At 42.3% G+C, this 243,793-nt stretch overlaps 3 protein-coding genes, 2 non-coding genes and 1 pseudogene across 23 annotated transcripts; 3 read left to right on the top strand and 3 right to left on the bottom strand.

Annotated features, from left to right (window-relative positions):
• Positions 1–768: 768 nt before the first annotated feature.
• On the top strand, positions 769–150,457 carry BPTF (bromodomain PHD finger transcription factor). 15 transcript variants are annotated; one of them, XM_060645640.3, is made up of 32 exons: positions 769–1,666; positions 40,276–41,098; positions 49,606–49,829; positions 53,579–53,785; positions 54,336–54,524; positions 68,620–68,805; positions 74,027–74,214; positions 76,308–76,663; positions 77,137–77,268; positions 89,364–89,493; positions 90,244–90,382; positions 93,727–93,906; positions 94,955–97,265; positions 101,526–101,650; positions 102,701–102,829; positions 104,575–104,725; positions 105,065–105,188; positions 106,698–106,944; positions 107,307–107,468; positions 107,686–107,837; positions 108,746–108,854; positions 114,918–115,135; positions 117,992–118,214; positions 118,893–119,809; positions 121,398–121,480; positions 121,794–122,019; positions 128,475–128,803; positions 131,664–131,837; positions 132,586–132,778; positions 133,613–133,697; positions 139,792–139,978; positions 145,311–150,457. In XM_060645640.3, exons 1-32 carry the CDS (start codon positions 1,033–1,035, stop codon positions 145,345–145,347), a joined length of 9,570 nt encoding a protein of 3,189 aa, XP_060501623.3. In that variant the 5' UTR covers positions 769–1,032; the 3' UTR covers positions 145,348–150,457. The 15 variants fall into 15 exon arrangements, with proteins under 15 accessions (XP_060501623.3, XP_060501622.3, XP_060501624.3 ...); XM_060645639.3 differs by having other exon boundaries at positions 68,617–68,805; XM_060645641.3 differs by having other exon boundaries at positions 68,617–68,805; positions 144,452–150,457.
• TRNAR-CCU (transfer RNA arginine (anticodon CCU)) lies at positions 126,880–126,952 on the bottom strand. The gene has a single exon. It is a non-coding gene; the product is annotated as a tRNA-Arg (tRNA).
• On the bottom strand, positions 150,440–156,097 carry CE1H17orf58 (chromosome E1 C17orf58 homolog). 2 transcript variants are annotated; one of them, XM_060645654.3, is made up of 4 exons: positions 155,752–156,097; positions 152,839–153,393; positions 152,404–152,595; positions 150,440–151,423 (listed from the first exon to the last, which is right to left on the bottom strand). In XM_060645654.3, exons 1-4 carry the CDS (start codon positions 155,825–155,827, stop codon positions 151,233–151,235), a joined length of 1,014 nt encoding a protein of 337 aa, XP_060501637.3. In that variant the 5' UTR covers positions 155,828–156,097; the 3' UTR covers positions 150,440–151,232. The 2 variants fall into 2 exon arrangements, with proteins under 2 accessions (XP_060501637.3, XP_081647219.1); XM_081791093.1 differs by lacking the exon at positions 155,752–156,097 and adding an exon at positions 153,711–153,727.
• Positions 156,098–156,598: 501 nt separating this feature from the next.
• Positions 156,599–169,584, top strand: LOC144614224 (elongation factor 1-alpha 1-like; annotated as a pseudogene).
• A 3,766-nt stretch (positions 169,585–173,350) lies between these two features.
• Positions 173,351–173,423, bottom strand: TRNAR-CCG (transfer RNA arginine (anticodon CCG)). Its single transcript has one exon. It is a non-coding gene; the product is annotated as a tRNA-Arg (tRNA).
• Positions 173,424–178,027: 4,604 nt separating this feature from the next.
• Positions 178,028–188,235, top strand: KPNA2 (karyopherin subunit alpha 2). Of its 4 annotated transcripts, none has more exons than XM_060645658.3 (11): positions 178,028–178,138; positions 179,474–179,550; positions 179,721–179,858; positions 181,822–181,910; positions 182,712–182,980; positions 183,473–183,567; positions 183,670–183,933; positions 184,653–184,886; positions 185,146–185,328; positions 186,872–187,021; positions 187,887–188,235. In XM_060645658.3, exons 2-11 carry the CDS (start codon positions 179,476–179,478, stop codon positions 187,977–187,979), a joined length of 1,590 nt encoding a protein of 529 aa, XP_060501641.2. In that variant the 5' UTR covers positions 178,028–178,138; positions 179,474–179,475; the 3' UTR covers positions 187,980–188,235. The 4 variants fall into 4 exon arrangements, with proteins under 4 accessions (XP_060501641.2, XP_060501638.2, XP_060501639.2 ...); XM_060645655.3 differs by having other exon boundaries at positions 178,028–178,142; XM_060645656.3 differs by having other exon boundaries at positions 178,041–178,142; positions 179,453–179,550.
• The last annotated feature ends 55,558 nt before the right edge of the window (positions 188,236–243,793 follow it).

Raw genomic sequence — 243,793 nt, 5'->3', positions numbered from 1 at the left:
CTTTAAGAAATTAAAATTATTTCCAGAAAAGATAACACAAACACACAACATTTCGAACTAGGTTTTAGGCGGGAAGTCATCCTTTCTACTGCTAATAAGAAATTGGAAAGTTCTTGCCGAGGTGGTCGAGTTTCTAGCTGGGACACTGGGAAAGGTGGAAGGAGACTGGAATGTAGCTGCGTTCCGGCTGAGGCTCTTCGGGTGGGGATTTTATCCACTGAATCTCAGAGCGACTTTCCCTCAGGGTCTGGCAGCCCAGGGCGTGGTTCCTGGCACAGCCCCTGGGTAGTTGTCATTGGGATCAATTTTAGGATTGTCTAGAACCAGGTCTTAGGAGTTTCACATTTCTGGGGGCTCGTCTCCCCGGGCCCCGGTTAATTTCCCTCTCGCGCTGGTGCAGGCGGCCCCCTCCGGACATCTTTTGGCTCTTTTCAGCATCAGTTTCCCCCAAGGGGGCGGGAGGGGGACGAGTATGGAGCCGCTCCTGCCCTCCTCTCAGAGCCGGGGAAGAGGAGACGTGAGAGGGAGGATCTGCTGAGTCCAGGCGCCGGCGGGGACTCCGCCGAAGCAGTAGTCTCCCCTGGCCAGTGCCCCGGGGCACTTCGCGAGCACTGCGCCCCTCTCCGCCGCGCCGCCCGAGTCCGCGGTCCAGCCGCGCCGCGCGGAGGCGCCCCTGCTTCCCCGCCCCCGACCCGGCGCTCCCGCGCTCCCCCTAGCGGCCGCCGCGCGGCCTCGCTCCGTCCCAGGCTCGTCGGCGGCGCAGCTCACGTGACCGCGCTCCGGGCCTGCGGCCGCTGTCGGTTCCCCCAGTCACCGAGCGAGAGGGAAGAAACAAGATGGCGGCTGAAGGCGATCCGGAGTGGGGCCCCAGCAATTCGGATTGAGCCTTCTCCCTCCACCCGCTTCCGCCGGCCGGGCCCCTCCCGCCCGGCCCCGCGGGCCTCCCCACCCGGCCCCGGCGCCCCCCACCGCCACCCCTCCGCCCGCCCCTCCCCCCTCCGCTTTCCCTTCTCCCCCCGCCTCGGCTCCGACATGAGGGGCCGGCGGGGCAGGCCGCCCAAGCAGCCCGCGGCTCCCGCTGCGGAGCGCTGCACCCCGGCCCCGCCGCCGCCGCCGCCGCCTCCGCCCACGTCCGGACCCATCGGGGGGCTCCGCTCGCGGCACCGCGGCAGCAGCCGGGGCAGGTGGGCCGCCGCCCAGGCTGAGGTGGCGCCCAAGACGCGGCTGAGCTCGCCCAGGGGGGGCAGCAGTAGCCGGAGGAAGCCGCCGCCGCCGCCGCCGCCGCCGCCGGCCCCCCCCAGCACCAGCGCCCCGGGCCGGGGGGGGCGAGGAGGCGGGGGCGGCAGGACGGGGGGCGGGGGCGGCGGCGGCCACCTGGCCCGGACCACCCCGGCCCGGAGGGCCGTCAACAAAGTGGTGTACGATGACCACGAGAGCGAAGAGGAGGAGGAGGAGGAGGACATGGTCTCCGAGGAGGAGGAGGAGGAGGAGGAGGAGGACGGCGACGCCGAGGAGACCCAAGATTCCGAGGACGACGAGGAGGATGAGATGGAGGAGGACGACGATGATTCCGATTATCCGGAGGAGATGGAAGACGACGACGACGACGCCAGTTACTGCACGGAAAGCAGCTTCAGGAGCCATAGCACCTATAGCAGCACTCCAGGTACCCACCCAGCCCAGTTGCTGCAGACTCCTTCCCCACCTCCTCTACCCTCCCCCCTTGCTCGCTCCCTCTCTGGTCTCCCCCCACCCCCACCTCCCCCCCCAAACGGAGGGGAAATGCGACGGCACATCAAGTGGCAAAAAACTAGATTTACAAGAGGAAAGAGGCGCATTGTTCAAAATGGAGATTGCATTGTTGCAGTTTGCAGGCCACACACTCGCTCTTTCTCTCCCCCCAACCCCCTCTTTTTCCTCTTCAAAATTTGTGCCAGTGCAGTGTCTCCACCGGGCAGGATTGAAACTTTGGCACACACATTTCCATTGCATTCATTTTTCTCCCCTTGTTTTGGTTTGGTTTTTGGAATGAAAGAAGCCTCTTGTTTTGCAAACCTCTTTGCATTTCTAATGTGGTTTCTTTTAGATTTTTATTATATATCTGTTCCTTAAAAGGGAATTGAGGATTTAGACAGATTGTGGCACACAGATACACAAAAACATGCTTCTCTTCACACTCCTAGCAGTGTGGTTTTAAAATTGTGTTAAGGAAATGGATCAGTGGGGTTAGTAGGGGAGCCTTATCTGGTCCTGTGTGTTTGTTTTTATTCTCGGGTGCTAATGGGCTCGTGCAACAGTTGCTAGTAAATGGCTGATTAAAAAGCAACGTAGAAAACCAGACGAAACCAAAACGAATTTGGCAGTACATTCGATTCCAGGTCATTTTGGTAAAATCCAAAATAAAAGTAGGAAAGCGTTAGCAACACGCGGCTTAGCTAATTCGATCCCTTTGCTTCGCCTGAGAAATGCAGTTTCGGATCACCTGTTGCAGAAGATGTATAGTTGATCATGCAGACATAATTGCTGAAGGTGAACTTTTGGACTAACTTCTAAGTTACACAGCAGAAGTGCGTGGGGATTTATTACAAAATGACTTTTTTTTTTTTCCCCCCATTCTGTTTCTAAGGATAAGTCTTCCTTGGATGTGTAATGAATTTCTCCAGGGTGACTTCTCTCCTTTTTTCTCACAGAAAGTTTCTCTGGGCTGGTGCTGAGATGCATTTGTTTTGTTTTGTTTTGTTTTGATTTCAAACACACAATTGCTGCTTTGTATTAAATACGCAGTTGCAGGTTACTAAATTGTGAAAAAAAAAGTAATTTGTAACAATAGCCTACAAGATTCTTCCTTTACATTTTCATTAGTCTGGATTAACTAAATTAGATTCCAGTTTTACGAGCATTTACAAAGTTAAGTTTATGAAGAAATAGGATGTTAACAAAGTAATTAAGGTGTGTCACTGGTTTTAAAAAGAGACTAGGGTAGCAGAAGAGGTTAAATTAAAATATTTCCATTTTTTTTTTATAAATGCTTAACTACTTATGGAGGAGTGTGTTAAGCCAGACTAGACTCATATGGGTTGTCTTAACAGCAAGTGCAGAAGGTAATTTTTTTGCCTGACAGAATAGTTAGTTGCCTGCCTTTGCCCGGTTGGGGGGGTGGGGAGAAGGAAGGGAGGCTGGGAGGAGATTGAAGGGAATGAATCAAGTTCAAGTATTTATGTCTTGCACGTAGAAGGAACTGCATGCCACTTTTCATTTCTCGCCAAGTTCGTATCTTTTATAGTAGTAGTTTTTACCTTACGAAATCGCATGTGGTTCTTTCTGCCCAGAATTGAAAGACCCAGAGAGACTGAATTACACTATCTGAGCAAGTTATTTGGGGCTAGACAGAGCCGAGGCATTTTGGCAGGGTTGTTCAGCTAACTTTGACCTCTCTTTGAGGGACCAGCAGGCAATACTTAGGGTTGAGAGCTTGTGTGTATGCCGACTTAAATTACAATTTGTGTTTAGGTGTCCTTTAAAAAAAAAAAACAACAAAAAGCAAATTTGTATATTTGTGTACTTCCGTGACATTTTGTTTTTATTAATGATATTTGTATCCTACCTGGTAGGATTCTTGTCCTATGTTTACATGAAGTTAAGGCTTATATTTTTTGTATTAATCTTCTATCCCTTGCAGTTCCTAGTACAGTATCTTGCACATAGCAGCCACTCATCAAAGATTGGTTAGATAAATGATGGTTAGGTAAGAGCTGTAATAGATGGAAGTTTTGATAATTCTACAATGGGTGCCATAGCTCCTAAATATTTGGGATTTGGGAAACTAACATTTAGTCTAAGTAAATTTTGATAGTTTGACCCAGTGAGTGTTTTTAGTCGCAGAGTTAGCGTGTTTCGTTTACGCTATTTCATATTTTGTACGGCTATTTCATATTACTTGCCAGGCATTTGCCTCTCTTTATTGGATGTGGTGTTAACTTGTTGGACGATTTACTTTTTAAAGCACATTATTTCTCAAGATCAGGGTAAAAGGGATCATGCATTTTGTGTTCTAAACTTTGAGAATATGTCCACTTGGCCGGAATGAGTAACAGTGCATGACAGTGAGTTGTTGAGGCTGAGCACCAGTTTCTTTGGTTTTATTGTCTGTACTTCCAGACAATAAAGGCTGGGAAGGAGGCTGTCAGGTAAATGTGTGTGTATATGTGTATGCTTGGGAAGAAAAAAACATTGTGGGACTTGATATCCCAAGAGCACATAAAGAAATAGGATTGGTGGCTTTGAATCCTGTACTGTCAAAGGATTACTCTTTATTGGTAATTTAGAACAACTTGATTGATTTTCGTAGACTAGAACTTTGGCTTAAGTACTAACATGTTAAATTCCCAGCAAAAGAAATTATTCACTAGTTTATTCGTATATCGACTACTATGTAGGTAATATGACTATTCATGATGCAAAGACGTTGGTTGGTACTACAAGCTTACTTTTCTAAAACCATCAATTTTTTTAAAAGTTTATTTATTTTGAGAGAGAGAGCGCATATGAGCAGGGGAGGGGCAGAGAGCGAGAGCGAGAGCATCCCGAGCAGGCTCTGTATTTGGGTCCACAAAGGGCTCAGACTCCTGAACCGTGAGATCGTGACCTGAGCCGAAATCAAGACTGGCTCAACGGACTGAGTCACCCAGGTGCCCCCCACCATCGATTTTTTTTTTTAAGTTTTTTTTTTTTTTTTTTTTTTTTTTGGTAATCTCTATTCCCAATGGGTAGAGATCAAGAATGGCATGCTCCACCAACTGAGCCAGCTAGGTACCCCTAAAATCATAGATTAACAAGTTTTTTTCATTGGAGAGTTAAATGTTTACCTTTTATGGAGAAAAATTTTAAATGGGTACATAAGGTATTCACATGACAGTATGATAGAGATGACAGTTTGTTAATATAAAATTGAAATCATCTAGTTTTTTCAGCTAGAGGCATTTGGCTAAAAAGTCTTTTATTTATTTTTATTGTTTAATTTAGAATATTTTAGCCTGTAGGTTGTATGATATATTTTGTCAACACACTGAGAAAGACTATATAGAAAATGTGTTTTATTTTTTTATTTTGATTTATTTTTTAAATGTTTATTTTTGAGTGGGGTGCCTGGGTGGCTCAGTCGATTAAGTGTCCGACTTTGGCTCAGGCTGTGATCTCACGGTCTGTGAGTTCGAGCCCCACGTCGGGCTCTGTGCTGACAGCCCAGAACCTGGAGCCTGCTTCAGATCTGTGTCTTCCTCTCTTTCTCTGCTCCTTCCCTGCTCACGCTCTGTCTCTGTTTCTCAAAAATAAATAAATGTTTAAAAAAAAATTAAAAAAACTAAAAATGGTTATTTTTGAGAGAGAGAGAAAGCACGAGCAGGGGAGGGAAGCAGGTGGACAGAGCATCTGAAGCAGGCTCTGTGCTGACAGCAGAGAGCCGGATGCGGGGCTGGAACTCATGAACCATGAGATCGTGACCGGAGCTGAAGTCAGACACTTAATCGACTGAGCCATCCAGGCACCCCAAAAATGTGTTTTAATAGGCATTTGGTGGAATTCTGGCAGCACCTTAAAATCAAGCATTTGCTAAATTAAAAAAATTAAATCATACTTGAAACGGAATTTTTTTTTTTTTTTTTCATGTAACCTGTGTGGGACTTCTGAGGTATTATACTTAGTTGGAATTATGAAATTTGGAACCTCTGATGACTTCAGAAAGCCAAAGACCTGGTGGTACCCTGGGAGAGTAGGTGATTTATATCCTCTAAGGATTATGACAGAGAACAGTGGCCTCTATGCCATGAATGAACTGTAGATTTATCTGAAGCAGAATTTGTTACTGGTTTGGCATTATTTATTCCAACCAGTGTCAACCAAGTATCTTTTCAGTGTTTGTGTAATTCCTGATTGCTACAAGTCAACTACAAAATGCAGTAGAGATTTAGAGGAGGATGAGATCATACCCTCTTTGGGGGAATTGGTGTGGGTATATGCTTTCTGGATGGGCATGTGCAAGGTGATGATGGATAGACCAAGGGAGGGAGGAACATGAACTAAGGCACTGATTTTTTTCTTTTTTTTTTTAAAGATTTTCTTTTTTTTTTTTTTAATTTTTTTTTCAATGTTTTTATTTATTTTTGGGACAGAGAGAGACAGAGCATGAACGGGGGAGGGGCAGAGAGAGAGGGAGATACAGAATCGGAAACAGGCTCCAGGCTCCGAGCCATCAGCCCAGAGCCCGACGCGGGGCTCGAACTCACGGACCGCGAGATCGTGACCTGGCTGAAGTCGGACGCTTAACCGACTGCGCCACCCAGGCGCCCCAAAAAGATTTTCTATTTAAGTAACCTCCACACCCATCGTGGGGCTTGAACCCACAACCCTGAGATCAAGAGTCACATGCTCCACAGACCGAGCCAGCTAGGCACTGATTTTAAAGTGTGGGCAGTCTTAAGTAACCTGGTTTAGCAAGAGCATGAGCATGTAAATAAGAAACTGTAGGAGTGCCTGCATGGCTCAGTTGGTTAAGTATCTGGCTCTTGATTTCAGCTCAGGTCATGATCCCACACTTCGTGGGTTTGAGACCCACGTCGGGCTCTGTGCTAACAGCTCAGAGCTTGCTTGGGATTCTCTCTCTCTCTCTCTCTCTCTCTCTCTCTCTCTCTCTCTCCCTTTCTCCCTTTCTCCCTCCCTCGTCCCCCCCACCCACTCCTCCCCTGCTCTTGCTCTCTCAAAATAAATATGCATTAAGAGAAAATTAAAAAAAAAAAAACCGTAAAGGTCTGTCGTTGGGCAGTATCTAGAGAACCAGGCTATAGTGTTTGTACTTTCCGGCTCTCATCTGTAGGGTAAATTTCAGGCTGGATCAGTGATCCTCTGTCATTTTTCATTCCTGGAACACCCGGGGGATGTGCTGTATTCCCATCAGCAGCACGCAGGAGAATGAAACAAAACCAAATCAAATCATGGAGACTCTTGTTAAGTCACCATTGCAGCCAGCTCATTCCCCCCAAATTGAGAGTATTACTGGAGGAGGTAGTTTCTGAAGCTGCCCCCTACCCCATCTGTTTCAATTCTGTTTCATTTGCGGGTATTGGTGATCGATCAGAAGATCTGGAAACAAGTGGAATATGATTTTAGTGGGATGTTAGCAAGTTTAGCATGGCTTCTGTTCTGTAGGATGGATTGGAAGGTGAGGTAGCTAGTGGGGATCTGGAGAGGTTTGGAAGCACTGAATGGAAGATCAGTTCAGGAGGTTCCTCAGAGTTCTCCAGGCCTCGACAACATCAGAAGTGTAGACAGAGGAATGCATCACATAGGCTTCTGGAGGAACGGCCGTGTTTTGAGTGGCAAGAGGAATTCAGGATTATAAGGGAAATGAGCGGGATCTGTTTTCAGGTATCTGTATCTGAAGAGGTTAAACATGAGAAGCGAAAGAAAGAAAATGAGGGCCTCAACGAGTTATTAAAAAGTTGGGCAGCCTGATCTGTGAGTGGCGAGCAGGGACATCTGAGGTGTGCAGTAGTACGCTGTCTTGTGTACAGTTCGCGTCCATCGTCTTTCCCGGCGAGTACTTGGAAGCGGAGCTATGTACTGAAACGTGTATGGACGGCAGGACTGGGGTTGTTGAGGCCGGGAGCTCTGATCTAGTCCAGTAGACTCTCTCTTCGTCTTCAGTACCTGGTGTGCTCCCTGTGCCTGCAGATCCCTGGAGGGGGTATACAGGGGCTGTAAGGTGGTGATTGTGGTGGGGGACTCAGACCGGAGCAGATCCTAGCAGATACCCTCTTTGCATTGAATTGATTCCTCCCTTCTTGCCCCTTAGCCAAGCCCGAATCTCATCTCGAATCCCGCTTCCTGCTTTCCAGGAGGCATCTCCCAGAAGTCTTCCCAGAGTACTGTTGCTCACCTTGGTCTTTTTTTTCTCTTTGAATGCCTGCTTATAGCCTATATCATAGGCTCAACTTCATAGTTGAGCACTAGTTTAGCATTGACCCTCATTCTAATTTTTTCATGCTTTCAGTTCTTTAAAATGGTTAAGCCTCAGGAGGCAGAACATTTCTTTAAAAAAACACAAAACTTACACTTGCAAAATGCACTTTAAGAGTTTATCTTTTTAAGTAATCTCTACACCCAATGTGGGACTTGAACTCATAATCCCAAGGTAACTGAGTCAGCCAGGCATCCCGGCAAAATTCACTTTAAAAGTGCGTATATGTAAAATCATATAGAAAGAATGAAAGTGCCTATAACTCAATGTAATTATGTTTTAATTGTTTTGTTTATTGGTATATGTAAAATTATTTTATATTTTTCTAGCTATTAAGTTCTGTTACTCAAATACTACGTTTTGACTACTGAATGATTTTTTAAAATAGTAACAGTAATAGCTAACATTGATTGGACACCTAAATTACTGAATAACTCTCAAACAGTATTTATTATTTTTTAATTTTTTAAATGTTTTATTTATTTATTTTTAGAGAGAGCATGTGCGCATGTCTGCACACAAGCATGCATGAGTGGGAGGGGGGCAGAGAGAGAATCCCAAGCAGTCTCCATGCTATAAGTTTAGAGTCCCACTTGGGGCTGGATCTCACTAACCATGAAATCTTGACCTGAGGCAAAATCAAGAGTCAGAGGTTTAGCCAGCCGAACCACCCAGGAACCCCAGTAATTCAATTTTTTTAAGTCTTTTTTTTTTTTTTAAGTTTATTCATTTTTGAGAGACAGAGAGAGAGAGAGAATGGGGGAGGGGCAGAGAGAGGGAGAGAGAGAGAGAATCCCAAACAGGGACCATGCTGTCAGCAAAGAGTCCACTGTGGGGCTTGAACTCACAAACCCGTGAGGTCATGATCTAAGCTGAAATCAAGAGTCGGACGCTTAACCAACTGAGCCACCCAGGCATCCCCCAATAATTCATTTTTTGAAACAACAGCTTTATTGATATAAATATATATATTTCATAAAATTCACCCTTTTTTAAAGCGTCTAATCGAGTGTTTTTTAATATATTCACAGAGTTGTGCAGCCATCGGCATTCCCTAATTTCATACCAGTTTTTCATATCTTCCCCCAAAAGAAACCCGTACCCATAGCAGTCACTCCCGGTTCTCTCTTTCCTCCATTGCCATCCCCTGACAATAACTATTTTCATTCTGTGTTGATTTGTCTTTTTTGGATGAAATCTCATATACATGGAATCATACAACATGTAGCTTCTTTCACTTAGCATAATGTTTTCAAGGCTCATGCGTGTTGTAGCATGTAGCAGTACTGTATTTGAAGAATAGTCCATTATATGGACATACCACATTTTGTTTATCTGTTCGTCCAGTGATGGAAATTTGAACTGTTTCCACTTTTTGCCTGTTGCGAATAATGCTGACATCAACATTTTGTGTGTAGGTTTTTGTCTCCACAGTGTTTTCGTTTCTTAAGGGTGTAACCTGGGAGTGGAATTGGCTGATCATTATAAATACAGTCTTGATAAAATCATTTTGATCGGACATTTTGTTCTGATAGTCTTAAAACCGTTCTCTTAACGCTGAATGAGAGCTGGGTTGTAAGTCTTTCATATTATCTGGGATTTTTGGACTGCCTTAGGTCATTTTGGATAATTTATTCCGGAAGGATTTGTCGGAAGACTACTGTGAGTGGAGTCATACCATTGATTTCCACACTGTGAGTGTGGGGACTTGTGGCAGGCACCTGCGAGTGTGAACCCACCACAAGATTTTAGGCTGTTAAGATGTACGAGAATCTGAGGAGTATAGATACATTTTGTCGTGCGTGTCAAGGATGTAAAGAGGTGGCATGGAGCACAGAGATTTAAAGTGGAGAATCTGGACCAGACTTCATGAATTTGAATCTGGGCTCTGTGGTGAATGGGCCATTTGCTTAACAGTGTCTCACTTTGCTCATTTGTAAAATGGAGATATCATAGCATTTGATTCAGGGTGTTGTGAGGATTAAATGGCTAATACATGTGAAACGCCTCGGACAGTGGCACATGGTATAAAGATTCAACAGATAGTAGCTATTATCATCTGTTGGTACGTTCCTGAACTGAAGATGGAGATTCTGTGCAGATATCAGGGCCTTAATTCCAGTCTAGTGAAGTAGTATTTTATTCTGTCAGAAGACGTCATCTGATTCGCCAGGTCTAAAAATATTTTGAGGACCCCATTTAAGTAAAAATATGCATTAAAACAGAGCTTTAATACCCCCCAGAAAAGAAATATTGAATGTTTAACTTACCCATTAAAAAAATTTGGTTTACCTCACATCTGATTTATTCCAGAACTATTATAAATAGTATATTTCCTTCAGTTATTTGCAATGGTCATTAAAGTAATAGAAAGCACTCTTGCTACTCTAACTCTTTGGTAGTTCGTGCTGCCTTTCTCTGCCTGTTCCTTCAACACCAGTTTTCCAGGTTTTCAAACCAGCCCATGCATGGCCCTCTCACTATCTCCCTTCTTCCCCGGGGAGCTCATCTGTTTTCAAGTTGTTTTTAAGAATTGTGGTGAAAAATTATAAAAATAGTGCAGATTTACTCTTTTGGGAAAATACACATAATACAAAGATGAAAGTGAAAATCTATAATCTCACCAACCAGAGGTAACTACCAGGAATGTTTTTATACCATTTCCTATAACATGTTTTTACCTACATATTTTTAAAAAGGTACAACCAAGATTATATCAAACAAACTGTTTTTAATTGATATATAGCAAGATTTTCCCCTGTCACGGTCTTTATCAAGGTAGTGTATGAACATAGGTAACATAAATTAAAATTGTATTAAAGGCTCATAGTGAACAAAAGCAGCTCCCTGCCTATACCTCTTTCCACCCAAGACCCCTCCAAAGGTGACTTTCAATTCTTGTAGCTGTATCCACCCCCCCCCCCCCCAGGATTTACCACAGTATTTTAAAATAATATGCTTATATTTGGTTTATCAGTTTCTGACATTTCTCTTTTGACTTTGTTAATGATAGATGAAGATTTAGCCTTATTATAATTACCCTTTTCCATATCTTCTCATTATAGCATGATTTTTGGATAAATGTTGAGGAATATATTACATTATCATAAGTATGTAAATATTGACAGTTGAACCAAATACCGTGCTATAATTATAATTATTATTACTAACTATTTTCCTGGAGTTCATTGCCTTATTTTTTTACTTGGTTAATGTTCTGTGTATCTAGCCCAGTGCACTGTCAAGTCTGTAAAATATCTCCTGCTATTTTCTAAACTGTCAAATGTAACAGTTGCATGGGTGCCTGGCTGGCTCAGTTGGTAGAGCATGCGACTCTTGATCTTGGGGTTGTGAGTTTGAGTCCCACATTGGGTTTAGAGATTACTTAAAAATAAAATGTTTAAAAAAAAATAACAGTTCCATGTTTTTTGCTTGTTGCTCTCCCTTCTGCACCCCTCTCCATTTATGCTTTCACCTGAACTGATTGCTCTTGTAGATTTTTTGAACATCACATTGGAACTTCTTTTTTGCTGCTTCCCCATGTAGATTCTGTTTTTTGAGTCTTACATTTTTCCTGATCCACTTCTCTTTTTCAGCACAACCTCTAGTTGCTTCCTAAGAATGGATGTGCATGAGAAATAAACTTAAAAAAAAAATCATTGATGTTTAAAATGCCCTTTGCAACTCTAATACTTGATAGATTGGCTGGGTATATAGGATCCTAAATTTAAAAATCAGTTTCACTTGAAAGATTTGCTTGATTGTATTCCAGAATCTAGTGTTGCTGCTGAGAAGTCTAGGGCCATTCTGATGACTTTCTTCACGTGTGACTTGTTTTTTTCCTTTGTAAAGTTTTTAGGCCCTTTTTATGGTCTCTACTTTCATGAGGTTTTTCAGTAATACCATATCCCTTGATGTAGGTTTTTGTTTCATTAATTGCGCTGGGTGCTTGGTGGTCCCTCTCCCTTCTTTTTTTTTTTTTTTTTTTTTTAAGTATTTTTTTTAACGTTTATTTATTTTTGAGACAGAGAGAGACAGAGCATGAACGGGGGGAGGGTCAGAGAGAGAGGGAGACACAGAATCCGAAGCAGGCTCCAGGCTCTGAGCCGTCAGCCCAGAGCCCGACGCGGGGCTTGAACTCACAGACCGTGAGATCATGACCTGAGCCGAAGTCGGCCACCCAACCGACTGAGCCACCCAGGCGCCCCTCTCTCCCTTCTTTTTAATTAAAAATTTTTTTATTTTATTTTAAGTAAACTGGACACCACGTGTGGGGCTCAGACTCAGGACCCTGAGATCAAGAGTCCTGTACTCTACACCCTCCACCCACTGAGCCATTTGGCACTTTTGGTGGGCCCTTTTAAAATGGAGATTTATTTGTGTTCTTTAATTTTGGGGAAGTTTTTTCTGTTATTTGCTCATTTTCCCCCAAATTTGCTTTGTTTTCTTCTTGGACTCCTAGTTAGATGTTGGATCTGTTAGACTGATCTTACTAAGTTTCTTGTCTTTTTAAATTTTTTTTTTGTCTTTTTGTCCTTTTGGACTGCTTTCGGGGAGATTTCTTTCTTTTTCTTTTCCAGACTTTCTGTTAAGTTTTTATTTCAGCTATCAGATATTTAATTTCTAGTCTTTAAAAAAAATTTTTTTATGGAGTGCCTGGGTGGCTCAGTTGGTTAAGTGTCCTACTTCGGCTTACGTCATGATCTCATGGTTCGTGGAAGGCAGCTATGCTCACCACTGTACCACCAACGCTCACGGTTCGTGGGTTTGAGCCCAATATCGGGCTCTGGGCTGACAGCTCAGAGCCTGGAGCCTGCTTCGGACTCTGCGTCTTCCTCTTTCTCTGCCCCTCCCCCGCTTGTGCTCTGTCTCTCTGTCTCTCAAAAATAAACGGTAAGGGGCGCCAGGGTGGCTCAGTCGGTTAAGCGTCTGACTTCGGCTCAGGTCATGATCTCTCAGTCTGTGAGTTCGAGCCCCGCATCGGGCTCTGTGCTGACAGCTCGGAGCCTGGAGCCTGTTTCAGATTCTGTGTCTCCCTCTCTCTGACCCTCCCCCGTTCATGCTCTGTCTCTCTCTGTCTCAAAAAAAATAAATAAATAAATAAATAAATAAACGTTAAAAAATTAAAAAAAAATTTTTATTGTAACTAGGCTCCATGACCAACATGGGGCTTGAATTCACGACCCTGAAACCAAGAGTTGTACACTTCTACCTACTGAACCAGCCAGGCACCCCAGTTATTTAATTTCTAAAAGTTGCTTTTTTTTGTTGCCTTTTCATAGAAGCATCCTGTTTAACGATATATTTTCTTATGTTTCTTATTAATGGTAATTAAAAAATTATTGAAGTACACCTTTCATATATAATAAAATTCACCCTTTTTAGTATATAATTTTGACTCTAAGTTTCGGCAAACACATACCAAGGCTGTGCACCGCCATGTTAATTCCATGTTAATTTGCATTTACCTAGTGATTAATGATGCTTAATATCTTTTCATATACTTATTTGCTTGTCTGTGAAGCAAATCTTTGGTGAAGTGTCTGTTGAAATATTCTGCCCAATTTTTAATTATTGAATTACTGAAATATTTAATTTTTATTATTGAATTTGGAAAGTTTAGCTAACAATAATTATTTATGTTACATAACTTCCCAAAGCTTTTTCCTCTGTTCCTATGTTAGATCATCCTCTTCTTGGAAGTAATGCCCTTTCTTATCTTCTTATCTCTCTGATGACATTTATTATAGTTTTCTTGAGCTTTTTTTTTTTTGTTACCTCAGATTCCATTCTTTTTGTTTTGCTTGTTGTTGTTTGTTTTAAATGTTTATTTTTGAGAGAGAGAGAGAGAGAGCGAGAGGGTGTGTGCGATGAGTGGGGAGGGGCAGAGAGAGAGGGAGACAGAGGATCTGAAGCAGGTTCTGTACTGACTGACAGAGAGCCCAATGTGGGGCTTGAACCCATGAACAGCGAGATCATGACCTGAGCTAAAGTCAGATGCTTAACCAGTTGAGCCACCCAGGTGTCCAATTTGTTGTTGTTGTTGTTGTTGTTGTTGTTGTTGTTGTTTTGTTTTAGTAGGCTCCATATCCAATGTGGGGTTTGAACTCACAACCCTGAGATCGAGTCACATGCTCTACTGACTGAACCAGCCAGGTGCCCCAGATTCCATTCTTCTCTTTCAGTTTTCTCTCCTTAATAGTGGAGGCTTTTTTTTGGATACCGTGAACCTTAGCTGTTCATGGAGTGAGACACTGAATAGCACCCACTCTGGGTAATGGGTGGCCATGGTTTCTCAACTGGTAAGTTTCACTGTAAGGTGATTGGGGAGTGAGACTTCCTTTTCTTTGGTGGAACCCCAGATACCAGTATTTGTTATTTTTGTGTATTTTCATTTTTCTCTTTTTAATTTTTCTCCTGTGAGTCTGTTTGCTTTCTTAAGGGAAGATTTCTTAAATTTCTTGCCTGTGGCTGGAACTTAGGGGTCTGAGAGAGTGTGTATGCCCAGCATCCTGGGAAATTAGATGACGGAAGGTGGCTAGGGCTCTCACGTGTATGCACGTGTCACTAAATTTCCCATTAGGAACCCTGAGTTAGCTGTCTCATTCCTCCCCTCCACTTCTGAAAGTTCTTCCTCCCTGCGAAGTCAGATTCCTCTTCTCCCAGTTCCACATTCCACAAATTCTCAAAAATTGCTTTACTGCTTATGTCCTCTCTCCTCTGTTTTTTTTTTTTTTTTGTTACTTTCTCCCTTCTCCACTTGTCTTGAGATACAATTGACATATAACATTAAAGTAGTTGTGTACAACATAATGATTTGATATATATTGCAAAATGATTACTGCAATAAGTTAACATCTATCACTTAATGTAGTTAAAAATTTTTTTTCTTGGGACACCTGGGTAGCTCAGTTGGTTAAGTGTCTGACTTCGGCTCAGGTCATGATCTCACAGCTCGTGAGTTCAAGCCTCGCGTCGGGCTTGGAACCTGGAGCCCATTTTAGATTCTGTGTCTCCCTTTCTCTCTTCCTCTCCCCTACTCATACTCTGTCTCTCAAAACTAAACGTAGGGGTGTCTGGGTGGCTCAGTCGGTTGGTTAAGTGTCTGAGTTCAGCTCAGGTCATGATTTCACAGTCCCGAGTTCGAGCCCCGTGTCGGGCTCTGTGCTGACAGCTCAGAGCCTGGAGCCTGCTTCAGATTCTGTGTCTCCCTCTCTCTCTCTCTGCCCCTCCCCTACTCATGCTCTGTCTCTCTCTGTCTCTCTCTTTCTCACAAATAAATAAAGAAGAAAAAAAATAACTATAATGTAGGGTAGACCATGGTAAGTGTTGTAAGAAAAAGAAATTAGGGAGAGAAGTCACGTTCTTTTGGGAGATCAGAACCAGTGTCAGGAATAAGGTTGAACTTTAGATATGCTTTGTAAGTTGAGTAAGATTTCTCCAAGTAGAGGTTGAATAAGAGAAAGGACGATATGAATTATAACAGATGAACAGAAAGATGCCTGTTTAGGGTGTACATGCTTGTGGTTTGAGTGTTCAGCTAAGACTATAGAGAAAGGGAGATTGTATTTGGGTCCAATTTGAATGAATGCCAGTCTGAGAAATTTGTACTTAGTTGACAGTCATTGAGTGTTTTAAAAGTGGAACATGTCACGATAAAGCTGATTTAAGAAAAAAAAAGTCTGGCTTTGGTTTATAGGATTTATGTAATTATGTATAGCATTTTTTAAAAGTTTATTTATTTTGAGAAAGAACACATGTGCACCAACAGGGAAAGAGCAGAGAGAGGGGGAGAGAGAAGATCCCAAGCTGGCTCTGTGTCGTCAGCACAGAGCCTGACTCGAGGCTTGAACTCATGAACCCCGTGAGATCATGACCTGAAATCAAGAGTTGGACGCTTTAGGGGCGCCTGGGTGGCTCAGTCGGTTAAGCGTCCGACTTCAGCTCAGGTCACGATCTCGCGGTCCGTGAGTTCGAGCCCTGCGTCGGGCTCTGGGCTGATGGCTCAGAGCCTGGAGCCTGCTTCCGATCCTGTGTCTCCCTCTCTCTCTGCCCCTCCCCCATTCATGCTCTGTCTCTCTCTGTCTCAAAAATAAATAAGCGTTAAAAAAAAAAAAAAAAAAAAAAGAGTTGGACGCTTTAACAACCGAGCCACTGAAGTGCCCCATATAGGATGTTTGTAATAGGAGAAGACTGATAGAATATGACTTTTAATAACTACATAAGATTCCATCCTAAGGCTTTGTCAAAATAGTTAAGCTGTACTCTGGTTCCTGGCTATGGTTGCCTTTAGTGGCTATTCTTTTAGATAGATCTTGGTTCACATCCCTGATTTTTTTTAAGGCTTCACTATGTATTATTAATATATTATAAATAGTATGTAAAATACATATATGTAATATATACTATGCATGTTATAATCTGTATGTATCATGATATACCATTATATTATAAATACAGTAAATATATTTTCATCGGCCGTATACAAATATATATTTCACCAGCTGTCATTTTGCCAGCACTGGTTATTTATAAAGCATCTTTGCATTCTATGGGTTAAAAGCTCTCTTGTTTGAATTTGCATTTCTTTGCTAATAAAATTTAATACTTTCGTGGCCTCTGATGTCAAAATCTATTTGTAGTCATGATTTCTTTCCTGTGTTTTAACTCATTAATGGGTGAATACTTCTTGCACCCCTCCACTTAGATCTTCTATAGACACATCACATTGGATGTGTTCCAAATAGAATTCATTCTTTAGTGACCACTCCCAACGTCCCATTTCCTTGTTCGGCAAATAACGGCACTGCCCACTGAATTGCCCAAGTCAGAAGTGAGGAAGTAACTAAAACTCCTCCCTACGCCTCACCCTCATTGTGCAGGATTGTCATCAGGTCCTATTCAGTTCACATATCTTTTAACTCTTCTGTCCATTCATGCTAATGGTTCCCTAAATCAGGCCCTCTTCATCCATCACTTGGCTCCTTGAAGGAACCAGCTTGCCTGCCTGACCTGCTTTCATTTCATTTATGTCCCAACTTCATCTTCTGTTGCTTCATTGATTTGTTCAATTAAAAAAAACAAACTATTAAGTGCCTGCTGTGTTCCAGAAGTAATGTGATTAGATTTGTGTTTTAATTTATTTTTTAAGGTTTTATTTATTTTTATTATTTTTTAATGTTTATTTATTTTTGAGAAAGAGAGATGGAGAGCAAGCAGGGGAGGGGCAGAGGGAGAAAGAGGGAGACAGAATCCCAAGGAGGCTCCTCACTGTCAGTGCAGAACCCAATGTGGGGCTCGAACTCAAGAACCGTGAGATCATGACCTGAGCAGAAGTTGGATGCTTAACTGACTGAGCCACCCAGACACCCAGGTTTTATTGATTTTTTTTTTTTAATTTTTTTTTTTCAACGTTTTTTATTTATTTTTGGGACAGAGAAAGACAGAGCATGAACGGGGGAGGAGCAGAGAGAGAGGGAGACACAGAATCGGAAACAGGCTCCAGGCTCCGAGCCATCAGCCCAGAGCCTGACGCGGGGCTCGAACTCACAGACCGTGAGATCGTGACCTGGCTGAAGTTGGACGCTTAACCGACTGCGCCACCCAGGCGCCCCTTATTGATTTCTTTTTAAAAAATAATCTCTACACTCACCTGGGGCCCGAGCTCACAACTCCAAGATCAAAAGTTGCCTGTTCCACCGACGCAGCCAGCCATGCGCCCCCAGATCTGTGCTTTTAAAGAAGTCTCTCTGGCTGTAGAATGGAGAATGAATTGGAGTGGGATATGAATGGATGAAGGCAATTCGGCTGTTGAAGTAAACCACTTGACACATCGTGTACTAGGTTGGTATCAGTAGGAGTGAAGAAAAATAAGCCAAAAAAATATTCTAAGGTTTAGAATGACTCATTTTAGTGATGAATTGGCTAGGTGGGGTGTGGCGAAAGAAGGAAAGGGGTCAAGGATGAATTGACTTCTAAACCTTACTTCTCTTGATTCACAACTCCTTTCTCTTCACCTTGAATTTGATCATCAGGTAATACGGAATTCTTTGTCGTTCTTCTCACACACCTTCTCGTTTTATAGTGCTGTGATGATTAACTCCTAGCCACCCAGCCATCACCTTGTCCAGCGTGCCTTCTCTGGTCACTATTCTCTTTTCCCCAGGTAGGGCTAAGTTCTTTTACCTTTCTTCTAGCCTGTAGAACCTTGTACACTTACATGTTGTTTAGTTTCCAAACGTTTGGGGATTTTCTAGGTGTCTTTTTGTTACTGATTTTTAATTCTGTTATGTTCAGAGAATATACTTTGTATGCCTTTAATTTTGCAAAACATTTTTAGAGGCTTATTTTGTGCCCCCAAATACTGTCTCTCTAGGTGAATGTTCCAAGTGTACTTGGAAAGAAGGTGTGTTTTGCTCTTGGGTGGAGTGGTCCATAAATGTTAGGCCAAGTTGGTTGCAGTGCTATTAAGGTCTGTATCCTTGCTAGGTTTTCATCTACTTGTTTTACGGATTACTAAGAGAGGGGTGTTGAAATCCCCAACTGTTGTTAGGATTTGCCTGTTTCTCCTTGGAGTTCTATTAGTCTCAGTATTTTTAGGCTCTGTTATTAAGTACACTTTTAGGAGAGATTATTTTATCCTCTAGATTACTTGACCCCTTTATCATTGTATCTTTATTTCTTAAGATATTTTACTGAAATGGACTGTCAGTTATGGTTGTCTCCTTCACGAGAACCTACGTTAGGGCGGGGTCTCATTCATCTCCCTCCCCTTAGTGCCTGGTTCAGTCTCCAGTATGAATGGGCAGCAGAGGTAATTGTTCAGCTGAGTGTGTGAGTTCAAGAAAGTCTCTGGATTCTTTTCACTCTTAGTTCTGTGTTGTCCATTATGGCAACCACTAGCCACATGTGGCTATTTATTTATTTCTTTATTGAAAAAATTATTTTTATTTATTTATTTAAAATGTTTTTTTAATGTTTATTTATTTTTGAGCCAGAGACAGAGCATGAGTGGGGGAGGGGCAGAGAGAGAAGGAGACACAGAAGAGAGAGGGAGACTCAGAGCAGGCTCCAGACTCTGAGCTGTCAGCACAGCGCCCGACGTGGGGCTCGAAACTCACAAACCGTGAGATCATGACCTGAGCCAAAGTCCGTTGATCAACCAACTGAGCCACCCAGGCATCCCCCAAAAATTTATTTTTAAGATTTTTTTTTTTTTTTTTTAGTAATCTCTATACTCAACATGGGGGGGGCTCAAATTTACAATCACGAGATCAAGGGTCTCATGCTCTACAACCGAGCCAGCCAGGTGCCCCCACGTGTGCCTATTTAAATTTAAATTAAATAAAATTCAAACTTCAGTTCTTCAGTGGCATTAGCTACATTTCAAGTACCCAGTAGCCATATGTGGCTAGTGGTTCCCATATTGCACAGAGATATAAAACATTTGGATCTTTTAATACTATTGCAGAAAGTTCTCTTTGACTGACTACACTGTTGTAGTTAGCTTCTGCTAGACTCTGCTCATTTACCTAACATATTTTTTCCTCTAGCCTGTTATTTGCTCTGAATCCTGCATGGCCTGGGTAGCTCCAATAGTTTGGCCCTGGTCCTCCTTTATTGAGACCGTCAGCCCAGCACTATTTGTATATGTAATTGGTATTTCTGCAGTCAGACTTGGGATCATCTTTGAAATGACTGCATTTGTTGTTCTTGGTGGTAGGGGGAAGAGGCAATCAGTTAATACTTAGTTTTCGAAAATCTGCCACAATCCTGATAAAATTAAGCTAAGAGTCATAGATGTGGGACGGAAGGGAAAGAAGGATTACAATTTAGAGGTTTGGGTTGGGAAATTTAATTTGATAATTTAGAGTGTTGCAGTGTTGTAAAAGTTTAACAGTTGGTGTATGAACTGACTTGTGAGGTACTGGTGTGTTCCAGGGTGTTCATTCTGCTGTATAAAACATCTCCGGAAACTCTGGCCAAATTATTTAATAGTTTTCAAGGAAAACACATCACTTTTTTTTTTTTTTTTTTTTTTTGAGTAGGATTCTTTTGTTACTTAATTGATGTTAAATTGCAACTGTGAAACCTCCTGAGGTTTGCTAAGAAACTGAATGCTTATTAGACCCTTCTACTCACCGATGTTTTCTAGAATTCACATACTTGGGAGACTGCTTGGCCAAGAGAAATTCATACCAAATGGCAGTGTTCATTAGGTTCAATTTCTATATTTTCCTGTCATGGCTTCCTGCTAGAGTTCAGTATCTTAACATTGCCTCCTTTTGAGATCTGTCTGTTTATAGTATATTCTATTTATGGAACTTAAAAAGTATTTCAGAAATGCACATATTAATCTGTGTGGAATTTCTCTTCTGGTCCTTTTTCCTTCTAATGCTCGCACAGCGATATCAAGACTTGTCTAAGGAAATAGTCCCGACATTTAAAATAGGTAGTAAAATTTTAGCATCTCCTATCAAAGCATTTTCCCCTGTTCTTCTAGACATTGAAATAATTTTCACATACTCCTTGAAGCCTTATTCAGTAAATTATCCCGACTCATGACCATATTATTCTCCGACTCATGACCATATTCTGCTTTTAAAGTGCTATGTGGGCACCTGGGTGGCTCAGGTGGGTAAGTGTCCGACTTTGGCTCAGGTGATAATCTCACAGTTCGTGGGTTCAAGCCCTGCGTCAGGCTCTGTGCTGACAACTCAGACCCTAGAGTCTGTTTCAGATTCTGTGTCTCTCTTGGTCTATGCCCCTCACCCCCTCAAAAAAATGAATAAACATTAAAAAAAATTTTAAACAAAGTGCTATGCAAATAATAAAAAATTTAGAAAGCAGTTTTACTGTAATTTCAGATACATATTTGAACTTTTTGGTCCAAAATGATCCAGGTGAAATGCCTTTGATTTCTGCTGTAAACTTAGAAGATTATCTCCTTACAGATGTATTGTCCTTAATTGCCTAAGTAGTTTAAGTTGTGAATCTTCCCTGAGTCTCAGGAAAAACCTAACAGTGGAGATTGTTTATGGCAGAGGTTACAACCTCAAATGCCTACAGGGTTCAAGTATGTAAGTTAAAGACTTGAAATGGCCTTTTTAAAATTTGTTAGTACGTAACTACATTTGCTGTTAATATTTATTTGCCTTAAAAAACTAGCCATATTGAGGGATGCCTGGCTAGCTGAGTTGGTAGAGCATGTGACTCTTGATCTTGGGGTGGTGAGTTCAAGCCCACGTTGGGTGTAGAGCTTACTTAGGAAGAAAAGAAAAGAAAAGAAGAAAAAAAAGAAAAAAACATTTAGCCCTATTGAAATGTGCTGTCCTAAATGTGCTAGAGATGTATCTGTAGTTACTTAGATACTGAGTGTTTCTATAGGGTAGATTCCTAAGAGTGGGATTGTTGAGTGATATTTATTTATTAAAAAAAATTTTTTTAACATTTGTTTTTGAGAGAGAGACAGCACGAGCGGGGGAGAGGCAGAGAGAAAGGGAGACACAGAATCCAAAGCAGGCTCGAGGCTCTGAGCTGTCAGCACAGAGCCCGATGCGGGGCTCAAACTCACGAACCGTGATATCATGACCTGAGCCGAAGTCGGATGCTTAACCAACTGAGCTACCCAGCCGCCCTTATAGAGTAGATTCCTAAGAGTGGGATTATTGGGTGATATTTAATAGGCTGAACTAGGTTATGCTCCCATCACCTGGTTGTTTTTAAACCTTCCCTAATGTATACTTACAGTTTTAAATTAATTATTTTTACTTGAGATACAATTGACATATATTGTATTAGTTTTAGGTATACAACATAATGATTTAATACATACACGTTATGCAAAATGATTACCTTAGTAAGTTTAGCTAACATCTATCACTACATGGTTATACTTTTTTTTTCTTGTGATGAGAACTTTTATGCTCTATTCTGTTAGCAACTTTCAAGTATATGATACAATATTGTTAAAACTGTAGTCATGCTATACAGTACACATCCCTAGGCTTATGTGGTTTTTATTTTATTTATTTTGTTTATATATTTTTAAAAAAAAAAATTTTTTTTTTTAATGTTTATTTATTTTGGGGACAGAGAGAGACAGAGCATGAACGGGGGAGGGTCAGAGAGAGGGGGAGACACAGAATCCGAAACAGGCTCCAGGCTCTGAGCTGTCAGCACAGAGCCCGTCGCGGGGCTCGAACTCACGGACCGCGAGATCATGACCTGAGCCGAAGTCAGCTGCTTAACCGACTGAGCCACCCAGGCGCCCCTTGTTTATATATTTTTAAAGTTTATTTATTTTTGAGAGAGAGAGAGCACGAGCACACACACATACGCATGCAAGCAGGAGAGGGGTAGAGAAAGAGGGAAGAGAGAGAATCCCAAGCAGGCTCCGTGCTGTCAGCACAGAGCCCTTGTTGGGGTTCAAACTCACGAACCGTGAGATCATGACCTGAGCTGAAATCAGGAGTCAGATGCTCAACTGAATGAGCCCCCCCCCCCCGCCATGTGGTTTTTAAATTAACTTCTTTCTAGAATCTAGCCAACTATACTGAGACCTTTAGTAGGTGGTCTTGGATATGGATTAGGCCTCATCATTTGCTGGTAAATATATGTGTGGTTTGAGAGCCTGAGGTTTAGCTTCCAGACTGGGGGAGGGGGCAGATGTTTGTTCTGAGAAGTTTCTGGCTAGGCTGGAATGGAGTTCTTTATTGCTTCTTAGCTTGAGTTTGACCTTAGAAAAGTCATTCCTCTGTGGGCCTCAGTTTACTCATCTGTAAACTATTGGCTGGACTACATGATCTAATTGGCAGGGGATTGTCAAACTTTGTCTTTTAAATTGTCAGATAGGGGGCGCCTGGGTGGCTTGGTCGGTTAAGTGTCCGACTTTGGCTCAGGTCATGATCTCACGGTCCTTGGGTTCGAGCCCTGCGTCGGGCTCTGTGCTGACAGCTCAGAGCCTGGAGCCTGCTTCAGATCCTGTGTCTCCCTGTCTCGCTGACCCTCCCCCGTTCATGCTCTGTCTCTCTCTGTCTCAAAAATAAATAAACGTTAAAAATAAATAAATAAATAAATTGTCAGATAGTAAATATTTATGTTTTGTGAGCCAGACCCTCTTGCGACTAGTTAACTCTGCTATGGTAGCACAAAAGCAGCCATAGACCGTAAGTAAACAAGTAAGCATGGCTGTGTTCGCATAAAACTTTATTTAAAAAAAAATAAGACTGTGGCCGGTCATGGTTAGCCAACCCTCTTTTGAGCTCTTGATGTTCATTAATCTGTGATTTGGATCATTAAAATTGGAAGAAAGTTTTGAATTTTTAAAATAACACTTCTGAAAGTCTAGTAAGAATTTTACTTTTGTTTTTCCCATTTATCAGGAAAGAAACAAAAAAATTTAAAAGTCAGAAGATTACATTAATATTTTGGTTGCTCTCCTTTGGTAACCGTCTTTGTATGTATATGATGAATAGTCACATGTGTAGAAACATACGTATCGTTATATCTATAATTGGCTTTGTAGTTCTTTTTACTTATACAATAGGATCTTACTATATCTAAATAAAATTGTCTACAAAAATCTCTGCTCTCAGGGCACCTGAGTGGCTCAGTAGGTTAAGCCTCTGATGAATGCGCATACGCTCTTCTCTCAAAATTAATTAACTTAAAAAAAATATTCTGCTCTCATGGAGCATCTAGTGGAGAGCCCATGTATTTTAGAAGTAAACTTTGTATTTACTCACCTGTTCTTTTTTGTATCTAGTAGCTTATTTGTTGATTGAGGTGGATTTTCTAGAAATGAAATTGTATCATCTGCAAATATGAATCATATGCACAAATATTTTCTTATGGGGACACCTGGGTGGCTCATTCAGTTAAGTAGCTGACTCTTGGTTTTGGTCCAGGTCATGATCTTGTGAGTTTTAGCCCTGTGTTGGGCTCTGTGCTGGCAGCGAGGAGGCTGCTTGGGATTCTCTCTCTCTCTCTCTCTCTCTCTCTCTCTCTTTCTCTCTTTCTCTCTTTCTCTCTTTCTCTCTCTCTCTCTCTCTCTCCCCCCCCCCCTTTCTCTCTGCCCCTCCCCTATTCACTCTCTCTCACATAGTAAATAAGCTTAAAAAAATCTTAAATGGCACAAAAACAGACCCTCAGATCAGTGGAACATAATAGAGAATCTAGAAATGGACCCACAGACATATGGCCAACTAATCTTTGACAAAGCAGGAAAGAATGTCCAATGGAATAAAGACAGTCTCTTCAGGAAGTGGTGCTGGGAAAACTGGCCAGCAACAGGCAGAAAAATGAACCTGGACCACTTTCTTACACCATATACAAAAATAAACTCAAAATGGATGAAAGACCTAAATGTAAGACAGGAAGCCATCAGAATCCTTGAGGAGAAAGCAGGCAAAAACCTCTTTGATCTTGGCCACAGCAACTTCTTACTCAACATGTCTCCGGAGGCAAGGGAAACAAAGCAAAAATGAACTATTGGGACCTCATCAAAATAAGCTTCTGCACAGCGAAGGAACAATCAGCAAAAACTAAAAGGCAACCGACGGAATGGGGGAAGATATTTGCAAACAACATAATAGCCAAAATCTATAAAGAACGTATCAAACTCAACACCCAAAACACAAGTAATCCAAAAAAATGCTCAACACCACTCATCATCAGAGAAATAATCAAAACCATAACGAGATAACCACCTCACACCTGTCAGATGGCTAACATTAACAGCTCAGGCAACAAAAGATGTTGGCGAGAATGCAGAGAAAGAGGATCTCTTTAGCACTGCTGGTGGGAATGCAGACTGGTGCAGCCACTCTGGAAAACAGTATGGAGGTTCCTCAAAAGATTAAAAATAGAACTACCCTATGACCCAGCAATTGCACTACTGGGTTAAGCATCTGTTATCCAAGGAATACAGGTATGCTGTTTTGAAGGGACACATGCACCCCAGTGTTTGTAGCAGCACTATTAAAATAGCCAAAGTATGGAAAGAGCCCAAATGTCCATCGATGGATGAATGGGTAAAGAAGATGTGGTGTATATATACAATGGAGTATTACTCGGCAATCAAAGAGAATGAAATCTTGTCATTTGCAACTACGTGGATGGAACTAGAGGGTATTATGCTAAGCGAAATTAATCAGTCAGAGAAAGACAGATATCAAATGACTTCCTCATATGAGGACTTTAAGACACAGAACAGATGAATACAAGGGAAGGGAAGCAAAAAGAATGTAAAAACAGGGAGGGGGATGAAATATAGGAGACTCTCAAATATGGAGAACAAACAGAGGGTTACTGGAAGGGTTGTGGGAGGGGGGAAGGGCTAAATGGGTAAGGGGCATTAAGGAATCTACCCCTGAAATCATTGTTGCACTATATGCTAACTACCTTGGATATAAATTTAGAAAAAAATAAATAAAATAAAAATATTGAGAGGGAGAAATGAGGAATGATCCTATTTTTTACAGCATCTTTGACACAGATCAAATTACATCAATCAATGCGTTTCAAATTCTAGTACATTTACATAGTAATTAGTTACACACACACACACACACACACACACACACACATCCATATGAATTATTAGTTTCTTTTTTTAAAATTTTTTTTTAATGTTTATTTATTTCTGAGACAGAGACAGACAGAGCATGAGTGGGGGAGAGGCAGTGAGAGAGGGAGACACAGAACCAGAAGCAGGCTCCAGGCTCTGAGCTGTCAGCACAGAGCCCGATGTGGGGCTTGAACCCATGAACCGTGAGATCATGACCTGAGCTGAAGTCGGTCGCTCAACCGACTGAGCCACCCAGGTGCCCCTGAATTATTAGTTTCTTAGTGATAATTTTGAAATGAAATATGGAAAATGCAAGGTATACAAACATTAAGTAGAAATTTACAAGACTGACAAAAAGAAATGATGATAATATTGGTAAGTGAACATTCTAATACTGTAAACTCATGTTATTTTATCTATACTGTACATTACAAGGCTTAAAAAAAATTTTTTTTTTAACATTTATTTACTATCGAGAGACAGAGAGACACAGAGCATGAGCAGGGACGGGGCAGATAGAGGGGGAGACACAGAATCTGAAGCAGGTTCCAGGCTCTGAGCCGTCAGCCCAGAGCCTGATGCGGGGCTCGAACTCACAAGCTGCGAGATCATGACCTGAGCTGAAGTCAGGCGCCTAACCGACTGAGCCACCCAGGCGCCCCTACAAGGCTTTTGTTAGTGTTGCAGTTATTAGCTTAAATGCAATTTAAATCTATACAAGAAATGGTGGATGATTGCTGTACAAGAAACTGAGGATTAGCTAATGAGTTGTGATATATTTAAATGAATTTCCCACTTTTGAATTTTCCGCTGTGGACTCATGAAGTGAAAAATATTAAAAAAAAAAAAATCCTAAAACCCCCAATCTTTTCTTATGTTTATGTCTCCTTTTCTTCTTTTTCAAATTGTATTGCCTACTACTTCCAAAACAGTGTTGTCATGCTGGGCATCTTTGTGCTTTTCATATTTAATGGACTGATGCCAATATATTACTGTTAATTGCTATGCTGGCTGGTGGTTTGAGATCTTTAATTGTGGTGAGTATATTCACCTATTTTTGTTTGCTTTATGTTTTTTTTTTTTTTTTTTGTTAAATCAGATGTAGCTATTGTATTTTCCGAAATATTTTCCTAGCTTCTTTTGAGACGATCATATAATTTCTCATCATTACTGGTTTGTTTTCTTAGTTTTGATTTAGTTTTGGTGATTAGTAACTAATTTTCTAACAAACATTCCTTCACCCAGGTTTTATACTTTATTAGCATTCTTTTAATTTTTAATTTTTATTTATTTATTTTTGAGAGCAAGAGAAAGAGAGAGTGAGCATGAGGGGCAGAGAGAGAGGGAGACAGAGAATCCCAAGCAGGCTCTCTCCACTGTCAGCACAGAGCCCAGTTTGGGGCTCTGTCCCACAAACTGAGATCACGACCTGAGCCGAAATCAAGAGTCAAACAAGTTGGATGCTTAACCGACAGAGCCACCCAGGCATCCAAGTTAATTCCAGTTTAAATGGACCCTGTAGATACCTCTGTCCTCTTACTTTCCTTGTACTTCCTCTTTGTACACATTTGAATTTGTAACCAGCATTCCATGGAACTATTGATTCAGTCTACTAGATATGTTAAGGACAGAAAGAAGTGTCTTAAGTCTGCTGTAATTCTGTTTCTGTCCATTTCTTCTTAGATTTCTTACATTTTTGCTTTGTACAGTTTGATGCCAATTTATTTGGTTTATTCATGCAGCAACTTTTTTTCAGATTTTTAATTTTATTATTTTAAAGTTTATTTATTTATTTTGAGACAGAGAGATCATGCATGTGAATGCACATGCAGACGGGGTAGGGACAGAGTGAGAGTGAGAGTGAGAGTGAGAGAGTGAGAGAGAGAGAGAGAGAGAGAGAGAGAGAGAGAGAATCCCAAGCAGGCTCCACGCTGAGCCTGACACAGGACTCGAACTCATAAACTGTGAGATCATGACCTGAGCTGAAAGCAAGAGTTGGACGGTTAACTGACTGAGCCAACCAGGTGCCCCACATTTATGTTTTATGGAGGTTTATGATTTTTATATCTTCATTGTGGACTGCATCCTTTATCATTATAAAATATCTGTTCCATTTAGGGGTTTTAAAGTTTTGTTTTGAATTAAACTTTTATAACTTCATTTCGTTTTCATTTCCTACCACAGAAGTTTACCTGGGACATCCTGTTGAAAATAGCGAATAGGCAGTTAGAAATAATGTATCTGGGGTTTAGAAGAGAGGTCTGGGTAGAGAAATCCATTTAGAAGTCATTGGTATTTTGGTGATAATCGAGTCCACTGATAATTGAGGGAAAGCCAGAGAATGTGGTGAGGACTACGTTTTGGGGACAGCCCACATGGAAAAGCAATGTATGACAGAAGAACAATTGGTCAAGGAAACTGAATTGTATGTGGCAGCAGGAAGTTGAAGAATGATGTGCCCAGAGGTGTTAGATGTTTTCAGAAAGGCGAGGTAAAAATAGGTGAATTGTTATAGTAATTTGTATCCCAGGTATCAGTTGATGTTTTCTAGTTTTTTTTTTTTTTTCCGTTGATGTTTTCTTTCAGTTGACGTTTTTTCATTTTTTTCAGTTGATGGTTTTGTTTCAGTTGATGTTTTCAAAACTACAAGTTTTGTCAGTTTTTACAGTTGATATTTTTTATTTAATCTTATTCTGTATTCAGGCTGTAACATACTTCCTGTTAGCTATATATATTGAAAAAATTAAAACAAGTAATTGAAATAATTAAAAGTAAGGAACTTTAGAACAAATTTTCTGTACCGTTTTCTTTAATATTTTATTATTATTATTATTATTATTAAGTAATCTCTGTGCCCAATGTGGGGCTTGAACTTACAGCCCTGAGATCAAGAGTCACATGCTCCACCCACTCAACCATTCAGGTGCCTCCCTTCTCCCCACCACACTTTTTTTTTTTTTAAGTTTTTAAATTTATTTTTTGAGAGAGAGAGTGCAAGAATAAGCGGAGGAGGGGCAGAGAGAGGGGGGTGGACAGAGGATCCGAAGCAGGCTCCGTGTTAACAGCAGAGAGCCCCACGTAGGGCTCGAACTCACGAACTGTGAGATCGTGACCTGAGCAGAAGTCTGATGCTTAACTTACAGAGCCACCCAGGTGCCCCCCAGCATCCCCCCCAACACGCTTTTTATTTTATTTAATTTTTTTAATTTTTTTTTTTTTTTAACGTTTATTTATTTTTGAGACAGAGAGACAGAGCATGAATGGGGGAGGGTCAGAGAGAGGGAGACACAGAATCTGAAACAGGCTCCGGGCTCTGAGCTGTCAGCACAGGGGCCCAACGCGGGGCTCGAACCCACGGACCGCGAGATCATGACCTGAGCCGAAGTCGGCGCTCAACCGACTGAGCCACCCAGGCGCCCCCCAACACCCTTTTTAAAGTATGCTCTATGCCCAGCGTGGGGCTTGTTTGAACTGATGACTTCGAGATGGAGAGTTGCATGCTCTATGGACTGAGCCAGAATGGGAAAGATGAAAGGAGGAATACTTTTTACTTATGACAAATCATTTTCATAATTTTTAAAAAATGACTAGTAAAGGTATCATAGGTGATATTTTGTTATGCCATCCATAGTTTGTGTAACAGTAGATTAAGTAATTAAATTTTATTAGATCTAGAGTATTCTGATGAAAATGATCTTTCTTCACCCCCCTATACCAATACTATTTTTCTCTCAGATACTGATGAGAAATAGGGAGACAATATTACATTTTTTCCCTCTAGAAACACAAATTATATAGAGAGTTACGGGGTCTAGAAGTCTGAACACTTCCAGACAATTTTCTAGATAGAATTAATTCAGTAAAAACTTATAAGCCAAATTTTGAAAAATCTATAGTGGCATCAGGGTTTTAATCCTGGCATGACTTCGCCACTGGACCTCCACCTTGTGTAAGTAGTGTTGCTTCTGGGTGTCACTGAACAACCACTTCTTAGTTACTGCAGTAAGCAAGACATGATTTGTGCTCTAAAAAAGTCAACAAATGAGCTGGGGGCACATGAGTGATTGCGTGTAGTATAAATGTACTCAAAACTGTAATGGAGAGCTGTACGAAGTGCCAGGGAAGCACTGTTCTCAGAGGCACAGGAGAGAACAGAAGAGGTGACATTTGATCAGGGCCTTGAAAAAGGTCTGGGATTTCTCACAACTTTAGCAAATTAAGGCATTTTCTGTTTAAAGTGTAAAGAGAAGGGTTTTTTTTCCCCCCTTTAATTAAAAAATTAGGGGTGCCTCTCTGGCTTAGTTGGAGTGTGTGTGTGTGTCTCGTGATCTCAGGGTTGTAAGTTCAAGCCCCATGTTGAGTGTAACGATTGCTTAAAAATAAAATCTTGGGGGCTCCTGGGTGTCTCAGTTGGTTAGCATCAGACTCTTGGTTTTGGCTCAGGTCATGATCTCACGGTTCGTGGGTTCGGGCCCCGCGTCGGGCTCTGTGCTCAGCCTGGTTGGGATTCTGTCTCGCTCTCTCTGACTTTCCCACTTACGCACACATTCTCTCTCTCTCTCATTCTCTCTCTCTCAAATAAATAAACATTAAAAAAATAACATCTTTAAAAAAAAGAGCAAGAAATTAACCAAACAAGTGCAGATTGTGCCCACAGTGCATATTTTAAAAACCCAGATATGTAGAAAAGGGCCCCCGACCAAAAGTTAACACTTGGTGAGAACTGTTGACCAGTTCTTCCAAAGCGTTCAAAAAAAGAGCATCCCTACAACACCCTATCAGGTTCAGTTAGACTTTTATTGTGAAATATAAAAGAGTGGAAAGTTTTGCAAGTCTGGTCATTTTTTTTTTTTTTTAAGTATCTATACATAGTAACACATTTCTTCTGTTAAAGTAGTAACATTTCAGATGGGCCAGAATCTTTGTTTTTCAGGCACGAAATTCTCTCCCTTAACCTAGACTATGCTGGAAATTCATTGACAAATTCTTCCTCTTTGGTTCTCTTTTTCCCCCCAGAATTCATGCAGACCACTTTCCATCCTTGGCATTTTCTTTTTTGTAGACTTTGTAGTCTTTGATTAGGCTTCAGCTGTCTTGTAAATCAGTCCTCTTTCTTCCAGTCTTGCCTCCTGAGACGACCCCTTAGTTTTCTTGCCTGAGTTTCCACAAAAGCCTTACGTTCTGTTTGAGAGGGGAGATATCCGGTTTCTGGAAAGCAGTAGTTTTCAAACTTCGCTGCACAATGGAGTTATCTGGGGAGAAAGATAAAAATACAGATTACTGAGCCTAACCTGGGGTTCAGTAAATTTGGGATGCATGTTGACACTCGACTTCTAACAGCTTACTATGTGACTTTGCTGCATCTCCAGTTTTACGACGGCTGCTTCATGGCAGCTTCTCAAACTTTAATGAGCATGTGAATCGCCTGAAGATTTAGAGAAACTGCAAATCCTTCTGTAGGAGACCCTTCTGGAGCGGGACCTGAGCTGCTGAATTTCTTGCAGGCATCTTCGATGATGCCAGTCGCATTTTGAGTAGCATGGTTTGAAGGTACTCTTTGAAATTAGTGCATTTAATCTGATGTGTATTGTTGATTGTCTGATCTCAGAGGGATAGCCTTTCTGAGTTGTAGGGCAGTGGTTCTTAACTTGTGGGCCTCAGACCAGCACAGTTAGCGGCACCTGGGAATTACTAGAAATGCACATTCTGAGACTCTATTCTAGAACCGTTAAATCCAACTCTTTTAACCAGAGTCAGCTCTCCAGGTGATTCTGTTGTACAAAGTTTGCAGACCACTGTTCCAGGGTTTCCAGTTGTAGTCCTCTGTTTACTTACATAGTGAGGAGTAAAAGCACATTTCTGACATTTGTGCAATTGTGTGGGCTAGCACTTAAAAACTACACAGTGTTTCAATAAATATTTATTATGTACCTTACTATGTGCTAGCCACTATTCATGGCAACAACAGACAAAACTCCCTGCCTTTAAGAAGGCATTCTTTTTTTAAAAATGTTTAAAAAAATTTTTTTTTTGTTTTACATTTGTTCATTTTTGAGAGACAGAGCCTGAGCACAAGTGGGGGAGGGGCAGAGAGAGAGGGAGACACAGAATCCAAAGCAGGCTCCAGGCTCCCAGCTGTCAGCACAGAGCCCTACAAGGGGCTCGAACTTACGAGCTGTGAGATCGTGACCTGAGCCGAAGTCGGACGCCTAACCGACTGAGCCACCCAGGCGCCCCTAAATGTTTTATTATTTATTCTTGAGAGATACAGAGTGTGAGCGGGGAAGGGGAAGAGAGAGGGGGAGACACAGAATCTGAAGCAGGCTCCAGGCTCTGAGCTGTCAGCACAGAGCCTGACAGGGGCTCAAAGCCATGAACCGTGAGATCGTGACCTGAGCCGAAGTCTGATGCTTAACCAACTGAGCCACCTAGGCGGCCCAAGAAGATTACATTATTATGGTTATTTACTACTTTATGTACGTTTATGTATGTACGTGTGTATTTTCCCATAAGCAACAGATAAAACAGTTCTGCATGGTTTCAAATTGTTTATCCTTTTGTAGCATTTTTGTCCCATGGTGTTTTGTTTTTAAGATTGATACGTGCTGACATATGTAGCCCTAAATTACTCAAGACTGCTCTCTGGAATCCTATCAAGTGTATGTTCCACAATTTAATCTTTCCCTTATTGGTGAACATTTTGGTCGTTTCTAGTTTGATTCGCTACTTATTTGCTCTTTTAAACAAATTGAATACTCTGCATATGCACAAGGAAGGTTTCCCTAGAGAAGTGATTTTCAAACTGTGGGCTGCAACCAGCATGTTTTGAAAGTTGACAGAATAGACCGAGTTAGGACAGAAGAGAAGAGGTTGTAAGACATACGGTTAAGAGTAGCGTTTCGTAGGACTTTTGTTTTGGTGTTGTGTGCTGGATTGAGATGTAAAATGTTATTTTTTACTTTGGGCCGCGAACGTAGAGTTTGCAGGCTGTTCTCTGAGGGTTGTGTGCACCACCTTAACCGGCACCGAGCTACTCTCAGAACTGGGGGTGCCCGTGTGTGGTGCTTACTGATGGTGGATTGCTGTTTCCATCGTACGGCCTTCTCCCCCAGATTTTACTTAGTTGGATTTTTAAGTCTGTGTCCATTGATGGGTATGACACAGTATTTCACTGTGGTCTTGTTTGCTTTGTCCTGATAACTAGTGAGGCAGATGTCAATCCCGCCCCCGCCCCCCGTCTTTTTTAATACAGGAAAATTTAATATATCTGCTAGATATTAGAATAGCGTTGAAAATGGTAATGAGTGTAATCCTTGGTGGCATATGATAGATACATTTTAATGAAGCGTTGAAATGATTTGCTAATGCTAATGATTGACAGTCGAGGGGCTTACGTGGCTTAATTTTGAGCTTTCTCTTTGTGCATTCTAATCTGCGCTCAGTTCTATAAACCTGAATCTTTGAATTTGGCATAGTGATCCTATACTTGTGTTCCTACAGTACCATCAGTAAGCCATTAGTACCAGTGTCATTTTGCTGATTTGAATATTAATGTTTCATATGTGTGCACAGATACCTGTTTAACATTTTTCTTTTAAATTACCATAATAAAAATATACACATGTGATATTAAAAAATATAAAAAAGTAAAAAAAAATTAGTTTTTCCCCCCTGCCCCCCCAGTTCTCCCTCTCAGAAACAAGAACTTTATTTATTTATTTAATTTTATGTTTTTAATTTACATCCAAGTTAGTTAGCATACAGTACAACAGTGATTTCAGGGGTACATTCCTTAATGGCCCTTGCCCATTTAGCCCATCCCCCTCCCACAACCCCTCCAGTAATCCTCTGTTTGTTCTCCATATTTAAGAGTCTCTTATGTTTCCTTTTTTAATTTTTTTATTTTTTTTTTTAACGTTTATGTACTATTGAGAGACAGAGACAGAGCATGAGCAGGGGAGGGGCAGAGAGAGGAGACACAGAATCCGAAGCAGGCTCCAGGCTCCGAGCTCTCAGCACAGAGCCTGATGTGGGGCTCGAACCACAAACCATGAGATCGTGACCTGAGCCGAAGTCGGATGCTTAACCGACTGAGCCACCCAGGTGCCCCAAGAGTCTCTTATGTTTCATCCCCCTCCCTGTTTTTATATTCTTTTTGCTTCCCTTCATCTGCTCTGTTTCTAAAAATCCTCGTATGAGTAAAGTCATATGATATTTGTCTTTCTCTGACTAATTTCACTTAGCATAATACCCTCTAGTTCTGTCCATTTGTAGTTGCAAATGGCAAGATTTCATTCTTTTTGATTGCTGAGTAATACTCCATTGTATATATATACCACATCTTCTTTGCCCATTCATCCATCAATGGACATTTGGGTTCTTCCCATACTTTGGCTATTGTTGATAGTGCTGCTGTAAACATTGGGGTGCATGTGCCCCTTCAAAATAGCATACCTGTATCCCTTGGATAAATACCTAGTAGTGTGATTGCTGGGTCGTAGAGTAGTTCTATTTTTAATTTTTTTTTAATTTAATTTTTTTAAAATTTACATCCAAATTAGTTAGCATATAATGCAACAGTGATTTCAGGAGTAGATTTCTTAATGCCCCTTACCCATTTAGCCCATCCCACCCTCCCCCCGGTAACCCTCTGTTTGTTCTCCATATTTATGCATCTCTTATGTTTTGTTCCCCTCTCTGTTTTATATTAGTTTTGTTTCCCTTCCCTTATGTTCATCTGTTTTGTCTTTTAAAATCCTCATATGAGTGAAGTCATACGATATTTGTCTTTCTCTGACTAATTTCACTTAGCATAATACCCTCCAGTTCCATCCACATAGTGCAAATGGCAAGATTTCATTCTTTTTGATTGCCGAGTAATACTCCATTGTATATATATACCACACCTTCTTTATCCATTCATCCATCAATGGACATTTGGGCTCTTTCCGTACTTTGGCTATTTTGATAGTGCTGCTATGAACATTGGGGTGCGTGTGTCCCTTTGAAACAGCACACCTGTATCCCGTGGATAAATGCCTAGTAGTGCAATTGCTGGGTCGTAGGGTAGTTCTGTTTTTAGTTTTTTGAGGAACCTCCATGCTGTTTTCCAGAGTGGCTGCACCAGCTTGCATTCCCACCAACAGTGCTAAAGAGATCCTCTTTCTCTGCATCCTCGCCAACATGTTGTTGCCTGACATGTTAATGTTAGCCATTCTGACAGGTGTGAGGTGGTATCTCAGTGTGGCTTTGATTTATATCTCCCTGATGATGAGTGATGTTGAGCATTTTTTCATGTGTCAGTTGGCCATCTGGATGTCTTCTTTGGAGGAGTGTCTATTCATGTCTTTTGCCCATTTCTTCACTGGATTATTTGTTTTTCGGGTGTTGAGTTTGATAAATTCTTTATAGATTTTGGATACTAACCCTTTATCTGATACATTGTGTGCAAATATCTTCTCCCATTCTGTCGGTTGCCTTTTAGTTTTACAGAGTGTTTCCATCGCTGTGCAGAAGCTTTTTATTTTGATGAGGTCCCAATAGTTCATTTTTGCTTTGTTTCCCTTGCCTCCGGAGACATGTTGAGTAAGAAGTTGCTGTGGCCAAGATCAAAGAGGTTTTTGCCTGCTTTCTCCTTGAGGATTCTGATGGCTTCCCGTCTTACATTTAGGTCTTTCATCCGTTTTGAGTTTATTTTTGTGTATGGTGTAAGAAAGTGGTTCAGGTTCATTCTTCTGCATGTTGGCCAGTTTTCCCAGCACCACTTCCTGAAGAGACTGTCTTTATTCCATTGGACCTTCTTTCCTGCTTTGTCAGAGATCAGTTGGCCGTACATTTGTGGGTCCATTTCTGGGTTCTCTGTTCTGTTCCATTGATCTGAGTGTCTGTTTTTGTGCCAGTACCATACTGTCTTGATGATTACAGCTTTGTAGTACAGCTTGAAATCCTAGAAACAAGTACTTTAAAAAGATTCTTGGGGCACCTGGGTAGCTCAGTTGGTTGAGTATCTGACTCTTGATTTCAGCTCAGGTCACAATCCCAGCGTCTTGGGATCAAGCTCCACATTGGGCTCTGCACTGGGTGTGGAGTCTGCTTAGGATTCTCTTCTCTCTCTCTCTCTCTCTCTCCCTCTCCCTCTCCCTCTCCCTCTCCCTCTCCCTCTCCCTCTCCCTCTCCCCCTTCCCTCCCTCCCCCTCTCCCCCATGTGTGAGCTCTCTCTCTCTTTCTCTCAAATAAATAAATTAATTAATTAACTTAAAAAATATTAAGGATTCTTGGGGCGCCTGGGTGGCTCAGTCGGTTAAGTGTCCAATTTGATTTTGGCTCAGATTGTGATCTCAGTTTGTAGGATTGAGCCCTGTGTCGGGCTCTGTGTTGATGGTGTGGAACCTGCTTGGGATTCTCTCTTTCTCGTTGTCTCTCTCTGTCCCCCACTCATTCTCTCTCTGTCTCAAAATAAATTTAAAAAAAAGTCTTTTTCATTTCAGCATATATGAATTTTACTTTATTCTTTCCAACTGCTATTGTGTAAGTGTATCATAATTCATAATTCATTTAGGTATTGATGTATATTCAGGCTAAAACAAAACCCACAAAACTTCAACTTAAAAAAATTTTTTTTTAAGTTTATTTATTTTGAGAGAGAAAGAATGTGAATGGCAGAGGAGCAGAAAGAGAGAGAGAGGGAGAGAATCCCAAGCAAACTCCACACTGTCAGGGCAGAGCCCAGTACAGGTTTAGATCCCACGACCCAGTGGTCACAACCGGAGCCAAAATCAAGAGTCAGTCGCTTAACTTACTGAGCCACCCAGGCGCCCCCAAAACTTGAACTTTCATAAACCCTTGCGTTCGATTTTTTTGTACTTACTTAAATGCATATGTGTATATCTGTAGGATAGATTCTGGGAGGTTGAATTGCTGGGTCAAAGGGTTATGCATTCAGATAGATTTTGCCAAATTGCCTTTTAAAATTTGAAATAATTTATACTTTCCCAATAATGCTTCAGAGGAAACTGACCTATATTTAATGTTAACTTTCAAAAGTGCTCACCCTGTTTACTATGTACATGACTATAGTCATGATTTGAATAGAAGCTCTTTTGTGGTTTCCAACTAGATGTATAGAATATAGAACTTATGGGCCTTTTTTTTTTTTTTTTTTTTGCCTTTTTTCCTTTTATTTCTAAAACCAACAGAAAATGAACAGACTTTAGCTTTTTTTTTTTTTTTTTTTTTTTTTTAGAGAGAGAGAGTGGGGGAGGGGCAGAGAATCTTTTTAAGTTTGAGAGAGAAAGGAAGGAGTGGGGAGGGAGGGAGAGAGGGAAGGCAAGCCTGGGGGAGGGGCAGAGGGAGAGAGAACCTCGAGCAGCCTCCACACTCAGCCTCCACACTCAGCCGGGAACCCGATGTGGGGCTTCATCCCACAACCCTGGTATCATGACCTGAGCTGAAATCAAGGGTTGGACATTAACCGACGGAGCCACCCAGGTGCCCCAACTTTAGCTGATTAATAATATGAAGTTATATAATCCGTTAAAATTCAGATCTATGCAATGGTTATCCAAAGTCTTTCAGAATGTATGAAAGCTGATGCTTTAAAATTAGACATTAAATTAATTTAGATAATACTTCTGTTACCGCTTTAAAATAGATTCTTATCAGCAGTTTGTTTTTTTTTAACATTAACTGCTTTCATTGATAGTCTTCAGTAATTTATTGTGTTTCTCATTATAAAAAGCCTGCTGTATATACAGTGTCAGATACTTTTTTTAAGTATTCTCGTTTGCAAGTGACCGAAGACAAACATGTTCACTTACGCACGAGGGAAATGGTTTTGGTTTCCGTAACTGGGAAATCCTAAGGATAGGTTCCACCAAGGACTCAAGAATTGTTAGTACTTACGTGTCGCTTCTGCTTTTGTCCATCATCTTTACTCCCTTCTTCCATGAGGGAAGTAGAGATGACTTAGCCATGGACAGCTCTGGCCTCATTCATGGAGAGAAGGGGCTTCAGAGCACTTCTCATCTGAATATAAAATCCCAAGGAGAGTCTTGCTGGCCTGCCCTGGGTCATATCTCCATGCCATACTGTGACTGGGGCCCCATCACAATCACGGCGTGGGGAAGGGAAATTCTCAAAAGGGAATGATGCTGGGAAAATACTGCTAATGGAAGAAATATGCCAAATTCTGGGCGGCTCGGTAGGTTAAGCGCCCAACATCGATTTAGGTCATCTCACGGTTGGTGGGTTTGAGCCCCACGTCGGACTCTGTGCTGACGGCTCCGAGCCAAGAGCCTGTTTCGGATTGTTGTCTTCCTTTCTCTCTCTGCCCCTCCCCGGCCTGTGCACTCTTACTCTCCCTCTCTCAAAAATAAATAAACTTAAAGGAAAAAAAAAAGAGTTGGGTGTTCAGCTGGGGAGATGGAGTAGATACCATGAAAAGGTAATATAATATGAGGTAACATGGTTCACAGAAGGCTACATGAATTCAGAAGAGCCTGGGGAGATTAGAATAAGCTTTTGAACGTAATGGTAAATACAGAGTTAAATCTCAAGGTGGTGGTATATTCCACACCAGTTGGTTTCTTTCTCCATAAGTCACTTGGATCCATCTTTTTGTTGTTATTCTCACAGCCAGACTCTGAATCCAGGTCTTTATCTTCTGCTTCATTGCAGAACATGCCCTGTCTCTGGTCTCTTCCTCCTTGTCCTGTTCCTTCTGTTCAGTGAAGCCAGAGAAGTCTTTCTGGAACAGTGTACCCTTGTCCCTGCCCTGCTTAAAAAACCTGGTAACCCTCATCACTGCCAGAATAAAGTACTCTACAGACTCCTAAAGACTCTACATTCTGGTCCCAGAACTGCTTTCCAGCCTTCCTTCTGGAATTCTTTACTTGGATGCTCTTTGACAGTGTCTTGCATAAACAGCTGAGGGAATGCAGAGACCGGGTCTGTAAGCAGTTTTGTCTCGCTTGCGGACTTGTTGTTTCTTCTCTCATTTGAGGGAATCCCTCTAGGTTCAGCCTTCCCTTTTACTCCTCTCTCTCATTTATATTTATACAGACGAAGCCCAGATAATTTCCAGGAGGCACTAAAATGGGCTGGGTTACCCATCATGGTGCTTATTATCACGGTGATTCTGGGATTTAATCGAATCTGTGAAAAGTGCATCTGTGTAGATGGTACCCCTTTCGTGAAGTTTGCCGAGATGTAGGCTCACCAACAGTGTCTGGCCCAGGGTGATCCTTTGGGCTTTTTTTCTGCAGAAAGTAATGGATACATTTTTATTTGGAAAATCTTTTCAATGAATGAATATTGGGTGTGCATTGGATAAATTAAAATATCTTCACCTTTTATATTCTTTAGCATGCTTTTTTCTCCTGACACCCTACACCCTTTTAGTTATGAGACTAAGCTCAAAGTGAGGAGGTCTCTGGAATGGGGGAGGGGGCAGGCAGTTCAGAGGTTACCAGTAGCCCCAAATCATGGTTGATAGAAGCTAATTGTACAGCAGTGAATTAAGGTTAACTTATCTTGTTAAAATTGTTTCTGATATTTAAAAATACTTTTCCTATTCTGTAAACATCATTGGAAGTAATAATAAAAAAAATAATATAGGCACAGCTGTTTAGGAGACACTTGTTTCAACAAGTTTTCTTTTTAAAATTTATTTTTAGACCAAGTGCAAGCAGGGAGGAGGGGTGGAGGGAGGGAGGGACAGGGAAAGAGAGAGAGAGAGAGAGAGAATATTTTAAGTAGGCTTCATGCTCAGCTTGGAGCCCAATGTGGGGCTCGATCTCACGACCCTGGGATCATGACCTGAGCCTCGATGAAGAGTCGGACCCTCAACCGACAGAGCCTCCCAGGTGCCCCTCAACAAGTTTTCTTACTATACAGTAGGGCTTATTAAAATCCCTCATAGATTCATTCAGAAAATTAGATGAGCTCCTATATGCTTGGTACAAACTAAGCTCTCAAATGCGCTGTATATTGATACATTTATATATATACATATATATTCCTGGACATCACATCTCATAACAGGTACCTATAGTTGCTTAACCCACTGCTAAAAAATGCATACAATCTGTGTCTGTTTCCTAGGTGAGCCTCCCTTTTTTCTTCTCTTTTTACTTCTTCCTTTCTTCTGCCTTTCTGTCTCGGCCCTAACTTTGTGTTGCACTGTGGAACTCTCCGATGCGTGGCTCTCAGGAAGCATTTCTGGCAGAGGAGAAGGGGTGCTATACCAGAGAACTTCCTGTTTGTCGAGAGCCGTTTCTGTATCACAGCTGACACAGTGTGAGCTCTCTTGTGCCTGTTACCTCACATGGGGATGTTTTTTTCTCATTTATGTTCTTTACAGATCTTTCACGAGTGCACTGTTACTTTTGACCATAGTTACCTGGAAACCACTTACCCCCTCTAGATAATTGAGAGGTGATTACGATTAAATTTGTGTGTTTTTTTTTACTTCTAGTTTGTGATATAATGGGAAAACTTTGAGTTCGGATGTTTTTTGACTTAAAAACTAGAGCTGAATCATTGCTTCTTGATCCTGTTTTAACTTGACAGTTATTAGACAAATCGGAGTGTGCTTATCTGTTTTTTGAGGTGTATGTCCAGACAGGGAAAAGCTAGAGAACCGTAGTTTGCAGAAATGACGGATTGATTTGTAATGATGCCATTTCTTTATTTGCAGGTAGGCGAAAACCGAGAGTACATCGGCCTCGTTCTCCGATATTGGAAGAAAAAGACATCCCGCCCCTTGAATTTCCCAAGTCCTCTGAGGATTTAATGGTGCCTAATGAGCATATAATGAATGTCATTGCCATTTATGAGGTACTGCGGAACTTTGGCACCGTTCTAAGGTTGTCTCCTTTTCGCTTTGAGGACTTCTGCGCGGCTCTGGTGAGTCAGGAGCAGTGCACGCTTATGGCGGAAATGCACGTCGTGCTCTTGAAAGCGGTTTTGCGCGAAGAGGACACTTCCAATACTACCTTTGGGCCTGCTGATCTGAAAGACAGCGTTAACTCCACGCTCTATTTCATCGACGGGATGACGTGGCCGGAGGTGCTGCGGGTGTACTGTGAGAGCGATAAGGAGTACCATCACGTTCTTCCTTACCAAGAAGCAGAGGACTATCCCTATGGACCAGTAGAGAACAAGATCAAGGTTCTGCAGTTCTTAGTCGATCAGTTTCTTACCACAAATATCGCGCGGGAGGAGTTGATGTCTGAAGGGGTGATCCAGTATGACGATCACTGTCGGGTTTGCCACAAACTTGGGGATTTGCTTTGCTGCGAGACGTGTTCGGCTGTGTACCATTTGGAATGTGTGAAGCCGCCTCTCGAGGAGGTGCCGGAGGACGAGTGGCAGTGTGAAGTCTGCGTAGCGCATAAGGTGCCTGGTGTGACCGACTGTGTCGCCGAAATCCAAAAAAACAAACCGTACATTCGACACGAACCTATTGGATATGACCGAAGTCGAAGGAAATACTGGTTCCTAAACCGGAGACTCATAATGTAAGTGTGACGGTCTTAATTTTTGTGTGTGTTTAAAATCGAGCCAGTTTCCTTCCTGACTGAGAAAACCGAGCTCGGCCGCTGATGGAATATAAACCTTTGTGATCGAATAACGAGTTACGTAGTTAAGTAGTTTCTGACTTGAAGGAATACGTACCTTAAAACAGCTTTTTAAGTTGTAGGGAAAGAAAAGTGTACGAAAACGTGCAAATTACACACCCAGGGTATTAATTGCCTGGGATGGGAGATAGACTGTTACAAGGCAGATGCCACGGGGGGCCCTTCCCTGACTTTATTCCCTGCATCCCTGCAGCCTATCGTGAGGCGATCTCCACCCTTATTTTGGTGTTAGGATTTTCCTCTCGTTTCGGTTTCGCTGCATCCGTACGTAAAATGGACTGGCAAGAACAAACCAGCCGTCTGAGGAAAGATCGGTTTTGTCATCATTGTCTCCCAGGAGGAGGAGAGAAGCTCTCCAGACTCGTGGTCGCAGCCTGACTTCTGTTTTTCTGAGGGTTTTCAAGAGGCTCTTCCAGGCAGGTCAGGGGGAAGCACAGGAGACCGTCTGGGAAAGCAGAGCATTTACCTCGGTCACGTGTCGGGCAGGGTCGGAGTATGGACTTGGTTTTGACGTCTTGTAGAAATACGATCGGAGGGAGTGGGCTGCTTTGTATTTTCAGCTTCTGAAGTCTTCACAGCCTTCTTGCAGCTCTCAGAATTAGGTCAGATCTTATAAAACCAGTGGTGGGCTGAAAGGAACATCGAGCAGGGCTTGGAGAAGATAAGCAGGAACTTCCTCAGCGCCTGGGCAGGCCTCGCCAGGTAGAGGGAAGCGTCCCAGCCAGGCCCCCCCTTCACTTACGAAGATGGTACAGAGTAAACAGGTCCTCAGTTCTGGGCAGTCGTCGTCTTGCAGTGTTGCTGTTGAGAAATCTGAATCTGTTCGTTGATTCTTTGTATGTGACCTGTCGGGACTTACCTGGAAGCTTAGAATCTTCTCTTTGCTTGTAGCGTTTTGCGGTTTTAGAGTGATATGGCCTCGTATGAGTCCTTTTTTTATCCGCCGGGTGTTTGGTGGGCACTTTCAAATCTGGCAGTTGAGTCCTTCAGTTGAGAACTTGTCTTGAGAACTTCCTCCTCTCCTTTTCCCTGTTGTATTTATCTTGTGCTATTATTTTGTTGAACACTGGTCTTCCTGTTTTGGTCTTCTGATTTTCTTACCTTTTTCCTCCAGTTTTCCTCTTTGTCTTTTTTCTTCTTTGGGGTGGGAGGGAGGGAGGGAGTGAGTATATATGTGTGTTGTTCAGTTTTTCTGGAAGATTTCCCTATCTTAGTCTTTCAGCCCTACTATTTAGATTTTTTCTTACTATCGTATTTTTATTTTCTAAGAGCTCTTTTGTTCTTAGAATCTTCCTCCTTTAAAAAAGTAATAAGGGGCACGCACCTGGGTGGTTCACTCAGTTGAGCGTCTCACTTGAGCTCGGGTCATGATCTCACAGTTCCTGAGTTTGAGCCCCTGCATCCGGCTTGCTGCTGTCAGCCCAGAGGCCACCTCAGATCCTCTGTCCGTCTCCCCTCTTTGCCCCTCCCCTGCTCATGCCTGCGCCTGCTCACGTGCACTCGCACATGCCCTCTCTCTCTCTCTCTCAGAAATAAACATTAAAAAAACCTCTAAGATAGGAGTAATTATGAAAAAAAAAAAAGTAATAAAATTCTGGACACCTGGGTGGCTCAGTTGGTTAAGCACCCAACTTTTGTTTCAGCTCTGGTCGTGATCTCACAGTTTGCGAGTTCGAGCCCGCTTTCGGGCCCCCAGGTGCCCCAAGTCAAATACAAAACTTTAAATATTATTGTTAGTGATAATTAAGTGTTCCTTGTCAATAATTTGAGTAAATTTTACATCTCTTTAAAAGTTAGATTAAAATAAGACAATTTCAGTGTGATGCCCTCTTGTGGTAGATTATATGTGGATGCCTGGTGAAACTTGAAACCATGTGAATTATTCAGTTGACAGTATGTGGAGATTTGGTATATACTCTCCCTGGACAGTTAAAATGATAAATCAGTGGACTTATTGCCCAAGGGGGGCATACCTAAAGCAAAGTCTGGGGAAGTGAACCAATTTTTAATTGCAGTGCTATCTTTCCTATAGGCCCAGAGCCTGCTTGGGATTCTCTCTCTCTGCCCCTCCCCTGCTTGTGCACATGTTCTCTCTCTCTGTCTTTCAAAAATAAATAAGTAAACTTTAAAAAAAGTAAAACTGTTTTTTGGGGGCACCTGGCCCTGCTTAGTCGGAGGAACATGCAACTCTTGATCTCGGGGTTGTGAGTTAGAGCCCCACGTTGGGGGTGGAGATTACTTAAATAAATCAATATACTTAACAACTTTTTTTCACTTTCAAATGTACTAAATTATAATTTTAAACCTATATTGCTTTGCACCCATACCTCCCCGTTCTAGCTTGTAAGCCGCCTATTTCCTTGCTAGCTTAATGCCATCAAACCTGCATCGGTAAGCCTTCTGCCGTGTCCAGTTCTGTATATCCTGCAGTCTCCTGGACACGTTCACACAGCAGGCACCTCAAACACAACATGTCCAAAACTGAACTCGTCACTTCCCCCGCATTACCTACCCTTCACCCATTGATCCTATCTGTAGTAAATGGGATCACCATTGCACCAGCTGCTCAAGCAAGAAACTCAGGAATAGGCTTTTGTCTTGTATTGTTTATTATACCTTTTAATTACTCCTTAAATTCTAAATCTGATTTTCTCCGTTCTTGCTGCCCTTATCATAACATAAGCCAACATCATCTGGATTGGACTCCTTTAGTAGTTACCCCTGTGTGTAACTCCCCACTACCCAGTGCTAGTCTCTGTTCCACAGCTGGATGATTTCAGCAATTTGGATCAGGTCTCTTTCTCCCTCAGGTTGAAAAAACCTTTCAGTTACTTCCATTTGCTCTTAACAGAAAGTTCAGATTCCTCCATTTGCTCTTAACAGAAAGTTCACAGTTCCCTAATTTCGGACATTTAATTCTCTTGCTTCCCATTACCTGCCCCCCGCCCCCCCCCATAAATAAATAAATAAGTAAATATCAAACTAAAACATCCAGAAATCTTTTGGCTTATTCTCAAGTCTTGGCCTATATATGCCCTTTCCTAGGGCTTTCTTTCCCTGAACCTCTTTCCCTCTTGCACCTTGAAAGATTTTTTTTTTTTAAAGTTTAAGTTTTTTATTTTTGAGAGAGAGAGCATGAGTGGGAGAAGGGCAGAGAGAGAGAGAGAGGGAGGGAGTGAGAATCCCAAGCAGGCTCTGCACTGTCAGTGCAGAGCCCGACTTGGGGCTTGAACCCGTGAACTGCGAGATCATGACTTGAGTCAAAAGCAAGTCAGATGCTCAACTGACTGAGTCACCCAGGCGCCCCTCCTTTATTTATTTTTTTAAACACCCATCCCACTTGTAATTATTCGTTTTAAGGTAGGTATCACATACTTCATAAGATGAAGAAAATAGTAGCAACTCTGCATTATTATACCCAGTCGACACTGGCAGCGTTCTAAGTGTTTTATGTGTTTGAACTCAGTCCTCACGACAACATTTTGATAGAAGTATTGCCACCCCATTTTTCAGACAGAAGTTGAGGCACAGAGAGGTTAAATAATGTATTCAGTGTCGCACAACTAGTCGTAAGTAGCAGAATCAGGATTCAGTCCCAGGTATTCTGGCTCCAGAATGTGTGCTCCTGATCTGCTCGGACTGCCTGACCTCGCTGGTGCTTTAACTGCTAAATCCCTAGCTGGGTTGGTTTCCTGTGGCTGCTATAACCCAAGTACCACAAACTGGGTGGCAGAAGTTTATTCTCTGGCAGTTGTGCCAGCTGGAAGTTTAAACTCAGGGTGGCAGTGGGGCCGTGTTCCCTTTGGAGGCCCTAGGAAAGAATCCATTCTTGCCTTTTCCAGCTTCTAGTGGCTCAAGTGTTCCTTGGCTCGTGAGCAACATAATTCCAATCTCTGCTTACCTCTGTCTCTTCAAGGAAGCCGAAGCCTTTTCCATCCAGTATCTCCAAATTCCTCCAGCCTTTCCCCATCACCCAGTTCCAAAGCCATGTTCCCATTCTTAGGTGTTTGTCCGAGGGCTCCATTTCCCCTGTACCTAAAGTTGAGTTTCCTAGGGTTGCCTTAACAAATCACCATACACGGAGTTGCTTCACACAACAGGAATTTGGTCTCTCACAGTTGTGAAGCCACAAGTCTGAAACCTCAGTGTCAGCAGGACTGGTTCTTTCTGGAGACTCTGAGGGAGACTGTTCCAAGCTCTAGTGGTCCCTGGCTGTCCTTGACATTTCTCGGCCTATAGGCAGATGGATTATGCGCATCTCTGCCCGCACCTTCACATCACCTTTCCTGTGTGTCCCTGTGTCTTCTCTTCCACTTACAAGGATACCAGGTTTAATCACATTGTATCTGCAAAGACCCTGTTTCCAAATAAGGTCACCTTCTAAGGTTTCGGATGGACATAAATTTTGGAGGGATGCTATTCAACCCACTACTACTGTTCCTTACTCTTAGTTTCTGTGGGTTTGTTTAAAAATGAAACTTGAGACTTATTGTTAGTCTTAACCTCCTCCTTGTCTTGCCTGAGTGAAAGCCAAACAGACTTTAACATGGAGACCTGTAATATTTATGTTTGCTCTTAATTATGTTTTTGGCAGACGTTTTCATTCCAACCTGTCTTCCCTGCCACCCTGTGAGCTCCTTTGAGCTGATTAGTGTCTTTAGGAAAGCCAGGCCAGTTTGGGTGTGCAGAAGGAACATTGTAGGCACTGTACGGACAGAGCGTCGATAGAAACCACATTCTGACCCCCAAACTAAATATACATACACATCAGTGTATATTTATATAGGAAAGCTTTTGTCACTTTTATAATTAAAACAAATAATTTTGATGATATAAACTCTGACAATGTGTGCCCAAGTCCGCAAGTATTGGGACAACTTGGCGGGGCACCTGGCTGGCTCAGTCAGTAGAGCATGTGACTTGTGATCTCAGGGTTGTGAGTTCAAGCCCTATGTTGGGTGTGGAAACGAAAAAAATAATAAAATAAAAAATAAAATAAAATAAAAAAATGAAAATAAAACAATAAAAAAAGCATTGGGACAACTTTCCACAAGGTGCCTGGCTGGCTCAGTCAGTAGAACATGTGACTCTTGATCTCAGGGTTGAGTTTGAGACCCTCCTTGGGCACAGACATTGCTTTAAAAAAAAAACAAAAACAGAACAGCTTTTCTTTGAAAACATTAGCAGTTATTGTTCACTCTGTTTTGTTACTTTATGCTTTTAACAAATTTATCCTTCTACAGCTTCAAGAAGAAAAAAGTTGTCAGTGTTGTGTATTACCTTTGATGAGCAGAATAAAAAAGTTACTGGGCACCACATTTGTAGAGGGACATTTAAGGGAAGAAAATCAGGGGAGTGAAGACTGGAAAATGTGCTGTAAAGAATGACTAAGGGCACCTGGGTGGCTCAGTTAATAAGCGTCTGACTCTTGGTCTTGGCTCAGGTCAGTATCTCATGGTTCATGAGTTCGAGCCCCACATTGGACACCATGCTGACAGTGCTTGAGATTCTCTGTCTCTTCCTCTCTTTCTGCCCCTCCCCCACACGTGCTGTCTCTCAAAATAAACTTAAAAAAAAAAAAAAAAAAAGAATGATTAAAGTATTTGAGCATGTTTGGCCTGAAGAGAAAAAACAGCAAAATTACAGATGTGAAAGATTTGAAGTAAAAGATTTGAAGGACTGTGTGTGGAGGATATGTTAGTTTTATTTCACATAACTCCAGCAGGCAGAACCAGGCCTAATTGGCAGAAATACTAGATTTGTGTCATGTCATTAAAAGGAAGAACTTTCTAAAAGGGCAATTCCAATCCAGAACGGACTGCTATATGAAGTAGTGAGTTCTCCTTTAAGATGAAACTTAAGATAAAAATTGAAATTATTCTTTGTTTAAATGGAAATTATGCAGGTGTCTATATGGATTAAGTCAGCTATTAGGAACCTTTTCAGTAGTATGTGAGTTACTTGAAAAAATAGAATGTCCGTTTAATTAAATTGGTTCCCATAGAACCCCGTTTTCATGTTGAAATCTTATGCTTGTAAATTATGTTTTCTAACCCCAAAATGTTTTTATACAGAATGTTTCTCTTGTTTCATTGAAATTGGTAGATATTTCTGAATAAAGAGGATAAAGCACATTGTAAAAGAACGAATTTAACATCTTTATAACAGTGAAATCCTTAAGATTGATATTTTAGATAATAATCAGGCTGTCCTATAACTCTTACGCTCAGTCAAAGCTAAGTACTTTCTGATTTGATATTGTCACTTAATTAGAATTTTGATACAGTATTGCCTTTTGAAAGCATTATATTAGTCTTTTTGATTAGAGGACTCTGACATCTTTAACATTGTAAGTTGGGATAAGATTGTTGTCATCACTCAGTCATAAGAAGTCAGTAAAAATACCCTTATAGAGCAGATTAAAAAAAAAATGATTTTCAGCAATTTTTTAGAAAGCTTCTAACAGAGCAATATACTAATTTCATATGTTAGCAGATGCTGATTTTAAAGAGCAAAGCAGGGGGTGCTTGGCTGGTTCCGTTGGAAGAGCATGCGACTCCATCTCAGGGCTATGAGTTCGAGCCCCAGGTTTGGGGTAGAGATTCCTTAAATAAAACTTAAATGCTATCTCGCTTTGCTCTTTCTTTTTTTTTCTGTTCATGTTTGAAAAGTTTTGATAATTTCGATATCCATTTATTTATCCATGACTTGATATGTCCCTTCTTTCTTTAGAATTACTGGATGATTCATTCCTGGAATTCTGCTCAATTTTTATTTATTTGCTACCTTAATAGTAGTAATCATATTTTATATTTATTGATTACTAACAATGTGCCTGGGTACTACAATCTGTGCCTTATTATAACACCTCTAATTCTTATTGCTGACCCTGAAAATAGATACTGTTATTCCCATTTTAGCAGCTAGATGAGGCTCAGAGAGGTGGTGTCTTTTTCATGGTTGCATATCTCATAAATGCCTGAACCCATTTTAAAGCCAGATCTTTCTTTAAAAAAAAATTTTTTTTTTAATGTTTATTTTTGAGAGGGAGGGAGGGGCAGAGAAGAGGAAGACACAGAACCCGAAGCAGGCTCCAGGTGGGGCTCGAACACACAGATCGTGAAATCACGAACTGAGCCGAAGTCAGATGCTCAACCATCTGAGCCACCCAGGCGCCCCTAAAGCCAAGTCTTTCTTGAAGCCTAGTTCTTTCAGCTTTGTGAGTTTGCTGTTGAGTAGACAGGAAAGTTAAACTCTCGGCAGGTACCTCACACATGCTCCTGGACTCCTTTCGAATGAGAGAATATCATCGCATGTATTTCTCATAGTCCCGTCGTAGGCCTGAATTTGCCTTGGGTTTGTAGTTAGTGGCCATCCCTGCTGGAGTCTACACCTCCGTTACAAGTGGGTGGGACCTTTGGAGAGATGTAGGCAGGGCTGGGGGCTGCTCCTCTTCTCCCCATTTTGAACTTGGGCCATAAGAAGGGAAGAGGCACGAGACAGTATTGCTCATTGAGATCACTCTTCAAGGACCAGAATTTAGCAGAGCATTTATACCATGTTGATGGAAATGTTCTAAACTGGATTGTAGTGTCAACCTGCTCTGAGTATAGTTTAAATATTTCTGGTTAAAATTTCATTCGTATGGTTAGAGTGATGATATCAGAGTCGACTGAAGTAGAACCAAGACTGTCCTCCACTGAGCACTCCCACACTTTGAATTTTGAGGTCCTGTTTCTTTTTTCTCCCTTTTCAAGTTTTATATATGTAAGTAATTTTTACATGCTGTGTGGGGCTCGAACTCATGACCCCAAGATGAAGAGTTGCATGCTCCTTCCACTGAGCCAACCAGGTGCCCCTTGAGATTCTGTTTCTGTGTGTCATATTTTTAGATACCTTTCTCTGCTGCTATACTAATTCCTCTCTCCCCACTATTACAAATTATTTTTTTTCTTTTTCTTTTTTTTTTTTGAGAGAGAGAGAGGGCGGGCAGGGGAGGGGGGAGGAGGGAGAGAGAATCCCAAGCAGGCTCCATGCCCAGTGTGGAGCCTAATGCAGGGCTCAATCTCATAACTGTGAGATAATGACCTGAGCTGAAATCAAGAGTCGGATACTTAACCGACAACTGAGCCACCCAGAGGCCCCACAGATTATTCTATCATAAGCTGCTGTGGGCTAGGAAATCCAAATACTTAGAGATTGCTCAACTGGAACAAAAGTAACCCGAGTTTGAATGAGACCGGAGGGGAGTTTTTATGAGCAGATATACTGAACACCTTAAAACATGCAGTTTGTGTTACATATTTTAACTTTCATTGCGTAGATGGCAGCTGTCAGATCAGTGCCATTATAGCTAACATAGAAAGTGTTTTTGTTCTTTTAAACAGAGAAGAAGATACAGAAAATGAAAATGAGAAGAAAATTTGGTACTACAGCACAAAGGTCCAACTTGCAGAATTAATTGACTGTCTAGATAAAGATTACTGGGAAGCAGAACTCTGCAAAATTCTGGAAGAAATGCGTGAAGAAATCCACCGACACATGGACATAACTGAAGACTTGACCAATAAGGCTCGGGGCAGTAACAAATCCTTTCTGGCGGCAGCTAATGGTAAGAGGGAAATCTTCTCATTTTACTTGTTACTAAATTTGAGATAAATTCTTGGTATTAAGTCACTACAAAATTTGAAGATATTAACATTTCAAATATGTATATTTCAATTCCCGATACTTTCATTTTCCCAAGAGAACCTTGTTCATCCCAGCATAAATTAGGGATGCTATGCATTTTAGCATTTTGTATATTGCCTCGGTCATTACTAATATTTCCCCAACTGTTTTCTTTAATTCAAGTTACCTTATTGTTAGGAACCCTATTTTTAATTATGAGAAATAGTGTTCTTTTAAAATTTAGTCTTTGCTTTCTTTTTTATTTTAAGTAAAACTTAATTTTAGAATAGTTTTATAGTTACGGAAAAGTTGCTAAGGTAGAACAGTGTTCCATATAGCCTGCACCAGGTTTCCCCATTAGGAATGTAGTTAGTGTGACACATTTGTCATAAGTAGTGAACCAATATTAATACATTATAATACCTGAACTCTATACTTTATTCATATTTCCTATTCATATTTTTCATTTCATTTTTCCTATTCATATTTTTACTGACATCCTTTTTCTGTCTCATGGTCGCATCCAGAACACCACACTGCATTTACTTATCATGTCTCTTAAGGCTCCTGTAGACTGTCACAGTTTCTCAGACTTCTTATTTATTTATTTATTTATTTATTTATTTATTTATTAAAAAAAAATTTTTTTTTAACCTTTATTTATTTTTGAGACAGAGAGAGACAGGGCATGAACGGGGGCGGGTCAGAGAGAGAGGGAGACACAGAATCTGAAACAGGCTCCAGGGTTTGAGCTGTCAGCACAGAGCCTGACGCGGGGCTCAAACTCACGGAGTGCGAGATCACGACCTGAGCCCAAGTCGGATGCTTAACCGACTGAGCCACCCAGGCGCCCCATCTCAGACTTCTTATTTTTGATGACCTTGACAGTTTTGACGGGTACTGGTCAGGTATTTAGTAGAATGCCCTCTGTCTGGATTTGTCTGATGTTCTTCTCCCAACTGAGATTATGGATTTGGGGAGGAAGACTACAGAGGTGAAAAGTGCCATTCTTATCATCATACCAAGATTATGTGCCGTCAACGTGACTTATCACTGATCATGTTAACCTGGCTCAGGTGGCGTTTGTCAAGTTTCTCCACTATAAAATTACTCCTTCTACCCATGCTGTGCTTTGGGGAAGAAAGTCACTACGCACAGCCCACACTCAGGGAGGGGAGAGTTAGGCTCTCCCTCCTGGAGGTAGTGGCTATCTACATAAATTATTTGGGATTTTTCTGCACAGCAGATTTGTCTGTTCTTCTAGTTTATTATTCAGTCATTTATTTATATCGGTGTGGACTCATGGATATTTACCTTATCGCTTGGGTTATATTTCTTTTTTAAATTTTTTTTTTCAACGTTTTTTATTTATTTTTGGGACAGAGAGAGACAGAGCATGAACGGGGGAGGGGCAGAGAGAGAGGGAGACACAGAATCGGAAGCAGGCTCCAGGCTCCGGGCCATCAGCCCAGAGCCAGACGCGGGGCTCGAACTCACGGACCGCGAGATCGTGACCTGGCTGAAGTCGGACGCTTAACCGACTGCGCCACCCAGGCGCCCCTAGATTTCAATACCTAATTTACCTTGGGTTACCTTGGGTTATGGATATTTACTTTATAGTTTGGGTTATATTTCAATATCTAATTTACTTTCTTGCTCAACTTCTTACTTTATAAAAGATAATAAATACTTATGATTTTTTTAAAAAGTTCAAATAGTATAAAAGGGTATACAGTGAAAAGTGAATCTCCTTCATAATCCCGTTTCACCTTGCTTTTTTCCAGACACGCTATTATTGCCATTTTTAAAATCCTGCTAGATCTACTCTGCATGTTTAATAAGTATCACCTGTGTTTTCTAATAGTGCATTTTAATCTTAGATAAAATGATTAAGACTTTGAAAGTACACTTGAACTGCCTGGCTCTGTTCTTCTATATGTGTTATCTGCTATACATATAATCCTATTAATTTTCCCATTCTCCATTTACTGAAAAATTTCCCCATTTTCTATTTGCTTAAAGTAGAATATTTATATGTAATAAATATATCTACTTAAGCTATATCGGAGCCTGTTCCTACATGCTCTGCATCTGTAGTGCCTTTAATTCATGTGTATTTTTTGAGAATGCTATAGTCATACTGTTATATATAAATACTGTTGCATACAAATATACTTCGTCTTCAGAAACTAGCAGACTGATTACCAAGGATTGTGTTTATTCATATCTGGTGGTAGGAAGTATTTTTCTGTTACATCTGTTTAGAAAAATATGTAACATTTTCATCAGATAAGTTTTAGTTGTCAGAATTCTTTGGGGAGGTTGTATCCCCTTCTTGCTATTTTCTCTCCATACAGTAGATCAAATAATAAGAAATTTTATTACTTTCAGTCAGGCTATATCCCTCTTAGTTTTCTTTCATGAATCATGGCATTAAAATCGGCAAATCTCAGGGCGCCCGGGTGGCTCAGTTGGTTGAGTGTCCCGACTTTGGCGCAGGTCGTGATCTCATGGTTGGTTCATGGGTTTGAGCCCTGTGTCGGGCTCTGTGCTGACAGCTCAGAGCCTGGAGCCTGCTTCAGATTCTGTGTCTTCCTTGCTCTCTGCCCCCACCCCCCACTCGCGCGCGTGGTCTCTCCCTCTCAAAAGTAAGTAAAAAAAAAACATTAAAAAAAATCGACAAATCCCTTTTTATTCTTACATTCTCAGCTTTGAGTACGGTAATAAAGAACTATCCAGTCCCTTAAAAAGCAATGTTAAGTGTGTTTTTATCAAATATGTTAAATTAGAAATATTTTCTAGAGTGAGCTTGCCTATTCACAAAATTATGTACATAATATCATCTTAACTAATGAACAAAACCAAAATAAGATGTATAATTAAAATGTTTAGTGGTCTGACTTAGGGGAATGTGAAAAACTAAAAAGTGTCCAATATAGAGGAATTAGTTAATTCCATTATGGATTATCATGTGGTAGAACACTAGAGAATTGGAGAATTATGTAAGATACCATGCAAAAACAGTGCCTGGGTCATTGAGGTACTTAAATTCTTCTTCTCTAAAAAAATTCTTTTTCTCTAACTAGGTAATAGACCAGCTTTTATCAAAAAATAACCAACTAGCATAGAATGATTATAGTTGGTATTCTATTTATATTTTTCAAATTTCCTACAATGAGCATGTTATATTTCAGTGTAATTCAGCATGTAGTGTACTTTTTGTTATTAAAAAAAATTTTTTTTTAATGTTTCTTTATTTTTGAGAGAGAGAGAGAGAGAGCGTGCAACACTAGTGGGGGAGGAGCTGAGAGAGAGGGAGACACAGAATCCGAAGCAAGCTCCCGGCTCGAGCTGTCAGCACAGAGCCTGACGTGGGGCTCGAACTCATAAACCTCTAGATCATGACCTGAGTTTAACCGACTCAGCTTCCCAGGTGCCCCAAGAGTCAGATGCTTAACCGACTGAGCCATCCAGGTGCCCCTACCATATATTTTCTAGAAGTGAAGATTACCCCATTGGTTGTGTTCTATGGGCATCAATATCGTATCGGTAATCTTGATCCTTATTTCTTAGTTCCGCTGTTTTGACATATGTAACTTTAATAACTTGTATTGAAACTCTTGAGTGACATTTGTGGTACTTTTTCTATATTTGGTATACCTGGAAACAAAATTTTTTTTTTTGTTGTAGAAGAAATTTTGGAATCCATAAGAGCCAAAAAAGGAGACATTGATATTGTTAAAAGCCCAGAAGAAATAGAAAAGGACAAGAATGAGACTGAGAATAATAACTCCAAAGATGCTGAGAAAAGCAGAGAGGAGTTTGAAGACCAGTCCCTTGAAAAAGATGGTGATGACAAAGCACCAGATGATGATCCTGAGCAAGGAAAATCCGAGGGTAAAAAAATTACTTGGCTAGAAAATAGTATTTCATCAGTGTTATTTATGAAACCTCCAATTTTGCTTTCAAAATGAAAATGAATCCTTTTTTTTATTACTAATACCTCTATAATTTTATATTTCTAAAGAAATTAGGATATCCTTTCCTCTTGTAACATGTATAATCATTGTAATGAGTTTTATGTATTGGTAGATTTGCTATAATATACCCATATCTCTATTTATACTTCCTAATAAGATACCCTTTCCCTGTAAGATTTGTTGGTGAAAAAAATCACTATTTTTATACCAGAATATACACTTTTGTATGTGTTATGTTCATTTTTATATTAATTACTTAAACGTTCTTAATATTTTAAATATTCTTAAATACTCTTTGGATTGCCTACTGCAAAAATATCCCAAAATCTAATTGCTTCAAAATGGCCATCAAATAAAAGCAGGTTTTCTTGGTGATCATTCATTTTTAGTAGTTGATTGAATGTGGCCATTTGTCCTAGAGCAATTTAAAGGATATCTTTAAAGTTTTGTTGTGCATTTTACTGTAGAGCCAACAGAAGTTGGGGATAAAGGTAACTCTGTGTCAGCAAATCTTGGCGACAACACAACAAATGCTTCTCCAGAAGAGACTAGTCCCTCTGAAGGGAGGAGTCCCGTGGGGTGTCTCTCAGAAACCCATGATAGCAGCAACATGGCAGAGAAGAAGGTGGCATCTGAGCTCCCCCAGGACGTGCCAGGTACAGAGGGCAGTGTATCAATGCCTCTGTAATGGGGGGAATCCTTCCCTTTGGTAGTAAGAGCTGAATGTCACCTGGAATTTTAAAGTATGTGTTCATTCATGCTGCTTGCTTACATAAGTGCCATCCCTGATTGCTAAATTGTCACCTAACATTCGGAGTTTGACACATTCTTGCACTTAGTGCTTGAAACTCATCATAATCTTCATGCTTTTTTAAGTTCATTTAGCTGGTTTTGACTAATAGACTTATTTGTATATTTTATCACCAGATCATAGTGGCAGACATTTTGGTTTTAAGTACTTACATACTAATGGCTCAGTGTTGAATGATTTGACCATTCCAATTCTGTACGTACTAACAAATTAATTTTATGTTTGCATGTGCTTGTGTGGTTTTTTTTAAACATTTCAAACCATGATGTTATGATAGAAAACCATTGTCACAAAACATTTTGTGCAAGATATATTTTGAAATGTAAGTTAACCAATAATCCATATTTTAAGCTTTTCTAAAATTAAAATTGTGCTTGAAGTAAGTTTTATCACACATGAAGGATGTCATTATACCTTTCATTTTGCCTTGTTTTTAAATGAGAAAGAATTTTTATTTTAGGAACTGTGTATTTTTTTAAAAAGCAAACTAAAAAATTCAGATGAGTAAAACAAAATAAACACTGGTAATCCTACCAGAAAGGAAGAATTGTAGCTAATACCTTGATGGAAATCCTTAATGATTTTTTTCCGTATATTGTAAGAATATCACATATTTTCCAACTTGCGGTACTTTCGTTGCTACATTTCATACTGGGGATGTGCTTCTGATGTGTTGGGAGGAAGATAGCATTAGCAGTTGGAAGATTTGATTCTAGATCTGCTTCTGTCATTAAGTCAATGTTATTTAATCTTGCAAGGCCTCAGTGTTCCTGTTCTGTTAACTTGAAGGATTTTGATGATCAACAGTGCTTGTGTGACTGCTCTCAACTGAGTGTTTATAAACAGTAAACTGTTGCTGAAAACACCAGTGTAACATTAGGTTACATGCAGTGATGTGTGTGGAGGGTCCCGAAGAATCACAATAATAAGCTCACCATGTTTTATGCTAATGAGAGACTGGTCACTAAGATGAAGAAAAGTCTGGAAACTGCTATCTGGTGAAATGAATACAGAAACAAATTTAATGAAAAAACTTTTTTTTTAATGTTTATTTATTTTTGACAGAGAGAGAGAGAGAGAGAGAGAGCGAGCGAGCATGAGCAGGGGAGAGGCAGAGAGAGAGGGAGACACAGAATCCAAAGCGGGCTCCAGGCTCTGAGCTGTCAGCACAGAGCCTGATGCAGGGCTCGTGAGATCATGACCTGAGCCGAAGTCAGACGCTTAACCGACTGAGCCACCAAGGCGCCCCTGTTATTTTTGTTATTAGAATGGTTTAAGGGGAGAAACTCTTATCTTAGTATCTGACTTAACACTTTTAAAGGGCACCAAGTGAAATAATATATATAAAAGACTTAGCATAGTATCTGACGCATGTTAACTGCTTAATAAATGTTGGATACTGTCCTTATTGCTGTATAGTCAACTCTTTGAAAGAGTGAGAAAGCCCAGCAAGTAAAAAAATAATAAAGTGGGTGCGTTGAATTATCCATTTACTGATTCACTCACTAGTAGTTAACATAATTCTTCTAAATGAGATCCTTTGTATTTAAACTTTGTATTCAAGTGGTTTTCTTCATGCGTAGTCATGAAAAATTGATTTAGATGAGAACCCGAATAAGAAGTGTTAAGAAAGCTAGAATGGGAGCAAATAGCAATTGTCAGTAGTTGTGATCAGAGTGGATTGGGGCCATTAGCAGGATCAGAGTGCTAGATAGCTGAAGATGCTGTAGATTCGAAACCTGACCATTTAGTAAATCATAGTTCTTTTCTTGACTAGACTAATAAATGAAACCAAACCTAGAAACCTGATAGTCTTATACTTGCTTCCAAAACAATATGAAGCATTTTTAAAGATACTAATTAAACATACCACACCAGTCTTTAAAGAGGAATTGGATACATTTAAAGTAGGTAAAAACATTTTGGTAGGTCCCTGACTGTAAAACTTAATGACACTAGTGACCAAAATGGACAAAGTCAAGGCCCTTGAGGACTTTACTTTCTAATGGGCAGTAGACAGGCCTAATAGTAGAGTTCTGACCCTCAGAGAAGACTATAACGTACCTCTCTGCTTCCTTCTGTTTCTCTTTCTCTATGAGCTCATTTATTCAACAAATATTTATTGAGCGTAATGGTGCCTGGCAGTGTGCTAGGTACCTTGTGGTGTCCCGGGACCAATTTCTGTTACCATTCTTGACCACTCTGTGGTCAGTAGATGAGATGTGGTATCACAAGAGCTAGAGAGGGGGGTTATTCTAGGTGGATGAAAAATAACAACTGATAGAAGGCATCTCACAGGGTTTTCTTTTCTAAATCTTCAGAATGTGTTCAGACACCTAATTTAACGACTAAAGTTTATCAGTAGAAGACTGTCAGATTGGCAAGTGTTCGGTATGGAAAGATATATTATGATAAACTTTTTCATTAAAGTATAGCACCTGGTTAAGTAATATTCAGTAAATAGCTTGATAGATATTTACAAATATCTACACAGGTGGAACACACCTGTGTAACCACATCATTTCCCCTCTTAGCCGCCACTGCCCTCACTCCCACAAAAGCATTTACCATCTTGACTTCTATAAACACCAGTTAGGATTACCTTTAAAAAAATAGTATCATACAGTATATACTTTTTGATGTCCAGTTTTTTTTGCCTCCACAATATGTGTGAGCCATCCAAATGTTGCTTGTAATAGTAGTACATTCCTTTTTATTGTAGTATAATATTCTATTATATAGATAGATGACGATTAATTATGAATTTATTATTCATTTTCTGAGTTGATGGGCATTTGAATGGTTTCCAGTTTGGGACCATTGTGAATAATGCTACTATGAATATTTTTTTGCATGTTTTTTATGCTCATATATGTACCTTTCTAGAGATATGAATCTAGTTGTGGATTTCCTGGGCCGTTCATTTTATGTATGCTCATCTGTAATAGGTGCTGCTGGTTTTCCAAAGTGGTTGTACAAGTTTATACTTCCATCAGTAGTCTACAAGAGTTCTAGCTCCTCTACATCCTTGCTAACACTTGGTATCATCAGTATCATTCTTCTTTCTTTTCCCCTTTATTTTATCCGTTCTGATGGCAATGTAGGGATATCTTTTGGTGGTTTGGACTTGCAGTTTCCTGGGGACTAAAGATGTTGAGCACCTTTTCATGTATACGAAATATATGTGTATATATAGGTCATTTGGTTACCCTCTTTTGTAAAGTACCTGTTAGCTCCTTTGTTTTCTATTATGTGGTCTCTTTTTCGTTTGTGGTTGTTTCATGGCAGAGGGTTAAATCCAGTCCCTCTGCTCCATCTGGAAGCAGAAATTCCTACGTTGATTCTGTAAGTGTTAACCCAGTCTCATATTCCTGGAATAAATACCATTTGGTTGTGGTGTATTTTCATTCTTATATATTGTTGCATCCAGTTCGTTAATATTTTATTTAGGAGTTGGCACTGATACGTGAGATTGACTTGTAATTTTCCTTTTCTGTTAATGTCCATGTCCGGCTTTGGTGTCCAGATTATGCTGGCCTCACAAAATGAGTTGGGGCTAGTTCCCACTTTTTCTGTTGTCTGCAGGAGTTTCTGTGAGTTGGTATTATTTATTACTTAAATAAAGGGCTTTTTATTTTTTTCATGAAGCCACTGGTCCTTGAGCTTTTTTTAAATTATTATTATTTTTAATGTTTATTTTTGAGAGAGAGAGAGCGTGAGCAGGGAAGGGGAGACAGAGGGAGACAGAATCTGAAACATGCTCCAGGCTCTGAGCTGTCAGTACAGAGCCTGACACGGAGCTCGAACCCACCAACCGTGACATCATGACCTGAGCTGAAGTCAGACGCTTAATCAACTGAGGCACCCAGGCACCCGGGCCCTGGGGTTTTTATTGTGGGAAAGATTAATTTTAGATTTGATTTCTTTGATGGATAGTGGGCTATTTATATTTTCTGTTGTTTTATGTCAGGTTTAGTAAGTTGCATTTTTCTAGGAATCTACCTATTTTGCTTAAATTTTAAATTTTATTGGCATAATAACATCCTGTTTCTTTGGTGTCTGCAGGGATCTATAGTGATGTTCTCTTTTTTTTCAGTCCAGAAATTGGTTGTTTGTTTTCTTTTTAATCATCTCACAAAACTTTGTTAAATCTCACAAAACTGTTAACACCTTTTATTAGTCTTTAAAAAAAATAACTTTTGGCTTTGTTGATCCTTTTTTGATTCTGTGTTTATTCCAGTTTATTTCTGATCCTGTCTTTATTATTTCCTTTGCATCTTTGTGGTGTTTTTTTTTTTTTTAACTGCTCCTGTTTTTTAAAAAAACTTTATTGAACTATAATTGGCATACAAAAAGTTGTACATATTTAATGTATACTCGATGAGTTTGGAGATAAATATACACTCAGGAAACCATCACCACGATCTGTGACAAACATATTCATCACCTGGCTTTTTTCCCCTGCTTTTAAAATTTTTAAATTTTTATCATTTTTGTGGGTTGCACTTATTTTTTTTACGTTTATTTATTATTTTGAGAGAGAGAGAGCGCACACACAAAAGTGAGAGAGGGGCAGAAAGAGAGGGAGAGAGAGGATCCCAGGCAGGCTCTGCACTGGCAGCATGGAGCCTGATGCAGGACTCAAGCTCACAAACCTTGAGATCATGACCTGAGCCACCCAGGTGCCCTTTGTTGGTTGCATTAAAACAAAACAAAACAAAACAAAACCTCCTCAAAAGAGTATCCTAGTTGATACTAATTATCCTTCTACATTCAAAAAAAATTTATCTATCTATCTATCTATATTTATTTATTTTGAGAGAGAGAGAGAGAGAGAGAGAGAGGGAGCAGGGGAGGGGCAAAGAGAGCAAGAATCCCAAGCAGTGTATAGCCCAACGTGGGACTTGAACTTACAAACTCTGAGATCATGTCCTGAGCCAGAATCAAGAGTTGGATGCTTAACCAACTGAACCACCCAGGCGCCCCCCATCCTTCTGCATTTAGATGAAAATATTATTTCTCTCTTGGCTCTTCAAGATGGGTGCTTTATGATTTTTAGTTTTTATTTATTTTTTCTATTTCTATTTTTATTATGTTTTTCTATTCCGCTGTCAAGGCTGTAAGTTTCCTTTTTGTGCTGTTGTAGCTGCATCCCACAAATATCATATTGTCTTTGTCATTGAGTTTAAACTATTTTCTAATTTCCATTATGATATAGTTTCTCCCCCCCCGCCCCTTCTGGTTATCGTTTTGTTACTGATTTTTAGCTTACCCACTGTAATCAGAGAAATTGTTGAGGCTTTTTTTAATGGTTCAGTATTTGGTTAATGTTGACAAGTGTCTCACGCACGCTTGAAGAGAATATATGTGTTTCAGTTGGGTGCAGTATTGGACAATCAGGTCAAAGTTTATTGTTTTATTTTTTTTATTTTTTAGAGAAAGAGAGCATGAGTGGGGGAGGGGGGAGAGGGGCGGAGGGGTGGGGGGGTAGAGGGAGAGAGGGAGAGGGAGACAGGGAGGGAGAGAGAGAGAGGGAGACAGAGAGAGGGAGAGAGAGAGGGAGGGAGAGAGAGAGAAGGAGAGAGAGAGAGAGAGGGAGGGAGGGAGAGAGGGAAAGAGAGAGGGAGGGAGAGAGGGGAGGGGGGAGAGGGGTGGAGGGGTGGGGGGGCAGAGGGAGAGAGGGAGAGGGAGACAGGGAGGGAGAGAGAGAGAGGGAGACAGAGAGAGGGAGAGAGAGAGGGAGGGAGAGAGAGAGAAGGAGAGAGGGAGAGAGAGAGGGAGGGAGGGAGAGAGAAGGAGGGAGGGAGGGAGGGAGGGAGAGAAGGAGAGAGGGAAAGAGAGAGGGAGGGAGGGAGGGAGGGAGGGAGGGAGAGAAGGAGAGAGGGAGGGAGGGAGAGAGGGAGGGAGGGATGGAGGGAGAGACAGAGAGAGAGAGAGAGAGAGAGAGAGAGAGAGAGAGAGAGAGAGAGAGAATATATCTTAAGCAGGCTCCACGCCCAGCCTAGAGCCCAATGCTGGGTTATATCCCACCGCTCTGGGATCATGAGCCAAGCCAAAATCAAGAATCAGACGCTCAAACGACTGAGCTACCCAGGTGCCCCTGGGTCAAGGTTTTTAATTGTGTCGTTCAAATCTATATCCTTCCTAGTATTTGTTTTCCTTCTCTGTGAGATATTTTAAAATTACTTCTAACAGTTTACTGTGGAGTTTCTTTTTGTCAGTTTTTGCATTACATAGTTTGAGGCTGTGTAATTAGGTGCACATAATCTTTATATTTCTTGTTCAGTTAACTTTCTCATTGTAAAATAATCCTTTATCTTTAATAACATTTCTAAGCTACCATAGCCTGCTTTTGGTTAGTGTTTATATTGTATATCTTTTCTGGAATAGAAAGACGTTTTTTAAATAATGTGAGAATTTAAATTTCCTTAGAAATATATCCAGAATCTCTTGAGAAAGACATGTACTTTAGAATTTCTTTAGAAGTAAATGTGTATTGGAGCGCCTGGCTGGCTCAGTTGGTAGAGCATCTGACTCTTGGGATTATGGGTTTGAGCCCTGCGTTGGATATAGCTTAAAAATTTTTTTAAAGCCTTAAAAAAAAGAAAAGAGTAAATGTATAGTATTTCAAGCTGTATTTTGACATAAAGTCTTGTCAGAGAGTACTGTCATTTTTATGTAATATGATTAATGAATTTACGCAAAGGAAACATTACAAATTTATGGTCTAAAAATCTGTGGGAGTGGGAACATGAGAAAAGTAGGCAGGTTTCATGATGTCATATTGGGTACGATCAGTGATCAGAAAGATTTTATGTGGCTAAGATTGAAGATTAAGCTGAAAAGTTGGCAGCCATATTTTGGGCAAGGTTGGTAGCCATCACTTAAAGAAATTAATCTCTTAATATGCCTATTCCTTAGATTTTTTTCTTGCATCTGTATTCCAGACGTTTCACTTTAGTCCATGAAAATACTTACGTTGCCAAAAACAACCCCATGTAGCAAGTATGTTATTTAGTATAACTTCGTTATAGTTAACAAAGGCTCAATTTAGGAATTACACTTTTTTCCTGGATTTTAGATGAGAAACTTTTTGTACCAGAATGTTGAGTTTTAAATTCATAAGTGGAGAGAGAAGGACACATAACTTTCTAACATTTTAAACTCAAATCCACTTTGAGTGTTTGTATTCAGACATAATGCACACAGTATCTGTCTCAAGTTCATGCCTCTAGATTTAATCACTGGGATTAGGAACATATGAGTAGTAGATAAAACTGGTTTTATTTCCATAACTATAATTGTTTGAAAACGTTTCCATGGACATATTGAAACTCTAACATCTATAAAGTTCAACTAAAAGAACATTGATTTAATCTATTTCTTAACTTTCTGAGATAATGACATTTTAAAAGATAGGCACTTTGTTTTAGTTTTGCATTTTATTACAAGGGAAATTCAGTGGGTAAGAAGCTATTGGTACTAGACGTTGATCTCATGTAGTAGCCACATTTTAGCTCACTGAGTTGATCGGTAAAGGCTTTGGGAACCTCTGCAGCTAAATACTCTTTTGTTTCTTATTCTTTTTAATATGTTTGGTTTTAGTTTCTAGTCATACGCATTCTGGTTATTTTACCTCATTTTCTTCCTTAAAAAAATTCCTTTAGTACCTTCAGAAGGAAAATTTACTTTTTTCTCTTTGTAGTACTTTGCTTAGAAATTTTTTAGGCTTTGGTGTTAATGTTCAGACGTTGAAGATCAAGGGGTATTTTTGGTTTGAGGGATGACTACAAAATTACCTTATTTTTACTCATTTACATGTCTAATGAAAATGGTATCGTAAGTACCAAAACTTACAATATTTGCCATAGGGCTAGAACATTTGGCCTTTGGAACATTTGGAAATGTATATGTTGCGGGGGTGGGGGTGCCTCGGTAGTTCAGTAGGTTAAGCGTCTGACTTTGGCTCAGGTCATGATTTCATGGTTTGTGAGTTCAAGCCCCACGTTAGGCTCTGCCTGCTTCGGATCCTCTTGTCTCCCCCTCTCTCTTCCCCTCCTTGCTTGTGCGCGCATTCTCTCTCTCTCTCTCTCTCTCTCTCTCTCTCTCTCTCTCTCAAAAATAAATAAATATTAAAAAATGTATGTTGGTAGACAGTACCTTCTTGGTGGTGTTTTGAAGCAAACGGTTCATATTTCCTTTAATTCTGTAGCCAAATGAAATAAAGAAGTGAAGAGTTCTAGAACAATTAAGGTTTATTGATTAATTTTTTTAGTAATCTCTACACCCAGTGTGGGGCTTGAACTCATGACCCCAAGATCAAGAGTTGTACCCACTTCTGACTGAGCCAGCCAAGCGCCCCTAGAACAATTATTTAAAAAAAAAACGAAACAAAACCCAAAGTCAGTATTCTACACTGAAATGGAGGAAAACACTGCTTTCCACTCAAGACAGATTAACTGGGGACAAACTAACAAAAAAGCTATATGTTTTATGAGTTTGTGGTAGTCCTCAGCTTATTGTCACCTCGAAAGTTTAAATGGATAGAATCTGAACTCCCATTTGCTTTCAGTGGGTTATTGGCTTTTTTTAAATAGAATACCTGGCAAGGGATTGATTCCCTGTTCTTTATGAAGTACCATTATCTCCCTACTAGCAGAAAACACTTTCTCTAAAGAATTTTAAGATGTGTATAGTCAGAATCTCTTAAGTTCCTATTCCAGAATTCTTTTCTTTTCTTTTTAATGTTTACTTACTTATTTTGAGAGACAGTGCTTGAGCATAAGCGTGCACGCAAACAGGGGAGGGCGGGGGGGGGGGGGGATATCCCAAGCAGGGTTGCCTGAGCCTGATGTGGGGCTCGATCCCACAACTGTGAGATTATGTCTTGAGCCAAAATCAAAAGTCGGGTGCTCAACCGAGTCACCCAGGTGCCCCCCAGAAGTATTTTCTTAGTTAAAACCATTCTTGGAGTATATTATGTTAAAAAAGTTTTTGTGGGCTGGTGTAGAATCTAATCACTTTTTATTTTTCTGTGAGAAAGTACACTCTGAACTCTGAGCTCATAAATGAGGGGATTTCTTTCCTTCTTTCTTTATTTTTTTCTTTCTTGGGATGGTTATCTTTATATATTGTTTCATTATTTGAGAAGATGTTAATTAGACCTTTATAAATTATGACTGCTGCGCTTTACAAATCTAGACTTTACAGCTGTGAAAAGAATGGTTAGTGAAGAATTTGATATTATTCATGTGAGACTTCTTTTGTTTCAGATATATGCATTTTCCCAACAAGAGTTAGTTGATTGTGTTAGTGGTTTGCAGCTGTCAGATATTAAATTATTTCCATCCTTCACATAAAATTTGTTTACTATAAAAATTTTCAACCATACACAGAAGTTAAGAGAAGAGCATAATGGCTGCATCCCCACTACCATATATCTAACACTTAGATAGAAAATTGTCAAGATTTTGTCATATTTGCTTTGCCCATGATTTTTTTTTACTCCGCCCTTTTTTTGCTGAAATAAAAAATTGTTTTCTTTTTTTTTTTAAATTTTTTTAACGTTTATTTATTTTTGAGACAGGGAGAGACAGAGCGTGAACAGGGGAGGGGCAGAGAGAGAGGGAGACACAGAATCTGAAGCAGGCTCCAGGCTCTGAGCCATCAGCCCAGAGCCCGACGCGGGGCTCGAACTCAGGGACCACGAGATCGTGACCTGAGCCGAAGTCGGATGCTTAACCGACCGAGCCACCCAGGTGCCCCAAAATTGTTTTCTTTTTTGACCCTAGGTATACACTGTTAGATAAATCATAATCCTTAGTTAATTGTACTCATCATTGACCATTGTATAGTCCCCCTTAATTTATTCATTAAGGTTTTAAATTGCTTAATGATAATGAAAATAAATACTTAGGAACCTGTCACTTAAAACAAAGAGCTAAGTCCTGCTTTGAAACTAACCTGCATCTATAATCATCTCCCCAGTCATATCCCCTGCCTCCCTCTCCCCTGCCTGAAGTAAATTGTCACTCTGAAACCTGTGTTCACTAACATGTTTTGTTTTTATAAGGGATCCACGGTAGAATCAAGACTATTGATACTGGAGCTCAAAGCGATGTATAATTCACATGCTTTTGCTTCGTTGAATTGATTTACATGATTTGCTAAAAAACTGTATATTTCTCTTTTAGTTGTTTTAATCTTGATAGCAGGTGTATTGTGTTACATATTATTTAAAACCCTTTTAAAAATATATTCTTTTTTCAAAATGTTTATTTATTTATTTTTGAGGGAGAGAGGGAGGAAGGGGCAGAGAGAGAGGTGGACAGAGAATCCCAAGCAGGCTCCACGCTATCAGCGCAGAGCCTGACGTGGGGGTCAAACCTGCAAACTGTGAGATTATGACCTGAGCCGAAATCAAGAGTCAAATGCTTAAATGACTGAGCCACCCAGGCACCCCTAGAACCTTTTCAAAAAAAATATTTACTTATTTTGAGGCAGGGGAGGAGGGAGGGATGGAGGGAAAGAGAGAGAAAGAGAGAAAGAGAGAGAGAGAGACTGTGCACAAGCGGGGGAAGGGCAGAGTGGGAGAGAGAATCCTAAGCAGGCTCCACGCTGAATACAGAGTCGGACACAGGACTTGGTTTCACAACCGTGAGATCATGACCTGACCCAAAATTAAGAGTCAGATGCTCAACTGACTGAGCCTCCCAGGTGCCCCATTACATATGGTTTTACATCTCTTGAGTCTCTTAGTCTAGAGGACTCTGTTTCCCCCAATTTTTTCTGTACGCTGTTGACTTGTTGAAGAATACTAGTGTAATCCTGCTATGGGTATCGTGCATTTGGAACTTGTCTGTTTCCTTCTTCTTAGTGTTCTTTAATTTATTCTAAAAGCTTGATTACATACATTACAAACATTAACTGTTTTTGGCAAGAATATTCCATAAGCTATGTGCTCTGGGTACTTCAAATCATATAGCATCAAAAGGCTCATGATATGATGTCTGTTTGTTTTGCCTTTATAAATGGTGAAATTGATCAGTGAGTTCAGGTAGTGACATTATAAAATTTCCTGTTAACCTCTCATTCATTCATGGTCATTTCAGAAATAGTTATCTATTTGGAGATTATAATACATTGATTTTTTTTTCTATTTTTTTTTTTTAACTGAAATTCTGTGGAGAATTTTCCCTCATTAACCAAGGCTGTGTGAATACCTTGAACTGTAGTCAGAGCAGGAATAAATGCTTAAATTATTTCTCTTTAATTTTAATTTTCAGAGTCAGGAGTCGGTATAACAGTTACCTTCAGTGGTGAGTCATGAGTTATGGACTTTTACACAAGGGCATGGCTTTCTCATTTTAAGAATCTGTTTGAGATCCTGGACCTTCATATATTCAGTTTCTTTCATTCAGTTGTAGTTATTTATTTTGTTTAAATTGACCACAGTCCCCTTCGTGTTGGCTTTTGAGTCCTTTTTCCATAACCCTGGTAACCTTAGATAGCGTTTTCACTTTTTGGCAGAATAAGACGTGTGGGGCTTCCCTTATGTATTTCTTTCTCCAGACCTGGAATTAGTCATTCCTCCAAGAAGCCCTGGTGGTTCCTTTTAGTGGGGAATGATATTTAGAGACCACAATCTGGACCCAGAGTATTACTGCTTTGGGCTGTCACTGCCTCTAGGCCTTTTTGGTGGGTGGTGTTAGCAAATAAGTATTTTTGAAAAGACAAAGACCATCAATTCATATTGACATTTCAATTCAGATTGAGGATTTCATACCTAGTTTTGGTGTTTTTTTCTTTTTTTTGTTTGTTTTTGTTTTTAAACTTGCATCACTTCTCTTACACTGAAAGCCTTATTAGCTCTTAACAGAGTAGTAACTTACATTTTTGCTTTATTCTCATACAGATGTCCATTAATAATAATGTTATTAATATTAATACCGTGGTATACATTAATAAGAAATGATTTTGTGGGCACCTGGGTGGCTCAGTCGGTTTAAGTGTTTGACTCTTGGTTTTGGCTCAGGTCATGATCTCATGGTTCATGGGTTTGAGCCCCATGTTGGGCTCTGTGCTGACAGAGGGATTCTCTTTCCCTCTCTCTCTGCCCCTCCCCAGCTTATGCATATGTGTGCACTCTCAAATAAATTTAAAAAAAAAGGAAATTATTTTGAGCATCATAGCAATTTTGTAATAACAATATTACTGTTGACAGTAAGACCACTGAATAGCATTTCAGAGTTTTTTTGTAGCTCTCTATTCATCCTTATGCTGTATTTCTTAATGTATTTCCATTAAGGATGTATAGTCAAAGTACTGTGTTTCAAAGTCACTTAAAATAATTTTTATTTTATGGTTATGTCAACAACTTGATATACAATTAGGTTTATTTCAGTTTTCAATTTTTAGGGATTGCATTTCTAACTTTAATTTAAAAAAAATGTAAAACAGTTACATGATTCCAAAATCAAACTGTGTAACTGTGTATATTCCCTCTCTAGGTAATCATTTCCTTTCCTTCCCTCTTAGGTAGTCATTTTTATTAATTTTTGGTTATTTTTCCAGTATTTTAAAAATTTTTATAAGTAAAGGCAAAAATCTGTCCTTAAACTTGTATTTTTCTCCCCTTCTTACACAGAAGTTGGCATACTATAAGTACTATTTCACACTTTGCTTTTTTATATTTAATCATTCATATGTGGATATAGTGATTTTCCTAGTCCTGTTATGGTGCATGATATTTCATGTGTATGTCACCTTTTTTTCGACCAGTGCCCCATTGATGGACATTGTGTCTCTGGTCTTTCGCCATTATAAATAATGCTGGAATGAGTAGCTCTGTAAATAAGTAATTTAGTATTTTTTTGCCAGCGTATTTTGGGATGGATTTCTAGACATGGGATTGGCAGGTTACGAGCGAGTGCACATGTAGATATTGTCAGTTCCTTTTTATGCGCTTTGCCCCATTTTTCACTCTCACAGTGTTGTGTGTGGGAGTGCCTGTTAGCAAACTGCCTCTTCACCTGAATGTATTGTGAGACTTGGAATTTTGCCAGTCTGATAGCTGGGAAGCTCCGTATAGTTTTCCTTTGCATTTCTGTTAGTTTGAATTAAGTGAGCGTTTTTCCATATGTTTCAAGGCCATTTTTACTTCTTTTGTGACTGCTTATAGATTTTCTCGTTTTCCTATCAGGTTGTTAGGATTCTTCTTTCAAAAAAAACTAGGAACTCATTATTCATTAGAGATAGCCTTTGTGATATACGGCCAACCACTTTTTAATTTAGGGGATTGATTTTAAAAGTATCTTAGTGGCAAAATGAAATACAGAGGGAGGGAGGCTCTTAATTTCTGAACTACCATGGAAAGACCTAGGCTCTCCGTTCATGGTAGTGTTCATTTTGATGATTCTTTAGGAGCAGTACTCTTACTGCTAACTATTAAATTGCTCTTAAAATTTACAATGACTTAAGCATTACCTTCTAGTTAATTTGGGAGCACAGAATTCAAGCAGAAAATCTTAGAGATAAATAATCCTGTTTAATACTGTTCCTAATACTGTTTGACTACTTTTTGGAAAGAATATAAATTTCAGATTTTGAGGGATTATCTCAAACCCATTTCTACATTTTGTGGGATAATTCTATCACTTTATTCTTCTTCTTCAGCTCTGGGGTAACTGAAAGGCTGTCTGCCTTGTGCTAGAGACTAAGATGATAAGAGTCTGAGCTAATAGACTGAAAGGCTTAAAAAACAACTCCTAGGGTGTTGCTTGTAAATCTCAGACGTTACATCCTTCCTACATGAGCAGCTTTTCTTTTTGAAATCTAGCTTTGTAATGCAAACCTGAAACAGTGAAATGTCTTTTCTGGCAAAGCAGTGGCTTTTCATGTGATTTCTAATCTAAAAATCAGATATTCTATTTTTCTAGAAGACCCTAACAAGACCTGTGACAGCAGTAACACTAGTGCTACCACTACCTCCATCCAGCCTAATCTGGAAAACAGTAACAGCAGCAGTGAACTAAATTCTTCCCAGAGCGAATCTGCTAAGGCAGCTGATGAGCCTGAAAATGGAGAAAGAGAGTCTCATACACCTGTCTCTATTCAAGAAGAGATAGGTAAGAATACACTTCATCCATTAAAGCGAGCTTTTTAATTTTTTTAATTTTTAATTTTTCGAATAAAAGTTTGATGGGGTGGGAAGACCTAGATTTTCTTTGCCTTTTTTGCTTCTTGTTTTTTTTTTTTTTTTTTTTTAAGCACGAATAGCACTTGCATTCATTGTCTTTATTTAAAAAAATGCGAAAGCACACAGGAAAAAATCTTTTTACTACCCCCTCCCCACAGGTAACCACTGTCAACGGTTTGGTGTGTAACATTTTCTATTTTTTTCCACGTGGTTACATAATGTATGTGCGCTTACAAGAAGGTTTATTTTTATTTTATTTTATTTTTTCGCAAAAATGGAATCATTTTGCATGTATGGTTCTGCACCTTGCTTTTTTTTTTTTTCCATGTAGGGGACCTTTTCATGATATAAATTGAATTCGTTCATTTTTTTTTTTTTTTAACTGCTGCATGGTACTCCACGGTATGGATGAACAGTAATTTATTTACTATTTCTCTATTAGTGGACATTGAGTCTGTTAACAGTTTTTTTCTTATTACAAATAGTGGTGCTTTTTTAAACATCGTTAGCATATATCTTTGTGTATTTATGTAAATATTTCTGGCAGTATAGGAACAGTAAGTGAAATTGCTGGGCCAAATGGTAGGTACATTTTAAAAATAGTGATGACTGCTGCTTAATTGTACATTAAAAGGGATTTATACCAATAATTTACATAATAGGTTATTTCTTCATACATACGAAGAAGAATTCAACATCATCCACCTTTTACATTTTTGCTAATGGTGAAAAATATTTCATTTAAAAATTTACATATCGTTGCTTACTAATATGGTTGAGTTTCTTTTTATGTGTTTGTTGGACTTTCAGTGAATTGCTGATTCATATCTTTTGTTCGTTTTTTCCTGTTGAGTCTTGACAGTTTTTCTTAATGAGTTTTAGGAATGCTTTATGTATTATGGCTATTATCTTTGATTTTATGTATATACTTACATAGTCACTGCTTGCTTTTAACTCTTCCTGTTATCTTGTTATACAGATATTTTTATATAGTTAAATTCCTTTCTTTAAGGTTTCTCTGGATTTTGTGTTTTACTCAGGAAAACCCTACCCCAAGCATGTACATGTTTTACAGTAATTTCACATAGTACTTCTGTAACTTGGTTTTTAATCCTGTATAATTTTGTGTATGGTGTGAGATAGAGATCTGTTTTAATTAGAACTTCTTTTCAGTTGCAAGCTGCCAAACCAGCTCAAAGTAGCTTCAGTGAAAAGGGAATGTAATTAGCTCATGTAATGGGGAAGTTCAGATACCTGGACCCCCAGGTATCAAAGCTTTTCTGTCTTCCTCTCTTTCTCTCCCACCTTTTGATCGGCATGTGTTTGTGTGTTAACTTCATTCTCTCCTGATGCAGACAGGCCTTTTCCAAGTGGCAGGGAAGATGGCACCAGCGGTTTGTATTCCTATCTTTCCAAGGTCTGTGACCCAAAGGCAAGGCCCCTACTCCTGCTCCAAATCAAAAGTCCTTGAGGAAGAAATTTGAGTGGCCTATCTTGGACATATTGTTCCCACTCCTGTGGCCAGGGCAGGCAAGGTATTCTACTTGATGGCTCCAGCAAAAGTGTATGACTGGAGCGGGGTAGGAGTGGTTTTCCAAAGAAAGAGGGATGCTGCAAAGATAGGAAACAAGTACCCACAGCTCTACCCTTTGGTAGCTCGACACAAACATATTTACTCAAATTTAAAACGGTTTCTGCTGAACACAATGTGAAGATCTCACCACAACTGAAGAGGTTTTCAAAAACTTCCCAAAAGTACATCTGGTAATTGTAACTTTATCTAGAACTTCTGGGTATTGTGTATTGTTTTTGATTTGGTCTGGATGTAGCTTCTCTCAATCTCACAATCTGTGAGCCAGATTATGAATTTAAACTTTCTATAACACTTGCTATCCTGATAGTGGAAGGTATTTTCCGGTGAATCTGGCTGCCCTTGGTGTTTTGGAGGGGGTGGCTGTGGATGAAATGTGAGAAGTCCTGGGAAGATTCCCCCTTCCAGAGGCCAATCTGCTTTAGCAGCCTGGTTCTTGCTGGCTGTTTTCCAGAATGGGTTGCTGGGGATTGCTGTAGGTTTAAATAATCATCTCTCTCAGCATGGCAGATTGGGAGTTTTTTCTGGCAGTAGCACTCCCTGGTAGATTGCCTGGGTTCCCAGCCTAGCACCTAATACCCAGAAACTCTGCTCAGGGTCTCTCAAGGTGTAGCCACCGTACTTGCTCTGTGGGTCTGCTCTTCAGACCAGATTCCCTAGCCTGCAGGTAAATAAAGTCTGCCTAGGCTTCTGCCTCCTGCCATCCTTAAACAACGAGCTCCAGAGGCTGGCTTAAAGCCGCTCTGTACTCTGCCTCCAGGCTGCATGGAAGTGATTTACTCCTTTAAAATAGGAGGAATGTGGCCTCTGGGTAGGGGGTGTTAGACAGGCCTTGTTCCCTTTCTCTGCCACTTCAAGTCTTACCCCTAAGGATGAATTTTATACCTCCTTTCTCTTATTTGCATGCAATTTAGCAAGTGTCAGGGGTGCCTGGCTGGCTTAGTTGCAAGAGCTTATGACTCTTGATCTTGGGGGTCAGCTCTTTTTTTTAATATTAATTTATTTTTGAGAGAGCTCAAGCTGGGGAAACGAAGCGGGCTCTGTGCGGAAGCAGGCTGACAGCAGGCAGCCCAGTGTGGGGCTCGGACTCCCCTCACGAACCATGAGATCATGACGGGACCTGAGCCGAAGTCATAGTCGGACAAAGTTGAAAGTCGGACGCTCAGCCGACTGAGCCACCCAGGTGCCCCTCGGGTCGACCCTTGATCTTCGGTTCCTTGAGTTTAGCTCCACATGGGGAGTAGAGATTACTTCAATAAATAAATAAACTTAAAAAAAAAAAAAGGCACCTTAGCAAAGGGTCAAAGGATGGACTCTCAGGTTCTTAGTTGAAGGGCTTCTCTTCAAAAGCACTGTGCTTGCCCTTGCTGCTTTTAGGAAATTTAGCCTAGATCAGATGCTTTCTATAAAGTGTTTATTGTAGGGCCGTATTAATGGTCCCAGGAAGTAGCTACTGTAGTTCAACATCTTGGTATGAACTTCAGCATTGCCAGGCTCATGGTCTGAGACCCAAGAGAAAATTGTTGATAGTCTGACCAACTGCTTTGATGTCACACATCGAAGGTTTCTGGCTTTTCAACCTGGGCCAGGAAAACACCTGATAGTACCTCTACCCTACCTTGATTTAGTTAGTGCCATATTTTGGGCTCAAACATTTTAAAATATTCTACTGGATTGTTTAGAATTTATTGGTTGTAAGTGACGGAAATCCACCAGACTTGCTTAAAATAAAAAGAGAATTTAATTGGCTCATGCTTCTGGGAAGTCTAGAGGGAGTGACAGACAGCCTCAGGTGCATTATTGAACCGTGGGAGCCAAACGAGGTTACCATGGGTCTTCCTCTTCCTCTTATCCACCCTCCCTCCCCAATAACTTATTGTCTCTTATTGTTGAAACTTTTTTCCATGTTGTGAGGTAAAAGTAGACAACCCCTAATTTATACTCTTTCTGCTCACTAACACAAAAAAACAAGACCAGGGTGCCTGGCTGGCTTAGTCAGAAGGGCATACAACTTTTGGTCTTGGGGTCGAGAGTTTGAGCCCCACATTGGGTGTAGAGATTGTTTATATACATACATACATACATACATACATACATACATACATACATGTTGGGTGTAGAGATTACATACATACATATATACACGTTGGGGGTAGAGATTACATACATACGTACATAAAATAAAATAGAATTTTAAAAAAGCAAGAGGCTTTATCTGTCACCAGATTTTGAAAATTAGAGTAGTGGGCTGAATGGCTGGGGCCACATAGCCAGATCTGGACAGTCACTGTGGCCAGGCAGTGATATGCTCTCTCTGGCCAAGCTGGGTGACATTGTTTACCCAATATAGCAGGATAATTATTTTGTAGCCCTGGCTGAATAATATGACTGAAGTAGGGGAAAAGCATGTCTCCAAAGGAAAGAAGGGTGTTGGTCAGATAAAATTAAGAAATGCTTTCCTGAATTTTATATTTTCTAAAATAGTTTTCCCATTCTAATTTTTTTTCTACTCAAAATGCAATTTTTATAAAATATAGTAAGTTTTCTGTTTAATCTTTCATTTTCCACTGCCACACAATTCTTAATTTAAAAAACTTTATAATTTTTTTTTTTTTAACGCTTATTTGTTTTTGAGAAGGAGAGAGCCAGGGAGTGAGCAGGGGACGGGCAAGGGGAGAGGGAGACACAGAATTGGAAGCGGGCTCCAGGCTCTGAGCCTGTCAGCACAGAGCCCGATGCGGGGCTCGAACTCATGGACCATGAGATCATGACCTGAGCCGAAGTCGGATGCTTAACCAACAGAGCCAGCCAGGCGACCCAAATTTTAAAAAGTTTTAAATTGAAAAGAGAAATCTTGTTCAGCTATCTGGCCAGTGGAAATTGGATAGTGATGCAAAAGTTTTAAGAATGTAGAGAAATTCTCAGCCAAAGTGAGATTCATGGAAAAGCAGAAAATGTCCCTTGGCATAACAATCTGTCACTTAAAAAAAAAAAATTAAGTTATTATGAAAATGTGAGAGGTCTTTATAACATTAAAAAAAACCTGATTTAGTTGATTTCGCATGTATAATTACTTGTATACACAGATAACTATCTAGATTTCTTAGGTGAAAATTCACTTGGCATTTATGTTTATAAGCTTTAAAGTATTATGTATTTAAACAATTTCAGTGGACATCTTTCTAAAATTAATTATACCATTTACTTTTTATACAAAATCCACATTGAATATATGAGGCAACATTTTATTAGTGTGCATTTTGAGTTATGATGTTTATAAATTTGTAGCAGCCCTTCATGTTTTCTAGTAGATGTGCTTTGATACAGATAACCTGGCATGTTTGAATTTTCTGTAAAATGATAAATGACAGTAAAGTTCTGACATACTTTCTTCTAAGCAAAACCCTTAAGAATGAATACATTTGCTTTGGCTATTCAAGGACTTTTTGTTTACTTTCTGGATCTTAGATGTGCATCAGGTATGAGTTTTGGATAAATCAGAAATTGTTATAACTTACTTACTCTTAGCATTTACTTTTGGCTTTTCGTTTGCTAACAGGTGATTTCAAATCAGAGAAGTCTAATGGAGAAATAAGTGAGTCCCCTGGAGCTGGAAGAGGGACATCTGGGTCAACTCGAATTATCACCAGATTACGGAATCCAGACAGCAAGCTGAGTCAGCTGAAGAGCCAACAGGTGGCTGCTGCAGCCCATGAAGCAAATAAATTATTTAAGGAGGGCAAAGAGGTATGTTTTTTCTGCTTAACACAAAAATCTCTGGAGTGTGAAATAATTTTATTTATCATGCCTTAAAAATAGGGATGCGAAGTTTGTAGACCTTTTGAATTCTGTTTGCTCTCTTTCCAAGAGTGTAGTGGGTAACCAGATTGAAAGTGGTTAGTTTCATCCTGTATTACAGTAAGTATAGTTGTGTACCCAAATTTCAGTCCATGCAGGGAAATGCTATAAATGGGTGGTATACTTTCTTTCTGCATGGCTACTTTTATTGTATATAATTCTAAAGAGATAGAGCCTTCTTTTACACATATGGTAATGAGTACCCTGTTTGTGGGCTTTAGTAAAGAGTTATAGATGACCTAATGCTCAGTTCTGGTTATAATAAATTTAGCTGAACCTGCAGCTAGTGGATGGGTCTCTGCTTGCCCCATGGTAGCAGAGTACAGTGCATAGAACAGCACAGCATCCTAGCTCTGATTATGAACAAAAAGGCCGAAGCTAGGATTTAGTAATTAAAAAAAAAATTTTTTTTATGTAATCTCCATACTCAGTGTGGGGCTCGAACTCAAAACCTCAACTGAGCCCGCCAGGCACCCCAGCTAGGACTTGTATTTGCCCCCCAGCTAGCCAGGGTGGCAGAATAATGCCACAATGTGTCTCCTACATTTAAGAATTATTTACAAGGTAGATAGGCAAGAATATACAATATTCTTTTAGAAACATTGTAGGAGTTGCTTTATTTTTTTTTTCTTTAATGGTCATTTTTGAGAGAGAGAAAGAGAGAGAGAGTCAGTCAGGGCACAAGTGGGGGAGGGGCAGAGAGAGGGGAAGACACAGAATCCAAAGAGGCTCCAGACTCCAAGCTGTCAGCACAGAGCCCGACTCACGGGGTTCGAACTCATGAGCCGTGAGATCATGGCTTGACCTGAGCTGAAGTTGGATGCTTACACAACTGAGCCATCCAGGCGCCCCTATAGGAGTTGCTTTAAAGCAGCAACCCAGGACTCCTATTCAGTAGTTTCCTGAAAAAGGATTTTACCTTACTGTGTGTGATGCACTCTGGTGTTTTCTCTTCTAGTCTACTCGAGTATATTATACTTTGTTTTTTATAAAGTTGAATGTGATCCACTGTCGATTCCATGGTTCACTAAAGGATTGGGATCAACTGTTTGAAAACATGATGTTAAAGTATCTGTGGGCTCTTATGCTAAAGCTGGAATGATAAAAGGAGCAGAAGAAAAGATATTTTTAGGAATATATCTTTTGGGGAATAGTACATGCCATGGTTTCCTTCTTCCCTAACCTGTGTTTTTTAGGCTGGAACTAACGATTGGTGAATGATGTACACACGTAGTTTTGTGTGTGTATTTGAGATGCATGAAAATAATAATGTCTGACGTATAATAGAGATTCTCTTTGTGGGAAGATCTTGGTTGTTTAATTGTAAACAGTTAGCTTTAGCTTTTAATTTCGCTTATAAATTTCAGAAGTTCACGGGGCACCTGGGTGGCTTAGTCGGTTAAGCGTCTGACTCTTTTTTTTTTTTTTTTTTTTTAATTTTTTTTTTAATGTTTTTTATTTATTTTTGAGACAGAGAGAGACAGAGCATGAACGGGGGAGGGGCAGAGAGAGAGGGAGACACAGAATCGGAAGCAGGCTCCAGGCTCTGAGCCATCAGCCCAGAGCCTGACGCGGGGCTCGAACTCACGGACCGCGAGATCGTGACCTGAGCCGAAGTCGGACTCTTAACCGACTGAGCCACCCAGGCGCCCCAAGCGTCTGACTCTTGATTTGGGCTCAGGTCATGATCTCACAGTTCGTGAGTTCAAGCCCCAGGTTGGGCTGTGTGCTGACAGTGTGGAGCCTGCTTGGGATTCTCTGTCTCTTCCTCTCCCTCTTTCTCTCTCTCTCTCTCTCTCTCTCTCTCTGCCCCTCCCCTGTTTGTAGACTCTGTGTCTCTCTCAAAATAAATAAACGTAACATTTCAAAAGTTGTCATAAGGTATACCTTATTTGGAATGATAAATTACAAATTATTAAAAGACAGTTGATCAAGTTTACATATTTGATATGAATAATGAGTCTCTTTATCTTCTTGGTCAGGTACTGGTAGTTAACTCTCAAGGAGAAATTTCACGGTTGAGCACCAAAAAGGAAGTGGTCATGAAAGGAAATATCAACAATTATTTTAAGTTGGGTCAAGAAGGGAAGTATCGAGTCTACCACAATCAGTACTCCACCAATTCATTTGCTTTGAATAAGCACCAGCACAGAGAAGATCATGATAAGAGAAGGCATCTTGCACATAAATTCTGTCTGACTCCAGCAGGAGAGTTCAAGTGGAATGGTTCTGTCCATGGGTCCAAAGTTCTTACCATATCTACACTGAGGCTGACTATCACCCAACTGGAAAACAATATCCCTTCATCCTTTCTTCATCCAAATTGGGCTTCACACAGGTAAAGGACACTAAGGTTCATTTATGGCTGTGAATATACTAAATATTTGCGGAATGCTTATTGCAGGTGCTCGCTTTAAACTTGTTACCAATAAATTGAATGCAGTCAGTTTAGGCAGCAAAACACTGAGGACATGAGGGATGTGAGTGTCCTTCCAAGTTAGTGAACCAGCGTTAGCATTTGGAAGATTTCTGGAAAGCAAAGTCTTTATCCCTGGAGTCACGCGAAGGCAAGACAAAGTTCCAGAACACTGTAGAACATTTAAGGAGCTGAAAGACTAACTGACCTCTGGGATTCCTTGTAGTGTTCAAAATCCGTGACTCGGTGAGTTAGGAACTTCCAGTAGCAGTGTATTGATACTTGCTTGGCCTAGAAACATCTGCCCTATGAGGTGGAGTCATGAATCACAACTCTTGTGCTTTTAATTGAAGACCAACAAGTGAAAGAATTTTTTTTCTTCTTCTGACATACAGGGCGAATTGGATCAAGGCAGTTCAGATGTGTAGCAAACCCAGAGAATTTGCATTGGCTTTAGCTATTTTGGAGTGTGCGGTTAAGCCTGTTGTGATGCTGCCAATATGGCGAGAATCTTTAGGACACACCAGGTAAGTGAGTTCTGAGCCTTGTACGTGGTGGGCCGCGCTCCCTTTTGGAATATGAGTCTCTTAATAATGGAAGTTCATGTATTGAAAAGGCCATTTACATGTTACGTTTAACTCTTCTTGGCCTCGTTTTCCCCTCCATGAGATAAGTAACATGAGTAAATATGTATTTTTTGTGATAAAGGACTGGATGAAGATGGAAAGAGATTAAAATACTTTTTAAAGTAAGAAGCATTTTTATTGAATAGAGTATTCACATTCAATATTCTAGAATGTTTCAGGTACTGTGCTAGGCATGTGATTTAGAGTTGAATGTCCAAAGATCATTCATCTCCTAAGTAGACCCAGAGCTGTGTGACTTCAGCAGATACTTTAAAAAAACAGATAAATTTTGTGACTTGATTCTACTTTTTAGCTCTAATGGATTTAACTTTAATTAGTCTTTAAAAAGTTATTATTACAGAACTACTATGAGCTTATGGTAAAAAAATGTCAATTACTATTCAAAGTGAAAAGTAAGAATCATTTTATGCCCCTCTACAGATCCCATTCCGAAGATATAACACTGTTATTTTGTTAATATACACAGATTTTGTGTTGCTTTCCACATCTGTGTTTTATTTTATGTTACAAAGTTTTATTGTTTTTCAATGAAAAGTATTTTAAGAAAAGTCGTTTACACCTGCTAAATTTTCATCTGCTAAGGATTGCTCTAAGGGGGGGGGGGGGGGGGGGGTGTGTGTGTGTGTGTGTGTGTGTGTGTGTGTGTGTGTGTGTGTGTGTTTGTGTGTGTGTGTGTTTTCCTCACATAAATCTTATGGATACTTATTTTCTTTCTTTTCTCCCTCTTATTTTGAATGTAACTGCTGCCACTCATAGAGGCTTTCACAAATGGGATGGATTTAATTCTTCCTAGGATTAAAAAAAAGAGGGTTGAGTTCAGGTGCTACAGAGGTGCTCACTGGGAGAGGAGAGCTGAATGGGTGGCATACCTTTATTTTACTTCTTTTTAAGATTTTATTTATTTTTTTCACATTTTTATTGAAATTCTGCTTAGTTAATACCTTTATTCTACTTCTTACTGATCTCTTTTATCACGATAGAACAAGGAGAGTCCAAGGCAAGTGTGCAGTAATGCTCTTGAGTCTCTGTTGCTCCTTCGTCCATTTACCTCGAGACATGACCAAAACAGTTCTGCCCCAACTTTCTTCTGTTCAGCGATCATCCGGAATAATGGTGGTGGACTAAGCAGCCATGTCTCTGGTGACAGAGATCAGTGCTTTGCGAACTAGAGCTTAGCTAAATGTTGCTAAATAAACTCCAGTACTCAAACGTAACTTAAAGTGACTAAATCCTACCTTTTATAAATTCATTTCTCAATTTTAAACATTCTAATGGAAAATGGAATTTGACTTTTTTTTTAAAATCAAGGTTTTTTTTTTTTTCTTCCTGGTTTGTCATTAGGACTAGTCTTCTAAACAGGTTACTTAAAGTTATAAAATTATATCATGAATTATATTTGTATTGGTATGACACACCTGGTCATATATATGAAGGAACTCTTTTTTTTTTTTTTTAAATGTTTATTTTTGACAGAGAGTGTGAGTGGGGGAGGGGCGGAGAGAGAGGGAGACACAGGACCTGAAGCAGGTTCCAGGTTCTGAGCTGTCAGCACAGAGCCCAAACGCGAGGCTCAAACTCATGAGCTGTGAGATCATGACCTGAACTGAAGTCGGATGCTTAACCGATTGAGCCACCCAAGCGTCCCAAAAGAACTCTTTTTTAATATGATGAAGTGAGATAAAATAGAATGCTTTGAATTAAAAAAAAATTTTTTTTTCAATGTTTATTTTTTTTTTGAGACAGAGACAGAGTGCAAGTTGGGGAGGGACAGAGAGAGAGGGAGACACAGAATCAGAGTCAGGCTCAGAATCTGAGCTGTTAGCACAGAACCCCATGCAGAACTCGAACTCACAAACTGCGAGATCATGACCTGAGCTGAAGTCGGACACTTAACCGACTGAGCCATCCAGGTGCCCTTAGAATACTCTGAATTTTAAAAAAATTAAGACACCGAGATTCAGAAAAATAGAAATTAGTAATAGGACTTTCACTTTCCTCAGTGCTCTCCTCAAAAACTTCCAGGTGACAGACCTCTAAGATTTGGCCCTAAAGAACAGTCTAGAAAGTCAGCCAGATATTTTATTCTTAAAATGGTTGCTTATTGTGATAGTCAATAATAAAGCTTTGAGAGCCTTCTAAATATCTAACAGTTGCAGAGCATTTAAAAAATAATGATAAGTTATGATTTTTTTGAGAAAACTATAAAGTTTTTGTTGAAAAACAATACTAGAGATGAAAGTATACCTAGATAAATGGAAATATATCTCAGGTTCATGTATAGAAATACTCAGTGTCTTAATAATGTTAATTTTCCTGTTACTACATAAATTAATTTCGATAGCATTGATAATTATCATTGGGCTTTCTGCTGAATTTGAGAAGGTGATTAAGAAATTTATATTGAGGGGCGCCTGAGTGGCTCATTCAGTTAAGCGTCCAGCTCTTGATTTCGGCTCAGGTCATGATCTCAGAGTTCATGAGTTTGAGCCCTGCATCAGGCTCTGCGCTGACAGCTGTAGAGCCTGCTTGGGATTCTCTGTCTCCCTGTCTCCGTCTTCCCCTCCCCACTCATGCACTGTCTCTTTCAAAATAAATAAACTTATTATTTTTTTTTTTAAAGAAAGAAATTTATATGGACAAGGGCAGTAATAGAAAGGGTAAATTTGAAGGACAGGGTAGAAAGACTCGTCCTACCAGGTAACAAAACTTACTTGGTAGTAATGCTGTGGTGTAGTTACAAAGAAATAGACTCGTGATACAGAGTAAACAATCCAAAAAGAGACCAGACCATATATGGAAATATAATAGATAGAGAGTAGCATTAAAAAGGATGAATTCTTCAGTAACAAGGGTGATGAGGCAATTTGAGTTATCTACATAGAGGAAAATTGGATTTCGTTTTTTGTATCCTACACATCCCGTATCTTTATAGTCCCCTCCAGGCAGAGTAATTCCTAAATGGTGAAAAGCAAAGCTGCACGAAGAAAATATAAAAGATTCTCTTTATGATTTTGGAATGAAGACAGTTCCTCCTTCTCTCCTTTCTGGCTCCTCTACTTCCCTCTCTTCTTCCTTCCACCCCTTTTTCCTTTGCCTCTTTCCTATGTTCTTTCCTTCTCCCTTTCTTCCATCCTCCCTTCCACACTTCATCCTTTTCTCTTACTCTCCATTGCTTTCTTTCCTTCCTGATTCATTCACTACGTCCCAAAATGTACCTAAGTGTGGGATTATTTCTTCCATTTATAAGCTGTTATCTATCAGGTAAGAAGAAGTGTACCTTTATGTGTCTGTGTATCTGCAGTTACAAATGACTTTCTTTTTTCACGTTTAATATTTTGATACATACGTAAGATTGTAATATATAAGCAATAGTGGGTCATAATTAAAGGAACACCTGTGAATTCATCAACCAATTTACAAATAAGAACATTATCATTATTACATCTACTTTCTGTTCACATTACCCTGCCTCCTTCTAGAAATAACTGTCATTTTTTTTTTTAAGTTTTTTATTTATGTATTCTGAGAGAGAGACAAAGAGAGACAGTGCAAGTAGGGAAGGAGCAGAGAGAGGGAGAGAGCATCCCAGCAGGCTCCATGCTACCAGTGCAGAGCCCAACACGGGGCTTGAACTCCGGAAACAACGAGGTCATGACCTGAGCCAAAACCGAGAGTCAGATGCTTAACCGACTGAGACACCCAGGCACCCCTAGAGATGACCATAATTTATAAGTGTTAGTTATTCCCTTTTATTATGTAGTTTTATCACATATGTATAGATCAGTGAATGGTGGATTGTTGTCTGTTGTTGAGTTTTGTAATAATAAATCATTCTAAAAAAACTAAGCCATAGAAAGGTTAAAGGTACATTCATTTTTTTGTACTATAATCAAAAGAGGGTTAGTGTTCACAGTATATTCAAGAACTTCTACAATTCAAAAAGAAAAAAACCAAACTACTTAGTAGGAAAAAAGGCTACAGATACAAACATAATTCACAGAAGAGGAGACACAAATAGTAAAAAATATGAAAACATATTTTACCTTCCTGGTAAGATGAGATAAATGCACATGAAAACTAGGGTCTGGGGCGCCTGGGTGGCTCAGTCGGTTGGGCGTCCGACTTTGGCTCAGTTCATGATGTCGCAGTTCGTGAGTTCGAGCCCCGCGTCAAGCTCTGCGCTGACAGCTCAAGAGCCTGGAGCCTGCTTCTGCTTCTGTGTCTCCCTCTCTCTCTGCTCCTAACCCACTCACATTCTGTCTCTGTCTCTCTCAAAAATAAATAAACATTAAGAAAAAATTAAAAAAAAAAAAAAAAAAAAAAAAAGAAAACTATGGTCTGTTCTTTCACACCCATCAGATTGTTAAAAATTTAAAGAGTATTGGTAAATATGTGACATAAAGAGGAAGAGAATTGATACACTGTTGATAAAAGAGCAAATAGTATACTGGTTACTGCAACCATTTTAGAGACCAATTTGGCAAAAACAAGGTTGAAAATGCAATCCTACTCCTAATTAAGTACGTCAGAGAGACCTTACATGTGTGTATGAGAAGACCTGTAGGAAGATGTTTCTTATAATATTTGGTAATGGTGAAATTTGGTCACAGTCCCTACATGCCCATAATGAGGCACCTTCAAGTTACGATGTGGTTCTCTGATGGGCTATTGTATACAGCAGTGAGGCCAGAGTAAGTGTCAACGAGATTGGCTCTCATACATGTACAAGAGAGTGGAAACACTTCTTTTCTTTTTTTTTTTTTTTTAATTTTTTAACGTTTTTATTTATTTTTGAGACAGAGAGAGACAGAGCATGAACGGGGAGGGTCAGAGAGAGGGAGACACAGAATCTGCAACAGGCTCCAGGCTCTGAGCTGTCAGCACAGAGCCCGACGCGGGGCTCGAACTCACAGACCGTGAGATCATGACCTGAGCCGAAGTTGGCCGCTTAACCGACTGAGCCACCCAGGCACCCCAACACTTCTTTTCTTAAAAAATACGTGGAATAGGATTCAATTTATGTAAAGTTTCAAAGCGTATATGCTGATATCATGTTAAAATGTTATTTGGGGATACAGAGATTTATAGTAAAACTTTAGAGAAATGCAAGAGCTATATGCTTGAAACTTAAGAAATACACTTTTATTTTTTTATTTTTATTTTTTTTCCAATATATGAAGTTTATCGTCAGATTGGTTTCCGTGCAACACCCAGTGCTCATCCCAAAAGGTGCCCTCCTCAATACCCATCACCCACCTTCGCTTCCCTCCCACCCCCCGTCAACCCTCAGTTTGTTCTCAGTTTTTAAGAGTCTCTTATGCTTTGGCTCTCTCCCACTCTAACCTCTTTTTTTTTTTTTTTTTTTTTTTTTTTTTTAAGAAATACACTTTTAAATAAATAACAAATGGTCAAAGAAGAATCGTAATGGAAACTAGTAAACATTTTGAATTGAGAGTTTATGAGAATACTACATACATTGAAATTTGTAGGCTGCAACCAAAGAGTACCTAGGGGAAATTGATAGCCTTCAATGTGTACGTTAGAAAGGAAAAACTCCAAATTAGTTAGCTAGGCATACATCTCAAGAAGTCACCTCAAAGAAAGCGAATTTTAAGAACTACTATTAAATATTTGATGAAATAGAAAATAAACATACCTTAGAGCCCATCTGATGAGATTATCGGGAAAGAAAAAACAAAGGGGAAAACACAAGTAACCAACATCTAGAATAGAAGAGAGGATATGCCAGTCAGTATTTCTGATTCTCTCTCGCCGGCACTAGGGCTTTTAAACCCTCAGAGGGTCCACTAACATAGTATTCAGGCCTCCTACATCCATAGAAGAAGGGCTCACTGGGCTTCTAGTTTTGGGTAGAAGGATTGGAGAAGAGAGTCTGGAGAAAGAGGGAGAGAGAGAATCCCAAGCAGGCTTGGTGCTATTGATGTGGAGCTCTATGTGGGGCTCAATCCCATGAGCTGTGAGATCATGACCTGAGCCAAAATCAAGAGTCAGATGCTTAACAGACTGAGCACCCAGGTGCCCCTCTTTTTAACTTTTCTTAAAGTATTTTTCTAAATTTTGTTTATTATTTTTAAAAATTTACATCCAAATTAGCAGATAGTGTAACAATGATTTCAGGAGTAGATTCCTTAGTGTCCATTGCTCATTTAGCCCATCCCCCCTCCCACTACCCCCCCCCCCACTACCCCTCCAGCAACCCTCAGTTTGTTCTCCATATTTATGAGTCTCTTCTGTTTTGTCCCCTTCCCTGTTTTTATATTATTTTTGTTTCCCTTCCCTTATGTTCATCTGTTTTGTCTCTTAAAGTCCTCATATGAGTGAAGTCGTATGATTTTTGTCTTTGACTGACTAATTTCACTTAGCATAATACCCTCCAGTTCCATCCACGTAGTTGCAAATGGCAATATTCCATTCTTTTTGACTGCTGAGTAATACTCCGTTGTATATATATATACCACATCTTCTTTATCCATTGATCCATCGATGGACATTTGGGTTCTTTCCATACTTTGGCTATTGTTGATAGTGCTGCTATAAACATGGGGGTGCCTGTGCCCCTTCGAAACAGCACACCTATATCCTGTGGATCAATGCCTAGTAGTGCAATTGCTGGGTCGTAGGGTAGTTCTCTTTTTAGTTTTTTGAGGAACCTCCATCCTGTTTTCCAGAGTGGCTGCACCAGCTTGAATTCCCAAGTTTTCTTAAAGTATTAACTGATGGGAGTTTGTCAAGAGAAATAAAACATACATATGCATATACATGTGTGTGTATACGTGTATGTATGTACATGTTGGCAGATGAAGGCATAATTATATGCAATTGACCTAAGTAGACACTTAGAAACCCCAAGAAAATTGAAAAACTATCAGAAACAATCTGAAAACTAAATAAGATGGCTGCCATATTGAACAATACATTTTATGTGACAGTAACTATGTAGAAAATACTGTAGGAGTTCTGAGTGAAAATAACATTGTATGAACACATTTAATTTTGTTCCCTGCTTACCTCCATGAAAACTATGGCAAAGGGTTTTTTTTTTTTTTAAAGCATAAACCCACGGAGAAAAGAGGAACAATAGAGAATAAAGCACCAATAAAGCCATGGAAGCAGTAATCCAGGTAGACAAATGATAACCTACCAAAGAGGACCATATCCTAAGTCAGTGGGGAGAGCTGAGAATTTTCCCAAGTTATACCACAGAATAATCAAATGGCACAGAAGCAGGAAGTCCATAGCAGTCCACTTTGGATCCGTACCTGCTCACAGCCCTACCAGATGACCCAGAGTGTGGTGAGCCCAGTGTCTTCCAGACCTTGCTCATGCCCTCACCCTTGGATTTCACCAGAAGAGGCTCTTGGAAGCTGTGACACAGAGACAGGTTTATTTTTTCCTGGGAACCTTCTTTTAATAGTAACAGCATTGCTCTTATGCTCATGCAGCTAGTTTTATTCTTGCTACTGAGTTTTCAAAAGCCAAACTTGTTACTGTTTGGGGTATACACATGGGTGGTAAAACTATAAAGAAAAGGGGATGATAACCCTAAAGTCAAGATAATGACTGCCTGGGAGTGGGACACACTAGCTTCAGATGTATTTGCTTTATTGATAAAGTTCTCTTTCTTAATCTGGTTACATTTTATATATATTTTTTAATTGTAATGAAAAGATCCCCATAACAACAAAACTCTCAGGGTGCCTGGGTGGCTCAGGCAGTTAAGCATCTGACTTCGGCTCAGGTCATGATCTCGCGGCTTGTGGGTTCAAGCCCCGTGTCGGGCTCTGCGCTGACAGCCCAGAGCCTGGAGCGTGCTTTGGATTCTGTGTCTCCCTCTCTTCCTGCCCCTCCCCTGCTCATGCTTGTGTCTCCCTCTGTCTCAAAAAAATAAATAAACATAAAAGAAAATTTAAAAAAAAACAAACTCAAACAACTGGAATGAATTTAACGAGAAATATTTAGGATCATGTAAAGGAATCATTAAAACTTTATTAAAGATAGGAAGGAGGGGCGTCTGGGTGGCTCAGTCGGTTAAGCGTCTGACTTCAGCTCAGGTCATGATCTCACAGTCCGTGAGTTCGAGCCCCGCATCGGGCTCTGTGCTGACCGCTCGGAGCCTGGAGCCTGCTTCGGATTCTGTGTCTCCCTCTCTCTCTTCCCCTCCCCTGCTCATGCTCTGTCTCTCTCTGTCTCAAAAATAAATTAAAAACATTAAAAAAAAAAAAAAGATAGAAAGGATACGCAGTAAATGAAAGATAAAGATATATCCTATGTTTAGATGTGTATATTACATTTTCTGAAACCATGCATTATGTTAATTATATTAATCTTCTAAAATTAATATTCATTTGCATTTTGAATAAGATTTTCCCTCCTTGAGGGGCACACAGGCTTGATCAAAATGATACTGATATATCATCTAGGAAAATTAATTGCAAGAAAAGGGAAGTAGGTATGAGGAAGAAAGGAATAGATATTGGAACACTTTTTTTCAATGTTCATTATTTTGAGAGAGAGAAGGGGAGCACATGTTGGGGAGGGGCAGAGAGGCGGGGGGGAGGGAGAGAGAAAGAATTCCAAGCAGGCTCCATGCGCTGTGTGAAGCTCAACTCAGAGCTTGATCTCAGGACCTGAGCCAAAATCAAGAGTCGGACGCTTAACCGATTGAGCCACTCAGGTGCCTCAATATTCGAACATTTTCGAAGCTACAATAAAAATAAGATTTTAGGGTAGTAGAGTAGAACAAAGAATCTAGAAATAGACCTAAAAACACATGTGAGCATCTAGCAATGATAGCACTGCATGTCAGAGAAGGAAGCAGGACCTAGAAAATTTCAGCCTAGCTCCCTGCCTTGGCAAAAACATTCAGACAAACAGAGATTTTTTTAAAAAACAATAACCAAAAAGCTTCAATAAGAAACCGTGGATTAATTTATGTTTTTGTTGTGATACTTTCTTTTTAAACAGATATAAAACCCAGATGCCATAGAGGAAAAAAAAGTGGATATATGTATTTAAAATTCTGAGTGGAAAAATAATATTATAATCAAACTCAAAAGATGACAAACTGAGGAAAAATCTTTGCACCACAAATGGAAAGTTACCTTAAGTGACAAAGATCTTTTATAAGTGAGAAGGACTAATAGTCCAGTACAGACAAGACAAAGGATTTGAGCAGGCATTTTGCAGAAAAATAAATACGAAAGGCCAGTAGACATTAACAAAATGTTTACTCTCTTGCAATTAAAGCAATGTAAATCAAAACAGTGGGATATCATTTCTCATCTCTCACTTGGGCTGATCATCCAGAAGTTTGTTACTAACTTGAGTGAAGGTATGGGAAAACACGGTGGCTTTGTCATTGAGGGCAGCGTGAAATGTGCAGTTCTGAAGAACAATGTAGCTTTACTTGTCAGCATTTTAAGTTCAAGGACCTTTGGAGTTAGCTACCCCACCGCTGGGGAACACTGTGAGCACTCTCCAAGTTTACCAGGGAAGACATAAAACATTGTTTATTATGGCTTTGTTTGTAGTAGCAAAGCAGGCAGGACACGACCCTGGGCACCCATGGAGATTAGGAGTGGGATTGAAGCTTGGTCCGTACTCTCGGTCAGGCTCTCAGTTGAACCATGGAGGTACAGAAGAGACACCTGCCACCCCGTGTGCCTCCCCGTATGGACTGGCAGCTAGAGGCTACGCGCTGCCAGCCCGATGGGGCTTCTTCCTTTCTGGGGCCTCCGGGCTGCCAGCGGTAGCCCAGGTTTCTGCCCGACCAAATGGACTTGAATTCCTTCAGAGCTCGCCATTTTTGCTGCCGAAACCTGAAGATTGGCTCGGTGGCAGTGAGAGCAATAGAATTTACTCAAGAGTAGCTAACATCACAGATTAGCTATAATACTACCTCAGTGGCCTGGCGTCCTCAGCAAAATGGAGCCTTTATATCTGGTGATGAAAATGGACCTGTTTCCCATGTGAACACAAAAGCACAGGCCGAGCACCCAGCCCAGCCGTGAGCTCTCAGAGTGTCACTGCTCCCGTATCCTCCCCGCACAGTACTCTGTTCCTGGCCACTGTCAGCGAAGATAGTTCAGTTGCCACGTCAGACCTCAACTTGCAGAGAGCTTGAAAGCCTAGCCCACAAAAACTCTGTTGAGCAATGCTACCTGAGCCTGGGTCAGTCACTCTTCCTCTGGCAGGCTGAGGCTGCCAGGTTATCCACCCTGCTGCGCCTACAGAGCTCGCCCCACTCCCTGGTTCCACGAGTAGTGGCAGATGGGTGGTATTTGAGTAAGTGAGTCTCCGGGGAGAATCTCCTCCCTCTCCTCTCCTTCCGTCAACTGGGAGAGAATGAAGCATGCTGTTCTAGGGTTGTGCGGCTGATAGGCATGAGCTCGCGGTATGCAGCCGCCTAGATTCTAGGGTCCTATATTCACAGGGGCACACAGCTTTCTTGAAAGTGGAGTTCAGTAGGGAGTTTTGGTGGGGGGATGGAGATCCAAAGGATTAAATTCCCCTCTCATATCTTATTAGCAGCTTGTCCCCCAGGTTGACAAAAGATCTTTATTTGTTTCCACAAAGTTATGCATGCAAGATTGGCTGCCTCTGGGTAGGGTGTAATAAAGCAGGTTTTCTACCACTAGAGGTCTCAGAGACAGGGTCCTCTCTTCATAGGTTTTGGTCAGTGTCCTTGTTTATGGGGAATATTCCCATTCACAAAAATGCAGTCTAGTTTTATTTATTTTGAGGGGGAGAGAGAGAGAGAGAGAGAGACACCACGTGAGTGGTGGAGGGGCAGGTAGAGCATCCCCAAGCAGGCTCCATGCTACGAGCACAGACCCCCAGTGCAGGGCTCGAACCCACGAAACCACAAGATCATGACCTGAGCCAAAACTATGAGTCAGACGTTCAACCGACTGAGCCACCCAGGCATCCATCCCTCCAGTCTAATCATCTTAATGTAGAGCCTCACCACAGGCCTGCCTGTCTCCCTATTACTGGGTGCAGTGATACCCGTTTCCCACCCCGGGAAAAGAGTGTGGCCTATGCCCTATTCAGTGACTGGTGGCCTCATCAATGTGGTCCTTCCTTCCTCTTACCCAAAAGCAGGAACGTTGTCAGCCCTTTTCTCTGTGGATGTAGAAAGCCTGAATTCCACATTAGTGTAAAGGCTTTCAACCCCCCAGTGCTAGATAGAATTAGAAATACTAGTTGGTAGGTTTTTGGATTTTTTGGTCTTTTTTGAGGGAAGGAAATAATGTATTCTTTAATAGGGAACTGGTTTAATTATAGTATGTCCATGCAGTGGTGTAGATTATGTAATTCTTTAAGAATATCCATATCTTCTGGTATATGGAAAGATCTTCTAATGCAATTATTCATTGATTAAAAACTGTGTAGTTGTGGGGCGCCTGGGTGGCGCAGTCGGTTAAGCGTCCGACTTCAGCCAGGTCACGATCTTGCGGTCCGTGAGTTCGAGCCCCGCGTCAGGCTCTGGGCTGATGGCTCGGAGCCTGGAGCCTGTTTCCGATTCTGTGTCTCCCTCTCTCTCTGCCCCTCCCCCCTTCATGCTCTGTCTCTCTCTGTCCCAAAAATAAATAAAAAACGTTGAAAAAAAAAAATTAAAAAAAAAAAACTGTGTAGTTGTGATTGTAATATATCCCTTTTGTGTAAATATATTGGTATATATGTGTATTAATAGTTTCAGGAATAAGCCGTAAGGGAGTGTATTTCTTATCGGAGGGCATATGGGAAGGATGGCATGCTTTTGCCTTTTTCTGCTGTTTCATTTTTCCTGTTACGGAATTGTTACTGATTTTTGTGAACTGGGGTTATCTGGGTTGTGGGATTATAGCTAACCATTCTTTGATTCTAACTTCCTGACTTGCAGTACTGTATTTTTATCTTTTTAATGTATTTTTCAAAGTTAAGTGCAGTTCTTTCTATTCATATATTCTTAGGTTACACAGAATGACATCAATTGAAAGAGAAGAGAAGGAGAAAGTCAAGAAAAAAGAGAAAAAACAAGAAGAGGAAGAAACGATGCAACAAGCCACGTGGGTAAAATATACATTTCCAGTTAAACATCAGGTAATTTTTATTATAGTCTTTTAAAATAGTGTTAGCCATTTCTGAGGCTTGTATTCTGCAACTTTAGGTACTTAAATTTTGTTTTGCTTTTGGCACAGCCTTTTATTTAATATAGTTGGAATGAAGTAAGTCTTTCTGGCGATTTCTATAAGCAGAGGTTTGTCTCGGTAGAATGTAGGTGGGCTATTAGACTCATTGGTTGAAATTGTTCTAACACTGTAAAAATTGCGTTACATTTTTCATATTAGAAAGGGGTCTCGTCAGCCCTGGCACAACGCAGGTTTGAATTGCATGGGTTCACTTACAAGCAGGTTGTCTCGATAAATACAGTATAGTACCTGTAAGTTCATTTTTTGTTCCTTGTGATTTTCTTAATAACATTTTCTTCTCTCTAGCTTACTCTGTTGTAAAGAATGTAGTATATAGTACACGTAACTTACAAAATATGTGTTAACTGACTGTGTTATTGGTAAGGCTTAGGTCAACGGTAGGTTATTGGTAGTTAGTTTTGAGGGAGTTGCAAGTTATACGTGGATTTTTGACTGCGTGGGGGGTCAGCAAACCCCCATGTTGTTCAGGGTTCAGCTGTCTTCAGTTTTTTCATGAATGTGTGATTCCTGTTGAAAATAAAATTGATTGGTAAACTTATTTGCCTGACTGTGGATCTTGTTTGGTAAAAATGTATAAAACCACATATGTTTTATAAGCATCCTCATTCTTGTTTAATCAGAGTGTTTTCATTCACACCAGGTTTGGAAACAAAAAGGAGAGGAATACAGAGTTACGGGATATGGTGGTTGGAGCTGGATTAGTAAAACTCATGTTTATAGGTTTGTTCCTAAATTGCCAGGCAATACTAATGTGAATTACAGAAAGTCATTAGAAGGAAGTAAGTAATTGAAGTTATTTTTCCTGTATTCATGTTTCTGATTTGTACTGTTTCTTACAAAATGAGGTTTACTGACCATATTTTAGATGAAAGTTTTCTCTGAAATTTTTAACAGAACATGGCAAAACTACCAATGTAGTTGGTATAAATTCTAAAATATTTTAAACCTTTATAAAATATTTAAGCCTTTATTCTCAGGATTGTGATACTTAGGGTTTCAGTTAAAGAAAGAGGCTAGAATAGGACTTGTTAAAAAAAGAAAACAGGTCTCAGCCACCTAGTTGTTTTTCTGAAATCTTAAATTCAGTATTACTTGACTTCCTAAGGAGCTACATATCTGGTAACCTCAGCATTGTGGCACATAACAAAACCAAATAGCAAGTAGTGGAGAATTCAGTAACACTTCCACATAAACGAGGTATTAACTCAATTTGTGCTACTCGCTAACAATTTTATTAGTATTTAGAATCACAGAACTCTAGAGGGGAACTACCCTACTAAGAGACCATATATATCTATATCTATAGACTATATACATCTATGTCTATAGATATATATAGATATATAATTTTTTTAATGTTTTATGTATTTTTGAGAGAGAGATCACGAGCGGAGGAAGGGCAGAGAGAGACGGGGGGACAGAGGATCCAAAGCAGGCTCCGCACTGACAGCAGAGAGCCCAATGCAGGGCTCAAACTCATAAACCATGAGATCATGACCTGAAGTCAGACGCTGAACCGAAGGAGCCACCCAGGCGCCCCAAGAGACCATGCGTTTTGAAACTCACAGCACACGAGCAGATTATTTCACGGAGATACTAAGTGACGTACAGTTCACACAGGGATAGAATCCTGACTGGAATCCATGTCTCCTGGCTTCCGTTGTCCTTTCTGCACACTACGTTGCAAGATCTCCTTTGTAATCTGAGCAATTTTCAAAAATAGTTGTGCGTGCTATGCAGTGTAATTTGCTAGTCTTTGGTGCAATGTGTTCTTTCCTAAAAAGCCTAGGTGATAGTAGGTACTTGGCAAATATTAAATTCTATTATGATCTGATCATATCCAAGCAAAATGTACATTCTGATAAATTCTGAAAGACGGTCACAATTTTTTTATTGCCATTTTGTTGCTCCAGCCGTCCACGTAGCACTTAGAATTATAGAGAGCTCTGTGTTTACTTATGTCTGACCTGCTTTATCTGTGTAGTAAAATCCAGATTATCAATAAGCAAAATATTTAGGCTTTTGCAGATTTATCTTGAATCCACTTTCCTTAGCATATGGTTTCTATTGTACAAATGGCGGGCCTTTATCCATTCAGGTACCAGGTTGGTCTTCTAGCATCTTCAGAGCCTTTCCTCTCAGGTGGTAGCACATTGTTGGTTTAGCTTAACTACAGAATAGGAATTACGGTGAAGGCATTAGTAACCACCAATTTATAATCTCAGAACTGTTAGTCCCTATCATAATGGCTAATCTAGTCTGATCATATGATAGAGGCACAGATGTGTTAGAAAGAACAGAGAGAAACACAGTTCAGGGAACACTTGACAGCATCAGAAGACTATAGAGTGTTTGACTTGCTTGACTGCTGTGTCCCTTATCTCTAACCTCCATTCTAACTCAGACTGTATACCTTTGATTTGCACATTAATTTATAAGTGTCAATACAGGTATTAATGTGCAAGGGTTAATGACGGATATGAATTAATCATTTTTTTTTTAAATTTATTTTTATATTTTTATATTTATTTATTTTTGAGAGAGCACGTGTGTGCAAGTGGGGGAGGGGCAGAGAGAGACTCCCAGGCAGGCTCCACGCTGTCAGCATGGGGCTCCATCCCACAACCGGGAGATCACGACCTGAGTCGATACCAAGAGTCAGACACTTAACCGACTGAGCCACCTGGGCTCCCTTTGTTAATAGTCTGTCAAGGAGACCTTTCATGGAGAGGAAATCCTGAACGTTTTATAAATCGTCCATTTAAGTGTCCAGGATCTTAAAGCTTATAAATGGGGTATACTGACATATAAAGCTCTTTGTGAGCAACTTGAAATCATTGAAAAAATATTGCCCAGTTATTCTGAAATAACTACAGAAGCATTGAAGAAAGAGAGTATCAGTTTAGTTTTTTGTCCTTTCGTTACCTGTGGGGTCTAGACACGTCCTGTCACCGTTTTCTATGATTCTTTTCTTCTCTCACCAATATCCTGCTGTCTTGACAGATACTGGCTTTGTTTTTTGCACTCTTTCCACTTTCAGGCAGATCTTTTTGGAAGGAGTCGTTTTTATTTAAATAAAAAATAGGTTCACCTTGCTAAGTCCTTGGGATATTCGGGTTCAAGTGAAAAGAAAAGGCAGAAATGCCTCTAAGGCCTAAGAAAATTCATCTAGACAATAGTTCTATATCGTAGGCTTGATTTTTTTTTTTTTTTTTTTTTTTTTTTCCCCTTCTGGAAAGTTGAAGCTACACAAAAGTAAAAGAGAATAATGAACTCCCATGTAATCATCATTCAACTTTAACAGTTATCAAGTTCTGTCACTCTTCTTTCACTTGTCACTCCCTACTTTTTTCCTAGAGTTGTTTCCCTTGTACTTAAAGCAAATTCCAGAAATCATGTTATTTTCCAGTACAATATATCTCTCTAGTTAGAGTGGACGTTCATAACCATCATGCTATTATCCAGTCAGCAAACTGACACTATTTAACATATTCATCTTGAGATTCTCAGTTCCTACCCCAGGTACCCCAGTTGTGTCAGAGAGGCTGTTTTACTCTTGGCAGTAAACCAGGTCCAAACAAGGCCAAACATTGCATTTAGTCATTTCCCTTAAGTCTCTTTTATTCTGTGATAAATGCTATGATTCCTTACCTGGGGGAGGTGGGGGCCAGGGGAAGTATGTAAACAAACTTTTGTAATTAATTTCATTGGATCTTGGATATCTTTGAAGTTTGTCCATGGAGTCTGGGTGAAAAATACTTAAGTATTTATCCTTCTAATATGATTCTTTAACACAAAATATGTTAGAAACACTGATATAGAATCTGTAAAGTCATCGAACAGGTTGAAATAGTCGTTCTGTGTGAAAGCTTCTTTCTGAAGCACATCTAAAATGCAGTCTTCTTTTAATGGTTTAGGTCAGCCAAGCATATTAGGGAAGTATATACTGTCTTCTGTGTGTGTGTGTGTGTGTGTGTGTGTGTGTGTGTGTGTGTGTGTTTAATTTAAAAAAGCAGTATAAATTGCTGAAAATACTTGATAATTTCCACTAAACTAGATTTATTACAGTAAATTGCTAATATTCAGAATACCTGTCATTATTATATACTTCATTCTTTTTCAGCCAAAAATAATGTGGATGAAAATATGGATGAATCAGATAGAAGAAAAAGTCCACGAAGTCCAAAAAAAATAAAAACAGAGCCTGATTCTGAGAAAGATGAGGTAAAAGATTCAGATGCTACAAAAGGAGCAGACCAAAGTGAAATGGATGTTTCCAGGATTGCTGAGAAGAAGGACCAAGGTAAGGAGAGTCCGGGGTGGAGGGCAGCCTGGGGATGCTAAGGTTGCACGGGATCTAGTTCGCACAGCAGGAGAGGTACTGCCTTGTCTTTCTCTGATGATCACAGCTTTATTGAAACATAATTCATATTCTAGATAATCTACCCATTTAAAGGGTACAATTTAGTGGTTTTTAGTATTTCACTGAGTTGTTCAACCATCATCACAGTGAATTTTAGAGCATTTTCATCACCCCAAAAAGAAACCTCATACTCCTTAGCAGTCGGTCTCCAGTCCTCCCTAACTCCCCTCACCAGCCTTAATGTACTTTCTGTCTCCGGATTTGCCTGTTTTGGACATGACGTATAAATGGAATCATGTAATATGTGGTCCATTGTGATTGGCTTCTTTGACCTGGCGTCATGTTTTCAAGGGTCATCCATGTTGTAGCAGGTGTCAGGATTTTGTCATTCCTTTTTATTTCTGCGTAGTATTCCATTTTGTGGATGGTGCCACATCTTGCTTATCCACTCATCGGTTGATGGCCATTTGGGTTGTTTCTACTTCCTGGCTGTTATGAATATTGATATGAACATTCATGTTGGGTAAATACCCAGTAGTGGAATTACTGGGTCATTAAGCTAACTCTGTGTCCAACCTTCTGAGGAACTTACATTGCCTTTTGTGAAAAGCTGTATTTTAAAAACTAGGTAAGATACTAGCCTTAAGGTATTTTATGACTACAAAATATTTTATACCGAATCTTACATGAAGGTACTGGTGTATGGAGTAGCTGTCACAAGCTAAGTAGTTTCTCATTGTAACATTCTATTTTCAGATGCTAAGAATATTTAAATATTTACAATATGTGTGTGTTTTTTAACATTTTATAAAGTTTAGCCCTGTCCATTGACCTATCTTAATCCTATGTCAGGAGCTTTCAAATATATATTTATATTTAAGCCCTTGAGTGAAAATAAGAACCATTGGTAGTTTTTAAAATAAAAATATTATGAGTTCCACATTTGAGAGTAAAAAATTTCACTTACGTAAATGTCTTTATTTCACAGATGTAAAAGAAGTTTTAGATTCTGACAATGATAAATCCTTTAAGGAAGAACCAATGGAAATAGATGATGATGTGAAAACAGAGCCACATATCAATTGTCAGGAAAGTTCTCAAGTAGATGTGGTCAATGTCAGTGAGGGTTTTCATCTAAGGACTAGTTATAAAAAGAAAATTAAATCATCCAAACTAGATGGACTTCTTGAAAGGAGAATTAAACAGTTTACACTGGAAGAAAAACAGCGCCTTGAAAAGATGAAGTTGGAGGGTGGAATTAAGGGTATCGGAAAGACCTCTACAAGTTCTCTGAAAAGTCTTTCTGAGTCTCCAGTACTAACTAAAGCAAAAGAAGGGTGTCAGAGTGACTTGCTTATTAAACAAGAACAAAGCCCTAATGCAAGTAATGATAAATCTGAAGATTCGATTCGGGGATGTTCACAGAGCGATCCCTCAATTCTTGGAATCAGTGATCCTGATCATACAACAAACAAACTTTATCCAAAAGATCAAATGTTAGATGACGTCTCCATTCAGAGTCCAGAGACAAACTGTCAGAAACAAAATTCCGTTGGAAATGACATAGATGAGAGTCTCTCTGAACCTACCGGTAAAGGCCAGGAACCTAGTAAGATTAACACCAAAGGAAGTGATTTTCTCGTTGATGACTCCAAACTAGCCAGTACAGATGAAATTGGTACTTTGATCTATAAGAACAAAAAACCACTTCTACAGGAGGATAATGACACCATTGTTTCTCCTTCCCAGAGCCCTTCACTTCCATCAGTACCTAAAAGTATCGATGATAGAGATATCCCATCTCTGTCAAAAGCAATGGACTTTGAAGGAAAACTGGGATGTGACTCTGAATATAATAGCACTTTGGAAAATAGTTCTGATACTATGTCTATTCAAGACAGCAGTGAAGAAGATATGATTGTTCAGAATAGCAGTGAAAGTATTTCTGAACAGTTCATAACTCAAGAACAAGGTATTGAAGACTTGGAACCATTGAAACGTGAGTTTGTTTCAGATCAGTCCACTGGAAACTGTGACAAGAGACCACAGAGTAAGGTAACTGAAGCAAATGGTAAAAAAACAAGTCAAGAACAGAAATTAGAGGAGAGATCAGTTAAATGTATTGATCAAGTCAATCTAAAAAGTAGCACTGACAAAAAGAATAATGAAAATCGAGAGTCTGAAAAGAAAGGACAGAAAGCGAGTACCTTTCAAATAAATGGAAAAGATAATAAATCTAAAGTATATTTGAAAGGGGAATGCTTGAAAGAAATCTCTGAGAGTAAAGTAGTAAGTGGCGATGTTGAACCAAAGCTTAATAATATAAGTAAAATAATTCCTGAAAATGATATTAAGTCTTTGACCATTAAAGAATCTGCTGTAAAGCCATTCATGAATGGTGATGTCATCATGGAAGATTTTAATGAAAAAAACAACATGGAAACAAAATCATGTTTACTGAGATCTTCTGATGCTGGAGGTGACTACCAGGATGGCCTAGAGACCCTGCCTTCAACCAAAGAGTCTGAGAGTATACATACTACCACACCTCCACTGTCTTGTCCAGAAAGCAGTTCAACAAATCAGGTAGAAGATATGGAAATTGAAACCTCAGAAGTTAAGAAAGTTACTCCCTCACCTGTTACTTCTGGAGAGGAATCTAACCTCAGTAATGATTTTGTTGATGAAAATGGGCTGCCTACCAGCAAAGATGAAAATGTCAACGGAGAGTCTAAGAGGAAAACAGTCATCACAGAAGTCACCACTATGACATCCACGGTGGCCACGGAATCAAAAACCGTAATCAAAGTAGCAAAAGGTGATAAGCAGACTGTGGTCTCTTCCACAGAAAACTGTGCCAAATCCACTGTCACGACCACCACTACAACGGTAACAAAGCTTTCCACACCCTCCACGGGCAGCAGCGTGGACATCATCTCTGTGAAGGAGCAAAGCAAAACTGTGGTCACCACAACAGTGACAGACTCACTGACCACTGCAGGAGGCACGCTGGTAACATCTATGACCGTGAGCAAAGAATATTCCACAAGGGACAAAGTGAAACTCATGAAGTTTTCAAGACCCAAGAAGACTCGTTCAGGTACTGCTCTGCCATCCTATAGAAAATTTATCACCAAGAGCAGCAAGAAGAGCATATTTGTGTTGCCTAATGATGACTTAAAAAAGTTGGCCAGAAAAGGAGGAATCCGAGAAGTCCCTTATTTTAATTACAATGCAAAACCTGCCTTGGATATATGGCCGTATCCTTCTCCTAGACCAACCTTTGGTATCACTTGGAGGTATGTACTTTAAAATGTATTTGGGGAAGGGAGAAAGTCTTAAAAGCAGTATCTAGAAGGCGTATCTCTCTCTCTCTTTTTTTTTTTTTTTGGTAAAAAATGAGATATAATTGAGATAAGACAGGGAAGCGGAAATTTAATGGGCCAAGTTAGTAATGGAAATAAGATACAGAGAATCTTGAATTTGGCCAGCTGGGAGGTACCAAAGTTTACTTAGGGAAAAATGTTAAAAGACTGAAAAAAATATGTGGGAATTCTTTAAAATGAAATTCAGTTTTACTTTTCACAAGACGGAAGAAACAGGGAAAACGTAGTTGTTTTTGTGGTCTGACTTTCCAAGTTACTGCCATGTGTTTTCCTGGGGAATGAGAGAGTTACAGAATTGGATAATCAACTTTCTGGAGTTTGGTATTTTATTTCTATTAGGTAATTCATAAAAACATAAGATACAGGAGACATGCCTGTGAATCACACAAGGTCCATCATGATGTGGAAATCTTCCTAATGTAATTTATTTGCATGATAAACATGTGTTTTTGGAGTTCTCTGTTATTTATGTGCGAAGAGGTGGTCCCAAGAGGGTCCTGAGGAACGATTTTTTAAAACCCAGAAATAGTCTTAAATTAAGGTTTTCTGGGCATTAAGCTTTGGGGATGAGTCATAAGTACGTAGTACTGTCCGTTGTAAGATCGTGTAGTTTTATATTGGAAAGGATCTTAGAAATTCTTATCTTTTATAGATGTGGAATAATTTGCCTCTGGCCACAGAGGGACAGAGTTAGGAATAGTGCCCGGTTTTCCTAAACCCCCAGTCCAGTACTTTATCTGCTATATCACATTTTCACATATCTGTCCTTGCTTTGTCCTTTTTCATGTCCTTGTCTTTTTATCTTTTCACCCTCACCACTGGAAAGGATGAAACATAAACACCGAAGACGTAAGAGTTGTGTGGGGCATGCTCAGGAGTCAGGAACAGTCTTGATTTCTGCTAGATTTTGATAGGAACCTAAAATTATTTCAGCAAGTGACTGAGCAGACTCCATTTCACGTTAGGCTTCATTTCTGTGTATCTGTGGTCCCACTTTCTGTAAGTTAAGATCATACCTCTGTGTGTGTGTGTGTGTGTGTGTGTGTGTGTGTGTGTGTGTGTGTGTGTTTCTTTTATATTACAGCTGGCTAGTATGATCAAAGAAAACCAAAACCAAAACGAAGTGTAAATGAGTACTCTCGATAAAGAAATTAACTTATTAATATGACCAGTCATATTTGGTTTGACCAAGGTTTTTATAACTCATCTTTTGATTTGAATTAAAATATCACTCCATTACACATTCAATAGAGACAGCTGAAAAGTACAATTTCTCTGCAGGGCCTGCAATGAAGGATTTGCAGAATCCTGCAGGGAATCAAGGAACTCTTCATTACAGTTCATGGATTTATAGGATTACTCTGCACTTTTCTGCTTTCTTCATTGAGAGCGGTCCCAAAGTGTATCCTTGACTGTCCTGCAGGTAACTTCTTTCCCACTGGAAAAGTTACTATGTACAAATACTTAATTACAATGACCTGGCAGTTGTGGAGGCCGACCTTTCTGCTCTTTTCTTTTCTCAAGTGGAAGGTAGGCTCAACTGGGAAGTACTTTTCTCTGAACCAGTTCTGGTCACGTGTTGCCCAGGGCCCTTTTCTGCACGGCTGGGTTTCAGGAGCCTTGTATTGTTATGTTTTAATATGCACTGTGGGCACCACTGGTATCTGTTTAGTTAATTTCTCATTTTTTAATGGAAGGAAATACCTTCCTGTACATTTTAAACAGACATTGCCATCAGATTTATGCTAACGTCTGAATTTGCTGAAGTTGAGAGAAACATAATCCCTTTTATCTAACAGAGGCATGGGTAAATATGTAAAATATTCTTGACTTTAGAATGCATTTTTAAAAAGTGTATTGCTGGAAAAATCATGCATGTGAAATGCATTTTTATACTCACACTTGAATCAATTATGTCTGATGCTTAGCGTAGAAGCTAAGAATGTCAGAGGTGCATGTTTGATCTTTATTAATTTAATGGTAAGGCTGAGCAGTAGTGAAAAGTGAAACTTGTCTTGTCAACTCATTAGGCCTCTTTTTTCTTCCACGCTGTCCATTCCCTTACTTCCTTTCTCCTGGGCCCTGATTCTGTGTTTCATTATCACTTTGAACCAGTAGTTGTCCCCCCAGCTCTGCCCCAGTGACCCTCCTAAAAGGCAGATCTACCCTGTGAATGTTCTGACTGAGCTGAGCAGGCCTTCAGCTGCGGGGCAGGTAGGGGACAGCCTCCGCCTGTACACCCCCATCTGTGAGAAGCACTTCCCTTCAGGACCCATCCTACGCTGCAGACGCTTCCGAGGCCTTACTACGGATCGCCTTTAATGCTCTTCTCTTACCCTTCCACTTGGTGCGGCACGTCTGGCTCTGCCTTCCTCTCTCATGCCAGCTTCATCTCTCGCCGCACCGCCACCCCCCTGCCCTCCGGTCGTAGCACGCCACATGTGGTTCCCGGAGGAAGCGTGTGCTGTTGCACACTTTCCTCCTGAGCATACATACGTGTGTCCCTTGCCCTTGTGCAGCCACCCCCACATCTTTGTCCTTTGAGACTCCAGCAAAGCTCTGATCCCCATCCCTGAGCCGAGTCAGGTGCCCCTCGTGCTTTCCTCTGTCACAGCTCCTGAGGATACAGGAGCAGATCATAATTCACATCCCTGTCTCCAGCTCCTTTCGGGTAGTCTAAAGCACATGGAAGGCACGCAAGTATTCTTCCAAGGAATGCACGAATGAACAGGCTTCAGGTGTGTTCCTCACCTGGCGGTGTTTCCCTTGTGAAATAGAGACGCACTGAAGTTGCTGTTTGACTGTAGAGAGTGATCTGGGGAAGAAGAGAGAATGAGAAACATTTCTCTTTCCAAGTACAGCCCCATTTGGTGTCCAGAGTTCCCTAGGCATTTCTGTAGGGTGTGGTCTGAAAGTGACACGTACTTCCCCCCTCCCAGGATACCCCTGCAGCGGTTAGCGTTCGCCCTCCCATTCGAGCATTGTTCTGTCCAGGTCACAGGATTCACAGGGCGGCAGCACAGCAAAGGAGGTACTGGTGTCCCAGGTGGAGATGGGAATGTAAGAAGCTGCGGCAAGTTTTTGGCTAGAGCGGTCCCCTTCTCACACTGTTCATTTCCCCAGCTTCATGTTTAGCATAGAAAGCATTGCCTCTTATTATACAAATTGTCTAAGGTCTACCTTATTCTACCTCTCTTAGAGGAGGGAATTATTTTAGTTTTATAGGTTTTCTGTACACCACAACCAGTTTATTTATTTACGTATGTGGATATGTCACCAGAGTGTTTAATTACTCAAAGACCACTAATAGAGAATTGAGACCCAAGGGCTTTTTAAAAATATTTTACGGTCAGTTCCATTTTGGGACAAAATATTCATTGCCGTTGTAAATCCGTTTTGAAATGTATCTTTAATATTATTTTCAAAGGAATATCTAAAATGTTCAATAACTTTGCACACAGTGCTTAGTAAAAACCTGCACACAGATTCCTTTGTCTCCTGATCAATAACTAATCTAGCATTACCCTTTTTTATTATTCGTTGTGTTGTAGAACTCTAAAGCTACTAATGTGGTTCAAGTGTTACTAGTATTGACAGGCATTCATCATCCAGTAGTTCGTGTTTTCCAGAACTACCATTTGGATACAGAATTTCTGTTCATGTGGAAAGGTCTTACTGGGTTTGTGGGGGGTCTTTTTGTTTTGGGTTTTGAGACAATTTAAACAGTTTCACTTTGTTTCACCACAAATCAGTTAGTTAAGATTTTATCCTTCAAAACTCTTACCGCATTTAGTAACACAATTACGTCTCTGTGTTTTGTTCTCCTTTGTAATTTCTCTAGCACATATTTTGGAATTAGGCTAAACGTTATAAAATCTTCATAAATTCTTGCCATATCAGTCTTACAATGAAACGTGCTCATTTTACAAATTTATATGGCGTTTGAAGTGACATACAGACCCCTTTTAAGTTGTTAGATGCATGGTATGCCTAGGAATAAAAAAGTTATTTTATTAAGGGACACGCAATAGCCAAAGTGCTTACAAAATTGTATTGTAACGATTAATAATGAGAACTAGAAATAGTCCTTCAGTTTAATAATAGAGCGTGTGTGTGTGCGCGCACGCGTGCGTGCACAATCCATATGTAGTTTTTCTTGGGTTTTTCTTTCAGGTATAGACTTCAGACTGTAAAGTCCTTGGCTGGAGTGAGCCTTATGTTACGGTTACTGTGGGCAAGTCTCAGATGGGATGACATGGCAGCCAAGGCTCCTCCAGGAGGAGGGACCACACGGACAGGTAAGGGCTTTTCCTTTCCTAGTCTAAGTTGAAAAGAGAAAATCACTTGACAGTTCACTTAATTTTAAGCATTTTTGTTATTCATTAAAATATAATGCTTGGGAGGCACCTGGGTAGTTCAGTCAGTTAAGCGTCCGACTCTTGATATTTCGGCTCAGGTCATGATCTCACAGTTCATGAGTTCGAGCCCTGCGTCTGGCTGAGCTGACACTGTGGAGCCTGCTTGGGATTCTCTCTCTCTGTCTCTCTCTCTCTCTCTCTCTCTGTCTCTCTCTCTCTCTGTCTCTCTCTCTCTCTGTCTCTCTCTGCCCCTCCCCAGCTCGCGCCCATGTGTGCTTCACCGCCATCAAAAAAAAACCACACAGGGCGCCTGGGTGGCTCAGTCGGTTAAGCATCCGACTTCGGCTCAGGTCATGATCTCGCGGTTTGTGAGTTTAAGCCCCGCGTCGTGCTCCGTGCTGACTGCTCAGAGCCTGGAGCCTGTTTCGGATTCTGTGTCTCCCTGTCTCTCTGACCCTCCCCCGTTCATGCTCTGTCTCTCTCTGTCTCAAAAATAAATATACGTTAAAAAAATAAAAAAAAAAACGTCCAATATATATATATGGCTTGTGTTTTTAAAATACAGCTTCGCTAAAGTTTGGTAGCACATGCTGTGAGATACTGGGGGCTAGGAAAGGGGGTTAAATTATAAGGTGAGGCACTTACATGTGAATCAGTCTGAATTTTTAAAAGATCTTATTACAGAGAACAAATCAGTTAAACTGGGACATCCGGAACCCTATGCTTGCTGCTTCTCTCTTCTCTTATTTATTTTGACTGTTTGCCACCAGAAACCAAGCTGCCCCCAAACAGCTCAGTTTAGAAATTTTCAGTGAGGAAGAAACTCAGTATTGTTGCAGTCCAGCAATGATCCTGAAGTCACTGATGAATCAAATGTTTTCAAAAGTTTATTCCATGTGTGTCTCCTTCTTAAAGCACCAGATGTTGTACTTTTCTAGTCTCTGACTATTTTAGGTGGTTATTAATACTATGTGAATTAAATCACCATAGAAACCTCTGAAACTGAAATCACAACGACAGAGATAATTAAGAGGCGAGATGTTGGTCCTTATGGCATTCGATCTGAATATTGTATCCGGAAAATCATTTGCCCCATTGGAGTTCCAGAAGCACCAAAAGGTAAGGAATAGAAAGAACTCTGTTCTTTGTTACTGACCTGTTGGCCACATCTTTTGTGAATTAAAATTGGATTAAAATTGTTTCCTTATCTCTTCATTCAACTTCTGAAGAAGATATCTTTTGATACTCAATAAAATTAACAAGATTCCACTAGACACACAGTGATACCTATAGGCATTGCGCCGAACGCAGGGAGGGGTACCGAGAGCCGTAATGATAACTTCTTATAATCAAGCTGTGGAACAATGATTGACACCAGACCATCGGCTCCAAGAGGGCGGCCACCGAGTCCCATCTGGTTTGTTGTAGTCCTGACACCTGCTGCAGAATCAGACGCAGGAGTGGTCACTGAACATTTGTTGGCTCAAGAGTTAAAGCTGTTTTGAAATAACGTCAGGGGGAAGAAATGATCTAAGAGGCACAAAGAGTGATTCAGGAAACATTTATGGAGCACCTACGTGGGGGCATTAGACAGCGAAGACATGGAAGAACTGGATGTGGCCCCTATTCTCAAAGAAGCAGAGAAAACGTTATAGTGTTGTTATAATGCTACCACACGAGCATCAAAACTGTTACGCTAGAAAGAGTTCAGTCAGGTGACCAGACTCAAGAGCTATAAATAGATGAAAATCAGTGTTATTTTATAAGTCCAGTAAAACCATTCAGGAAAAAAATCTGTTACAAAATGGGCAAAAAGAGAATGCTGTCCTTAGATATAAACATACTATTTAACAGAAGTTAACTGTCCCAAAATGTATAAATTTAAATTTTGAAATTTGATTGAATTAATTCAAAGGTTTATCCTGGAGAATAAATGAGAGTAGATTTTTTGAAAAGAACTTCAATAAGGGGTACCTGTCCTAGTAGAATGATGAAATAAATAGTAATGTAATTAAAACAGTGCTGTCCTGGAACAGAAGTAGCTCAGTCGATAGGCAGAGAAACAGATGGAAGAGGCAAGTTTCTGACCAGTCTTTAGTCTTGACCCCAGAGCCTTCAATTCAAACCACTGCAGTCTCCTTGAGTCACTTTTCTTTCCTCTTACCACTTTGGATAACCTAGGTCCTTCTGCTATTTCAGCTGCTTCCCTGCTCCCTGAACAAATGGGAAGGTGCAATGCTCGCCTCTCCCTGCTTTTTCTTTTTAAAATCTTACATTAGGAGATTTTACCTCTAGTTAGTAGTTTCTGATCCCTTCTTTACACGGGCAACTTTCAAATTCCCCTTCTCAGTGCTGTGATGGGGAGATACACATTGCCAGAGCTGTATGTACATGGCAAGGACACTCAGCCCAACTAGGTGCGAGGAACACGGTAGGCTTCTTGAAGAATGTTGTATCCACGGTGGGGTCTGCAGGATGAACAGGCATTAGTCATGTGAGGGGGAGCGAAGCCAGGAGGAATGTTACGGGCAGATGTAACAGGCTCTTAGGCCTTTTATATCAGGAGCGAGCAGACCTGGCCCATGAGCCTTGACCCGTCACCTGCTTTTGTTAATAAAGTTTGATTGGACCACAGCCATATGTACTCACTTATGTATGGTCTCTGGCTCGTTTCTTGAAAACAAAGGCACAGTTGAATAGTTGTTACAGACACCATCTGGCCCACACAATATAAAGTATTTACCATCTGGCTCTTTAAGAAAAAGTTGGCCAACTCTTGTTTTTCATGATCTAAGAGGAGATGTCAGAAGTACTGCAATTTTAGAAGCTATATTGCTTAAAATACTCTGATTTCTTTTCCAAAGAAACACCTACACCTCAGAGAAAAGGCCTTCGATCGAGTGCATTGCGGCCAAAGAGACCAGAAACACCCAAGCAAACTGGCCCTGTTATTATCGAAACTTGGGTAGCAGAGGAAGAGTTGGAATTATGGGAGATCAGGGCATTTGCTGAAAGGTAAGGAAATGGTTAACATGTGCTCAGATACTCGAAGCTTTTATCACTTCAGAATTGAAGAATTGCCACCTCAAAAGTTTATTCAGTATGTCCTAGTTAATTTTACTTCGCCTTTGGATTTTAAGTGCTAGCTATATATCATCTATTAAAGTCCTATTTCTAATTTTAATGTGTTGTATCCACTTGTCAGTTTCTAATTACCTTCTAATGTTCATTTTTGAAATCGAAATAATTTCACATCTTTTTAGAACATGAGAGTCAACCAGATGTCACTTAATATTTGATGCCGAATGCCTCACAGTGTAGTTTCTGACAAAATTTCTCCTTTGTTTCCTGCAGAGTGGAGAAAGAGAAGGCACAAGCAGTTGAGCAACAGGCTAAGGTTAGTGAACAGAAGAAGGCAGAGGACTTCAAGGCCCAAATGGAGGCTCACCTCAAACAGCAGCGCTTGGCTGCCCGGCAGGTGGGGGAGTTGGTACTAGTCCCACCTGGCAGCGAGTTGACATTTTTAGCCAAATCCATGCACACCAAAAGCACAGTGTTGATATATTCGTGTGGTTTGACTTATTATCTAAAATTCGACGCATAATTTTTTGTTGTTACTAAAGTATAGTTGACACACAGTGTTACATTAGTTTGAGGGTAATTTTGAAGTACGTTTTCCTGCAAAGTTCCAATCTGTAAAATCTCTGTAGTCTATGAGAAAGCAAATTCTACTAAAACTCTGTAAGAGTTTGGTGTGATTTTTAAAAATGTATTTAAAATACTTATTTACAAATGCAGTCAACATTTCCAATTTTGAAGGCATATCCTCAGCACCCTCAGGAAATAACTACCTAATATGTGTTCAGTTTCCTTGTCTCTCTTTTTTTTTTTTTTTTTTTTTTAAACTGATTGAATCAGGTGACATTTCTAAATATACAAAACTAAACTTTTCTTCTGAGGAATGAGAAACTGTGTGAAATACCTCACGTTCTGTTCACGCGCATAGGATGTTCACAAAAGCACTCCTGTCGAGACTGGCTGTGATGTCGCCGGTGAGCAGTTTGCAGTGGCAGGAGATAGTTCAGCATTGCAATATTATCTTAGTACACCTCTCACCTCCAGCAGTAGCTAGCTCTGCCCAGGCCAGAGTCTTTCTGAGTCTCCGTTTCCTCATCTTTAAGTTACAATACCAGCAACTCTATTGGGTCCGTCTGAGCATTAAAGAAGATAATTATGACAAAGCGTTTGCCATCAGGTTTGAAATCATTGGCACCTATGTTTTTTTTTACATGTGGAAGCTTACACTGTCATGTTGGTAAGGTCAGGAAATGTTAGCAATCTATGATGGAAGGTGTACAAATTGGCTTTAATAACCCTCTATTGTAATCGGGCTGTACTTCCCTGCGTAAAATAGTCTAAAATAATTTTTCGGAAAAAAAATGTTTAAACTGAGTAATATAAGAAGTTTAAAAAAGATGTTTTCTTATAATTTTCAACTTGCTTGCCTGTATGTCAACTTGGATAGTGATTATTTAAATACTGACCTGTGTTTTATAATCGGATAAATTAACACTACAGTAAACCAGAAACGTTGTACAGTTCCCATCATTTGCCATGTGCTCTAAATCCCACCGCTGAGCCGCAAGGTGTTCCTGTCTTCAATAAGATGACCTGTGTCTCTTTTATTTGCCATCTGAAAGGTTGGACGTTTGTATAGGCTGGAAAAATTTGATTGTGCTTCATTTTTGAATGAAAGACTTACTACTTTCAATAAAATAGGTGTGGTTTGGAGTCATAAAAATATTGGCCTGCATCAAGAAATTAAATTGAAGGGCAAATTTAAATACGTAGGTTCAGAAATAGAATATTTTAGAAATTTGGTGCAGTTTCTTAGATTTGGAGAAATAGTGGGTGGACTTCTTGCAGAATGGTATTGTTTTTATTTGGGACTCTTTCGGTTCATGTTTTCTCTCCCTGACTTTTCTAGAAACGATTGGAACAGCAGAAGCCTACGGCAACTGCAGCTTCCACCACTTCCCCAACGAACAGTACGACTAGTACCATCTCCCCAGCGCCGAAAGTGATGGTGGCCCCCATAAGTGGCTCAGTGACGACCGGAACTAAAATGGTACTAGCTACCAAAGTTGGATCTCCAGCGACAGTGACATTCCAGCAAAACAAGAACTTCCATCAGACCTTCGCTACGTGGGTTAAGCAAGGCCAGTCAAACTCAGGTACACGACTGTTCTTAAAGAAAAGATTGCTTTCATTCAGGAAAAAGAAATTTCGATCGTTTACCGACTGAGATGAAACATTTCTTTAGAGAATTGTTTTCTTCCTGCAGCTGATTGAGCAATCAAGCTGCCACGGTTGGTTTGTTACAGATAATATTCATGATATGACATGAGTGAAACTCCTCTCTTCCATTATTTCCCTCTCAACATTTACATAGTTCACTTACTTTGAGTGGAGAGGAATGTTTTTCTTAAAAAGACAAGAATGAGCCACATTTCATGCCTTGGTGCCCTTCCTAGAAGTCACTACGTTGCTGGTTATTTTAAATCTAAAGCTTATTAAATGTCTTATACCCCATTAGCCACCAGCACAGCTGCCACATCTGCTACAACCATTGCCAGCACAGGTCAGACGTTCCAAATTACAGGCAATCCAGTCACTATGGCAGGAAAAGTAATTACCAAACTGCCACTTCCTGCAAACAGCAAGATTGTCGCTGTAAATGTGCCAGCAACGCAAGGAGGTAAGGGAAATGTGAAGAGTTTTAATTCACATTTGCCAGATCATACTGTTGCCATTATTTTTCATTTCCTTTTCACTGATTTCAGTCCTTGGACCTCACATTCTATGTAGCCCACTATAAAACCCTGCCACACGTAGTTTCTCCTCAGAAACCCAGTGACACCTGATGCTTGTTATGAAAGGGGCAGTTGCTAATGACTTCTTCATCTTCTTTTAAGGCGTTGTTCAAGTACAGCAGAAAGTCCTGGGTATCATTCCATCAAGTACAGGTACAAGTCAGCAGACCTTTACTTCATTCCAGCCCAGGACAGCAACAGTCACAATTAGGCCCAATGCCTCAGGCTCTGGAGCAACCTCAAGCACTTCACAAGTAAGAATTCTTTACAGACTCCTTTTGTTTTAAAGCGTCAACCGCATCAAGTTGAAGTTTTTAGAATGGCCTCTTCCAGGATTAACGTAGCTCCTCATCTTCCTTTACCTTTTACTCATCTATGCCAAGGTACTGACTTTCTAAAAAATCTGTTATATATCTAAGCATAAATGACATATGAAATGCTAATTTTCAACATAATAGCATATTAGTTTATGAATCAGAAGAAATGCTTTCTAGGATTCTGTAGAGAAAATCCCTTCATATGAAACAGCAGACAGCATTGGAGCCCCGAGGGAAACTTGGTATGCAACTGAGAAGTGGAATGAAAAATAGAATCCGTGGCATTAGAGCTCGTTGGTTATCAGCCGACATGCACACGTATTAGACACATCATTTCCTTGGCTCTGGGATCATGGAAGAGGTTTCAAGTTTTGCAGACTTGAAAACGTTCTGGACGTAACTGTAAAACTGAAAACAATATGCTCTGTAGTCTCTCCTCTAAAACTGTGAAAGGACATTTGGTTTCCGATCTTGTATGCTGTGGGTGACAGATATGTGTTGGACCTCAGGTCCAGAACACGACCCAACATTTTTCTCTGAACAACTACGGTGATCATAGGACAGAGCTTCACTGAGCCTTGTGCCTTCCTTCTGGTCTGTAGGCTGTACTTGATATCAGTGACAAAGAATTTTGTATGATCTCATTTGGATTAAATTTTCTTCCCTCAGAATTCCATCGTTATTCTGATGCTTAATATAATTTAAAATGTAATGCCCAAGAGCCTTTGTCATTTCCGTAGATGTAATTATCAACATAGGATGTTCAAAGACTGTGTTCTAAGTCCATCGTGCTTTTTTAGTCTTTTAAAAGCATTTTAATTCATTCTCCTTTGTGTCATTTATAGGTAATCACAGGGCCTCAGATCCGCCCTGGTATGACGGTGATTAGAACACCACTCCAACAGTCAACACTAGGAAAGGCGATTATTCGAACCCCCGTGATGGTACAGCCAGGTATTCGTCCCTCCAGCATTTTCATTTTACATCTAAACATCCAGTCTGGGAAATCTATAATACTCTGTATTGGCTACTTTGCATACTAGAAAATACTAATTTGGATGAATACTTCAGGCTGTGATCATATAGTGGTTACTACTCTGCATTGTGAATGAGTATTCAAAGCATACTAAATTTCTAATCCATTGTGGAGTACGTTCATAGATGTTATTTCATCTCTGGCTGTGCCGATGAGAGAAAATAGATCCAAGTTTGCTTAATAAATGTTTTAATGCTTTTTTTTTTTTTTTTTTTTTAATTTTTTTTTTTTTTTTTTTTAACGTTTATTTATTTTTGAGACAGAGAGAGACAGAGCATGAACGGGGGAGGGGCAGAGAGAGAGGGAGACACAGAATCGGAAGCAGGCTCCAGGCTCAGCCATTAGCCCAGAGCCCGATGCGGGGCTCGAACTCACGGACCGCCAGATCGTGACCTGAGCTGAAGTCGGACGCTTAACTGACTGAGCCACCCAGGCGCCCCAATAAAAATGTTTTAAAAACCTCTAGTAGATGGAATATATACTAATTCAAATCATTGGAATAAAGAAAATGAGGAAAGACAACAGTCTGTGTGGCAGAAGACAGAGATAAAATCAAGGAAACAGCTAAGAAGCATTTACATGGAAAGCATAAAAAAAAGATTACAGAGACAGTGTCAGCCTTTCGTTAATGTGAATAAGTTAAAACTGCCATATTGAAAGCTGAACGCTAAAAGATTGAACGGAAAATCCCAACTGTACATTTATGAGAAACATACCTAAAGTTGAATTACTACAAAAGGTACACAATAATAAGATGGGCAAAGACCAAAAAAAGAAAGAAAGAAAGGGGGATGAGGTTTGGGGGCGGAAGATAAGGATTACCCTACTAATATTGAGCAGAGTAGAGGTCTGTGATTTTCACATTGTCTTAAAGATAAAAACTTGCAACGAAGGTGTAATTTGGGAACTTTAAGAACCAAATAAGATCTCACTGGAGTGTATAAAGCAAAAACTATTTGATATGAAGGAGGGATTAGCAGGAGCGTTGTAGACGAGAAACAGGCTGCATGTCAACTGTTCAACCTTCAGGAATGCACATTGGTTTTAAATATTTATGGGCTGTTTGTACCAAAATGGTCACATAATGAGTCATAGTAAAACCTGATGAATTCTTTCCAAACAGTAGAAAGTGTATAGGCCACATTCTTCAAAGTAAAGCAAGAAGTTAATAACTTATTCTACTAATTTTTACTTGCTTGGAAATTTAAAAACGGGTGTTTTTATAAGTAACTTTTAGGTGAAGGAAACATCAAATGTATAGTTTCAAGCACATTAAGTAGCCCCTAAGTCATGCTGCCAAAGCTAAACTCAGAGGCAAATTTATTCAGTAAATACTTGAGCACCTACCCTAGGCAATTAAAATACATTGGAGGACAAAACAGACCAAAACCCATATTCTTAAGTCTTTAAAAAAAAATTTTTTTTAACGTTTATTCATTTTTGAGAGAGAGAGAGAGAGAGAGAGAGCGCATGTGTGAGCAGGGGAGGGGGCAGAGAGAGGAAGACACAGAATCCAAATCCAAAAGCAAGCTCCAGGCTCTGAGCTGTTAGCACAGAGCCCGACGCAGGGCTCGAACTCACGAACTGCAAGATCGTGACCTGAGTTGAAGTTGGACACTTAACCGACTGAGCCACCCCAGTATATTCTTAAGTCTTAATCAGCATTTAGAAAAATATATAAAACAAGTCTTGAAAGAAAACAGGAGGAAGTAAAATAAAATACAAGTAATAATTAGGAAACAGAAAAGGGCAAGGTGCCTGGCTGGCTCATTTGGTAGAGCATGCGACTCTTGACCTGGGGTTTGTGAGTTCAAGTCCCACTTTGGGTGTAGAGATTAATAAAATCTTTAAAGAAAGAAGTAGAAGAAAAGAAAATGGAAAAGGGCACATGTTATTAAAATAAACCATTCTTTTGCAAGTCTAATCTTAAGAAAGGGGAACAAAATGCTGGTTTACAGAATTAGGAATGAGAAAAAGTGCTATAAAAATAGAATGAATTTTTTTTAATCAAGTAGAATTATCCTTCTAATAAGACTTTGGAGAGGGGTACCTGGGTGGCTCAGTCGGTTAAGCATCTGACTCTTGATTTCAGCTCAGGTCATGATCTCCTGGTCCGTGGGTTTAAGCCCACATATTGGGCTCTGTGCTGACAGCACAAAGCCTGCTTGAAATTCTCTCCCTCTCTCTGTGCTCCTCCCCTACTCGTGCTGTCTCTTTCTCTCTCACGCTAAATAAACTTAAAAAAAAAAAAAAAAACAAAGACCTTGGAGAATTTTCACTATCCATATTCAGGAACTAAATATCTTTGAATAATGAAGCAGAAGTGTATACTAGGCTTATAAATTTCAAGTCTCGATGACTCATCTCAAGGAAAGAAATCTGCAAAGTTGCCAGAGGATTTCCTACAAAAAAGAATTCTAGACCCTGGTTTTATGGTAAAATTCTTTGAAGTGATTAGGAAGCAATTTCTTTCTTATAAGAAGTAGTTACAGGGAATAGGGGGCAGAAAAGATTAAATCTTTTCCGTTCAGTTTGCAATTTTAGCACAGTTCTAAAATGAAATAAAAAGTATTGTTTTGTTTTTGTTTTTAAATTTTATTTATTTATTTGGGTGGGGGGGAGATGGAGGGAGAGAGAGAGTCCCAAGCATGCCCCGCATTGCCAGTGTAGAGCCTGATGTGGGGCTTGAACTCACAAACTGGGAGGTCATGACCTGAGCTGAAATCGAGAGATGCGTAACCAACTGAGCCACCCACGTGCCCTTGTTTTGTTTTTTTTGAAGTCAATTTTCTAAAGCCTAAACAGGACTTACCCCAGAAAAGAAAGTATGATTCATTATTTCACTTAATGCTGCAGCAACAATTGGTAAAATTCAGTATCTGTTATTGTTCAAAACTAGCTGTCAGGTAACTAAAGGGAACAGTAAAACTAATGTAAAGGAGAAAAAGAATTATAGATGACAAATGATAAGAAACTTACAAAACAAAAAATTGAGTGATCGCAAGACGTACAGAGCCTTTTGTTCCCTTTTGCCTTTTGTTCCCTTTTGCCTTCTGTAGCTTCAGTTACGTGTTTGACTTGCATATGTGAGTCCGTAAACCCATAATTGCACATGAGTGTGTCATGTGTGTCGAGGAAAAGCCAGATGGCCAGTGGGTCTGGTGAGGCCCAGTGGAGACGAGGAGGAATTCTAGGAGTCGTGGCCAGAGAGGTGGAGGAGGGGTGGATGTGTGTAGCGTACCTCTGATTGTGGTCCGATCCGATCGATCAGCTTATCCTGTTCCTCCCACCACGCTAGCCTTTCCCAAAATGGAATCCACAGACTCCCTGGATGTAATACAATTTTTAAAATTAAAAAAAAAAAAAATGTTTATTTTTGGGAGACAGAGAGACAGAGTACCAGCAGGGGAGGGGCAGAGAGAGAGAGAGACACAGAATCCGAAACAGGCTCCAGGCTCAGAGTTGTCAGCACAGAGCCCGACATAGGCCTCAAACTCCCGAAGCGTGGGATCATGACCTGGGCTGAAGTCGGATGCTTAACCGACTGAGCCACCCAGGCACCCCATAACAATTTTTTAATATTTGAATTTGCATTTTGGTGATTATCTCAAAACAAATTAACATGTACATGTTGTTGGGTTGATGAGGGGTGGGAGGGAGGGGAAAGTGGGTGATGGGCATTGAGGAGGGCACCTGTTGGGATGAGCACTGGGTGTTTTATGGGAAACCAATTTGACAATAAATTTCATATTAAAAACAAACCAACCATGTACGTGTTAGGGATCATCTGAATGACCATCGTATGATCGTTACCAACCCTTTAATCCATTTGTGTTTATGATAACATCATATCAGTACCAGGGGAATCAAGTAAAGTAATTTTTCATGCATTGTTCCTCAAACTGCAGTACAGGGACATAATGTGGGGTCCAGAACTCAAATTAAAGCACTTGACTTCACATGATGTACTTTGTTTTTTGGTTCATGTTAATAAATGGGAGAGAATAATGGAGAAAAGTTTTAGAAGAAAGCGTAATGATGGAAAACATACGGTGCTGGTTGTTAGAACATATGATACATGACCAGGATCAGCACTGGTCACCAAAGGAAACTAAACCAATAGAATCACTTAAAGAGGCATTATATGTGAGAATTTGCAGTGTGATAAAATTGTCATTTTGAATCAAGAAAGAAAGACAGTACTTATAGTAAATGTTCCTAGAATAATCAGTTTATATTTTTGTGGGGGAGGGGGCTGGCTAGAGGTCTGCCAACATATATCGTAACTAAGCACTTACTTGGGAGGGTAGATCTGATTAGAGAATGCAGGAAAATTTTAAAAGCAATAATTAAAGCTACAATAAAGAAAACAGACACACACAACTTTGTTAAAAAGAAACAAAAGGCAGAATGCAAAGTAGGAAAAATAGGGGTACTGGAGTGGCTCAGTTGGTTAAGCGTCCAACTTCGGCTCAGGTCATGATCTCACGGTTCATGGGTTCGAGCCCTGCGTCGGGCTCTGTGCTGTTGGCTCAGAGCCTGGAGCCAGCTTCGGATTCTGTGTCTCCCTCTCTCTCTCTGCCCCTCCCCTGCTTGCCCACTCTCACTCTCTCAAAATAAATAAACATTAAAAAATTTTTTTAAAAAGTAGGAAAAATATAGTTATAATTTATATCTTTAATCTCTAAAAATCGACTATAAATAAGTAGGAACCGTAGAGAAATGAGAAGGAGTGTGGAGATAGAGCTCACAAATGAAGCATCATGACTTGACAGGGATTTAAATGCTGACCCTCTATGGTAATTGAAGAAATTCAGATACCATGATACTGTCAGACCGTTTCTGGTTGCTGGAATATTGTACTTTACCGATAGTACATAGGGTTGCCAGGGGTCCAGTGAAATAGAATCTCAGTAATGGTGAGAGTGTGAGTTGGGATAACCTATCTAAAATTCAGTTTGGTACTGTGTTCCTACTAGAAACGCAGTAATACTGAGAGGAGTTTATTTTAAGGAAAGAACTAGAAGTGCATAAAAATTTATGAACAGGGATTTTACCGTAGCATTATTTATTAAAAGATAAAGGGGAAGGTATTTTGAGTAACAGAAGACATTCAATGTTATACATAGGCAAGAATCTTAAACACCATTCGTTAAAAGAAATACATACAGAAATACCTATGTATTCACCTATGGAACAAAAGACAGAAAGTGAATGTAAAACATCATAAGTGTGATGTGATTCACTAATTAATAATGAATTAGGACATTATAAATGTAAAATTAGCTGCCAGATCATTACTCTTAGCAACTGTTCCATGGCAGGGGGCAGCGGATTCCACCTGTCTTTTCCTCCAGTTTCAGCAAGTTAAATGAGAATTAAAGTTTTTAGAAGACTGTTGAGCCATCCTAATTAAAATTCATTCATCCAGTAGATGTTTATTAAGCAATGAACTATGGATCCATTCTTTGAATGTTTTGCCCTAATATTAAGGATATAGTGATCTTGACCCCGTGGTTCTCCCAAACTGGTGAAAAGCTGTAGGAAGAGCTCGTTCATAAACGAGTGGTTGGTTCAGAATAGTCCTGTTATGTTGAAAAGTCATATGAAGTCACCATATATTAGATTGTCATCTTATTTTAAATATTCCTCAGGAAAGGCAGCCTTATAAAATGGCTTATTAGATACATATTTCTTCCTTCAGTCTTCCCTCTTGTCATTTTAGCTTTGGCCTCCCAGGAAGAATATTGTTTTTTCAGTCTCCTGCAGATAGCAGGAACTGGGGAATGGCTGTGTGAGCTGAGCGAGAGTAGCTTCACTGGCAACCAGGTGGGACTGTGGGCGTGGATATATGTCTGAGCACATCCTTGGGCTGACGGCATCACATTAAGTCTTTTCGAAAACTGAGAAGAGTGCCTTCACCTGACGCATTGACTGCCTGGGGGCATATAAGCATTCATAACGTTTTGCTATTTGTGTAGGTGCCCCTCAGCAAGTGGTGACCCAGATCATTAGAGGGCAACCCGTTTCCACCGCGATCTCTACCCCTAATGCAGTTTCCTCAGCACCGGGACAGAAAGGATTAACTTCGGGAACATCCAGTGCAAATCTGCAGCCTTCACCCTCCCCGGCCCCTCGTCCCCAACAGGGACAGGTGAAGCTCACCATGGCTCAACTCACTCAGTTAACACAGGGCCACGTAAGTAATGGCATTTCATGGTAACTCTCTTTTTCCAGTTTTCATTTGTAATTCCACTTAGTTAACTCTAGAGGTGATCCGTTTTATTCTTGCAGTAAGTTTAAAAACAGGTACTTATTCTCAAAAAATTAAAATGTACTTTTTAAAGAAATGGCTGCTTTGTAGAGTCAAAAATACTTCTTAAAGGCGAGATATAATCAGTTTCAGTCATCTAGAGCCCTTAGACTGTGAGCTGAAACAGCCAGATGGATAATCCTCTTAAGTACCAAAACGTTATTAGTTGACCAATTTCCATTGGAAAAATAAGACTTGAGTACATCAGCTGCTTCCTTGCAAGATTCAACTGTTCTCAGTTCTTCTAGTACTAATCAGTAGGTTGAATGCAGTTCCTTTAAAAATCAAGGAGATTTTCTTATGGAAACTGACAGGCTGATTTTTTAAAAATTTAAAATGGAAGTGCAAAGGAGAAGGAATAGTTATAATACTGTTGACGAACAGGAGGCTTTGCCCTGTATGATGACCTGATATCAAAATATTTATGATAATGCCTCACACATTAGTACAGAAAGGTGCAGACAACTAGGACAGATAGATGAATAGCACAGCAGAGAATGCAAAAAGTGACCCATGCCTATGTGAACACTTGTTCCATGATAGAGATGTCATTACAAACCATTGAGAAAGGAACAGACTTTCCAGTAAATGGTGCTGGGACAATTGAGTTTATATGGAAAACTGTGAAACTGGGCCCCTACCTCACTTCCAAACTCCTTTCCAGGAGGATAAAAGTCCTACCTGTGAAAGGTAAGAGTATAATACTTTCAGAAGATTAGAGAGAAGAACACCTTCATAACCTTGGGATAGGAAAGAAAGGCTTTCTTACTTACACACAAAAAGCACTAACCATAAAGGAAAAGATTTATAAATTCAACTCCACTAAAAATAAGAACTTCAGTTCATCAGACATTATAAAAAGTAACACAAACACAGACTGTTATCCAAAACACATGAAGAATTACTAAAAATAAGGCAAAAGAGCAAAAGCTCAGTAAAAAAAAAAAAAAGTTGGGGGCATACAAACTTGATGAGGAGAGAAGAAATCGAAATGTCCAAAGTCAAAAAAACTACTGAACTCTATTGGTAATGAGGGAAATGGATATGAGAACCGTGTACATAAGAGGTTGGTATAAATTAAAATGTTGGTCAAGATGAAGAGCTGGCAAAGACGTGAAACAAAATACACTTCCATGTGCAACCGCGGTAGTATAAATTGGTTTAGCCGTTTGGACGACTCCAGGCGTGACCTGGCAAAGTTGAGGATATGCATACCTCTGGTCCGGGAGTTCTCCTGTATTCCCTAACGAAGTTCTTGTTCACGTGAGCACCAGGATAATGAACATGAGTCTTCATAGCAGCACATGGTTCACCAGAGTAGAAAAGTAAGAACAGCCCAAAAGTCTGTCTACTGTCAGTTCAATAAATTGTGTTGTAGTCCTACAGTAATGAAAATGAAAAACCGTGGCCACACAGAACCACATTGTTGAGCTGAGGGAGCAAGTATGAAACTTACATTATGATTCCATTTGCACAAAATTCAGAAACGGGCAAAACCAGCTGTGCTGTATAGGGATACAGGGCTGCTGCATTGTCCGTCGAGAGAAGCTTCATTCCCGTCATGTTTTTCACGGATGGCATTCGTGAAGTTGTGAACCTGTAACCCCAGAAAGGTCTATATGTAAGCAGTCGCACTATGAAGAAGTGTGATGTTACCGTAGCAGTGAGAACAGTGGTTACCTCCAGAGGAAAGGAAGGGAACGCAGATCAGAGCAGATCTCAGCAGGGACTTCTTGGATACTGGCGACGATGACCTGAGTGCTGATTTTATAGACGTTTACTTTATAATTATTTTTTAAACTATACTTGGTGTTTTATGCATTTTTGAACGTGCAAGAGTAAACAGGGGACTCATGAGTAAAGTATATGTGCATTAGTATATGAACTTGGTGGCGTCAGCCTGGGCTGTTGAGAATTTGGGGTGGGTTGTTTTACTTTGATTTCTAACTCTCCGCCGTGTCCCTAGTAGTTAATTTTCCTGGATTAACAAGTCCTGGACAGAAGTGGCAGTACATACAGAGTTCTTAGTTCCTGGTCCCCATTTTGGTAACTACCTGGGCATTAGCGACCCTCACGACTTGTCGAAACCCTAAGCTTTTTCTCCTTCAGTGCACACAGACACACACCATGGGTAATCTGGTACATACTGAAAAAGTGAAACCAGGAGACCTGGGTTCCTCATTTTTTTCTCACCTTTAAGTTCATCTCTAGCTTTGGGCAAGTGACTTGAACTTTCTAACCTTGAGTTTCTTAATTGGTGATAAGATTGTAGTAATATTTTCTCTCCCTACTCCACGAAGTCACAAGTCCATTGTGAGAATCCAGCGAGACAGTATATACAAAGATGCTTTGAAAATTACAAAAGAATACGAATATAAGAAGGTTTAAAATCAGAATTTTGTGGAGACATTCGTCATTCACTTCAGTGCCCTGATTTTGTAGATAGTAGGGAAATTTGGATCTGGAGGAGTAGTGTTACTTGTAGACAGATACCTGGCTGTCCATTTGGACAGCTTGGACTGGAACTCTGGGTCATTAGTTCATATTTTCTCCATTAAACAACATCAGTCTTTCCAAATAAATATTCTTACTTCAGCTTATCTGAATTCCTTTCGATGCCGTTCTCTAGAGCTTCAGATACGTAGTTTCATTACGTTAAAAGGCTCTTTCCAACGTAAAAGTGGTATACTTAAAGGCTGACGCTTTGAACACTGTTTACCTGTTGCCCTTTGTTCTCCATAGGGCGGCAATCAAGGTTTGACGGTAGTGATTCAAGGACAAGGTCAAACGACTGGACAGCTGCAGCTGATACCTCAAGGGGTGACTATACTTCCGGGCCCAGGACAGCAGCTGATGCAAGCTGCCATGCCAAACGGTACTGTCCAGCGGTTCCTCTTCACACCTTTGGCCACAACAGCCACAGCGGTCAGCAGCACCACCACCACCGTTTCCACTACGGCAGCAGGTAGAACTTGGGGGTATCAGAAGTGCCGCTTGTCGCTGCACAAGTTGCTGGGCTAGTAGAGGGAAAGGAGGCCCGGTGTTTATCTTTGGGAAGATCATGCCTGAAGCCAGTGAGCTTAAGAGCCGTCCGGTCCACCTCACAACATCTCTTGTTCCTACAGGTTCCCTGTCACCTCCATCACCCCGTAAAAAATACAGAAAATTGGGGCGGGGGGTCAAAAACAGTGGGTATCATGGTAACTGTGCCCACACTTGCTTCTTGCCCAGCCTTGTGGGCACCACTGGAGTCATGGTGCCTCGGGGGCACCAATGGATTACGCAGGTAATGTCGGGGAAGGTTGATGTATCCAGCTCATGGCCCGCGCTTAGCTGCAGGTCCAGAACCACTGTGTTAGCCTCCCACTGCCGGCTGCCCTCACCACGCCCCAGGAAAACAATGAGGGTTTAACGTCACCCTGTCCCAGAAGTCCTGGCTGATTTCTAGAGACAGGGCCTGGCTCCCCGGTTAGGAGAGTCCTAACTCAGATGTGTCTCTGGAGTGTCTCTGGAATGTCTAAGGTGTCAGTCTTCTATACTGAAATTCAGAATTCGCACCTTTAGGCAATCCCCTGCAGATTCTTCTTTAACCAAGGTTCTGTGTCGTAGAGTCATAGAAACATTTGGTCTTTCTTTTTCACAGGTACAGGTGAACAAAGACAGAGTAAATTATCACCCCCGACACAGGTGCCACAAGCCAAAACCTTGCCACCAGCTCAGTCATCAAGTGTGAGTCCTCCAGAAGCCCAGCCACAGACTGCTCAGCCTTCAGCTCAGCCCCAGCCCCAAACCCAGCCCCCGTCCCCAGCTCAGCCTGAAGTGCAGACTCAGCCTGAAGCTCAGACCCCAACAACTGTTGCATCCCATGTCCCTCCTGAAGCACAACCCGCCCAAGCACAGTCATCCAAACCCCAAGCCGCAGTACAGTGTCAGCCTCAAAGTAATGTCCAAGGACAGTCTCCTGCTCGCGTCCAAAGTCCACCACAGACTCGAATACGTCCATCGACTCCATCCCAAGTGTCTCCCGGACAGCAATCCCAGGTTCAGACTACAACCTCACAACCGATTCCAATTCAACCACATACATCTCTTCAGACACCTTCCCAGGGCCAGCCACAATCACAACCCCAGGTACAGTCTCCAACTCAAACTCTTTCATCAGGACAGACGTTAAACCAAGTTACTGTTTCATCCCCATCCCGTCCTCAGCTACAGATACAGCAGCCGCAGCCCCAAGTCATTGCTGTGCCCCAGCTGCAACAACAAGTCCAGGTTCTCTCTCAGATCCAGTCGCAGGTTGTGGCTCAGATACAGGCTCAGCAAGGTGGTGTGCCCCAGCAAATCAAACTCCAGTTACCTATTCAAATTCAGCAAAGCAGTCCTGTGCAGACGCACCACATTCAGAATGTGGTTACAGTGCAGGCAGCCAGTGTGCAAGAGCAGTTGCAAAGGGTTCAGCAACTCAGGGATCAGCAGCAAAAGAAGAAGCAGCAGCAGATAGAAATTAAGCGGGAACACACTCTCCAAGCTTCTAATCAAAGTGAAATCATTCAGAAACAGGTAAAGTTATTAAGTAAAAGCAGCATGTTCAGTAGCTTGAATGATTGTGCTGTGCAGTAGACCTAGTGTTGGTTGTGTCAGGTTTCCTACAGGAGGCAAAAGTCATTGACGGTTCTATTTAGAAAGCACTGGATTGACGAAAAAATACCGAATGACTGCCATGGCTTGGAACTCTTCTTGGATGTGACAATCAGTGCTTATTAGAAAAACTGCCTGTGCTGGGGGAGAACTAAGATGGGAAGGATGGAGTTAGGAGTTTCCGCACCATTGATCTAGGACTTGAAGGTCAACTAAGCTTACAGCCGCTCAGGCATCAGGAGCGCTCTGAAGTTATTTGCAGTCGTCACTCCTTAGTTTGCGTGAGGGACACATTACAGACGATTGAAACTCATTTGCGTTTCTAACCACACCTTTGTTAGAGGTGGAGATTCTTCTGTTCCATAGCTCAAATAAAAAGTGGCATCGTACAATAGCGTCTTAGTGAAGTAAGGCAATTTAGAGGAGTTGGCATTGCTCTACTTAAAATGAAGTCACGTGTACAAGATCCTGAAGCATTGCTGAGGGAAACTTTCTTTGCGTCAACAGCGTGCACCACTCAGCATTAGTCAGGAGGTTGAGTGTGGCTTTCCAGTGTTCCCAAGTCTTGAGACCTGCGTTCAGTTCCTGGGTCTCCCATTCACAGTCCACGACACTGTCCTCTCTGCCCTGAGCTCCATATCCTCCTTAATACTCCCTCTCTTGACAGCCACGTGAGATTATTGTAACGATTAAATGAGGTCATGTGTATAGAAACACTTTGCATTTTATTTTTTATTGGGATATGTTTGACATACAGCAGTGTATGCATTTAAGGTGTACAACACGTTGATTTGGTACGCGGATATTTGGACCATGAGTGCCATTGTAGCAGCAGTCAGCACCTGTGTCACGCCGTATGAGCGACGTTCCTTTGCAGTGGTTGGATTAATTGAGATCTTGTCTCCTAGCACGTTTGATGATTCTAATGCAACGTCGTTAGAAGTACTTTTTAAACAACAAAGGGATTTTAAAGGCGTGTGGTAATAGTCTTATAAATCGATGTCCTATGTATGTTCAAATGCATTATTACCCAGCGTTTAGTACCGTGTAGTCTGTAAACTTAGAATTACTACGATATCTGTCTTTATCCTAATCTCTGTGCAAAGTGGGACGGGGAGGAGAAATTAATACCTAGGAAGAGAGCATAATGGTAACAAAAATGGCTGTTGCAGAGTGATAGCTGGGTTAAAATTACAGCTTCTATTCCTTTTTTCGTGTCAAACAAGTGAGTTAATTTTTTCATGCCTCAGAATCTCATTTATAAGATTATCCCTTTCGGTGTTGTTACGAGGAATAATTGAGGTAACGTCAGGTGCTTACGTAGCACAGTGCCCAGTACACGGTAAGCACCCAGGCCATATTGCAGCTCTAATTCTGTTTATGTTCTGACATAAAACTCTTACGGTTTTCTTTGGAAAACATACATGTGCTCAGATTTCTGCTGTTAATCTGTATACCAACATGTAGTCATTATAAAATATGCACTTTGGGATTTTGTTCTGTCCTGAAGGTGGTGATGAAGCATAATGCTGTAATAGAACATTTAAAGCAGAAAAAGACCATGACTCCAGCTGAAAGAGAAGAGAATCAAAGGTAGGAAGACATGTTTATAACCCAGCAACACAGGGTCTCATTGTACGTCGGCCTTTCCTCTTTAGCATGTACACGGACAGGACGTCTGAGTTTAAGTTTTTTTGTTGGTTTGTTTTGGTTTTTTATCTTGCCTGAAGTTCATTAAAGGTGGATACTTGGCAATACTGGGTGCTCGAAACTGGTCTGAATCACTCTTTGAAGCTTTCCGGTCACAGAAAGTTTGTGTATCAACCGTAGAGACATAGAAAAATGATGTCTTGAGCTTTTCAGAATGACATGCCCAGCATTACATGGATTGTGTATTTCTCTCCAGAATGATTGTCTGTAACCAGGTGATGAAGTATATTTTGGATAAGATAGATAAAGAAGAAAAACAGGCAGCAAAAAAACGGAAGCGCGAAGAGAGTGTGGAACAGAAACGTAGCAAGCAGAATGCCACCAAGCTCTCCGCGCTGCTCTTCAAACACAAAGAACAACTCAAAGCGGAAATACTAAAAAAGAGAGCGCTCCTGGACAAAGACCTACAAATTCAAGTGCAGGTAAGAAGGGATTTCCTTTCCTTCCATGGCCAGTGTTGAGCATGTCATTATATTCTTTTTTTTTTTTTCCCTTGCCTCTTTGGTTACGCTTTACATTTCAGCTAGTTTCTAGAACTTAACATTTTTGTGCATAAACTAAAAGCAGTGGGACACATGTCTTTTCAAACACGACAGAGCTTTTATATCTGAAGGCATCTAGGAATCTCTCAAGTAACCACTCTAAGAGAGGTCAGTCTATTGATTTAAAGAAAAACATTTTGAGTACCTCCTTGAGGATAGCGTTTATTCTCTATGACATAGTCTCGCCAAAAGTTATCAGAAGCCAAGTTTCATGAGAAAGGTAGACCAAGAACTACAAAACAATGTCGGAAGAATGAAAAATAAAGAGTGCCCATTAAATAAGCGGCATCTGGGTGGCTTAGTCAGTTAAGCATCCAACAATGGGTTTTGGCTCGGGTCGTGATCCCATGGTTCATGGGTTCAAGCCCCACATTGGGCTCTGCGCTGACAGTGTGGAACCTGTTTGGGATTCTCTCTCTCTCTCTCTCAAAATAAATAAATAAATAAATAAACAAACAAACAAACAAACAAACTTAAAAAAAAAAAAAAAAAAGGAGAAGAAGAGCACCCATTAAATAAGACCCCGTATTTTCTTGTCTTGTAACTGATCCTGTAGGCATTGCTAACCCTCTGCTTGCTTGGGGGGGTTATTTAAAAATGAAAGAAGACATCTATTCATGCATATTTGAACAGCTTCTTTGAAGTAGGCTATCTAAAGCATACCTAAATGTGCTTTGTTTATTTTAAAAAGATGGGAAGTATTTTTTTTTTAAATTGATCAGCCTAGCAACCAATGGTTCCACAACTCTGAGACATTAAGAGACCTTCCCACTAAAGTCAAAAACCAGGTGACAGTGCCAAAAACCACCATTATTATTTATTACCTCCGGAAATTTCTAGGTAGTGTATTAAGTCAAGCAAAAGAAGAAGGTAAAATGTTTATTGTATATGATACAATATTATATTATATTGTATATATAATATCATAATGTATAATATTATATCAACAGCCCCACCCTAAATTTTATGAGAGGATTCAGTGAGGTAGTCACTCACTAGATAAATGTCGAGACTACAACCGTTGTCAAAGGGCAATAAACAAAAGCCAATTCTTAGTAGCAAATATTCCCTCTCACCTTAAATTAAGGCACATCTCATAGCAGGGGCACCTGGGTGGCTCAGTCGGTTAAGCGTCCAACTTCGGCTCAGGTCATGATCTTGCAGTGCATGGGTTTGAGCCCCATATCGGGCTCTGTCCCAACAGCTCAGAGCCTGGAGCCTGCTTCAGATTCTGTGTCTCCCTTCCTCTCTGCCCCTCCCCTTCTCACTCTCTGTCTCTCTCTCTCTCTCTCTCAAAAATAAATAAACATTTAAAAAAATGTTTTTGTGTGTGAGATACATTTCAGGGCCCCTGGGTGACTCAATTGGTTAAGCATCCGACTCTTGGTTTCAGCTCAGATCATGATCTCACAGTTTGTGAGTTCGAGCTGCATTGGGCTCCATTCTGTCAGTGTGGAGCCTGCTTGGGATTCTGTCTCTCTCTTTCTCTCGGATTCTCTCTCACTTGTGCGTGCTCTCTCTCTCAAAATAAATGAGTAAATTTTAAGTTTTAAGTAGGGAGGGTTTTTTTTTAAAGATACATTTCAGATCAAAAATTTTAATGTAAAAAAGGAAACCACAAAAATAATAGAAGAAAACAGGCCTGTCATCTTTGTAATCTTGGAGTGGGGAAAACCACTCTCGCGCATTACAGATCTCAAATGCGTCAAAGGAAAAAGATTTGAAGACAGAGGAAAAAACTTTTTGTTGGAATAAAGAAAATACAATAAACAATATTGAAAAACAGATAGCAAACGAAAAAAACATTTTATGATATTTATGACAGAATTAGTATTTCTAAAATTTAAAGAGCTCTTTAAGTCAGTAAGAAAAAGGAGAACATAAAAACAGAAAAAGATGAACATTAGTTAACTAGATGAGGGGAAATCCTGTCACTGCAATGTATACTGTAAATATATCTTCTAGTTTTATCAGGGATACCTCAATAAAGCAGAAATTAAAAAAAAGAAACACTCTAATAATGTGTGAGACACACAATTTTCAAATTAAAAAATGCCAAACACCAATAAATATACAAAAAGATAGTCAACCTAAATACCAAGAAATGAAATGAAAAGACTGTGGTTTTAGAGAAAATATGTATTTCTAGAGAACATTGCATCAGTGTATGAAAATTCTTTAAAATGTGGATATTCTGATCCATAATTTCACTTCTAGAAATTCTTCTAAGAAACAATTAGGCAAGATCTGTAAGCAAGGACATAATGTTAATAATAATAATAATAATAATAATAAAAGTTTGGAATCATCCTGAAATCCACATAGTAATCGGATTTCTCAACAGAAGGCCTTCAGGCCCTTTCCATAGGTCAGTTTTTTTTACACACCGTAAGAACCCAAGCATTTACTAAATGATAGGATCACCTTCAACCCAAAAAATGACCTTGCCCCTCCACCTACATTCTCAAATACTCTCTAGAGGTACCTCAGTTGGGAACCACTGGATTCAATGCATTTGGGTGTCCACACAATGGGCTGCCATTTTAACAAAATGGTGACTGCAGAATTGGTACTTTTTGTCTTTAATTCCTTGGGGAAAATTCTCCGTGAGAAAAGTTTGAGTGAAAAATTCGGCTTGCGGAATAGGATATAAATGTGACTTATCCATTCAATTCATGCAGCTGGTATTTAACATCTAATGTGTGTCATACGCTATTCCTACTCCATCTTCTGCACAGAATGGGGATTTATTTATCATCTGTATTCTTTACATATAAATAAATAAATTGGACGTGTACAGTCAGGTGTCTTTGAAAACAATTAGCTTGGCCAACAAATGAAAATAATCTAAGTCAGGGATTCTGGGTGGCTCAGTCAGTTGGGCGTCCAACTCTTGATTTTGGCTCAGGTTATGATCTCACAGTTCGTGAGTTTCACCCTGTCTCAGGCTCCACTCTCTATCCCTCTCTCTGTGCCCCTCCCCCATTCGTGTTCTCTCTCTCTCTCTCTCTCTCTCTCTCTCTCTCTCTCTCTCAAAAATAAGTAAACATTAAAAAATTCTGTAAGTTGGGGCACCTGGGTGGCTCAGTCAGTTAAGCATCCGACTTTGGCTCTGGTCATGATCTCATGATCCATGAGTTCGAGCCCTGCGTCACGCTCTGTGCTGACAGCTCAGAGCCTGGAGCCTCCTTTGGATTCTGTCTCTCTCTCTCTCTCTCTCTCTCTCTCTCTCTCTCTGTCCCTCCCCCACTTGCACTCTTTTTCTCTCTCAAAAATAAATAAACATTAAAAAAATTTATAAGTCGTTGCACCCCCCAGAGATGACTGTTGTTAAATAATTTTAGAATATAACTTACGTTATTTTTAATGTATGTATCCATATGTAAACTCAGTTTATACAAAAACAGAATCACACTGGAGACAACACGTACAGAATATGTCTCTGTGCAGCCATTTAAAAAACAGCGCTTCTGTAAATATCCTATTATACAGGATGGTGTTCTTAACCGTATATTACGTAATCTTTATTATACTTAAAAAAATTTTTGTTAATGTTTATTCATTTTTGAGAGACACAAAGAGACAGAGCGCAAGTGGAGGTGGGGCAGAGAGAGAGAGGGAGACGCAGAATCCGAAGCAGGCTCCAGGCTCTGAGCTGCCAGCACAGAGCTCAATGCGGGGCTCAAACCCATGAATCATGGGGTCGTGACCTGAGCTGAAGTCAGATGCTTAACCAACTGAGCCACCCAGGCGCCCTGTTTATATCTTTATTCTTGTATGATTTCTGCTTGTCTGTCTTTTTTGTTAAATAGGCTGTTTTTTAGAGTTTGAAATTTACAGAAAAATTATGCAGGAAAGTTCTTGTGTACTCACCCCCCTTCAAAACACACACACACACACACACACACACACACACACACACACACACACACACGTTTATTATTAACATCTTGTATCAGTGTGGCCATTTGTTACAGTTGATGAGCCAGGTGGTACATTGCTATTAACTAAAGTCCACGGTTTACATTGTTTCACTCTTTGTGTTACACAGTCCTGGGAGTTTGACAGATGTGTAATGTCAAACCCAAGTTACAGACACAATAGTTCCACTGCCCTAAAAATGTCCTGTGTTCCACCTTTTTATCTTTCCTCCAACCCTCTCTGCTTCTCTTATTGATAAAGTAATTTCTTACCATTTCTTAATAGAAATTAAACCTTCATTTAGCTCTTTGAACATCTCAAACCTACATATTATGAAGTCTTTGGTCCAATTGTTCTATAAAATTGATTTCATTTGGAATCAATTCAGATTCAGTTATTGACTTTGCCTTTTTTCACATCACATGTTTTCATTTGATTTGCATTTGGCATTTAAGTGAGAGGAGTTCTGTTTCCTCCCTGGAAGCCCAGCGTAAGAGCAGCCAGACCCACATCAAGCAGGGAGCCTGTTCTCGTGACCCCACCCCCACCCCCCCATGCAGCATGTTGAGTCCCTTTCTCCCTGCAGAGACCGGTTGTTGTTGGGCCACCTCCTCCCACCTGAACCTGGAGTCCACCGGGCCTGCAGGTTTAGCCCCATTCAGTATTGTGTTTCCATTTCATAGAGACATTTATTTTACTCGAACACGGCTCTGTCTTTTCGATTTTTCTCTGTCTTATAGTTTACTGTCATTGGTGTGTTCTTGAAGGGGGGTCGAGCGTATACCCAGCGTACCATCTGTGGGTTTTTTAAGTGATCTCTGCCTAATGTGAGGTTTGAACTCATGACCCTGAGATCAGGAGTCTCACGCTCTACCAAATGAGCCAGCCAGGCACCCCACCCCACCAAACCACCTTGATCATCTTGATTTTACTAAAATCCATTTCGCTACATTATAAACGCATCATACTAATTAGGAAAATGACACTCAAGGTTTAGACCTTTTACATTGAGAAGCGCTGCTGAATAGTCACGCAGCTTACCTTCTCACTTACCGGACCATCTGGATGCTAAATAGAGAAAATAAGATTCATTAAACCAGGACCGGACCGTTCAGGTTTATTTGTTAGAATTTTTGTGATGTTTACAGGGCGCCTGGCTGGCTCAGTCATTGGAACATGCGACTTTTGATCCCAGGGTCATAAGTTCGAGCCGCATGTTGGGTGTAGAAATTACTGTAAAAAACTTTTTTATTGTGATATTCAAAAGATCTTACCATGCTTAACAGTCGGTTAAGCATCTGACTCTCGATTTCAGCTCAGGTCATGATCTCATAGTTCATGAGTTCGAGCCGCACATCAGGCTCTGTGCTGACAGCATGGAGCCTGCTTCAGATTCTCTCTCTCCCTGTCTCTCTGCCCTTCCCCTGCTCGTGCTCTCTATCTCAAAATAAATAATAAACAAATTTAAAAAAATAAAAGCTTGGTCATAGCAGTGATTGGTTTACACCAGGTTTGTTCATGGATGCCAATGCCAATGGCCTTTTCTAGAGAAATAATCATCATTTCTCAGAATAAGTTGTAGCACTAGGTAACACGTGTATCTGTAAAGTATTTCACGTGAAGAGAAGTAAGGGTTTTACTTTATATCAGAGTGTGTGTTGATAAGATAGCTCTTCCTGAGTTTTTAAATTCTAGACCTAGGAGCCTAATAAATTAGACAAATCTGTCTCTCATTCAACTTGTGGCTGGTCAGGCCAAATTTTAAGAATCGTGTTCAGTTTATAAGGACACAGACGGGGGCGCCTGGGTGGCTCAGTTGAGCGTCCGACTTCGGCTCAGGTCACGATCTCACGGTCTGTGAGTTCGAACCCCGCGTCGGGCTCTGTGCCGACAGCTCGGAGCCCGGAGCCTGTTTCGGATTCTGTGTCTCCCTCTCTGACCCTCCCCCGTTCACGCCCTGTCTCTCCCTGTCTCAAAAAAATAAATAAACGTTGAAAAGAAATTTTTATAAGGACACAGACGGTGAGCCGCCAGAAGAAAGCAGCTAGCTAGTGGGTGAAGACACTTGTAACCCCATTCTGAGCAACAACAGAAATAACCAGGGCACAAAAAGAGCAAGCCCGGGGCACGTTGTTTTCAGCACTGGATCATCTTTCTGCAGGTGTCCTTTGAAGATACTGGCAGATCTCGAGTCGTTCCGTAATCTTCGCTTTATACTTCTCGTTGTTTTGACTGGGTTCAGGGTATAGTGAGGATGACACTCAAATTACAGACCCCCTCACACGAGGCTGACCTCGGAGCCACTCCAACAAGGGGAGGGGAGGTGAGAAGAGAGGTAACGCAGAGTCCTCTGGCCGAGTCCGACATGAACGTGAGTTCGATGACAGCTTTGTATTGTCTTTAATTGACAACAGGAAGAGCTCAAGAGAGACCTGAGGATTAAGAAAGAAAAAGACATGGTGCAGGCCACAGCGGTAGCGGCTCCCTCCCCCGCAGCGCCGCCTGCGCCTCCGGCCCCTCCGCCGTCACCCCCGCCTCCGCCTCCCCCACAGCACACGGGCCCCCTGGCCACGGCCACGGCCACGGCCACGCTGCCTGCCGCTTCCCAGAAGAGGAAGCGAGAAGAGGAAAGAGACTCGAGCTCCAAGTCCAAGAAGAAGAAAATGATCTCTACTACCTCAAAGGAAACTAAGAAGGACACAAAGCTTTACTGTATCTGTAAAACGCCTTACGATGAATCGAAGTGAGTACATCTTTTTTGAGCTTGCGTTTATTTTCTTAAAAGCTTAGCTGTTAAAGTGAAGTTGTGTTAAAGTTGTGAAGAAAAGGAGTGTATTGGTAGCCATGTCAATGAAAGTAGCTGGAAGTAGGGACAATAATGTTTTCTCTGTGGTCTTGCATCTGATGTTCTTAAACATGACACTGGAAAAGTAAAACTTCTGTATTTTACGTGTTCATGATCCATGTTTGTTCTTCATCATATTCTTTTCTGTCAAAAACAAGCTTTCTGTTGCTCTTTTGCTTTCTCCTCTTCTCTCTGGATTAACTCCAAACCGATCAGTAATGCTGTCGGGAGAAGGAGGTGTGTTATTATCGCTGCCCAAAGTTGAGAGCATCCTTTCTGGAATCTGTTCACAACCTTATGATAACATCACATCTTAGAGACTATCTGAATATGAACGGTGTACAAGGTTTCAAGTTCGAGTAGTTTTGGTTTTTTATTGTTTAATTTTAAGCAATTCTGTGGTTTTTGTATTGGGATACTGAAACTTAATATTATTTTTGTCAAAGTTCCCACTTTCTTCCTGGGGACAAAAGCCAGAAAAATACTAGGAGTGTTTTCACTCAGTCCTTAATAATGACCCTCAAAAATGTGACAATAAGCATGGCAGCTGGAAGCTTTTTTTGACTGTTGTGACTTGTATTTGATGATATAGATACAAGATTTTAGAAACACTGATCCATTAATGCAGTTTCATTTGTTATCCTTATCATTCAACCCATTGTCCAGCTTTCCTTTTGAGCATTTAAACGTAGGCCAGCTTTTTAAAGCCAAGATTAACTACGATATTTTTTGCAGGACCAAAATGTTTGATCATGCTAAAAATATACGATTCTTTAGAAGTAGCAATGCTGAATATCTACCTTAAGTGGATGCCTAACCAATTTACAGAATAAAATTGTGATCTCTTCAGTGAGGTTTTAAGTTACAACATTGGAGCTGCCTTAGTGCTTGCTATTTAAAATTATAACGTGCAAGTTCTAGGTCACACCGTTTTGTTGGTAGATTTAGCTATGTGGTGAATTAGACACGTCAGCTTAGGCATCTTCCCTTTTCATTGTCTCTCTTGGAAATTATATATAATGTGAAAGGTGGAGCCCTATTAACTGATTTTTCCCCCTTAGTTCTAATATAAGTTGCCTCCCTTTAAGCAAAATAATAATGATTTACAGAATAAAGCAGAACATGATTTACTTTCTTTACACAAAGATCTGTGTACGGAACTTACTTAAGTAATTAGACAAACGTGGCTTATTTAAAATATTCACATCACAGAAATTCATTTCACACACCATCATTTTTGTCATACTTCAGTTGCATGAAGTATGTGCTCCTTCTACTGAGATTGCCTCGTTATTTTGTGGATAGTTCATATTTTTAGTTGGGTGTTATTAAAATATCAGTATACCGGGTTCATTCACTCCCTGTTCTAGTTGGGATGAGTTGCTGTGTTTTAGGAGTATTTTATAATCTCTTGTAGCAAACTAGGTTGGTTTGGGGAGCCAGTGAGAATGCCTAACACTTGAAATTCAAGTCCTGAGCTTACTTCCAGAACACATAGCCCACCATCTCCTGAAGGCAACATACAAAACACCTGGAAGGCCCAACCCCCCACCTGTGGCAGCAAAAATCCTGGAGGAGTCTTAATTCAAAAGAAAAAAATTAATGGGAGTAGGATGAACTACACAACCATACGCTACTCCTTTACGTTCGTTTGGAAGGTTAGTTTGAAGTTTGAGGACTGCTTCGTTGCTCCCGGGGAATCCGCCAAGAAATACTTTGGCGGAACCGTGTCAGCAAGGCCGGTCCGGGTCCTTATGATTCACGCGAATTCCTGCTATGATTTTTACATGGCGTTCCTACACAGCTCCTGTCAATGCTTTTAAATGCACTCTGTGTTTACCATAGAGATGCTTTTCATTCGTTCCATCCTTTGGGGCCTTCTGTTACACAAGCCCGGAGGCCTGACTGAATGCCATTCCCCTCAGTCACACACTCCGACACCCCCACCGTGCCAAGTACTGTGGAACCTCTTGCTTTTTGGATACCTATCCTGTATCACTGTCCACGCCGGGTACCCCCTGTTTTGAATCGAAGCAGTTCCTTACCAGTTAGTTAACCTGGTCACTCTCCACACTGTCACATACGTTACATTAACTGAAAAACTGGCCCACGTCATAATCTGTTACCATTGGGTAAAATTCCAGTGTTTCTTGAGAAAACTTAGTAGAAAGTGAGTCAATACATGTACCTTTCTTAGTTGTCTTCTTCATGCCATATTTTGACCATGTATCTTTTGCACCTGGCTGACCTGCATGTTCCTCGTAGTGTAACTTCTACTTGGTGTTTGCGCTTTGCTTCGTTTTCAAATTTAAATCGTGAGATACATTTTCAAACCTATCTAAGAAATAGCCCTGAATTTGAAATGGCTTCTGTGGCATAGGTTTGACAGATGTAAGTCTTTGATTCTTCGGCTTTGGTTTTTGTGCCTGTTACAGTTTTACACACATTCATTAAGAGGGAGACATTACCATCAGTGTGTTGTTTATTTTTTCCAATTCCAGTATGTTTTTAAAGACCCATATTTCACCAAACAGTGTATTTGTTGAAATTGATGTGAGTGATTTTATGTTTCCACACTTGATACAGTGTCAGATGCTGTAGTTTGCCAGGGGTAGAATGGTTGGATTCAGGATGTTTAGCTGACTCATTGCAGAAAGTTATCCTGTAAGAAAGTGAATCAGGACAGGGAAGACAGGTTTAAGTATCATGCAGCTCAAAATGACAATTACATTGTCATTTTCATTGTGAATACTTTTAGGTTCTATATTGGCTGTGATCTTTGTACTAACTGGTATCATGGAGAATGTGTTGGCATCACAGAAAAGGAGGCTAAGAAAATGGATGTGTACATCTGTAATGATTGTAAACGGGCACAAGAGGGCAGCAGTGAGGAATTGTACTGTATCTGCAGAACACCTTATGATGAGTCACAGTGAGTTCTGATAAGAGCATCATATTTAATAATTTAGGAAGCCAAATTGCTCTGACTGGTTACTTATTTATTTTAATAAAAAGCAAGGTATTTTTCTGCATATATTATACACTTACATTACAAATTCCTTTCCGGTTTTTTTTCTCTTTTTCTCTCTTTACCTCCCCTTCAAAATTTGTGTTGCTTCATAGCGAATGTTTGAGATGCATTGGGAAAAAATACGGTTTAATGGTAGACTTGATTCTTCAATATGTAACAGAAACGAATGAGATGAAAACAGCCTGCCTTGTTTGGATTTTATCAGTGTTTGAAATGGTGCATTATTGTAGGTTAGAAAAAAACACTAATTTGGGTAAAAGCTCTGAGACTCTGTTATTAGCTTACAGGATTTTGAGCTCCCAGTTGGGTGGCCAGTATCAGCTTCCCATTTGATACGGTACTAGTTGAAAGATTTTCGGCTTTATTTTGTTTTGAGCTTTAAAGTCAATCAAATGCTTTACGTTTTTCTTCATATTCTCCAATATTACACAGCGTTCTTAATAAGCTTTTAGTGCTTTGTTAACATCAGAAGTACTAAATTAACACATTTGAATGTCAATCTTCAGAAGTATTAAAACAATTGTGATACTAAAACTATTTTATACCCAGAGTTAGAGTCTTTTCAGGTGCATGTTTTACTTTTTAAGGTAGATGTAAGTAATGTGATCCCATCTGTTTTGAACTCACATTTCCATTTCGGATCTTGCAGATTTTATATTGGCTGTGATCGGTGTCAGAACTGGTACCATGGGCGCTGCGTGGGCATCTTGCAGAGTGAGGCAGAGCTCATTGACGAGTATGTCTGTCCACAGTGCCAGTCCACCGAGGATGCCATGACAGTGCTCACGCCGCTAACGGAGAAAGATTACGAGGGCTTGAAAAGGGTGCTGCGTTCTTTACAGGTAAGAAGACGCCGTGTGTGCGTTGTCTGCCGCTGAAATCAGCCAGCGTTGACTCTGGAGCCATTTCTGGGGTTTGAACCTTCCAGTCTCAGAATCTGTGATCGTTTACTGACCTCCAGCCAGTCTAGTGAGGTACTCCAGACTTCAGTCCTTCACATGCCGATATCACGAGCAGGTTAACCGTATCCACACATTAGCTCGAATGGTGTCTACCTGACACTCGTATTTAAAACGACTCACTTTTTTAACCTGAATGTAATTTTTAAAGAAAAGTTTTCCTCACTACCATAGATTGAAAAACAGTTCAATTCGATTCTAGCGAGGGGGCACCTGGCTGGCTCAGTTGAAAGAGCGTACGACTCTTGACCTTGGGGTTGTGCGTTCGAGCCCTGCATTAGGTGTAGAGATTACTTAAAAATAAAATCTTAAGAAAAAAAGAACTAAAAAGAGAACAGTGGTCTCAGTATGGGGGTAAAGTTATTTATTAGCGTGTCTGACACCTCATTCGTCCGCAATGGTGACTGTTCCACCCCAGTTTTACAGGTAGCAGGTTGTCATGTAGGAATGAGAGGACAGACTTCTTGTCTTCTAAGCTAGTGCCCCAGCCCCACAGTTGAGGTCCTCAGACCAACCCTTTGAGAACCGTTAATACAGAGTATGCTCACCCGAGATGATTTGTAAGTAGGGCAAAACTCTGCTCACGTTTACATTATAAATAATCTCATCTATCAGGTTGAAAACTGACTTTTGGGGCTTAAGGGTTGATTGATAAAGCAATTCAAATGGGAAACTTCAATGACCTGACAATAATGATGTTCTCTTCTCCCATCGCAGGCCCATAAGATGGCCTGGCCTTTCCTTGAGCCAGTGGATCCTAATGACGCACCAGATTATTACGGTGTGATTAAGGAACCTATGGGTAGGTACTTGAGTTGAATATGGAGTTTTTTCAGAAGTCTCCGCAGATATCTGTCACGCGTGATACGTCGTGACGATACGTTGAGCAAGGCTGGTGGAAGAATAAATTGGTGTGGTAACTTGTGGGATGTACTAGGAGTGTGTATTAAGTTTAAATCTGCATTCCCTTGGACCCAGCAATTTCATTTATTAGGATTTACGTGGGCACAAGTATGTTGTTCACCACAGTACCGTTGTCAATCCCAGAAATACCAGAAATGACATCAGTGGCCGTCATAGAGGAAAAGCTGAATCAGTGATATGGAAGCAGAGCATCCTACAGCCATATAAAAGATGAGTGAAATCAGTGAGTGAGTCAGGGTCTGAGTCTCTTATCGCTCCCTGTTACCTCTTCCTCATCTTTTCCTGAAGGAAAGCAAATTTGATGGGCCTGCGGTAGAGATCCAAGAGCATACATCCTCATTTCCCAGGAAAATAAATGGTAACAAGTAACAGTCACAAGTGATTGTATTGAGACGAACAGCCTCAGGTGGTTACATTCAAAGTAGTTTATCTGCAGATGAAATTATAAAAATTAAAATGTACGTCAAAGCTTCCAAAATTGCCAGAGAGAAAAGCAGCTCCAGCTGACCATCTTCTAAATGAGAAGGATTTTATTGTATATTTTCAAGTTGCTAAGAGAATTATCTGAGCAGTTCTCATCACGAGGGGAAAAAAAAAAAACTTTTTTACTATATGCGGTTGGTGATAGATGTTAATTAAACTTACTGGGCAATCACTTTGCAGTACCTACATATAATCAGATAATTATGTTGTACACCGAAAACTGATACAGCGTCATATGTCAGTTGTATTTCAGTTTCAAGAAACGGGAAGGGTTTGTGTTTGATGACTAGTTCAAAGAGGGGAAACCCTGAAGGGGAGGTAGGCGTGAGGGCTTAGCTAAAACGGTCTGAAAAGGCAGCTAAACGGTCTGGTGTTGAAGGTAGAAGACGCTACTCCCTGTACATATTTTACATCTCTGTAATCTCTTTTGAGAAATATCTAGGGATATTTATTTAGATGATAGATAACTCTGCTTTTTTTTAAGTTATATTTTTGAGAGAGAGCGACAGAGCACACACATGCAGGAGCAGGGGAGGGGCAGAGAGAGAGAGGTGGAGAGAGAGAGACAGAGAGAGAATCCCAAGCAGGCTCCCGCACTGTCAGCACAGAGCCTGACATGGGGCTCAAACCCACAAACTGTGAAATCATGACCTGAGCTGAAATCAAGAGTCGGACGCTTCACCGACTGAGCCACCCAGGCGCTCTGATAATTCTCCTTCTTAACATAACACAATTATAAGAAAACTAGGAAATAAACAAAGTAGGAAAAGATAGAACGCACCTGGATCTTTTCCTCACTGAATCCCATTTTGGAGTGCATGCATGTGCATGTGTGTGTATGTGTGAAAATTGAGATCATATCATCTTGTTTGAGGGGCGCCTGGCTGGCCCGGTAGGGGAAGCATGCGCCTTTGATCTCAGGGTCATGAGTTTAAGCCCCACGTTGGGTGCAGAGATTACTAAAAAAAATTAAAACTTAAAAATAAGTAAATAAATAAATATTGTCCTCTGTTTGACAAACACGTCACTGTGCCGTTAATCTTCAATAACATGATTTCGAGGACTTTCTGTAGTCTGTGAATTGAATATACTTTAACTTATTTAACCAAAATTCTTTTCTTAAAGAGCTGGATTGTTTTCTGGGTTTTTTTTCCCCCCTTCATCTTTATTAACCATCAAGATAAACATTCCCTTGTGATTTGGTATATACATGGAGATAATATAGATCTCCAAGACATATACTCTTGAAAGAAAAATAAAAGTTACAGAAAAATACCTAGGTTTTAAGCAGCAAACAATTATATACTTTGTAAGGGCACATAAGTGTGTTTAGAAATGCATAAACATGTCTGCGAAGATACAGGCTAAATTGAAAATAGCTTGGGGCGCCTGGGTGGCTTAGTCGGTTAAGCGTCCGACTTCAGCTCAGGTCATGATCTCGTGGTTCATGAGTTCAAGCCCTGCATCGGGCTCTGTGCTGACAGCTCGGAGCCTGGAGCCTGATTCGGATTCTGTGTCTCCCTCTCCCTCTCTCTGCCCCTCCCCCACTCATACTCAGTCTCTCTCTGTCCCTGTCAAAAATAAATAAACATTAAAAAAATTTTTTTAAATAAATTAATTAAAAATAGTTTATTTTCAGAGAAGGAGGGAACCAATAAGATCAGCAGCTCTAATAAATTTTTTTAAACAGAAATAGGGTTATATGAATGAATCCTGTTTTATAACATACTTTATAAATTTATCAGTACCTTTTTCACATGAGCTATAGTATAGACCTACATCGTTTTTCATTGTATGCAATTAAGATACTGTATTTAATCACCTCTCTATTAATGGGGTTTTCAGTTGTGTGCAGTTTTTGCTGTTATAAACAACACTTCTGTGAATATCTTCTTTCATGCATTTGCCTGCACTTGTTTGTTTTCTGAGGAGAAATTCCTAGAATTAGCATTTCTGGGTCAAATGGTATTTATACTCCGTACGTTTTTGATAGGTATTTTTGAATTGCACTTCAGCACATTGAACCCGTTTCTAATAATAATGTATGACTGTATCCTTCTCTCTCCACTCTTGAAAACACTAAGTATTATCATGCTTTTGATAGGAAATATTTTCTGGAAAATAATTATTTCAAAATAATATGTTAGGTGTATAGATGTTACAGAGGTGCAGAGAGTAAAATTTGAAGTGTACTACCACTCTCGTTCTCTGTCTTGGAGTCATTGTTGAAAATAGGCTGATGTATTAATTTTAAATATCTGCCAATTTGGACAAAGAATGTGGTTCTTTGGCTTTGCATGACTTCAGTAATTAGTGTTGTGTACTTACCGTTTGAACTTGATGTGAGTTTCCTATTTATGTATTTTGCCCATACAGAATGTTTCTGGGATGTTCATATTGTTGTCAGTGTTCCTTAAGGGCTCTTTATATACCAGGGTCATGTTTCATACTGATGCACATGGGTGGCTCAGTCGGTTGAGCGTCCAACTCTTGATTTCGGCTTAGGTCGTGATCCTCACGGTTCATGGGATCGGGCCCTGTGTCAGCCTCCGTGCTGACAGCGCAGGGCCTTCTTGGGATTCTCTCTCTTCCTCTCTGTCTGCCCCTCCCCACTCGCACTCACTCTGCCTCTCCCAAAAATAGTTTTTTAAAAGCTTCTTATTGATTTTTTTGGCATATGATCATTTTTAATGTTTTGGGATTTAAATCTACTAATCATTACAAATTTTGCCTCTGGAGTCATGCCTTTAGTCTTTTGCGCTTCCCCAGGTATATAAATACTCACATATATGTTCTCCTGGTACTTTCTTTTTAAAGGATGTCTAATTAAGTTGGAATCACAAAACATCCAAGCACTATTCACATACATTATTAAAGTTAGCCAGACGGTAAGCACACAGAATTTAAGCGCAAGAATGATGTGTTGTGTCAGATGTTTACCCTTTTCTGTACAGCCTCCATACCCTGCACACAATAGACGTGCCCAAGTCTTGCTTGGGATTTCCTGAGGCCGGAAGCATGTTTGCGGTTGTATTTTTCTGCTCCCTACAGACGCTGCCAGAGACAGATGCGTGCGTGCACATATGTGGCAAAATATACATAACATAACTACCTAGTATGCACAATTCAGTGATTAATTACATTTATGATGTAGTCCTTTTAGCCCTCCTTATGGTTTTCATCGTTGTCCTTAAATTTTAATCCAGCTGGAATTACTTTGGCATTAGTGTGAAGAATTTTTTCTTCAGCTGTAGAGGCAATTGCCTCAACCCAGTTTCTTTCTTTTTTCTTTACTTTTCTTTTTCTCTTTTTTTTTTTTTTTTTTTTTTTTTTTTTTGGTTTATTTATTTTTGAGAGAGAGCACGAATGGGGGAAGGCACAGAGAGGGAAACACAGAATCCAAAGCAGGCTCCAGACTCCTGAGCTGTCAGCACAGAGCCTGATACAGGGCCCAGACCCAGGAACTGGGGATCATGACATGAACCAAAGTCAGATGCTCAACAGACTGAGCCACCCAGGCACCCCAGACCTTGTTTGGAAGATGACTACAATAAATGGAGGTGGGGAAATTGTAATAGGGAGAATCTGCTAACCAAAGATCTGTAGGCATCTCAAAGGCTAGGCAGAAAAGGGCTTTTCTTTTATAAGGAAGAGTAAACAAGGCTAGGAAGAATGGGATGTGGCAAGTAGCATGAATAATAGTGGTGTGGTTGGGGGCAGGCCCCCTGCATTAGCCTATTTCTAGGAGAGATTATGGAGGAAGGGCTGAGTCTGTTACAATGAGAGTAGGTCAAAGCTAAGGCTTCTGGAGGAAAGAGAGAAGTTTAGCTAAAGTATAGTCTAGTCACGTAGCAGGTATTTTGTCCAGATTGGTCAATGGCACCTATAGTTCAGCTAATCATTTATTGCCTCAACCCAGTTTCTTAATGAATTTTCCTTCCTCGGCTTATTTGACATGACATCTTCGACATACATAAAATTCTTCTGCTGAAAATGATTAGGTCTATTCCTGTTTTGAATAGTTTTGTTAACGTTTGTCTCACCCTACATAATGCCACACTTTCCATTGCCACAGCTTTATAATATTTGTTTAATGTCTGATAGATTAAAATCTCTCCTTTTACTTTTATTTTTCAAATGTTTCTTAGATATTCTTGGGCTTTAAAATCATTTTCTCAAATTCTAAAATAATCACTGAAATTTAGTTTGAAATTGTATTATCTCTCAATCTGTCAAACCTAGATTGATATGAGATCACCAGCTTTTTATTCTCCCAGGGTTTTTTTTTCCTTTTTCTTTTTTATTTTTGTAATGTTTATTTATTTTTGAGAGAGAGAGAGCACAAGCAGGGGAGGGGCATAGAGAGAGAGAGGGAAACACAGAATCTGAAGCAGACTCCAGGCTCATAACTGTCAGCACAGAGCCCAATGCGGGGCTCAAACCCACAAACCACGAGATCGTGACCTGAGCTAAAGTCAGACACTTAGCTGACTGAGCCACCCAGATGCCCCATATTCTCCCAGGTTTTTAAGTGAGATCATATGTGGAATTTTCCTTCAAACACAACTTTCTCCCAGGACCTAATGTTATTTCAAAAGATTAAGCTCAGTATATTCCAAACAGTTACCTTTGTCCCAGTTGAATGATTTTAGTCCTCTCTGCATACTACCTGTAGTGTTAGATACTAATAGTTTTATTCATATCAGCTAAGATTTTTCCCTTTAAGTGGACACTTTATATCCTTGCCACCTTAAGTGTTACATTAGTGTCACTTGGGGTGCCTGAGTGGCTCAGTTGGTTGATCGTCCGACTTCGGCTCAGGTCAAGATCTCTTGCATGAGTTCGAGCCCCACATCGGGCTCTGTGCTGACAGTTCAGAGCCTGGAGCCTGCTTCGGATTCTGTGTCTCCCTCTCTCTCTGCCCCTCCCCAGCTTGCACTCTTGTCTCTCTCTCCCTCAAAAATAAAGGAAACCATTACAAAAATTGTTAAAGTGTCACTTGCCACCAATATAAGGTAACAATAAAAATTAATAAAGAAAGCAAAATGATGGTATTAAAATCTAATACAGGTATCACAAAGCCCCAAAGATATTTCGGTCTTAATTTTGGATTGCCTCCTCTTTGTACATGTAATACACATAATTGTTTGCATGTAAAAATGTATTGTGCTTAGATGTGTATTGATCGTGTGGGTGTAGTTTCCTTTATTTCAACCCAACTGAATGAAGAGCTGTTCTCTCGTTAACTGAAATCAAAAGAACCTTCTTAGTAGTAGCCAAGGTTTATATTTTAGACTCCCCCAATCAAAACCAAAATTGGAGAAGTGCTCCTTTTTTCTTCATGAATTGCTGAACAGTCCCCAGTGGCGAATCAGCTTGGTTTCAGGGGCTGCTGGGGCAGGAAACCTATATTCTTATTAGAGCTGTGGGCAGTATTCACATTGGAACTGCCTTAAAGCTTTAAAAATGTTCTGTTTTGTGTTTTTAAGACCTCGCCACCATGGAAGAAAGAGTACAAAGACGGTATTATGAAAAGCTGACGGAATTTGTGGCAGACATGACCAAAATTTTTGATAACTGTCGTTACTACAATCCTAGCGACTCGCCTTTTTACCAATGTGCAGAAGTTCTTGAATCATTCTTTGTACAGAAATTGAAAGGATTCAAGGCTAGCAGGTGAGCAGATGCGTTCCGTGTTCTGAATTAACCCAGTTCCTCCAGTTCTTCCTACTGTTTTTGTCTAGATCAGCCAGTGAGTGCAGTCTGTGATATAAATTTGAACCTTGAAATCAAGAATCGTTAAAAAAGAAAAAAAATCAAGACTCTAGCATTACAATACACTGCCAAGGACAAGAGGACAGACTCAGTAACGAGAAGTTGCTGAGTTTGTGATCTGCTGAAAAGTAAAGTTTTTGGTTTTTTTGTTTTGTTTTTTTTTTTAATAAAAAAGCACTTATCAGATGCTTATAGAATGCAAGATGCTCTCTCAAATGCCACACGGAGCAGGGGCACCTGGCTGGCTCAGTCGAAAGAGCGTGCGACTCTTGATCTCGGGGCAGTGAGTTCAAGCCCCATGTTGGGTGTAGAGTTTACTTGATAAATAAATATATATTTATATTTAAATAAATATGTATTTATATTTAAAAAAGAAACATGCCATGGGGCACATAAAAATTTAGTAGCAAGACAGAGCTCTTGCCCTTACTGAGTTTACCAAAGCATAAAAATTACTGTTCTGTAGGGTAGAGTAAGGAGAAGACTAGGAAAGGGGATTTAAGCACTTTCTCCTTAATTTATGCTTGCTATATCTTTGAAATCATAAAATGTTTTATTTCTCTGGGTATCTTTCCTGTGAGCAAAACTAGACTTTAAGTCCACCGGCCTTTACTTTGAACCTCCGGTAACACAGAAGCAGTGAGCAACTTTGCATGGTGTTCAGATACAGCATCTTTGTGCCTTTTGTTTCTGAACCTCAGTCTCCCCTTCTCAAGCCCATGACTTTCTTCTTTCCAACAGGGCCCTGTTCTCTTTTCCTGTGATAACTTCCACCACTTTGTAGCCCTGATATTCACTACTCACCATCATCCCCCATCCACCAGCTTGCATGCTTGATCCTCCCTCGGTACTGGGACTGGGTAGATCTTGGCTGGTCTGGGGCCTGGGCATCTCTGTTATCTAGTGAACTCTGCATATCAAGGTGTAAGAATCAGTGCTGAGCTTAGTTATTTTCTTCTGAGGAAAATCCACAGGGTGTTGTCTCTCTCCTTGTCCTGCAGCAAGGTAGATCAAGAACTGCATTTTAAAATCCGTTTACATAAACTAAAAGTGAAGGACAAGCCTAGCCAAGGTGTCCCAGGGAATCAAAAGTATAGGCGAGGAAGGAAGGAAACCAGGTAGGTAGGCAGGCTCTAGACCAAGAACGAAGAGAGTTTACCGAATGTCTGAAACTCCCATTTGTATCCTCTCCTATCTGTTAGCCCATTAGCCGTAGAACCTAAAGTGGGAGAGGACGACTTACTCAATATGGTAAAGTCCCTCGTAAAATAATAATGAAGGAATAAAAAGGGGTAAACTCAGAATATGAGAAGAATATGCTAGATGTTACTGATGAGGTCTCCACAGATTCTAGAAGACAGAAAGCAGATGAGAGGATCGTCTGACAAAGCCAGGGGTGCCACAGCCCGTTAGCCGGCTCTTCAGCAGAGGTGACCGCTTGCTGCCCAGGACACCTGCCGCAAGCCTCCAACACGAAGACTCCAAAATACAATAAAAGGCAAGAGAGGAGTTAAAGATCTGTATACGGGCCAGTCACCCTTTGTAACCTGTGTCCAGACAGCCCTGTGCGGGCAGCCCGCAGCACTGGAAGAACACGAGTTTCTTCCCTGGAGAAATGGAGTGAGCTTTCTGCAGAGAACTGGACGAGGCAGAAGAGAATTGGACTCGGAGTAAAGTCCCCCGACCTGAGGTTTGGTCGGGTCCGCGGCCCCGTCGCTCTGGAGCTGTAGCTCTCGACTGGGATAATTTGCCCACCCCCACACTTCCCACGGGATGTTCAGCGATGCCTGGGGGCATTTTTGTCGGTCTCTCAGAGGTGGGAAGTAATGCTGACGAGATGCGACTAAACGTCCTCATGCACCAGACCGCCCCCGCCCCCAACAAAGAATTATCCAGCCCCCAAATGTCAGCAGTGTTGGAATTAAGAAACCCTGATCGAAGGCAACACTTGCCAGTCAGCCTTACGCAGGTACATAGGGCTCCGCAGGCACCTTTCTGGTCCTTCAACTTCCTCTCTTTCAGTGTGAACAGATAGCCAGGGATGACCAGATATGTAAGGAAAGCTTGCAGCGTAAAAGAGAAAGGTCAGGGTGTAGCAGAACAGATAAAAGAGAACTTAAAAAAAACAAACAAAAAACCAAGCCTCTAATCATGTCCCAAGAGAAATTTTATGAGATAGTGAATCTAGGGACACCTGGCTGGCTCAGTTGGTAGAGCATGATCTTGGGAGTCATGAGTTCCAGCCCCACGTTGCAAGTAGAGTTTACTTTAAAAAAAAAAAAAAAAAGGATCTTGAATCTACAAAATGGCGAAAAGGATATTAGGAATAAAGAACAGTTAGAAGGAGTGGCTAGAAAAGAAACTAAACTTACTGTAAACAGTGAAAGTTAAAATCAAGGACTTTCTCAATGTAAAGCACAAAAAGACAAGTCGATGAAAAATGTGAAAGGAAGAAAATGCATTGTAGCATTTCCAGTACTCACTTAATGGAAATTCCAGAAAAGAAGAAGAGAGAAGACTGAGGAAAATAAATTATCAAAAGACTAATACAAGAAAAATTCCCTGAGCTGATGAGAGGCACGAGACTTCAAGTTCAAGCAGAACAGATTCATTCATTCATCAAATGGTTATTGAGACCCTGCTGTGCGTCAGATATTGAATCCCTCTGGGGCTTCATTCTTGTGGGGTGGGAGGGGTATGGAATGATAAGGACAGTTGGTAAACATATAAGCCAGCTGGACAAATGGGAAAAAGCCCATCCCACATATCCATCATTGTAAAATTTCCAGATGCCAAGGATAAAAGAAGTTTTTCTCAGCGTTTCTAAAGAAGATAAAACAGACAACCTATAAAGCAACAAGAATTAGACGGGTATCAGACTTTTCTCTGACAACATGGAACGCCGGAAGACTTTGGAGGAATACGTCTAAAAGTTTGAGGAAAAATGATTTTCAACCTACGATTCTGTGTCCAGCCAAACAATCAAGTGCAGGGGCAGAACAAATCCACTTTCAGTCACGGAAGGACTCATAAAGGGACTCCTTCCCGTGAATCCTTTCTTTGCAAGTTATTTTACGACGTGCACTAGCAAAATAACTCAAGAAAACAAAAGATCTTGGATCCACGAAACAAGCGGTTCAGGAAAATAATATGAATCACTCTAACTCATGACGACATTGGTACAGCAGGCTAATGCAGCAGGGAGTCCAAACTGGAGCAGGAGAATGGAGCATTCTCAAGAGGAAGGTGTCTGGCGGGAGAAATGGTTCATACATTAGATAATTACTAGTTTAAGAATGCAAGAGGGAAAAAATGGAAGGCAATTCAAGATCCCATGAAAACCATAAAGTCGTGTAGGAATGCTAAGAATGCCCTCTTAGCAAAGGAGTAGGTGGCACAAGGAGAAAAATATTTACATAGTTACAATAATGTAAACAGTGCGTTGATGTTCAGCTTTTAGAATCAACCTGTAGACAAAGCACATTTAGATTTAATTTAAAATTAGAAGTAAAAGTTGGATTCAAGAAGAGAGGTGGGAAAATGGTTATGTGAGCTTAGTTATCATTTGCCGTAGCAGGATTTAAGCAATATGAAGTTGCTTAAACGAGAAATAGCAGCATGAGAAATCTACCTGCCGACGAACTGCAGTTCAAAGTAATTGATCCTAGGGAGCCTTGGCTTCAGGTTGAGTAAATATTGGGATAAGAGGACCACAACTTAGTTTCAGTCTCTCCCTGCTTTTTTATTTGCACCTCTTGCAGTTATCCCTCCAGTTAAATTTCTATAGTTGCCCTTTTTTAATTGGAAAGGCTTTAGCCTTTGCTAGTAACTGTGAGGTGGAAACTGGGGGATTTGAATCCCACCCTGCTGCCATGCCAGGCTTGCAGGCAGAACCCAGAGGGGGAATGGTAGCAGCTGCCGATGAAGGAGGAGAAAGCATCTGCGGGCTTGTGATGAAACAAAGAAATTGGGGAAAGGAGGGGGTCCAGGGGCTGGGTCCGCACAGTACAGGGGCCACTTACGAGAGCTTGTCACCCGTTTATTTTTTGCAGCTTTTTATTTTATTTGAGTTCACATAATCTTCATTAAGGAACGTGGGAGCAAATCGACAAGTTTGCTCAATTCTATAAGATGAAATGGGAGGAGATTTTAAGGAATCTTTTTGTTGCTTTCCAGATTTAAGGCATTTAAGAATGAAACCTACATGTAGCCATTCATTGAAATGGGATTGATTTACGGGTTTCCAGTATTTCCATTGCCATATTTTCCCCATTTTTAATTTATGATCTCTAGCATTGTTCGCACATTATTTTCATTACTGTGCTTTGTTACAATTCATCATTTATACCATCCATGTTCTTTCTTTTCTTACAGATTCTGATATCTTTAGTCTGAATTTTTAACTGGAATCAGAACTGGATGTTGGGGTCACTCTTTCTTTTATTGTTCCACGTGATTACCTAATTCAAAATTGCCCCCCCACAAAGTTCATACTAGTTAATTTAATGTTTTAATGTTAAAAATATATGTACAGTAGTAAATGGTTTATTCTAGCGGCCATGTTGAACAATGTACTTAAGAATTGTAAACTCCTGGAATGCTGTATTTATCCACACTGCTGCAGTAGACCGCACTCTGACTTAGTCCTGGCGGCTGTGCAGGAGTGTGGTTTTTACTAACGAAAGTTGTGAATAAAACTGTGAAACTAGAGAGGAGACTTTCTGGACTTCAATAGAAAAATGTGATTTTAATACTGCTATTTCTTTTTTTTTTTTAATATAATTTTTTCTTCATATTCCCCGAATCAATGTAAATAAGCATGTACGTACACACACACACACACACGCACACACACACACACACACACACAGACACACACACACACACACACGCGCGCGCACGCACACCTTTACCACAATGGTAATGCCTCTGTAAATGTTTCTATCTGTCCCATTGGCTAAAAATGTATAATCTTTATTAGATGAATATATATATATATATATATTTTAATAATGGCTTTTTCCAGTGAACTATCATGTTTCAGTGTACAGTGAAAATTTCTATTGTAGGTTAACAGTTTCTTACTTGTTCTCATATATTTGCTTGCCAAGGGTAAATGAAAGAACATGGCTGCTTCTTCCCCCAGACAGACTGACCTTGGCATCCACATAAAGCATCATTGTTTTCAAAAATGAAGGGTGCTTAATTGTTCCCTTTTTTCTGTATTCTGTAGGTCTCATAACAACAAACTGCAGTCTACAGCTTCTTAAAGTTCAGCGTGTTAACCTAACATAAAACACAGCAAGAATCTGGTTGTCTGAACTATTTTAAATTAAGGAGCCAGATGTTTTTAGTCAGGTTATCCTGACAAGACTTGACCTAAACTTCGTTTTTATTGGTCATAACAGTCCAATTATATTCTTGGCCAATTTTGTCCAACGGACAAGGGAAAAGCAAAGTCAACGACACCATTATCTTGTCAAGATCAAATGGTTTTACTATTGTGGCAGAAGCGGGAAAACTTTGTTTATTGAGAAAAAAAAAAGAAAAAAGAAAGCAAGAAAAAAAGATAATATGGGGTCAAGTGTAACTCCATGGAAATGCCACGTCTGCTCTTCAGTGAAGAAGCTGGTTTAGTCTCACAGAAAACTTTTGACTGTATTTATTTATTGTTGCAAAAAAGACGCTTTTTTATTGCTGCCCTCATTTGTCAGCTAATTATTTTTTCTTATAAAATCCAGCCCCGGTTACATGTAATCCATTCTGTATCTTATCATGATTCCTGTAGGTAAAAGTACAAGACGACCTCTAGATGTCTTTTCTTTCTATGAAAGGAGCTGCTATGTACACATGTGCACACAGACACACACAGACACACACACACACACACACAAAACTGGGAATCAACAATGAGTTTATTGTTCATGGTAGATAAAAATTAAGCTTGCATAAAGGTTGGGCTAAGTGGTCCTGGACTACAGACTCTGTTGCCTTGAATATAACAGTACAATTTGTCATTTACTCTGCACCAGGCTAAACTGAGTAAAATCTATTTGAAGGTATCTTGTTTGTAAACATTTGTCAGATTCTAATTTTTTTTCTTTTTGTATTAAAATTCAACTATGGATGTATATGAAACAAAATAAATGGAGATCATTTTTCTCCCACAGATGGTGTCTTTGAATGTGCGCTAATGATTATCTGTAAGCCTTTGAGGGGAAAGGGAGGGCCGCAAGGTAAACAAAAGGCCGACGAACTTCATTGTACCTGAGTTTCTCCAGGATGATAGTGGCCCTTCGTTTTAGAATTCCCAGCCCACTGTCACTACATCCAAGAAAAATCTTCAGGGGTGCTAATCCTGTTGTATCAATTGATCATACTAATGAAAGAGGTAATGTGGCAGAATACACATTGCCCTCATGTGTACGTTATATCATACCAGGCGAATCAGCAGTTACGGACAGCTACTTCTATTTTATGAAGGGCGTTTTTTAGAGGACATGATCCATTTTGTATTTTTTGTTTATCGGTTGAGTTGTCTGGGTTTGGGGGGGTTTTCGTTTGTTTTTTTCCTCATAAAAAGTAGTGTGAGCAAGTATGGGAAAAGATGGAAACAACAGAGGAAGGTAGACTTTGCAGATTTTTCCTTTCGGGGTTCTACCCTTCCACGTTGTGTTACTGTGTTGTAATAATCGCTTCTGTAACATCTGCCGTAGGTGGTTTGTGGAGCTTTGCAAAAATTTTACTAGATTTTGCACTAATGCGCATTAGCTTTGTCCTACCAGTTTCTGGAATTTGTCTAATCATGTTTTTAAAGTTTCCTTCTGTTTAATATCACCCTGCTATGCAAAGCCTTTCCCAGACCTTAGTTTCTTAAAAGAAAGAGGTGGCTCCAGTTCCCAGTTCTTCCTTATTACAGACTCAGGTGTGCAGGTGTTCTGGGTTCATTTTATCTCAAGAAGCCCATTCCTTTTTGTACATACGGACGTCACTTAAAGCTCTGCTTACAAACTTAAGGAGACTAACTGCTCAATATGAAAACGTGGAAACAGTTTTTGCTTAAAATACTAACACGGAAGTAGTCAAATACAGGTTATTTACAGGTTATTTTGTCCTTTTACTTTTCAAGAAAATGTTACCTGTTGTATGCACTGTGCTGATGCAAGAGTCCTACAGTTTAATGAATTATAAAATTATTCTGCATCTCATCACGTCACAGTATTTCTGTACTATTTATTCATATATATATATATATATAGATAGATAGATAGATATAGATATATATGGGCTTAATCATTTAAAACTTGTTGCGGCAAGAACTTTCCTACCTGTAGGCAATAGATTGCTATGTTTTTAACAGATTGTGGCAAATTCTAAACAGCAATTCTTTTTGTACGTAATAGGACGTTTCATCCTAGAAAAATAAAGTAATGTTTTTGACATTGGATTTGGTGCAGTTTCTAATGAAACAGTGGTTGGTTGGTTGGTTGGTATATTTTCTGTAGCCATTGGCATTGCCAAATTGTACCAAAAAAAGGTAAATTTTCTGGGGATCCTCAGACCAGGAAGTTGTTAGTTTCGTGTGTGCATTTAATAACAAAGCCTTTGGCAATTTCTGCCACCATATAAATAGGCATTTTATAGTTTTATCAACTTAACAGAGCTTCAGTCTTTCAAAAGGCATTTTTGAAAAACATACATTCTTATATAATGGATTTCACAAGCTGCTTTTCTACGAGTATTCTCTGACAGGCTCCTCCTATTCCATAAGATACACGTATTATAGCTGTTTTCCTTTCAATAGTCCGAGTAGTAGAATGCACATTTGTGATACGTGGTTAGGGTTTTTCTACTTCGTCTTGTAAATATATTGAATTTGCATCTAGTAGGTGTCCTTGGCCAAAAGTATTGGTGCTTGGGGGTCTCATCTGCCAAGTTCACAGTCCTTGAAAACATTTCATAATAGTAAGTATTTTCATAATATCGGTAAAGCTTTTTTCTCCCATCCAGATTCTGCAGGATTTGTATTTTAGCTAATGCCCTGCAATAGGTTAAGAAAAATTTTTTGTGAACTTTCAGAGCTATTTTCTAAAGTAAAACAATGCCTTTTTATATTTTAAATGGCCTGGAGTGTTAGAGACCCTGAGATTTTGCTGTTGTTTATAATCTACCTTCCCAGAATCTGTAAATCGATGTTCTTTCCCTCTTTGTATTCATCTTTGTGTGTTTCTGATATTAAAGGAGCCAGCCTCGTGGTGACCTTTTAAGTGTGCGTGGACGGGCTGAGCTAGACACAGCTGCGCGGTAGTGGCGGCCCCTGCTCTTTCGGTGATTGAGGGCGTTCCCCGGAGGCGTCCAGTTTAGTCCTGAATGTGAGAATGGCGCCACCTCATGGGCAAAGCAGTGTCTTATTAAGTGTTTGGAGGGGAAGAGCCAGCTGAGAAGTATTTTTAATAATACGAAGTATTCTGAGCGATACTTCTGGATAAACTACTGAGAAAGACGTTTCTTAGAAGATCACACCCCATTTGATCCAATTTGGACCAAATTCAACTAAAGAAAAGCTCTATTTTTTTAAATAATAAAGTCCCAGACTTGAAACGGGGATTGTAATTGCAATTGGTGGGCCAGTTTTTAGGTGTCTGCATATATGCTGTTTGATCCACCTTAAGAACGATTGAAGGAATTTAAACAAACAGTGCCAAATGATGTCTTTTAAAAACTTAAAAGTCAGTACCCAAAAAAGGCATATATTTTTTTATAGACCTGAAAGCAAGACAAGTACTTTTTTTTTTTCTTGAGTTCTAACAGCTTAATTCAAAGGAGGGATGGTACCGAGTTCCTCTCGAAGGCGATGGAGTGTTCTATTGAGAGACTACTGCCAGCGCACATAGCCTTTTAGTCTTTGGCGCACAAACACACGTGCCAAGGAAAATCTATCAGGACAAAAGGATTAGGAACTACAATGAATTTGCTACTTAAATTTTTCCATAAAATTACAGATTGTGGCCAATGAAATTCTTCTTAACCTTTTTTGCCCAACTTGGGATTCTCCGTCTTACCACCTCCTGTGCGCACCCCCCCCCCGCCCACCACTGCTCTCACTGGAGCCTCACTTGTCTCTCGTTGCAACCTGGTCTTGAACGACGGCCATAACCCTGGGCAGCTCCTAAAAAGCTGGCCTGCTTGTGTTTGCCGGGACGTACGCACTAACCGTATGACCACGTGTCACAGAGATCACACAGTTCTGCCGTTTTGTGTGTTTCCAAAACTCCTCAGAAACTATCAAATCAGTCTAGTCAAACCCTAACCCTAACCCTCAGGCTTCTGTCAAAGTGATGTGTTCCCCTCCCTTTTAAACCAAAGCTATTTATAGAAGAACCCTTGTAACTACTCTAACTTCCAACCATCCAGCCGATAATTTATCCGTTTGGCCGTTTTGCAATTTTCCCCACCGCGTTGGTCGAGATTACCAGTTAGCTTTTTCACGCTGAAAAATTCAGCTTTGGTTTTTGTGACTGGCGCAACTTATGTCTGTTAATCTTTATTCTTAAAAAAAAAAAAAAAAAAAACAAAAACACAGCCAGAAGCTCTTCAATTGCTGCTTACTCTACTGGCTGATAGCCAGTGTTACAATGCAATTGATCCGTTCCCAAGAAGCAATTCTACCATGATTTTTAGTAAGTTTTAGCAAGACTCACTTTTGGAAAATTCTCTAAAAAATCCCTGAATAACGCTTTACCACAGAATAGTCAGAACCTCTCCAATGTTATTTTATCCCTCAGCACCCCCCCCCCCCCCGCCCCCGTTTGGGACACACCAGGTAATAGTATCTCCCACACAATCAGATGTTACATCTTAACGCTACTGCTGCTAACTTCCTTGTGGATGCTCTATCGTCCTGGCCTCAACATCCTTCATGTATACAGTGCTTCCGTGTGCCATCAAGACGAAAGACACATCTTGAGCTCCCGGAGCGCATCTCCTTTAGGACCACATAGGCTGGTTTTTTTTCCCTTCAGCTCAGTTCCTGTTTCTCTTTCCTCATGCAACCATGGCTTCAACCATGGATTATCCGTGTCTCCATCTACAGGTTTCAAATTAACTGATGTGCAGCTTGGTCTTCTGAAAAAAACTTGTTAATGTCTTTGTGGACTCCAGTATAAAATCGATATTAAATACAGCTAGTGATTCGACCTTTTGCAAACCAACCGGCAAGTGTTTAAAATTCACTTATTTGCAAGCTGTCATTGACTATTGGTTCCAGGGTTTTTGGAGTAAGTTCGAGAAGGGCTTTTTCCTAAACCTTTAGAGCTCAGTGAGGCTAAAAAAAAAAACCAAACAAAACAGGTGCATCCAAGATCTGATTTCAAGGCAAGATTTACTACTTGACAAACACAAACATGATACTTGGTCTTAACAGAAAAATGACATCAGATACGCCCAGAACATGTCTAGCATTGGGATAGACATTGTGTTGCCAGTTTGGCACACAACATATGTTTTAGGAGCAGGGAGGCATGAAAACAAACTATTTCTTACATTTTGGTACATCAGGAACACTTGTTTGAATAATATTCTGCTTGAATTAAGCCCGTTAGTACTTTTTAAGTGTAAAACTTTAATACTTGTCTTGAGCTCTGACCCTAGTGTTTGATCTAAATGACATTTCATATATGTCTTCTGACTAGTGCACTTACTGTTATGTACAGAATTTAAAATGTGATGGTTTTAGTATGAAATTTGGTTTGATACGCGATATAACCTATTCAAAGTTGTATATTTAAAATCAAGGAAATGTTTTTTTGTGAACTATTTCTACTGAAGAATGTATTTAAATTAAAATAATTAAAAATAAACACCATGAAGCAGTGATCTGTTAACTGGACAGGTCAGTTATCTGAGCCGTGTGAGTAAGTGCCCCTAGAGTTGAATAACTTTGCCAGGCAGCTCAGAAGCATACCACGAAAGAAGCATTTTGTAAATAAGAAAGTGGCAATTTCAGGATTCGAGCTGGAACTACGCGATCACTTCCCGAAGGAGCTGTGTGCCCCACTCCACAGGAAGACCCCATTACACGAAGACAGACCTTGCCTGTCTCGTTGCTGACAGCCAAGTCTCTTATGATCCAGAAGTGCAAGGACAGTAGTACATTTCAAACACACTGGGTGTGAATTGCACCTTGAACTTGCCCATCCCTTTTTCGGTTAAATCTCTTCACATAGCTGCTGCTGCTCCTGAGCAGGCCATCTCCTGGCCTGAGCCGTCCTCTCAGGACCTGAAGGAGAGCTGTAGGGAGCTGCCGTCTCTTATGGTAGATGTGACCCATCACAATATACCTGCTGCCTAAAAAAAAAAGTAACCAAAATGTAAATTCACAGTGTCTTTTAAAAGCCAAGGAACAGAAAATGTTGAGACTGTCAAGAAATGCCTAAGCTTGGGGCACCTGGCTGGCTCATTCAGTGGAGTGTGCAACTCCTGATCTTTGGGGTTGTGGGTTCAAACCCCATGTTGGGCATAGACATTACTCTAAAATCTTTTTTCATGATTATTTTTATTTTAGTGAGAGAAGAGCACCCGTGAGCCGGGGGGGGGGGGGGGGGGGGGGTGCGCGAATATCTCAAGCAGGCTGCACGCTCAGCGCAGAGCTGGAAGCAGGGCTCAATCCCAGGACCCTGGGATCAGGACCTAAGCCAAAATCAAATCAGACACTCAAGGGACTGAGCCACCCGGGTGCCCCCAAAATAAAATCCTTTAAAAAAAAAAAAAAAAAGCCTAAGCTTGAATCTATTATCTTGCTGCATATGTTGATTCTCAGACATTTCACCCTCAAACAACAGGTGGAAACAGTCTGGTGACCTTTTAGAAGATAACCAGATAATCAGCCTGTAACCTGCCAACACGACAAAACAAAGGTCTTAATCACAATCAGGAGGATTTTCCAGAGCACACCTCTAGGAAGATGTGAGAGTGGGTATTTCCTACCCCCCATCCTCCAAAAAAAGACTTTTCTAAACTTTTCCGAAAAGCCTCTTAGGCATCCCTCTGGCAACGCTGTTTCATCACTCCATTTGTCAACAAAAAAATCTGAGTGCCCGCTTTGTGCCAAAACACGCCGTTCCCACCTTTAAACCAGAAGCACGGGGGAGGCTGGTGGAGCTGAAATCGGAGTGACCGAAATATATGCCTGTCGTCTGCAAACTATTCATTTTCGAGTACTCTCCCCCACCCACCGGTACTGGGGTGACCGACAGACGAGGCTGTGGCACCCAAGCTACACGTGGTGACAAAGTCCGTATAGAAAGTGGTCAGATCAGTTTCAATACCAGGTTTAAATTCTGGACATGGCTTATTGCAGTTGGAGGAGTCTAGGGCTAAAATGTGGACTCGGAAGAAAAACCCGTCCGGAGTGATGTACAGGCGGTTCATCTTGTACAGCCCGTCCCGGTCCACCAGAAGAGTCACCAGCCGGATCCCTGTGCCGAGCACGTCCACGTCATGCACGATTCCGTTCACTGCTGCTTTCAAAAAACAAAGAGTTTGGAGAAACGCATTTCCTCTCTTTCCCCAGTGAGTTTTGCACACACCACGAAATAGTCCACACGGGTCTGAGGACTGCAGGATCGAGTGGGTGGGTTTCTCCAGGGTCTGCCCTTAGGGGAGTCCGCGAGCACAGCCCGGCACTCTGGGTTCGGAGAGGCTCGCCTCGCGGCCAGGGCTCTGCAGCCCGGACCCGGGAGGAGCTGCGGGGCGGGGCTCACCGAATTCGCTCGCGCAGTAGGACTCGCGCTCGTCCAGGTCCGTCCTGCAAGCGCGCTCGCAGGGCTCGGTGCCGGGTCCCGCGTCCCTCCGCGGCAGGCTGAGGCGCGGCGGCGGCGGCGGCGGCGGCGGCGGCGCGGGCGCGGGCCCCGGGGGCGGCGCGGCGGCGCGCGGCCGGTTGGGGTGGGCGGGGCCGGCGGGATCCTCGGCGGCGCGCGCGGGCGGCCGCGCGGCCGGGAAGCGCAGGGCCCGGGAGCGCGCGCGCCGCGGGGAGTCTTCCAGCGCGGGCACGCGGCGCGGCGAGGCGCGGTTCTCGGCCTGCGCGAGGCGCGGGCTCGGCGGGCCGGCGGGCGCGCGCGCGGCCTCCCGGAAGCCGGCCCGGTTCTCGGCGGGCGGCGGGGGCTTCCGGCGTCGCGGGTCGGACCAAGCGCGGGGAGCGGCCTCGGCTGCGCGCGGCCGCCGCGGGGCCTCGGGAACCGGCTGCGCCCGGGGCCCCGGCGTCTCCTCCGCGCTCGGGCCGCCGCCGGGGTCGGGCTTCCTGTTGTGGGGCGGCGAGGCTGTAGGGGAAAAAGAGGAGAGGCCGGGGAGGCCGTCAGGGGAGGAGAGGCCGGAAGGGGAGAGGAGACTCTGTGGGAAGGGGAGGAGAGGCCGAGTGGGGACGGGAGGGAGGGGAGGAGGGGCCGAGAGGGGAGGGAGACCCAGCGGGAAGGGTTGGGGAGGCCGAGTGGGGAGGCCGGGGAGGTTGAGGGAGGTGGGAAGGCGGGCTGAGCCGACGAGGCTGCGGAGGGGAGGCGAGGCCGATGGCGGGGGTGGGGGAGAAAGGGCCCTGGGGGGGGGGGGGAGAGATGGGGGACCGTAGAAACTTAGCAGGCACCTGCGAGAGGAGCGATGGGGAGGCCGGGAGCCCTGGAAGTGAAGGACAGGGAACGCGAGGGGGAGACGAAGGCGCCCCTGTGATGAGGGGAGGGAAGCCTCCCCAGCTTCAGGTCCGAGCGGAGCACGGGTTTCCTAGGCCCCGCAGGAAGACCGAGGTGAGGGTCTTGCCCTCTGAGACCGAGGCCAACCAAGGAAGAAGTTCTCACCACATGGGAACATTGCATTTTGTTAGGGAACCTTTTCAAATCTATAGCTTTCAAAATTGCACCAACCTATCTGTTCTAAGGACTAAACACAACTGACGGCTGTGGTTAACAAACTCTTTTTGCCGTTTCATATATATATATATATATATATATATATATATATATATATATGTAAACATCCGCCTTTTTGCTGTGTACAGTTTGTTGAGAAAGTACCAAGAGCAAACCCCAGGGGGAAAGGTCTCATATTACAGGTTCTCCTAATTGAGCGCCCCTGACAACAGAACTATTTGGTTTTCCCATCCGTGTTTACACTGTCATCTTGGTCTCTGTGAGTGGATTTTTATCTGGCTTCTTGGACACCACATACTAGTAAACCACAGCTACGAAAGATTTTTAAAGCATGGCTGGGAGGCAGAGGTCCCTGGTTAAGTATAAAAGCACACACACATCACTTACATTCCCCCCCCCCCACCTCCCCGCCCTGCCCTGGTGGAGGAAAACCAACAAACAAAAAAATATCTTAAATGATTATGGCATGAGAACAAATTTTTAGAATTATTAATGATTTCCCCCAGCTCTGCAGACAGGTTAGTGAGCAAACTTCAGCCAGCCTGGGAGCTGGGCAACCTTCCATGCCCAGTTACACAATATCACCTCCCCGTTTGCCTGGGTCCCAGTGCCCCTCCAAAGGAGGCACAAGAACCGGTCTTTATTTTTCTTTTTCAGTTGTCTCAACGGCTGGTTTTTGGCATTTCTCTCCTCTTGCATTGAAGAGCTTGGTCTGCCGGTTCGCAGCTCTCGCAACACCTCATTTAAAGTGATTTATCTTGCCCAATTGACAATCTCCTTTAAAATCAGCTTTCACCCAGCAATAATAGCTGGTTACAGTTCATGTTTTGCAGAGAGGTTGATTCTGACTCATTATGGTCAACGCTGTGCCATACACAGCTGAATAAAGTTCTGGTAGATATCCAATTCCTGACTGTCAACTGTTGACCTCACAACTGCTTCCCCATTGATATCACCATCTGTTGTCATGGGAAAGATTGTCTGATATTTGGGTTAAATGCCACTGAAGTCATTCAATTTCCATGTGGAAAAATAACCCAAAGTAAATTGCCCCCGTGAGGTGCGGAAGCTATTTTTCCCAGAGATAGTGAATCGAAGAGAACATCCAAATAAAAGCAAAACAAAAACCTCTCCCTGCAGAGAACCCCTGTTTCATACCCTCAGTAACTTATTTTTCATCTCATGCATGAAATTGTGTGTGTGTGTGTGTGTGTGTGTGTTTTAAAGACTCAGGTATCCCTGGGCCATCCGCTGGGGCTGCAGTGAGAGGGGAGAAATGCCCGATTTGGGCTCCCCGTCGCCTTCAGCCCCGGCGGGCGCACCCAGCGCCTCGGATCGCCCGCGGGACCCGGGCCCGGGCGCAGGGCGGACCCCGCGCTCCTCGGGGCGCCCGCCGCCCGCCGCGTCCTGCGAGCCCGGCCCGCACGGCGCCCGAAAGGCACGCCGCGACCCCTTTTGACACTTTCCCTCCTCTGCGATGGAGCAACTACTTAACATGCAAAGTTTTCTCCAGCCTGCCCGGCTCGCTCGAGATCATTTCAGTAGCTGAACTGGCTTGTTTCCGAAAAGGCTGCCAGGACACACAAAATCCTGGGGACACATTTTGCTCCTTTCGAACACGAACGCGGACCGGGAGTCCCCTCTCCTGCAAACTCTGACCCCTTTCTCGTCCCGCCCTTCAGCGCGCCCTCTCCCCAGTCCCCCCCACCCCCCACCCCACCCCTGCTCCTCTCCCAGGACTCAGCATTTCACCGATCTTACCTTTTCTCTCCGCCACTGGGGCTTCGGGAGATGATCCAACGATCAAACAGAGGAGCCAGAAAGCTCTAGCTGTCATTTTCGTAGACACGGTTCCCAGGCTCTAAAACTGAGCCTGGGCTTTTGCTCTTTCTCTCCCCCCACCCCTTCTCCACACCCCCACCCCCGTTCATGCTAATGAGGGGCAGCCTTTGGGGAAACGGGAATCACTCACTGAACAGACCATTGGAACAAAACCGAGCTGCAGGGATTTCTCCCACTTCCTAAGGGGGGACGAGCACATGGCCTCTCAAAGTTGTCCCTGCGAATGTCCGTGGGCAGTGACAACATCAAATCCTAAACCTGAAACCCGTGTGGGTTTGCGGACTGGGGTGGGGGGTGGGGAGAGGGTGGGGTGGCAAGTGGAGGGAATAAGGGTGTTGAGGGGCTAAGGGACAGGGTGGGGGGAGAATGAGTGATAGGAAGTTTTTGCCAGATTAAGTCAACAAACAGGCAAATTAGTGCTGAAGACAACTTGGGCTTGTGGAAGGGATTCAAGATGACAGGGAAGAATTCATCCGGGAATGTGTCAGGGATTCTAAGAGGAACCAAACCTAGGTTTGCTTAAACTATTTTACTATATATGCCATTTTTATATTCTAGAACCAGAAGGAAAAACAGCCTTAAGCAAAATAGCTTTTCTTCTCCTTTCCTTTGCTTCCTTCCTTCCTTTCTTTTTTCTTTCTCTCTCTCTCTCTTTTTTTTTTTTTTTTTTTTTCCTTCTCTCTCAATTGAAATTGGTATCTCCTTGGCTAGATTCATCAAGCCCATGCTGAGTGCCTTTTACCCAACCAGGTGCTAGGAGATAAGAATGAGGAAAACACCTTCCCAGGTCTCTAACGATGGCTCCTCTCCCCGAGAAAGGTAGGTCGGTCTCTCTCTCTCTTTCTCTCTCTAAGAAAAATATACTCATTCACAGCTTAGGTCTGAATTCTCAGAACAGCTCCACATATCAGTCCTGAGCTAAGGACCCTCTTCCTCAGACTGAACAGAAATAGCATTCACCAAAGGGGGCGCTCCCCAAAGGGGGACCTTCCCCAAAGGGAAGCCTACAACCTTGCCACTGTGTATCTCATTCCAACGGCTTCAAATCCAAAAGGAAGGGGAAATGCACGGAGATGAATGCATTTCAACTGGAGCGTACGAGCCAGCAGTGAGATGTAGCCGCTAAAAGAAATAACAAACTTTTGCTGCACCCGTATCTCATGTCTCAAAAATAATAGTGCTCGCGGGCTGACCAGATTCAGGGGGGATCACGTTTTCCAGAAAGACCCTGGGAGGCTGGGAGAACAACAGGGGAGTGAGAAGGCTTGATTCCACCACCAAGTGCCTTCACAGGAACTGAGGCTGAGCAGCCGAGGGGCACAAAAACATCTGTGATTTTTTTGTGAAAGGACCAGTAGGTAAAAGTTGTAAGGTGACAGGCTTCATTTTAATTTAAGAAAAGATATCCTCAAGATCCTTGAGGATCAAAAGATCCTCAGGACCCCAGCCAAGATCTCCTAGAAAGCAGACTGCTTTGAAGGGTTGTGGGACCACGGAGCCACGGGAGGCATCCAAAGAGAATGTGATTCAAGGATACCGTAGAACAGGGACACCTGGCTGGCTCAGTCAGAAGAGCACGCAAATCTTGATTTCCAGGTGTGAGTTTGAGCCCCATGTTGGGTGTAGAAATCACCAAAAATAAACTTTTTTTTTTTAAAGGGATACTGTGGAACAGTTTCCTGAATTCCGCGTATTGTGGTTTGAGGGAGACAGTGAGGTAAATACGTTCATCTAGAGAGGAGCTGGCCGGCCAGTCACAGGCTGACAATATGTTGGAGGGGATCACTATCTTCTGCCGTCCGATCCTCAACTTTCCTCAGCTTGAAACTCACTTATGTCAATGCATCAGATGTGTAGGACTGACTCCTATTAACCAAACTCATAAAAAGAAGATGTATAAACCAGAATGTCATTTACTAATTTGCAATGGAGAGGATACAGTAAAGAGGATTCAGAGATCTAATTATTAACCACAAGTTTTCTTGTTGAGCACAACACTGAAATGCAGCTCATGGTGGGCTAATCTTCCTCATTCGGGTTTTAGAGGGGTGAGTTCTCTATTTCCTCCAAAAGAGCGACTCTCTCCAGTTACTGCAAGGCCAGTGTATACCAGCGTCAAAGTCTCCAGCCTCTGGCCAGGACCGGATAAACACCGTGAAATTTGTGTTCTCGAGGTCCAGTTTACAGGTGTCCTCAGATCCCCCTTCTTTCACGTGTTCTTTCTTTAAGTCAAGTGGAATAAAATTAATTAGGCTTAAGCTTTCTCAGTTACAACCACATCTCAGACATACCTGCTTGCGTGAGATTATATTCAAGTCTCCCAGATCCGATTTGGGGTGTTCCCGAAACTCTTCTGTTGCAGGAATGTTGTGAATGCCCTGAAGCCCCACACCCTGAAATGTAGAGGCAGAGAGACCTGGCTGGCTGGCTCCCACGGGCTCCTAGAGGCTGCTGGGGTGGCACCAGCCTGGAAGAACTTGCCAGAGTCCAGGGTTGGGTCTGGGGCGGCATCTGACTCAGAAGCCACACGAATGGTGCAGGGCACACAGAACTCAAAGAGACTGATCCGTGTAAGCCAGGATGCCACTTTATTAATTTCCAAGGACAAATCAACTCGGGCAGACACGCACTCTCATGTCAGCCTGGCTAGCATTGTCTTTCTATAAACAAGTCACATGAGAAGTCAAATTATCATCAGGGTGCTTGGTAATAGAAACCAGAACAGGGGGAGTTTGTCATAAGATTGGAATGTTTAACGGTATTGGGTTTTTTTGTAGCCTAATGTGTCCGTCTTCGTAATAGGTGCATACACTTGTCAGGTGGCAGAGTCTAAGAGCCTAACTGCCTTTCTCTCCCCTGCCAATTTCAGGTATGTTTAGTGTATCTTTCCGCTTAGCAAATATTTATTGAGCGTCTGCTGTGTGTTGTATAATAAAGAATTTGTGCCAGGTTCCTGGCGTGGAGCTTCTAAACCCCTTGGAATTTCCCAAGCGATAGAAGTGTCTTAGTTATTCATAAGCTTCCTGGAGCACACCTAAGTTTATCCTAATGAGGTGACTCTTGGAGGGCCCCTTGAGAGCTCCAGGATGGGAGCTGTCACCAGCTTTCACCAGAAAGGCCAATCCTGCCATTAGAGGGTCAGGATTTTGAGCCAGCCTGACCTCCAAGGGAGGGAAGAGAGGCTACAGATTGGGTTCAGTTCGATGACCAATGATTTATTCCACCCAGCCTGTTTAATGAGACCCCAAAGAAAATCCATTGGAGCTTCCTGGTTGGTGACCACACCCATGTGCCGGGAGGGTGACACTCCCTAATCCGTGGAAAGAGAACACTGAAGCTATGCATGTGGGACCCTTCCAGGTCTCACCCTCTGTGTCTCGTCATTTAGCTGGTCCTGATTTGTACCCTGTATAATAAAATTGCAGTCATAAGTACAGTGCTTTCCTGAGTTCTGCGAGTTGTAGAAAACGATCGCACCTGAGGGAGAGCATGAGCGCCCCTAGATCTGTAGCCAGTTGGTCTGAATTAGGAGCCGTCTTGCTGTGGACCGTGCCCTTTAAATAGTGGGGTCTGCACTAACTCTGGGTGGTCAGTGCCGGAATCGAATTACAGACCACTGGTTGTTATCAAAATACTTTGTTCCAGGCACTGTTTTAGAAGCCAGAAATACCAGTCATAATCATTCTTCAAAAAGAGTACATACAATATTTGCTTTAGTTTCCATTCGGTAAATTACGGTCATATTCTAGTTCTTTGATTTCAGGACCATCTTGTTGGAGACCGGGGTCTCCCCAGATTCGTCAGATTTTCAAAGACAACTCATAGGTTTACTCCCCCCGGGGATTAGGCTAGGTCCTGGGATATTAGGGCATAAATCCTCCCTTCACATGGCAAACAGGCACTTGTGGAAAAATAACATTCAATTATAGTGTTAAGTGCAATATAAAAAAGCTGTACCCGTTAGAGAGAAAGGAGTGGTTGACAATGTAGAGGGCAAGTTAGGGTGGCTGGGGACACCACATAAACTCTGGTTTGAAGAATGACTGGTTGGGGGTGGGGCGCCTGGGTGGCTCAGCCCGTTAAGTGTCTGACTCCCGATTTCGGCTCAGGTCATGATCTTGCGGTTCGTGAGTTTGAGCCCCGTGTCGGGCTCTGTGCTGACAGCTCGGAGCCTGGAACCTGTTTCGGATTCTGTGTCTCCCTCTCTCTCTGCCCTTTCCCTGCTTGGGCTCTGTCTCTCTGTCTTTCTGTCTCTCTCTCTCTCTCTCAAAAATAAACAAACATGAAAAAAAAAAAGATTTTTTTATTTTCAGGGCACCTGAGTGACTCAGTTGGTTAAGTGTTCGACTCTTGATAACTGGCTCAGGTCATGACCTCATGGTCATAAGATCGAGCCCTGCATCAGGCTCTGAGCTGAGCCTGGAGCCTGCTTGGGACTCTCTTTCCCTCTCTCTGTCCCTCCTCCCCTCAAAATAAATAAATAAACTAAAAAAAAAAAAAGATTTTTTTATTTTCAATTTTATTTTGTTTTGAGAAGGCTCCATGCCCAATGGGGGGGTCGAACTCATGACCCTGAGATCAAGAGTCACATGCTCCGCCCATTGAGCCAGCCAGGCACCACTAAAGATTTTTAAAGAATGTCTACACCCAACGTGGGGCTGAAACTCACAACTCCAGGATCAAAAGTTACATATTCTTCCAACTGAGCCAGCCAGGTGCCCCCATGGTCATTTTTAATGACTGAATTCCTAGGCATTGTATTGCTGAGTCGAAAGATACGATGATTTCAATATTTTTGCCACATATTGCTGAAATGTCCCCCAAAAATGTTGCACCAGTTTACGCTGACCAACAATCAGGGTAGGTAGGTAATAATGCCTATTTCTCCTCATTGGGACATCAAATCACCATTATTTGATATCCTTGCTGTTTTAAAGAGTTGTTTTTTAAAGGGCTTCTTTCTGGGGCCCCTGGCTGGCTCGGTTGGTATGGCATGTGACTCTTGATCTCGGGGTTGTGACTTTGACCCCGTGTTGGGTATAGAGATTACTTAAAAGTAAAACCTTTAAAAATAAAAAAACAAATAAAAAGGTTTCTTTTTGTTTTAATTTGTATTCCTTTGAGTGCTGGTGATATTGTATATCTTTTCATGGATTTATGGGCCATTTGGATTTCTTCTTTGATTAAGTGACTGTTCTTATTATTTGCCTATTTATTAGGATTTCTTTTATGATTTTTAAGAGCTATTTCTAGCCCAAGAATTTTAACCCTTTGTCCATTATATATATATATTGCAAATATTTCTTCACAGAATTTTCGTGATTTCTAACCTGTTAGCGATTTTTTTGCCATCAAACTTTTAAATTTTGTACGGTAAAATACATTGGTCTTTTGTTTAACGATGTCCCTAGTGTCTTTTGTATCATACTTAGACTTAGAAAAAAATATATATATATATATATGTTTTTTTCTAGTGCTTATAGTTAAATCTTGATTCCATCTGGAATTTATTTGGATATGTAGTATGAGGTAAGAATCTAATTTATTTTTTTCTAAAATAACTAGAAAGTTGTCTCACTCAATTGGCAAATAAATCCATCCTTTCCTAAATCTGAGATGTCACCTTTAACATAGAGAGTATTAACATCTAATAAATTTGAGTCTACTTCTAGATTTTCTACTCTGTTCTGTTACTCCCTCTATCTACTCTCATGCCTATATGCCCACATCAGGACATTGTTATAATATTATGATATTGTGATATTATAACATGGTTTTCTTTTCAAAAATTGTCTATCACTGTGTTTTGTTTTCCAAATTGTACTCTGCTAAATTTTTAAAATTTTGTTGGATTTTTTCTGAATTTGCTTTAAATGGATAGATTCATTTGTAAAGGAAGTATAGGACAACTGTCCTATATTGTCTTTTGTCCATGAAAATGGCATATCTCTATATTTGAGCCTTTTTTCCCTCTGTTAGAACATTATCCTTTTCTTCTTCTGAGCTCTAAACATACCTTGTTAAATTTATTTCCTGGATATTTTGTATTTTTGATGTAATACGGAAAAGATCTTTTTGTCTTCTATATATTTTTTTAATGTTTATTTATTTTTGAGAGACAGAAAGAGTGTGAGTGGGGGAGGGGCAGGGAGAAAGGGAGACAGAATCCAAAGTAGGCTCCAGGCTCTGAGCTGTCGGCACAGAGCCCGACTCGGGGCTCGAGCCCATGAACTGTGAGATCATGACCTGAGCCAAAGTCAGACGCTTAACTGACTGAGCCACCCAGGCACCCCTGTCTTTTGTATTTTCTAACTAGTTTTGGTAGATGTATAGAAAAGCTACAATTTGTATACCCCTATATTTTGTATATCCCAATTTGTGTATAGCCAAAAATATTCCAAACTAGTCTCAACTGATTCCCTTGGGTTTTCCCAAAGAAACCATGTAATCTATAAAAAATATTTCGCCTCCTCTTCTCAAATTGTATGTAACTTTTTTATTGCATTAATGAGAACTTTCAAAACCTTGTTGAATACTATCGATCATAGTCCTCCTTTTTGTTCTACTGATATTCACCATGTCCAGGGGCACCTGGGTGGCTCAGTCGGTTAAGCATCCGGCTCCGGTTCAGGTCATGATCTCACAGCTCATGAGTTTGAGCCCCGTGTCCAGCTCTGTGCTGACAGCTCAGAGCCTGGAGCCTGTTTCAGATTCGTCTCCCTCTCTCTGTACCCCTCCCCTGCTCACGCTCTGCCTCTCTCTCTCTCTCTGAAAAATTTTAAAAAAGTAAAAAAAATTTTTTTTTAAAGATATTCACCATTTCTGAAGAACACTTCAAATGTTTCTCTTTCAAGCGGCTAAAAACTTGATTTTGCTTCAGGTGCATTGAGCTGTTTTTATCTGTACACCTACACCATTTTCACCTTAAGAATCTGTCAAATATTCCTACTCTCTTGTTAGTATCTTAATATTGATCTTCTTTGTAAGCTCTGTGCCCAACTTGGGCACAAACCCACAACAGAGCGCACATGCTCTTCCGCTGACAGCCAGGCGCCCCTTACTAGTGATCTTCTGATTATGTCTTCTGCATATTTTATCCTCTCGGGGCACCTGGCTGAGTCAGTTGATAGCGCCTGTGACTCTTAATTTCAGGGTTGTAAGTTCAAGCCCCACAGTGGGTGTAGAGATTACTTAAAAATAAATAAATAAATTGATTGATTAATTAATTTTGTCTTCTCTATCATCATTTTTATCTCTTTATCTTTTTCCTTTCTGTTCTAGGAGACTTGCTTGAATCTGCACGTCATGTCACCGATTTCATGTTCAGTAGTATCTACTCTGCCTTTGGCTCCTTCCAATATGGATTTTAAGGCCAGAGAATTCTCAGTTGGCTTCTTTTTTGGTCCATCCTATTGTTCTTTCATCTCAGTCTACTGCCTTCTTGTAATTTCCTGATTACAAGGATCATGCATGTCTTGTCATACTTTTCTGAGGATGCGTAACTGTTTCTTAAAATTGTCTTCAGAGTTCTGTCATCATTATTTGAGGTATGCTCTTCCCCTACACATTTTTAAGGGAAGATCTATATATATTTTAATGTTTATTTGCTTTTGAGACAGAGACAGACAGAGCACGAGCAGGGGTTTGGGGTCAGGGAGAGAGGGAGACCCAGAATCCGAAGCAGGCTCCAGGCTCGGAGTGGTCAGCACAGAGCCTGACACAGGGCTCGAACCCACAAACTGCAAGATCGTGACCTGAGCAGAAATCGGAAGCTCAACTGACTGAGCCACCCAGGTGCCCCTAGGGAAGATATTTTTTATTGTTATTGAAATATTGATATTGAAATATTACAAGCATTTAGAAAGTTATTGAGAATAATACAGTGAATATTCGCATATACATGACCCAATGTTGTCAAATCATAACAATTTTTTCCATACTGGCTTCATATTTTCTTAGCATTAAAAAATTACTCTCCTCTTCCATTATTCCAAGAATTTTAATGTCCAAAGCGAGATCTAAGTAAAAAAGAAACTACTGGTTAGTTAATACAATTTAGGTATCATAATTTCAGAGTAAACATTTGATTTTTAAAAATTATAAATAGGGGCGCCTGGGTGGCTCAGTCAGTTCAGCGTCCGACTTCAACCGAGGTCATGATCTCAGAGTTCATGGGTTCAAGACCTGCATCGGGCTCTCTCCTGTCAGCACAGAGCCCACTTTGGATCCTCTGTCTCCCTCTCTCTCTCTGCCCCTCCCCCAGTCACACTGTCTCTCTCTCCCTCTATCAAAAATAAATAAACACTAAAAATTATAAATATAGTTGGTGGTAGTCAGTCTCCAAGATAGGTGGCCCCCAGTGATACCCACCTCCTGGTATTCACACCCCGAGCAGTCCCTCTCACATTGTAGCAGGACTGGCCCGCCACCAACAGCATTTGGAAGAAGTGATAATATACACTACCAAGATAACTCTTATCTTGGGTGTGCATTCTCTCCTTCTTTTAGATCATTTACTCTGGGGAAAGCCACTGCTACGTTGGGAGGGCACTCAGGCAGTCTTTGACAGGCTCATGGGATAAGGAACTGACAGCTTTGGCCAATAGCCAGTTAGAAACTGAGGCCTGCTAACAGCCAGTAAGGGAGCTTGAAAGCAGATCCTGTCCCAGTTGAGTCTTCAGATGAGACTGCAGCCACAACCTACAACTTGACTGAAGTCTTTGAGAGACCTGAGCAGAATCACCCAGCAAAACCACTTCCAGATTCCAGGGCCACAGAAAGTGTGATTAATAGTGTTTATTATTTTAAGCTGCTAAGTTTGGGGGTAAGAATTTATTTTTGCAGCAGTAGGTAACTAATACACAATTGAAGCCCCTTATATCCTTCCTAATCCAATTTCCTTTCCTTCCTAGACGTAATCATTATGCTCAACTTGGGGTTTCTACCATTCTCTTGGATGCTTTCTCCTATCATGACTATACCAACTACTATTGTAAAAATAAATAAAAAAATAATTTTGAAGGTTTAAAAAAATTCTGATTCCAAATTTTTGGAACTCCCAATATAAACATATACTTGTAGTTCAATAAATAATCTTTTTAAAAAGTAGGCCCCATGCCCAGCATGGAGCCCAATGCAGGCCTTGAACTCATGACCCTGAGATCAAGACCTGAACTGACTGAGATCAAGAATCAATTGTTTAACTGACTGAGCCACCCAGGTTCCCCTCAAGAAATAATCTTTTATTTTATTTTTTTAAATTCTTTTAAATGTTTATTTATTTTTGAGAGACAGAGGGAGACAGTGTGTGAGCAGGGGAGGGGCAGAGAGAGAGGGAGACACAGAATCCAAAGTAGGCTCCAGGCTCTGAGCTGTCAGCACAGAGCCCAACCCAGGGCTCGAACTCACAAATTGTGAGATCATGACCTGAGCCGAAGTCTGATACCTAACCGACTAAGCCACCCAAGTGCCCCAATAAATAACCCTTTAAATTAATGATAATAAAATTGAGAAAAGTGTCCTTTCTTAATTTGAGGACTTCCTTGTCTAATGTTACAATGAAATAAAAAAGAACATCTATTGTTAATAATGATGATTATTTTTAATTAAAAAATTTTTTTAATGTTTATTTTTTGAGGAGAGAGAGAAAGAGTCTCCATCCTTATGACCTCATCTAAATCAAATTACTTCCCAAAGGCCCTCCTCCTAATACCATAACATTGTGGGTTAGAGCTTCAACATATAGATTTTGGGGTAACATAAACATTCAGTCCGTAACAGTGACCCCTTTGTCTGTGTATGATTCAGCAGCGTGAGGAATCCTTAATGGCCAAGGGGCAGTCTCAGCTTCCAAATGAACGGACCAGTGACGGTGTTTCTTGGTCTGAACATTTCCCCCTTGGGCACTAGGACCCCTAGACCCACTGAGTCCCAGATTACTGGCCAGGAAAGCAAACAGTTCTTCAGCCAGTATTTAGGGGTCATAATAGGAGGGACCACTCCCATCTCTCCTTGGTTCCTGGACTAGTGGGTCCTGGCAATGCGTAAGTCCAGGAATGGTGGTGCGAGCGGACACACGGCAGGCAGGGAAGGCAAACCCATACCCAGAACATGGATCTGTCCCCGTGAGGACGAGTCGCTGTCCACACACCCCAGTCTTGTCATTTCAAACAAGGGATTATTGTTTTGCTTCTCGGGTTGTGACCCTCCCTTTGGAGAAGCGCCCTCTGCTGGCCTTTCCTAACATCTGCGGCCATGAGCATCCTGTAATCTGTTAGTTCCTCCCTGCTTTTGGTAGCCCTTTCTCCTTTTACTTGAGGGGTTTCAGATGTCTCCTCCTAGTTTCACGGATGATGTTGCATGTGGTTCTTCTTCTCCTTCCTCTTGTTGCTTATGTGGGGCTTCTGAGAAGAGTAGAGAAAAATGTTAACTTTACTGTAGTTTTAATACGGGAATCTGGTAAATTTCAAAGTATGATAATTCTGAATACTTATATTACTGGATTGCATTTTAATATGAACTCTGGCCCTTGTTCTGACATTCCTAAATGAATTTTGAAAATTCAGACTGGTACAATACTAACAAACAGCTGTGCCTAATAAAATCTTAAAACATTTTAAATTCCAAAGTGATCCAGTACAAAAAGAGGCACAACTAACCAAGGCTGTTAGAAATAAGGCTACTGGTCACCCTGTCGGAGGTAGTGATTGGAAGAGGTCAAGGGGGGGCTTCTGCAGTGAGTAATATCCCCTTTCTTGATCTGGGTGCTGGTTATACAAGTGTGCTCAGTTTGTGAACATGGTTGAACTGCATGCTTACGATACATGACTTTTCTCTTTGTATGTTATATGTTGGTAGCAATTATGTTTTTAACCCCCAAATAGAACAGCCTATAATTTAAAATAAATCAGGACGCCTGGCTGGCTCAGTTGGTGGAGCATGCGACTCTTGATCTCAGGGTCATGATTTTGAGTCCCACATTGGGGGTAGAGATCAAAAAGTCATGATCCAGGGGCGCCTGGGTGGCTCAGTCGGTTAAGCGTCCGACTTCGGCTCAGGTCACGATCTCACGGTCCGTGAGTTCGAGCCCCGCGTCGGGCTCTGTGCTGACTGCTCAGAGCCTGGAGCCTGTTTCAGATTCTGTGTCTCCCTCTCTCTCTGACCCTCCCCCGTTCATGCTCTCTCTCTGTCTCAAAAATAATAAATAAATGTTAAAAAAAAAAAAAAGTCATGATCCTGGCAAAAGGCTGGTATTTGTCTAACTCAATTAAAAGGAAAGGGAGAATTTTATGCAAAAAGTTCAAATATCTGAATTTTGCCATATTCTTCCATTTATTAAGGATGCTATTGTAGATTCTAGGTATAATATATCTTTTCCATGGGGAACATGGATTTCTCTAAATAACCGGGCCCACAGTAATATAATGCTAGTGGGTACAAACATCCCCGCTTATATACTACACAACAAATTCCAGCTTTTTTGGGTTCTGCCATTGTTGCCTCGCATGCCAGCCTGCCTCCCATGGTGATGCGGGGGCTGCACAACCAGGCACTAGACTCAACAAGGGCCTCAGCAAGGGCAGCTTCCTACCAAGCTTACTCCGAGCACCCCCAGATGCCTATTTGGAAACACCTTTGACCAACTCCTCAGTTTGCCCCTGAGACTGTTTGGGGACAAAGGAAAAATGATAGGAAATGGGACAACTGGTGAAGCCCTGAAGTGTTTTTTCGTAAGTAACACCAGTAACATATTCAGACCATCCCTGTTTGTCAAGCCTCTAGGAGAGTTCTTAGATTTGGGCAATATTAGGGGCCAGATTATTCTTTGTATAATGTCAAGGACACACACCTTATATTCTGAAACGTAATGAGAGTCTGTGATCTTTAAAAATTCACAATCTAGTGGGGTTTTTTTTTGGGGGGGGGCATAAGTTTACTGCCAGGAAACAGGTGTCCTGAAATCCACCACTAAATCTAAGCCAAAACGGGAAAGGAAAAGACTTCCATCGATATCACCATTATCGGACGTGTAGATTTGGGCAGGTGTATCACTCCTGGACCATTGAAAAATTTGAGAGGGAGTCTGCTGAGACGGGGAAGGACTCCTTCAACTATGCCGGGGTCTTGGATAAACTGCAAGCTGAATGTAGTATCGCCATTGAAAGCAGCAAGTATTAGGGGTGCTCTAATATGGGGGGCTCAGTCAGTTAAGTGTCTGACCTTTGGCTCAGGTCATGATCTCATGGTCCGTGAGTTCGAGCCCCGCGTTGGGGTCTGTGCTGACAGTGAGGAGCCTGCTTGGGATTCCCTCTTTCTCTCCCTCTCGTTCTCCCTGGCTCCTGCTCATGCTGTCTCTGTCTCTCTCAAAATAAATAAATAGATTGTAAAAAAATTAAAAAAAAACCCAACAACCAGAAAACAGCAAGTATTAGGTTACCATCACTAATGCCCCAGGGCACAGAGACTTTATCAAAAACATGATCACAGGCCTATCGCAGGCTGACTGTGCTGCCCTGATTGTTGCTGCCAGTGCTGGTGAATTTGAAGCAGGTGCCTCCAAGAATGGGCAGACCGGTGAGCATGCTCGTCTGGATTACACACGGGGTGCAAAACAACTAATTGTGGTGTTAGCAGAGTGGGCCTACAGGACCCTCCCTACAGCCAGAAGAGATATGAGAACATGAAGGAAATCTACACCTACATTAAGAAAATTGGCTCCAAGCCTGACAGTGGCATTTGTGCCAACTTCTGGTTGGAATGGTGACAGCACGGTGGAGCCAGGTGCTAACATGGCTTGGTTCGGGGGGTAGAAAGTCCCCCATAACAGGGCAGTGCAGGGGAACCTCATCGCCTGAACCTCTGGGAAAAGAGTAAACTGTTGAAATGTACCATGAAGCTTTGAGTGAAGCTCTTCCTGGGGACAACGTAGGCTTCAATGTCAAGAACGTGTCTGCCAGGGGCGCCTGGGTGGCTCAGTCGGTTAAGCGTCTGACTTTGGGCTCGGGTCATGATCTCGCGGTTAGTGAGTTCGAGTCCCGCGTCGGGGTCTGTGCTGACGGCTCAGAGCCTGGAGCCTGCTTCCGATTCTGTGTCTCCCTCTCTCTCTGCCCCTCCCCTGCTCGTGCTCTGTCTCTCTCAAAAAATGTGTCTGCCAAAGATGTCCATCACGGCAAAGTGGCTGGCAACAGCAAAAATGATCCACTCAGCAAAAATGATCCACCAGTGGAAGCAGCGTGGCTTCATGGCTCAGGTGATTATCCGGAACCATCCGGGTTCACCTGTGTGCATAGGCACCCGGTGCACGTTGCTTGTACCTTTGCCCAGCTGAAGGAGAAAGTGGATTGTCTTTCTTGGAAAAAACTGGAAGGTGGCCGCAAATTCTGGAAATCTGGGGATGCTGCCGTCACTGATACGGTTCCTGGCAAGCCCGTGTGTGTTGAGAGCTTCTGTGACTATCCCTGTCCAGGTCGTTTTGCTGTCCGTGACGGGAGACAAACGGTTGCTGTGAGTGTCATCAAAGCAGCGGACAGGAAGGCAGCTGGCAAGGTCTCAAGTCTGTCCGGAGGGCTCAGAAGGCTAAGTAGATATTATCCCCAATACCTGCCACCCCAATCTTAATCAGCAGTGGAAGAGTGGTCTCAGAACTCTTTGTCTCAATTGTCCATTTCCGTGTCATAGCAAAAGACTAGTTGCAGATAATGATGCATCAGAAAACCTTCAGAAGGAAAGGTGTGGACCGTGTGTGTGTGTGTGTGTGTGTGTGTGTGGCAGTTTTAAGTTACTAGGGATTTTTTTTAGTGTTTATTTATTTATTTATTTATTTATGATTTTTAACTCAACAAGTGGCAATTTTTTTCTTTTTTTAAATGTTCATTTACTTTTGAGAGAGAGAAAGAGACAGAGCTCGAGCAGGGGAGGGGCAGAGAGAGAGAGGGAGCCATAGAATCCGAAGCAGGCTCCAAGCCCTGGACTGTCAGCACAGAGCCCCACATGGGGCTTGAACTCACAAACTGCAGATCATGACCTGAGCTGAAGTCAGACATTCAACCGACTGAGCCACTCAGGTGTCCCTATTTATTTTTGAGAGAGAGAGAGAGAGAGAGAATCAGACAGGCAGAGATGGGGAGAGAGAACCCTGTGCAGGTTCCACACTGTCAGTGCAGAGTGACGCAGGGCTTAAACTCACGAACCGTGAGATCATGACCTGAGCCGAAATCAAGGGTTGGGTACTTAACGGACTGAGCCACCCAGATGCCCCAAGTTACTAGTTTTTAAAATCAGCAATTTTTAATGGAAAGGACTTGCCCAAAAATCTGTCTCAGAATTTTGAAACCCATTAAGACAAAGTTCAATGAGAAAAGAAAAAAAAAAAAAAAATCCTGGTCTATGTCACCTAACATCAACAGTAGTGATAGACCAATTAATATGGATTACTAAAATCGAAATGTACAAATTTCATGCTGAGGAAAGGTAGAGGTGCTTCAATGGCTAGCCAACACCCATGCCTCTTTTTCCTTGTAAGGAGTTACCTCTTTGCCTTAACGGATGACTTGGTGGGAGGGTAATTCCCCTGTGGTAATTCCTCCGACAGGAGGAAGATCCATGCCCCGAGCTGGGCCCCAAGCACTTGGCCGGAACCTGGCCGTAGGATGAGACTTATTACAGCTCTAGCCAAATGACAAGTGCCAATGATGACAGCAGTGGCGGCCTCCTGACCCGGTGTTTCTGGCTCTGAGAGTCGCTGTGCTTTCAGCTTCTTACTTTTTTGGGGGGCCGTTCGTGTGTCTTTGATTCTTGCCGGTCCCCAAGCGGGGTGGTCCAGCTTTGCCCCGCTATTTAGCGAGCACCTCTCTTCCCCCATGTCTTTCCCAAGAATTATCATTTGCTTGGCTTGGGTTGAGCTGGTTGGTTTCCATTGTTGGCACCTAGAGGGAACTGGCAAAGGAGTCTGAGAAGTTGTTTGGAAAACTGAGGAAATGGGATTTCCTGGAAGTCTGGGGAAAGAATGTGTTTCCAGAAGGAAGGACTGGTCAGGGCTCCTGGTTGGCTCAGTTGGTAGAACATGCCAAGGTCGTGAATTCAAGCCCCACGTTGGGCACATAGCTTACTTATAAAGAAAAAAAGAATCATATTTAAAAAAAAAAAGGAAGGATTGGTCAAGAACTTCAAACTTGGGGGTAAAGTTAAGGAAGATAAGAATTGGAAAGGTGGTTTTTTTTTTTTTAATTTTAAGTTTATTTATTGAGAGAGAGGGTAGGTGGGGGAGAGGCAGAGGGAGACTCCCATGCAGGCTCCGTGTGGTCAGTGCAGAGCCCTAGGAGAGGCTTGATCTCAGGAACCACGAGATCAGGATTTAAGCTGAAATCTAGAGTTGGACGTGTAACCGACTGGGCCACCCGGGCACCCCAGGAAAGGTGTTTCTTAAATTTGCCGATTAAAAGGTCACCTTCGAGAGGTGCCTGGATGATTCAGTTGGTTAAGCATCCAACTTCAGCTCAGGCCATGATCTCATGGTTGGCGGGTTTGAGCCCCACACTGGGCTCTGTGCTGATAGCTCAGAACCTAGAGCCTGCTTCAGATTGTGTCTCCCTCTCTCTTTGCCTCTCTCTCTCTCTCTCTCTCAAAAATAAATAAACATTAAAAATAAAAAAATAATAAATGTTTATTATTGAGGTCACCTTCAAGGAGTTTGCCCATCAGCAGGAGAGTGAGGAGAGCATGGCAGGTGGGGTAAAAGGGGACACTGGACACGTGGGGACTGCCAACGAAGCCCCCAGGCTGCACAGAGGGAGCACCCCAGGACTCGTGCAAGATACCCAGGACCAAGGGTGAGCTTTTAAGGAATGGAGAAACTGGAGAGTGTTTCTGGGCTCAGAGGAAAGAGCCAGTAATGGGGCAAGCTAACGGCATAAGCAAGAGGGATGTTAATGGGCTACTACCTTTTGAGGGTCCACTGAGTGCCAGACACGTTTCCTAAGGAGGGAGCGGATGGGTTCAGCGCAAGGTCAGAAAGGGATTGGGCTGTGACTGGAGGAGGACAAGTCTGCATCTGACACGGGAAAGGGAAGAAACGGAGGAGATGACAGCAGTGAGGGGAGAGGGAAGTGTGGAATCTGCATTAAGTGACCTGAGTCTGGGGGTTTCAGTAGCCACTCAATGTTTGCTAACTTTAGCTAAATGAACCGTGGTGAGTGAGCCACAAAACATTTACCTTAGAGAAGGAGCTAGGCTGAGAAGGAGGTTGAAGGAGAGGAATGGCGTGGGAGAGTCAGGTGAGCACTCTGGAAGCCTAAGCAGGCCAGTCAAAAGTCAGAAGGGCAGAGAACCAGTGAGGAGTTTGTCCTGCCCAGTCCTTGGGGATGGGTATTCTGTTAGGAGAGCCATCTTGCCTTTGGGAACCCGGGAGGCATTGTCACTGTCCAATGTCCCCAGATGCTGAAATTTATCTGATCTTTATCAATGAGTTCTGGTTTAAAAATTCACCACTACATTCCTAATCTTAAAAAGGGGGTAAAGATATCAGTTACATTTCTCCATCGTTTGTTGAGCTCTTAATAAAATTTTAACTTTGGAATAATGTCAGATTTACACGGAAGTTGCAAAGGTAGAACAGCGGGCTCACGTATACCGTGCACCCAGTTTCCTCTAATGTTAACGTCTTATATGACCATGTACATTTGACATAATGAAGAAATCAACATTGGTGCATTACTGTTTTTCCCACTAACATCCTTTTCCTGTTTCAGGTTGAAATCCAGGATGGCACATCGCATTTAGTATTTAGTTGTTTTTAAAGAGTAGGAATTAACTCAGGGATATTCCTCTTGTACAAGTTTTGCAAGAAGAGTTTAAAATTTTCAAGCTGGTCAACTGAACCGGTCTGAAAAGATTAAACTCTGTATTTCTTTTGCTACATTAATTTGCAAACCAAACACACACACACACACACACACACACACACACACACACACACCCTACACATACCCCAAAAACATAGGTCCTAACTACAATTTGTTGTTCATAACGCTTCAGGATAGAAACCGTAAAATGTTTATTATATTTGTCCGTTGCAACAGCACTGTTGCTTCTCAATAAATTCTCCTTCGTATTGAAAATAAATCCGTTTGGAGCCAGCACAGTTGGATCTACTCACACTACCCGTTTGGATTAGGATGGGGAGGTTTTGGATGTGTGGCTGTCCATGCTACGCTTGAAACGGTGGACAAAAAGAGGTAATGCCATGTGTCTACTTCGTGCTTTCTAATGATTTTTTTCTTTTAATAAGAAGCCATTATAATCTAAGCAGAAGTTAAACGTTCCTCTCTTGGCCCCCATATCACCCTTCATTCGCAAGGTCCCAACTGCGGTATTTTTAAAGCGCGGACATACATCTCCTAACTTGTAAATTCAGTTGTTTCGGAGATCGCTGTAGAGAGGTGAAGTGACCACAATTCAAAATCTACTTCACTGCCGTCAGTGCCCATCACCGCCTTTCTCTCCACCAAAACTAATCTCCGTGCGACCCAGATGGGACTCGAACCCACAATCCCCAGCTCCGGAGGCTGATGCCTTATCCATTAGGCCACTGGGTCACCACAGGATCCGGGTTCTCACACCGTCTCCTTACGCGATGCCATCATCGCGCCCCGCCCCGAGCTCCGCGGCCTCGAGACGGGCGCCGTACGATTTGGGAGCCGCCCCCAGCGGCGGCCCCGCGCGCCTGCGCCCCCCTGCGCTGAGCCCGGCCCGTCGCCCGCGGCCCCGTGCGCCTGCGCGTGGCCTTGCCTGCCCCACAGCCCCCGGGGCTGCGTGGCCGGCACGCGGGCAGCTCCGGGCGGCCTCCTACCTGTACGGTTCTTCTCGGAAGGTCGTCTGTCCTGGCTGCGCATTCCGCGCTCTTGGGGAACTTTAAACGAAATTCCAATGCCTGTCCTCCCTCCGTTCTGATTCCCTGGCTGGGCCCGGGCGTCTGCATTTTACAGAGTTCCCTGGGACCGCCTAGTGCCGCCTGTCGCAGAGCCTGAGGTCCTTCCTCACCTACACACCCGCCACCTTCCCGTCCCTTATAGCTCCTCCTCCCCTTTCTTTCCTGCAGTTATTCTACATACAGCATTGTGATAAACTATTATGTGCTGGGGACTGTTGGGGGATTCCAGGGTGAACAGGTTTTTTTTTTTTTTCCTCCCCCAAATCTGCCCTTCTCCCTTACTCATTTACATCCATTTTCCTCCCTTGTCTCTTCTTTCCCTCCGGATTAAAGGGAAAATGGATTTAACAACGTCCGTCAATACAAAAATAATATGGATTTTGTTTTTATCCCATCCCAGGTCTTGGATAAAGACTTAGAGACTTTGTTTCCACGCCCGGTATGTCCATGCGTGTTGCATGTAAAAGATGCTGCATTCGTGGTTTTTAAAAATACACAATTTCGTTTTCTCCTTAGACACCTAACGCCTGTTAGTTGTAAACTTGTACAAAGTATGCGTCAACCAAATGAAGAAAACTGAAATTGACTATGATTCTATCATTTGGAGCTTACCGCTGTTAACGTATTGGTATGTATCTTTCAAATTTTATGTGTCTGTGTGTCAGTATGTCACTTCTATTGCCCGTGGACCCTGAGTCGTTCAGGAAATGCTTTTAATGAAAACTAGGACGCTATTTAGTAAATAACAATTCACTCATCATTTAGCACTGGTGGTGCAGAAATGATAGTGGGTAAAACTCACATCTCCGTGAACCGCGGCAGTGGAACCAGAGTAGTAATAGTCATCCTTCATGTTTGTGCCCTGGCAAAGGTGGGGGTGGAGGTAGCCAGCTTCACTTAAGAATATCCTTGATGACTGTAAGAATTGTCAATGGTATTAAATCCCCACACTTGAGTGCACACCTTTTTAATATTTTGTGTGACAAAATATGCATAAATCATTTCTACCACATACCAAAATACAATGGTTGACTCTTTGTTTTTGCACTTTTTTTATTTAAAAAAAAATTTTTTTTTTTAAACGTTTATTTATTTTTGAGACAGAGAGAGACAAAGCATGAACGGGGGAGGGGCAGAGAGAGAGAGGGAGACACAGAATCGGAGGCAGGCTCCAGGCTCTGAGCTCTGAGCCATCAGCCCAGAGCCCCACGCGGGGCTTGAACTCACGGACCGCGAGATGGTGACCTGAGCCTAAGTCGGACGCTCAACCGACTGAGCCACCCAGGTGCCCCTAAAAAATGTTTTTTTTAATGTTTGTTTTTGGGAGAGAGAGCACGAACAGGGGAGGGGCAGAGAGAGAGGGAGACACAGAATCTGAAACAGGCTCCAGGCTCTGAGCTGTCAGCACAGAGCCCAACGCAGGGCGCTAACTCATGACCTGAGCTGATGTTGGACACTTAACCGACTGAGCCACCCAGGTGCCCCTGCACTTTTTTTTTTTTTTTTTTTTTTTAACATTTCATTTGTAAGCAATCTCCAACCTCAGCTGGGGCTCGAACTCACAACCCCCGAGGTCAAGAGTTGCTGGCTCTAGGAACTAAGCCAGCCAAGCACCCCACAATGGTTTTCTCTTGAGGAAAAAACAATTGTGTGATGTTTGAGTTGCAGGCTAAACTAACTTCTTCAGTGGAACATAGTTTTTACTTGAAGAACAATTTGACAAACTAATTATTCAGACTTGGGCACACTGGGGTTTGCTTCCTTGAAAGCAGTTTCAAGCTATACTATTAGCACAAACAGTCCTGTAGAAGAGAGAGGATATCTCACACTCAAAGGCCTCTGTAGACATTTTATTGCACTATGCTGCATCTTTATCACCAAACTAATTCCTGTGTCTGGGGATGGAAGGTACTGATTGGCCCTGGCCAGACAAGGCTCTCTCCTGAATCTCCATCCAAACTAGAAGAGCTAAGAGGGAAGGTCTATGGTTACCCCAGGGGAACGTTGTATCTTTCAAAGGCAACTCTCTCAGATTCCACATTGTATTTCTGTTTCAGGTTGTTTTCAGGTGAGGGTATAGAATAGTGGTTGAGAGCCTGGCAGCCTGGGTCGGAATCCTGTCTGCCATTTACTGACTGTGTGAACCAGGACAAGCTACTTAACCACTCACGATTCAGTCTTCTCTTCTGTGAAATGGTACAGGTAATAATAATGCTACAACACAGAGTTGTGAAGATTAGATGTATTAATATATGTAAAACATTTAGAACAGCTTTGGGCACATAGTACTCTGTATTTTGAAGCAAGAGAAAACCTGATATAACCAGCTTAAACAACCAAGAAAGTGTGTCGGATGACAAAATTGCAAAGTTATATAATTGCAACCTTCAGAGGTAGGACAGGCTGTTGATCAGAGCTTTCATAGTTTCTCTACAACTGTCCTATTCAGATGTCTAGGCCTCACATCCCCCAGTTCAGAAGAACAGAGCCTGCTTTCCTACCTCCAGTCATTAAACAAAAGGCATAGGCTTCCCAACTGAATGAATTTAGGTCACATGCCTGCCTCTAAACCATTCACAGTAGCCAAGAGAATCCCTTGCAGTGACCGGTTTCGGGGTGAATTCCTTTCACATTTTTGCACTTAGGGGGATGGGATCATGCTGCTTGAGTAGGTGGGAGTAGAATCAACCGTCTATGAATCCCATGGCTGCGACACAATGAGTGAGGCTGGCAAAATGCCTTCAACAATAGATGAATTTATTTATCGTAAATAATTTGTAGTGAATTTATTAATATTAAAAAATAAACCAGTACAACATTTCTAAAAACACCCTTTTAAGAATACAAAAAAAAAAAAAATTCCAGAAAGAAAACCAAAAAGATTTAATTCTGATGCTCTGATAACCATTCACGATGCTTTTAAAAAAAGTACACGGCAAAAGAATGCAAACGTGTTATTCAGAAATGTGTAAAATACCACATAGAACACATTGGAACAATTGTCAAAACTTGAACACAGACTATATAATAAATGATAGCATCAAAGTTCAGTTGTCCTGGGGTCCCTGGCTGGCTTAGCCAGGATAGCATGTGACTCTTGATCTCTAGGCCATGAGTTTGAGCCCCACATTGGGTGTAGAGATGACTAAAAAAAAAAAAAAAAAAAAAAAAAAAATTCATTTGTCCTGAATTTGATGACTGTGATGTGGTCATATAAGAGAATGTCATTAGAAGATACGCACTGAAGGGGGATGTGGGTGTCTCAGAAGGTTAAGCAACTGACTCTTGATCTCGGCTCAGATCATGATCTCATGGTTTGTGAGATTGAGTCCCAAGTCGGGTCTGTGCTGATAGTGTGGAGCCTGCTTGGGATTCTCTCCCCTTCTCTCTCTGCCCCTCCCCCTCTTGTGCTCTCAAAATAAATAAACTTAAAAAAAGAGAAGATACACACTGAAGTATTTGGAGTATTTGGACATGATTTCTGAAAGTTACTCTCAAATAGTTTGGAAAGTTAATGTAAAAGCCATACATGTATTATACACACATGCACGTGTGTGTACATAGAGAAATAGCAAAGGTGGCAAAATGTTAAAATTTGGCAAATCTGCATCAAGATTTGTAATTCTTCTGTATTTGAAATTATTTAAAAATAAATGAGTGTCTGAAGAAAAAGCCATACAAAGCCTTTTGTTAGCATATTTGTGGCTTCTATGCAGTCTTTTACGACACAAGCTAAAAAAAATTAAAACTAAAAAATGTAACACAAGCCTGCCTTATCCCTTCTCTCCATAATGGTCAGAAACCCCTGCCAAGTTCCTTCTGTGTCCTAGCAGGTAAAAAACGCATAGCGGTATGTTTCTATACCAAGATTTTTTTTTTTTTTAATCTACCTCCTCTATGTCAAGGTTTTTAAAGGGAATCGTTTTGGAAATCATTTGTGGTGTTTTGGTTGAAGCAGCCGCCCAGGCAAACGAGCAGCGAGCGTCGTCACTTGCATAATCTCCCTGCAAAGACCCGAGGTTCGGGCCAAAGCAGGGCGGAGAACTTGCCCGCTGCATGCTGGGATCTGGAGTCTTTCCTCTCCGAACTGCAAAGTGCTCTGGGATTGCCCGGCCGCTCCCATATCTCGCGATGCTATCCTCTCTTCTTCTTGGCCCTATGACCAACCCCCCTAACGTGTTTTTCAAATCCGCCAATGGGCACACGGCGTAGACTCGAACCAGCCAATCGGAGTGCGGGGACACCGGGAAATTTAAATCGCGCCGGCCGGCAGCACGAGCCACACCGTCTTTGGGCTGAGCCGTGGTGGACGTTTTCAGGGCAGCTGACCTGCACCCTGCGCGCCCCGCACCGCCTCTTGTGGAATCCTGAGCCGGCCGTGTAGGTACGAACTCGGGCCGGGGTCCGGCCGGAGCGATAACGGCAGGCCTGCGGGCCGCGCTCCGCTTGCGGGTGGCGGGAGGGGAGGGCCCGAGTACACGCCCGACCTGGCTTTGGCCTCCCTCGTTGACGAGGCCTCGGGGGCGTCGTTCGTTGACGAAGCGGCTGTTTTGCGATGCGAGTGATTGGGCTTTAGGGCGCCGCGGCTGTGCGAACCGCAGCGGAGAGCCCTTGCGCATCGCGGCCCGGCAAATCGGTGAGGCCCGAGGGCTGGAGTCCGGGGAGGCGGCCCGGCCCCCTCCTCCGCCTGTTCCCCGCTGCGTCTTCCCGGGTGGGGGGCAGGGGCAGGGCCTGGCGATGGGGGTGGCAGTTGGAAGAACTCTCTCTTAATACGTAGGCCCAGGGCGGGCTGTGACACCGTTTCGTCAAAGAACACGAAATGAAAGCTAACAAATTGTAAGGGGGACTTGTACTTGGCGCTTTTTGGCGATTGCTCTTGAAGATCTCAGTCTGAATGAAGCACAGTTGAGATCCGCCTGATTAAGTGCATTCACTCGAAATTCCTGGAAATGAAATGAGATGCTGAAGGTGGACAGCTGCGTCTCAAGTTTTCAGTGTGGACAGGAAATGTTTAGGGAAGGTTCCGTAGTGTAATGAGGAGCCAGGTTTCTCCTTAATTTTCAAGTGTGGAGAATGTACCTATTTTGGCCACTTAAAAACAGTAGATAGAGCCTCCAGAGGATGGATATTGGATTTATTTCCCCTAGGACATTGGTTTTAACTGTGAGCTCAGTTCTCCTACTTTGTCTTCAATTAACTATTTAATTGAAATAGTCCAGTTGCACTGCCCAGTGACCCAAGTGGCTGGTCCAAATTGGGATATGCTGTAAGCTTAAAGTACGCACAGGATTTCAAGGTTTCGGAGGATTAGTATGAAGAAAGTGTAAAATATCTCAATGGCTCGAAATATTATAGCACGTTGAAATGAGAATATATTGGGTGTGTTGGGTTAAATAAGACGTGAAAATTAATTTCATTTGTTGCTTTTTGAAAAATGCAGGCCTGGAAATTGAAATTTATACAGCTTGCGCTCTATTTCTGATGGACAGCCCCGCTCCAGGAAGTCTCAGCCCTTGGGAGGGGAGGGGACTACTACAGTTTGGCCACTTCAGTGCTTCATAGTGCTGAAGGAGGAAGTTGCTCCTCTAAGAGACAAGTGTGGATGCAATACATGCCTGATGATTCTGTTGGTGCTCCTCTTACTGACGAAGCAAAATGATGAAGGAGAAATCTTTCCTTTCCTCCGTCTTCTAGCTTTCTCCCTTTGTTTCACAGCCATGTCCACCAACGAGAATGCTAATTCACCAGCTGCCCGCCTTAACAGATTCAAGAACAAGGGGAAAGACAGTACAGTGAGTACCTTCCGTTGCTTTCCTATGCTATTTTTTTTTTTTTTTTAATGCAAAGACACTTGGGAAGGGGTCAAAACTTGGAGGAAATTTGAAATAAGCGCTCTCACTTGGCCAGAAGAACTGATACGATAGGTGAAGACGATAGGTGAAGTGGTGTATCTTTTTTCAAGGAAATGAGGCGCCGCCGAATAGAAGTTAACGTGGAGCTGAGGAAAGCTAAGAAGGATGACCAGATGCTGAAAAGGAGAAACGTAAGCTCGTTTCCTGATGACGCAACTTCCCCACTGCAGGAAAACCGCAACAACCAGGTAAGTATGTAGTAGGTTATGAGTTATGGTCGATTCAGAAGATCAATATGGTGCTTTTCTTAGAAATTTAAATAACGTTCCTAGCCTAATGGTTTTAACGATCACCTTTGCGAAGATCTTTTTTTCTGTCCCCAGTCAGTAATTCTAATGAGTTGTCTTCTTTCTTGCCCACTCTCCATAACTGATTCCAAGGTCTCCTTTAGCTCTAAACTCCCTTGAGGTTTCCCTGCATTTCTAGCCACCAGTTCGGTACCTTGACTGGCCATTCCAGTATTAAATGAAAGTTAGTGTGTCCAGAACCAATCGTTTTCCAATTTTTTGGATGTTCTCTATTTTTTGTATTTTCCACCATCTTTGTTCAGATGTTTTTCCTCCTGAGATATTTAAAAGAAAACTTTTTTTAACGTTTATTTTTGAAAGAAAGAGAGAGAGAGAGAGAGACAGAGCATGAGCAGGGGAGGGGCAGAGAGAGAGAGAGACAGAACTGAAGCAGGCTCCAGGCTCTGAGCTGTCAGCACAGAGCCCGATGTGGGGCTTGAATTCACGAACCACGAGATCATGACCTGAGCCCAAGTCCGGCGCTTAACTGACTCAGCCACCCAGGTGCCCCTCTCCTGCAATATTTTCAGTGATCTTCTAATTTATCTTTTCCTTCATTCTATGCCACACACTATATACCTAAAAATATTCTTGAAATACTGTTTAGACTTGTTATTTCTCTGCTGAAAAAACTTTGGTAGGTTTTTTTTTAACATTTATTTTGAGAGAGAGAGCGAGCGCACATGCACTTGTGGGAGAGACGTGGAGGAAGAGAGGGAAGCCCGAGCAACTCCGTGCTATCAGTGCAGAGCCTGACGAGGGCTTGATCTCCCCAAGTGTGAGATCATGACCTGAACCTAAATCGTTTTGGACGCTTAACCTGAGTCACCCACACACCTCAAAAACTTTGGTAGTTTTAAATCCATATTCTTGGAAGTTTTATTTTAAGATTTTATTTTTGAGTAATTTCCACACCCAACGTGGAGCTCAAACTCACAACCCCGAGATCAAGAGTTGCACGCTCCGCTAACAGAGCCAGCCAGGTGCCCCTGGAAGGTTTATTTTTGTAAATTCGATCCATCTTAGACTTTCAGATTATCTTTTTTTTTATCTTTAAAAGATACTGGGAACTTTCCTGCTTTTTTTACATTATGCTTTCCTTTAGAGCTCCAAATGGTTTTTTTTCATGAAATAGTATCTATGTGCTGTCTGTAGAGTACTATATTCAAATCCTATCTTCTTACAGCACTCCTTGATCAACCTGATAGGAAAAATGTCCCCTTTTCAGAATTCGCATAGCACCCCAGCCGTGCATCACAAATGGAGAGTGAATGTGTGTATATTTGCCACTTATTTTATGGTGTCTGTTTTTCACATTTCCCTTAAGTTGTAAGCTCTTATGGAAAAAGGGGCACTGTCTTTTTGAGTTAACTATAGTACTGGTTCTCAAGCTCTTCTGTGGTGTTCACAACGTGAGACATTCCTATAGCACTGTACTGTGGAAATGCATAGATTAGAAGCTTAGATGAGAAAATTCCTAGCACGTTGCCTATATAACTGCATCCTTTTCTCCCTGACAGCGTATCTGAATGTGGGTGATTGAGACTAATGTAGAACAACGTCCAAACTGCTCTAATTTAATTTACTAGATTGTTCACAGTCTCCTCTTTTAGTGACAAAATGCTTTAATACTCCATAATTGGAGATTCCAGGGATTCATAATACCAAGTTTGAGTGCTCTTCTACATCTAAAATAATGGATATTTAGTTAACGGCCACAATTCCGCATAAGTCTAAACTTACAGTAACTGATTTTAAAAAGGTCTTCACAGAAAAGGTCTTCACAGTGCCAGGTAGAGATTTTATTGTTTATATTTAATCTTAAAAATGATAATTTGCAAAATTGATCCCATTGTCCTTGCAGGGCACTGTCAATTGGTCTGTTGATGACATTGTCAAAGGCATAAATAGCAACAATTTGGAAAGCCAGCTCCAGGCTACTCAAGCTGCTAGGTAAGTCTTTTCGGCTATAGCATGAATGACATCACTAAGATACCAGCCTTTTTAGATTTTTGTTGTTATTGGGAAAGAGACAGATGGCATGGGTAAAATAAAGGTTAACTTGGCCAAAAGCCTGATTTCATTAGAGTCTTTCCGTAGGTGAAACTGTAATTTTGTAATTGCCTCAAGTCCCACCCACCCCCAGTGATAATCACTGTCAACCTTTTGGCATACCTTTTAAGTAAATTACAAAGTTTTGTCAAAGTGGCATTTCAAAGTGGTGTCAGAGAAAGGAATCAGTAAGTGGGATTGGCACGTGCATTTAGAATGGTGCCTTTACTCACTTTCCATCAAACGCAAGTATTTTGTGACATTTGTAACAGAATTAATAATTTCTATAGTTTGACAGTGTGCTCAAAAATCCAAGTGACAAATGATGAAGGAAAAGATGTTTAACCTCACCAGTAGTTAGGGAGACACAGATCACCCCACTGGTAGTGTAATTCTGTCAGACTGCCGAAATTTTAAAGTGACAAGATCTAAAGTAGTTTCCGCGGATGCAGCGAAGAGGCTAATTTCCATTACTGGTAATTCTTCAATTTTGGATAAAAGGTAGTTAAAGACACCACCTGGGTAGCACCATTGCAACCAGTCTGTTAATCTCCTCTTAAATTCCATGATATCTCAACATTATTGCATGACTTTAAAAGGTTATCTATAGTTCTAAACTCCTGAATTGCATTTTAAATCGATTTTTACACAAACTTTTGTTATTCCTCCTCAACTTTCATTTTTCTTTTTGCTTACCCTTAGGAAACTGCTTTCTAGGGAAAAACAGCCTCCCATAGACAACATAATCCGAGCTGGTTTGATTCCAAAATTTGTGTCCTTCTTGGGCAGAACTGATTGTAGCCCCATTCAGTTCGAATCTGCTTGGGCCCTCACTAACATTGCTTCCGGTACATCAGAACAGACCAAGGCTGTGGTAGATGGAGGTGCTATCCCAGCATTCATTTCTCTGTTGGCCTCTTCCCATGCCCACATCAGTGAGCAAGCTGTATGGGCTCTAGGAAACATTGCAGGTACTTGGATTTAAAACAGATTTTTTTAAGAGAGTTTTTTTTCGTTGTTTTTAATGTTTATTTGTTTATTTTTGAGGGAGCGTGAGTGGGGGAGGGGGAGAGAGAGGGAGACACAGAATCTGAAGCAGGCTCCAGGCTCTGAGGTGTCAGCACAGAGCCCAAGGCAAGGCTCGAACTCTCTGACTTTGAGATCGTGACCTGAACCGAAGTCGGATGCTTAACCGACTGAGCCACCCGGGCGCCCCAGATTTAAAATTCTCTTGACTGATTGTTTCTAATCCTACTGAGGTTGGAAGAAGTGGCTTATCATAAGTAATAGTGACCTGTGTGTTAAGATTTAAGTTTGTTTGCTTCCCATGCTTATCAGGGGTGAAAGTGGTGGCTAAGTAAGTTAGGGATTTCCCAGGGTTGTCTTTGTGTTAAGACCCATTCAGTCACTGTACACTAATGGTGCTAGAAAAATAGTTACAAATTAACCTTGCCTTTGTTTAGGTGATGGTTCAGTTTTCCGAGACTTGGTTATCAAGTATGGTGCAGTTGACCCGCTGTTGGCTCTCCTTGCTGTTCCTGACATGTCCTCTTTAGCAGTAAGTTACTAACATAAGTCCGGTTACTCGCTTCTTGATTCCAGTTTTTCCCATCTCCTCAAAATACAGAGGACCTCTCATTGCATTTTTCTTTCCCCTCAGTGTGGTTACTTACGGAACCTTACTTGGACACTTTCAAACCTTTGTCGCAACAAGAATCCTGCACCCCCATTAGATGCTGTTGAGCAGATTCTGCCTACCTTAGTTCGTCTTCTGCATCATGATGATCCAGAAGTATTAGCGGATACCTGCTGGGCCATTTCCTACCTTACTGATGGTCCAAATGAACGGATTGAGATGGTCGTGAAAACAGGAGTTGTGCCCCAACTTGTGAAGCTTCTAGGAGCTACTGAATTGCCCATTGTGGTAAGTTGATAACTTTATCATTTATTTATTTAGTTAGTTAGTTAGTTGGTTGTTTAGTTAGTTGGTTGGTTGGTTGGTTGTTTAGCTTCGTTTAGTTTAGTTAGTTTGAGAGAGCTTGACCAGGGGAAAGGGGCAGAGGGAGAGAATTCCTAAGTAGCCTCCACGCTCCCTGGGGAGCTAGATGGGGGGCTTGATCCCATGACACTTGGATCATGACCTGAGCTGAAATCAAGATTTGGACAGTCAGCCAGCTGAGCCACCCAGGTGCCCCAGTTGTTAACATTAAGTTTTTTTTTAATGTTTATTTTTCAGAGGGAGAGAGTGTTTATTTATGTTTGAGAGTGTGGGTGGTAAAGGGCAGAGAGAGTGGAAGACACAGAATCCGAAGCAGGCTCCAGGCTCCAAGTTGTCAGCACAGAGCCCAACGTGGGCCTTGAACTCACGAACCATGAGATCATGACCTGAGCTGAAGTCGGATGCTTAACTGACTGTGACTGAGCTACCGAGGCACCTCCCCACCCCACCCCCCCACCCCAGTTGTTAACTTTTAGATGAGAATAGAAAACATAAGCATGGTCAATTAATAAACTGATACTGACATATTACCTATTTTAGGGCCATGATGAGGCTCTGACTTGACAAAACCTTTGGGGTATAGACTTGTGGAACAGTGCTGAAAAAATAAAAGTTAACAGCTGGCATCTACATTTCCTTTTCAGACTCCTGCGCTAAGAGCCATAGGAAACATTGTCACTGGGACAGATGAACAGACTCAGGTTGTAATAGATGCGGGAGCACTTGCTGTCTTTCCCAGCCTACTAACGAACCCCAAAACTAATATTCAGAAGGAAGCTACGTGGACAATGTCAAACATCACAGCTGGTCGCCAGGACCAGATACAGCAAGTTGTGAATCATGGATTAGTTCCATTCCTCGTTGGTGTTCTCTCTAAGGTGAAGTAGTCTTAACTTAATCGAAGGATGTTAGTATTTACGGATGGACACTTGGTAGAGCTGTGCTTGATAAGATTCTTGATGTGCCAGTGCTGGTTCTGCTTCTAGTTCTTTGCTAAATAGTAGCCAGTGACCTCTTACCTTTAAGGTTGGATGGAATCAGTTGGTAGTTTGGGTCCTTGTTTTTCTAAAACAATACTTCTGGAATTTTAGTTTTACAATCGTTTCTGAAGTAAACTTGTTTCCTTATGTTCATTAGGCAGACTTTAAGACACAAAAGGAAGCTGTGTGGGCTGTGACCAACTATACGAGTGGCGGAACAGTGGAGCAGATTGTATACCTCGTTCACTGTGGCATAATAGAACCATTGATGAACCTCTTAACTGCAAAAGATACCAAAATCATTCTGGTTATTCTGGATGCCATTTCAAACATCTTTCAGGTAGGTGTTAAGGTAGCATTGGAATTTGGGCTTGATGATAAGTGATTTAAACTCAGGGTAGGGCAGCTAAGTTTACTTAGTAGGCCACAGAATTAGAAAGGCTATTTTAATGTGGGCCACACTCTTGGTAAGACGTGACAAGGGATTATAAGAGATCTAAGTGGATGACCTGAATTGAAATCAAATCCGTATGTGGACACTGTTCATGCCCATCTAATTTGTCAAGAATCTTTAATTCTCCAATATCCTACTGAATTTTGGTGAAATTAGATTTTGATGACTTAGTTATCTAATTGGTTTTTTTCTGATTCCATTCCTAATTGACCTAGCGTGTGGCACTTAGTCACAGTGGTTGGTGGGAGGTAGGTCCTACCTAACGACTTCTGATTATGGAAATTTTACCTACAAAGAGTTGAGTCTAGAATGGTGATGCTTGGTGTATTCATCATCCAGCATAAATAATTTGTCAACATTTGGCCTGTTTTCGTACTTTCCCTTACCCAAGCCCTCTCTAAGTTATTTTGAAGAAAGTAAGTTATTTCATCTGTAAATATTTATCTTCTAATTTGAGGACTTTAAAAAAGGCCATAATATCATTTTTATACTAATAAATTCTTGATGTCAGCAAATAATCCATTCAGGGAAATTTGTTTTTATGCAGCATAGGCCATCTTTGCCCTTAGATGGTGGTTCTCTGCCTTGACTACACTTTGGTGTTATCTGAGGTGCTTTTATGAAACAGTAATTTTCGGTTCCCATCAAAGATCAATTGAACCTGGATGTAGTGGTTTGTTTTTGTTTTTTTTTTTTTTAATGTTTGTTTTTGAGAGAGCAAGAGAGAGACCGAGTACAAGGGGCAGGGAGGGGCAGAGAGAAGAGGGGGGTACACAGAATCCACAGCAGGCTCCAGGCTGTGAGCTGTTAACACAGAGCCTGACGCGGGGCTTGAACCACGAACTGTGAGATCATGACCTGAGCTGAAGTCGAATGCTTAACCTACCGAGCCACCCAGGCAACCCGATATGGTGTCATTTTTAAATTTGCCTGGATGATTTTGATGCAAAGAAATTACTGAGAACTACTTGGAAGATCTCTGAGATCTCCAGAAGTAGCTGCCGAGAGCAAGTACAGATCTCATCACCTTGAATTTAAAAAAAAAATTGTTTTTAATGTTTATTTATTTTTGAGAGAGAGAGACACAGCGCGAGAGGGGTAGGGGCAGAGAGAGGGAGACAGAGATGCAAAGCAGGCTCCAGGCCCTGAGCTGTCAGCACAGAGCCTGATGCCAGGCTGGAACTCACAAGCCATGAGATCATGACCTGAGCCGAAGTTGGAGGCTCAACAGACTGAGCCACCGAGGGGCACCTGATCACCTTGAATTTTTAAAAAAATGTAAACTGGAGATAAAATGATCTCATAGGGTTATTGGCAGGAACTTCCAAGTGTATGTCTGATACATATATCAACAGCCAATCATAAACTTTGTTTTTATCACTAAAATGGAACATTCAGTAAATTCAAGTAAACTGAGAATGTTTTTTAGGCTGCTGAGAAACTAGGTGAAACTGAGAAACTCGGTATAATGATTGAAGAATGCGGAGGTTTGGACAAAATTGAAGCTCTACAAAACCATGAAAATGAGTCTGTGTACAAAGCTTCATTAAACTTGATTGAGAAGTATTTCTCTGTAGAGGTGAGTAACAGGGTAGTGTTAACGAGAAGTTGGAAAATACACAAAGTCAAGCCCATAAGATTTTTTCCTTACTCTTTTTTTTTTTTTGACATTTATTCATTTTTTGATAGAGACAGAGCATGGGGGGTGGGGGGCAGAGAGAGAGAGAGAGGGAGACACAGAATCTCGGGAGCAGGCTCCAGGCTATGAATTGACAGCATAGAGCCCGACGCGGGGCTCGAACTCACAGACCGTGAGACCATGGCCTGAGCTGAAGTCGGATGCTTAACTAACTGAGCCACCCAGGCGCCCCTCCTTACACTTTTTAAATGAGCCTCGTGACCTTGTTAAATTTAGCAAAATATTACTGTGTGAGTAGGACATAATGTATATGTTTGCTCCTCAAATATTTGGCTTGATGATCATATCTTGACAGATTTAAAAAATTTTTTTAAATCACCACTGTACTTTCAAATGAATAGCTTTATAGGGATTTTAGAATGTCTGGAGAGTAAGTTTGTGTAGGAGTTGATGGAGAAGGGGCCCAACCCCATCACCACACTCAGGAGTTAATAAGCCTTTTCATTTCCTCCTGGAAAGTGGCGGGTGGGGAAGAAAATCTTTTTTTCTCTTTTTTTTTTGTTCTTGTGGTAGCATTCCTGAATCCATTCAGAATCTTCTTCTCCCAGGCACTCCTGAATTGGCAAGTTTTCAGCAGCTCTGCGATCACTATTTGAAATACTGAAATACATTATAGGATTGATTAGAGGGGTAACGTAGGTGAAGACCTTAGGAGTAAATACAGACTTCTAGGCAGGCTGCTGCTTAGAAATGTGCCATACTTGCGGGACTATATTGTTTGGTTTTGTTTTTTTAATACTTTCAGGAAGAAGAAGATCAAAATGTTGTGCCAGAAACTACCTCTGAAAGCTACACATTCCAAGTTCAGGATGGCACTCCCGGGACCTTTAACTTTTAGATTGTACAGCTGAGGCATAAAGTTGTTTGTTGTGTACTACGTTTGGTAGAAGTTTGTCTTACTGTTTTCTCTACTAAACTCTTTTTAAATGTGTTTTGTTATTGTAGCACTTTTTACAATGGAAACTATACTTGAACAGTTCTGAACTGTACAAACTGTATGAAGCTTCTCCTCTCGGTGGGTTTCTTATTTCTCTGTGGAATCTCATATCTTGCAGTGTCCTGTAAATAAAGATTAAATTCCACCCTTTTCTTTACTTCACCGTTTCTGTGTACTGCTTTCTAATTTGGGGTCCTTAAGCTTGCACATGAAGGGTGATCCAGCCAAACCAATGTGACGAACCAGAGGTGTGGTTCTGGTTGGAGACGTTGCCTGGTGTGAGGTTTGTGATGTCATCAAGGATATAGGGGTGATCACTTTTTCCCCGCCCACTTCTGAGTTCCCACTTGTTCTAGGCTGCGGCTTTGTAAATAATGGCTGTTGGCGCTTCCAGACTTCATACCCTCTACACACCAGCTAGAAAAGAATTTTTCAGAAGTTCTCACAGAAAAATGAACAAAATTTCCCAGAAGCCCTCAGCCAGTATCTCCTTAAATCTCACTGGCCAGGGAGATGGGATTAAAAACAATAAATTTAGGCGTGCCTGGGTGGCTCAGTCGGTTAATTGACTGACTTTGGCTCAGGTCATGATCTGGTTCGTGAGTTTGAGCCCCGCGTCCGGCTCTGTGCTGACAGCTCAGAGCTTGGAGCTTGCTTCAGATTCTGTGTCTCCCCCTCTCTTAGCTCCTGCCATGTTCATGCTGTGTCTCCCAATAATAAACGTTAAAAAAAAATAAAATTAATCACAAGCATCTTGGAGCAAGAAGTGGAATTCACTCCTCCCAAACTTCAGGGCTGAACATGGTTTCAAAGCTGTGCCTTGACGTCACCTGGGAAAGTTTACCCAGAAGTTGTGTTTAATTGGTAAGGAGTGGGGGTCTAAATGTCCTCTTGAATTTAATTCCCATATACTCCCATACTGTCTGGATTGAAAGCCACCATAAGGATTAGTTATGCTATTAGCAGTGTAGGAAATGGATTTGGGGGAGGGAGGGAAGGTTGACTACAGGCCCCAAAGGTCTTAGGACAAATGAAATAACATAAGCACTTCTGTCTGTTGCCCCTTTGGTGGAAACATACTGAGCCAAATCTCCATTGCTGATAATCGAACAGCTTTGCCTGCTTGTTTTCCCACGGAGGGTCAGGAGCTGTGGTGGTGGAGGTGGGCATTTGGGTTGAAGACTAAAAAACGAGTTATGACCACAAAGGGCACTGTAGTCAGTAAAATAAGACAATTTTTCAAGTCAGTAGTGTAATGCAACAGATACCCGCTTACCTTCTCTCAGTGGGTACACACGTAAGGTTACTCTTCCCCTGCCCCTCCTCCCCCTCTCCCCCACCCCAGTTCATCCATCAACCTACACGTGAATTCATTTTGCCCTTTGCAGATAACAACAGACTCTCGAAGTTCCCGCTATGAAAAAGAATATTTAGTGTTTGGGTGTAGAAATAGAGAATGCTAGAATCTTTAGCGCTTGTTTGGGTGTAGAGCTAGAGAATGCTAGATCATTTAGTGCTTTGGGTGTAGAAATCGAGAACACTTTGGCTAATGCTTATGTGAAGCACTCGCAGCTGGGGTTTTCATCTGGAATGCTAAGCTGCGTTACATGGGGTCCTCCTAAGCTCAGGGCCTCTTGTTGGGAGCCCTGGTCATTTCCTCGGTTTTCTCTGTACAAAGCCTTCCCTAAAGAGGAGGCAGGAGAGAAGTCACAAAACCGCACAGACTTCCCTCCCTGTCCCACCTACTTGCTCCACTGCAGGTCCCTTAGATGCTGGGTCCAGAAGTCTTGAATGTGAGAAAAGATAACGTGGAAGTAAACCGGGACACAGTAGGTTTATGTTTTAAGGTAGGTGGAGCCTAGTGGGCTTCGAGGGACCGGTGTAATGCACGCTAGTAAAAAGTGTAAGGTCTGTAGGTTTTCGAGTGAGAGCATAACGTGATAGTGAAGTAATGGGCAGGAGACAGCTGATTGCCAGAAATACATTTTCATATTCTAGGTAACATTTTTAGCATGTTCGTTTCCTTGGAGTTCAAATCCACAGAGGCGTTTGTAGTTATTGAACTTAACTGGATAAAACTTCTATCTCTTGAGAATGAGTTTTCATGTTCAGCTTGAGTTTTAAAAGTCCAGTAAAATGCTATGTAGCCACCAACCTTTTTCTCTTTCACAGAGTGTTAATGTCTAAACTGCTTTTGTTAATGCACAACGTTTTGTAGCTCCTATCAATTTTAAACCCCATTTGAGGCTTTAATAAATTATATCTCTTTGCCCATTACTGTTTTCCTTTCGTAGTAGGGGTGGGAAGGTAACACTTAAATTTTCATGAGGCAAATATCAAAGAAAAAACTAACACTTCCTTTGCTTGTTGCAAAAATCTTCAAAGAGTTACCTTGTGGTTAGAGGTTGAACATCCATTATTGTTAAACATTGCACCAAGTGTTGATTCTTTTTGTTGCTACATTGTATCAGCTTTAAATATCCTATCAAGCTACTATTTTTTTTTTTAAGTTTATTTATTTTTGAGAGAGAGAGAGCCAGGGAGGGACAGAGAGACAGGGAGGGAGAGAGAATCTCAAGGAGGCTCCATGCTGTCAGTGCAAAGCCCGACACGCGGCCCGATCCCATGAACCGTGAGATCATGACCTGAGCCGAAATCAAGAGTCAGATGCTCAACAAACTGAGTCACCCAGGTGCCCCACAAGCTACTATTTTTGGACCAAAGTAGGGAATAAATATTTCATTTTTTTTAAATGTTTATTTTTTCAGAGAGAGAGAGAGAGAGAGAGAGTGTGAGCAGGGAGGGGCAGAGACAGAGAGGGAGACACAGAATCCGAAGCAGGCTCCAGGCTCAGAGCTGTCAGCATGAGCCTGATGCAGAGGGCTCATATCTGCGAACTGTGAGATCATGACCTGAGTCAAAGTCGGACACTAAACCAACTGAGCCACCCAGGCGCCCCTAAACATTCCATTTCTTAAGGTTGTCGGATTATTCCCTCTTCTTCAACCCTTCTGTGGCTGCATCATTACTGAAATGATAAAAGCTGTGGATAATTTCTTGTTATAATAGATCCTCAGTGTTAGATAGGATTTTGCATTAGCATTTGGCCTCAAATTGCTTCTTTTTTTTTTTTTTTTTTTTGCCTCTGAGAACCAGGTCAATTAAACCAAAATGGCGGTATGTTCCTTTTTCCCCTACCAATAATAGTTCTAGGAGCAAAAGCTTCAGTTTGTTGGGCAGTTGGAAACCTTGTGGGGTTGCAGTACCCCAGGTTCAGAAGGCCGTTAAGGAGAGTGTAGCTGGCTACTCCTTGCCTCCCTCCGCCCTGCTGAAGTTTGTCAGAACCCAGCTGGCTGATTTTGGAAAGCCCTTTGAAACATGTCATTAATGGCGCTTTCTTTTGAGATTGGGCTGTTGACCCAATTTGTGATGAACAAAACCTGGCCAAATCCTGAAGCACCCCCCCCACCCCCTCTCCCCCAAGAGAAAGTGTAGTGAAAAGTGTTTAGTAACATCACTGATGTAAAACCTCATAACCCCTGCTAATAAACATGATAAAAAACACTCAAGCTATCAAGGAGGGTTTGGGGGAGGGCAGAGGAGCCATTTAATTTTGAGCATTTGTATGTTAAATGGCATGTTGCTGGCCTAGTTTGAAAGCATAATTCTGGTGTCTTATAAACGCCCAGTTCCTCCTAGATATTTGGGACAGTTTCATAACGCTGTGCAGGAGGGGAGTTGTGCGCACCAAACCCTATCCTAACAATCACTTTGTGCATCCCGTCCAGGCTTTTCACAACCGGAAATGTCCTCCCCATCCTAGCTCTGGGATGTGCAGTGGAAAGGACTAGCAATTAGGAGCCAGATCTGCCTGAGTTCAAATGCTGCCTCTTCTGAAGGTTAGTGAATGGCCTTTGGGCCATCAAAGTAGCACGATCTCTGGTATAAAATAAGTTCTCTACAGACAGTCAATACTATGTGATATTGATAGCTCAGGCTGTAGTGTTACCACAGAACAGATTTTACCTTCTAGGCTGTTTACTATTACAGTGGAACCTTCGGTTGCGGGTAACTCGTTCTGCAAGTGTTCCGCAAGACGAGCAAACCTTTCTAATCCATTTTAACTTGATAAACAAACGATGTCTTGCGATATGAATAGTACGTGACCCCGAACATCACACGATCACAACTGAGCCAATGGTTCTCCTCTCTCTCTCTCTCTTACTATGGGATTGTGGGTGATCGTCTCCCGTGCTTGGACGCTTTGTCTCAGGCTGTGGTGTTTGGCAGGAATCAGTGATTTGTCAGGATGTCGGAAGGTGCCCATGACTGGCACGGTGTATTTTTTTGTCATTTCAAAGCACCTGCGGACAGTCCTTTGCTTTTCCATAGAAGAATAAGCTTACGAATGCTTTGGTTCATCCTAGGTCAGGCTGCCTGCAGATAGAGACCCTTTCCTCTGCTGCCTGATTGCCAGTTACCTTAAATACAGTATAGGACAAGAGTTTCTTAATACTGTAATCTGGCCAACATCCGTGCCAGTGTATGCAATGGTTCCCATTCAGAAGAAGATTCCATGGAGCCAATAGATAGCAGTGATTCCTTTAGTGATAGTGAAAGTCGTCCTGCACAATAACCCTCCTCTCTCTTGGCTCCCTCACACCAGCCAGGAAGGTTTACAAAGGTACGTGAAGGCTAATTTGTTTATTTTTCTTTATATTTTGTATTTTCTTTATTATTTTGTATTATATTACAGTATTTAAACAAATTTTTTAAATATTTATTTCTGAGACAGAGAGACAGAGTCAGGGTGTGAATGGGGGAGGGGGAGAGAGAGAGAGGGAGACACGGAATCTGAAGCAGGCTCCAGGCTCTGAGCTGTCAGCACGGAGCCCGACCCGGGGCTCAAACCTATGAACCTCAAGATCATGCCCTGAGCCTAAGTCAGACGCTTAACCAACTGAGCCGCCCAGGAGCCCCTAGATTACAGTATTGTAATCATTTTGATATGAATATTTTTGGGTTGTGGAACAAATCATCTGAGTTTCCATTATTTCTTATGGGGAAATTCGCTTTGATAGGCAAGTGCTTTGGGTTACAAGCACGTTTCCAGAAGGAATTATGCTTGCAAACCAAGGTTTTACTGTACTTTTTTTTAAGGTTTTATTTTAAGGAGTGCCTTGATGGCACTCAGTTAAACATCCGACTCTTGATTTTGACTCAGGTTATAATGTCACGGTTTGTGAGCTCGAGCCCCGCGTCGGGCTCTGTGCTGACAGCGCGGAGCCTGGAGCCTGCTTCGGATTCTGTGTCTCCCTCTCTCTGCCCCTCCCCCATTTGCACTCTGTCTCTTAAAAATAAATAAGCATTTCAAAAAAGCACATACCCTTTTTTTTTTTTTTCACAACTGTTGGAATACAGGAGAGATGTGGGGAAACATGTAGAAAAAGAAGCTCTTTTCAAACTCTTTGACTTAGACCGCAGTTCTAGGTGACTCGTGACCATCCTGCACCCTTCTCGCCCGGCCTCTCAACCACTTGTCTCTGTCACCGTGAGGAAACCTTCATTTAGTGAGTCTGAAGTTTTTGCCTTTTCTTTAGACTTTTTGGTAAGTTTGTAAAATAATGTTTCCAGGTTACGGAAGTAATACCAATTTTAGAAAATTTAAAAATTCGGAACACCCTAAAAATTAAAAGAATAGCCTAAAGTTCGTTCCACCATAAGGTTGTACCTTTTTTCGTAGATGAGAATCCTTAACCCGAGTAACCTGAGACTCAGGGTAGGCCTTCATGGGGCCCACGAGTCCCCGAAATTGTATGTAAGGTCTTGCGAAACACGTGTACATGAGCTTTTCCAGAAAAGGGGCTCCTAGCCTGATGGAAATTAGATTCTCAAAGGGGCAGCCACCTTCAAAACAGTACAAACTTCAGGTCTAGATCTTTCCAATTTATTTTCTGCACATTTGTAGTGCACTTTTTTTTTGTTGTTAATGTCACCATCTGAACTCACTTCCTGCCGTAATGTTTTTCCCCCCTTTAATCTTTACACCCAAAGTGGGGCTCAAACTCATGAGCCTGAGATCACAGCTCTATTGACGGAGCCAGCCGGGTGCCCGGATTCATACAAGTAGTTTAAGACCTCAGACCAACGACTTTAGCTATAATTGGACGGAAGGAGTCTGGTTGAACAGGAGTTTTAACTGCTGTCCCTAAGAGATGACGTTTGGTTGACACAGTAAGAATGTGGTGCCTCTGTCCCCGGAAAGAGAAGATGGCAGGGGTCTGTCTTTCCCCGTCTGGCCTCCGGTTCAGCTTCCCTTGCAGGCCCCGGAGGGTGGGCAGTATAAACTGTACTCGTCTGGCTTCTCACCCTCCTGCTGACAGCCAGGTCTCTGAAAGGCAAATTGCACACTTCCCGAGCGTTGTTGGATCCCGGGCCGCGCTACCACTGGGGAAACGGCTCCTAACTGATACTAGGAAGCAGGGAACTTGCCTGGCCTTCACCAGCATAATCGGATCTGTCATTCTCTTCAGGAATTGGCTTCCTTCCTCGGCCTCCTTCCTTGCTCTGGAGGTAACAACTGTCATTCTCCTCTGGTGTTTCTGCCGCTCCCTTCTCACAGGAGACCAGGGGAACTTGCTAGCCAAAGTCACAGCTGGCTCCCAGATGGCTCTCGTACCGTGACCCCACCAACGTCCCGCGGTTGATGGGCTCGGGCGGCTTAAACTCGGCCTGCTGGGGCAGGATGCCTGTAGACCCCCACCCTGGGAGATGTATGGGCTCCGGCTTTGGAGAGAGCAAATCTCCAGAGATGGGATGGGGCTCATCAGTTTCCTTTGGTTGCACGTTCTAGAAGGATGCTTGAAACAGATGAGGTTGACCTCATCCTTACCCCGCCCGAAGATTAAGTGAGGATAAGTAGATAACGAGCAAGCTGTTACTGACGTTGCTAAATTACCTGGCAGAGAAAGTTTTCGTATTCCTATTCCTCTCTCTCTCTCCACACACACACACACACACACACACACACACACACACACGAAGAGTTCTCTTTCAGGCCATGTTCTTTACAATACTGAATATGACGTCAAAACGACCTAAAAAAGATCATTGTCTTCACCCCCCAGAGCAGACATGCCTCCCGTTCAGGTGAAAGTGGGCAGCGGCACCCGAATAGTTCCTTGTGGCAAAGAAATTCTTCAGCGTCTATTTCCTGGAGATAATGTAGAGGACGCTAGCACGTTTCTAACATACTTCAGCTGTTCAGGAAATACTTTACATAATTTCCTGCTCTAGAGAATAGGAGGAGGCCCGGAGAGTTGGAAAGTATTACCCTCTTTCTTTACGGTCTCAAATGCGCTTCACAAGGCCTCCTTCACTATTCAACACACACGCTCCTTCCTATAAGCTCTTTTTCTGGCTCTCCCAGCCCTTTCGGGCGGGAATGTTCTTTTTAAGAGTGTGGCGAGAACCCGAGTGACTTGGGCTTCCCATAGCATCCTGGCCTGAGCTTCCTAAGGAACTTTACAAATAAGAACTAATTAAGCTTGGAAAGCCCCCGAGAGTCCTTGCAGCCGTTTCTGAAATGCAGCCAGCTCTGAGGTTTTTGCCCTACCCGGCCAGCTCGGCAAGAATGCAAACAGTGGAGAGCGAGGGAAGCGAGGGAAGCGGACTGCCTGATGTCACTGAGCCTGCGAGGAAAAAGCAAGTGAGACACCATGTCATTAACTGCCTTTTGATTTGCTTTTTGCCACATTCAGTGGCAGGGTTCAGATACTGCTTTTGCAGTTGGGTCTTTTAGACTTCTGAGCAAGATTTCAGGTAATTGCAAAAAAAAAAAAAAAAAAAAATTAACAAGTCTAAGATTTTTTTTAAAGTTTTATTTATTTATTTTTTAGAGAGAAAGAGAGAGAGAGAGAGTGTGATTGGGGAAGGGGCAGAGAGAGAGGGAGAGAGAGAACCCCAAGCAGGCTTGATGATGTCACGGGCTGTCAGCGCAGAGCCCGACATGGGGCTCGATCCCACGAACTGTGAGATCATGAGCCGAAGTCAAGCTTCAGATGCTTAACCCACTGAGCCACCCAGGCACCCCTAAGATTAATTTTTTTAATGTTTATTTATTTTTGAGAGAGAGAGAGACAGAAGGCGAGTGGGGGAGGGGCAGAGAGAGAGAGAGAGAGAGAGAGAGAGGGAGAGAGAGAGAGAGGGAGAAGGAGACACAGAATCTGAAGCAGGCTCCAGTCTCTGAGCTGTCAGCACAGAACCTGACTCGGGGCTCGAACTCATGAACCATGAGATCATGACCTGAGCTGAAGTTGGACGCTTCACCGACTTAGCCACCCAGCCTCTCCTAAGATTAATTTTTATCTAAAGTAATAGTTCTCAGTCAAGGGTAATTTTTGCGCCCTAAGAGAACATTTGACTGTCTGGAGACATTCTTGATTGTCTCATCTTGGAGAGAGGGATGTTGCTGGCATCTAAGTGAGTATAGGTCAGGGATGCTGCAGGAAAGACCCCCACAATAAAGGATTATTTGGTCCAGGGGCACCTGGGTGGCTCAGTTAGTTGAGCGTCTGACTTCAGCTCAGGTCATGATCTCCCGGATCGTGAGTTTGAGCCCCACGTTGGGCTCTGTGCTGACAGCTCAGAGCCCAGAGCCTGCTTCAGATTGTGCCTGCCTCCATCTCTCTGTTCCATCCCTGCTTGTGCTCTGTCTCTCTCTGTCTTTCAAAAATGAATACACATAGGGGCGCCTGGGTGGCTTGGTCGGTTAAGCGTCCGACTTCGGCTCAGGTCATGATCTCACGGTCCGTGGGTTCGAGCCCCGTGTCGGGCTCTGTGCCGACAGCTCAGAGCCTGGAGCCTGTTTCAGATTCTGTGTCTCCCTCTCTCTCTCTGCCCCTCCCCTGTTCATACTCTGTCTCTCTCTGTCTCAAAAATAAACGTTAAAAAAAATTAAAAAAAAAAAAATGAATACACATATATTTTTTTTTAATTAAAAAAAAAAAAAAAAAGAATTATCTGGTCCAAAATGTCAATAGCGCTGAGGTTGGAAAACCCTGGTCTAAGGTTTCAAAGTGATTTGCCGTTGGCTTCTGTCCTCTCTCAGCCCTAAATCTTGTGTTGGTGATCTTTCAGCCCATGCAAATTAGGATCCAAGCTCCTGGGAGCACCCTGGGCTCCTGGCTCAGCCCTGCTGTAGATGCATCTGCAGTGACGACATTCTCCAAAGCCATGGGGTGTTGGAGACACCTCTCACCACACCATACGTCCCCTGGGAATCAGACGCATCGTGCATCTAGGGAGTGGTCTTTCTGAAAAAGGAACACTTTTGCATCATTCCTCGTTGGGCCCCAGAGCTTTGAGGTCCTGTTTTCCCTTCAGTGAAGAGAGCGAGGTACTCCTTTTCTCCCACAGGGCCTATTCAGGGACCAGCTATTTATTTCCTTCCTCCTCAAGGCCCTACTGCCAGGGAGACCTCGGGCTGTTGCTTGCTGTTTGTCCAGCCGTCAGCAGGAGGCAGCCACAGGGATATTGGGCCCATAGAAAGATATTGGGGAACTTCATTTCTAAACCTCCCCCCCCCCCAAATATTTATTTATTTTTGAGAGAGAGAGAGACAGACAGACAGACAGAGACAGAGCATGAATGGGGACGGGCAGAGAGAGAGGGAGACACAGAATCCAAAGCAGGCTCCAGGCTCCCAGCTGTCAGCACAGAGCCCCACGTGGGGCTCGAACTCACCAACCATGAGACCATGACCTGAGCTACAGTTGGACACTTGCCCTACTGAGCCACCCAAGTGCCTCTCAATTGTCCCTTTTTATAAGGACACCGGTCATATTGGACTAGTGCCCACTCTAATGACCTCACTTTAACTTATTTCTGTAAGACCTTATCTCCAAATAAAGACACATTCTGAGGTCCTGGGGTTAGGATTTCAACGTAACTTTTTTAAAAATTTTTTTTTAACGTTTATTTGTTTTTGAGACAGAGAGAGACAGAGCATGAACAGGGGAGGGTCAGAGAGAGGGAGACACAGAATCTGAAACACGCTCCAAGCTCTGAGCTGTCAGCACAGAGCCCGACGCGGGGCTCGAACTCACAGACCGCGAGATCATGACCTGAGCCGAAGTCGGCCGCTCAACCAACTGAGCCACCCAGGCGCCCCTCAACATAACTTTTTGAAGGAGGAAAAATTCAACCCATAACAACAACTAAATGCAGTCCATGATCTGGGATTGGATTCTTGACTAAGAAAAAAAAAATGACATTAATAAGATTATAAGGGCAATTAGTAAAATTTGAATATGAACTCTATGTTAGATATTATCATTATATCAATGTTACATCTCTTGTTTGGAAATTGTACTGTGGTTGTACAGAAAAGGCTTCCCTGCCCTTAGATGGTAACCCGGAAGTGTTTAGCCATAAAGGAGTATGGATCTCACACACTAAAATAATTCAGAGGGAAAAAATGTTAAAAATTATGAATGTATATAGGGGTGCCTGGCTGGCTCCGTCGGTGGAGCATGTGACTCTTGATCTCGGGGTTGTAAGTTCCAGCCCCATGTTGAGTGTAGAGATTACTTAAAAAAAATTAAAGAGGTGCCTGAGTGGTTCAGTCATTTAAGCATTTGACTCTTGACTTCGGCTCAGGTCAGAATCTCACAGTTGGGCGCCTGGGTGGCTCAGTCGGTTGAGCATCTGACTTCGGCTCAGGTCATGATCTCACAGTTTGTGAGTTCCAGCCCCGCATGGGGCTCTGTGCTGACAGCTCAGAGCCTGGAGCCTGCTTTGGATTCTTTGTCTCCCTCTCTCTGCCCCTCCCTCATGTGCACGTGTGTGCTTTCTCTCTCAAAAATAAACATTAAAAAAATTAAAAATCTGGGGCGCCTGGGTGGCTCAGTCGGTTAAGCGGCTGACTTCGGCTCAGGTCACGATCTCGCGGTCCGTGAGTTCGAGCCCTGCGTCGGGCTCTGTGCTGACAGCTCAGAGCCTGGAGCCTGTTTCAGATTCTGTGTCTCCCTTCTCTGACCCTCCCCTGTTCATGCTTTGTCTCTCTCTGTCTCAAAAATAAATAAAAACGTTAAAAAAAAAAATTAAAAAAAAATTAAAAATCTTTAGAAAGTTATACATAGAAACATAAATTATATGTTCATATACTGTATAAAGCATACATATACTGTATATGTTATGTATAGTATATAAAATTATATATAATATATAAATCATATACATAGAAAAGAGAGAGAATGTGCACCAATGTGACAAAATGGTCTTCATGTTATTCTTTAAATTTGTTTAACATTTATTCATTTTTGAGAAACAGAAACAGAGCATGAGTGGGGGAGGGGCAGAGAGAGAGAGAGACAAAGAATCCAAAGCAGGTTCCAGGCCCTGAGCTGTCAGCACAGAGCCCGATGTGGGGCTCGAGCTCACAGACCGTGAGATCATGACCTGAGCTGAAGTCGGATGCTTAACTGACTGAGCCACCCAGATGCCCCCCAGAGGGATCTTTTTAAAGCACAAACCCTATCCTCTGTTTCATACTTTCCAATGGCTCCCCATCAAACTCGGGTAAAATTCACTGTAGTCTATAAGGCCTTCCATGAACTGGCCCCCATCTGGCGCCCACATCTCTGACCTCTTCTCTCATACCTTCCCAAGCTCACTGTGCTCTAGCTAGACTGGCCTTGTTTCTAGTCCTCAAACTATCCAACCTTGTTGCTGCCACAGGACCTTAGCTCATGCTGTTCCCTATTCCTGCAGGAGTCTCTGCACATATCTTCATATGGCTCCTTTCTTCTCATCATTAGGTCTTGCCTCAAATGTTACTTCCTCCAGAGGCCTTCCAAGACATCACCCCTTTCCCTAATCTCTACCCCTTTATTTTGTTTCATTTTGCAATAATACTATTTCTTATTGGAAAAAGCCTTGTTTATGGGCCAAACTTAAAAATCTCAGTGGCTTAACACAAAAGGATTAGTTCTTGCTCATATCACATTCTGTTCCTTTTTGGTTTATTTATTTATTTTGAGAGAGGGAGAGAGAAAGAGAATGCAAGTGGGGGATGGGCAGAGAAAGAGGGAGAGAGAGAATCCCAAGCAGGCTCCGTGCTGCCAGCGCTGAGCCCGGTGCGGGGCTCGAACTCAGGAACTGTGAGATCATGACCTGAGCAGAAATCAAGAGTCGGACACTTACTGAGCCACCCAAGGGCCCCCGCATTCTTTTTTTTTAAGTTTAATTATTTATTTATTTTGAGAGAGAGAGAGAGAGAGAGCACAAGTGGCAGAGGGGCGGAGAGAGAGAGAGAGAGAGAGAGAGAGAGAGAGAGAGAGAGAGAATCCCAAGCAGGCTCCAGCTCACAAACCTGCGAGATCATGACCTGAGCCCAAGTCGGACGCTTAACCGACTGAGCCACCCAGGCACCCCACTCATATCACATTCTGATGCAGGTTGGAGTGTGTGTGTGTGTGTGTGTGTGTGTGTGTGTGTGTGTGTGTGTAGGGGAGTTCCGTTCTACAAGTTCATTCAGGGAATTAGTCTTCTTCCGTCCACTGGCTCCATCATTCTCTGGAGGTCTCTGCCCCTGATTAACCAAACAAAGAGAGAAAGAGCTCGGGTGACCACAGGCAGGTTCTGATGGACCAGGCCCGGCAGTCCCATTCATCACTTCTGGCCACATGTCACTGGCCAGAACTCAATTCCACGGTCCCGTGTAACTTCCCAGGAGTGTGGGAAGTGTAGTTGAGTGACGTGTCCAGGAAGAGAACACAGATATTTGCACACACGGCGTTTTACTTTGTACTCACCCCCATACCTCCAACAGTTCCAGGCACATGATATGCACAAAATAATCACTCACCGCTAAACACCCCCCCCCCCCACACACACACACGATGTTGTCCATGAAAACTCAGAAACCCATTTTCGTCAACTCATTTTGGGAGTAATGAAGAGAAGGCACGGATTGGTCCTGGGACCTGCAAGGGAGAAGTTGCCAACATTGGCATCTGGCGGGGTGGAGGGTAGCATGTCTGGCGTAGAAGCATCTGCCCCAGCTTGGTCACCCACTTGCTGTGATGTTGGGACGTTACTTAACCTCTTGGTCCTCGCTCTCCTCACCTGTTAACACGGCCAGCAGTCCTCGCCTCAGGGGGTTGTTGTGAGGGTCACTGCGTAGGAGGGGATTAGCCCATTAGCCCGGGGGAGGGCGCCCAGTGAGTGCCCAGTAAAGCTCAGCCATTATCACTGTCATCAGGTGGTCTTTGCCTGTGGGGCCTGCCAGACGTTCTCAGCAAAGTTCACCCCGAAAGCTTGAAAGCTTGGATTCGGAGGCAGACACACTTGCAAAAGGTAAAGGAAACAAATGTCTGTATCCTTTTAATCGTTTTATTTTCCCTATTTGCAAACCCTCTTGCCCTTGTCCTGACGCTTGTTCTGGGCCTCAGATTCCCATCAGTGGGTCTCCCCAACTCTCTCTTCCGCCTTCTTCTTGGACTGTTTTCTGTCACCGTTCACCCTCCACACCATGGGAAGCAAATGTCTAATCAGGCCTCAATTCAACCCATCCCACCCAGACCCCATGGGCTCTGTTCTTTCTTTCTTTCTTTCTTTCTTTCTTTCTTTCTTTCTTTCTTAAAAAGTTTATTTATTTATTGAGAGAGAGAGAGAATGAGTAGGGGAAGGGGAGAGAGAGGGGGACAGAGGATCTGAAGCAGGCTCTGTGCCAACAGCAGAGAGCCAGGAGAGAGCCCGATGCGGGGCTTGAACTCATGAAGCATGAGATCACGACCTGAGCCAAAGTCCGACCCTTAACCGACTGAGCCACCCAGGTGCCCCCACTGTGGGCTCTGTTCTAATCTTCAAATTAAGGGGGCCACATTTGTTCCTTCCTCATCCCATCAGAGGGCTCAAACCTCTCCCCGAGTCAGGACCCTCCCCCTCCGGTGACCAGGCCTCACCTGCCATGCTCCGAAACCAGCCTCTGAGGCCAAAAACATAAACTTCGAGCTTTGAAGGTTTTAACAGGAAAAAATAGCCCCTCCTCCCTACCACCCGAGGTAGCTAAAACACCGATGTGAATTAAAAAGAGGTTTCTAAAACTTTGGACGCTAACCTACTCCGGTGTTCCGGATCCAGGTGTCGAAATGACACAGTCACCCAAACTGGGCCACGTGTCACCACACTCCTCCTAATGGACTCAACCCCCAGGACTTCTAAACAGCTTCCAAAACATACCGTGAGTTGACCATGAATTCTTTTGGTCTTACATAGGAAATGAAAAAAAAACGCTTTCCTATCATGGTCTAAAATCAGAGAAAGTAGAAGTTACTGGTTAAAAAAGAAAGAAATGTGTTGTTGTTATTTTTTTTCTCATGGTGGGTTAACATTTTGCATGTTGAAAATGTGAATACAGGGTGTGGGGTTTACTGTGCCAAACAACACGGGAGCTGCTGTGTTCTCGGTGTTATAGCATAGGGAGGGATCGAGAAAAGGTGCTGACGGCTTCCCAAGTGGAAAAACCACCACAAGGAGGCAGTAGAGCTTAGTGGTTAGTAGCATGGGCTCAAATCAGACAGATTTGAGTCTGAATTCTGATTCTAGCACTTAATAGCTGTGTGACCTCTGGAAAGTTACTTAACTGCTCTGTGCCTCACTTCTCACTCAGAAAAATGGGATGAAGCTACTATCTAACTCCTAAGGATGTTTTAAGGAGGAATGGACTAAAGAGCTCAACAAGTAAGCTCTCAATTAGTGTTAGTTGAAAAGACAGGAGTTTAAGGCAGGGGCAAAAAATGTCAGATAGATGCTTAGATAGGGGTTTGTTTTATTTTGGAGGGTGTAATGTTTTTTAAAGTTTACTCTGTGGGGGGAGGGGCAGAGAGAGAATCGCAAGCAGGCTCCGTCCTGTCAGGGCAGAGTCCGATGCGGGCTCGAACTCACACACAGAGAGATCATGACCCAAGCAGAAATCAAGAGTGCTAGGCTTAACCGACTGAGCCACCCAGGCGCTCTGAGGGTGCAATATTTTTAAAGCTGTACAGAATGATTTAACCCCCAAATCTCTAAGCAGTTACTCAGCCTGTCCTCAATCCTCATCTATGATCACATTCTTTTCCGGTCATGAAGTCGATTTCAACAGCGGCTTCAGAGAAGCCATGACCCTACATAACGTGATTCTCCCAGCTTTCTCGTCATGCAAAGTTTGTATAATTTGTTCCATTTCACTCTTGAGTGTGACAAGCATTCTCTTAGCCCTGGTTGAGTGTACACACACACACACACAGAAATAATTTCTATAATTATCTTGTTATATGTAATAGTTATAATTATATATCAAATTTATCCCTTTTTAATCTAGGATTTCACAGAGGTGGGAAAAGGCTATTTTTTGTTTTGTTTTGTTTGCTGTTGTTGTTGTTTATGTTTTCAAAGAAAGCGCTTAAAGTGAAAGCTTGCAATTTTGTGTGTTGGTTACACTGAGCTGTGTCCCAGCGGAGGCAGGGGTGGGGCTGGTAGTTAAGTGCGTGATTGGGGGATTGATAAAATTTGGGGAAAAGGAGAGGGTTAAATATGTGTGGCGGGATCTGAGCGATCAGATGAGAGGAATTAAGACTTAATCACCTGACTGGATCCTGGTTCCATCTGCGGATTGGCTGGTTTAGAGGAGTAGATTAGATGTTGGTGGAATACTGGATTTCTCACTTGTGAATGGAAGTGAGAGAAAGCAAGTGACAGATTCTCTCTCTCTCTCTCCCCCAGTAGCTTGGGTAAATCAGAGCTTGAATCCTGGCAACTTCTGAGCTGCTTCGCAGGAATTATTTAGGGCTGGAGAGATTCCAAACGAGAGCTAATATTCATAATAGCGAGCATTCGCTAAACACTTAATTATGTGCCAGGTACTGGCACTAAGTACGCCCTTATATACTCGAACCTCTCAGGAAAACCTCATCACACTCTGCAAGGTGGGTAGTGTTTTACAGATGCGAAAACTCTGTAAGGTGGGTAGCGTTTTACAGATGCGAAAACGAAGGCACAAGGAGGTCAAATGACTTGCCAAGGTGCAGCCAGATTTTCTGGCCTCGCCTTCCTCTCCTAAGCACCAAGGTGGTGTCCCCGAACCCAGACTGCTTTGCTTTGCAGGCCTGGCTCCTGGTCAGGGCCCTGCAATGGACACGCGTGTCCACCTCGGCTGTGTGGCTCCCCCTGAACTCCCAGGAGGGCACTGGGGAAGAGCAAGCTGGTTCCATCCGGTAGAGAAGCAATGTCCTTTCTTAGGTTGGAGGACAACAAGAGGGGAGGCCGGAATGGGAAGCGGAGGGGTGCCGGCCGGGATGCTGAGCCCCAGTGCTCATCCCAGAATGAATCAGCACTCTTCTGGCTGCTGCTGATTTTTGAGGAGGCTAACGCTGGGCAGAGAAAGGGCCAGAGCTGGACGGTTTTCAAAAGACACTTCCCTGATGTGCGTCCCTTCAATCCAACACTGTTTTTTGAGCTTTTTAAATGAGTCTGGGAAGGAAAATATATACTCTATTTTATGCTATAAACCATCCCCTGACAGGCATTTACCTTGTCAATTCCTGCCAACCCCAGGGATGCAGGGGAAGGGTTCCACCTCAACAGAGAAAGAAATGGAGTCTCAGAGAGGTTAAGGAAGCTTGCTAGAGTCACACAGCCACCAAATAGCAAAACCGGAAAGTGAACTGGCATCTGTCTGCCCCCTGCCTGATACGGCCATGGAAGGTACTTGGGGCATAAAGCCTAGAATACAAAGTCCTACTTTTCCCCTAAAACATTTACTATCCAACAGAAGAGATAAGATTGACGTCCAAATGACCAATGGGAATGGCAAACACTGATGGAGGACTTTCTGGCGCCATGACTGTGCCTTACATGCAGTGACTTTAATAGGTTAACCATGGCCCCACGAAGAAGGAACCATCATTCCCATTACACAGATGAGGAAACGGTCTCAGAGAAGTTAAGAAAGTTGCTCAAGATTCCCCAGCGAGCGGTTGCCTCTTCCCAGCCAAGGGAGGCACCATGACAAGAACAAACAATCCCTGTGGGTGGAGGTGGTTACATTTGGTGTGTGTGCAACTCCAGCCTCATTCCCAGCCTGAAATGAGTCATGTGCACGTCACAGAACCAGCCCCTCTGGACCCATGGCTGTTTTGTACATTAGGCAGAGCTGGTCCTGGATAACGTGGTTCTAAGCAGAGAAGATGGCCTCCTTCCAACCACGTCCTCTCTGTAGGCCCTTGGGAGCTGGCCAGGCCCGGTGACCCATGGAAGAGGTGATGCTGTGCCCTGGTGTCCAAGCAGCATGGCTTGGCCAAGTCTTCTGGGCTCCTTCCAGCTCAGAAACCCATTTGCTTTTACCCTTCAATGTGAACCAGATGTGGGGCACCTCCACTCAGCAGGGCAGAGGCCACTCCCAGAGGCCCCTTACCACACCCCGGGCCCCTCAGCACCTGGGGAGGGGGTTCGCTGCAAGCAGCAGTTGGTGGCCCGGCCCCCTTCCCTCTCTCCTGCTCCCCTCCCCCCGCCCCACACTCCATTCCTCATGGCACCCCCTGTATCTTTCCTCCCTACCAACAGGAAATAACACTGGACAGATCTCAAAAGTCCATATGCCTTGGACAGTCTCTCTAGGAATTTTCTGGGCCTCTAGTTTGCTCTATGTGTCATGTCCTTTCCACTCAGCATTTAAAAACAAAATAGGAAAAAGGAAAATGAGAGTGAGCGTCCTTCTTCCCCCAAGTGCCACCTTACCTTCTCTCCATCTTGGCAAGAGACGGAAGGTCTGCGCGCACTCTCAGCTTCAGTGGGTTATAATCTGTTACTCTCATTACTTATTTTGATCATTATTCCCCGTTTGGCCACTGGGAGCCCACTCGAACTAATTGCTGCGTCCTTCTGCCAGGCCTGTCATTCTTTGAGCTTTCTAGCACAAGATGTTCTAGGCTCATCTCGCATTTTTCCTGTCCCGGCCCTGGGAAATCAGTCATTTCTCCAAGGACCCTGGTTCATCTCAGTGCAAATGGTGTTTAGAAGTCAAGATCTGGCTGCTGGGTGTGCTCATTGCTACCAGGGTGAGGCTTCCCTGGCCCTCGCAGGGGAGAACACTTGTGAGTGTAGGTGTGTATACACATCTGCACACACAGCAGAGCACGTACAACATGACATGCACACAAACACAACCATTTGTGTCTACATCTACTTATTAGCTTATTGATTAAAAACTTTTTTTTTTTTAGTTTATTTATTTTTTGAGAGAGAGAGAGGGAGAGAAAGAATCCCAAGCAGGTGCCACACTGTCAGCACAGAGCCTGCCATGGGGCTCGAACTCACACACCGTGAGATCACGACCTGAGCCAAAATTAAGAGTCGGGCGCTTAACCCACTGAGCCACCCAGGCACCCCTACTTACAGTTTTTAAACATTAGGGTGAAACACACATAAGATTTACCGTCTTAACCATTTTGAGGTGTACATTTCAACGGCATTACATGCACTCACGTTGTACAACCCTCACCACCATCCATTCACAGAACTCTTCATCTTGCAAAACTGAAACTCTATTAAATACTCATCTCTATAATTACTTTTATGTCCCTATGTATGGAAAGAGTTCACACCAATATGAGTTCACACCAATACGTCCAATTCCTATCCAACACCACAGGGTTTGTCCCGGGCTTCTCTTTTTCCATATTTGCAACTCTGTTCTCCGAGAGTAATGCTTTCTCCTCCGTGCGTGGGCTCTGACTGCCCACTCCAGGCCATGTCCTGCGTGGACACTCTTCCTACCCTGCTCAGGCTCTGAATCCTCATGTCAGGGCGCCCACACTCTGTGGCGAAGCCCGCTCTGCGTCACCGCAGCTCCCCACCCCCTTCCACTGTAGATGCCTACCTTGCTGTCTCACCTACATTTTAGGATTGAATTGTTCCAGAAGGGAAGAGGAAGAGCTATTAGTCCCATGATTTAAAAAAAAAATTTTTTTTAATGTTTGTTTATTTTTGAGAGAGAGAGAGAGGTAGACACAGAATCTGAAGCAGGCTCCAGGCTCTGAGCCGTCAGCACAGAGCCCAACGTGGGGTCTGAACCCACGAACCGCGAGATCGTGACCTGAGTCGAAGTTGGACGCTCAGCCGACCGAGCCACCCAGGCGCCCGGCCCCATGATTTTTAAACTCAACTGCAGAGACCTCATTCAGTTCTCACTAGTTCTACTTGTGGCCTTTTTCCATCCTGGGATCAATCCAGGATACCATGTTGCATTGCATTGTCTGGTCCGTTTCTCAGTCTATCCTTGTTTTTCTTCACCTTGATACTTTTGAAGAGTATACTCAGGTATTTTGTATAATGTTCCTCAATTTGAGCTCCTCTGATGCTTTCTCAGGATCAGGCTGGGGATATAGATTTGGGAGAAGAATACCACAGAGATGAAATGCCCTTTTTATTGTAGCGTATGAAGGGGTGCACGATACCAGCACGTGTTGGTTACATTTTAAAGGCGGAGAAACTGAACTTCCGAAGCTGTCACCTGCCTAGACTCACACAGCCGGCAGATGGTCGAAGGAGGGCTAGAAGCTGGGCGAGTCTGAGCATTGTGATTTCCTGAGTTTGAGAGGAAGGACTGGCCAGTGAAGGAGATGACAAGAGGCCGCTGGTGTTAAAGTGAAGGGTGGGAGGTGGGGAGACTTTACATCCATATTAGGTCCTCAGACCAGGGCTGATTCACCACCCGTGGCCTCTTCCCCAGGGCCCTGTCCAGTCTTGTCTTAAATTCCCTCTGTCTTGTGCAAATAGCAGTGAGGGCTCCTCTTTAAATAGATCTGGCAAGACCATCTTTTGTCCATTAGATGGGATTGTCTGGTCTTTGTGCCTCTAGCACTGGGATGAAAATAGTCTGATAATTCAAAAAAGATGCATTTTTCATGAGGGTTCAAGTTATACAAGAATCCTATAACCAAACCAGCTAGCAGTCATGTGGTCATCTGTGTCCCCCCCCCCCCCTTTTCCCCATCCCCCTTTTCCGAGTTTCTGCCTGTTCTTTGGGCCTCCCCCAGTGGTTTGCTTACAGAAGAGGCCATCGAAGGGAATTGGCTTATGGCTGTCGATGACACTGGCTTTCCTTTGCCTGCTCTTGAACTCTTTGCCTAGCAGTATATCGGCAAAATCACTGCATCAGAAACTCTGAAACATCCTGAAGTCTCAGAGTGGATGTTCCAGACGTCCTCTGGGCAGTGGTCAACCAGCATATGTGTTTTGTTTGGCCCTCACTTAATTTTAAAAAGTTTAAAATGAGTTCACAACATGGAAATATCAGGAGCTCATCATAAAAGCCTGGATTTTGGCTCCTCTCAAAAAAATCAGATGTGGCAATAGATGATCCACATTCCCACACGGAGGCAAATGACCATGGCTGAGTAGCGGCTGCCCCTTTAGAGGCGGCACATGGGCTCCAGTGTCTTCCTTGTCATTCCCTCCGTTACCATCCCCAGCCCCATTCATTTGTATCGTCTGCCTGGCCTTGCAAGGCATTTGAGTCCACAGTCCTGGGCTAGATTTTTGCGGTTCATTCATCCACTCAACACTCACTGAGCCCCAACCCAGGCCACGGTCTATGCTGGGCTCCGAGATCAACAACAGCTTATACACTGGTGATTTCTAGAACTGTATGGAAAGTCCCCGAGAAGACAAATCGTGCTGATCTGGGAGCACTGAAGTTTGGCCAGTAGCTCAGCCTGGAGGGAGCCAGGGGAGGCATCCTGCAAGGGGGACGGGGCACATCCTTGAAAATTCCGTCGTCATCTAAATTCAAGTGAGCTTGAGGGAAAGCTGCTCCCTTGACTCTGGGCCCCCTGACCCCGGGCTGAGCCATCTGCCTGTCTGGACTTGTCCTGTAGTTTGCTTTTAATGGCTTCGTCTCTCTGCTAATTTTTCCAGCCTCTCCACAGCAGCCTCTCCTTTTCTGTGTTTATCTCGGGCCCCCGCCACAGCTGTGGGGAGTTCCAGAGAGGGACAAGTGCAAGATACTCAGCTGTGGTGTGAGATGACATCAGGGCTGCGATGCCCCGTTGTGGGAGCGGGGGGAGGCTCCATGCTGTTGATTTTTATTTACGCATTGAGTTTATTTACGGATTAGGAGGTTTCACGAGGCGGGGAAGGGGCAGAAGACTTGGAGTCAGATTCGGCGGAAGTCCTGGCTTTGCCACTTACCTGCCGGGTCTGTTTGCTCCCCCTTCAAATGGGGGCTATAGTTTTTACTCACCAGGTTGCTGTCAGTAGCCTGTGTAATGTACGTGAAGTTCTAAGACTGTGTTTGGAACATGGTACTTAGCAAACAGATACTCATCAATTTCTTTCTAAACGTTCATTCTTTTTTTTTTTTTTTTTTTTTTTGGTGTATGGTTCCATGACATTTTATCGCATGGGCAGGCAGATTCGAGTGACTATTGCCACAATCTGGATACAGAACTGTTCCATCACTGCTAAGAAACTCCTCTGTGTTACCCTCGCCCTCTCTCTCTGCCCTTCCCCTATTAGTGCTTTTTCTCTCTCTCAAGATAAATAAAATTAAGCTTAAAAAAAATCAAATGGTATGTAACCATTTTTAATAATCAACATATTATTATTATCTCAAAAAAAGGAGTTATTTAAATTTTTTTAAATATTTATTCATTTTTGAGAGAGACAGAGTGCGAGCAGAGGAGGAGCAGAGAGAGAGAGAGAGACAGAATCTGAAGCAGGCTCCAGGCTCTGAGTTGTGAGTACAGAGCCCGATGCGGGGCTCAAACCCATAAACTGTGAGATCATGACCTGAGTTGAAGTCAGACATTTAACCAGCTGAGCCACCCAGGTGCCCCCCAGAAAAGGAGTTATTTTAAAAATGTGTACCTATACCAAGCAAAAAGGAGCAAAAACAGCTTTATGGGCAAGGTCTAATCTTTTTTCTTCCCTACCCCCCCACCCAGCTTTATAGAAGTATGATTAAAAAATAAAAATTGTAGGGGCGCCTGGGTGGCTCAGTCGCTTAAGCGTCCGACTTCAGCTCAGGTCACGATCTCGCGGTCTGTGAGTTCGAGCCCCACGTCGGGCTCTGGGCTGATGGCTCAGAGCCTGGAGCCTCTTCTGATTCTGTGTCTCCCTCTCTCTGCCCCTCCCCCGTTCATGCTCTGTCTCTCTCTGTCTCAAAAATAAATAAACATTTAAAGAAATTAAAAAATAAAAATAAAAAATAAAAATTGTATATATTAAGGCCTACAACGTGATGATTTGATACATGTATACATTGTGAGATGATCACCAAGATCAAATCAACATATCCATCACCTCCTTGTAATCTTTCGAGATTGGCTTTTCTCACTCAGCATAAAGCCCTGACATCCCCTCAGGTTGTTCCATGTAACAATAGCTCATTCCTTTTTATTGCTGAGTGATATTTCAGCGTATGGATATACCACAGTTTATCCATCCACCTGCTGAAGGACATATGATTTGTTTCCAGGTTTTGACTTGTGACGGTCAATTTTATATGTCAACTTGACTGGGCCACAGGTTGCCCAGGTAGTTGGCAAAACGTTATCCTGGATTTTTCCGAGGATGTTTTTGGATGAGTTTAAAGTTTATTTATTATTTTTAAGTAATCTCTACATCCAACACGGGCCTCGAACCCATGAACTGTGAGATCACGACCCGAGCTGAAGTTGGACGCTTACCCAACTGCGCTACCCAGGCGCCCCTCCTACTGTTCATCATTTTTATGATTTTACTACATTGGTTAAGTCAGTGAACTTCGAAATGAGCAGACGTTTCGAGGGCTGCTCGCACGGGGGTTTTTGCCCACTTGTATTCTAATCATGGCTGTTACACGCATCCTTGTTTTAACTTTCGTATTTATTAGCCAAATGCAGGGGTCTGCGGGGTTAGAGATTTGAAATAACAAACGTGGCTGCCTCAGATTTTCTTGGCTGGCACTGGGTCTTGCCAGGCCTTTGAATCAGCTGGGTGCAGGGAAGGGTCACCAGGAAACCCAGGCTGCCGGACTCAACAGGAAGCGTGGGACGAAACTTACTCTGGGTCTGGCTCGTGGTCAGGCCGGCTGGGGCCTGAGGCTTCCAGGCCTCCTCAGTGTGCACTGTCAGGAAACAGCTGAGGCTCTTCAATAAAATAAAGACAAATTCATAAACAAGGAAGCTCTGAGCTCCTTCCTTTGAGAAATATCATCTTATAGCCTGAAAGAAAATCTGTTTGCAGAGCAGTTCTGACCATGAGTTCCTTGGGGTCCATATACCCATAAGTCAACGACAGGTGGCTCTGAGGCTTTTTTTTTTTTTTTCCTTTTTCTTCTGGAGAAGACTATCGTGGAATTGCTCACCGACGCTTAATACCATGACCTTCTCCAGTCCACCCGCCCTGCACGCCTCCCCCAGAGTTAACATGTACAGAAGTATTTATCTTGTCTGTGGTTATTACCTAACACTATAATTTTAACACATTGCATTTTAGTGTTGGTGAATAGATTCGATCAGACACCACAACTGAATGAACGTTTCTAGTTTTATGTTATGTTGCCAAAGGCTAGCAATAACCTTTACTGTACAAGCAGGTGGACTGTTAACTCTATTTTATCAGGAATTTCCCAGGAGTCTGAGGGAAATTCCTAACTATTGAGGCACCTTCCCTAGTTCCCGCCGCTGTAAGTGGGGTCGCTGGGCCGGGAAGCCAGAGGTCTGAGTGCTGGTTCAGGGCCTCGCCCCTCCTTCTAGCCCACCGCCATCCAGTACAAAAACCATGAGCCACGTGTGGCCACGGAGCCTGGAGCCCAAGCCGAGACATGCTGCTAGTGGAAAATACACATTGGCTTTTGATGACTTAGCATAAAAAAATAATGAACGGAGAATATCTCATTAATGATTATATAGATATATATTTAAATTTTTTAATGTTTATTTTTGAGGAAAGGAGAGCGAGTGTATGTGAGTAGGGGAGGGGCAGAGAGAGAGGGAGACACTGAATCCGAAGCAGGCTCCCGGCTCTGAGCTGTCAGCACAGAGCCCTACGTGGGGCTCGAACTCACGGACCGCGAGATCACGACCTGAGCCGAAGTCGGACGCTTAACCCACTGAGCCACCCAGGCGCCCCTATGATTTTTCATATTTTTTACAAGCCCAGATGATATTTTGGATATGTTGGGTTAAAAAGTTTTTACACAAATGAATCCCCTCATTTTTTTTTTTTTTTTAACGTGACTACCAGCAACGTGAATTGCACGTGCCTCACATTGCGTTACTCCTGGACAGTGTTGCTGTAGATCCCACCACAGGCACTTTTTTAATAGAGGAGAGTTTTAAACATATGATTTCATTTTCTCGTAAAACATACCCATTCCCAAGTGTCTGCCTTCTAGATGGCATTCTTGTGGGTTTCTTCTTGCCATCTTTTTTTTTTCACCTGTTTGTTCTGAGGGGCAGAGAGAAAGAGGGAGAGAGAGAATCTCAAACAGTCTCCACACTCAGCAAAGAGCACGACTTGGGGCTCGATCCCGTGAACCGTGAGATCATGACCTGAGCCCAAATCAAGAGTGGGACACTTAACTGACTGAGCCACCCAAGCGCCCCTCCCTACCATTTTTAAATGTCACCCTTCCCTGATAAATTCGGGGAAAGGGGCTTGTCTCCTGACTGTTCCTGAGTGCTTTCCTTCTCCTCCTCCTCCTTTCCCTCCTCTTCCTCCTCCTCCTTCCCCTCCTCCTCCTCCTCCTCTTCTTCTCCTCCTCCCCCTCCTCCTTCTCCTCTCCTTCTTATTTTGAGAATTTTTAAAAAGATTTTATTTTTAAGTAATCTCTACACCCATTATGGGGCTTGAACTCATGACCCTATGATCAAGAGTCACATGCTCCACTGACAGAGCCAGCCAGATGCCCCTGGAATTTTTTTATTGTAGTTAATACACACCACATAATATTTACCATTTAAACTATTTTTAAATGTACAATTCATTGGCATTAAGTGCGTTCACAATGTTGTACAATCATCACCAGCATTTCCAAAACTTTTTCATCATCCCAGACAGAAACTCTGTACCTATTAAACACAACTCCTCATTCTCCTGCCCCGGCCCATGGTAATCTCTATCATATTTGTTGTTTCTATGAGTTCGCCTATTCTCATACTCTATACCTCATACAAGTAGAGTCCTATTTGTCCTATGGTGTCTGGTTCATTACACTTAGCAGAGTGGATTTCATGTGGACTTCTAGTGCTTTCTAGCTTTATTCATGTTGTAGCGTGTATTAGAATTTCCTTCCTTTTTAAGGCTGAGTAGCATTCTATTGTATGTATATACCACATTTTGTTTATCTACTCATTTTCTTTTTTCACCCACTCATCTTTTGATAGACATTTGGGTTGTTTCCACCTTTGGGCTAGTGTGAACAATGCTGCTGTGAACCTTGGTGTATCTGTTTGAGTCTCTATTTGTCAGTTCTTTGGAGTATACACCTAGCAGTGGGATTGCTAGAGCGTATGGTGATTCCATGCGTAACTTTCTGAGGAACCGCCCTACTGTTTTCTACAGTGACAGCACCATTTTAGATTCCCGCTAGCAGTACCCAAGGATTTCAAAGAGTGGCTATCTTTTACAACATCTTTATTCTAAGTTCCAAATTGACGTATTCCCATCATAACAAATCCAAGCTGTAAGGAAGAATGGAAAGTTAGATGTTCTTTGGAGGGAACCGCATTGAGAGTGACCCATCCGGTTTTGTCTGTGCTTGTACATGGAAGGCTGTGTCTGGCTTCTCCATTCCTGCTTCCGCATTCCCCAGCCCCCATACAGCATCACAGGGGGCCTCTTAATGCAAAGCAGAACATATGGTTTCCCTGCCCGGAACCCTCCATGGGCCTCCCATCTCACTTTGTATTTATGCCAACTTGGACATTGGCATCTGGGCATGGCTGGCACCTAGCATCTTCCCCAACTGCATCTTCTACCCATCTCTTCTTCACTCACTCGGGTGTAGCCACACTACCTCTTTGCGGTGGTTCTAACCCACCAAGCTTGCTCCCACTTCTGGGTGTTTGTGTTTGTTTGGTGTATACAGAGCTCATTATAGGTTCCCTCTTTCCTCATTTGGACCTGTGCCTCATGTCACCTTCATCAGAGAAGCCTATCACGGATGTTCTGTCTGCTCTCCAGATACGTGATCCCTCAACGTGCTCTCTTCGTCAATACAGCATTTATCCCCATCTACCTTGTATGCTGTATGTTCATTTTTGGTCTCCCTTACTGGAATATAATGTCTAATAGAGCAGGGGCTTTTTCTGTTTTGTTCTTCTTGTCTCCCTAGTGCCTAGAACAGTGCCTCGCAAGTAGTAGGTGTTCATTTGATAGGTGTGTGTGTTTGTTGGATGGATGAATAAATGAACAAATATGCACATGTATAAAGTACACCTATGTTGGGGTGCCTGGGTGGTTCAGTTGGTTAAGCATCTGACTTGGGCTCAGGTCATGATCTCACAGTTCTTGAGTTCAAGCCCCGCATCGGGCTCTGTGTTGACAGCTCAGAGCCTGGAGCCTACATTGGATTCTGTGTCTCTGACTCTCTCTGCCCCTCCCCTGCTCACAATCTCTCTGTCTCTCTGTCTCTCTCTCTCTCTCTCTCTCTCTCAAAAATAAAATACACCTATTTCTATTTACAAATCTTTCAGTTATTTGAAATACAACCGTGTTCCTATCTGTTTGCAAAAGGAGTGGAAATGATTGCACATCAAAGGACTAGCACTGATGATTGTGACCCGACCGTGGTGGTTTCATAAGCAAACCCAAGGCAGTTGTGCAGGTCTAAAATAGGGACTAACTTGCAAAAGCATCACAGTCACTCAGACTGCAGTTTGCTTCCTGCGGCCGAGCATGTGTTTTGCTTGGCTATAGGATAAAGCGGTAAACACTCTTGGTGCCACACTGCAGCCTGCAAAACCGGATTTCTGACACAGGCCTCCAGCTTTATTTCCTCACGGTCATTGTGGGAGGACAGGCATCTGAGCCACCTCCAAGTCACGCTCCCATAAACCGTCTCGAACCTCCTCCTGGGGGAGAGTGGGGGAGGGACAGAGCAGGCCACGACCTCCAGTGGAGGATCTTCAACGTGTGTGTGTGTGTGTGTGTATGTTTACATTGCAATATAACTCATGTGCCGCAAAACTGACCCCTTTAAAGTGGATGATTCAGTCTTTTTAGTATATTCAGAGTTTTTTTTATTTTTTAAAAAAAATTTTTATGTTTATTTATTTTTGATAGAGAGAGCATGAGTGGGGGAAGGGCAGAGAGAGAGGGAGACACAGAATCTGAAACTGAATCTGAAATCTGAGCTGTCAGCACAGAGCCTGACACAGGGCTCGAACTCACAGACCATGAGATCATGACCTGAGCTGAAGTCGGACGCTCAACCAACTGAGCCACCCAGGTGCCCCTATTCAGAGTTTTGCAACCATCATCACTTGCGATTCCAAGACATCTTCATCACCCCCCCCCCCAAAAGAAACACCGTATCCACCAGCGGTCACTCCCCATTTCCCCTTCTCCCCTCCCCTGCCAGCCATAGACAGCCACCCATCTGCTTTCTGTGTCTGTGGATTTGCCTTTTCTGTTTGCTTCATACAAATGGGATCATACAGAATGCGGACTTTTGTGTCTGGCTTCTTTCACTTAGCATGATGCATTCTAGGTTCATCCAGGCTGTAGCATGTATCAGTACTTGATGCGTTTTTATTGCCAAGTGATATATGAATGTACCCTATTTTTTTGTCCATTCATCAGTTGATGGACACTTGGGCTATTTCTGCTTTTTTGACTATTACGAATAATGCTGTTATGAATGTTTGGGTACAAGTTTTTATGTAGACATATGTTCTCAATTCTCTTAGGTATATAGGTAGAAGCAGAAATTCTGGGTCATAGGGCAACTCTATGTTTAAGATTTTGAGGAACTGTCCGATGTTTTCCAAAGTGGCTGCACCATTTCACATTCCCACTCGGGTTCCAATGTTTCCGCATCCTCACCCGTATTTCTGATTATCCATCCTTTAGATTGAGTGGGTGGGAAGTGATATCTCATTGTGGTTTTGATTTGCCTTATCCCGAATGACTAGTGATGTTGAATATATTTTCATGTGTTTATTTGCCACTGGTATATCTTCTTTGGAGAAATGTCTATTCAGATCCGTTGCCCATTTTCTAATTGGATTATTTGTCATTTTATAGTTGAGTTGTATGAGTTCTTTAGATACTGTGGATACTAGGCCCTTATTAGATTTGTGACTTGTAAAAAAAAAAAAAAGATATATGACTTGTAAATATTTTCTTCCATTGTGTGAGCCATTGTTTTACTTTCTTATAAATGTCCTTTGTAGCACGAAAGTTTTAAATGATGATAAAGTTCAATTTATCTATTTTCTTCATTGCTTGTGGTTTGGGTGCCAAATTGTTGTCTATCCAAAGTCACAAAGATGTGGAGTGCCTGGGTGGCTCGCTTGGTTAAGTGACTGACTTTGGCTCAGGTCATGATTTCACAGTTCATGAGATCGAGCCCCACGTCGGGCTCTGTGCTGACAGCCTGGAGCCTGCATCAGATTCTGTTTCCCTCCCCCACCCACGCTCTGTCTCTCGATAATAAATGAACACTAAAAAAAAGTTTAAAAAGAACCAAAGTCACAAAGATTTATATCTTTGTTTTCTCCTATGAGTTTCATAGTTTCAACTCTTACATTTAGGTCTTTGATCCATTTTGACTTAATTTTTGTATATGAAAGAAGGTAGGCACTCCACTTTCATTCTTTTGCATGTGGATATCCAGTTTTCCCAACAATATTTATTGAAAAGATTAATCTTTCCCCAATCATTCCATTGTCTTGGCATCCCTGTCAAAAAAAATCAGTTGACCACAGGGGCGCCTGGGTGGCTCAGTCGGTCAAGCTGTCGACTTCCGCTCAGGTCATGATCTCACGGTCCATGAGTTTGAGCCCCGCGTCGGGCTCTGTGCTGACAGCTCAGAGCCTGGAGCCTGTTTCAGATTCTGCGTCTCCCTCTCTCTGACCCTCCCCTGTTCATGCTCTGTCTCTCCCTGTCTCAAAAATAAATAAAACGTTAAAAAATTTTTTTTAAAAAATCAGTTGACCACAAACATCCAGGGTTTATTTCTGGACTCCCAATTCTGTTCCATTGATCTATAGGTCCATTTTTATGTTTGGAAATTGGGAAGTGTGAATCCTCCAATTTTTTCCTTTAAAAAAAGCAAAAAAAGATTGTTTCAGCTATTCTGAGCCCCTTCCCTTTTTATAGGAATCTTAGGAACAGCTTGTCAATTACTACAAAAGAGGGTTCCATTTTATTAATTGTAAAATATTTCAAGCAAAAGTTCAGAGTTTAATATAACGTCCTCTGCACCCGTCATCTATTTGAGCAACTTTTAATATTTTGCCATATATGCTTCTGAGTTTTTGCTTATTTTTAAAGAAATGAGGCATTACAGATAGAGCTCACCATCACTACTCCTGCTGGGTAAGCTTCACCAATCTTGCTCCCTCCTCTAGAGGTAACTACTCTCCTGAATATCTAGGATGTCTTCATAATTTTACAACATATGTGGCATCCACACATAATATCTAGAGTTGTCGTTTGGGTTATTTATTAACTATTATTTTAAATATTTTTGTAAGTTTATTTATTTATTTTGAGAGACAGAGAGAAAGTGTGTGAGTTGGGGAGGGGCAGAGAGAGACTGCACACTGTCAGTGCAGAGTCCGACGCGGGGCTCGAACTCACGAACCGTGAGGTTATGACTCAAGCTGAAGTCGACTGAGCCACCCAAGCGCCCCTTAACTCTGTTTAAATTACAACATGTATATATTATGTTTCAACATGCTTTCAAAGTTATGTTTTTGAATTTTTTCCCCTGGTGATATATGTAGCTCTAATTCTTTTCTTTTTTTTTTTTTAAGCACAATTCTGCTGCAATTTATTTATCCAGTCTTGTATTGATGGATATTTATGTTGCCGGCAGCTTTTTGCTATTACAGGCAGAGTGGCAGTGGGCATTCTTGTTGATCCCTCTTTGGGCACATATGTGACAGCTTGCTTGAGGTGTGTAGCCGGAAGTGGAACCGGGGGACTGAAGGATTTGTTCCCCGTTGATTTTACTACCTCTGTTCTTCAAAGTGGTTGTACCGATTTGCACCCTTGCCAGCAGTGCATGTGAGTTCCCATTTCTGCACGTCTTTGCCAACGCCTGACATCGCCAGTCTTTTAAATTCTTGCCAACCTCAAGGATGTAAAGTGGTCTCTCAGGGTTGTTTCAATCTGCATTTCCCTGTTAATGAGTTCGGGGACTCTTTCCACATGCTTTTGACCATTCTCTGGGTTTCCTGTTAAAATCCTTTGCCCATTTTCCACTTGGGTTGTTTGTCATTTCTTCTTGTGTTTATGGGAGTTCTTTATATCTTCTGAAAATGAGTCCTAAAGCCTGTGGCTTTATTTTCTCTGTGATTACGGTTTTTTAATTTTCTTTCTTTTGGTACAGATTTTTAAAAAAAAAAATGTATAGTTTATCCTATTTGTGTCTTGTTTGAGAAATCTTCTACCCAATGCTATAAAAATAATCCTCTCTGTTTTCTTTCTAAAAGTTTTAAAGTTTTGCTTCCACATTTAGGCCTCCAATGCATCTAGACTTCCTTTTTGTGTATACTATGAAGTAAGGATCTACTTTCTCCTTAACTAATTCTGCCAGCACGACTTTTGAATAGTCCAGCCATCTTCTTTTCACTGATTTGTAACGTCCCCTCTGCTGTAGATTGTTTTCACATGGCACGGGCAGTTTTGGCCTCTGTATTCTGTTCGATTGATCTCTGTTTCTCCCTACAGAAATACCACACTGTCTTAATTATAACAGTCTGAAAGCATTTGGAAGGGCAAATGCTACTATACTGCCCTTCCTTAGATATTTCTTAGACCTTGTTCTTTTTTTTTTTATCAAATTCTATAAGAAAACCTATTGGGATTTTTAGTGAAGTTGCATTATAGATGATAAGTTAGGCATTATCGATTATAAATTAATTTGGGGGAAAATGGCATCTTTACAATATTGAGTCTTCCTATGTCGGAACAGGTTGTATTTCTCCATTTCTGGATATAGGTCTTCTTCTGTCCTTTAATAACGGTTGGAGATTTTCTCTATAGAAGTTTTGAACGTATTTTGTTAGGTTTATTCTTAAGTGTCTTAGAGCTGGTGTTGCGCTGTATATATTTAAGGTGTAGAGCATAATGACTTGACTTACGCATTGTGAACGATTACCACAAGTGTACTAACATCCGCCATCTCATATAGATACAAGAAAAAAAAAGGCAAAAACATTTTTTTTCTGGTGATGAGCACTCTTTGGATCTCATCCAAAATGAGGTCTTTTTAAAAAATTATCCTTGTTATTTTTAAAATTCATATCCAAATTAGTTAACATATAGTGTAATAATGATTTCACGAATTCAGGAATAGAATCTAGTAATTCATCACTTACATATAACACCCAGTGCTCATCCCAACAAGTGTCCTCCTTAATGCCCCTTGCCCATTTGGCCCATCCCCCCACCCACACCCCCTCCAGCAACTCTCAGTTTGTTCTCTGTATTTAAGAGTCTCTTATGGTTTGTCTCCCTCCCTGTTTTTATATTATTTTTGCTTCCCTTCCTTTATGTTCATCTGTTTTGTATCTTAAATTCCACATAATGAGTGAAGTCATATGATATTTGTCCCTCTCTGACTTATTTCGTTTAGCATAATACACTCTAGTTTCAACCACGTTGTTGCAAATGGCAAGATTTCATTCTTTTTAACCACTGAGTTATAGTCCACATATAAATTATATACATATATAATTTATATATATATATAAGAAGAAATATATATATATATATATATATATATATATATTTCTTCTTTATCCATTCATCATTCGATGGACATTTGGGCTCTTTCCATACTTTGGCTATTGTCAATAGCGCTGCTATAAACATTGGGGTGTATGTTCCCCCTCGAAACAGTCCTTTATCCTCTGGATACATACCTAGTAGTGTGATTGCTGGGTTGTAGGGTAGTTCTATGAGACCTTTTTTTAAAAAAATGTTTACTTTTATTTATTTTGACGAGGGAGGAGGAACATTGAGAGAGGGAGAGAGAGAATCCCAAGCAGGCTCCATGCTGTCAGTGCAGAGCCTGACATGGGGCTCGATCTCACAACCATGAGATGGTGACCTGAGCCGAAATCAAGATTCACACGCTGAAAACAGACTGAGCCACCCAGGTGTCCCTCACCTGGTAGCTTTTTAAAGACATCAATTGTATCCAGTAGGCACTCTAACATTGCAGGTGTGGTCTCCCAGCTGACCCTGTTACTGAGCCTTCAGCAGGCCATTCCAGCCTCTCCAAAACAGCTGCTTCTGGACGTTGGGACATATGTTAAGACCAAGGGGGCGCCTGGGTGGCTCAGTCGGTTAAGCATCTGACTTCAGCTCAGGTCATGATCTTGTGGTTCATGAGTTCGAGCCCCGCTTCGGGTGAACGTGAATCTCACCTTGGGTGAGCCTTGCTTCTCTTGCTCGCTCAATCTCTCTCTGCCTCTTGCTCACTTGCGCCCTCTCTCTATAATAATAATAATAATAATAATAATAATAATAATAATAAATAAACTTGAAAAAAAAAAGACCAGTGAGTTCTGTGGATCTGAGCCCCCCGTGATGCTTCTTTTGCTTTAAAAGGGTTCCTTGGTTGGAGACACCATTGTGTGGAATGGATAGTGATGGATAAGCTATTTTGTAAATCCACAAATGATGGGACTGGCAGAAGCACTACTAACAGGAAAGGTAATCAGAACCTGGAATATGCGTGTTTCTTTGAGGACACAGCACAGCCCTGTCCATGAGTCCTGTGTAATTAACATGTTACCAGGGAGCTGGCTGGCCCCTCCCTCCTGGGGATGACGCCCTATTAGAAGGTCAGCGTAGACCTCTGTTTGCAGACGGGGCCCTGAGCTGTGACAGTAGCTAATGCAGCTCGGGTAAGGGGAAGTCTATGTTGTTGAGTCCATGCATGGACTCCAGCCCAGCTGCCATGGCCACTTTGGCCACGGGCTATTGAAGGAGCACTGGGATGCCCGGGGAAAGAGCCCAAATGACATCCACCGGGTAAGTCATCTTGTCTACCTCATTTGGGGGCATATATGTGGTCATTATTGAGCACACATATGGGACATGAATACCTTCACACTGTAGGTCCATTCCCACGGGTCCACCCACATCTCCCTCCCCTCCAGAACCTCCTTGTCACCAGCTTTCCAGTCTTGTTCTTTCCAAGCCCCTGACCAGTCAGCCAATCCATGAGCCGCTGCCAACGAATCAGTGTGGATTCAGACCACAGGCCATCTTCCATTCCACACAAAGTGGACAATCACATGTTTGATCTCAAGTTCTGCCCACTGGGGAGATTTTCCTTCACCACTGTCTTCAGGGCCACGCTCGAGTGGGAGGCAAGGCAGGAGTCATCTGTTTCCTGCTGATGTCAGCGTGTTGTACTGACTCAGCCAGAAACCAGGCCCTCCTCTGTTAACATAAGGAAATTGCCATAAATCTGTAGGCATGGGTAGAGGGAGAGACGACAGAGCCGGAGGAACTCTTTGTTACCTGCCTGTACAGTTGACTTGTGCCTTCTGGATCTTCTCAGGCGTGGATCCAGACGTACCCACTGCATTTTATCACAGAATGCTGGAACACTGTTGTGCATGTCACTTGGTTCACAGTGACATGGGCCCAGTCATGTCAGGTGTTCACACTGTACTTGGGCCCAGGAACAAACCAGAACCTGCTTTTCAAAGGGAGAATAATTATTGGTAGAAGAGGGCGTGACTTTCTGCAATTTATCGTGCTTCTGTTGGGCCTTGTCAGCGCTCCTTAGAGTATCTCCATTGGCCTGAGACTCTTCTGGTTCCATTAGGTGTGCTAGGTCAAAACGCCCAAAGGCAGGGCAGCCTGAATGGGAGCCTGGACCTCTACAGGCCCTTTCTTACTGCAGGCCCCATCAACACCGGCAGCTTCGCAGGTCCCCAGAGTAGTATGCCCACATGTGATATATGCTGTCTCCAAAACTCAGAGATCCAATCCCCCAGGGTGGGCAAAGCAAAGCATGACAACTTGTCTCTTACCTTGGAAGAGATGTTCTGATGTGCCCCAAACGTTTGGATCCGAAAAACTTCTCAATATGGCAGGCTTTGAGAGTCTGTGGGGTTTCTCTCCCGCTCTGTTAGATGCATGGGGCTGACTGAGATATCTAGGGTGATTACTATATATAGCTCATTCATGTAATAGACCGGCCTGATGCTCTGCAGGTTATCAAGATGATTAAAGCCTCCTGGATGAGATTAAGATGGGAGAAAGGCGTTGATGGAGCCTTAAGGCAACACAGTAAAGATCATCTATATTGACCCCTGCTTCTGAGGTTTTTTATTGATGGGTGTGGGGAAAGAGGTTTTTCTGCAAGCAAGCAAACAAACAAAAAAACAAACAGAAACAGACTCATAGAGAACAGAGTGGTGGTTGGCAGAGAACGGGGGACATGGGGGAGTGGTGAAATAGGTGAAGGGGATTAAGAAGTATAGGGGCTCCTGGGTGGCTCAGTCGGTTGAGTGTCTGACTTTGGCCCAGGTCATGATCTCATGGTCCGTGAGTTCGAGCCCCGCGTCGGGCTCTGTGCTGACAGCTCGGAGCCTGGAGCCTGCTTCGGATTCTGTGTCTCCCTCTCTCTCTGCCCCTCCCTCGCTTGCACTCGGTCTCTATCTCTCTCAAAAATAAATAAACATTAAAGAAAAAAAATTAAAAAAAAAGAAGTATAAACTTCCAGCTACGAAATAAATACATCACAGAGATAAAAAGTACAGCGTGGGGAATATAGCCAATAATGTCACGATGTTGTCTGGTGGCAGATGGTGACCGTGGTGTGGTGGCAAGCATCAAACACTGTATAGAACTGTTGAATCACTGTGTTGTACATCCGAAATTAACATGATATTACATGGCAACTATACTATGGGTTTTCTAAAACGTGTTTTTCTGGTGAGTTGCTGTATATTACAGTGTTGTGGCTATGCCAGTCACAACTGGCACCTGCTTAAGGCATCTTCTGACATTCTCCGTAACCACACGGGGCTTGTGCCATTCAAACAGGCATGCCGCATGGGCGTGGGGTGGGAAGGGTTGCCCTGCATCTTTCAGGTCTTTGATGGTGGCACTAATGACTGTGTTTTCTTTAGGGGTTTAGAGCTGGTTTTGGTTTGGTATCTTGGGCATTGAGAATGGGGCAAGTTCCACAGTTTCTCCTTATCCTAATAGCCTCACGGTACGGGTCCGAGCACCAATGTGGGGATGCTGCCCTTTACTAAGCATAATAGTGTATGGCTGTTGTAACAAATAGCGACCGATTGTGTCGTTTCAAACAACACGTTTGTTATCTTATGGTTTTAGAGGTCCAAAGTGTGTGATGGGTCTCACTGCACTAAAATCAAGGTGTTACAGGACTACATTTCTTTCTGGAGGCTCTAGGAGAAATCCATTCCTTGTCTTTTCTAGCTTCTGGAGGCCGTGCGCCTTCTTTGGCTTGCGGCCTCTTCATCTTTAAAGCCAGAAATGGTTGGGCAAGTCTTTCTCATGTCCTGTCACTCTGACATTGACTCTTCTGCCTCTCTCTTCCATGTTTGAGGACCCTTGAGATTACATTGGGACCACATTATCCAAGATAATCTCCCTATTTATTTATTTTTAACGTTTTTATTTATTTTTGAGACAGAGAGAGACACAGCATGAACGGGGGAGGGGCAGAGAGAGAGGGAAACACAGAATCGGAAGCAGGCTCCAGGCTCTGAGCCATCAGCCCAGAGCCCGACGCGGGGCTCGAACTCGCGGACTGCAAGATCATGACCTGAGCCGAAGTCGGACGCTTAACCGACGGAGCCACCCAGGCGCCCCAACTTATTTATTTATTGAGAGAGAGAGAGAGAGAGAGAGAAAGGAAACAAGTAAGCAGGAGCAGGGGAGGGGCAGAGAGAGGGAGAGAGAGAGAATCCCAAGCAGGCTCCACACTGTTTGCCAAGCCCAATGTGGGGCTTGAACTCACAAACCACAAGATCATGACCTGAGCCGAAACCAAGAGACCGTGGCTTAACCCACTGAGCCACCTAGGTGCCCTCAGATAATCTCTCTATTTCAAGGTAACCTGATCAGTGAGCTTAATTCCATCTGCTACCTTAATTCTCCTTTTCCATGAACTGTAACATATTCCCAGGTTGTGGGCATTAGACTGTAGACATCTTTTTTCTCTCTAAGTTTATTTATTTATTTTGAGAGAGAGAGCATGTAAGCAGGAGCAGGGGAGGGATAGAGAGAGAGAGAGAGAGAGAATGAATCCCAAGCATGCTCTGTGCTGTCAGCATAGAACCCGACACGGGACTCAATACCATGAACCATGAGATCATGACCTGAGCTGAAATCAAGAGTTGGATGCTCAACCGACTGAGCCCCCCAGGCATCCCTAGACCATAGATATCTTTGTGGGGGCTTTTATTCCACCTACCACACTAAGTGTATGTCTTCCTTGTATACATTCAAGGACTAGGGAAATCACCACCAGACACTAGACTTGGGCCAAGATTCCATTTGCGTCTGGTCTCTATAAACTCTTCTTCTGACCAGTAGACTACAGTGGTATTTTTGGTCTCCAGAGACATTAATATAGAACCAACATCTAAAATCCCCTAGAAAGTCTGGGTGTTTCCTTTTCCTCTGCCCACCGCCACTCTGGTAAATGGCCCTGGGATCTGCTAGGGAGGTTTTGGGGGAAGATTCACAGTATATACATGTGACTGCATTGCAGACCTTTCCTCAAAAGGTCTCAGCCTTGGGGCACCTGGGTGGCTCAGTTGGTTGAGCGTCTGACTTCAGCTCAGGTCAGGATCTCGTGGTTGGTGAGTTCGAGCCCCACATTGGGGCTGCTGACAGCCCGTCAGTGCAGAGCCTGGTTTAGATCTTCTGTCCCCCTCTCTCTGCCCCTCTCCCGCTTGCGCTTTCTCAAAAATAAATACACATTAAAAAAAAAAAAAAAGCCTCTCCCTCAGTCAATGGGACTTGGGTCTGTGAACTGGTAGGTCTGGGAACTGCATAGGAGGCCATGAATCCCTATCATAGGCCGTGCAAGTTAGAGTTCTGCCTCCCAGACCTGGAATTTTTCCTCCTTATGTGTCAAGAAGCATCTTACTAGGTTGTTCATCTACCTGACCCCCAGGAACCCTGTGATCAGTTGGCCATCACTAGTCAGTACAGTCTGATTACCATTCCTCTCTGCTGTTTATGAAGAAATTATGCCACATGGTCTCTGACGAATACCCATCTGACCACTACCCTTCTGGAATTTGGCTATTCTCATTGAGATCAAGGACTCTAACTTCTTTGTAGCATCCCCGACCTCAACTCCAGCCCACAGTGATGGTCACTACAGAGCTCCTGAAAGATAACGGCGCCCCCGTCACAATGCATTTGTTGATATCCTGCTAAAGAGAATGTCGTCCGGGCCTTGGGGTGAAGGAAGGGAGACATGGCTGGCAGTGGCTGAGAGGTCACACATAATCCATTCACTGAGCATTCCTATTTCTTTGGGCTTTCAGACTCCTTCCTCTACACTCAACATGCCAGGGATTTTTTGGCATCTCAGCCTCATTAACTTTAGGTCGCTATTAAATCTAGTCTGAATTAACCATTGTAGGAGATTATTCTTGCCAAACTCCAAAGCCCAAACCCGGGTGTGTATATTCACGTCAGCGAATTCAGCCCAATGAAGCATTGTACTTACGCTCCTTGGGCTGTAATGCTTAGAATCCATTCCATACGTGCTCCCAAGACTCTTGATTTGAGTTGGCAGGGTCCTGTATCTCTTTCTGTATATAGGCCATCTCCTTCTGGCACAGGGTTTGTATTTCCCCATCCGGGTTGGGTTGGGATCTAACTCTCCTTTTCGAGCCTGGGAGATTGAGGAGGATATTAGCCATCTCCTTTGTGAAGCAGCTGTCCTGGGTACAGTCACTGAGGCTCGTAGCCAGGACAAAGTTGGTTCCCCCAGACAGGGAAGGGACCAACTGAGCTGACAAGGGAGGTTCAGGGGATTTGAGAGTTCAAGGCTCTCTGCTACATGTACAGTGAGGCCCTGGGCTCAGTCTTCGGCCACATCTACTCTGCAAGGACAGAAGATGAGGGTTTCTTCAAAGCTGCCACCAAGCCTTTCTCACTTGGCCGCTGCATTCTCTGTTTGACATCCACAGCTTTCAAGTTTTCCTTTTCCCTTCTTGTCCTCTCCAGTGCTGCCAGAAGCCAAGCGACCACCATCTTTGAAACAATCAGAACTGCTGTAGTAACTTAGGGCCCAAGTCACCCCAGGTCCTGGTGCCTTATCCCCCACATGCCCTTCATCCCGTGCCACCACTGATAAGTTGAGCGGTTATGTTGCCACTGATTCCACATGACCCATCCCATGCCCACCACTGCCTTCAAGGAGGTCCTGGCTGCTCTCCTTAAATATGTGAGCAATCTAATCTGGGCATTCCATCTCGAGGGGCTGCCCTGGGTACTGGGCCACCCCTGGTACCATTTACCAGCAGGGACACAGGTGGCACCCTTCAACTGGGTCATTTGAGGAGATTTAATGAGAGGCAGGTGAGGAAAACAGCAAGGAATAGCATAGAACCCCAAAGCTGGTAATGGTGGAATGCTTTGCCATGCGTGGGCCTGAAAGGGAAAGCATGGGAGTGGTTACTGAAATCGGGGGATGGAGAGGTCCGAGAGGAGCTGTGACCTTCAGGCAAGGACTGCCCTGTGGCAAGACCTGGAGGAGTCGACAGTTCGCTCCTCCCTTCCTCCTGTCTTCTCTTGGCGCCCGCATTGGCTGAGCCTATCAGAAGCCAGGGCGGGGGGCAGCTGGGTGGTTCAGTGGGTTGAGTGTCCAACTTTGACTCAGGTCATGATCCCACGGCTCGTGAGTTCGAGCCTTACCTTGGGCTCGCTGCTGTCAGCGCAGTGCCTGTTTTGGATCTTCTGTCTCCCTTTCTCTCTGCCTCTCCCCGACTTGTGCTCTCTCTCTCTCTCTCTCTCTCTCTCTCTCAAAAAAAAAAAAAAAAGAAGAAGCCGGGGCCAGAAGGCCCAGTGATGTGGTCCTTAGAGGACAACCTTCAGGGACATAGAGCAGGATGGGGAAAGGTTGAAGAGTGGCTTTGAAGGGGCAGATGTCCAGCAAGGCTATAATTATAATTTTGATGTTTAACAATACTTGAATTCCAGAGATGAGTCTTACTTGGTCATCTCAATTTCATTTTTTTAAACGTTTATTTATTTTTGAGAGAGAGAGAGAGAGAGCACACGCGCACGCGTGAGAGTGGGGCAGGGGCAGAGAGAGACACACGCACAGAGTCCGAAGCAGGCTCTAGGCTCTGAGCTGTCAGCGCAGAGCCTGAACTCAGGATTCGAACCCACAAACTGCGAAATCATGACCTGAGCTGAAGTCGGACGCTTAGCCAGCTGAGACACCCAGGCGCCCCTTTAATTTTGTTTTTGTTCCCTGATGAGTTCATTTGGCAAGTATACTGTTAAGATGTTTAAATCTGTTGTTATTTTCTAGCCAACTAAAGGAAGGGTTTCCCCAATTGCAATTAGTTTTGGAAGACATATCCTGTGCTGATGATCCTTTGAGAGGTGATGGAGTTTGCCCTAATGTTCTTGTCCTTGGTATCCCTTTACCCCCCCCCCCCCCAATACAGTTCCATGAGAATGTTTTCCTACTTTTTTCCAGACCCCTATGCCGCTCAGTCACAGCCTTGTAAGTCAGTGGAACCTAACTTTCGCACATGACAATACATATAGAGAGTCATACTTTTGATGTTTTAAAAAATATAAATCTTTATTCTTTTAAGTTTATTTTGAGACGGAGAGAGAAAGAGCGAGTGGGAGGGGGCGAGAGAGAATCCCAAACAGACTGTGCACTGTCAGTGCAGAGCCCGATGCAGGGCTCGAACTCACAAACTGTGAGATCCTGACCCGAGCTGAAGTTGGGTGCTTAACCGACTGAGCCACCCAGGCGCCCCCCCACCCCCTCACTTTTGATTCTTTTAAAAGTAATCTCTATGCCAAACATGGGGCTCAAACTCACAACCTCAGAGTCAAGAATTGCATGTTCCATTGACAGAGCTGGCCGGGCACCCCCAGAAAGTCATACTTTTGCATAGAATGCTGGGGTAATGAAACAGGCTGCTTGAGGCAGAAGGCTCCCATCACACCAGGCCTCCCCGGCTGCCCAAGGATGTTTTAGACTCACCTGTCATCCATTTGCCCTTAGTTGTGGCTTTTACGACTACAGTCTAGTCTATAAAATTTGAGGAGAAATGATGTGTTCAACTCCCAGGCAGTGCCCTTGCAGGAAAAGTGTGCCTCCCCCTCCTCTTTATTCCCTTTCTGCTGCTTGGAATATGAACACAGGGGGCTGGAGCCCCCTTGCACCATACCCTTGGGAAGGGGCGGCAACAAGAGAGAAGAAGCCAGAATCCCTGACAACTGAGGACAGCTAACAGACGGAAACATCGTTTGTTCCAGCCACGGTTACTTTGGCTCTCAACTTAACTTTATTATTTAAAACGTTTTTTGTTTTTTTGTTTTTTGTTTTTTTGCATGATGGTTATTTTTAAAATCACAAAATCAGGCACGGGTCAAGCGTGGACCCGAGGCAGGCAGCCTGCTACTCTGAGGCAATTACTGACCGAGCACAGAGTCATGTAAAAGCCCGGACGCTGGAGTCAGACACTCCTAGGTTCGAATCTGATTCAGTTAACCACTGCCTGTGGTCCCAGGATGAAGGGTTTTTACCTCATGGGCTTCAGTTTTCTTATCTGTAAAATGCTAGGAGGAGGCAACCAGCCATGATTACTTAGTCTTCTAGCAACATCCCGTGGCCCTGAGCAGGCCTGTAACAAGCAGGCGTTGCTCTCTGTCCCTAGGGTTGCCCTGCGTCTCCCTCTCTGCCTTCTTGTCCCCCCTCCTGTGTTGCTCTCCTGTCCTCTCTTTCCCTCAGGAAGCTAACCTGTTGTTTCTTCTCCCTCCTTCTCCAGAGATGCTGCTTCAACCCACTAAGAGATTCTTTCTCTCCTCACAAGGCGATCGCGTGCACAGAACTCCCCAAGGGCAATTGTGACTAAGCCCAACCTGATGACCTGCCTCTACCTTCTCTGTCTCCCCCAGGGAAGGCCAGGACAGGGAGCTGTCCCCAGGGAGCTGTGCCCCGGGCCCTCCACCCAGCCGGTGGTGAGATTGGATTATCCAAGGCCCCAGCTGGGCCTTGGATATATCAGATTTTTTTTTTAATGGTTTAAATTTATTTTTGAGATGGGGGAGGAAAGGAGGGGCAGAGAGTTGGGAGGGGGACAGAAGATCTGACAGCTGAGAGCCCCACGCAGGACTCAAACCCATGAGACATGAGATCATGACCTGAGCTGAAGTTGGATACTTAACCGACTGAGCCACCTGAATATATCAGATCTTGAAGGAAGGGCACCCACTCTTCTCCGTGTTTCTCTGGGGGCTTGTTCCTGGGTTTTGCAGAATGTGTTTAATACTTCCTTGGAGAATGTGTGGGGGTCGAACAGAAGAGAGAAAAGGAACCAAGAACCAAAATACCGCTTATTCCCTGAGGGAATAGAAGGCCCAGCTCTGAGTCCCTCTCTTGCCGGGGCGGGGGCGGGGGTCCCCACTTCCTGTGGTAGCCTGGCTTCTCAGGCATGGGTTCCACCCTGGCTCCAAAGGTCACAGATCCCCGCACCCCTCCTGGAGAAGTTGACCTTTTGTGCAACCACATAAAGGTGACCAGCGTCTGGTGGCTTGATGGGATGGACTTGTAAGGCCTTCTTGCCTTTTGATGCATGCCATTCCTGTGAGCTGAGCTGGGCCTCTGAAGGTGAGAGGGCCCTTCAGACTTCCTGGGTGTCTCCACACTCAGACTCTTGGGCTTTGTGGTCTCAGATGCTGGCGTGAACAGCATGTCCTATAAAGTGTGCCCTCGGGGTCCCAGCAAAGCTTTGTGCAAACCACCTCTAACCAAACTGACCCAGAGGGTCTGAAAGGCCCTTGACCTTGCTGCCTTTAGCAGAGAATGAGTGAATGGCCGGGGGGATCTGGGAGGATGAGGGGAACCGCCTGTCTGAGGGGGTGGTGACAGTGTGGCTGACCCTCTGCTGAACCAGACTGCCTCCCCACAGCTGTGTAAGTGTTGGCAAAGTCGGGAAACATGGGACAAACTCTTTTAAAATCACCTGGCTGGGATGGGGCGTCTGGGTGGCTCAGTTGGTTGACATCGGACTTCCGCTCAGGTCATGATCTCAAAGTTCAGGGATTCGAGCCCCGCATTGGGCTCTCTGCTGTCAACACGGAGCCTGCTTTGGATCCTCTGTCCCCCTCTCTCTCTGCCCCTCCTGCACTCTCTCTCTCAAAAATAAACATTAAAAAAAAAAAAAAATCACCTGGCTGGGTGGGGGGCGCCTGAGTGTCTCAGTCGGTTGAGTAACCAGCTCTTGGTTTTTGGCTCAGGTCGTGATCTCACATTTCATGGGTTTGAGCCCCATGTCCGTGCTGTCAGCATGAAGCCTGCTTGGGATTCTTTCTCTCTCTCTCTCTCTCTGCCCCTCCCCTGCTCGAGCGCTCCCTCTTTTTCAGAATAAATAAATACACCTTTATTTATTTTAAAATAAAATCACCTGGCTGAGGTCATGTTAGTCAGGTTTCTCCGCTATAAAGTTCCTCTCTTCTCCCATTTTCCGGCTGTTTCTTGGAAGGAAGTCACTATGCACAACCCGTGCTTAAGGACCAGGGACCAGGGAGCCTTGAGGGCAGAGTATATACACAAATTATTTGGAATTTTTCTGCATGGGAGATTTGTATTTCGTCCTCCATTCATTTATTTATTCAATTATTTACTTTCATAAAAGGTTCTTACATTTTGGGGGCACCTGAGTGGGTCAGTGGGTTAAGTGCCAAGTTTGGCTCAGGTCATGATCTCACAGTTCGTGGGTTCGAGCTCCACATCGGGCTCTGTGCTGACAGCTCGGAGCCTGGAGCCTGCTTCGGACTCTGTCTCTCTCTCTTTCTTTCTCTCTCTCTCTCTCTCTCTTTCTGCTCCTCCCCTGCTCGTGCTCTGTGTGTGTCTCTCTCTCAAAAATAAATAAACATCAAAAAAATTTAAAAGTACTTACATTTTCAAATCATAACCTCATTATGTTTTCAGATAAAGTACTTGAAATTGAAATTATTGAGTGTAACTGTTAAGCTGAAAAAAAAAAAAAAAAGAGAGAGAAAGTACAATAAATGTACCACAGAATGTCCAGAAGTTCTGGAAACACAGGGAAAGTTGTGTACTTACTGGGTATTCTCCAAATAGTAATTAGATTCATTGGCTTAAATGTAGAGAGAGGCCTTTTGCCTGAAAGATGTTGGAAGGCTCACTTCCAGCAAATAGAGCCTGTTATTTGAAAGTGTTCCTGACATACGGCTTACACCTAAGTTTAACCTGGTCTCCTGACCTTGCTGGCCACGAAGTGATGAGTCCTGCAGTGGTGGCCAAGTCCGTCCTGCCTGTGAGCGTCTTCCGCCTCTTAGGGGGTCCATCCTGCTCCCAGCTCTGCTCCTTCGAGGATACCAGGACTCACGTCCCACAGACTGCGGTGGGGAAGGGCCTGGCAGCCACCTCGTTTGATGAAAAATGAGATAATCTAGGGAGAGGCTGTGGCTGGCTTTAGAGAAGTGACAGCTTTGCTGAGTGGGAAGCAGTCAGTGTCTTCATTTGGATCCCTTTCCTGGTGGATAGCTCTTTTTTATCTTTATCTTTGTTCATGTTTCTTCATTTTTGAGACAGAGAGAGAGAGAATGAATGGGGGAGAATGAATGAGAGAGAGATTGGGGGACAGAGGATCAGAAGCGGACTCTGTGCTGACAGCAGCGAGCCCAGATGCGGGGCTCAAACTCATGAACTGGGAGGTCATGACCTGAGCGGAAGTCGGACGCTCAACGGACTGAGCCGCCCAGGCGCCCCTCCTGGTGGATAGTTCTAAGCCTCTCAGGCTTCCATTCCCTGTCCTGGTGATTGTTTCCAGGGTGGGCATGGGACCTAAGCAGGCCCAGTCAATGAGAATCTCTGTAAGTGTGCCTTCCAGAAACTTCTAGCTTGACCTGGGTGGAACTGTGAGAAGGGGATCTCCAGAAACTCGGTCAGGATTGAGCTCCCTTCCCTCCTGCCAACGCCATGATTCTGGGAATAGGACGACCAGCCCTCCTGGTTTTGATGGGACTGTCCTCATTTTAAAACTCAAAGTCCTATGTCCTGGGAAAACCCTCACTCTCAGGCAAATCAGGAGGGCTGTTCACTCCACCAGGGAGAATGGTTTCTTTGCTTTTCATTTCTAGCCTCTGGAAAGGAAAAAGTGAGTTTGGAGCAGGGTGAGGGGAAATTGCAGCGGGGAGGAGCTCAAAGACAGCCAAGAGGTGGCTCCTCGTGGGGGAGTATCCGGCAGAGAGCACTGAGCGGCGTGGATGTCTGCTTGGGGCTCGCCTTCAGGCCATCCCCAGGGTGACTCCGTCTCCTCCATTGGGGAAGACCCCTTAGTTTCTTAGTTTACAGGAAGTACATAGAAGGATGTAGATACAGGGGCACCTGGGTGGCTCAGTGGGTTAAGTGTCTGTCTCTAGATTTCAGCTCAGGCCATGATCTCACCATTTGTGAGATCGAGCCCCACGTTGGGCTCTGTGCTGACAGTGCGGAGCCTGCTTGGGATTCTCTCTCTCTCCCTCTCTCTCTCTGCCCCTCCCCTGCTTGCTCTCTCTCTCTCTCTCTCTCTCTCAAAATAAATGAATACACTTAAAAAGAAAAAGGATGTAGATATATACATACTAACATGAAAAGATGCTCATGGGCAATTACTTAAGCTAAAAAAAAAAAAAAAAAAAAAAAGCAGGTTGCAGAATGCTTTGTACCATATGAGCTCTTTTCTGTGAATGAGTAAGTTAGAAGCAGTCTGCCGGGAGGACACCTCCCGCTCTCTTTAACCTCTTACCAAAGACAAGCTTAAAGATGCTTGTTTTGGTTTTTCGAGAGGAAGAAGAAAACGCGTCTGCTTTTATTGTAATAATCACAATGCTCACACAAGCTTTGAGTTGTTCCCTGCATTTCTCCAGAAACAGAAGGCCCAGAGCTCGTCTGGAGATTGCTGCGGTGTCGCAGGGTGTTGGGAGACTTTTCTTGCTCTATTCTTCTGGGACCTTGAATTGACGCATCTGCCCGTTTCCATGCTGAACACCGTGTTTGTGGTTCTTTTCTTAAATAGCCAAGTTGCTTTCCATCGAAAGTTTCCTGGAGTGGGTTGTATGACATTAATGCCCTTTGGCCAAAATGCAGAGGCCACATTTTTGAGCCCACCAAGGCAGAGCTACCGTGGAGCGTCTGTAGGAACTATTTCTCTCTCTTCTGGCTGCAAAATAAGACTTCAGGCCGCAGCCTCCGTGGTCTGGAAGCGGGAACCGCCTTATTAAAGCAGGGAGATCCCTCTGCTGGGCGCCTGAGCGTGAGGTCCCAGGGCTCGGTCAGGCTCAGCTTGCTTTCTTGCCCACTCCTGGGGAAGGGGGAGAGAGAAGGTTTCCTAGAGACCCCGGGTGATGACCTTTTGCACCATCAAAACTCTGATCTCGAATCAAGGAAGACAACAAGACTGGTGAAAGGATTTGCTAAAAAGCTGCTCCCTCTGACAGTTTCTGCAGAGTCCTAAACTCGCGTGCTCTTTTCGGTCTCCGGCACGGAGTTGTTCCTCCCGGCAGTGGCAGTCACAGCACCAAGACCCTGCTGCCTTGCCAATGCTACCTCTTCATCCACATCGTTCCCAGGAAGACGCCGGCACGGAAGCAGGTTAATCTTGTAGCCCACCCGAGCTGGCTGTGGGCTTGGCACGGGCCTTGCCTCTCCTTCAGCCCCCAGTGGCCCAAGCTGGGAACCCCAGAGGAGGAAACACCTGTTCGCCCTGTCTTAGGGATGGGCCGTGAATTCCCCGAGATACAGAGTGAGTCACTGCGAGACCGTGGAGCGGAATTTACTCATCCCCCAGGAATGGACCCTTGGAAGGCTCCAGAATGACTAGCCTCAAGTGTTCTGTCTCAGGCACAGGGCATTTTCCCCCCCGAACTATGTCTGCAGTCACTTCCTCTCTGGACACATCCTGTTTCTGGGAGCAGGCGACTTGCCAGGCAGATCACAGCCTCTGCTGCTGGGAGCAGACGGGCGGAGACATCCTTCCTCTAATTTCTAGTACCTAATCCCATCTTCCTTCCCAGTCAGAGATATCAATCAGCATCTCCGCTTTTCCCAGGTCCCTGCACGCCAGGAAGGGAGCATACAGAAGAGCGTGTTTCTGTTGGCAACCCCAACTTACAAGAGGTGCTTAGAGACCACTGTTGATTCGCCACCAGCTTCTCAGGCACAGGTAATCGGGAAAGGATCTAGGGCAAGGATCCATCCATCCATTCACTCATTCATGCAATAAATATTTATGGAGTACCTACTGTGTGCCAAGCGCCATTCTAGATGCTGGGCTACGGAGGTAAACAAAACATAAAAATCAATGTCCTCTTAGTAGTTACATTCCACTGGGAGGGACAGCTGATAAACAAGATAAAAAATTATGGCGTGTAAGATAATGATAAATGCTACGCAGAGAAAACAAAGCTGGGAAAGCAAATACGAAACGCGGGGTATGGAGGGAAGTATGAAACGTTCAGCAAGGTGGCTGGAGAAGTCCTTGCTGGGAAAGGAAGTCCTGAAAATAAGACTTGAAGGAGGCAAGGAAGCCAGCGGTAGGGGCAAAAGCATTGTAGGCAGAGGGGACAGCAAGTGCAAAGACCTTGAGGTAGGAGTGTGCCTGGACTTCTTGGGGAACAGGAGAAAAGCCAGTGTGGCTGGAGCAGAGTGAGAAGAGGAGAGGCACAGGAGTGAGAGTCAGGCTAAAAGGAGGCATTCCACATTGTGAGTGGTAGTATGGACTTTGGTATTCACCCTGTGATATAGGAGAGTTTTAATAGTGAATGATGGGATCTCATTTATGTCCCAACAGGATTCTCTTAGGAAGCCGCATGGAGAGTAGCCTAAAGAAGGTAAGGGCAGGATGTGGAAGGTGGGAGACCACTGAGGAGGGGACCGCAATAGTCTAGGGGAGAGATAATCGTGGCCTAGACAGGTAGTGGCCAGGGGTGTGGTGAGCAGTGATTCCAGAATATTCTGAAGATAGAGCTCACAGGATGTGCTGATACACAGGATATGGGGTGTGAAAAAATACAAGGAAAAAAAAAAGACGACACCAGTAGGGTTTTCAGCCCCAGTGAATGGAACAATGGAGCTGCTATTAATTAAGAAAGGGAAACCTATAGGAGGGGCTGGCCCAGGGCAGATTAGGAGCTGGGTTTTGGCCATAGAGAGTTTGAGATGCCCATTAGACATCCATGTGTTGTCAAGTAGGCTTTGGAGACATGAGTCTGTGGTTCAGAGTAGAGGTTCTGGCTCGAGATACAGATTTGGACTCACACTTTTTCTTATTTTTCTTCCTCCTCCTCCTCTTTCTCCTCCTCATCTTCTTCTTCCTCTTCTTCTTCTTCTTCTTCTAGGGAGGGGAGGGGCAGAGAGAGAGGGAGAGAGACAATCTTAAGCAGGCTCCATGCTCAGTGTGGAGCCTAACATGGGGCTTGATCCCATGACAGTGAGATCATGACCTGAGCTGAAATCAAGAGTTGGATGCTCAACCAACTGAGCCACACGGGTGCCCCTGAGCTCATGCTTTTAATGCTGGCACTGGTCAACTTGGGTTTTATTTCGTATGGTGAACATTTAAAAAATGTTATCTTTGGGGTGCTTGGGTAGCTCTGTCAGTCACTATCCTTACTGATAGTGTGGACTCTGCTTAGGATTCTCTCCTTCTCCCTCTCTCTCTCTCTGTCCCCCTCCCCCCTGCCCCGCTCTCTCTCTCTCAAAAATCTATATAAACTTAAAAATATATAATCTTTAAAAATTTCTATTATAAATTTTCTTTAAAGATATAGGTCAGATTATGTGATTTCTCTACTTTAAACCTTCAAATGATTTCCCTTTTCATTCAGATTAAAAAGCAAAGTTTGAAGACAGTTTGGGTATTCATCAAAGCAAAAGCTATGCCCGGTAATCCCACCCCTCAATATTTACTTAACTGAAATGCATACTCATGTGTTCTGAAAGATACAAAAAAAAAAAATCCTCATAGCAGTATTATTTGAAATAGCCCCCAATTGGAAACAATCCAAATGTTGATCAATGGTAGAATAGAAAGACACATTGTGGTATATGTATACGGTCAATACTACCACTAATGAAGAAAATGAACCATGACCATCCATAGCTACATGGACAAATGCCCAAACATAACATTCAGCAAATAAAGCCAGACATCAAAGGTTAATACTGTATGATTCCATTTGCATGGAGTTTGAAACCAGGCAAAATGAATCCACAATAACAGAAGTTGAAATAATGGTTTTATCCTTGGGGGGATAATGACAAAAGAGGCAGGAGAGAGGCTTTAGGGTTGCTGGCAATGTTCTACAGCTCAGGCAGGTTGGTGGTTTAAATGGGTGGGGCCAGGCGGTGAAAATTCACGGAGTTGTACATTTATGACTCGTGAACATTTCTCTACGTGTGTTGTAGTTCCATAAAAATCTTATACAAAGTCCTCAGCGAAAAGGCCCTACATGATAATGGCACTCCCTCTGCCCCACCCCTATTTCTGGCTGCACCCCAACTTTGCTCACCCCACGCTTGTGACCCTTCTCTCATGGTTCACTGAGACACCATTGTTGGTTTTTCCTTCCTCGAGGATTTTGTACTTACAGATCCATCTGTTCCCAGATATCCACATAACTTACTCCCTCACCTAATTCAAGTTTTTCTGCTGGAACTTCCTCTTATCAGAGAAATCTCGCCTGATAAACCTATGTGAAATAACATCCTCCACCACTCTTGTCCCCTTGCTCTTTTTAATCTTGTGCAAATATGTAACCACTGCTTTGCATATTATGTGTTTGTTCGCTCATTGATTTGTTGTCTGTCTCTATTACTAGAATCTAAGCTCCATGAGACTCGGTACTTGGTTTACCGTCGTATCTTCAGTGCGTGAATTGGGGCCTGGCGCATAGTAGGTGCTCGGTAAATATTTACTGGCGGGATGAATGCAATAGGCAGCAGTAAATAAGACAGACATTATTCCTGTTCTCGTGGAGGAAAGAGTGGCTTAGATCTTTAAAAGGAGCATAAAGAGTCTCGCTAGCTCTGAGGTAGGAGTTGTGTTTCTTTGTACTTTTATAGGGTGTAGGACAGGGACTGACCTATAGGGTAAATTTTCCGCAAGTGGTTATTGTGGTCTTTAAAGCTACATTTCTGAGCTTAGAAATTTACCCTCTCAAAGAAAGAATGAAGACAATTAATTGAATGAATGAATGAATATTTTTAGCCCCATCGATTTCCAAGCCATAGAAAAGAGACTGGATCCAAACCTACCAGCAAGTTCTTGAAATCAGGTGAGTGTGTGAGTGTGTGTGTGTGTGTGTAGATGTAACTGCCAACACCATCACTTGATGAGAGCTCACTAAATTGTACCACATTTCCACATCTTGACAAGACCATCGGATTCTGAGCAGTAAGTCTAGGGCATCAGAGGTCCTGGTGTGTGGAGATTGGATTTGCTTTGATGAGTAGGAGCAAGGCAGGGCAACGAGGGGCTCTAGATGAGAGCCAAAGGCAAGGCGCCTAAACAGGGGACCAAGGAGGACATGTCATTAGTTCTACAGAAAGTAGCGGCAGGGGGCGCCTGGGTGGCTCAGTCAGTTGAGCTTCGACCCTTGATTTTGACTCAGGTCATGATCTCACAATTTTGTGAGTCCAAGTTCCATGTTGGGCTCTGTGCAGGCTGTGTGGACCCCGCTTGGGAATTCTCCCTCTCTCTCTGTTCCTCCCCCTCCCCCGCTGTTGCTTTGTCTCTCTCAAAATAAAAAAAAGAAACATTAAAAAAAAAAAAAAAGTAGCTGCGGGGCACCTGGATGGCTCAGTCGGTTGAGCGACTCTTGATTTTGGCTCAGGTCATGATCCCAGAGTCGTGGGATGGAGCTCCACATCGGGCTCTGCACTGAGCTTGTGCCTGCTTAAGATTCTCTCTACCTCTCTCTCTCCCTCTGCCCCCTTCCCCTGCTCATGCTCTCTCTCTCTCTCTTTGAGACAATTAAAAATTATTTTAAAAAATTAAAAAAAAATTTTTTTTTAATTGGAAGAGAGAAAGAGAAAAAGAAGGAAAGAAGCCGCCCAAGGCGAGGCCTGGGCTGGTGTCCTAGCTGGGAGTTTCGCACCATTCATCCCTTTACCAGTGGCCATCTCTGCCCTGTTCTTCAAGTGATGTGAGCGTTTGGCCAAAGCCTACATATTAGGCTGCACCTGTAGCTGCCCAGCTCTGAACCCGGGGTGCTGGTCTCTTGGGTGGACGAGAGAATCACAGGATTTACAGGGCTACAGGACTGGTAATAACCCTCCTTCTTCCTGTCGGGTCTTTTATCCCACCGGGTCACATACCTTTTCAAACAGTAATTAACCTCCCCGCAGCCCCAAGTGGAAGCTGGGGATGTTAAACACAGTGTTCCTTGTTTCATTGGGAGCAGAGGCCAGAGCACTTCTAAGTGTCTTGGCTGGAGGGCACACACGGTGAGTCAGCAGTGTCTCCCAGGAGGGGAGTCTGGAGTCCTGTCCACAAGTGACCTGTTTTACTTTAATCACCACCCCACCCAGCGCCTTCTGGTCGCTTCCTTCACAGCCCTGTGGTGTCTGTTACCACTCCTCAATCCGCAGACTCTCTCCCAAAAACGTGTCGGAATTTTTCAACCGTGAGATCTTTTTCTCCCCCCTCCTTTTTTTTTTTTTTTTTTTTTTTTTGTCTTTGTAGGTTCGTAATCTTTGCTATCATTTTAGTGAGGTCTCCTGAGGCACAGGAGAAAAACCCAGAGGGACAATCTGCCATTCTTAAAAAGTAAATTGCACCACGTCGCAGAAAATCCGGAGGTAAAAAAGGTGGGGGAAAACTCTCTCGTCTCTCATGCCAACAAAACCATGTTATGATTCTGGTGTGCTGCTCATGTGATTCCTTGCTATGCATGTTTTCAGACTGTGGTCATGTTCTTGGTTTGCATAAAGTTTATATCCTTCCTTTTTCACTTAACTTTTGCATCAAAAGCATTTCCCCTGCATTTTGACATAATCTTTATAATCATTTCTTTAAAGGTTGTACACAAGTCCATCAGGGAGGTTTACAAGAATACACTTTAAGCAGAATACTATTGTCGGTCCCTGTTGCCAAATATTTAAGATGTTTCTGGTATTGATTCATACATGTAGTGGGGAGGGGCAATAAAGTGGGGTATCTACACCTAGTAGTTTTTTTTTTTTAACCAGAAAAAGCTATTATTTGAATGTTGTCAGTGAAACTTATCATAAGAGTGTATAAATTAATGGGAAAATATAGATAGTCTTTCAAAATAGTGTTGGGGATAACTGAGTGGCCATGTGAGGGGGGGGAAGGGGAAAACTTGGATCCATTTCTTTAGGATAAATTCCAAATGCACCAAATATTTAGATGTCAAGAAAGAAAGAAAGAAAGAAAGAAAGAAAGAAAGAAAGAAAGAAAGAAAAGAAAGAAGGGAAAGAGAGAAAAGAAAAGAAAGAAACTATAAAAGTACTTGAAAAATCCATTGGAGAATTTTTTATTATTTCCTAAGTGGAAATTTTGTCCAAGAATGAAATGAAGTCTGGAATCCATAAAATAAAACATGGATAAATATGATTATATAAAACTCGAATTTCTTCAAGGCAGAGACCATTATACATGGAGTCAAAAGACAAATGACGAACTGGGAAATATATTTTTAATTCCACATACAGAAAGGATTAATTTCCCTAATATATTAAGAGTTCCCACAAACTGGTAAGGAAACCAGCCAATAATCTAGTGGAAAAATGGGCAAAGACTGTGCAGACAATTCACAGAAAGGAAACACAAATCATTCTTAAATATATGAAAAAAAAAATGTTCACTTTCTTCCATTGGATGACCAATTCATAGAAAAACTACCCGGGTAATAACAGTCTTGATTTTTCAGTTTGGGAGAGACTGAAAGGGCAGTTCAGCTCAGTGACCAAGAGCCTGGATTTGGACTTAGGGAACCTGGGTTTGAGTGTCAGGTGTACTGTTATTAGATGGGTTATTAAATTTCTATGGAGAGTGGATTGGTGATATCTACTAAAATTTAAAGTATGTTTACCCTTTAATTCATTAATTTATCATGAGCAATGATGCCCCTTTGTGCTATTGTGATTTACAGTAAGAAATATACATTTGATCTTAGTTCAGGCACAGAGCTCCCTAAACCCTTGGAATTTCCTAAGTGGTGAGAGAGGGAAAGGTATCTTTTGTTATGTTAACAGGGTGAATTTTTGGACCGCACCTAAGAATGGGGGCTGGCTGCCCAGAGACCCAACTGTGTGATTAGAGGGTTAGGACGCACAGTCCCACTGCAGGGGACCTCCTGCAGCAGAGCTGGAGACTGAGTTCAAGTACCGACGGCCAATGATTTAATTAGTCATGCCTTTGTAACGAATCTTCCATAGGAACCCAAAAGGAGAGGGTCTGGAGAGCTTCTGGGTTGGTGAACGCTTGGAGATTAGGGAGAGTGGTACACCTGGAGAGGGCATGAAAGCTCTGCCCACTTTCCCTATCCCCCTGCCCCACGCGTCTCTGCCATCTGACTGTTCCTGAATTATATTCTTTTAAAATTAACTGGTGATCGGGGCACCTGGGTGGCTCAGTCGGTTGAGCATTCGACTTCGGCTCATGGTCATGATCTCACGGAAACTGGTGATCTAGTGAGTAAAATATTTCTCTGATCTCTGTGAGCCACTCTAGCAAATGAACGGAACCGAAGGATGGGGTCATTGGGACCTCTGATCTATAGCCAGTGGGTCAGAAACACAGGTGTCAATGTGGACTTGGGTGGCCTGTGAAAGTGGGAGGTAGTCTCTTGGGACCGAGCCCTGACCCTGTGGGCTCTCATGCTATCTCCAGGTAGATAGTGTCAGAATTGAACTGAATTGTAGGGTATTCATTCAGCTGGTATCTAAGCATTGCTTGGTACTGTGGGGGGAAAACCCTCCTCTACACATTAGAATTTGGGTACAGAACCAGTTTACCCTTCTAAGGGTATTTTTGCTGCATGGTTGATTGATTAGCAAAAGATTAAAAACAGCCTAATAAGGGATTGGTTAAATCAGTTATGATATATCCAAATTGTGCACTGATACAGATGGTGATCAAAACAAGGTGTGAAAAAAGATTACATATTATCAATTTCCATAATGTAATGCTGGCTTGTCTCTAATATCGTCCCTAAGCGGGGACAGGAATGGAGAATGCCTTTTCATGGTGTACCCCTTTGTATTTGTTGATTTCTTTAATTTAAAAAAATTTTTAATGTTTTTTTTTTGAGAGACAGAAACAGAGCGCGAACAGGGGAGGGGCAGAGAGAGAGGGAGACACAGAACGTGAAGCTGGCTCCAAGCTCTGAGCTGTCAGCACAGAGCCCAACGCGGGGCTCAAACCCACGAACCATGTGATCATGACCTGAGCTAACGCCGGAGGCTTAACCAACTAAGCCACCCTGGCGCCCCTGTATTTTTAGATTTTTGCGTGGAATTTATTTCCTCTTCACAGAAAAATAAATACCACTTACTTAAAAAAAATTGTCTTTAACATTTATTCACCTTTGAGAGGCAGAGACAGAGCGCTAGTGGGGGAGGGGCAGAGAGAGAAAGAGAGAAAGAGATAGAATCCCAAGAAGGCTCCAGGCTGTGAGCTGTCAGCACAGAGTTCGACACAGGGCTCAAACCCACGAACCGTGAGATCATGACCTGAGTCAAAGTTGGACGCTTAACCGACTGAGCCACCCAAGGACCCCAAACACCATTTACTGTTTAAAAATTAAAACAGAAGCTGTCAGCAGTGGGGCTGATCTTTAGGAAGGCCTTTAGGAGTGTCTCCTTGTGGTTAGGTAGATATAAGGCAAAGGGCACCCCATACTGTGGAGGATTCCAGAATGTGGAATGTGAGGCAACTCCACAAAAAATCCTTAGAAGGTACAGCTCATAAATTGTTGGGGAAGGGTGGGCAAATCTGTCCTTAATGAGGCTTAGTGGGATTAGAATCTCGCTGAGCTGCTCTTCACTGAGTTCATTTGAAGGACATGGGGGGCTGGAGGACAAACTCGCCAGGGTGGGCCACACAGGTGCGGGGAGGCTGGTACCCAGACCTCTTGCGGAAATGAGCAAGGGTGGCCCGCCTGTGCCAAGTGTCCAACAGCCCCCTTCCAACAGTGACCCTGCGGGAGAGCCACCCCAGCAACCGTGGCGGAGATGGGACCCTTTGGCGACCGATCGATTTTCTCTTGGGAAAAGACTCTTGGGAGAAAAGACAGCAACGTGTCTTCAGTCATTTCAGTTTTAAAGAAGATAAGTTCTTATTTTTGTACCTGATGCTGGAGAAACACGACAAATTGGCTACGTTTAAATAATATCATGATCAGCAACTTCCTACTTGGGGCTTTCCCACCTTGCATATTATTTATTTATATTAGACATAATTTATTTGCTTAAATCAGATTCTGAGAAGCAGGGTTATGCAGTCAAAAGGTACGGACATTTTACGTATGACTTTGTCAAAGGGTTACATCCAGTTTACAGATTTCCAGCCATGTAAAAGACAATGAGTTATTCCACATGAAAACTTACACGTGAACGTTCGTCACCAGGGAAGAGTGGAAACATTCCAAATGCCCACCAGATGATGAATGGAGAGACAAAAATGTGTTACGTCCCTAAGGTGGAATACTATTCAACAATGAAAAGGACCGAAGCCCTGACACGTGCTGCAACATGGATGGACTTTGGAAACATCATGTTAAGTGAAAGAAGCCAGTCACGGAAGACCACATATTGTACATCCGTTTATTTGAAATGCGCGCAAAAAGCAAATCTATAGAGGCAGAAAGCAGATTGGTGGCTGTCCCTGGCTGGGGGAGAAAAGGGTAGGAAGTGCCTGCCAATGAGTGCAGTGTTTCTTTCTGAGGTGGTGAAAATGTTCTGAAATTAGATAATGATATGGTTGTACAACGCTGAATATGCTAGAACCCGCCGAATTGCCCACTAGAAAAGGATGAATTGTATGTGAATTATACCTCAACAAGGGCTATTGTTATTATTTTTTAAAATAAGGACTATTATTTCAAAAAAGGCAATGAGATCTCTGAAACCCTAATATGAGGTTGTTTCTTTGTTGTTATATTTTTCTGCTTTATATGAGAAATATTTTAATATTTGAATAATTAAAACTTTTTTGGAAATAAAAATATGTCTTTGTGAGCTGTATGTGCATATAGTTTGCCCA

This window comes from Panthera onca, chromosome E1 (genome assembly GCF_046562875.1).
Source record: "Panthera onca isolate mPanOnc1 chromosome E1, mPanOnc1 haplotype 2, whole genome shotgun sequence".
In the NCBI taxonomy this organism is placed as follows: domain Eukaryota; kingdom Metazoa; phylum Chordata; class Mammalia; order Carnivora; family Felidae; genus Panthera; species Panthera onca.
This window is presented reverse-complemented; position numbering and strand designations above follow the sequence as displayed.

Bases quoted from the DNA above. Each gene is read 5' to 3' on its own strand.
- BPTF (XM_060645639.3), top strand. From the start codon at position 1,033: ATGAGGGGCCGGCGGGGCAGGCCGCCCAAGCAGCCCGCGGCTCCCGCT. The intron at 76,664-77,136 runs GTAAAGGACACT...TCTGACATACAG, and splicing joins CCAAATTGGGCTTCACACAG to GGCGAATTGGATCAAGGCAG. The intron at 106,945-107,306 runs GTACACGACTGT...ATACCCCATTAG, and splicing joins GCAAGGCCAGTCAAACTCAG to CCACCAGCACAGCTGCCACA.
- CE1H17orf58 (XM_060645654.3), bottom strand. From the start codon at position 155,827: ATGACAGCTAGAGCTTTCTGGCTCCTCTGTTTGATCGTTGGATCATCT. The intron at 153,394-155,751 runs GTAAGATCGGTG...TTTCCCCTACAG, and splicing joins CCCAGTGGCGGAGAGAAAAG to CCTCGCCGCCCCACAACAGG. The intron at 152,596-152,838 runs GTGAGCCCCGCC...TTTTGAAAGCAG, and splicing joins CTACTGCGCGAGCGAATTCG to CAGTGAACGGAATCGTGCAT.
- KPNA2 (XM_060645658.3), top strand. From the start codon at position 179,476: ATGTCCACCAACGAGAATGCTAATTCACCAGCTGCCCGCCTTAACAGA. The intron at 179,859-181,821 runs GTAAGTATGTAG...TTGTCCTTGCAG, and splicing joins AGGAAAACCGCAACAACCAG to GGCACTGTCAATTGGTCTGT. The intron at 185,329-186,871 runs GTAGGTGTTAAG...AATGTTTTTTAG, and splicing joins CCATTTCAAACATCTTTCAG to GCTGCTGAGAAACTAGGTGA.